Raw genomic sequence first — 288,358 nt, 5'->3', positions numbered from 1 at the left:
TCTCTAGTTTACTCCCCTATAGCTGTCTTTCTTTTAACATAAGTGTCTGTTTCCCTCCCTTATACTTACTGTTCTTTTTAAAAAAAAAAAATTTTTGGTTCGCTTCCGGTTCGCGTACCGGCGAGCGAACTGGGAAGCGAACTAAGAGAAATAGAGGTTGGCACAGTTCCAAATATTGTACCAATTTTTTAATAACGGGGAGGTAGTTCTGAAAAGAACTTTTTTTTAATTGTTTTTGTTGTTTTATATTTTTTTTATTATTTTTCTGAACATTTTTTTACTTTTTTTGAATTTTTCTGAACAGTTTTATATATTTTTTTGTTTTTTTTCGGAGGGGGCAACGAAAACGATTCATTGTAAAGGGCTCAACAGGAGCAACAAAAAAAAAAAAGAATTTATTATTTGGGGCGTTTCGTACAAACTTGCATATGATAGTCAATAGCTCTGTTGATCAGAGTGATGCTACTTTCTCCGTAGCAAATGAATCCATTGCAATGTACGCAGACTTGTTTTACTTCACGAAATCTCGTTTGTATATTTGGCACCATCTCCCTGCCCTCTGGTCCCGTTACTTCCGGTACAACAGATCTTCTGGCCATAATAGGGAGATTATCTAGGTCGTTACGAAACTGTGCAGCACTGTAGTTGTTAGGATGCCACCTAGTCATATGGCGATGCATTGTGTAGTTTCCGAAACTGTATTTTTTGTCGGTCCCTCTGGACAGTCTATCTTGACATATAAGGCAAGTTACGTATCTTGCATTTACTTTTTTCTGACCTTTGGGAATTTTAAAAAATTGCCAAATGAAGTTTTCTTTCCGGTGAGACGTCCTGGGCTCCTCAGGCAAAAAGTGCCTCTCTTCGTGCTCTTCCTCCTGTTCCTCTTCTTCCTCTTCTTGCTGAATTATAACTTCAGCAGGTGGTCCACTCTTCCTTGGATGTGGTGGAGGTGGTGGGGAAGCACCAGCTGAAGCTACTAAAGAAGCCATTGCTCACTGGTAACAAAGGGTCTTTCTCTCACAATGATGAAAGTCAGAGTGAGGAAAGAAGGAGGGATTTTCATCATTTGGGAAAAACAATAGTTCTCAACCAATGAAAAGTGTTCATTTTAGATTATATGACCTAGTCTTACATCATTAGGAAACCAAAAGTGAAATGAAACAATGAAAAGTGTTATTACCAAGTCACATGACCTGCTGTGTTTACGTTACGTGCTTTGCAGGGCCTCCCGGTTTGCTTCCAGAAACCTGCGCTTTGCGCCTCGGTAAGCGTACCAGTTCGCTAACGTAGCACGTCATATGACGTATCACGCGACAACGCGAAACGTCATGCGGACGGGAGGCGTCACGATGTTGTTTTCTAACGCGGCAGTTGCGGTAAAGGAACGTTTACCGGCTCGCGGTCTATTTCGCGGCATCAAGGTCAGCTAACGGGAAGCTTCCCGATTCGCGAAGCGGGAACGAAGAAAAAAAAATATTAAAATTTTTTTTTATTAATAAACATATAAAATATATTTTTGGATTTAAAGAAGAATACATTTTACAGCTACAGATATTAGCTGTTAAAAAACCAATGAAATTCACTGAAAAAACCATAGGTTATAGACCATATATAGTTAGGAATTAGCATTTACAAAACCTTGAAAATTCACTGAAAAAACCATAGGTTATAGACCATATATAGTTAGGAATTAGCATTTAGAAAACCTTATTTTACTCACACAAAACCATTGAAATTCCATATATAGTTAGTTGCACTAACTATATATCGCGCACTCGCAATCCACTGCTGATGATGTCACATATTACATCATTCATGACATGGTCAGTGACATCACTGATGACATCATCTAGTGTCTGTGTGTTTTTGTAAAGTTTAAATACGTTTTACATATTGAAGAATGACTGGATGTATGGAAGACTGAGTGTGTGTGTGGCTGGCTGGGAGGTGTGTGACTCTGTGCATATCAATGTGTACTTGTATCAGTGATTGTATAAGAGAGTAAGTATGTGTTAGTATATGTGTGAAAAGTATGATGTTCTGTGTTTAACTATAGATGAGGAAATCGAAGTGTGATTGATTCTTCACAGGACTGACTAGGTGTATGAGTGCATATGATAGTGTTGTAATAATGAGTGACTGTATGTATGAGTGATTGTATGGGTGAATGAGTGAATGTGTGTGTAGACGTAGGAATCAGTGAGTGCGTATGTAGTAACTGGTATTGGTGTGTCATGATGTCATCAGTGATGTCATTTGAGATGTCATCAGTGATGTCATCAGTGATGTCATTTGAGATGTCATCAGTGATGTCATCAGTGATGTCACTGACCATGTCATGAATGATGTAATATGTGACATCATCAGCAGTGGATTGCGGGTGCGCGATATATAGTTAGCGCAACTAACTATATATGGAATTTCAATGGTTTTGTGTGAGTAAAATAAGGTTTTCTAAATGCTAATTCCTAACTATATATGGTCTATAACCTATGGTTTTTTCAGTGATATATATATATATATATATATATATATATATATATATATATATATATATATATTACCTACTGGCGGTCGCCAGTAGGTATATATAGTTAGGATTGTTTTCCATAGGGAAATCGCAACATTCTATTGGGAATAACTTTGGCGCCGGTTGAGGAATCTTCCTGAATTTTTCCTTAACTTTGCCTCGCGACGCTCCGGTCCTTCCCTGAAAGTTTGGGGGGATTCGTCAAGCGGGGGCCGAGATAAAAGGGGGGTCCCAAAACGTGTTTTCCCCATGTTAATTTCCATAGGGCGGTCGAATTCACTTTTAGCCCGAACGGCTGAATGGATTTCCACAAAACTTGGCAGAATTGTAGGGACTGGTAGCCCGATGTACCTTTGCTATGTCTCAAGATATGTGCTCCAGTGGATTTTGAGTAATTTAGGTTAAAAAAAATGTATATATCTATGGCAGCTTACCCGTGAGCTTACCGGTACGCTTACGGTACGCGTACGTGCGCGTACGGTACGCGTACCTCTAGTGCGCGAGCTGCATTCTGATTGGCTGCCAATGTCTGTCAACACTCCAAAACAGAAACTGTTGGCAGCCATCTTGTGCCTTGGTTGACTGAGGCACAGGAAAGCAGAAAAACAAACGTGTAGAACTCAAAAAGGGGGCAGTGTAGAAGCATCCTGACCCCCGAGGCCTGCTCAGGGGGTCCCACAAGGACCCCCCAAGGCCCCCCCCCCCAAAAAAAAAAAAAATTTCGGAAATTCGCGGGGTATGCGTACCGGTACGCGCACGGTGCGCGTACCTCATTTTTTTACAAGAAAAAAAAAAGATTTGGGGGCCTTGTAGAAACACCCTGACCCCCCTAGGGGGGTTCAGGTGGTCCCATATCCGCTAATAGAATTAGCTTTTAAAAAACCTTGCGAGTTCACTGAAAAAAACAAAGGTTTCAGGCCTTATATAGTTAGGAATTAGCATTTAAAAAACCTTTGAAATTCACTGAAAAAACGATAGGTTTCACACCAGTTATAGTTAGGAATTAGCATTTAAAAAACCTATTAAATTCACTGAGAAAACCATAGGTTTGACACCAGTTATAGTTAGCTGAACATTTTACTCATACACACACACACCCTACACACATACCCCCACATACACACACCCCACACCCACCCCTCCCACACACACCCCCACACATACCTCACACACCCACACCCCCACCCACACCCAAACACCCCACACACCCACACCCACACACACACCTTACACACCCACACCCCCACCTACACCCACACACCGCACACACCCCTACCCACACACACCTCACTCCCCCCCCACACACACACACCTCACAGACACACCCCACACACACCTCACCCCTCCCCCCACACACACCTCTGACACCCCCCCCCACACACACACACCTCTGACACCCCCCACACACACAAACACACACACCACACACACACCTCTCACACACACACACACACACTCCTCACACACACACACCCACACACACCCCTACACACACACCCACATACACACCCCACACACACACCCACACATCCTACACACACACACCCCACACACATACCCCCCCACACCCCCCATCCCCCCCCACACACACCACACACACACACACTTATTATTTTTTTTCTTTTTTTGAGGGGGTGCCCCACACACATACCCCCCCCACACACACACCCCACACCCACCCCCCCCACATACACCCCCCACACATACCTCATACACCCACACCTCCACCCACACCCAAACACCCCACACACCCACACACACACCTTACACACCCACACCCCCACCTACACCCACACACCCCACACACACCCCCCACACACACCTCACTCCCCCCCCACACACACACACCTCACAGACACACCCCACACAACCCCCACACACACCTCACCCCTTCCCCACACACACACACTTCTGACACACACCTCACACACACACACACACACACACACACACACACACACCACACACCTCTCTCTCTCACACACACACACACATACACACACTCCTCTCACACACACACACCCACACACACACCCACCCACACACACACCCACACATCCCACACACACACACCCCACACACATACCCCCCACACACACCCCACACACACCCCCCCATACACACACACACCACACACACACACACACACACACACATTATTTTTTTTCTTTTTTTGAGGGGGTGCCCCACACACATACCCCCCCCACACACACCCCCCACACACACACACCCCACACAGACCCCCCACCATACCTCATACACCCACACCTCCACCCACACCTAAACACCCCACACACCCACACCCACACACACACCATACACCCCCACACCCCCACCTACACCCACACACCCCACACACCCCCACCCACACACACCTCACTCCCCCCCCACACACACACACACCTCACAGACACACCCCATACATCCCCCACACACACCTCACCCCCCCACACACACACACCTCTGACACACACCCCACACACACACCACACACACCTCACACACACACACACGCCCACACACACATTCCTCACCCCCACACACACCCACACACACCCCCACACACCCCCACACACACACCCCACACACACACCCACACATCCTACACACACACACCCCACACCCACCCCCCCACACACACACACCACACACACACACACTCATTTTTTTTTTTTTTTTTTGAGGGGGTGCGCGCCCCGGTACACGTATCGGTACCGTACCGGTACGCGTACCCTGGAGAAAAAAAGAAAGACAGAGTTTTTTTTAAATGTAGCATTTTTATATAAACTGGAGGTAGTTCTGAAAAGAACTGTTTTTTTATTCTTATTGTTGTTTTATATTTTTTGTATTGTTTTTTGTACCCCGCGACTTTAAAAAAAAAATATATTATTTTTTTTGCCTTGGGGGTCCTTGTGGGACCCCCTGAGCAGGCCTAGGGGGTCAGGGTGTTTCTACTCTGGCTCCTTTGCGAGTTTCATACCTTTGTTTCACTGCTTTCTTGTGCCTCGGTTCTAACAAGGCACAAGATGGCTGCCAGGGACACCCAGTATGCAAGGGGAATTAGTTCCCCCTCTTCAAACATGCACGGGGGCTGCGTTGCAGAGAGGTGTAAAAAAGGGTGTGGCCTCATTACACCTCTATGCAATGCAGCCATCTGGCGCATACTGGAGGCTCCTGGTGGGCTAGTTGGCCCCCAGGGACCCCCATTATGCAAGGGGAATTAGTTCCTCCTCTGCAAACGCGCCAGGCGGCTGCGTTGCAGAGAGGTGTAACAAGGGGCATAGCCACATTACACCTCTGCAATGCAGCCCCCTGGCGCATACTGGAGGTTCCAGGTGGGCTAGTTGGCCCCCAGGGGCCCCCAGTATGCAGGGGGAATGAGTTCCCCCTCTTCAAACATGCACGGGGGCAGCGTTGCAGAGAGGTGTAAAAAGGGCTGTGGCTTAATTACACCTCTCTGCAATGCAGTCCCCTGGTGCATGCTGGAGATTCCTGGTGGGCTTTCAGGTCTTATATAGTTAGGAATTAGCATTAAAAAACTTTGAAATTCACTGAAAAAAACATAGGTTTCAGGCCTTATATAGTTAGGAATTAGCATTTAAAAAACCTTTGAAATTCACTGAAAAAAACATAGGTTTCAGGCCTTATATAGTTAGGAATTAGCATTTAAAAAAACCTTGCAAATTACCTGAAAAAAACATAGGTTTCAGGCCTTATATAGTTAGGAATTAGCATTTAAAAAAAACCTTTGAAATTCACTGACAAACCATAGGTTTCAGGCCTTATTATGGGGCCGATTATGATGGCGGACGGACCGTTGCGGGCCCCCAGGGGTGAAGGGGGGGGTGCACATGGGTGGTACCCCCCTGCATTTGCCTGCACAAAGCGGCAGGCACCGCGAGGTGCCTGCCGCTTTGTGCATGCAAATGCACAACTTACTTTTTTATCATTGCGGCGGGTGCTGCTTCAAGCAGCACCCGCCGCAATGATAAAAATACAGGATGTGACCGCCAGGGTGGCAGTCAGATCCAAATTTGCACGGAGGGACCGCCGCTGCCCCTGCGGATGGTCCCTCCTTCTCTATGGTGGCGGACGGACTCAGGTCCGTCCGCCATCATAATCGGCCCCATAATAAGGCCTGAAACCTATGGTTTGTCAGTGAATTTCAAAGGTTTTTTTAAAAATGCTAATTCCTAACTATATAAGGCCTGAAACCTATGGTTTTTTCAGTGAATTTCAAAGGTTTTTTTAAATGCTAATTTCTAACTATATAAGGCCTGAAACCTATGGTTTTTCAGTGAATTTCAAAGGTTTATTTAAATGCTAATTCCTAACTATATAAGGCCTGAAACCTATGGGTTTTTCAGTGAATTTGAAAGGTTTTTTAAATGCTAATTCCTAACTATATAAGGCCTGAAACCTATGGTTTTTTCAGTGAATATATATATATATATATCTATATATATATATATATATATATAGATATATATATATATATAGATATAGATATATATAGATATATATAGATATATATATATATATAGATATAGATATATATATATATAAACAGCAGACCCCTCCGATAGATAAAGGAAAGAGGCCACACAGGGAAACCATCGGGAGCCGTTTAATAAAGACAGCAAAGCATGATGCATTTCGGTATTCATAACCTTCTTCAGATGCTGCTGCTACCGTGATGAAACTCCACCCACGCCTTATGAGTGTCCTGCCTTGCCCTCATTGGAAGGTAAGTTCCGACCCCTAGTCACCTGATGTTGTTTTCAGGAATGTAGTCCATAGTGGCACTACAAGTCCCAGCAAGCATTGCGCCCAAGTGGATGCTGCGTGGAAAAGGGGTCACTGTTCAGGGTAAAGGCGCGGCAAATTTAAATGGAGTGTCCCGGTAAAAATGAAAGTCTCAGGCTCCCTTGGGTTCCCTTGCTACTCCAACCTCGTGTGATGGCGTCTGCTCGGCCATGAGTCGACAATACAGTGATTGTAGCTCCTAGTGCAGTCACGGGCTGCCACTGGCAGTGGTCCATAGCTTCATCCACATTTGAGGTGGGCAGGAGTAATTCGATACCTCGAACAAGTGAGAAATGCCGAAAACAGCAGATGCCAGCATTCTCCTGCCACTTGATGGAGCGGAGCCTCTTGCGCGCCTCTGGCATGCACGCAAATGTAATATAAACAGCAGACCCCTATATATATATATATGGAGAAAATCCTGACGGCTATCAGCGCGGACACAGCAGGCGCAGACCACCTCTCCCATAAAGTTGCTTCAAACGGAGTTTAAAGAACCGCCATCACGTCGTTAATCGTGTTTGCAGTGAAGATTTATTTTGCATCATTGACAGAGCAAGTGCTCTCCTTGACGCATTTCGCTCCGCGGGCGGAGCTTGATCACATGACCAATATATATATATATATATATATTGTATTTCTAACCTCCCCGCAAGACACCTCCTGTGTGACCCCACCTACCCCACCACCCTTTGTTTATGGTAGCCGCTGCTGAAGCATGGACTGCTGTATATCTTTTTATTAAGTTTTCTCCAGGCCAGCAGGCTGGTTACACACCCCTTCTACTTCCTGCCTGATGCCCTCATCTGCCCCTCCCCTTGGCTTCTGCCTCTGGCTAACTATGGCATCACAGGTCAGCCGCCTCTAGGTTTCAGGGTCCTAAACCCAACTCTACACCTCCTCCTGTTGAACATGAACCCCAGTTCTTCTTCATGAGTCTAAATTTCTTCAATAAGCCATCAATGTCTAGCTGTCAGGCGGCCTGACCGAGTGGCCACCACTAGTGGAGTTGGTTCTTTGATCATCAGGTAAGGAGAGGAGTCCGCTGGTATCTCTGGTCTCATTGTCTTACTAGAGCAGTTGTCATTTTTGTGCATGAAGTTTGGGTCTTGAAGTGTGGCGCATTCGGAGTGATGGACTTCCCGGGGTGGTTCTCCATCACCATGCTTGCTTTTCTTGCTGTCACATGGAGTGGTTCGGTCCCAAAGGAGGTGTCCACTTTCCTCTGCTGTTTCTGCTTGACCACACCCCATTCGCCGGCTTCAAGAAGGGTTTCCTGTGCTCGCTGCTTGGTATCAACAAATGCTTTCATCTTCTTCTTCTTGCTCTGGTCAGTGGCCTTGACCTTGCATGGGGTCAAGTGGCACTCTTGCAACCATTGTGGCAATGTGGTGCGGATGGATCGGCAAAACATGTGTGTGGCGGGGCTCGCCTCCGATATTGATTGTGGGGTGGTTTGATAAGCCAGCAGAACTTAACAAGGGGACTCTTCCAGCGCAATTCCTTCTTCTGTGACTCTTTGTATGGTTCACTTTTGACTCTTTTTTAAAAGCAGTGCACAGGAAAATCTAAAGCAAATTCCAGAAAAACCTGCTTGACGTAAATAAGGCCCTCTCTGTTGTGGTTTTCAACAACCTCAAACCCTAAACCTCGTCAAAGGGGGAAACCATAATCGTAGAATAAAACAATCCAATTCATGAATCAAGAAGTGAAGTGCACAATGCAGCATTTGTTTTTTGGTATTTTTATATGCTTGTAACTTGAGCCTGGTTCAGAGTGATACATTTATGAGAAATCGACCTACATACACAATTCTTAAAAGTGAATATAAATATATCTTCTGCATATTTCAATAGAGAAACTAATTGTTTGAAGAAAACCAAAGTATTTCCCAAAAAACAAGCACGTGCAAGTTTCTGCCCACAATATTGCAAAAGCGCACAAAAGGAAGACACACCGATAAATTGCCTGCAAATCACATATTATAAAGTGAGCAGAATAAAACATGTTATCATATTATTTAATGATATGTGAGACCAATCCAAGCTCAAGGATGCCCAAAGAGTATATATATGGGTAACATACATACCCTTGCCATTCTTTTTTAAAAATAATGTTTATAGGTTGTATCATATTTTTTACTTTTAGATACAACAACATATTTGTGGACATGATTTATTTCCCTAACACAATGAATATTTTCTTTTTTATAACATTTTTTAATATTAGATCAAATTGTGATAGTTTTTTTTAATACAAAAAATTCTGCATCATTTGAAGTGCTTACATTTTTAGAAAAACTGGATGATCTGATTTTCTGTTCGATGCCGGTATACCTTTTCGATGTTTTTAACTTTTAGCTTCTCCCATCTGTCTAACATCAGTAGCTTCCTGCTCCTCCTGTTCAACATACTTATCCAATATATTTACTCCCTGCTAGATGTACTGCATGTTAAGCCTTGTCTAGCTTGACTAGCTTTCCAAAAATATTTACCTTCTCCCAGCTGTCCAAGAAATGTACAGTTTCTAAGTCTCTACCCTTTCCTAGTTTTCAAAGAACTTGAGTGTCACCAATCTGTCCAGCATCTTTTCCTTCTCCCACCTGTCCAACATGTTAATCTTTTTTGAGCTGTTTAATGTCCATAACTTCTAGGTAGTCAACTAAATAAGCTTCCATAAATGAGGGTTGATGACCTCAAGATGGGATCAGCTGACAATTCTTCACTCAAAATTAACACATATGAAAAGACCATTTCCCCAGACTTGGGCCCGAGAGAGGACCTGCATTGTGGTTTTGCTGGGACTCTCCTTTGTTGTTCAAACTGGACTGTTTCTTGTGGGGTGTGATCCTATTTTATTTTACTGTAGAACCTCAGTTATAGATTTCTTATAGAAAAATAGTTTCACTTTATCCATTAGACAATGTGATATAGCCACATGCGATGTTTGCGCACTGGGTAAATATAGATTAAAGTATCATCTACATACATCTAAAGAGTCAGGTGATGCTGATCAATCACTTGTGTTATAGATTCCTCAAAAAGAGCAGAAAGAGTGGTGACCTCTTGGGTATCATTTACTCCACTTGTTTTTAAACCTTTCAAGTGATACATTTTTCTGATCTACTTACTTTAATTTAGGGGGATTACTGAGATTCATTTAGGAATATTGCTTAAGATTCCCAGCCCCTTCACATGCTTTTGTTATGTTATGTATATGCAAGGGTAACCTAGAGCTGAGAAGGTGTGTGTCCCTAACCCTGCTTATGATTGGTTGGCTAATTGAAAAGCCAAGTCTTCAACTTCTTGCAGAATTCAAGATGAGAAGAGGAGACTCTGATGTGGAGTGCGAGTCAGTTCCATGATTTAGGAGTGATGTAAGAGCGTGCCGTTTCTCCTGACCTGGTTCTGTGTATGCATGGGATGTGTAACTGTAGCAGTCCTGAGGAGCGGATGTGTCTGGGTGACTGATAAAGGGAGATGCAACTGTTTCGGTAGGAAGGGCCTGAGTTTTGTAGTGCCTTGAATGTGTGTGTGAGGAGTTAGAATTAAGTGCATTTCTGTATACGGAGCCAATGGAGCTCCCGGAGGAGTGGTTTGATGTGAGGTTTGTGTAGAAGGTTGAGGATGACTCAGGCTGGCCAGTTCTGGATGGTTTGTAGTTTTCTAGTGAATAGCTCGGTGACCCTGGTATGGAATGTGTTCCCATTGTCCAACTTGCTGGTGACAAGGGTGGGAGGTATGGTTTTCTAGTGTCACTTGGGAGTTTGAAGATCTTCATCAGCATCTTTCGGTTGTGGAAGCAGGATGCAGTGACAGATTTGTCTTGTGTGATCATGTGCAGTTTGCAGTAAATAAATATTCCTAGGTTAGTGGCATTAGTTCTGGGTGTGGATGTGGGTCTGAGTTCGGCCTGCACCAGTTGGAGTCCCATGGTGATATGTTCTTTCCGAAGATCACAAATTCTGTCTTTGTCTGTGTTGAGATTGAGACAGCTGTCTTTCATTCAGTTAGCGACTTCAGTCATGAAGGGGGTGAACTTTTTTTCTTCTGTTAGGGGTTTTGCCTGAGAGAGAGAGTATGAGATGCGTGTTATAGGCATAGTAGAGGATGTTGACGCTGTGTGTGTGGATGATGTTGGCTGGATGTTGGCTGGAGGAATTATATGTGTTGAAGAGGGTGTGGCTGAGCAATTAGCCTTGAGGCACTCCACAGATGAATTTTCCGGGTTCTGAGTGGTAGAGTGCCAGGTTGATAGCTTGTTTCTATCTGCTAAGAAGGGGCAGACCCAATGGAGAGTGGGTCCTTGTATGCCAGTCTTGTGCAGGCACTCAATGAAGATGGGATGTGAGACCATATCAAATGCTGCCGAGAGGTCCAAGAGAATAAGGGCTGCTGTGTCTCCTATATCAAGGATCATGCAGATGTTAAGGGTCAGAAGGAGCTCCTGAGTGGATGGTCTTCATGATAGCAATGACTTAAATGGTGGTGACGGCAGAGCATGACGTTGGGGTTCGTTCCTTGGCCATGGTGGGAAGTTGAGTCGAGATTATAATGGGCTCTGGTTGAGGGTCGAAGCTGTTGTACATGGAAGTAATTTTGTTACAGAAGAATTCTGAGAGCTTGATGCAAAGGTCTTGTGAGGTGGTGATGTTGCTGGAGACGGCAGGAGTTCGCTGACATTTTTGATGATGGCAAAGATTTCTTTGCTGCTGTTAGGGCTGGCATCAATGGGATATGCTAGAGCTGTGTGCTTGGAGTTCCGTATCTGCTGGTGGTAGGGTATTTGGGCTGGTTTAAAAATGTATTTATCTGTGGTGTTTCGACTTGTTCTCCATTTGCGATCCAGCTGCTTGCAGTGGCATTTTGTCAGCCTGAGTTTCTTCTGAGTCCCAGCTGGCATGTGGTCGGGCTCTTGTCATTGGGTAATGCTTGAGGGGATCCAGGGTGTCAGTGCATTTGTTGATCCAGCTGTTGAGGTTCTTGATGGCTTTTGACAAGTTTTCTGGTGTGCTCGGGCCGTGCTCTTTTTCTGAGATGCTTTGTTAGCTGCAGCAAGGGGTTCCGGTGGTGGTAGGTCTGTGGTATTGTGAGATGGGTATGAGAATACTGATGAGGGTGTGGTCCGTCCAGGTTATAATTGCTGGCTTGTCTGCTATGATGTTGTTGATTGAGAAGAAAATCAGGTCCAATAGGTGTACAGTGGAGTGTTGGGTTCGGTAATGTAATAGCTGAGACCAAGGTTTCTGAGATTTTCTAGAAGGGCCAAAGAAGTTGGGTGAGTACAGTCTTCTAAGTGAAAGTTAAGGTCCCCAAGAAGGATGAACGTGTTGGCATTGATGATGAGGGGTGCAACAAAGTCTGTGATGTCACTGGCAAAATTGGTATGAGATCCTGGTGGTCTTTATGTGAAGGTTTCTGCCAAGGGGAAAGTTGTCTGTGATGAGTATCTTAAATGTGAGGAGTCCCATGTAGCTTGCGGGGGGGAGGGCATGAGGTGGTGCAGCTGATTGTATCTTTGAATATGATGGCAACTCCACCTCTGGACTTGTACTGATGGTCTTGCCTATATATTGATTTTCTTTATGTGTAGTACACACACCTTTTTCATCCATGAAAATCATTTTGAATCTAATATTCTAGATCCTCGTTTTGTATCTGTTCACATTACTGCTTGTATTTTTGCTCTGTTATTCTCTGTACTTTCTTCTACATAAATTCTAGATAAATTAATGACATGCACTCGATAAGTTAAAATCTCTAACATATATGGTTTTTTGGCTGCTTTAATTTCAAATTTTTTACTTTAAAAAAAGTACCACTTGTCAACGGTAGCGATGGAATTTGATCAGATTACCTTGATCTGAAGGTTTTTGTAGGATTTTATTCAAGGAACTGGATGACGATTTCAGGTTCAGGAGCTGGAAGTTGATCCGCAGTGATTCTTTCTATAATTGCTGTTGAACAGCTCCAGTAGTTTGTTTGCTGTTGCATGATGAGATAAAATCCACTATGGCTAAATGTGAGAGCTTTCATTTATTAATCGAAATCCAGTGAATCTAGTTTACATCTTAGTTTGGTGGCTTTGCTTTTCACTGAACTCCCGATGACGATAATGTAGTTTTCAAGTGGGAAGACTTCTGGATCCTGGATTGTGGGTATTGTTGACAACAGTTTTTTTTCCCTAGAGGAAGGAATCATGTTACAGCTTCTGGTTGATCTCTTTCTAATGAAACATGTTTGCATTGATATATGTGGTAAAAAGGTATTTGAGTAAAATTTGTGTACTACCTAAAATCTATGGAAGCACTAGTGATTTATAATATAGTCTATCACCAACTCAAGTACTCTTTAATGAAATCTGATTTTGCAAATGATTTTGTAACAAAGGTGGAGTATCTGATCTAGTGGACTCACTTAAGAGCTGGAGATCCAGCCTTTGGTGATACCTCTGGTATGGTATCAAACCCTTTTCTACGTAAAGGGAATTCGTTTCAGGCATTATTTGCTTGTTGATTTTTGGTTCAGCTTTTCGGATACTCATGCTTGAATCCTCAGATGACAGCTCGGTCGAGAGAGGAAAATATTTTGGTCTACATTACGCCTTCATCTGGAGTAGATTTACACATTTTGTGAACGTAATACAAATTACATACATACTCATGGTAACCTGCAGGAGCTGCAGCTTTCTTGGAGTACATAATGTCTATTCATTACTTTTCTTTGTTGATTTAGTGTAGGTTGGAGGCAAGGGGGTCCACGCCAACTAAAAACTCCTTAAGTAGATGTGAAGTATATAAATGTTACCATTATCATCATCATACTGATGCCTGATCCTTGGTGCTCTGCCATGCATTAATGGTAAGGAGTCAGATAACCATGGGCGTAGTTCACGTAGTAGTGCCACGCATAGCTACGCGAAGTGCACTTCGCACTACACGAACTGCATAGTGCACTGTGCAAAATGCTGTTCGCACTGATTGCACAGTGCTGGATGCCTGTCTGCGCTGTGCAATCAGTGCAAACCGCATCTTGCACAGTGCAAGTGGTCGTTTTCTGCCACTCGAGTAGATTTCTACTCGAGTGACAGCTTTCTCAACGAGGACTGGGAGTTTTTCATTGCGAGCGGCCGCGAGCATACGCGAACATTCGCAATGAGAAACCTGACTTCCCTGTGTTGAGAATCTCGGCGGGAGGTTTATCTTCCACGCTCGCGATCGGCACTTGATGTTGCTGATCGCAAATGAGGAAAAAGTCTTGCTGGGATGTCATTTTGTCCGCTTGCGGTCGCCAACTTGACATTGAGGACCGCGAGCAAGCAAAAAATGACTGCTGCACTACGCTACGCGTGTTTGCACTGTGCTACGTGCAATTCGCATAGTGCGATGTAGCGCAAACTTCGCAAACTACACAAGCGTAGCGTAGTACTTCGCCCAGGGTTAGAGTCAGATATCGCAATATACGTCACAGCAAGAAATTGTGTTGCTTAAGGAGAAAGTTGTACTACTGAATATCTCACCCAAGAATATCGACATACAAGAAGATTGTGGATAGAATATCGAGGGACAAAATATCGAAATGTACGTGCATGTATGGAAGTATGGATTGTACTATTCCTAACTCCATATCTATGTACCTTGATGATTATAGTGCATGATTGTGTTAGATGTAGGTGTGTGGTAAGGCCCCACACATACTCTTCATGGTGAGTGGGCCCATGTCTAGCACAGGAGTGAAATGTATTATTTGCAAATAATGCATTCCCTATCAAGCATCTCAAACACATGGATAAACATAAAAAGCACTTTACAGTCAAGTGACACATTTGATAAATGTTTCAATTCACAAAGCACTTGGCAGTGTCCCAGAGCCCAAGTGCCCTAAAAGCAAACTAAGAAGATGGGAGATTAGATAAAATCACACAATGCAGGGAGAAATAAGAACCGCCCAATCAAGAAAAACAAGTCAGAGCAGGAGCTTTTCAACATATCATCTCATGGCTTTTTAGCTCACACACTAGCGCGCACGTGTGCACACACACACACACAAGTACACACACACAAACGTAAACACACTGAAGTCTTGTGATGATCAGCATAATATCACTCCATTTTAGGTCTACACAGATGCTCAAAGCAGATGCTTTAAATAGCACAGCTGCGCTTCGTCTGAGCACAGATGTTATAAAGATCCTAATGATCGATGCCCTTGACAGCAGAGCTACCCCTCAGGTAATTGTATGCAGTAAGACATACAATGTGAACACTGTCTCCGCCATCTCGTGGTACTTACGGCAATGTGTTATTTTCTTTTTCTATTGAATACTCTGCCTCAGTCTGAAATGCTAATATGGGTCGAAATATGTGGGAGCATATTTACTAACATTTCATGCAATGAAATGCAGCAAGTGAAGTTGCGGTGCTGCATTACATGAATGAGAGAGAGCAGAATAGCGCCATACTTTCAACCAGAGGCGCAGCTAGAGGCAAATTTCGGGGGGGGGGGCTACTTAAAATGTTGGTGGGGGGTCTAATTCTTCCAGCAATAGTCAGAGTGAAGATGCAGGGGTTCTAAGAAGGGGTGAAAAACAACAAAGCCTCGTTAACAAGTAAATGGTCTATTAAAGATCCGTGAAGTACTCGGGTGCGGCTGCAATAAGACGGACACTATACCAGACAGCCCACAGCAGCTCAAAAACGACCTGTGTGTGTGCCCGGGAAGCTGTCTCAGCCCGGGCTGTCACACACGACAGGGGGCTGAAGCCCTTTGAGCCCAATGGGTGTTGCACGCCTGCTTTCAATGATATGGTGCAGTTCTGCTGTCTCCCAGCGCCCGTGCACTTCTGGCTGCCTAGCGCCAATACAGACCCCCTTATGTCATTGCAGAAGGATTCCTGTGTTGTGGTCAGGTTTGCATTCAAGAATGGATTCCTTCCTGCACACAAAGTACCCTTTGAGGCTATTTCTTCTTTGTATGTGTGCTGCAGAATTTAAGGAGTCCACCTTTAATTGCTCATGGGATAAACAGATGACTGCAATACTTCTCTAATGGAAATTTGAAATATAACCCCTGGAATCGAATATGGGATTCTACATTGTGAATGTAGTATTAAAAAAGTTGTAAGTTAATCTATTGGGAAGATATGCAAAAACAGAAGAATTGTAAATATAAGGTATATGCACCGTTAACGTAATGTAAAGCTCAAAGTTATACATGTAATAACAAAAAGATTTGGAGTTTTTGAGAAAAGTTATCTCTATGTAAAGATGATATCTATGGTTTTTGTGGTGGTGTGTGTGCCTATTATATGTTTTACACCTTGTGAGGTGGTATTTTGCTTGACATAGAAATTTGCTTAGGAATTCTCCTTGTGGTTGACGCTGGCACGAGTTCCCAGCATCAGAATAGTTGTCAGCGACATTAGAAGGGGATAGAGCACCCAGGCAGACTGGGACTGCTTGATTTCCACAACCCGTACTTCACCTTGGCTTTGATTGGTCTAGCACATCATTTTCAGAATACCCGAACACAAGCCCTAAAATGCTTATCGAAGGCCAACATTGCTGCATATGAACCATCCTCAGCACTGGTTTATGGTACTATCAGAAAGAGATTTCTACCTCTTTATTAACAAAGTGCAGGTGCAGACAGTGCTTCGTTCTTCTGTTCCTTTCTTTAGTCACCGCAATAGTTTGTGAGCAGTCCAGTCACAGGCCCGACTCAGGGTCAGGAATGATGGCGCCACGTTTTGGCTGAAGGCTGGCAGCCAGGTGATAGACTAGGCCTGAATAGTTGGACACCACCACATCCAGTGTCATCTTAAGGGTTTTGGGGACCCAGGCAAGACATATTGTGGTCCTCTGTACAGGACACATTGTATTTCAGTAGTAAATTATAAGTTCAACTCTGAGAGGGTCACAAAAAAACCAGATGAAATATGTTTTGCTGGGAACACCCAAAAATCCTTCAGATGGTATAGGGTAGAGAGATATAGTATGGGCTGGGGGTAGTCAGAGACAGAGATAGGTAAAGATAGAGAAATAGGATAGGCAGAGGTCAGATAGAGATAACATTCACTTTTCTAGAGGGACCCTTTGTAAGGTGGGGGCCCTGGGCAATTGTACCACTGTAACCATGCCTTGAAATGTTTCTGACCACATTACCATCATGCATTGAGGTGGACACAACAGGGTCGTGACACAGTCCCCTGCGGTGCGGAGTGAGCGGGAACAGACAACCTTCCAGGGGCCCCTCAACCAGCGGCATCCAGCTCAGGTAAGCGCGGTGGGGCGGGGCAGGGTGCGGCAGGGGGAAAGCCGAAGGACGACGGAATAGGTATTATTTATTTATTTAATTATACCTAATCCGTCGACTCCCCTCCCGCCCTGCCCACCACGTTTACCTGTGCCGGCTGCCGCTGCCTTCAACCCTTCGAGGGACGGCAATTCAATCCAATGCCAATGAATATCTGTGAGATATGGTAGACTAAGGGGCCACTCTTCTCATTCTGCACAGGGCCTCATCATTTTGCTTTATGCCACTGAGGAACAGGTCACCCCTGGGCCCACAAACTGACAATACTCTATGATGGAAGTAGCCAGGATGCATGGCACTCCACTCGGGCACTGGGGTCCTTTTTAGTGGCCTATCACCAGCCCCAGCATCACACAGGATGCTGGTGTTAAAAGGCCATGTTTAAGGGGACCACATCAACCTAAATGCTGATTGAGCATAAGACCAACGACCGCGTACAAGAAACATTTTACAGGGTTTCTCTTCTCTCGGGGCTTGTTATGCTGCTGTTTGCAAACAGCAAACCCTCAGCATCTCTCTAATTATGCACTGAAGTCTTCAAAATTATCTGACGGGCCCAGCAGGCACTTCATTCACCGCGTAAGGATACAAGACGCAGAGCCAGCCCTGTGGCGACGGGAGAGAGAGAGCACGAAGTTACTTTGGAGAAGGAAAATGGAGACGGCCGGCGGGGGGCGGATGGAAATATCCGAATGACAGAGAGAACGTGGCGCAGCACGCATAATGAATTGCCCTCCGGCTCTTCTTGACTAAAAAAGTCCCGCGGTTTAGACAAGGTGGGTCTGCAGTTTCGTTCTCAATCCCTTGGTAAAGTCGGAGCTTGACGCACAAGATGACACGTCAGGTAAAATTAAATAATTCATCATATGAAGGAGCTCGCGGCAAGACGGCTGCTTAGATTAAAAGGACGCAACTCTCCGCCACTTGGAACTCGCATATAAGTGCAGCAGTTGGAAAATACAGAATGTTGACAGAATGACGCAATATACAACGAGATACCGAGACTGAATGCATTGAAGTCGGGGACAAACGTCACGAGAGAGTCACAACACTAGAAAGCTACACAGCAGCACTCATTTTGAAAACAAAGTATTCATCCCGAAAATGGGTAAAATGAGAAATTACCAAAATAAAAAAATATATCAAAAATAATATATAAAATGAAAAGAGAAATTCCAAGTTTTCAACAGCCAGAGTGCCATCGTTTAAGATTAGTGAGGGTGTTTTTACCAATATGCGGCCAGCCCAATAATGGAATAGCTGGGATGTGAGGAAGAACCGGCATGTGACATGCAAGTTGCAGGCTCAACGATAGCATAGGTGAGCGACCTGCGGAGAGTAGCATAAGTCAACCGACCTGGTGGAAGCACCGGAGCACCTTATCTATAGTTTACAGCTCCCAAGTGATAGCAGAGTCACCCCGGCAGCGCAGAGGCGGCTCCTCGGCTATGGCGGAGGAGCGTCGCCTACAGCGCTGTGGGCAGTAGTTAAAGAAAACTAAAATGATAATAACTGGTGATATTATCATTTCAGTTTTCCTCTCCAGGTGCGGGCGGGACTGGACTGCTACAGCAGGGGCGGAGTGGTTTGCCCACTCCAAAGTGTGCAATGACGCTTTGACCGCCCCTCTCGGGCGCCCAAACCAGTCATGCGCACTTTGCATGTTTTGCACCCAGGCTGCATTACAGCCTGTGTGCAGAACATGCCCCAGGCTCCCATTCCCTGCCTGAGCGCCGATTCATGGCGCTCAAACCAATCACATTGTTGCATTGTATCGCTGTGATTGGCTAGTGGAGTCAGGAACCTGGGTGCTTCCTGTTTCTTCTTCCAGGAGCGAAAGGTGGCGGCAGCGAGCGGACTGAGAGGTGGCGGCTGGCCAGGTGGCTGGCCTGAAGGTAAGTGATTTTTTTCTCTGTTTTTTCCATTTTGAACCCACCCCATTACCCCCGCCCACCACCCCCGGTAAAGAGCGGCCGCCACTGCTGGCAGGTACCTGCCAGCCATCAACAAACCGATTGGAGTTGAGGCGCTACATAGTAATGTCCAAAGTTGGGGACGCCGAGGCTGTCCTGGTAAGGCGGCATTGGAGTTTTGCCAGCGCCACCCTCTGTTCACCTTTTACTTCATATCAGTTCACCAATCAAAATGGTGAGGTAACAGAAGAATTTTTTAGTTAAGTGGAGAAACTGGTTAGCATAATATTAAAGTGAGTAGTGAAGCCTGATAATTTTCAATAGGGCAATCCTGCCCATTACAATTAAATGGTAAGGTCATCTAAAATGCCCCCTGTCCTCTGGGTGCAGTGACTGCATGTGTTACAGTCCTATCAAGTAGGTCATGGTCAGAGGGATACACGCGTATACCTAAGCACCTGAAGGTGTGACTACAGAGTGGCACCTGCTATGTTTGTTTATTTATTTTATTTCTTTATAAAATTTTGTATAGCGCGAACAAGACCCAAGCAGATATCAGAGCGCTTCACATCAGGGCCGGCTCTAGGCTCACGGAGGCCCTGAGCAGGGAGTGTAGGTAGGGGGCCCGAGGCCGCCAAATCCCTGCCAGGGGCCGCCACGCAAATATGTATCTAAGGATATATATTGGCGTGGCGGCCCCTGGGGTTTGGCGGCCCTGTGCAGGTGCACAGCTTGCACATGCCTTAGGCCGGCCCTGTTCACATTAAGGGAAGGTAGGCTACAGTAGTAGGAGAAAAAAAACCAACATTTGTGTTCCGTTGGACCTCTGAAACTGACGCGCTAAGGGGAAACAAGCAAGACCGTTGCAGGTTGACATGCAAGCTGGATAATGCATGGAACTTGCGAACACAATGTTTCGATAGCTCTCTGTGACATTCGGGAGATATAGCATCATGTCACATGTATACAGGAAGACTGTATGCATTCTGCCTCCTATGGGGATGCTCCACTCCAACCCCCACCCAGCACAGCCATATGGCAATAGGCTTCACTGCCAAGGCGAAGAGGGGCATGGAGAGGGGCAGCCCTGTCTGCTACTGCTGTATACTAAGATAGGCTCCAATATGTAGTGGGCATGTGTAAAGCAAGAGAATGAGCTTCCCTACGCACCTGCCTATACCTAAGCGTCACAGCAGTTCAAAGAGTTAAGTCCAATCTAGGGAGTCAAATGCTTTTTACAGGTCTAGCTCAAGACATGCTGGCTTGGTGAGAGACTGGAAGGTAAAAACCCCATGATATGAACCTGCCTGCATATATATTCAGAGATGCACTGCATCCTGTAACTAAGCTATTTTGGTCAGAGTGGACCACAGTAGCGGCTGCTACTAGTCCCGGGAGGTAGGTGGGGGGGAACACCTGGAACGGCCGGCCCGACTGCCGCCTCGCCTGAATCCTCCAAGTCAACTTCCTGCCGACTCCCGGAAACAGGAAGCACCCGGCAGACAGGCTCCCCTGAGCCAATCATAACGGTGCAATGCAGCATTGTGATTGGTCTGAGCACCGACTGCAACAGGGAGCCTGTGCATGAATCCTGACCTGGCTGTGTAATCTAGTCTGGTAGGAACATGCAAAGTGTGCATGGACTGTTTGGTCGGCTCAAGAGGGGTAATTTGTTAGCGCACAGCACTCCTCCCCATCTTGCCAGCTCTGCCCCACCCCGCCCGAGAGGCACTGACAGCTATAGGAAAAATAACATGATAATAATTATAGTAATTATCATGTTATTTTTCATTTTGTTCAGTGGGGCGGCACTCCTCCGCCTTAGCGGAGGAGCCGCCACTGGTGGACCAACTGGGTAGGAGCAGGAACAATCGGTCCTCCAGGATCCTGCTTAAGGCGTGGAGTTTGGTCAGTTAGATTGGGGGGGGTGTGAGCTTCAGATTTTCCAACAATCACACTGGCATCTAAAGGTAAAATACATTATACAACAAGCAGGGTGCATTATAGGGGTTTCGTGACAGTGGAAAGGGAGAGGGATGTGTACTAAGAGAGAAACAACACAATATTTTGTAAAATAACTGACATTATTGGATTTCCAAACAGAGAGAATGTGTGTGCTTTTTCGCTGTGTGTGTGCAGAAATCCCGGGTGAAATCCGACAGACACTTTACCATACCCGACTGAAAGCACCTGTACCCAACTATACATCAGAAAATACATTTATTAGGGTGGGTGTAATCCTCTAAACAACCCCCCTGAAGCTACAACCCTGAAGATCTTCTAGTCCTTATCCACAATCCCTAGCGGACGATAGGAAACAAGCCCTGTGGTCTTCCTCCCTGGCTTTGGAATAAACACTAATGAGGCCTCTCGTAGGAAGGAAGAGAGAAGACCCTCTGCGAGTGCTGTGCTGTACAGTGTTTCCCGCTGTGCAGCAAGTATGTCAGCATAAGTGCGCTAGACCTCCAAGGGGATCTCGTCAGGGCCTGAGCTTCTGCCTGTGGCTAAGGATCGGATAGCATCTTTGATCTGGGATTGGAGCTTCGAGGTCCTGCTGCTCTTCATGGGTAATTTAAATTAATTGATTAGTAAGAAAATATTCTTTATTGTATGATTACCTAAAATCATTTACAAATACAGTGCATGGTACATCATAGAAAAAGACATTTGATTATTAAAAGATCTAAAATTTATTTAAAAAAATGAGTGACCCAAATTTTTTAAAGAACTTCTAAAAATTGAATAGTGTTAAGGTAATCAAGAAACATCTCGAGCTGAAGCCTGACTGGGTGAGGCATGTAGTGCTTGGTAGTGTATTGCGAAGGGGTCATGAATTTCTTGAGTGAGGAGCAGTGTGTCTGGTCCTGTGTTTATTGAAGTGATTGGTTGCTGCGCTGGTTCCTGCTGAGGTAACCTGGCCAATAGAGTACACAGTTTGTCTGCCACAGAGTGCATGCGTGCCATTTGTGCCTTTAAGTTAATGCAGAGCAACTGTTCTAGGAACTGTGCATGTTTGATAGCCAGAAACCGGTCCTAGGATGCTTGATTCTGGTCCAGGGAAGACATGGCTTGGCAGTTCGGGCTGGACTGTTCCCATGAGGCACAGGGTCAAGACTGATTTGCATATGGCCATGTCTGAACTGGGGTGGCTTGGTGAGCAAAATAACAATGGATTAAACCCAGATCTGTGACTGGGGGTGAATGTTTTGCCATTGTGCAACATTCCGTCCATCATATTGTGTGTTTTTCATATTTAATACATGCCAGCGCAAGAGGGTGATAAAAGGCATCATGGGCCATCTGGTTGCCTTCCAGGGAAAGAAGGGAGTCCTCATTATCCTTGAGTTGTATCTTGAACTTGCACCGCATGCCCACCAATGCCCCTAGGCAATGCCTTCTAATTGATGCCTCCCATTCGACACTGCCGGAGGAGGTCACTGCCTGATTTAGCTGAAATACTCCACAATCATATTCCAGAGCGAAGCACGCAAAGCGATGTCCTCTAAAATCACCGCTGCGTACGCAAAGATAGGACACTAAAATCGCCGCTGCGTACGCAAAGATAGGACAGGTGAATGCGGACGACCCCAGTTGAGTCTCACGTGAAGAGGATTGCGATCAGTCTGCATGCTTAAGGTGGGGGCCTACATTGGAAGAACAGAATATTCTGTGTAGGGACTCATATGGGCTGTGAGGGGAAGAATAAAAGGAGTAAATCCTGGACTTAGGATTGCATTGTCGCCAAATATCTAGGAGATTGCAGTGACTTAGCCAGTGAGATAGGTTTTTCACATGATGGGAGGAGGAGACCTGTGTAAGGGGAGGGAATGACCTGCCAAGGATTGGGTCCAGTACCCAGTAAAAATCTCCTCACAGGATCCAGAACAAGTGCACCCATTTCACTCCATACGATTCTGCATTCACCTGCTCCAGGGCGCCTTGTTCAAAGGCTATGCAGGATAGAGCAATAGCTAGAAGGATGGCATGGATAATTGAAGGATGCCTGGCTGTTGCAGAAGCGAACAGCGCTTATGTGTCGTCAATATGGGCTTTTCAAGCCACGCCCCAAACCAGCTTTAGCCTGATAGTGCCAATTCTACCAATTTTATTACAGGCAGCTGGGCATGTTGATTTTTTAACCTAGATTATGTCAATAGTGGTGCTCGAGTTGGCCACACAGTATAAATATGCCAAGGGCTTGAGGTGAACATTTTGGCCATAGGTCCCCCACTTGTGGAGTTTAGAAGATGGAACAACTGGAAGTCAACTTCTGGACTTGTTTGTGTAGCTGGTAATGTCCTATTGTTTTGTCTACTCTGTAAATATTATATGGATTCTCCTCATTTTAGGGGCTCCAATGTAGAAAGAACAGCTGAAGCTATTCCACCGTCAGCCCTTCTGCTTTTTTTGCTGTTGCAAATGTTTTGCATTACCTATGATTTTGTTGTGGATAGTATTTAAATTTTATTTTTTTAATGAACTTGACAGTAGCAATTTGGAAAAGTACACTTTGTCATATAATTAATTTCTTTATATTGGCATTTTGTTCTGTGAGCTTTTTCAATTTTGGTTGAAGGAAGTGTGGCTATTACAGAGATCCTTGTTAGTGTTGATTGATGTTTCTATTGTGCCTTAAATTTCGATGATTTTTTGTTTTGGGTTTCATGCTTTGTTCAATGTACTGTTTTTTTACTATTCTGTACATTATGTATTCTTGCGTGATTTTATAGATTTCTTGTTAGTTCGACGTAAACTGTATGAGTGATTGATTACAGCGTACGCCTGTCTGTTGCTAGCTTTTATGACACAAGCTGTCGAAATAAAGCTTATATTGATAGATTGATTACAGGACAGTCCCTAATGGCCATAGCCCAATGTGTAGCACTGTGAATGTACCCTTAAATCAGGCAATCGTTCCACCCACACAAAACGCAGGACTTGTATGTCCTTTATGAAAGAAAACCCGATATGAAAACACAACACTGATCAATATTCAGCCTATTACTAGTCTCCCATGTCTGGGCAAGAGCATTGAAAAGATGTATTATTTATTTGAAGCTTGCTGTTCTGATCCCTTTCTAGAGCTGGCTCCTCCTCTGGAGTGAAGGAGAAATAAGACCCGAAGCTATTGGGACCTCCTCAGCTGATCCACCCCACCCACAATCTAGGAGAGGGGCTTGACCTGCAGTGGTTGAACAAACAGGATAAAGAACAACAATTCCCAACAGGTATCAGTTAGAGGCAGTTAAATGATATATGCAGTTAGCATTACATGAACAAGAAACAAGGAGGCTCATATGGTTTAAAAGCTTGTTATTCACCAATTCAAAGGAGGGTGTTTCACATGGAAATACAGTTAAACAGCACTGTACAGAGAGAATCATGTGACAACCCGAAGGCACTTGGTGAGTGGTGATATTTACAATTGGTGAAAGGTGAAGATGCAAGTGCTGAACGTGAACAGCGTGAGCGGCGCAAAGTGACAAAGAAATTATACAGTGATGGCTCCGCAGGATTAAGTTATAGTCACCTAAATCATGGAACAAACAATTTTACAGGAGCCAAAAACGTTAGATGCGCCATAAAATTGCGCTGTGATGTCGACGGCGTTTCGATCCCCTTGAGTCGGGATCGTCATCAGGACAGGGTTGTCGAATTACGAGAAGTGTTGTGCACGCAATAATAATAGCGTGGTCTCTGGATTCCCTGGCAGTACGAGCCCTCATCGCCGCCGGCCGCCTTGATTTACTCAGGCGCTGCCACGCTGTAACTGCCCTTGGCCACGCCAAACAATTGCAGACGCCGCATCCGCTGCTTCCGCCAGGGAATCCAGAGACCACGCTATTATTATTGCGTGCACAACACTGCTCGTAATTCGACAACCCTGTCCTGATGACGATCCCGACTCAAGGGGATCGAAACGCCGTCAACATCACAGCGCAATTTTATGGCGCATCTAACGTTTTTGGCTCCTGTAAAATTGTTTGTTCCATGATTTAAGTGACTATAACTTAATCCTGCAGAGCCATCACTGTATAATTTCTTTGTCACTTTGCGCCGCTGACGCTGTTCACGTTCAGCACTTGCATCTTCACCTTTCACCAATTGTAAATATCACCACTCACCAAGTGCCTTCGGGTTGTCACATGATTCTCTCTGTACAGTGCTGCCTAACTGTATTTCCATGTGAAACACCCTCCTTTGAATTGGTGAATAACTAGCTTTTAAACCATATGAGCCTCCTTGTTTCTTGTTCATGTAATGCTAACTGCATATATCATTTAACTGCCTCTAACTGATACCTGTTGGGAATTGTTGTTCTTTATACTCCACACCCATCCCAACGTGGTTAATGGGTTTTACTCCTGTGTTTCTTATACATACATGAACAAACAGGAAGCACACACAAGAAGGGTGGGATAATACACCCGTATAATATTAGCCAGATATCATGAACATTATTGTCAAGGCTGTTCTTGCTGGGTCCCAGAGTGACACAAAGCAGACAAAGAGATTAGCATCCTCCAATAAGACTTGGAGCAATTAGGATGCCTCAATTCAGTTTAATAGTTATTAATTTCTAGGTTCCTAGAAATCGTCTTTCACCTTTTCAAATGCCAGATTTTTCCCATATTTTAGTTTCAGGTGGGAAAGGAGGTACATTGCAACAGTCAGTGTAATGAATCTATGCATTACATCGATACTAAGTGTATCAAGCGCAGTCTCTGCAAAGTCATAAAGTCATATTATCTGTGGGGTGGTGTTAACAAGGAACAGTGTTTGCTCCAGACAAAGGCACACCCATCAGCAACCATTTTACCTAGGAAACTACAAGGAAGACTCAGTAGGCTAAGATGTAATACATCATTCTACAGTGTAATACAAAACTTTGTAATTTCGACCTATTGCAAACTTGCGTTGATCTCTGCGAGCTCCTATGGTCGTATCAATCTGGGTCTCAGCTGTAATACTGAGACAACCACTCAGCACACTCCTAATGTTAGGGCTTGTGTTTGATATCGCGGTTAGAGCCCATGAATCCCTTTGGACAAAACGATCACAGGGCACTTTTGCCTATCCTGTGATCATACAGGGGCACTGGAGATAAGATCATCTTGAAGTGATTGTCAGTATGTCTTACAGAATTTTGACCAAGATTCATGAAGCCAAAATTGGCTCGCAAAGGGCCAGATTCTGAGAATCTGGACCTTTGCGAGCGCAATTTTTGCATTTGGGATTCATCATCCCAAATGCAAAAATCGCATTTATAGAAATCGCTAAATTGCGAAGAATCGCATTTAAGGAATCTCAATTAGAGATTCCTTAAATGCTATTCATGAACCTTTTTAAAATTGCGAATTCGCTATATGGGGCCGCTATATACCGCAAAGTGTAACTTCGTGGTAAATAGCGAAAACTTAGAAAAATGCACTTTAGTGCATTATTCTAAGTTGTATGTTACACACACACATATCCTTTGGACATGTGTGTGCGCAACACCAGTGTACATTTGCATTTATGGGGTGCTACAGGGTGTCCTTTGGACACCCTGGCACCCTTGAAATCGCTTCCTTATTTGCGATTCGCTAATTGCTAATCGCAAATAAGGAATGACTCCCCACTCATTCCTATGAGCCTTGAGGCCCATAGGAATGAATGGGAAAGCCATTCCTTATTTGCGATTAGCAATTAGCGAATCGCAAATAAGGAAGCAGTAGAAATCGCAAAATAAATTGCGATTTCTACATGCATCCCGTTTTGCGAGTCTTTAATAGCGATTCCTTAATATTCGCTATTAAGGACTCGCAAAAGAGAACTTTGTTGAATCTGGGGGATAGTCAGTTCATCCAAATTAGGTCCAATGGATCTCTTCTTCTAATTGCGGATCGGATGCCACAGGGATCAATTCTTATCTTTAACTGTGTTAAGGACAAGAATTGTCCTTGGAGGATTTGCTTGCAGAAATGAATGTCTCCATTCATCAATTATCTACATCAGTGGTTGTCTCAAAGAGGACGTCCAACGCCTGTGGAGGTGCTTCTTAGCAATTGAAACATTGATAGTTGCAGTGAGAGTAAAGTTCAGGCAAACCAAGACCAAGCTTTTACTTTTTTCATGTGGTAGAGTGAATTGGTGTGGTACTGGACTATGATTGTCACAATATGGATAGCCTGTCATGAATATCATCTACAAAAATATTGCTTAATTGGAGCCAATAATAGAAAAACTACACCCAATGGAATGGTATTTTTTTACAGCATTTGGGTAAGGAATTTATGTTGGATGTTATTCTGGCCTATATCTGAATGCATGGGCCAGTGCTTAATTTCTGCAGATGGTTGCAGATAGTGGACACCAGAACTCATTTTGGGGAATGGGATTTATGTTTTATCATCAGATTTTGACCCACAGCGAAGGAGATGTGTAGTTGGAGATTGTTCCATGCTTTAGAGGTGGTGTATGAGAAGGCCCGACCTCTGGACTTCTTTCTGTGGACACGTGCTTGTTCAGGTAGGCAGAGCCTATGTTCCATAGTGCCTTGAATGTGTCAGTGAGGAGGCTGAACTGAGCACATTTATGTATTGGGATGGGAGCCAGAATGGCTCATTCAGGAATGATGTTCATGTACTTGTGTTGTAGCATTTAAATCAGGTGATGCTTTATTAGGTCGAAGCCTGCGTAGGCTGCGCTTGCGCAGTCTTGCAGGGGAGATCTTGTGTTTTGGAGTGTGGGGGCTTGAACCCATCCCTCTTCTCCATTGGCTGGCTTCCTAAACGGAGGCTAGCCATTGGTGGAGAGGGGCGTCACTCCGTTCAAGCCAGGATTCGGGTGTGTGTTTTTTAGGTTCTTTCTCTTTTCTTTCTCTCCTCTTCCCATTGGCTGGAATTTTACATTCCAGTCAGTCAGTCAAAATTAACTTTATTTGGTTTGTCATAACCATAAAGCATGTAAAACACGTTTCATTTCATACAAAGGTTACAAAAGAAGCATTTTCCACTCTGTTAAAATATTTAAAAATACTGTTAAAAATTTCTTATCTGTCGCCGGACCTTTAGTCGTTTCTGGCTTTCGTAAGTAAATTTTCAACTATTATCATGAATTTTATCCCCCGACATATTAAAGTGTTCGATGTGGCGCCCATCCAGCTTGTCACCGCATGTCTGCAAGTGCGAATGTTTAAATCAATGAAGGTTGTTTTTAGCAAATTCCTTCTTTCCGCTTTTACTATTTCGCAGACACACAGTAAGTGGCTTAAAGTTTCTGTATGGTACCCACATAAACGACATGCCTTTTTTTGATGGTTACTTTTCCAGGAGGGGGCTATGTCCTTCGAGCAAAAATCACCAAATCTATATGCCATGAACTTTCTTTTGAGTGACAGTCGGAAATGGGCTGCAAGATAGGGTTGTGGTTTTAAGCTTGTGTACGAATTTATTATAACCCAAGCATGGCGGCATTTTGCTAGTCTCCTTTTGTCTTCTACTAAGGATAGTGCTTTTGCCCTGTTGTTGCAGACTTTATTGAAGGACGCCCTTTCCAACGTGCTTTTCCATACTTCCTCAATCTCCAGTTCTTCCAGGGCAATCCGCAAATGATCACCCCACGTGTTTGGATTTCTTTGTTCGTATTGTAGTTTTATTTCTGTCCAACATAAATTGTCCAAAGTTCCCAATTCCGCTGTTCTAAGTTTCCTGCATAATTTTACCAAGATTGCTTTCCTTTGAAATTCTTGATTCTGAAGTCCAAATTCCAAACGTATCTGTGCCGGCGAGGAACCTTTAAAGAGATTAAATACTGTTTTGTAGACCTTTATCTGTAATTTGTTTAAGATGTTAATTTCTTGGCCATGCCAAGTTTCCAATCCATAGGACAAGGTTGGGAGCAATTGCGCTGCCATGATTTTTAGGAGGTGCCCATGTGAAGGGCATTCCAATTTTTTGTGCAACTGTTTGTAGGCAAATATTAATGAATTGGCTTTTGCTGTGATCTCCTTTTTCTGGTCTATCCGGGATAGATTTCTTGCCATTTTGATGCCCAAGTATTTATAAACCCCTATTTCCTCTATTTGTGTGTTTTTTGCATACCATTTGTGTTTCCCTTGTCTCGGGCCCGCAAGTCTTACCACCTTTGTTTTTGATTTGTTCAATTCCAGACCTTGGATATCCAGGTAGTCAATGAGTTTATTTACGGTCCTTTGCAGCCCTATCGGAGTTTGGCTCAACAACACGATATCGTCTGCATATTGCAGAAATTGGATTGGCTCATTTGCCAACTTTGGTGGGTGTCCGTTTACTTGTGACAAATAATTGTTTAAATCTGCCAAGTATAAGTTAAATAAACATGGAGAGAGAACACAACCTTGTTTTAGTCCATTTGTTATGTTTATTTTCGATGATACTCTACTTCCGTCTCCTAGTTTTACAGTAGCCCATGTTTCGCTGTATAACGATTCTAAAGCTTTTATCAGTGGCTGTGGGAGACCCCATGCTTTCAGTTTATTCCACAGATGGTTACGTGGTACTCTGTCAAAAGCAGATTTCAAGTCAATGTAGCAGGCCAGTAATACTTCCTTTTTTCTTTCAGCCTTTTCCGTCAAGATCGTCAATGCGGATAGGTTTGAGATGGTCCCCATGCCTTGTCTGAAGCCCGTTTGAAATTTAGGGATGATGTTATTTTCCTCCGTCCATTCTTGTAGGTGTTGCAATATGCATGAGGCATAGAGTTTAGCCTCAACATCAATGAGGGCTATCAACCTATAATTCCCGGGTTCTGATCTACAGCCGCTCTTGTAAATTGGGTGGAAAAGGTTACCACTCCAGGACTGTGGGATGTTGTTATCACAAAACACTTGGTTAAAAAGTGGTGTAAGGTATTTAGCCCAGATGTCAGGGTCTCGTTTGAACAGGGCGTTTGGTAGACCATTTGGTCCTGCTGCTCCTTCAGCCTTCAATTTTTTAATACAATTTTTTGTATTTTTTTCAGTTGTCAATGGTGTTTGCTCATTAGCTTCCCAGCCGGTCACATCTAGTACTTGTTCCCTTTTTATACCGGTTGTCTCAAGGGTAAGTTCTTTTCCTTTGCCTTCTTGTGTACTTAATGCATCGTTCTCTTGTGGTCCGCTTTTCGGATTATACAATTTGTCGATGTATTCCAACCACGTTGTTTCGTTTATTCCAATGTTGGCCGTCGTTCCATATCCTTTCATTAATTTGTTAATTAAGCCCCAAAATTCCCTGCTATTTGGTAATTTACTTGCCCACAGCAGATCCCCCCATATCTTTTCTTTGTATTTCCTTTTTTCCACTCTACATTCTTCCTTGTATTCTTTTCTCATTTTTTGAATCTTATTGTTATCTATGTGTTTTCCCGTTGTGATTGCTTTCGCTTTTTGTCTTACCTCCTTGGCAATGTTTCTTTTTTTGTTTCCCAGGTGTGTTGTATACCAAGGATCTTTTTTAGCCACTTGCAGGCCTTTACCTCCTGGTTTTGTTGGAAATGTATCCAAGAGTAACGTATGTAATTTTTCCCAATGTTTTACTAATGGATATACAGATGGCTCCTCAGCATTCTCTATGTGTTTTCTTACCATATCCATTATCTCTTCCATTATTATTCCTCTCCATTTGAGTTTTCGTAAATTATACGTTTCAGGCAGTGCAACTAGAGATGCTACACACTCTTTTTGCTTGATGTCTAAATATAAGACTGTTTCCTGAGGAAAGTGGTCGCTTTCCGGTCTTGTTATAATGCAGAAGTTGTTGATCAAGGGAATTAGGTCTTTGCTGATTATTGTATAATCTATAATTGATTGTTTTTTCCCGCATGAAAAGGTGATACCTGCCAGTTGATCTCCCTTCATATTTCCATTCAGGATGACAAGACCTAGTATTTCCAGCTCGTTTACTGTTTTTTGATGTACATTCTTATTGGATTTTCCCCCTGTCAAATTGCAGTTAAAATCCCCTGAGATTATTATCTCGTGATTTTGATGTGTAATTTGTAGCGTTTTTATTAAATTTATTAGGTTTAACAGTTTTTCCTTTTTCTTATTCTTGTCAGGATGAATGTATATGTTTAGAATTAATAGTTTTTTCCCCTCTCCGTTTATAGACTGCTTGCATTCCAATTTGATTACTTGAATCCAGTTTTCTCCGGAATCCATTTCCTCTGTTTTCCAGTCATATTCTGTTGTTGTATATACAGACAACCCCCCTCCTGGGTGTCCATACTTTGCGAATTTTTCGGCCATTATATGATGTTCTTCGTATCCTGCTATGTGTTCAGGTGTCATATTCCACGTTTCTTGTAGCAGGATTATGTTGAATTTACTTAAGAAAGCAATGGTGTCTTGGTCCTTTTGCATTTCTTTGAAACCATGGACATTCCAGGAACATATTGTAATTTTTTTATCATTTTGCTTGGTGGTTTTCTTAATTTGTTCCCCAATTACTGTATTATTATCATCAGGATCGATGTAAATTCAGGTTGTATGGTATCCAGGACCAGTCTTCATTACCGTCAGAATGGGTGGTTGTTTGTCTAAGGGTAATGTTATTTTCACTTGTCTCCCTACTTGTCTCTTGGTTTGTTGGCATACTTCTAGCTCCTTTTAATTTTACATTCCAGCCTATGGGAAGAGGAGAGAAAGAAAAAACGCCTCCCAGTCCGAAAATGTCGGGGCTTTTTGGATAGCCATTTCTGCTGGACCGCCGCCGGGAGAAGTAGAGAAGCTGCTGAGTCCTCCGCCCCAGCCGGTGAGTGCTCGCTTTTCTTGCCTCTGTTCCCCGATTGTGCCCGTTTCCTTGCCTCTGTTCTTCGTTGTGCTTGCTTTTCTGCACCCCGTTCCCTCGGTGTGCGTGCTTTTCTGCCCCCCGTTCCTCGTTGTGCTTGCTTTTCTGCCCCCGTTCCTCGTTGTGCGTGCTTTTCTGCCCCCGTCCCTTGTTGTGCTTGCTTTTATGCCCCCCCTCGTTCCCTCGTGGTTTCGTACCTGGAACATCATCATCGTCGTAGGAGCTCTGGACGGTGCCAAGGGCTGTCTCCCAAGGGAAGCATTTCATGCTGTGGGACTCCGGCTGCACCGGACGTTGTCCTGAAAGGCGGGGCGGCGGAGGACGGCGACGGCCGGAGAGGCGAAAGACAGGACAACCGCCACCACGCTGACTGGAGCCCACCAGGCAGCTGAGGACGCTGTGAATACCATGCTGACCAGAGCCCACCCGGAAGCTGAAGGAGGCACAACACCGCGTTGACCGTTGCCCACCTGGCAACTGAGGACGCCGAGGGGAGCGGAGGAACGGTAACGGGCACAGTCAGCCAATACGGCAGTGCCCAAGGTAAACAGGAGCCACGGCCATGGGGATTACGAGGACCAGCCTTACATCACAAAGAAGGGTCGGCGCGGGCGGCGGTGCCCCGGCGGAAGATCTGCTAAAGGAGGTGAGTTCGGGGTGGGATGCAGAGGCGAATTGGACGGAACGTAATGCCTACGGGTTTACCTTTACCCGGCCGATGCGATGGTTGACAATTTTCTAGATAACATATTTTGGGTTAAAAAAAAAAAAAAGCATCCAAGCAATAAGAAGCACAGGTCATGGGCTAAAGCGAACTCTGAATAGGGTCAGGAGGCCTCTAGAGTTGTTTATATTGTGGGTTCGGTGCTACCTACGCACCATCAAACTCATTGAAATGCGAGAAGATGGTCTATATCTGCCTAGCCACAACTGTAAGAACGGCTTGGAGGTGCAGGGAGTATTAGTATGTAGGGTGTGTGCAAGGGTAACTCGGCTTGTGCTCTTAAAAATAGACTGGGCCAATGTGGGGTGGATCCGCATAAACGCCTGCAGACTACGAGCCATATGTAGGTGGCCAAATACCGGTCGGTAACACCGAAAAAGGCCAGTTTTCGGCGTTACCGACCGGTATTTAGCCATGTGAGATGTACGTAATACCGAATTGAATCGATAATAACGAATCAGTAAAAAATTACCGATTCCTTATTTACCGATTTAAAATTACCGAAACAAAGAATACCGAATCGGAAATAACAATTCGGAATAATCCCCAAAAAAGCGATGTAGCAAACCTCGTTAATACCGAATATGACCAGATTCGGTAATAACGAATCGGTATTTACCACTTTTCAGGAGCATGTGGTAATCAGGTGCAGTGCATAAAAACAGGCCCAAAATGCATCTGTGTGAACACAATGGCGGGCCTCTACCTCATAGCAAGGCGGCTACGCTTGAGAGCAGCAGGAGTGAGGATCTGGAGATGGGAAGAGCAGGTGTACAGATTGCGCATCACATTGTTCCAATTGACAGAAGCAGAAATCCATGAAAGATACAGACTGCACCCTGATACCATCCTGGACCTAATACGGGACCTAAAACCCTATCTGGAGCATCAGACACCAAGGGCCCACGCTGTCCCCACCCATGTCCAGGTACTCTGCTGCCTGCATCTCCTTGCATCAGGAAGTTTCCAGGGTGTGATAGCTGCAGTGGGTGGAGTGTCACAGAGCTGTCTATCCCGTTTCTTCAACACCTTCCTAGATGCCATGATGGACAGAATGGAACGTTACATATCCTTCCCCAGTACACAGGCGGAGCTGCAGAGGACCAAGCTGGAGTTTTACGAAATTGCACACTTCCCACACGTCATCGGCTGCATCGATGGGACCCATATACCCATCTGCCCACCTGCAGCAAGTGAATACAATTACAGGAACCGCAAATCCACCCACTCCATCAATGTACAGGTGACATGTAATGCCAAGTACATAATTACTGACATCGTGGCCAAATTCCCCGGGAGTAGCCACGACGCGTACATCTTCCGGAACAGTGGCATCCATACATGTCTGCTTGCAGGTGAATTTGGAGACGGATACATACTAGGTAAGTAAAAGTGACACACCCTGATGTACACCCTGGCTAAAGATGTTCGTCACACATATTAATGCCACTTACATCTGTACATAGGTGACAGCGCATATGCCCTCCGGCCTTATCTACTCACACCATATCTCAACCCAGCAACCCCAAGGTAGAGGAGATACAATGTGGCACATAGGAGCACACGCAATGTGGTGGAGCGCACATTTGGATTGCTCAAAAGCAGATTCTGTTGCCTCCACAAAACTGGAGGTGCACGTCTGTACAGCCCCATCAAATGTTGCAAGACAATTGCCACATGTGCAATGCTACACAATCTGGCCACAAAAAAAGGAACAGCAGTGGAACTGACTGACTCAGAGGACGAGGACGAGGACAACCCTCAGCCAGAGCCCTGCGCAGCAGGTGTTGCTATTGAACATGATGGGAGACAGAGACGGGCAGAGATTACGTCAAACTATTTCTGAGTGAGTAACGACACAGAGCCAGTTACAGATACATGTTAAGGTGTTTATTAGGCACACCCCCAGTATTGTGAGCAATGTCCAATTGGACATGGGTTACATCACCCATCTCATGCATGGTAACAGCCATAGGTCCTTACTTCATGCGGCCACACGCTGCCCGTGACCGTTCCCTATCAACACTGTCTGGTGTGTTGGACTGTTCCTGTGAAGGCACGTTATGTTCACTACGCCTTCTGCACTCGGTGGGTGAGGGCGTGATGCTACCACGGCTGGTGGCCTCCTCACTGTCCCCCCCCCCTTCCATTGTGGCCGCCTTAGCATTCTGCATTTGCTCTAGCACTGAGGTCATGGACACCATCCCCCTGGCCACATCCCTGCTGCAATGCGCCATCTCCTCCTGCATGGCGATGGACCTGCGACACATTAGTGATGTTGCAGTGGCCAGCCGGTTCACAGGCTTGGTATAGGCCTGGAGCCTCTGTCTCTCCCTGCGCCTGGCTAGACGGTCCTGCTCAAGCTGGCTGCAGAGGTTGTCCACCGAAGTAGCTACTCTCTCCATTCCTGCACACAGGTTCTCCCCCATAGCACTGATGCCCTTCTCCATCCTGTGCATATGCTTGTTTATGTGTGCCACCTCCCTGTGAATTGACTTCATCTCTCTCCATTGCTGGACCTTCAGCATGTTGCCTTCCAGTCCAGCAAACACACTGTCACCCTGCTCGGCTGCTTCTGGACTGTCCGGCCTTGCGGCGTCTGGATAAGATATGAGATGTGGGCCCCCTCGGATGCAGAACCAGACCTCTCCCTGTTGGATCTATCTCCTATGGGACTTTGTTCGCCCCCTCTGCCCTCCTCCTCTGACTCCTCCATCTGCTGGAGGGTGGCCACGGCATGCCTCCTGCCTGACTGTGGTGGTGGGGGTGTTGGTGATCTTCGCAGTGGGGACTGTGTGAGAGGGGATTGCGGACTTCCCTGGCGCTGTGGTGATGGCTGTGGTGGAGGAATAGATGGCTGTGATGACGCAGAGGTTGTGGTCCCTGCAGGCATGCTGACGTCTTCATTTTGCCTCCCCTCTGGCCTGGCTGACTTAGCTCGGCTGCTCTCTGCTGCACTGCGAGATGACTCGCCTGTAATGACACAAATGTAGATATACTCACTGCTCTGTCTGCTATGGAATTACATTAAACAACATGCCTACAGAGCACAGTGGTTGTCCTGACGTAGCCAATTACTTTACCATGCTATTGTGTTTGCTAGCCTGACTGTCCTATTCATGAGTTCCCTCTGACTACATCACCCATAATGCATTGCAGGAAACCAGTAAGACATGGGGTGGAGTGGGAGCCCCTTTGCCACTATGGGGATTGGGGTTGGGGAGGGGGTAGCACAGCATGCCGGGCATGCTTCTTACCTTGTTTTCTAGCTGCTCTGGCGGAGCTGTCTGCGTCTCCCACGCCACTCACACTCTCCGGCTGGATGGTGGACTCCACCATCAGTTCAAGTGGAGTTGGTGCTGGGGCTCGGTTTTTCCCTCCACCAGTTTTGCCAGCCTGCCTCTGTCTCTCTGCCATTCTCAGTTTTGCTGTCTTCCTGAGGTCATACCACCTCTTCCTGATGTCCTCTATGGTGCGCTGGGTCACACCTATGGCATTGATTTTGTCCCGGATGCCACTCCAGATTTGCCTCTTTTGTGATTCTGGCACTTGGTGGGACTGGGCTCCAAATAGCTTGTGGTGCTCTTGGCTGACATCCTGGATCAGGACCTCCAGCTCCTTGTCACTGAACTTGAGTTTTCTCTTTCTGTCGCATCCCTCCTTCTCCCTGTCCTGGCTTGCTATTCCAATGCTTGTTGTAGTATTTCAGTCCTGCTTGTGGCTGTGTGGCTGTATTGCTGCTAGCTCCTCAGCTCACCTGCCTGCCTGCCTGCCTCACTGTGAGCTCCAGGTCCTCTGCACCTTGCTGGGTGTGGCCACTTCCTGTTTTGGAGGTAATTGGGTGATTCAGGATTGGCTGATTCAACAAATTACGATTTTTTGAATTACCGATTCGGTATTTCCGATTCGGTAATGGATTCTGTAACACCGAATCGGTATTTGCCTTTCTTTGAATTATATTTTTTTACCGATTCGTTCTGAATCGGTATTTAATACCGATTTTTAACGAATCGGTAAACTTTAACGAATTTTTATGTACATCGCGTTTACCGATTCCTTAATACCGATTCGGTAATATTCGGTATTAAGGATTCGGTATTCTCCATTTACCTACACTTGGCCCTACGTGTCTTAGCTTGAGAGCCGTTTATGTCACTTAAATTGCAGCGACACTTAACAGTACACGTCAATCATGCAACAGGTTGGAGCTATGAAGTGGATGAGTCTCAATTTGCGGGAACGTGCATTGTTTCGGGAACCCGCCGAAAAGGGCTTGTGGACAGCACTGTGCGTTAACATTTCAGGTGGTACGAGATTTTTCATATAGCTGTTAGAACAACCACAGCTTTTCCCAGGCATGTTAGAAACAATGATAACTTACAGAATGTTTCCCGTAATCCATGCTCCATCCCGGCCGGTACGGGGCAGCGGGGACCTGGTCAAAATAAAAGCGGGCAGAACTGACCAACGGTTTTTGCGGTCAGGTAGCAAATGACGGGTTAAGACCTAGTTGAGACCAGGTTGCCTCCACGTTGTGAAAGAGGTTAGTTCCCGCCCCCCCTTGTTTCTAACCTAGGTTGCTTCCACATTGCGAAAGGGGTGTTAGTTCCCGTCCCCCTCCCTTGTTTGCAATTGGGGATAAATACATGGAGGGCATTTCTAGGTTAGCGTCAGCCTCAGGTCAGATTTCCCCTTGCCCAGATGGAAGAAATCCGAAATTAAAAAAATTAACAGTCCAGGCCCTTGAACGCCTATTAATCCTTTCTGGTGCGCGAAGACAAAGGATCACCTGCCAACGTTGAGCTACGTGCAGGCACTTAAAAACAGCCTATATATATACCGGCGATACCAAATATGCATGTATTGACGACGTGTAGTAATCTTCTCCCTATACTTACCAAAATCTCTGCAATGTCATGTCAGGATTTAAAAGGAGAGGAGGGGGAAGTGGGAGAGGACGTGGCGCAACAGCCAATAAGTACCGATTTTTGGAGCAGGGGGAATGGGGTCCAGTCTCGCATAGGCTCAACATCGTGTGTGTGTGTGTGTGGGGCTCTGTGTGTGTGTGGGGGGCTATGTGTGTGTGTATGGGGCTCTCTGTGTGTTTGTGTGGGGCTCTCTCAGTGTGTGTGTGGGGCTCTCTCTGTGTGTGTGGGGGGGCTCTGTGTGTGTGTGTGGCTCTCTGTGTGTGCGTGTGGCTCTCTGTGTGTGGCTCTGTGTGTGTGTGTGTGTGTGGCTCTGTGTGTGTGTTTGTGTGGCTCTCTGTGTGTGTGTGTGGCTCTGTGTGTGTGTGTGTGGCTCTGTGTGTGTGTGTGGTGCTCTGTGTGTGTGTGTGTGGCTCTCTGTGTGTGTGTGGCTCTCTGTGTGTTTGCGGCTCTCTGTGTGTGTGGCTCTGTGTGTGTGTGGCTCTGTGTGTGTGTGTGTGTGGCTCTGTGTGTGTGTGTGGCTCTGTGTGTGTGGCTCTGTGTGTGGGTGTGTGTGTGGCTCTGTGTGTGTGGCTCTCTGTGTGTGTGTGGCTCTCTGTGTGGGTGTGTGGCTCTGTGTGTGTGTGTGTGGCTCTCTGTGTGTGTCTGTGTGTGTGTGTGTGTGGCTCTGTGTGTGTGTGGGGGCTCTCTGTGTGTGTGAGGGGCTCTGTGTGTGTGTGTGGGGGGGGTCTCTCTGTGTGTGTGTGGGGCTCTGTGTGTGTGTGGGGGGGTTCTGTGTGTGTGGGGGGGCTCTGTGTGTGTTGGGCTCTGTGTGTGTGGGGGGGCTCTGTGTATGTGGGGGGGCTCTGTGTGTGTGTGTGGGGGCTCTGTGTGTTTGTGGGGGGCTCTGTGTGTGGGGGGCTCTGTGTGTGTGGGGGCTCTGTGTGTGTGTGGGGCTCTGTGTGTTTGGGGGGCTCTGTGTGTGTGTGGGGCTCTGTGTGTGTGGGGGGGCTCTGTGTGCATGGGGCCTCTGTGTGTGTGGGGGGGCTCTGTGTGTGGGGGGGCTCTGTGTGTGGGGGGCTCTGTGTGTGGGGGGGCTCTGTGTGTGTGGGGGGGCTCTGTGTGTGTGGGGGGGCGCTGTGTGTGTGTGTCTCCGTGTGTGAGTCTCTGTGGGTGTGTGTGTGGGTGCAAATGCAATAGGTGTCGCATTTGCGAGAGATTAAGGTATTGACATTGTAAATGACAATGCCATTTATTTATCTGTTTTCAAAACCAACACATAAATAAAAATGTTGTCATTTACAATGCCAATAGCTCTAACTTTGGCAAAGGCGAGACCGTTGCATTGTAAATGCTTGTTAAACTACTTCCCAATCTGTGCCTCCCTTTATTTGAAGCTTGTCTTGGACTATTTCCTTCCATTTCTTGGATTCAAAGAAATATCAGCACATTGTTTCCATTGTTAATCAATGCAGACTTCCTTTAGAATCTCACATCAAATTTAAAGTGGGACTAGTTTTAAGCACAAGCAGACTATTCTTTAAAATCCTTCTTATGTGGCTGCTAATCTGCATGCAACATATAGCAAGCTTTTTTTCTTTCTTCATGTTTTACAAGTTAAAGAGTATCTTAATTTGAATCAGTCCTTGTCTGACACTGTTGCTAGGATGTGTAGCTCATTTCCATTAATCCTAGCACACATTTCCAACCTTGTGAAAAGACCGGAAGAACCTTCATTCTAACAAATATTTGTCATCATTGTTAACTTCTGTATTGTTTTTTCTTATTTTTGATGGTCAACCATTTCTTAGGAAGATTTTAGTTTGTTGGATTATTTGTGTGTTCAGACATTTATGTGCAGTGTTCTGTCAGCTAACTCGGCAAGGTGTGAGCGCTATACATTTAAAAACTAAACAACACATACACAAGGCTCATTGTGGGGCCATTATTCTGTACATGGTAAAATGTGAGGTGGAAAGTTTCAGTAACCACTTCACCCATGACATGATGTTTTCAATAACCAGTAGCATACTGTAGGAAGCTGGCTCTGTATATACTATTCCAAAATGAGGTATAGTGTGCACAGAGTCCAGTGGAACCCCAAAGGTAGGCAGAGGTAAAAGTAGATAGCACCTTACTCTCTACTTTTGGTAGTGTGGGTGAGCAGTAAGGCTTTATCAGAGGGTAGTATTAAGCATTTGTTGTACACACCCAGGCCACAAATGATGTCACACACTCAAAGAATGAACTCAGATCAGTTTGTATAAAAAATATTATGTAGTTATATTTATTTTCTAAAACCAAGCAAGCCTGGCACAGGTAAGTGTAAGTGATACTTTTCAAGGCAAGTTGAACAATACAAGCAATCTGAATGAAAATGACTTTGTTACAGGTCTGTAAATACTTTTGAATACAGTGAAAATTGCTGATAGATTACTTTTGATTACTTTTCAGATTACTTTTCAGATTACTTTTTCTACTCAGTGTGATATGCCTAGATATGACACTGGGACATTTCCTAGAGAAAAGGTAAGTAAAGCAGTTAGATATTTGCAGTTTTTCAAGTTCCCATACAAAACCAACTTCACACTTCAAACAATTTTCAAGAAAAGCAGTCAATACAATCCTATGGAAGGAAATTAAGTTAACGGTTTGCAGGTGAGTACTTATTTGTGGGAGTTGGTTTTCTGGCATTAGAACCAGGGTTCCCTCGGGGTCAAGGAATGCACTCTGAGGACACCCTCAGCGGCACTAGGGCTCACGCTTAATGTTATCCAATAAGGGATTGTGTTGGTGGCTGCTCACAAGCAGGCCACAAGGTTTGTGGGAGCAAAGCTCCTGGTGTTAGGCTCAGGGCAAAGGGGGATCCGAGTTAGCACACAAGGTACACTTGCAGCGGCGGCTGGGTGCAGGGTGCTGTTTTGGGGTCAGGTGTTCTGTTGTTTTCAAAGGGAGTTGCTGTTTTTGAATTTTGGCTGTGGGCTCGGTCCAGGGACACTACCGGGAGGAACTAACAGCTGGACAGGTAAGTTGGAGGGCTCGGGGACGTAGATGCACTTGGGTCCTCTTCTCCAGGGCGCAGGGGTGTCTTTTGAGGTCGGATTTCACCTTACCAGGCCACTCTGGGTTGGGGTAGGTCTCCGTGCAGAGGCTGCTGGCGACGTCGGGAGTCTTGCAGTGGTCAACCCATGGTGGACTCAGACTCTGGAGCGCTGGGGGACCTGGCTAGGAGCGGTAGGCCACTCAGACTCGGGCTGTAGGTGTTGGGTGCAGTGGTGGTTCCAGGCATTGGGTTTCATTATCCTCAGTGGGCATGGACTCTTTTTTGGCTGTTTCTTTTGAACAGAGCTGCTGTTCACAGGAGATCCAGTCTTTGTTGAAGGCAGTCAGTCCTCCCAAGGGTTTTGGAGGTCGCTGGCTGCAGGACAAGGCGACTTTTGGTGCAGGATCTCTGGAAACTGCAGACGGGCCGGTAGGGCTGGGGCAAAGTCAATTCTTCTCTGTAGTATCCTCTGTTGGGCGTCTCCTTTTGTCCTTCTTCTTAGGTTGCGGTAATCTGTTTTCTTGGTTCAGGGCTGCCCCTAAATACTGTATTTAGGGGGCAATTTAGGGATTTAGGGGGCGCTTTAGGGGTCTTGAAGTCAGTAGCCAATGGTTTTTTGACCTTAGGGTGATTACACCCTTGGTGTGCTCACCCCATGTGGGGGAGTAGGCACAATCCATAATCCTGATTGGAGAGGGCCTGCCATCTGCAAGCTAGCGGACACTGAAGAGTGGGCTTCACCCCGCCTCCCCCACCTGGGGTTGGCAGAGGTGGGCACACCTTCTGGGCTGTGCTAATTTTTCTGCCTGTATTTCCGCTGGAAAGGAGGGGAGACAGGAAGGGGGCCTGCTCCTGATAGCAGGAGAAGCAGCTGGGGGTCGCCTTACAAAGACTGCAAGACCTTTGACACTCCCCTACCACAGATGGCTCTTCCTTGACTGTGGGAGGTGTGACCACCTCAGCCCAGGAAAGGATCTGTTTCTGAGCTCAGAGAGTGAAGGCTCCCACCCCAGGGGTCCAGAAACATATCGTGGTGGCAGGCTGGTATGTACCAGTCAGGGAACCCACCAGAGGCTGGTCGTTTTTCAGGGGGCATCTCTAAGATGCCCCCTGAGTGCATTTTTCATTTAATCCCACACTGGCATCAGTGTGGGTTTAATGTGCTGAGAAGTGTGATACCAAACTTCCCAGTTTTCAGTAAAGCCATTATGGTGCTGCAGAGTTCGTAATGACAATCTCCCAGCACCATATACTCTTAATAGCATTACTGCACTTACAATGTTTAAGAATTGGTCTAGACACTGTACCTCTACCCTCACCACTGGTATAGTGCACCCAGCTAGAGGGGTGGCTGGCATATGCCAGGGCAGTGGGTTGTAGGCATGGCACACAGGGATATGTGCCATGTTGACTCTTCACTTTATTCTGCACCAAAACATGCAGCCGTAATGGCAGTGTGTGTGTGTAAAAGTACAAGGTCTCTAAGGGTGGCACAATAAGTGCTGCAGCCCTTAGAGGCCTTCCCTGGCCACAGTGTCCTTGTGCTGCCTTTTAAAGCGGACTGACATGTGGCCAGAGAGGTGCCAATTGGGGGTACAAGGTACAGTTTTGGGAAAGAACACAGGCCCTGGGAACCTGGTTGACAGAGACCCAGGGCACATCAAGTCAAAGTTAATCAGTGGTCTGGCAAAAAGTGGGGGGTTACTGCAACAGAAACCCAGCTTCCTACACGTACCAACAGACAGTTAGAGCTTTCTGTCGCCAGATGCTAAAAAGAATAAGAGGGCACATCCTTCAAGATACAAGCATACTTTGATACACATTTCAGTCACAATTGGGAGCCTCACTCAGGATGGCTTCCCTCAAGAAGAACCTAAAAATAGGACGGTTCAGAATGCGTTACCCAGTTGACATGTTGACATACTCATATGAAGACTAGTCTCCTATTCTTATAAGGGATAAGACATTGGCCTTGAACAGTCTGACAGGAGTGCATCTTATCCCTAATGGTTTTAGTAAGTAAGTAAGTAAAAAGACACTTCTATAGCGCAGCTTTCACTCCAAGGAGTATCTTGGCGCTCGCCCAACCCAGATGGAGGGGTTGGAGGAAAAAGAATAGCCTGTACACCACACCACAGATTACACTAACGCCCTACATGCTGCATCGGACAGAGAGAAGACCCAAGTTTTTAATGCCTTCCTAAAATGGGATTCTTGAGACAGGGATCGTAGAAAGGGCGGAAGCTTATTCCAGGCCTTAGTACCTAGTACAAAGAGGGATTTACCACCTTTTGTTGCCAGCTTGAATCGGGGAAGTGTAAGTAGATTCTGACTGGCAGACCTCAGACAACGTGTCGGATGGTATCTTTTGAAACCATTGCAAAGGTATTTTGGACCTTGCTGATGGAATGCCCTGAAAGTGATTACAAGGATTTTAAACAGGATTCTTTTACCTATTGGCAGCCAATGGAGTGTGTTGAGTGCTGCTGAAGCTGAAGACCTACGGGGCCAACGTATACCAGGCGGGCCGCAGCATTTTGAACCATTTGTAACCTGTGGAGGACAGTTTTGTTAGCTCCAGCATATAAGCCGTTACAATAGTCCAACCTGGAACTTATTAAGGCCACTGCAACTGTTTTCCTGGCCGACAACGGGAGTAGGTCGAAGAACTTCCTCAGCGCTTTTACAATCTGGAAACACGTCCCAGCTGCTGCCACTGCTTGATGTTTAAAAGACAGTTGGTCATCAAATTTGATGCCCAAGTTGCGGGCAGATGTAATTGTGTTGGGAGGGGCCTCTGCATCCGCAGGCCAACACATTTTTGGAGAGAACAGATTATGACTCCCAAATGGAAGATTTTCTGTTTTTCCCGCGTTACATTTTAAGTGGTTGGTAGTCATCCATTTAAAAGTTGCTGCCAGACATTCCTTAAGATCTTCCTCGGCACCCGACTGTTTTCCCTATCCAACATCAGAATGAGTTGGGTGTCGTCAGCATATGAGATTGAACTGATCTGGAATGATGCGATCAGTTCCACTAGGGGTACCATGTACAGATTAAAAAGTACAGGACTTAAGCTCGAGCCCTGAGGGACCCCTGAGCTGACGACCTTTGCTTCAGACTGGTATTGCCCCAACACTGTGACTTGGCGTCTATTGCTAAGGAAATTCCTGAGCCAGGCCAAGACCTGCCCTCCTACCCCTGCGGCAGCCAACCGGTCCACTAAGATGTTATGTGAGACCGTATCGAAGGCTGCCGACAGGTCGAGTAGGATGAGGACAGCCTTCTTTCCCTGGTCCATGGCCGCTCGTAGGGTCTCAGCTGTAAATAGCAGGGCCGTCTCGGTAGAATATTCTGACCGAAACCCTGACTGATTAGGATGGAGAATGTTGTTCTTCTCCAAAAAGCTCGTCAGTTGGCTGTTGACGAACTTTTCAGCCAGTTTGAACAGCACAGGAAGCAGGGAGATGGGGCGCAGGTTGGAAAGAGTGGTAGGATCAGCGAGTGCCTTTTTTTGGAGAGGCTTGACAGCAGCAAGCTTCCAATCATTGGGAATGTCTGCCGTGACTAAAGATGAATTGATAATCCTGTTGATTATAGGATTAACCATTTCTACTAATGTCTGTAACACTAGGGGGGGACAGGGGTCAAAAGGGGATCCAGATTTGCTGGCTAGAATCGCCTTAGAGGTGTCTTCAAGGGATACTGGGGCAAATTCCTCCAGACGGGCAGAGGTCTTTATCTCCGCTGTCTGTTCAGAGACCTGCGACAACGTTGGCCCTGAGGGGAAGGTCTTCACGATGGTAAGGATCTTGTTGTCAAAGTAATCAGATATCGCATTACACAAATCTTGAGATGGGGGAATCTCCTGCGATAGAGCTGATGGATTCATAAAATCCTTTGCAATCTTAAAGATTTCTTTTTGTCCCTGGCCCACCGCAGAAAGGGCCTGTAGATAGTAAGTTTTCTTAGCAGATTTTATTCCAGCATGGTACTTCCGTCTCGCTGACCTATAGGTATTACCGGTGGTGGCATCATAATTTCTACGCCACCTCCGTTCCAATGTTCTTACCTCTCCCGGTTCTAATTTTAAGGCCAATGAGAACCAAGGGGTGCTTTTTTTTAGACCACTAGTCCTCATTTGAAAATGATTTTCCTTGTTTAGGAAAATATGTAGCGTTAGGTCTGCAGAGTGGCCGAAAAAAGATATGTAGGTGCTAAATAAAACGCCCCACGAAAATAATATGAAATTAATTATTACAGCTGACAAATTACCTCATTCATAAATCATATATAAATAAAAAAAAGCTGATAACCAGTTTGATTTTGCTTGACCATACAGAGGAGAAACTATCTACAGGGACATGACGGTTGCTTACTCGGTGTACTCTCACTGGCCTTCTCAAACCACAAAGGCCACAGTGCTTTATACAAGATTGTTGCTCTTAAAAAGGAAATAAAAATCAGAAATACATCAATGTCTTCAAATATTGTAGAGGATGTGTGTTTTGTTGTAATGGTAAATATGTCCAGTAGCCGAGGTGTAGATAGATGATGAAGGTTTATTGATGATGTTCTAGATGTAGATAGGTAGATATAATGAAGATTGAATGCAACCCCACCAGGAGCAGCTCCCTTGCTGCTCAGCCCATACTCCCAACTGACACTCATCCACCAGGCATCCCCAACATTCCATTCCCTCATCATTCACCAGCATTCCACAACACATCCACTCTGGCCGAGCAACAGTTTAATATACACTTAGGCCATGATTATAAGTGTAGGCCCTGTTTAGCACACTGAGGGCCAAATTACACATTATCACTGTTTGCACCCGGCGCACCTTTCAAAAGATGTGCTGGGTGCAAACAGTGACAATGCGCCCCATTATGGGGTCTGCTCTACCCTGGGGGCAGCTCATTCATGTGAAAACACGGAGCTGCCGCTCAGTGTTTTCACAGTGCAGGCGGCACCCAACTGCACTTTCAAAGGGGTTTAGAGATCCCCATGCAGGCGGGTGCAGTCAGTGAATGCACCCGCCTGCAAGGGGATGTCTGGGGGGGTCCGTGGGACCCCCTTTACGCCCTGCATAGGGCTGCTGTCAGGAGGCGCACTAACAGTGCGCCACCTTTTAAATGGTCCTCTGTCAGTGTGCCTCCTGAGGGCTTCTTTGACTCCACGCCCCTGTCTGTAATATAGTGTGGGTGCAGAGTCAAAGGAATTCCTTCATTTGCATAGGGCACACCCCTATGCAAATGAGGGGACACCCTCTGTTGATAGCGCTGGAGCTCTAAGTGCGCAAGCGCTATAAGTATTTTAGAAGGGGACGCACACGCAGCTGTGTCGTCTTTTATAATACCAGAGTGCCTCGGGGTGTGCAAAGCAGGCACAAACACCTGTTGTGCCCACAGGGCACCATCTGTAATACGGCCCCTAATTAATAGCGATATCACCGGCTACGTTATTTATCGAAAGCGATAAATAGTACCTATTATGAGTTTATGGGGAATTAAATGTGGATTTTGGTGCTTAAAGCACACAAATCCGCATGATGCTTTAAATGCTGTATACTTTTCCCCTATTAAATATCGTAGGTTTGACCTGTCGAAATTTAATGAGCCCTGAGGTATTTACCACATACGATAATGATCGTATGCATTAAATTATGGGTACTCGCAAACATTTTCCAGGGGGCCAAAAGGTATGGCCTGAGGGACGCATTTTGAGGGTCGGGTGGAGTATGGTGGGCAGAGATGGAAGCGAAGCATGTACATGGTGTGGACAACTGATCCGTCACATGGCTTCTCTCTGCCTCCTACATTATAACATAATGCAGCAAGAATTAAAGATAGAGCATTAACTTTTGTTGTAAACTGTGAGATACTCATCTAGTGGCTGAATTACACATTGTAAAACCAGAAATACTGGGCTCAATCCTAGCTTCCTCACTTGACAAAATTGTGTGATCCTAGGCAGTTTTTTTACGTCGCCTTCCTTTTTTTCATTACTTCATATGAAAGCCCCTTTAATGCACAAGTCAGGATGTGTGCGGTACAAAACCTTTCTCTTGTGTTTGATTTTGCAAACTATAATGTTGTTCCAGTTTTCATAATAATCTCAGATACACAGAGGTGCACCTGACTAATGACGTGCCCCTTAATTTACTAATGGCATTGTTGTCTGGGCAGGGCAGCATTAAAATCTTACAAAGTTCAAGTTTGAACATTATCACTTCTAATAAATACCTCTAGATGCGGTGCTATAATTTAAGGTAAAACTCTGCTTTTACATGATTAGTGCAAGATGCCTGAAAATGAATGTGTTCCTAAAGATCAGTTGGGCAGGACACATTCTTAGCTTCCTTACCATTATTTTATTCAAAGTTTAAATAAATGCTTGCTCGCTTTCTGAATGTTTGTGCTGTGTCAAGTAAACAGCAGCCCAGTGTTGCTGTTCACCAGAGGGCCACGAATAAAGGTCAGGAGGGCCATTTGAATATCCCCGTGTTAAATAAAAGAAAACTTGTAATTTCATAAACAGGAGTTTACATACAGGGCAGAATTAACCACCACTCATAATCAGGCCCTGGGACACTTGCCCCTAACCTTTATGCTATCTGACCTTTTTTGGCTGCCTACTCTGTGTTACAACATATATATATTCTTTCCAGTAACTCTCTTTTTCAACACAAAAATACATTTGCTAAGAACAAGGAAAGAAAGAACTAAGTGTTGCAATTGCCCATTAACAGATTTCCCTTCCCGCCCTCTTTACCTTTTTTATGAAAGTCTGATTTTATAATTCCAATACAAATATAATTCATTGACTTGCCAGGCATTCAGAAAAATAAACATCCAAGAAATTAAACTCATCCCTGTGTGTGTATAGTCACTTTCAAACAAATAATGCCATGCTTTATAAATACTCTCCAAAGTAAAGGATATGCTCCAGAATAGTGTCAATGGGACAGAGAAGAAAACAAAACTTTCAGAGTTATTTTTCCATTTCATTTTACCAGCTCTGGAATAACTCTATTGGAATACTTCCAACTTGACCTTTGTGAACTCTTCAAGTCAAGGAGCAGAAACCCCATAAATTCAAAGTTGACCTTTGCAAACTCACTTTTAGTTAAGCAAATGAAAACCGGTAATCTAAAGGAAAAGATAAACAGTTGGAAATCTTCTTACTTGACCCTTGCAAACCCTTCAAGTTAAGAAGCTGACATTAATCACCCTTAATGTCTCATACCACTAGACCACACTTTCAAAAAGACCTTCCGTATACCACTATCCTAGTAGTGCTGCAATTTCTTTTGATTCTGATTTGACTGCTTCGCCAAAGGCAATCCCTGAACTGGTATTTGAGAATTCGTTATTCTTTTCTGAAAAGTTTCATTAAGAAAATTATTTTAACTAACACACTAGGGGCCAGATGTAGGCGGCCATTTACCGGCCGGTAACGGCCGATTTCGGCCGTTACCGACCGGTAAATGGGTTTTTGGGATGTAGGGGGCCAATTTTACCGATTCGGTAAATTTACTGAATCGGTAAATTTACCGAATTGGTAAAATACCGATTCGGTATTTTTACCGATTCAGTAACTTCCAGATGTAGGTGGGACTCTTCTGAGTCCAAAAGGCCTTTCAGATTCGGTATTTTACCACCCAATCCAATTGGGTGGTAAAATACCGAATCCAGGTGTGCTTGCACATGTGTGCATGCACACCTATGCCATGTGACAGACAGAAATGCCCTTAGGGCATGTCTGTGTGCCACATGGCACACATGCCTGTATTTGGGGTGCTAGAGGGTGTCAAAGTGACACCCCCTGCACCCTTGCTGGAATCGGTATCCCCCCCCCTCTATTTTACCACTTCTTAAATACCGAATCGGTAAAATTCGGTATTTAAGAAGTGGTAAAATAAAATTACCTACATCTAGGCCTAGATGTGTCTTAGTAAAAGTTTTCAAAATATAATTTCTTAAAACTACCAATACAGAATCTTAATTTCTTACATTCCCTCATCCACTGATAACTTATACACCAAAGCTAACTAGCTGTGTCAGGTGCATCCAATTATTTAATTTAACCTGATGGAAAATGCTGGAAATTTGCCAAAACAGATGTAGGTTTGGCCATTACCATCGCAATGCACCAAGTCACTAGAGAAGAATACGCTAATAATTATTCTTGATGCTGCGGCTGGAGTTTTTTCAATCTAGCAGTTCCTCTTTCCGATGTAGTCAGTAGACCTCTAGAGAAAGTCTTTCTTAAAAGAGGTTCAACTCTGTCAAGGACAAAAAACAGAAGACCTAAAAAAAAAAGAAACAAAATCGCCCCACACCTGGTACAGCAAAGTCCTAAATGAAGAAAGACAACACCTCAGAAGGGCATAAAGAAAATGGAGGCAGGACCCCACAGTGACACCTTTATCGCAACTAAAATCGGCAAGAAAAAGTTAAAAGAAACACATCTTTAAAGCAAAAGCCTCCTCCATCAAATGACAACTAGACACAACAATTAATCATCTGAACTAACTCTTCAAGATCATCAAGCAACATTCGTCACCTAATATGGAATCAGACATAAACTACAAGATGTAAAGAATTTGCTAATTTCTTCAATGACTAGATCAAGAACATGGAAGTATCACTGCCTAGCACACATTGACTGGATCTATCCCCTCATCTTAGTGTCACCCCAGATAGTAATTTCAATGTCCCACTCAAACACCACCTAAGCCAAAAAATAATGCCACATTATCTAAATTCAGAGAGCTAAAAGAAGACAAACTCATTAGAATTATAGTCAACACAAACCTTGTCACACACATTGCTAGACCCCATACCAGCAGCCTTAGTTTTAAATGTGTCACCAGTCCATTCTGGACCATAATAATCAGCGCTTATCTCTCAAAGGTGCAGCCCCAGACTTCCTGAAAATGGGAAAAGTCACGCCACTTCTCAAGAAACATAGAGTTGACACAAAATACCTGAACAATGTTCGCTTTGCAGCCAACCTGCCTTTCCTAGCTAAAGTCTTAGTGAAATGTGTTGTTACAGCCGAATAACATAGAACAGTGTTACCGAGGTGCACTCCTGTTTTTTGCTCCGTTAGACTATTTTAAGTCAGTCTCACTGCGTGCGTCCCAGTTGATGGCGCCGTGTCTGAATAGGCACTATGGAGTTAAACATAAGAAGTTAGTCAGGTGCGGAAAACCGCTCCCTGGCTGCAGGTCGCACTTAAATAGAAAACAAAACTGTTTTTTTTAAACAAATGCTCTCAGAATGTTCTTCAATGTGTTTCCAATAATGACAAGCTTTAAGTTATGTAACTCCAATTTCTTTTTTTTTACTGTAAAATTCAATGTTGTTCTGTATAATTCACGATTTTCAATACTCAGCAGTGTACAATGTAATAAAAAAAAGGTTTTGTTTTGGAGTTAAGTGCGACCGGCAGCCAGGGAGCGGTTTTCCGCACCTGACAAACTTCTTGTGTTTAACAGCTGAATAACAAACACATCATGGATTTCAAAGTAATTAATGACCACTAAGTGGGCTTCAGAGCAGGATGCAGCAAAGAGATGGCCATCCTCAACACCACGGTCAATGCCCTCCAATAAGCCAATGCATGTCAACTAAGGAGTTTCTGAAGGCTCCATCCTAGCCCCAACTCCCTTTAACCTGTACATGGAACCTCTTACATCAGTTCTACACCAGGCCAAAATAGAATACCATTTGTAAGCTGATGACAGTCAACTCTGTCTCAAAACCACTTCCCTCTAGGATATAAATCATCTCAACTAAACACTGATAAAGATTCAAGCCTGGCTGTCAACTAATCACCTAAAATTAAACTACTTAAAAATGAGTTTCTTCTCCTCTCCCTCCATACAACACACACAATACGCAACTGGTTACACCACCTGAACTCCCTAGACTGCATTCCAAACACCTTTGACTGTACGAAATCTCCTGGAATCTACCTTGATAAGCATGTTAACATAATCACCCAAATTAAGTCCTTCACCAAAAGCACACTTTAAGACTTAAAGCTTCTTAGGAAAACCAAGCCATTCATTCCATTAGTTGATGTTCTAAAATGTGGCAAAAGACCTTGCAATCTCCAGACTAGATTATGGTAATGTGGTGCTTACTCGTATGACCAAATCTCAACTAGCATCGCTAAGGGCTGCGCTCAATGCTGCCGCAAGACTAGCAACCGCAAGACTAGCAACCGAAACAAATTGCTACAATCACATCACTCCCTCTCTAATCCCTCTAAAGAGGCTACCTGTTGAAGCACATTGCATCCTAAAGATCACATGTATCACACATGAAGTACTACACTACAGAGCCTGAAAATACCTGGCACAGAATCTCACCTTAATCGATGAAAGCCACACACTGGGAAGTTCAACTCTCTACTCCTTGGCCCACCCAGTTTAAAAAACAAAGCATCTTCTCTTGATCCTTTACTGGTAGTGTCCACGGGATTTTGAACTCCCTACCTCCAGAGATCCACAACACCCCTCTTCTCTGATTATCAAGAAGAGTGTTGAAGCTCTGCTATAAAGAAAATACTTAATACTTTGATTGATCGGACTATGTAAAGGTCAACTTCAGCCCAATGAGCAATACTACTTGTAATCCTACCACTGTAAACTGTAAACTGACTGGACACATTCAATACAACCATAGTTCCACCTGTAAACCACTACCTACACTATTACCTCCCTGTTTCTACTATAATGGCTTTGCCTATCAGACATACTTTCACCTACAAATGTAGACTGGTCAGATGCATCCTTTGCCACTGTAACACTATCACATTTCATTTTATCCTGTTAACTACCTGTATATACTTTAATATATTGTAACCAACATGATCAAACTGTAACCTAACTGCATATCAACCTGCCTGCATTGTTGTAACCAATCTAAACTGCTATTGTAACCGACATGTTTAAACTAGTAGTTACATATAAATACTCTGTTACACTATATTCGGTTTGTTATCTTACTCTTACAGAGCTCTGATTCCATTGGGTCATGATCACGCTTTTATATAACTCCAAATAAAGTTTAAAAAAATGTATTAATAAATACATAACTTTGTCAGAATTGCAAATAATGTGTTTTTTTATGAGCCACTCTGTGGATAAACTTAGATTATTCTTTTTATTAGGCTTCCTCAGCTAACATACACTGAAATTCCTGCAATGGAAGTGTCTCCGTACTGGTTGAAAATCCCAGAGTCTGGTGTTACAGGACATTGTCTGCCCTCCTAGTCTAGTATGTACTAAAACATCCCTTAGATTCCCACACTTGTATACAGAACAAAAGCCTTTCAAATCATAGATCATTTTAAGTCAGAATCTGCCAGTGTTTGTTAATAATTTTCTGCATATTGCTCGACGCACTGATGTCAACCTTGGACTCCACCAAACATCCTCACCCAAAAGCTTTTCTTTTAGAAAGGGGACAAAGAAGGATTTTCTGTCTCAACACCCATGTACTGGACTTAAATGATGAAATCCAGTGCAATCTAAGAGATGCAAGTTTACCATATAGGTCCATTTCAGAATAGCATAGTAATGAATATGTAGATACAGATACAAGAAAGTATGCTGAAAGGTGTTGGATATTCTTTTACCTCAATCAGGAACCAGGACATCTAATGGTACAAGCAACTACATGTCAGGCGGTTTCACTTTAAACAAAATAATTAATAGACAATGAACTTTTAAGGAAAAAGGCTCTGCCTTTTAAAAAAAAGAATTCAAATGGAATAATTAGGAGATTGTTTTTCCCTTTTTTTTCATGATAGTCCTTCAAGATATGGCTCACAAACCATGTGACCCGTTTACATAATGAGCTCTATTTCTCTCAAAAGTCTTGCAATGAAAAAATCAAGAGATCGTTATCCCCTCCCATTTTTTTCATGATGGTGCGCTAAGAAACGTCTTGCCAGCCCATATGGAGTTTCTTAGTATTAAACGGGTCCCCGTAACGACAGCACTCAGAGTGAATGAAACGTACTGACGTGATGATGCGTTACACCATACTAAGCGTCATAATGTAATGTGCTACACAGAACTGCTCTGTATACATGTACGAGTCTCCATTCCTCATTGCATTATTGAGAGGAAGGAAAGATGCAAATGCCGGAGACATTGGTCCCTTGACAATGTAAGTGGGGTCGAGACACTATACAAATGAGAGATTATGCTTGAAACCTTATTACATGCACCTCTCAAGGGGCTCCTTGTTATGTGTTGATATTTGAAGTGGACACAAGCACTCACGCACTCGTGTCAACTTCAAATGACATTCCATGTGGTATGATATTGTTTGAATTGGTACCGCATGGGATGTATTCATTTAAATACAAACAAGTGAATAGTGTCTTGAGTAAGTGGGGAGTTGGGATTCGTATGTTGTACTCAACCGATGCAGGATCGTTTAAATAAACAGTTCTGCACTGTACCTGCTTCTTCTTCTTTTATTATTGGATTAAGGATATCAACGATACATTGTAACACTGGCGACGAGGATGGGACTGACCATAAACCTTTAGTCCACATATTATCACCTGGTGGTGGACACACACTGTCATCTAGATTAGCTAGACTATCATCAAGATTACAACATTTCCAATATTCCTTAGAGTATGTCCCTGGTAAAAGTAATGTTCATGCTGACTGTATGTCAAGACTACCTCTTCCATGTAATGTTCAAGACAGTGTTGACAGAGATGAATGCGAAGTAGCTCATGTTGTGAGTGATGTTACTTTGTTGTCTAATAAATATTCTTTTGTTCATGAGGAATTGTGGAATGAAGAAATGGAAAAGGATCAAGAATTTAAAGAAGTAAAGAGGTTTATATTAAATGATTGGCCAGAAGAGAAACAGCTCATTGGGGGTTTGGCTAGTTACTATAAAATTCTAGACGAATTGGCTATTGAGAATGACATTATCTTAAGGGGGGATACATTTATTCCACCTTTTGGTCTCAGGAAGATGTTTGTTGATTTTTCTCACGAAGGGCATTTTGGTATTTCTATCACCAGAAGACATTTAAAGGATAATTTTTGGTGGCCAGGGATAGACTCATATGTTGAGCAGGAAGTGAGATTTTTTAAATAGTGTGCCAACAGTGATAAGTCAGCCAAGGCTTTATCTACCACTCCACAACCGGTTGATGTGCCTGCTGCACCTTGGAGAAAACTTGATATAATTGGTCCGTTTAGCATCTTACCGCATCAACATTCATTTGGCATTGTGCTTATGGATGTTTTTTCTAAGTGGCCAGATATTAAGATGGTTAGAGAAGTTACTTCTGATGTCATCATACAATTTTTAGATGAAGTGTTTTGTAGGGAAGGCATTCCCCAAGAGATAGTCACTGACAATGGACCACAAATTGTTAGCAAGAAGATGGAAGATTATTTGATGACATGTGGTATAATTCACAAAAGGATTGCAGTTTTCCACCCAGCGGCTAATGGCCAAATTGAGAGATTTAATAGAGTGGGTAAAGAAGCTATTCAGCTAGCTGTTAAAGGTGGGCTATGTTGGAATAAAGCTTTACAATCCATGTTACTTTCTTATAGAACAACTCCCAATGCAGTTACATTATTGCCTCCTTTTGAATTGATGAGAGGTTGCAAACCTAGTACAAAACTAGTTCCATGTTGGCTGAGAAACAAGAATAATACTCAAGCAGAATTTGCTGAAATAGATTTCAAAGAAATTCGCCGCAAGGTAGATGCTTATAAAATGAAAATGAAAGATGACTTGCTAAAAAATAAGAGTGCACGGGAATGTCTAGTTCAGGTGGAAGATTTAGTACGGTTGAAGAAAGGTTGTTCTGTACGTAAAGGGTTATCTAATTGGTCTAATCCTTTGGAAGTGGTGGAAGTGTTTAAGAATGCAGTACGTGTGGAAGATGGGAGTGTTTGGAATCTTAATAGGGTTTCAATCTATAAAGGTAAGAGGGAATTTTGTGATGATAATTGTTTCTCAAATGTATTTTTGGATGTGAATGGAGACAATATAGGTAATTCAAGTTCTGCACAAATTATTCCTGCTCCAGAAGAATCATCTATTACAGAACAAAGTATTTCTGTTCCAGAATATTCTACTAGAAGCTCAAGAATTCGTAGGTTACCTGTTAAACTCAAAGATTTTGTTCTTTCCTAATTGTAAAAAAAAATAATAATAAAATAAAGGGAGGTAGGTCTGTTATGTGTTGATATTTCAAGTGGACACGAGCGCTCACGCACTCGTGTCAACTTCAAATGACATTCTACGTGGTATGATATTGTTCGAATGGGTACCGCGTGGGATGTATTCATTTGAATACAAACGAGTGAATAGTGTCTTGAGTAAGTTGGAAGTTGGGATTCGTATGTTGTACTCAACCGATGCTGGATCGTTTAAATAAACAGCTCTGCACTGTACCTGCTTCTTCTTCTTTTATCATTAGATTAAGGATATCAACGATACATTGTATGTAACACTCCTGTTCTTTGTTCGGCTCAATCACAAAAAGTAGTCTTTATACCTACCTTTTGCTATGACAAAGTTTATAGTGTGACACTAATCATCTTTGCATGTTGAAACATAAAGTGTATCATTTGTATGTTTTTCAATTTTTTATATGGTGCATGTTTGTTCCTACTCCGTAGGAATAACCTTGCTACTGAAAAGCGAGTGTCTTTCATGTTTTCGCTTTGTTTTGTTTATATCGATTTATGTGTTATGTGTGATGACTTGAAATAAAAAAGAACTTCAAGAGCAACACAAAACAACTTGGGGTCAGAGCGTCCTGTTATAGCCTTGTGACCATTACACAAAACAGTGAGAAGAGGGTCAAAGGGAAGAAGAGATTAAAGACCTACTACAAGTTGGCCTCCCCCAAGCCTCAGGAAAGGTTGGTGGCACCGACGGACAGCGCGGGGCCTCGTATACCTGAGCACGGTCCAGGTGAGGTGAGGTCCAGTCCCCTATCATTTTGGATCACGCTGAGTATCCATGTGATAAGGAGGATGTGTATACAAATGTAGGTACAGGTTGTATCGTTCCTACTTTCACTTGTTCCCTTTTTTTTCACTGATTAGTTTGGTGTAATATATTGATTGATTTCTCACAGATTTGTTACAGTAGCAACATTTAAGAGCAGTGGCCCTGATGAAAGCCAAGAGACGTTTAGCCCATTAGGCAGAAACATGTAGGCCTTATTAGCGACAGTCATTTTTTCCATACTGTCTTTTGCACCGTTCCTGTTCTTTTAATTAGGGGATGTGCCTTGTTCCTAATAAAGAGTAGTTTTGACACATCACCCTATTTTAGACTCACCATGTTTGTGTTATGTTGCACTGCTTTTTCACCACTTTCAACCATCACTAACTGGCCAACAATTGATGGTTCACAACGCACTGTGGACCCGATCCAGTATTAACAACTTACTGTGTCGCATGGGGTCTAGATGATCTAAAGACTGGCCTGGTCACAGTGTGGACGACCAAATGATATGACTGATCACTTGGTTCGTTTGATGGTTATTCACAATAAGCTGTCCTGGATTTTTGTGACCAGTTCGCGATCATACTTTGTTCTCTTCATACATGTGACTCACACTCTTTTACTCTGTTTAGCGGTGACTATAGCACCTACTGACATAGTGTACTTCATGCCAATACATTTGGCTGTTAGACCTCACAAGTTCTGTTCTGTTTTTCATAGCCTTGTGACCCCCTGGACATTAAAGAAGGTCGAAACATGTAAGTGCACCCACTGGAATGGTCGAGGCCATCCAGAGAGAATTGCGGGTTTATATAGCGCTAGGAATCGACTCCCGGAGGAGTATCTCCACGCTTCGACTGCTGGGGAACCCGTCCTGGCTCACCCGGAGAGATGGTCCCTGATGGGTATCTCTAAGGTGCGACCAAGCATCCCCGGCGGTCTGGGGGGGCCGTTGTGAAGATGAGGCAAGCTGATGCCCAGAGTTGCCGAGTGTGGTTTCTGACTAGAGTAGGCACCGAGGCGAGAATTATCGAGTCCGCTGACCCTGGTCCACGACCCTGCCGCGTCGGGAATCGAACCCTGGTCCCGGGCCGTTCTCTGCTTACGGGTCTGCCGCCTCTAACCAGTGAGCCACACTTCTCCACTGTCAGCATCGAGAGCTCGATAACGAAACATCCCACTAGTTATAGGTGAGGGCTATTCTTTTAAAACAAAAACGTTGAGTAATCCAAACATAGATTGCCAACAAACCCTTTTATAAAAGTGTTTATAGCTTAATATACTATTGATGTGGTAATTATTGATATTGGAGGATGTATTAATTTGTAAGTTTTTTGCTTTCTCTCCTTGTGTATGCTTCTTACGTACATGCTCCCCACAAATACTCTTTACTAGGTCAGTATAAAAGACTGACTTAATTCTATATTCCTTGCTTATTTTGCAACTAAAATACAACTCTACATTTCATCCATGGTTCAAGATCACATTTGTCAGGGCCGACGTTTGCTCAGGGACCGCACTGGCAAAAATAGAATTTCCACGGAAAAATACCTACCACCTACCTACCTGCACAAATGTCTGCACAGTTATTAACGCAACATGACAAATGGTGACCTATGTGGCTTTTCTTTCTTATTATGCAAGTTACGAAATCAACATATTTCTATACACATAGAAAGCAGCTGTGAGATGTGAAAGGACGTTCAAAAATTATATTTATTTTGGGATCAAATAAACACCTGAAATAGAACAATATATATACTTTGTAAAAAATAGTACAAAGATCTTTCTGTTCCCTTAGCCAGGATAGGAATTTTGTTCAGGCAATTTTCAGTGGCGTGCACATGTATCATTGACATTTACATTTTCTGGCCTTTCTGTTTGCACCTTTATTTATCAGATGGGAAAAACCTATATCTCAAGTGATGTCAATTTCAAAGGAAAATACTGCTAGTGACACCAGCCTCTCTTTGCTCATATTTGAGCGCAGATACGTTTTCATTAGCTTTAACTTGGAGAAGCTTCTTTTCTCCACTGGCAATGGACACCGGTATTGTGGCAATGAATACATTGAAGTACATCAAGTAGTTTCTTAACACCTTCTGGAAAGCATGCCCTTAGAAGCCTATCTTTGAGGCCCACTGCATCAATATCCACATTTCTGGCAGGAAATAGTGCCACCTTTAAACTACGTGGTACAAAAGGGGGTGGTGATGGACGGAGAATCTGAACCAATCAAACACTCACACCCAGTCAACACATCTGGGTTTAATCCATCACCGTTCTTTAGCCCACTCTGCCACCCCAGTTCAGTTTGATTTGCTCAAACGCTCCTGTCCATCATCCCCTTTTGTATCGCTTTGTTCGCCCTAAGTGTGGCAGGGTATGCTCAGACGTGAGTCCCTTGCTCACTTGGCCACTGGATTCAAGATAGCCTGGCTGATGAGGATTATGAATCCGAAACCGGTCCCAGGATGCTTGTTTCCGGTCCATGGAAGACATGGCTTGGCAGTTCGGGCTGAACTGTTCCCATGAGACACAGGGTCAGACTGATTTGCATATGGCCATATCTGAAATGGGGTGGCTGAGTGGGCTAAAGAATGGTGATGGATTAAACCCAGATCAGTTGACTGGGGGTGAGTGTTTGATTTGCTCAAACGCTCCGTCCATCATCCCCTTTTGTATCGCCTTTAAACTACAGCATCACCCAAATGGAAGTGGACCACCAGGAACCTCTTTTATGTTATACAAGAAACCCCATAATGCTTCATGTTCCTTCACTAGTTTTAACAATTCTTGAAAGGAAATGATTGGTATAGCTACTAAAAATATTGAAGAATTACCACCCTAAACTTATGTTTAAATAATCTGGTTGCATAATTCCGACACTCATCAAATTGGGATTTCTTATTGAACAGCTTTGACTTCAAGCTCATTAGCCATAACCTTTGCTGTTAAGAGAGCATCATTGGATCCCTTTTCTCTTTAGTTTAGTAGAAATTAGTTACAGGAATCTAAAAGACAGACAGCAACAGACAGGTCGAATGACTTGCAGGGTTGGACTGGGACCTTTGTTGCTGGGGAACGATATTTCAGCTAAGCTGCAATATCGGCCCCCGGTAAAAAAAACAGCCCCCCAGGGGTCTAAAACCAGCCCCCACCCTGGCGGCCCCCGGGGAAATGCCCGGTGTACCCTACGGCCAGTCTGGCCCTGAACTTCCAATGTTATGGAGTAAATGGAAAAAAGTTTTTAATAATTACCTTGTATTGTGTGATCTGAATATAAATGTTGACAGAAAAGTAGTGTTGCTAACACATTGCCTATGAGCAGAGGGGCACGAGGTTCTAGAACACCTATCAGATCTATTTGAGCATGAGGTAGAAGATTGTAATGCTCATGAAATATGTGTAAAGAAATTGGAAAAACACTCTATACCTAAAATACGCACTATCCTAGAAAGATATCACTTTGGAAACAGGAGCCAGAGAGATGGTGAGAGCATAGAAGAATGAAGAATTGTGGCTCAAGAATGACCCACCACTTAATGAAGTGTTAATAGTTTCAAAGCAAGTGGAACACATGTCCGGTGTGAAAGAACTGAAAGGTGAGAATAAAAGCAACTCACATGAAACTAAGGGGGAAACAAATGTTGTGAAAGAGAAGAAGTAGGAGCTATTTAAAAAAATGATCAAAGCTTCAAAGTGCAGTAAGGTGTGGCATGACAGGCTACATGGCCAACGGGAGGGAATGTTCTGCATGGAAGGCAGTGTGTAAGGGATGTGGCGAGAAGGGGCATTTTGTTGCGTGCTGTAGGTACAAGAAAATGAGAACAAATATAAAAGCTCCAAAGTAACTGAAATTTGTTTCGAAAAAGTCTTGCAAATGAATGATACAGGTGAAGGTAATCCTAAGGACATTATAAAAACAGATGATATAAAGGTAGATGCAATGTTTGTTTCGTGATCCAGGCTAACCATTATTTCCCATCAGGTATTCATAGGCAAGTTCATGAATAGGGTCCAATTGATGAACATGGACATACAATCTGGTGGCTATGGGGGTCAACCAATCAACATGAAAAGCTACTTTGTGGGGAACGTCCAGTATGGTGGGAAGAAAACCGTAACTAATGTGTACATCTTTGAGAAAGGTGGCAACATCTTAGGTTGGCCAGTTCAGAAAACTTTGAGAGTAGTTCTGGACCCTACTGCCTCTCCACAAATCCAAGTTCAGGCGACCCAGGAGGACTATTTTGTACACAAGTTCCCAGAAGTATTCAGTGGAAAACTAGGAAGCCTCAAATCCTACATCCACAAAATAAAGTTAAAACATAATGCAACCCCTGTGGTATCAAAAGTCCGCAGACTACTAGTGAACATACAAGATGTAGGGAGAATGGAATTGGAGAAATTAAGTGAACAGAAGGTTATCAAACCGGTTGAAGCCTCGGAATGTTTAGCTTCCATTGTAGTAAAGCGCAAAGTGAACAACAAGTTGGGATTATGGGGCTCATTTTAATATCGGTGGGACCGCTACTGACATGCTGTCAGTGGTGGTCCCACCAATATCTATGCCATCAGTCCGACTGCCAGATTACAGTTCATGCAGTTGGAGTGAGCTAGGCTGGGTCAAAAGACCGCTGCCTCAGACAGGTTCAAGGAGCACGTCGGGACAGCGGTCAGATTCTTAATCCCTACAATGCGGCAGTGCATGCACAGGCACCGCCATAGGGATTAGGATATCTCTTTCTGACTGCCTATTCATGGCCCCCATGGGCTTCTGCTATGGGGCTAGGTGAGCATGTGTGGTGCTCCCCCAACCATCCATTCACCATGTGCCAGGCACCACATGGTGGCTGGTACAGGGTCCATGAATGTTTGAAAACTGCTCTTTTGTATTATGGCTGGTGCTGCTGCCCTTTTCTAGGGTAGCAGCAGATGCCACAATGCAAAAGAGCAGTTTTCCGACCACCTGTATGGCGGTCGCATTGTAATTGGGCAGGTGTAACCACTGACATGTAGTCAGTTGGACACCTGCCCGATATGATGGAAGTCAGACGCTCTTCTGACCGTTATCACACTAAGGCCCTTTATGTTGATCTAAGAGAGCTAAACAAAGAAGTAGTGGTGGACAGATTTCCTCTACCCATGATTACAGAAATGTTCACAGCCTTAAAGGGAGCCAAGGTTTTCTCAACCCTTGACTTGGCTTCAGCTTATTACCAAATAAGGTTGCACCCTGAGTCACAAAATGTCACTGCCTTCATCACACCCCCTGGTGCTTACAGGTTAAAATGTAAGCCCTTCAGATTAATTTCTGCAGTCTCAGTGTTCCAAATGGCTATGCCATCAATGCTCAAAGGCATTCCAGGAGTGTTCTCTTACCAGGATGATGTATTGGTTTGTGGGTCAACGAACGCAGACCCAGATGAAAGGGTGTTAGGACACAGATTAATATTGCTTCTTTAAGTCAAGTTATGAGAAGGGGTGGTCTTGGTCAGAAAAGCAAAGTGTGTTTCAGATTTCCGGTGATCAGTCAGTGGGAAACGGTATCAAGTTTAGTGGTAGAATAGATAGTTCAAGATGGCCGCCATTTTGGTTTAAGTATTCAAAGCACCTTTAGTTAGACTGTTCTTAGAATCTCTTTTGTTCACGGTTGTGCGAGCTCTACTCTCTGCACTTCAATGTATTCTTCGAAGGAGACTAACGTCTCGACCACCCTCTCGTCAGAGTGAGTTCCTGTATTGTGGAAGGAAAGGCAATTCCTTTCTATCATATGGCTGTTTACATTTCCTGGAAGGCAGAGCAGTGTTCCTGTTCCATGCATCCTCTGTTCTCTGTATCCAGCTCTGCCTCCATTAGTGCCTGGTAGATGGAGCAGTGTACCAGTCCTGCGCAACCGCTGTTCTTGGACTCCAATTTTACTATTGTACTTCTTGGTAGTGAGAGTAGTGTTCCAGACTAATGCACAACTGTTCTCGGCTTACTGATCTGCTGTCGTCTTTCCTGATAGGCAGAGCAGTGGCTTATGCAATTTGTTGTTCAAAGATGAAGCCAGCATTCAGAGGAGATCTTCTGGCTGCTGAAGGACCATCAGAGACAAAGTCAGTATTCAATTGCATTCTATTGTCAAGTTGCTGCGTATAGTTGGCTCCCTCCTTAAATTTACCTTCAGGAGTCTTTCTTATCTTTTCCTTTCTCTTTCTTTGCCTTCCATGTTCCTTTTTTCGTTTTTGCTAAAACGTTGCCAGATTAGAAGCAACTTTGAAACTGAAGAGTTCTTTATTTTGTGGTCTATTCCTGTGGAAAAGTTGAATTGCCATTGGAATTACAAGTCTGAGAACAAAATCTGTTTAATGCAGGACTGTATATAAAGTCACAGCGTAATTACAAACCTTACTTGTGAAGGACAGATTTGCTGAGGTAGAGTTTGTCACAGTAGCTACAGACATTTGAACTCTTTCGAGAGTCAATCAACAGCAGCATTAGTAGACTCACCTATTGTATTGTGAATAAAAGAGTTTACAGAAGAGTGGCAATAACTGCAATAAGCTGGGTATGACAATTCATGTTTAGAGAAGAGTTTAACACATTATTAGACAGACCTGTGTAGATTTATAGAATACTAATTGTAATGTTTATTATTTGTGCATTAGGTATTCGCTCGTGCTGAAGACAACTAATCTCAACCAGATGCAACAGTGAAAACAGCTGAGAATCCAGTCGGGAGAGAGCTCAGCAGTCCGTCAGGAGGTGTCTTTTCTCTATCCCATTACCCTGGAGGAAAAGGCTTAGATTCAGTATCTAGCCACATCAGGAAATGGGTTATCAACCTACAAGAATACACATTCGCAGTTGAATACATCCCCGCAGTACAAAATAAGGTGGCCGATTGGCTTTCCAGGCTACCTCCCAACATGAAAAAAGGAACTGACCGCCCTTGGACACAGAAACATTTTTCTCACTGTAACAGTTCCAATCTAATATACCTTCTTACTTGCCCCTGTTCCAGCAGATATGTGGGGATAACGACACGCAAAGTACGTATTCGTATGCTTGAACATAAAAGCTCTTTTTGATGTAAAAAAATTAGGACCAGACTTACTAAACACTTTGTGGAGAAACACCACGGTGAAGAGGATTTCCAATGGACTGTTTTGGAAAAACCCGTGATTCCATCTCACATGAGTGATATCTCTAGATATTTATTCATAAAAGAACAGAGATGGATTTTCAAGCTTTGTGCAGACACCTTGGGGCTAAACAATGATATACCTCGGTATAATTTGCAGACGTAGTTGAACATCTGAACAACTCATAGGAATCCGACGCCTGTCGGACACTTACTTCCTCTAGGTCCGAATGGCAAGCTTCTCTAGGGTTATCAATGTCTAAGTGTATGTTTTATACAAGTGTATACACATATCCCTTCCTTCTTGCAATCGTACTGCGAGATTGGACATTATCATTATGAGCTATGGTCCACATATAGCTGCAACTGTAGTACTTAAGTTGGTCAGTGTCATCATAATAGGAAGTACCAAAAATGTTTATTGCAAGCTTTTTGGGCGATACTCGTCATACTCTGATAATGACGCAGTGACTATAAGATGACTACCACGTGAAAACCATGCAAGACAGATACATAAGAGATCTGATAATATGCACCCATTTTTTCCTGACCAAGAGAGAAATTCTTTGGATGAATGGCATTATTCTGATGTCAAGAGGATCGTTCCAGCCAACATACTGATCCACTGAGATGGAATAGACATGCACAACATGCTAGTTTTTACAGTACATGTCTATAATGCAAGATTGTAAGCAGACTGGGCCATCAACTGCATACTTTCATTATGACGCATTGATTATAATATGACGACCACTCACAAAATCATGTAAGACGGACACACATGTGATAACTTGTAATATGTACATATTTTCTTGATTATATTTCTTTTGAATTATCATATTCACGTTAAGCGAATCGCCCAAGCCAGTATACCAAAGGACTAGTATGGAATAGACATGCACAATATACAACTCTATACCGCATATCTATTACCTCTGGATACACTCATTAAAGATTCTTAGACACAGACATTATGCCAGCTTTTGTCTTAAAACATTACTATTCTTTGAAACACCCCCCCCCCCACATTTGCAGCGATGCCGCTGAGTAGGTATTTGCCGCTATAAAAAGGGAACTACCTTCGTCAGTTTCATTACATCATTTGGTAGTTCTCAACAAGGGCTCGTGATTGAACACGAGGAACGCTTAGCGTGCGTGCAGGCAAAGACTCCGAACTACAGACGCCATTTTAATGACGTAATTCTGTAGTCGGATCAATGAACAGCCGGGAGTGTTTGGACGATGTTGGAGCGTCTTTTTGTAAGTAAAAAGCTTCAATTATGGTTTGGGGGCCTTGGTAAATAATAATTTCTATGAGATACGGGGATTGCCGAACTACAAAGGCATTGAATGAGAACGGTCAATAACATAAACAACACGTGTTCGGCTGTATTTAGTTGGACCTACTATCCGCGTCAGTGCCTCCCCCAAGCCTCAGTGAAGTCCCGGGGCACCGATGGATAGGTAGGTTTTTGTGCCACGGTACATATGAGAGTGCATGCAGGTACATGTTTGTAAACTAGAACATCCTTAAATGTGGAGGGCATGTTTTTTTTGTGGTTATGTTTGGAGATACCTTGCATGATCATATCGACATTTTAAACAGAGGTGGGACCTGCTTCTGTAATCTGTGCATCACATAATTCAGGACATGAAACTCGTCAGTAATGAATTTCTTTCGGGCGAGACATATCCAACTGCACAGATTCTTTCTGATTCTTAATCTACTCAGATACAATACGGTTCTGAATGACAGAGCGGGTTTGACGATAAACCAGGGGGTGTTTTGGTTGAACTATCTTCTGGACAGTTAGAATTTTAAAATGGAGGTGCAAATTAAGAGTGGTATGTCGAGATTAGTTAACATGTGGTTTCACATTTTCAGAATCTCGGAGTTCTCCATTTTTCTTATTGTTTACAGAGCGGGGCCTCCATATCCTGAGCACGGTCCAGGTGAGGTGAGGTCCAGTCCCCGGTCAAGCTGGGTGAGCAAATTCACTATAACCCTTTCTCACCTGCTTTGAATGGAAGGTATTGACACAGTAGCACAGAGATTTATTTTGATTTAATTTCATTTGTATTGTAGATGCCGATTGCATTCCTTGATCCGGCGGATTAGGTTTAACCATATTCACGGCACTATATTGAATTATCACAGCAAGTATTTTTGCATGATTCATTTTCACTAATACTTAGTAGTTAGATGCAGTAGCATATTTTAGAGCAGAGGCCCTGAAGAAAGCCTGTGGACAGTTAGCCCGATAGGCTGAAACATGTTGGCCCATTCTCGCAGTTATCTGTTTACACTGCGTATTGCACTGTTCTGGTTTTAATTAGGGGGTAGTGTCCCCACTGTGAATAAAGTTTGTCAATCTGGGGCACTCCACCCTATTTTAAATTCACTATTCACTATCGTTTTGCACTGCTTTAAGACATTCTGTTCTAGTGATCTGGTAGAGTACGGGTCATTCTACTTCCTCAGAGTATATTTGGGAAAGCTCCAGCCGTGGACACACAGACATGGTGTTCTCTATGATCAAGAGGCACACCTGCCACTAAAACTGGATGACCAAATGATAAAACTGATCACTTTGAATAGTTGATGGTCACTCAGATTTGCTCAGTAGCGGACTTCCCGCCTATACTCTTTTTTCCTTCTTTCTTCTAAATCCCTGTGCTACAGGTACACGCTATACTATTTAGATACAACATACTACTTGTAAGAGAGTGTGAGTTTTTTGCCTGCATTTAGGTATTTTAGACCCCTGGTTCTTTGTTGTTGTTTATATGTTAATTTTGGGGATGTGAACCTGGGCCGGTCTTTAAATTTCCCTCTGACCCTTCCCTCCCTGTTGTGTTTAGATACCTCCCAACATGAACATTAGTGTAGATGATGAAACACAGAATGACCAGGAAGAGGTAGCCTTTTCAACCTTGTGCATAATTTCTGATGGTGTGATAATTGAGACTGAATGGAAAACAAATTTCAGAGAGGATAAAACCCTGTAGGCAGTCAGATAGTATGTAAACAGTAGTTGACCAAACAAGAACACTGTCAAGGAGGAATTAAAAACATATTGGTGTATCAAAGGTGAACTTGCAGAACTGGAAGCATGTCTGTTTAGGGGCACCAAACTAATTTCCCCTGGGAGTATGCAAGAGAAACTCATAAATAAAGCACATGAAGGCCACTTTGGTGTTTCCAAGACCAGAGAGAGACTCCAAATGGACTTTTGGTGTCCTGGCATGGACATCCAAATTGAAAGATCTGTAAGGGACTGTGTACCATGAAAGGACAGCGACATTATCTTAATCACAAGGGAACCCCCCCTGCACATACAAAAACTTCCAAACAACCTGTGGAACGAATTGGCCTTGGACATAATTGGCCCTGTAGCTGAGGTAAACATGACACCCTACATTATAGTCCTGTTAGATCTATACTCCAGGTGTCCAGAAATCTAAATTACTTCAGACATTAGTTTAAAGAGTGTCATAAAGTTTTTAACCAATCTATTTGCTGTGAAGGGCTACCATCGACTATCCTTTCAGATAATGGAGTACACTTTGCTCTAAAGAAATGCAAACATTCTTTGAAGAGAATGCTATCACCCATCTACACTCAGCACTATACCACCCAGAAACCAATGGTGCCATACGTTGAATGAAGGAATACCTTAATTGGGAAGCAGAGCTTTTCAAGAGAATTCGATAATTTTGTCAGACTCCACACCAAAGCACTCTGAAAATCCCATTTGAGTTATTAAGGGGAAGAAACCCCAATTCTCAACTAATTCCTTCATGTAAGATATAAGGTAAAAGATGGATAGATGTGAACACTAGACAACCCTGGAGACAACGAGAAATAGCAACACAACAAAGTTTCCAATGGTGTGTTTGGAGATTGGATAAAGATTAAGGGGCTGATTACGAGTTTGGTGGACAGGGCTACTCTGTCGCAAAAATGATGGATATCCTGTCCGCCGTATTACGAGTTCCCTAGGATATAATGAATTGTTATACGGCCGGCGGAATAACCGTCACATTTGTGATGAAGTAACCAAGTCTGCGAAACTCATAAACAGGCCCTAAGTCTCCAAGTAGGGGTGTCAAAGACTCCAAGTTTTCAAAAGCGATGAAGTAGTCGAACTGCTATGCAATGCTATAAAGACTGATAATGGGAGAACACAGAATTTGAGGAGGGTGGCGAAACTCAGTCACCCTATCTTTAGAAAGAATGCCAACCATCAGCCAGCAGGAGGAGACTAAAGCAACGACAATCCTCCTAGCAGACGGAATGGGTTATTAAATACTGATCACAACAGACATTGCAATGGGAGTTTCTCTTATAAAGTACGGACACGTCCCATCAGACCACGAGCATACTTGAAAAATTATGTCCGGATTCAAAGGGCAACTTTCATTGTGTGCATTAGATCTTATAAAGTGTATCCTATACATATGTTCACAGGACAGTGTCTGGTATTAATCGTTGATACCCTGTATCCTACAAGATGTATCTTATAAAAATGTTTACTCACCTGTTTGTATAGTATTATGCCACCATCTGTGGTCAACCTCAGGACTAACCCTTCTCTCGTTCCTTCTTGTTGTCCCGTGGGCCATCCCTTCCCTTCGTCCTCCATCCCTCTCCCTGTAACCCTTGCATCTTGTTCGGTGATGCAAGGGAAATGTGTGGCATCTTCCATAGTGATTCTTCCCATTGGCTATGCCCCCCTTCTTCCTTGGGACATCCAAACAATCTTTCATGACATTCCATTCCACCTGCAGAGAGTGTCCCCCTCGTTGAAGAACTGTAACTGTGCTGTGGCTGGGGTGTTACCAATAAATCTCTCTTCAAGCACATTGTCCACCTGGTCATTCATTCTACGTTTCTACAATTAGGAAACTTTCAAAAGTAACTTGCTCCAGTTGGCCCTCCATTTTCGTAATAACGGTTACATTGCAAGTATTGAAATTTGGGCAGTATTCTAGGCAGGTACAGGTTGGCTCTGGGAGGACTGTGTTCACTATTAAGTGATTGCTGTTTTGATGTGCCCTTTTTTGTGGTATTGAAAAATAATAGTCTAAACTACACACAGGTTTGGGAAGAGGAATTTCAAAGTATGAATCCTTGTACTAAATCTCCTCAGATGTAAAAAAATTATAATACAGATTCAGGGCTTACTATTTATCCAGATAAAAATATTATTAATATTACTTAGAGAGAAAAGTAAACCACAAGGCATATTTGAGTGGATGAAATCCTGCCTTTCAAAACACCTGGACCACGGAGGGACATGAACATAAAGGGTTACTGAACTTTATTTAGGACAAATACTTAAGCAAGTTACAGCTTTTAAATGATAAACGAAGACCTACAGAGATACCCCAGTGTATGGTGATCCAGCGGCCTATAGAAAATATATCATAAACTACGCTACCCAACTTCATAACCTATAAACAAAATTCTATACTAAATATGGACCCATTTATAAACCTGACATATTTTGGGCCTACTGAATCAGGTGGTCAAATTAAATCTATATACACATTATCTACAAACTATATACATTTTATACATCTGCGAAAGGAATGTTGTCATTAGAATAAAACTATACCATTTAAATGACCACCATTGGCGACGTGATCTAGCTAATAGTAACCTACACTCCTGAATAACCAAGACCAGCTTGTTTGTCAAAAGTAAGATTTTATTTACTAAATTATGGTATATAAGTTGATAGTTTTATAAATGAAATTTATTTGCAATAAAGCAAGCATGATTGTAAAGAAATATAAGAAAATACAATTTAAGCAAGTGAATCAAAATTAAATTGAAAATATAAAGTTTAGCATTTCTAAAATCTAATTACCTAACTGAGCTAAATAGATAGAAATTAAAGTAAAGTTCTTTGAGGATTCTTACGTGCTCCACGCAAAGTCCAACAGCACATCACCCTCATCGGAAAGTCAGAAAGCAGCAGCCAGCCCATCCCTAAGGGCATGACTTTTTATACCTTTCTACGCTAACTGAACTAAGCAAAGGAAAGTTTTCAGAAATCTTCGACGTCCCATTGGCTGAGAGTGACAAGTGACATGTCACCCAGTTTTCAAAAAGTTCCACTAAATCATATTTCATAGAGACCATTGTTCCTTCCACGTGAAGCCAGAAGCTTCCTCATATTGCAACAAATGTATTAAGTCATTCTCGCAGCGTCCATTGACTTTCATTATACTTCCGCGGATGCCAAGTTAAGGATTGACAAAATGTTCACTTTCGACCTTGGCCATGTCCGACAGAATGATGACAGCATTAGTTTTTGCTTTGTGAACGCAGCTTTTGACGAATAATTTATTTCAGAATGGGCGTCTCGTGACTTTCTGCAGAATTACATGTCAGCTCTTTTCTGCGGCTCAATTGACTAGGCCCAAAAGCAGGCAACTTATGATTTCTAATATAAAACAAACACAAGAAAAGTATTAATGTAAGAAATAATGTAGATTCTGTATCCACCCCTTGGTTCACTAATTAATTAACCCACCCGATTAATCAAAATGTTACCTAGCCATTGCAAACAAATAAAGCAGCGTTTATATCTACCAGTCTCCGTTATTCCATGAGACCCATATGCACCTAGAATAGTAGAAATGACATCATACAGATAAGGAAAAGCAAAACAAGCACATGCTTATTTTAAGTTTGCAGCAGTTAGTAATGACAAAAACGAAAACAATAAATTATTTTATTATTTCGCACGAACAAAAAGATGCAACATTTATGCACGTTTATGAGCACACATGTTAGTCCCCCCACGTGTAAAGTTTAATCTAAGTTGTATTAGCACGACATATCACAAATCATTAATATTTTTATTCATGTTATGGAAATGTGACTTCGCGAGTTTAAACAAAATTTTGTTTTCTATCTCGCTCCATCAACTCCCTCATCTGGTGATTAACAAATCACCACACCAGCACTCAAAATTTTGGTAAATTAAATTTATAAGAAATCGATTCAAATTCATTTGTATCAGTAAACCTAAAAGTCTGTTTCTGCATAATCTTTGCAATTAACATGACGCTCTCTATGTAACTCCTGTAATTCGATCTCTCTTTCTTCTTCTTTTCTGAGTTTATAGATTCTTTTCTTTTCTTTCAACTGTTTCTTTCTTTTATGTAACAAACAACCTAGTTTGGTCAAAATAAAAATGAATACTATTATAATCAAAGGTGCCAGAATCTTGCCAAGAATTGAACTTCCGATATTATGAAACCAGTTTTTAATTGCTTGAAACCTTTTTGAAAGTTTCCCTGTAAAATCTTCTTCTTCTAAAGGAATTATCTCTGAATGCATTTGTGTAATATTCTTAATATACATTTCAATATTCTTACTTTCATCAGGTATATATGTACAGCAATGTTGAACATGTAAAATGCCACAGACTCCTCCCTCTTTTGCTAAGAGTATGTCTAAAGCAAGACGGTCTTGAATTACCATAGATCTAATTGCAATAACTTCAACATTCACTAATTGAAACCCATCAGCTGTGTCGGTTGATAATCTATCAACTATAGTGGACAATTTTCTGATTCTCCCTGCATTTAAGGTTATACCAACAAAAGGTATTACAGCTTGAAAAATATCTCCCAGAACTTCAGTAAAAGTTTCTCTTTTAGCTCTATTTACATAATTATGAATTTTAAACAATCCTTCTGAATCTCTGTCAACATGAAACACTTTAGGAAAAACAATTCCCACATAACAAGTTCCATACCAATGGTCTGGAAGGTTGTAGTAGGCTTTGTCACCACAAACAAAATAAATCCCAGGAAAGATAGGATCTTTTCCACCTTTAAATCCCCAACCTCCCATAATCTGATAAGTATCTTCACAGTTACTTGCACCTACAAAGTAATTATCAAAAAGTGTATTATCTCTTCTAATGCAAAGTTTTCCACTAACTGGTTTGTCTATGTGAATTGCAATATTTTCAAGCATTTTGCCATTTAATCTCTCATCCTCTTTTTGCCAGAAGGCTGACTTAGTCTGCTTGACTAATTCATTTCTTTTATAAATTGCTCTTCTCTCCTCAACCATATTCAAAAATTTCTTTCCTTCAGCACTTAATTTACATGTTAGATTATTCTTGTAAGCATACTCATATGTGAGTTCATTAGTAACAAGGAAAAATTCTCTCATTTGTTTTGCTTTCTTATGCTTATTTAAAGCGTTATCAATCTTAATATTAGCAAAAATCTCATCATAATTTGAATAGTAATATTCTAAACGTCCAGTTTGATAAAATAAACTAGTTAATACACTACATGTTACAGCATAAGTGAGAGGAAGCATATTATATGTTACTCCCTCAGAAACAGAAGCAGGTAATTTAACACAGACATAGCAGTCTTTTGCATCCATTACCTTAACATATTCACTCAATAGTTTTGTGAATGTATTACTTGAAAAATCACCTATTGATTTATCTTGATGAATGTTAGGCTGATGATCAATAACTTTTGCAGATGCACTATGTTTAGTTTGGCTAACCAAAGCTTTGCTTGTTATGTTAACTTTGTGTAATTCTCTATTCATTTCTAAAGGGATAATCACAGCTAGTACCAACCAGAGCAGAACTAAAATGAGCAGACATACCAGAGTCATCTTACAGCATCTTTTAAAAACAGAACACTTTGAAGTGCTCTCCTTAACATAAGGCATTTTTGGTTAGTTTTAGTCTCAAAAAATAAAAATAAAAATAAATTTTAAAATTTATATACACCCCCCTTTTAAAATATATTTTTCTTTTATAACCCTAAACAAGATTTCTTCGACCTTATGTCATACATAAGTTTTCTTCAACTAAACAGTTTTTCTTCGACCTTGTGTCAACTAACAATTTTTCTTCAGCCTTTTGCCAATTTAATATTTCTGTAGTTCAATCATTGTCACTAATTTCTTGGATTTCGTTTTCTTCTTCACTACTATCATATATGTCAATAACAGGTGGAATTACTAAGTAAGTCCACTCAGGAGACTTGTATTTTTGGTTTGGTCTTATTATTCTCTTCCCTTTTCTCGATATCACTTCAATTTTCCTTCCAACTCCAACTTCTTTTCCTGGACTCTTTTGACTACTGATTTCTTCAACTTGTTCTATTGGCTTTTTGATCAATCTGACTCTCAATCTTCCACCTGGCCAGTAGTCTGCTTTTCTCACGTACTTCTTCTTTGGTTCAGAATTATTTGATTCTGACTTCCAAGTCCTTTTCTTTCCGTTTTCACTTTCACCTTCCACTTCACTTTCTTCAGTTTCGTAGTCTGAAATTTCAATTGACTCAGGAACTTCTCTATTCGGCAATTTCACTCCTTCAGGAACTTCACTTTGTCTTCCATCACTGGTACTTGGTAATTCGTTCTCCTCTTCTTCCTCAATTACCTCCAACTTCCCAGATTTCGGATTTTTGTTCCTTACTTCAGAGTATGTTCTCTGCCTTTCGATACTCTCCTGGTCTGAAACTTCTTTTGGTTCAGCTTCTTTGTCTTCAATAGAGACAACCGAATCTTCAGTTATTTTTCCTTTTAACAGATTCTCTTCACCTTCAGAATCTATTTCAATTATTTCCAAGTCTTTTCTTGTCAGATTTCCATTCACTGGCACAGTTTCCAGATGTCGACTTTCTTGTCGATTTTCAGAATCTGGAATTACTTCACCTTCTGTTTTGTCTTCTGCTTCAGAATCAGAATCATCTGTGGTATCACTTTCAATATCAGAACTCTCAGGAGTTGGTACTGGAATAGTATGACTAGGATGTATCCAACGTTTCAATCCTCTGCACTTTACAGCATTAGTAGTGATCAAGATTATCTGCCTAGGTTTCTGCCATCTAGGAGCTAGACAATTCCTTCTCCGATGTACTTTCGTTCTGACCCAATCGCCAGGTCTCAGATCATGAGTCAAAACTTTTTCATTTGATTGAGCTTCAGTTCCCACCTGATTAGACACAGAAGTTACCATATCAGATAACCTTTTACAGTAATCCAAAATTGCACTGTCATTTATGCTCAACAGTTTACCTACAGGTACAAAAGCTTGCCTCATAACTCTTCCCATTAAAATTTCATGAGGACTCAAACCTGTCTTTTTATCTGGTGTGCTTCTTAATGACATCAAAACAAGTGGAAGAGCATCAGTCCACTTTATACCTGTTTCAAGACACATTTTTCCAATTCTGTTTTTGATTGTTCCATTTATTTGTTCAACTACTCCTGATGCCTCTGGTCTGTATGCACAGTGTATTTTCTGCTCAATGCTCAAAGCTTCGCAAATTAACTTCATCAGTTTGTTATCAAAATGGCTTCCTCCATCACTCTCAATAGTGACTGGAAAACCGTACCTTGGGATGATTTCTCTGAGCATTAGTTTTGCTACTGTAATTGAATCACAATGTCGTGTAGGAAAAGCCTCTACCCATCTCGAAAATAAGCATACAATTACAAGTACATATTTCAAACAATTGTGTAAGGGCATTTCAATGAAATCCATTTGTAACCTGGTAAAGGGACCACCTTCTCGACCAATTATTCCTGTCCCCACCACTGATTTTCTGTTTGGGTTCATTTGTTGGCATGACAAACACCTTTGACAAAAAGATTCAGCAATAGTTCTAAACTTGGTATTGAACCATGTTTCTCTAAAAAGTCTGACCATAGAATCTCTTCCTAGATGTGCTGGACCATGATATAATCTGGCCATATCAGCAATCAAACAATTTGGTAAGACTACTCTGCCATCTTTGTAAACCCACACTCCATCTTCTTCACGTGGTCTACAATCTGATCTTAACCATAAGTCTTTCTCATCATCTTCTGCTTCGTTTTGTAAATCTCTAATCTCATGCCATGTTTCTACAACAGTTGTTAGCATTAATGAATTTGAATCAGTTTCTTTACTCCTCTCCCGATTGTATGAATAATTTTTCCTTGCGCAGTACTTTGCTGTTTCGTCTGCGAAGGCATTTCCCTTGGAAATATAATCAGTTCCTCTAGTGTGCGCTGCACATTTAACAATGGCAATTTCTTTTGGCAATTGTATTGCTTCAATTAATCTCCTTATGAAAACTGCATTTTTAATTGGTGATCCTGTTGATGTCATGTATCCTCTCTGTGACCAGAGTTGTCCATAATCATGCACAACTCCGTACCCATACTGACTATCAGTAATGATGGTAACTCTTATATCCTTTGATATTTCACATGCACGAATTAAAGCAATCAATTCAGCCACTTGTGCTGAACGAACTCCTTCAAGACATGATGCTTCTTCAACATCTACGACTGTACAAACTGAGTATGAAGCTTTCAAGACACCTCCTTCGGATCTTAAGCATGAGCCATCTACAAAGTAGACAAAATCCGATTCAGACAAAGGTCTGTCTTTGATGTCTTTTCTTGGTTTAGTGCAGAATTCCATGACATCTAAACATTCATGTTCTGTTTCAATGTCATCAACAATTTCAGAATCAGGCAGTAATGTAGAAGGATTCAGATTTAAACATCTTGAAATCGAAACATTATCTGCTCCCAGTATGATTTTCTCATACTTTGTCAATCTGCTACTTGTTAAATGTTGAGTCTTACCTCTTGTCAGTAATATTTCAACTGAATGAGGCACGAAAACTTTCACAGGAAATCCCATAATGATTCCTTCACTTTGTTCAAGGCTGATACTTGTAGCTGCGACTGCTTTCAAACAACCTGGTAATGCTTTTGCAATTGGATCAAGAACTGCAGAGAAGTATGCAATAGGTTTCTTTAAATTTCCATGTCTCTGAATTAACACAGATAATGCACATCCTTCTCTCTCGCTGCAATACAGTTCAAAATCTTTCTCATAATTTGGCATACCTAAAGCAGGAGCTTGGCATAAGCTCTTTTTCAGGTTCTCAAAAGATTCCATCTCAGCATCATTGAGAATAATTGGATCTTTTACATCTGACTTTGTTAGTCTTTGTAGTGGTTTTGCAATTACTGAAAATCCACTTATCCATTGTCGACAGTAACCTACCATTCCCAAGAACATTCTGACTTGTCTTTGTGTTCTTGGTGGTAACATTGCTTGAATCATTTTTATTCTCTCTATTGTTACTTGTCTTTTTCCCTTTGCAATTCTGTGACCAAGATATTTTACTTCTTGTTTGCAAAACTGTAGTTTCGCTGGGGACACTTTATGTCCTTCTTCTGCAAGGCGATTTAACAGAATTATTGTGTCTGTCACACAATTTTCTCTTGTCTTTGCAGCTATTAACAAATCATCAATATACTGTACTAGCGTAGACCTACCAGGTAAGTCTAGGTCTTCTAATGATCTTTTTAACAGTTCGTTAAAGATTGAAGGACTTTCTGTATAGCCCTGTGGGATTCTTGACCATCCGAGGGTCTTACCTTGGAATCTGAAAGCAAATATTTCATAACTGTCTGGATGTAAGGGAACAGTAAAGAATGCATTGCAAAGGTCGATGACTGTATACCATTCAGCATCATGTGGAATCTGAAATAGAATTACTGCTGGATTTGGAACCACAGGACAACATGGAACGACAATTTGATTAACCTTTCTCAAATCTTGTACGATTCTAAATGTTCCGTTAGACTTTTTAACTCCCATTATTGGTGAATTACAAGAGCTACTCTTCATTTCCTTTAATACACCTTGCTTGATCAATTTTTCAATTATAGGTGTAATACCTTCAATTGTTTCTGTTTTCATTTTATATTGTGGAGTGTTTGGAAATTCTATTCCCTGTTTCAATGTAATTTTTACTGGATCTACGTTTTTCATCAGACCCATCTCATTTCCACTAAAATCCCATATTTCAGATTTCACTGTTTCTTTGAGTTCTTCAGGTAGATCTTTTTCTTCAAATGCAGGAAACAATTTTGTTTCTTCTGCTTCTATCATCATCATTGTCATTCTGTATAAACCATCTTCCTCCATTGTTTGTAACTCAACTCCATCAGGAGAACAATATATTCTACAATTCATTTTACATAGGATGTCTCTACCTAATAGATTCACTGGACTACTATTACAAACCACAAATCTGTGTTTATCTCTGTAATTTCCAATTTCAACTGGTACTGGATCAGTTAAGTCAGTTTTAATTTGCTGATTACTTACTCCAACAACTTGGATGGTATCCCCAGAGAGAGGTAGGTTTTCAATTTCCACTGATCTAACAGTAGAACGGGTAGCACCAGTGTCCACTAGAAAAGTGATGTCTACATCATTAACTTTCCCGTTTACAAAAGGACCAGACTGGTCAACCTCAAGAGTGGCTCCAACAACACACTCTTCCTCCTCTCTCGGGCACCTTCAGCAATAATCATCAGAATCACTGTCTTGACTTTCTGCTAATAAGAATTGTTGTGAAGCATTTTGCATTTGAACCCTTTGCTGCTTTTGCTGTTTTTGTGGTTTTATTACCTGTTCACTTCCCTGAAATCCCACGTTTGGATTATATTTTTGAACTCCCCCACAATTCGGAAAAGGTGGTTGTGGCAATTGGTCTTGACGATTATTCACCTGTTGTTGTTGCTGTTGCTGTAACTGTCGCTGAATATTAAATTCGTTTAACCCCTGTTGCATCTGTAGCTGTCGCTGCAGGTCAACACCATTCTGCATCTGTGGATTCAATAAGGGATTCTTTAAGTTTTTAGGAGGATGAGGACACTCGTCCCTCCAATGTCCAATTTCGCCACAATTAAAACAAGGTAATCTTTGCTTCAGCTCCTCAATCTTTGGGCTAAATTTCTTTGGGAAATTATTACCTTTAAACTTTCCTTGTATCTGGTTTGTATTTCCAGTTTGAACAAAATTAGTGTTCTTATTTCCCATGCTGGCAATCTGTTGCTCAGCCACCTTTACCTGAGCCCACATGGCTTTCTCCTTCAGCTTCTTCTGTTTTACTTCTATTTCATCGCTACAATACTTTGCTTTTCTTAGAATATCATCTACAGATAGTGATTGCCATCCGACAATACTAGTTCTGATCATTTCTCCAATTTCAGGTTTTAGTCCATAAACAAATCTATAGACAAAATGACTCATGTCTTTTTCATCTAATTTTTCATAACCACTGTATTGTTTAAAGATTAACAGTAGTCTTTCATAAAAAGAATGAACTGATTCTTTTGTTTCCTGTTCTGTTCTTTCTATTTTAACCCAATCGACTTCTTTGGGTGGAATTTTGTTTTTCATCCAAACAATTACTTTTTCATAAAAATCCATTACAAGTGGATTAGGAGCACCTGTTTCTTTAATTCGCTCAGGTTCTGCTTTTGGCCAACTAATCGATATTTTGCATTCTGTCCAAAGATCAGATGGAACGACAATGTCAAAAAATCCATCTAAATCAATCCACAGAACCTTTGACACTTTGATAAATCTATCAACTTGCCTGTACCACTCAACTGGTTTTTCCCTCAATTTTGGAAAGTCATTTGTAAATAACAGAATGTCCTGTCTCGACCACGGGATATGAACATATCCTCCACCTGCAACTTCTCTCATTGGAAATTGTTTTGACAATTTATCCAATCTTTCATCTTCCTTCTTTTTCGTCCATTTTACTCTCCATTTATTCAGTTCTCCTAGCTTTTTGATATAGACAATCAAATCTTTAATGTGAACTATTCTTCCCATTGAGTTCAAACTCTCAATGTCGCTTTCTGAAAAGTCTAATCTATAATGCTTTGCAAAATTCTTTTGTTTACTCACATCGATTTCAAGTTCTGCTGCTAGATCCTCTAGTTGATCATATTTATTTTTCGTTTTCCACTGAATGCTTTTGCAAATGAACAGTAGTTCATCATCCCGATAGTAATTTAAACTATCTGGACCAATTGTTCCAATTATTAATTCTTCGATATTCGCTTTTAATTTGGCCACATCTAGTTTTGGTGTGGTTACCCTGACTTCAGGACTCCCTATATCTGATATAGCACCTATTGGTGTTTTTGGAGATAAATCTTCATTAAAGGTTAAATCAGGCATTCTTGATTTAGAAGTGTTTATTTCAGATAAATCTGAATAAAATTTTTCAGCAGCCTTTTGGATTTCTGTATTTAAAGGAATAGTTAATCCAGTTTTGCTTGTTTCCCTTTGGTCAAATACAGGCTGAACAGGACCAATTGTTACTGGAACTGTCACAGCTTCCATCCCTTTTGTCATTCTTTTTATTAGTTCTTCCTTTGATCTTATATATTCATTATAATCAACATCTTCAACATTTCTTGCCTCTCTTGTATAATCTTTTGGAGGTTCCCTTGCTCTTGGAGTCATTGAAAAATGTCTACCTTCATTTCGAGCATTCTCGAATTCTGGTCTTCTAGGAGTTTCATTGATTTCACAATTATTTGGATAAAGTTTAGGAGCTTCACTAATTGGAGGTGCACTCGGTGAAGTTTCAGTAGAAACCACCGGAGTAGACCATGATCTAGGAGGTCTCAAAGGCTGATTAGGCTGATTCTTTCTAGCAGTTGTATATATTTCTTCCATAACTGCATCCTCAGATTCACTTTCCATAGATTTCCCTGTAGGAGTACCCATTACCATTTCATGAATTAAATACAATCCTTCACTCATGTTTCCCTGTCTCCACATTCTCAATCTATCTTCATGAGTTTCTCTTTTCCAAGATGGATTTTTAGAAGGTCTTTTAATTCCACTAGCTTCTCTTTGTAATTGATACATCTCATCTTCCCACTCAACTAAAGCTTCAAATTGAGTTGGTCTCGGTTTTGGAATAAGAGCATTCATTTTCTCTCGTAAATTTCTTAAAACTCTTACATTAAATGAACCTTCATCAGGCCAAGTTAAAACACCGTCATTTTTAGTATAACGTTTCCAACTGTCAAACCATAAGACAGTATGATATCCATATTCACCTTCCATGTACGCTGCAGGTGTTTTATACTTATGAAGTAGTTTACCACCTCGCGTTTCGATTTTCTTGTCAGGTGAAAATAAATTCTTGAATTTCTGAAATAATGTTGACTTTTTTTCAACATGTTTAAAATGATAACTCATTTTTAAGAGTTAAATCTAATTCACAAAATCGTTCGTAAAATATTTCCGGGATGTTCCGCAAAACAACCAATCCGTGCGCGAAACACACCAACAAGCCAATGACAGTTGAGCTACGTCACTTTTCTGCTCAACCAATAAATTTGGAGATTTTCCCAAGGACCAATCAGCTCACAGGCCGTCAGAGACTCAAGAGCCAATCAGAATATAGCTTGTGACGTAGGTCACCCAATCCCAGCGCGGCTCTGTGACGTACACAGCAGCTGCGGTTTCTCGTTTCTCACTCCTGGCGCTTACCCCTCCTTCACAAAATCTTTTCACAGCGCCATTTTAAGAACACTTTTCAGTGTAAATTAATTTTTAACAATGACTATAAAGACAACATCTGTTCGTTTCACTATTTAGGATAGTTTACATACATTCAAGTATCCACACTTCGGAATAGACGGCGCTATTCACACTAAGGATAATATTCAATTGTCAGTAGAGTAACCTTACCCCACCCTTCTAACACGTATAATTATGAACTCGCTTTGCTCTGAACCCACCGCGAAGTGAAAGTTCTAAGAGTTCCACTTGAACATAAAATACAATTCAAACTCGCACTTTCACACTGAAATTTCCCTAATTTCAAACACACATGAAATCCGTACAGGACTCTCACCTGTTTATAGAAATCATGCACCGTTAGCAAAATAACGACGTTATCCGTACAGGACTCTCACCTGTTTATAGATATGAAACATGTACCCGTACAGGACTCTAACCTGTTTATAGATAATCATGTACCGACGCTAATTTACCCTTCACTCAAGCTCGGATATAACTAATACTCTTATCACAGTGAGTTTTATGGAAGGCGCTTTGTCCCTATTCTCATGCTGCTCTAATTTCTTAGAAAACCCTCACTATACAAGATTCAGACCTAGCCCTAAAACTGTGCTGCTCGGCGACAACACTATGGTACACGGCGATACCTCTTGTGATACTCGGCGATATCACTACAAACAGAACAGATGGCTTGCGTGACTAATTTCTCGCCACACAATCTATACCGGTATAGCTTACAGATAGCACAAAAAAAACGAACTCAACATGTGTTAAAACATCGATCCTATTTCCATACCATAACACTTTAGTAACCCTTAGCAACCAACATATTACCTTGGTTACCCCTTAGCAACCATCAATTTCTGCTACCAGAGAATTGATCCAGCGGCCTATAGAAAATATATCATAAACTACGCTACCCAACTTCATAACCTATAAACAAAATTCTATACTAAATATGGACCCATTTATAAACCTGACATATTTTGGGCCTACTGAATCAGGTGGTCAAATTAAATCTATATACACATTATCTACAAACTATATACATTTTATACATCTGCGAAAGGAATGTTGTCATTAGAATAAAACTATACCATTTAAATGACCACCATTGGCGACGTGATCTAGCTAATAGTAACCTACACTCCTGAATAACCAAGACCAGCTTGTTTGTCAAAAGTAAGATTTTATTTACTAAATTATGGTATATAAGTTGATAGTTTTATAAATGAAATTTATTTGCAATAAAGCAAGCATGATTGTAAAGAAATATAAGAAAATACAATTTAAGCAAGTGAATCAAAATTAAATTGAAAATATAAAGTTTAGCATTTCTAAAATCTAATTACCTAACTGAGCTAAATAGATAGAAATTAAAGTAAAGTTCTTTGAGGATTCTTACGTGCTCCACGCAAAGTCCAACAGCACATCACCCTCATCGGAAAGTCAGAAAGCAGCAGCCAGCCCATCCCTAAGGGCATGACTTTTTATACCTTTCTACGCTAACTGAACTAAGCAAAGGAAAGTTTTCAGAAATCTTCGACGTCCCATTGGCTGAGAGTGACAAGTGACATGTCACCCAGTTTTCAAAAAGTTCCACTAAATCATATTTCATAGAGACCATTGTTCCTTCCACGTGAAGCCAGAAGCTTCCTCATATTGCAACAAATGTATTAAGTCATTCTCGCAGCGTCCATTGACTTTCATTATACTTCCGCGGATGCCAAGTTAAGGATTGACAAAATGTTCACTTTCGACCTTGGCCATGTCCGACAGAATGATGACAGCATTAGTTTTTGCTTTGTGAACGCAGCTTTTGACGAATAATTTATTTCAGAATGGGCGTCTCGTGACTTTCTGCAGAATTACATGTCAGCTCTTTTCTGCGGCTCAATTGACTAGGCCCAAAAGCAGGCAACTTATGATTTCTAATATAAAACAAACACAAGAAAAGTATTAATGTAAGAAATAATGTAGATTCTGTATCCACCCCTTGGTTCACTAATTAATTAACCCACCCGATTAATCAAAATGTTACCTAGCCATTGCAAACAAATAAAGCAGCGTTTATATCTACCAGTCTCCGTTATTCCATGAGACCCATATGCACCTAGAATAGTAGAAATGACATCATACAGATAAGGAAAAGCAAAACAAGCACATGCTTATTTTAAGTTTGCAGCAGTTAGTAATGACAAAAACGAAAACAATAAATTATTTTATTATTTCGCACGAACAAAAAGATGCAACATTTATGCACGTTTATGAGCACACATGTTAGTCCCCCCACGTGTAAAGTTTAATCTAAGTTGTATTAGCACGACATATCACAAATCATTAATATTTTTATTCATGTTATGGAAATGTGACTTCGCGAGTTTAAACAAAATTTTGTTTTCTATCTCGCTCCATCAATGGGCTCTCGGAATAAAGTTCCATAGGTTAAAAAAACAACACTAGCTCTGTGTTCACAACTTTGCCAGCAATAGGCAAGACATATATTATTAAGAGGGAAATAAATCTAGTCTCGAATTCCATAAGAAGCCTGTGATGCAATGAACTTTTAGTGATCAAGTGTTATAGAAGGGAAATCCACCTACCTTTGCCTTAAGTAGGATGAAAAAGTTGGGGGATTTCTTTAAAAGCATTGTGCCAATAAAGCTCCTTTCCAAGAGGCTTGGCCTATGTAGTTAAGGGCATGGTCTTAGAGACGTGACCTAGAACCCTGCGCTTGACACATGATGCCTCCTGGCCATTATTTTGATGCCTCTATGTTTTCTATTGCATTGAGACACATCACACAAACATACACCTAAACCATGCTAGAATTGTTAGCTTCGACAATGCTTGTCAGAAGTATCAGATAACAAATATGAGAATATTGCACATAATTAGAATTGAAAATATTTCAATTTCCAAAATGTGGGACTGAATTAAAGATTATTAAGTTCTGTGAAAGTGTTATGGAAGGGGTAATGGCCTTCGGAGTGTTTTTATCACTTCTGCCCCCCTCTCACACCACTTTTCTTTACAACCTCTCTCTCATAGGACATGCATGCCTTGTTTTCTCCCCACATCACTCTATAATCCTCCAGGCGCATATTTCATGTCATTGGCTTCCTCTTCCTCACCGTTTTTTCACTCTGTGATTTTACTTCATTTTGCACATTTCCTGCACCATTTCCTGCTCTCTTACATAGACACACACACTCTCTCTCTTCGCCTGTAAACATGCCATTCTGTTTTCCATTCGTACTGTCAATCTTTCAACACTGTGTGTAACACCCTCACACATTTTCACATAAACAGTAGTTGCACTTGTCACATAGGCAGGGCCACTGGAACTCTGCAATTCCATGTTTGTGGCTTTTTCAACATAATTATGTATTTGCTACATATTCCATCATTCGCTGCATAATCTACAGAGTTTAACAAAACAAAAATCTTGTTTCTAGTGTACGGAGGTCAAAGTGTACTAAAACATGACAACATGTGTTTCAGCGCAGTGCAGGGCCCTTCACAGAGGTTGACTGGTAATTTTCAGTTTTTTATTGCTGAATTTGGTTGTAAAACCTGGTCCTAAGGAGGAGAAATATTTGCCCAGTCAGTGTTACCATGTGGGAAAATGACAAAATAATGAAGCAAAACTATCACAAAATGTGCCGCATTATGCTGCATTTTTGCTCTTTCTTGCCGCATTTTTTAGTCAACCTGACCGCATAATTTGTTCCTTTCCTGCTGCATTAATCCAGCGGTCCTGCCCGCAGGTGATCCTTGCTCACTGCTAAGGTGTTGAGAGGCAAAGGATTGGCAAAGGATTGGAATCTCATTTATTATGAACACCATTATCACCCATTGATTTGCTCTGTGAGAAAATCACACTGCCTTCAGCCTTCTCTCCAGGGCTTCCAATTGTTCCCAGTCATAAACAAACACAACCTGACCTAACCTAAATAGATAGCGGTGCCTTAATTCACAGTATGCAGTGCACAAGATCCAATTGTTACATTTAAAATAAAACTACAGAAATACATCTGAGAAAAGTAAATGCCCTTCAGGGGATGTATGATGAAATAAAATATGTAAGATGTAAACAGGCATTGCATCACAGATATGGATTACATAAGGAGGTTTTACAGTTATTCTTGAGAAACCGAACAGCATTTTTGTCTGGAGACAGACATGAACAGGCATTTGCAATGCAATAGGTCTCGCATTTGCGAGGGTTTAAGCTATTGGCATTGTAAATGACAATGCATTTTATTTATGTTTTAACATCCAACACCTAAATAAAAGGCATTGTCATTTACAATGCCAATAGCTCAAACTCTCTTTAATGCGAGACCTATTGCATTGCAACGGTGAAAGCATGCATGGTGCGCTGGTAAAACATAGTAGCTGCCGCCATTGCTGGCGTCCCGCGGGTGCTGGGGGAGGGGCAGCCCCAATGAAAGAACGCAAACATGCGCTGCTACTTTAAAGTAGTGCCCGCCATTGCTGGTGTCCCGCAAATGCTGTGGAGGGGTGGTGGGGCAGCCACAGTGAAAGCACACATGGCACGCTGCTACGACATAGAAGCGGCCGCCATTGCCAGCGCCCCTCGGGTTCTGGAGGGGGCAGCGACAGTCAAAGCGTGCATGGCGCGCTGCTAATACATAGACGCTTCCCACGAGTCCTGTCTATATTATTTACGTAACTAGCTCTCCAAACTTCTAGTGAAAGCTCCCCAGATAGGACACATCATTCAATCAATCATGACATTTGTAGAGCGCACTACTCACCCGTAGGGTCTCAAGGCGCTGGGTTGGGGGGGGGGGTGCCGTTACTGCTCGAACAGCCAGGTCTTGAGCTTCTTCCTGAAGGAGAGGTGGTCTTGGGTCAGGCGTAGGTCGGTCGGGAGTGAGTTCCAGGTCTTGGCGGCCAGGTAGGAGAAGGATCTTCCTCCTGTTGTCGTTCTTCGGATGCGGGGGACGGCGGCGAGGGCGTGGCTGGTTGATCTGAGGAGGCGCTTGGGAGTGTAGAAGTTGATCCGGTTGTTGAGGTAGCTCGGGCCTTGGTCGTGTAGGGCTTTGTGTGCGTGGGTGAGGAGACGGAAGGTGATTCTCTTGTTGACCGGGAGCCAATGCAGATCTCTCAGGTGTCCGGAGATGTGGCTGCGTCGGGGGATGTCGAGGATGAGCCTGGCCGAGGCGTTCTGAATCCGTTGGAGTCTCTTCTGGAGTTTGGCAGTGGTTCCGGCGTAGAGGGCGTTGCCGTAGTCCAGTCGGCTGGTGACGAGGGCCTGGGTGACCGTCTTCCTTGTGCCGGTGGGGATCCACCGGAAGATCTTGCGTAGCATGCGCAGGATGTTGAAGCAAGACGAGGAGACGGCGTTTACTTGTCTGGTCATGGAGAGGGAGGAGTCCAGGATGAAGCCCAGGTTACGTGCGTGGTCCGTTGGTTTGGGTGCGGTGCCCAGGGCGGAGGGCCACCAGGAGTCGTCCCAGGCGGAGGGCGATGCGCCCAGGATGAGGACCTCCGTCTTGTCCGAGTTCAGTTTCAGGCGGCTGGTCGTCATCCATTCGGCTACCTCTCTCATCCCTTCGTGCAGGTTGGCTCTGGCGGTGGCGGGGTCGTTGGTCAGGGAGAGGATCAGCTGGGTGTCGTCGGCGTAGGAGATTATGTTGAGGTTGTGATGGCGTACGATGGCCGCGAGGGGGCTCATGTAGACGTTGAAGAGGGTGGGGCTCAGTGAGGATCCTTGAGGGACGCCGCAGATGACTTCGGTGGCCTCTGACTTGTACGGTGGTAGGCGGACTCTCTGTGTTCTTCCGTCGAGGAAGGAGATGATCCATTCCAGTGCCTTGTCCTGAATTCCGATGTTGCCAAGGCGCTGTATTAGTGTGCGGTGGCAGACAGTGTCGAAGGCCGCGGAGAGGTCTAGGAGGATGAGGGCCGCTGTTTCTCCGTTGTCCATCAGAGTTCGTATGTCATCGGTGGCAGCGATGAGGGCGGTCTCGGTGCTGTGGTTCGCCCGGAAGCCCGACTGTGAGGGGTCGAGGGATCCGTTCGTCTCGAGGAAGGCTGCCAGCTGTTTGTTGACGGTCTTCTCGATGACTTTGGCCGGGAACGGGAGGAGCGAGATGGGGCGGTAGTTCTTGAGGTCGGTGGGGTCTGCTGTGGGTTTCTTGAGAAGAGCGCTGAGTTCGGCGTGCTTCCAGCTCTCAGGGAAGGTGGCGGTGTCGAAGGAAGTGTTGATGATGTCCCGCAGGTGGGGTGCGATGACAGCGTCGGCCTTGTTGAAGACGTGGTGAGGGCAGGGGTCAGTCGGAGATCCGGAGTGGATGGAGTTCATTGTGCGGATGGTGTCTTCTGTGTTGATTGGAGTCCAGGTGCGGAGGGTGGTGGTGGGTGGCGTTGTTGCGGTTGTGGCTTGCGTTGGTTGGTTGCTGAAGCTGTTGTGTATGTCCGCGATCTTGTTGTGGAAGTAGGAGGCGAGGGAGTTGCAGAGGTCTTGCGACGGGGTGATGTCATTGCTTCCGGCGCTGGGGTTGGAGAGCTCTTTCACGATGTTGAAGAGTTCCTTGCAGTTGTGTGCGTTGTTGTCCAGCCGATCCTTGTATGTATTTTTCTTGGTGGCGCGGATCAGTTGGTGGTGTTTCCGGGTGGCGAGCTTGAGGGTGGTCATGTTGTCCGTGGTAGGCTCCCTTCTCCAGGCTTTCTCGAGGGCTCGGCAGTTCTTCTTGGAGCTCTTTAGTTCGTCGGTGAACCATGGTGTTTTTCTGCTGCAGGGTCTGCTGGGTGGGGTTCTCAGTGGGGCGAGTTCGTCCGCGCAGTTGCTGATCCACTTCGTGAAGTTGTCGGCGGCCAGGTTGGGGTTCGCTGAGCTGGCGGGAGGGTGCTGGCTCAGGGAAGCGGTGAGCTGGTCGGCTGTGATCTTGTTCCAGCTTCTACGGGCAGCCTGTTGTTGGTGGTGGTGGATCGCCGATCTGTTGAAGGTGAAGTGGACGCAGCTGTGGTCCGTCCAGTGGAGTCCTGTTGCGTGGCTGAAGGTGACGTCGTTGCTGGACGAAAAGACGGCGTCGAGCGTGTGTCCGGCGAGGTGGGTGGGGGTGGACACCAGCTGCTTGAGTCCGAGGTTTGCGAGGTTGTCGATCAGGCTGGTGGTGTTGCGGTCGTTGTTGTTCTCCAGGTGGAAGTTGAGGTCCCCCAGGAGGATGTAGTCGGCGGAGGGGAGGGCATGCGGACTGACGAAGTCGGCGATGTCCTCGCTGAATCGTGTGCGTGGCCCCGGGGGTCGGTAGATCAGGGTGCCTCTGAGGGTGGTCTTCGGGTTGGTGTGGATCTGGAAGTGCAGGTGTTCGGCGGTGGTTAGGGTGTCGTCGGTGTTGGTCGTGATGCGGATGGTGTCTCTGTGGATGATGGCGATGCCTCCTCCCGTCTGGTTGGCGGTGCGGTCCCTCCGGATGATCTTGTAGCCCTCCGGGATGGCGATGGCGATGTCTGGGGCTGAGGAGGCGTTCATCCAGGTCTCGGTGAGGAAGGCAACGTCCGGGGCGGTGGTGTCGAGGAGGTTCCAGAGTTCTACGGCGTGTCTGTGGACGGAGCGGGTGTTGAGCAGGATGCACTTGAGGTGGCTGCTGCTGGTGTTTGGTTTGGTGAGTGCTGGTGCAGGGTGTGTCCGGATGCAGCTGAACTTGCAGGCGTGGCAGCTGAAGGGTCCGTGGGTGTACTTCGGGGCGGCTCGATGACATCCTGGGATGCGGCCGGTGTTGAGTGCGATGAGATCGGCGGCGTTGTAGGTTCGTCGGGTCGGCTTCCGTCGGTGGGGGCCAGGGGTCCTGGCCCTGGGCGCGGTCCAGGCGCGGACGGGCGCAGACGGGCTTACCTTTGGCGCGCCTTCGGCGCACAATCGGCGCGCCCGCTGCGTGTCAACGCTGCGCGTTCGCACGGTCGCCATATAAGGCGAAGTGCGCGGGTGGGCGGAGCAGCTGGGAGGCGGGAGCGGGGAGGGAACAGAAGGAAAAAAGGGGCGGGGTCGGCGGTAGTGGCGGGAAGCGGGGGCGGCGAGGGAGGCGGGAAACAGAGCGGGCAGTGATTACAGATGGTAAACAAATCGCGCTAACACGGGAAGAAGACTAGGAAATATGGACAAGCACAAAAGATTGACAAAACAAGCTAAACACGGGGAAAAAAGCCTAAGAGATGCAGACCAGCACAAGTGATTGACAAAACAAGTTTAACACGGGGGAAAAAGCCTAAGAGATGCAGACAAGCACAAGTGATTGACAAAACAAGTTTAACACGGGGGAAAAAGCCTAAGAGATGCAGACAAGCACAAGTGATTGACAAAACAAGCTTAACACGGGAGAGAGATTAGAAAGTAAAAACAGGCCCAAGCGATTGGCAAAAGAAAACCAAACGGACGGCAGCAGGGTCAGTCGGCAGCGAGGCAGCTAGGCACAGCGAGGGGGCACACGCAGCAGCTGGTGGCCGTGCGGCGCGGGGGTGTCCCACATGTACAAGGGCCAGTCCTAATGGGAAGGTAACAACAGAAGACAGGGAGGTACTAAGGAGGGATTAATAAGCCTATCAACAAATCAGAAGCCAACATTTACAAAGGACAATGACACAAGCCAAAGAAAAATATTGGGGGAGAGTGAGCTGAGCTTCAAGTCCATGCCTGAATACAGCATGCCTCGCGTAGCAGTGCATGCGCTGCCCAGGCTCAACCTAAAAAGGTAGGGAGCTGTCAGTCAGTCTTTAATTACTGGGGCGTCTGAGGCTAGGGTCACCATTTAGCACTTTAACATGCGTTTCTAGAGCAAACTTAATGATCCTTAACTGAATAAGTAGACACAGACAGAAAAACCATGTTGAAAATTCAGAGCCTTTATATAATGTTCTACTTCACTCCAATTTCCCTGCCTTCACAGAATTTTTACACATGAACTAATCCCCACTGCAAGCTCTGCCACTTACCTGGCAATAGCCAGAAAAACAGTTGTGGCTGCTCCCGTGAATCAGCAGAGAGGGGGGGAGAAGAGAGCCCAGGTGGCTGAGGGCAGTTGCAGCTGCTCCCGTGAATCAACGGCGGGGAGTGGGGAAGAGGGCCAAGGGGGCTGAGGGGGGAGAAAATTCAAATAAAAAAATTAACTTTCCTGCTGACCGGCCGGCTGGCCGGCCACCGCCTCTCTTCCCTCCCCTTCCTGGTTTCTGTTGGAGCAGGAAGCAGGATAGGCTCCCCAAAGCAGCGTTGTAAATGGTAAGCACCCATGCTCCCCTGAGCCAATCACAACGCTGTAATGCAGCATTGTGATTTGTCTGGGTGCTGCGGTGCGGCGCTCAGATGGAAAATGGAAGCCTAGGTATGCTCTCCACCCAGGCTGTAATGCAGCCTGGGTGGAGAACATGCAAAGTGCGCTTGAATATTTGGTTAGCCCCAGAGGGCCGGCCATACATTCATGCGCACTTAGGAGGGTGCCACGACTCCTCCCCCTGTGCAGCCTAGCCCTCCTCTCACAAAATTGACCCCGGAACAGAAAAATAAAATGATAATAACATCTCATTATTAGCCCGACCCTTCCTCTGATATGAAGGTGTATGCAGGACTTAAAAGAATGGGCAACTGCAGAACTGGTCAGAATAAAGCACATTAGGAAAGATGATAGACTTAAAGAGGACACACAAGCATGGTCCGCAATGATTGCGGACGTAAAGGATACAGTGGGAATGGATGAGGAGGAAGGAAGGACTTTGCAAGGCACCCCAGAACAGGAAATGTGATAGATAGATAGATAGATAGATAAGAAAGATAACTAGCAATGTGACACACTTCATGAATAGTACACAGATTCATAGACAAAAGTGTAATTACTGGACAACTGAGACACAGGGAGATGGGTGGGAAGGATGGGAGAACTGTTGATGAGAAAAGAACACTTATAATGGTGGAACACAATTACAGTAACCTATTTCTTGTAAAATTGTATAATGATAAATGATTATCCTATATAATGTATCGGACAATATTATTGTGTATGAAATGCCAATAAAAAGTGTTTTTTTTTAAAAATTCTTGTTATTATAATTTTATTTTTCCTTTTTGGCCGTGCTGAAAAAAGGCAGTAGAGTGACGCTCCGGGCCGCACCCTGAGGAAAGTCATGTTACTGGGAGGGTTAGGAAGGGTCACGATTGCTGTAAAAGGGTTGGATAAGCAAATGGCTCTTCTCTGAACAGGAGATGCCCCCCATTTCTGCCTGATCCTTGAGAGCAGGTGTACGCTGCAGAAGGGTGGGGCCGATTGATACTTTGCTCTTCCCCTTGCTGGAGGACGCCTCCAGTCACTCGTGAAGGGGAGGGTTGGTTCCCGCTGGGTTGTTGGCTTGATCTCGGCGGCAGTCCTCCTAAATCCCATTCTTCTTTTGTGGTAAAATAAGATGAATCTAGGGTGACCAGGCGTCCTGGATTTGCCTGGACAGTCCCAGGTTTTCACCAGCTGCCCCAGCAGATTTCGGCAATTATGGCTCATGTTCCGGTTTTTAGATGGGTTGACTGAAACCAGTGAGAAGCACTTATTGGGGGTTTTAAAGCTGTGCTAGGTAGCAGCTGTTAAAAGGAACCAATTTAATAAACAGGTATGATGCTGGTTTTAGAAATTACATTTTATTTAGTGTCTTTGTGCTTTTTCTGTGTTCCTATGTTGATAAGAGTTGTCATTCTGCGCATCACCGTTGATGTAAAATTGTAGTCCTTCTTCAATTTTTGCCACATGTCCCGGTTTTTGGTTCTCAAGATCTGGTCACCCTAGATAAAGCCCAACTATAGTTACGTTATTTTCATTGGTGATGTCACGCGTCACGACGTTTCTGACGATGAGGAAATAAATATGCGCGCATGGCTGTTAACAATGTGCGTGTGCTCGCATGAACTTTCATGTATTGTGTGCTGGGAACACCTGAACAAACTGTTGCGCCTACCCGTGAACGCCAGCGCACCAGGCCTGGGCCCAGCTCGTCCACGACAAAGGCCGACCCTGATCCATGTGCCCTATTGTCTTGCCTCATCTGAGGAAAAATAAGCAGTAGATCCCAGGCTCACCCAAACGAATGCATTATAACTAGCCACAGAAATGTGTGTAGTACTATAATGTGCATTTCTTAGCATTTAATTTGCCACCAAATTTGTCAACTGTGTGCCTTTCCTGCAATAACTTTAAATCGCACAACATAACATGTATTTGCAAAACGCACGTTCACCATGAAGGGTATCTTGGCACTGAGATAACAAATATTTTTTGTTACCCAACTCAATTGTACTCATTTCAATGACCTTAGAAGGTAAACATCACTTACAACGAAACTTTTACAACGCACTACCATTACAACGCGGTCATTACAACGCAAACTATTACAACGCATTGCGCTGGGGGGCGCTCTAGGATAGGGAATAGGTTAATTTACTATCCAATAACCTTCCCTAGTGTCCACGGGGACTGGAGTTGGAATAGTAAATTAAACTATTCACTATCCAACACCCAAAAGCGCTATACGTTGTAATGGTATGCGATGTAAAAACCGCGTTGTAAAGGCATGCGATGTAAAAGCATGCGTTGTAACGTCATACATCCACCTTAGAAGAATGAAAGGCTGATTGGACACACAGGGATTCAACCCTGTGGAAATGAGGTCAAACATTGGTTCCTGCAGGGGACGCATTAGTTCACACACCCACCAGACCAGGAGGGAAGAAGAGTTTCATTCTTTCATCTTCATTTTGTCTAGAAAGTATTTCTCTACCAATGTCCACTCGTTTACATTTGTCTGTCATTTTAAAAATATCATGTTGAATGTTTACTCTGCTATACCATATCAAGCATAATACTATTTAATGCGAATCTGTTCTTAATCAGCAGATCACTTTTTCTTGTCAATTTAAGTTATTGTGATGATTTAAATGTAAAATATTTAAATGTGCTTTGTGATATTGTTGACAGTTCAGCACAGCACATTATCGTTCTTAGAGGTGGAAATTACGCTTTTCAGATGTTTGCTAATTTTCTTGTAGAACAATAAGACATTAGGGTGTTTTTTACATTACTACTTACTCTGCATCTATTGAGCCACCCTATTTTCAAGGATAGTGCTGAGCGATTCTGTAGCAGCAGTATACTTGAGCCACCACTATTCACTAAGTGTAAGCCATCATCACCAATGAACATTCAACATTCAATTAATGGACAATGCATTTTTCATCAAATTACCTTTCAAGAGACTTTGAAATCGATTAACTGCTATTAAAGGCACATGGATCAAGCTAAAGCATTTTTTAACACGGGAGATATGTGGCCCGCTATAAATGAATCTTAGTACATCCCTTGGGACCCAAAGAGATCAAGAACACATCCCCATATCTCATTAAGTGCAATAATTCTTGATCTTGGTAATGGAGATATAATTCATGGGAATCAGCTATTCTTGTACAAAAGTCTGTCTATTATTTAGGCAACCTGTGATGAATCTGGTGGTCTGTAATAAAGAAATGGTGTAGCTGTTTAACTGTAATAAGCAATTAAAATTGAGTTCTGACGTCACAAAGCCTGCTGCTAGATCCAGCAGCCTGTGACAAAGGCTAGTCACAGATCATAATCAAAGCGGCAGTTTTAAAAAACAAAACCTACATTTTCCAGCTCTGTTGTTTCTACATGAACAGCGATAATCAGAAAGAAGGTATTTATGGTAACATGTTTAATGTTCTGAATGCTTTAGATATCATAGGAAATATAGAATCGCTGTGCAAGTTTTTACACATTCTGAGTTACAGTGTTTCCCCTTTTTTACTATGACCTGTATTAAAATGATTGTAATACATTTAAGCAACAATTACCTAACTGTTTTGTGGTGGATGTTATTTTGAACTAGAGATTCACATTTTATTCGCCATGTTTGCAAGCATCCCATCTCTTTCATATTAAATAGCAACACATCATGGATTTAGGCAATTTGTGGAAAGGGTAATGGTGTGACCATGTAATAAGGAAAAAAGTAGCCCTGCCATACATTATCAGGATATTGCAAGGCACCTCAGAGTTACATGCCCTTATAAAGGAGCTCTGCCTTCATCGTCGTGACTCTATATGGTCACAAACCTCCTTGGGGACATGCTATATTCTTATAATGTATGGTTGTGGTACTTTATCCCATATATAATCCATAGATTAAAATGTCACTTTCATGGTATTAATCATGTTGTGAGTGATACCGAGGCCAGAGATTGAAATATTGATTTATTAGAACTGTTTAACATATTAATGTAAACATGTCACCAAAGGTATAAATCTGGGGGGCATAATCACTCAATTTAATTATCTCAGAGACAAAAACACAGCAAAAGCCTTAGATGTCTGTTTTTTGTAATTTAAGAAAGCACTACTTTCAGTTCACCAGCACGATTTGGTTGCATTACTGCCCTATTGCTGTGTTTGTTGTTTTACTCTTCATCCCAGAGCCAGTATCAACCTTCATGAGATGTAAGCATTTCCAAACCCCTCTACAATTTCCTGCATAATCTTCTTTTGATGATTGATTAAACCGAGAAGCTTGTGGCTGTCTCCAAAACAGGATAGTTGCATCCAGAAATCATTCAGGTATTAATATATGAGGAAAAAACAAATGGGACATGCTATGATAGTGTGTTAAAGCAGCTAGTATGAATTGTGATGTGTTTGTACATCAATTACGTTTAAAAAAAAATATCAGAATAGTTAAAGAAAAAGACAATAAGAAATGACGTATGTGGTGCACAAAAACCTAAAATCACTGGAAATCATCAAATTTGAAATCTCATGTGTATTATGAAATGGCTGAAGGACTTAGAGTCTCATTCCAAGTTACCTTATATTTTGGGAAGTAATGCCTCAACTGGTACATACCGATGCTCAGAATGGGAAATAGCACTGCAACCGTTCATTTACCCATCCTGAGCTGCAAAACTCACAATGTGTGGTATTTTCACCAAGACAAATTCTGCCAAGTTTTACCATGCAAGATTTAAGCAGAAAAAGTCACCTATTGCTACATAAATTGGAATCCATTTTCACGTGTAAACTCTCGATTTACACCTCTATGGGGATTACTGGCATGATTGGAATGAGGGCCTTAGTATATCCCCCAAATAGCATTTGTCACAGGCAAGAACGTGTCCCTAATCAATAGTACTATAGCATTGTTTCATATTCAAAGAAGGTGTTTTTTATATCAGAAAATTTGATTAGGAAATTCAACAACCTGACACAGAGTAAAACAAACATGACAAAACAAACCCCATGCAGTATAATGTCCTGCCACTCATCCCCTCCACTCACCATAGATGACCTTATTGAGATCATCTTCTTCAAAGTCATGGCCCCTTCCTTCATGAAACCACTCTCCCTGCAAGCAATTCATCCAGTCACCATGGGCAGCATTATACTCTATGTAGTAAGAATCCTTCCTTGCTAAAAACAGGCCCAAATGCACTCTCCAATTAACAAATGATCAGTTGTCTGCCCTCTTTTTGGGAATATCCTTGGAAAGGCAGTAATATTCCAACTCCATCAAGGCTCTTGACTCTGATGCAGCAGTACATAGATGGCACTCTTTGCATTACCAAAGAAGAGAACCACTGCACACTATTGCTAATAGATCAGTAGCCTGACCTGACCACAATTTCTACGTGTATGGGTATAACTCAGACCAGTCTACAATGATCCTGAACCTCCCTGTATGGACATCAGTTGTCCAACTGGGGACCCTCAGATTGCCTGCACTACTACTTACTAGGTGGATACCAAACAACTCCAACTGGGCATTCATTCTATTCAGTCTATATAATGATAATTGCCACTCTGCGTAACTGGCAACACAGGACATGACAACCTAATAATTTATCAATGACACTTCACTATTCCTTAAAGTATCATCTGCTTTTTAGCTTTGTGGTTTGTGAACTTGCCTAAAACTAGCCTAATCTTTTAGGTTGGATAAATACTTTACATTAAACTGTACAATTGTTTTTTCCATCTAGGAAGAACAAGTGAAACCTATAGCCGTGCCTTGGGCATGCACCATGAAGACTAGCCCTTTCTCCTCACAGAAAGCGCTAAGTACTTTGGCCTCTATATTGCCTCATATCGCTCATTAAGACCTATGTTATGGATGCGGAACAACGAGCCTTGTAGCAAAATAGGCACAGATTTAGTAAAACCTAGCCCAATTCAGTTCAGCAAGCAAGTTTTGCTGCATTGCACTAGGGGAAGTGACCATAGCTTCTAAGGTATGGAGCTGTTTAGGGTCAGACTGGCCTATAGGGCAATCAGCCGATGGGCTGGCCTGACAGGAAATGTGTAGGTTGATTATTTGGCTGTGTGTGAGTAACCTTTATATGGTCTTCTGGGCACTTTTTACAGTTGATTTCCATGATATTATAGCAAACATTGCCTCCAGCAAGCTCAGATTCTTGCAGTCTTCCATAGCTTCTAAGATATGGAGCTGTTTAGGATCAGACTGGCCTATAGGGCAATCAGCCGATGGGCTGGCCTGACAGGAAATGTGTAGGTCGATTATTTGGCTGTTTGTGGGTAACCTTTATATGGTCTTCTGGGCACTTTTTCAGTTGATTTCCCTGATATTATAGCAAACATTGCCTCCAGCAAACTCAGATTCTTGCAGTCTTCCATAGCTTGCAAAATACTTATACATCGTGTCTTTACAAGTTCAAAACTGCTCCACTTTACAAACATGAACCACTTTTTATCTATCTAATCTACTAATGGGTGCCCCTTTTATCTTGATGCCCAGTCCTATTTTCTGTCTAGTGCACAAACAGGGTGTCTAGGTTTGCACTCAACCAATACCTCAACTAAAACGAATGATTTCAACCCCAGACCAAGAGTAACATGATACATTAAATCATTGTCTCTTTAAATAATAACTTTGCCTGTAATTTTAATTTGACAAAGAAACTGCTTTGTGTTTAAGAAATATTTCAGCAAGATTTCATCCAGTAAACTTTGAAAGTCTTGTTTGTAACATGCACACATGCACACACACCACACACAGATCACAAACGCATGGATACAGACACTCAGACACACAAGCACACAACAAAGATAGACAATTGTACCATTAGCAGCCACTGCAGGAGATCCTCTATAGAGTACACTTACCTGGCACTGTTCTAACTTAACAGCTGCACCAATCTCTACTTCATTCTCATCTATTTTGACTTCCCTACCGACATTGGTATACTTGAACATAAAACACTCTTGCAAACTATGTGGAGGCATGTGAACCCATAGGCGGCATAAGACAGCTATAACGAATAAAGCTCTCATTCACCTCTCTGCATCCAGGAAGGTCTTGATGGAGGCTCTGTATGCTAAGATGCGCTGTAGGCATTTCATCTGAGGCGGGTCTGCAGTTCACCAATATTTGCCACATAGCTGGAGAGCACTTAACTTGCAAGGCATAGTGGGCCAAAAATCTTTTAATTCTCTGTTGACATACTGCATATTACTATCCTCACCATCATCAACTTTCCTACAGACTTGCTTCTGCCCTTCACCATATAAATGTTGCCTCATCAGTTGCACCTCAGCTGCCTCAACCCCCTGGTCAACCACTTTAGATAATATCGCCCACCTCACCAGTTGGTCCCAACTGTGTACACCAACCAAAAGCAAACTCTGAGAGTATAAGTGCAATCCTAACAAAGAGAACATTCTCTTCATATCGGTCTTCTGCTCCCCACTGACACTTCTACATCATACCTCTCTGTGAGCTTCTTATTTTTAGGTTAGTGAGCACTACTTACTTCACATGTCCCCTGGAGACACAATATTCTCTCTTGTATGAATACCCTCAAGACACTGATCGCTAGCTGAGTCTTTCAGTACCCCCAAGAGAAAGGTGGTTGGAGGATCTTGTTTACCAAGTACCTATCCTATATAATATATCTTTTGCATGCTTCAAATTAGCCAGTTACAACTAACAGCCAACTGCACAAAATCTGTAAAATCTTCCTCTTCCTCATCCATGCACCTTTTAAAGCTCCAATCCACAGCAAATTAGATGATCGCTACAGCCACCTTCTCGATCTTACGAATTGCTTCTTCCAACCCAGAGAAGAAAATCTTCACATTTGTGCCTTCTCTGTCTTCATAAATCCACTACATCATCCTGCGAAGACATCAAGCAGTCTTGTTCTTGTGTAGTAGTTCCCCTACAAAAATGTTTCCCTTGCCGTAAAATTTTAAATGGCTGCTGATTTGTAAGGTCAACCTTTTACCCTCTGCCTTATGTTAACATTCTTCCAAGATTCAGGTCAAATTCTTTGAAGCTGTGTACTGGAACTTGATGCCTCCCATTGGACCAACATTGCCTCCTAGTGTTTTCACATTTTCCCTATATTGGAGAAACCACAAACCGCCCTGTGATGCCCTATGATGGCAAGATGGCTGCCGAAACTTCAGTACTCTCTTGCCAGACTCTGATTTAGTTCTTGGAACCCGGTTGGGCAGTAGGCAGAGACGCTGAGCATACCAGGGGCTTGTAAGAGATCTGCGGGTGGAAAAAGTATGGTCTCTGGTTCAGAATAGATGGCAGATTGCAGCAGCAGGGAAGGGGAGACAGAGAAAGATGTGGCTTCCACATCTTTCTGAGGCACATCTTTCTGAGGCCTTTCTGCTTCCCCATGCACACCAAGCAGCCTCAGAACAAAGATGGTGTGGGGAACAAATAGATTGTGATTCCTACTGAGCCGATTCCATACAGAGCAATACTGCAAACACGTGTGAAGAAGTGCCCACACTCGCTTACCAGGCCACACCTTGTTTTCTGAGGGGATCTTAGGGAATAACATGTGATCTATGTAGCTGTTGGTCAACTGAGAAGAAACAGTGCTCCAATGTTTGAATACAACCTAAAGCTTCAGATGAGGAAACCGAAATGAAGCATAGACATGTGTGCGCTGGTCGTATTTGTGACTTACGTTGGAAGCAAAAAAGGGACAGGACATAAATCTTATCTTATTCAAATCGCCTATGCAATACAGAATAAATGCAACAGGGTCATATCATGTCTAGTATGTCAAAAAACAGAAAAGGTTTGCATCACCCTAGGCGTTCATTAAAATATTTGCAAAATTGATCCCACAGCACTAATCCAAACACTCAGCTGTTGGATCATGAACCTTCTGGGGGATATGGGAAACTGACATCCAAACAAACATTTTTTATGGGGAGAAAGGTCACATGGCTTTGGGGAGGAATTGCTTCTCTTAAAACCTGTTGAGGGTGTTGACGATGCCTTTTGGGGCACGAAGACACATCAGGAAGAGGGATCAGACTTGTCAAGTTTGTGGTTGAACCGAGCAAACGTTTTGAAATTCTTACTGAGGCTGCAATTGAAGTATAATTATTGTACTCACAAAGTTTGTTTTTCCCAGAACCTAAATATGAAACCTTTTAGAGAACGGATGCCTTTGGTGCTAAGGCAATTCCTGCTTTTACTCTAATTTCCATTGAAATTACATGGTCAGCTTGGCTGCAGTGCATGACGAGCTGGCCTTGTCATGAGCATGGAAGGGGTTAAGGAAGTTAGACAGATGATCAGTGAATTATTTCTCTAAGGCAGCCTGCTAAATTACTGCTTTTTATAATGTGAAAAGACAGAGGTTTACCGAAATGGCACTTGCATGCAGGTTTATCTTGGTAAAATAAAACAAGCATTGGCAATTGCAATCTGTTTGGCTTTGTTCGTTCGATAACTTTATTTCGGCCACCAAGGACCATAAAAGTTCATAGAAATGCATATAATACAAAATTTAAGATAATAAATAAGAATAGCATTTAAAATACATTACATATACAGATTTACAAATACATACAATACTATGCACAGAGTAAAACAGAAATTAAACTTAGAATTCAATATCGAACATCATATTTGGATTTAAAACAGGAAACTCGTGCTAGACGCTGGGTACAGTAATCAATTTCCTACGTTTGTGCCACATTGCATTCAAAAAGCGAGAGACAGCAAAAATAATGGGGGGGTGCGTATCATATTTTAACACCCTAAATGCATGTGCACACTGGCGGAAACCTATGTTTCTACAGATTGCAATTAGCCAGTGCTTACGTGGACCCTGGTACGCTGGGCAAAAAAAGAAAACATGAATTTAATTTTCCAGGTGAGAGCCACAGGCTCATAGTTCTGTCCCATTTACTGGTGAGGACTCTGAGCGGAAGAGTGCCTAGTCTAAATTGCATATACAATTTTCGTGCTACTGCAGGGAATATTAAGTCTAAAAATTCCTCTCTTTTGTAATCTACTTTAATCTGGAGGAACTCAGTGGTCAATCTGCCCCCTTCGGAACTCGCATGCAGGGATGCTAAATTATGGTTCTTATAGTGGCAGCTCAGATCAGCTTTCGATATCTCTGGACAAGCGACTTCTGGAGCTTCCCAAAGCTCCTATAGGCCTAGCCTGCAACTGGTTAACTTTATGTGGGCCAGCCACCTGATATTCGTACTTCTCAATGCATCCCAAATTTCCCTGAATTCGTTTTTATAGCAGATGAGTTCTGGCACGTACCACCATCTTTTCCAATATAATAGCGGGCGTAAAGGCATAACCTCCTCAATAGGGAGTAGCCCTAGGTCCATGCGCAATGGTACACGTGGGGTACTTACAGGAAGACCCAATATATTCCTCACAAATGCGTGTTCCACCTTGGCTAAATTTTGAGATATTTGATGCCCCCAAAGTTCGGCCCCATATAGAGCTGCCGAACTAGCCTGAAGATTATAGATTTCGATTACTGGAGCCGCAGGCTTGAATTCGGACTCTCTATGCAGCTTCTGGACCCCCCCCCCCCCCACCACCTTTGTTAGCTTAAGTGTGGCTTTGGCCAACTGTGAATCCCTTTCCAAGTGTTCTCCCAAGGTAACACACAGGTATTCAAAGGTCTTCATTCTCTCAAGTGGGATTCCCCCTAGGAGGGGGTTTGGGCGTGTCTGCCTCGGCAGGTTAAGTATCATGAACTTAGTTTTATCTAGGTTTATCTCCAATCCCCTAGATACACAGAAGTCGGCAAAGCCATCGAGGTGTGGTAAATAAAATATTACCCTGGCATAATTTCTAGGCATTAACAATTAGCATGTATCAAATGAGAGGCAGAGAGTCCGTGGTGTCCAAGTTAAAAGGGCTTTATTCCAATAACTCGAGTTAAGGGAAAATCTGTTCCACCTCCACTGAGGATCAGGAAGGGTCTTCTAACATTTAATAACAATGAACAACATATATATGTTTTACTCCTTGTACATAGGGAGGAGGAGCGCTCGAGGCAGAACAAGACAGAAAATGAGATAAGAGCATGTAGGCGTGCATGAGGGTGTACACTTGATGAGTCATAGGTAGGTGATAGGTAGGCGTCATAGGTGGGTGGTACACAGAGGGGGAGTCACATGGCAGGTTGGAACTTTGCCCTACTTGTGCACGCAATTTGATCATGACGTGCAATTGACGTGTAACTGGGAGGAGAGCTGACTTTCAGTCTAGTAGAGAGATCTTTAGTGTCAAGGCGACCAGCACGTCTGGTACTAACTGATATCTTAAGTCAGGGGATGTATTATCTGAAGCAAAGGTTGCTCATCACTAAGAATCAGAAAAAGCATATATTTCTTCGTTCATTACATGGGGGCTGTGAGCTTTTTACAGATGCAAGCACTGTGATTTACTTTAATGGAGACAGAGAGGCTAGGCCCTATCTTCCGCGGACGGGTTCTGTTTACCTTTTTCACCGGGCATGCAGATAACTGTTAAGCAAAATATACTGTCTTGGCAACCCTTGCTGGGCTCTTTTCGGCTGAGCTAGAAGTATGCGAGGTCAGGGGTACGTAACTGTAGCTTTCAGTGTGTCAGGAGTCATGAAAAACCCTTAATTCAGAAAGTGGCTCAGGCTGAACCACAAAAAGGGTTCATTACAATATTTATTTAAAAGTGCACAATGCAAATACATGGGCCTTCATGTTAGCTTAACGTTGTTACATGGGAAACTTGATGACAGGCACCTTAATGCAGGACGTGATTGCAGAGGCCTTGTGATTCAGGCCACTAAGAGAAATATGCATGGGTGACATGCACATACATGTAACATAGGGTATACGTAGGGGGCATCTTGGTCAGGCAAAATTTCATTTTCCTCATTCCCTCCTTGTCCCCTACATTACCCTTCAGGATACATCTATATTGATGAGACCGTATATTTGATCATACAGCATCATTTGTTCGTCTTTGATCCTTTGTATACTTGGATGTGGAACACATGCAGTTGCACACAGGCCGCAAATGGCCGGGCCACACTGCAGACAGAGACAGCAACCAAATATCATAAGTAGGATCATTCCTAGGAAGGACAACACTTTCCATCCCCAAGCCGATATTACAGCCCAGAGCCAACTGGACCAAGTCCATGTGCCTGGGTCTTCATGTATATCATGAGCAATCTTGTGGAGTCTTGTTATTGCTGCGTACACAGATGGCGCGTTATTTGGGATGAAAATGCAACAACTAGATCGGATTACTCTACAAGCTCCGCCCCTATCCGCCAAGATGACGTCTAGAACGAGGCGATTTTGAAGAACGACAAGTCTAATAGCAGACTGTTCCTGGGTCAAGTTCGCCAGGGCAGATGCAGTCACAATCACTACTGCCTCAAGAGTCCTTGTTAACTTGCGTATCAGTTTACTGTTTTGGACGGGACCTATGAAGAAAAAGAATCCTTTGTTGAAATCTGTATATTGCTCCCAAGCTGTTTCAGTCTGATCAATCCCTGCGGAATCTGTCTCCCTCTTTTGTCTAACATACTCTAGTCGGGAATCTCGATGATAATTGGATGGGGCTAGAAAAACGGGTGGAAGCAGGAACGCTATATAACATGTCCCACCCCAGTCTAAGGGCAGATGTACATAGGCTGTCTGACCACAAATGAAATAGGTATGGCGTGATGTTTTGAAAGAAGAATGTCATTTATCGTTAAACTCTACTACAGTGTTACACTCGCTGTGTCCCATGAGTACTGAGCCCTTCTTTCTGACACATAAATCACCCTTTGCTGGCAGGACTGAAATAAACGGTGGACCTGTATTTTGCTTGGGCTGAACATTTAACATTATAAAGTTAACGGATGCATTTCCCTGCTCATACTCTTCATTTTCTAGATCAGTGCCTTTCCTTTGGGGAAACCCTTTTTCGTCTGGGAAACATGCCTTATTCATTACTTTATTCAAGTTTCCATATATCCAGCCACCTGGATAAGCTATGTACTTTCTATCTATTGAGGTCATTAAAGCAAACCATGCTCCACATGAACCATTGTGTGAGAACGGTAAAGGATAGAATGGCAGAACTCCCTTCGTTTTCTGATAAGGGGGCAGTTGGCCACATACCCAGCAGTCAGTTGCATTGCTGGTCTGGTGAGAATGGTGTAACATACGAATGAATGTATTGTTACGTAGTGCAAGTCGATATGACAGTTCATGAGGTGGCAGTTCACTAAATGTATGCTCTACGGTGTTGTTAGAATGCATATGTGAGGCAAAAGAAGGAAAGAAAACATGTAGTATTAAACTGATACATATTATCACAATGCACAGAATAAAAAGAATGATCAAAGTAACTATACATCTACTGCGTAATAACTTGCAGTATTTTGCTTTCATTTGGGTTTTCTCACTATTCTCGTCTGTGATCTTATACATGTCAGAAATCTAGTCTAACCGATTCACCACCGAGTGGACTTAGACAATTAAACTACGTCTGACTTACTAGATCTTAACTTAGATTTATACTCCTGCTGTGGAGTCTTTTCTAGCAAAGGCGGCGCAAAGTCTGTATTGTCCTTATTGTCCTTAGTGTCTATAGTCTTTAATGTTCCAGATTGTCCAAGATATTTTTTTCAATGCTGCGCGTGGATCCACCCCTTGCGTCCTTCCACTTTCACTCCGGTCCTCGTGGTTAGTAGCACCAACTTCGGGGTCTTCCAACGTGGCTCAAGGGGGCTTGAACGATCAAAGTTCCGGACACATAAAAAATCGCCTGGTGATATGGCATGCTCCTTGACCTGGGTGTTGTCAGGGAAAGCGGCGGCAACCTGTGAACGACAAGAAAGTAGTGCAGACATCAAGGAAGCCAGGTAATCTGTCAGCATGTTACTGTCAACATCAGTTATTCTTTTAGGCATAGGCGTACCCCACATATTTGGCGGTCTACCGAAAACCACTTCGTTCGGAGATAGGCCTGTTCTGGAATGGGCTACCATACGCATGTAAAAGAGGGCAACCGGCAAGGCTACCATCCAATCCACGCCTTTTTCTGCACATATCTTAGCAAGCTTTGTTTTGATTGTCTGATTATGTCTTTCTACAAGGCCTGCTGCTTCGGGGTGTCTTACACAATGGAACTTCCAATTGTATCCTAACAGAAGAGACACTTGTTTCATTAATTCAGAGGAAAATGGCTGCCCGTTATCTGAATAGATGACACGGGGCAATATCTGGGGAAGAACTCGCGCACCAATTGCCTGGCTGTTGTCACAGCAGTGTAATCTGGAACTGGATACGCTTCTGTCCATCTAGACAGTGCACACACTACTACTAAGACATACTTGTAATCTTTACATCTGTCCATTTGGATATAATCCATCTGGAGGACCTCAAATGGGTGGTCAGGAGGATGAAATCCGCCTTGTTCCACCGGAATGCCTTTACCTGGATTGAACTGGCAACAGATCATACAAGTTCGTACTTTCTGTTTCGCTGCTGCACGCATGTGCTTGTTACACCAGATGTTCTGTAAGCTGTCTAACATTGCCTTCTCTCCCAAGTGTGCTGGACTATGTGCTGTGTTTATGATTACTTGTACCATGGAATCTGGGAGAAACCATGTACCTTTTCCCTTAGTCATCCAACCTTGGTCAGTCTGGACCCCTCCTTGTTCAGTCCATTTCTTTATCTCATCTGTAGTGGCATGTGTCTGTATGTCTAGTACATCTTGAGAAGGATCCCTGACTGTCATGCATTTTGTCAGTAATGGTACCTCTGTCCTTGTCGTGTCTGTTGGTGTCTGGGCTGTCTGGGCTGTAAGTTTAGCTGTTCGGTCTGCCAGGTCATTACCCTGGGAAATGGTGTCTGTAACTTTGGTATGAGCTCTGCATTTCAGGATAGAAATGGCTGTAGGTAAATGTATGGCTTCTAACAGGGCTTGAATAAGCTGGCCGTGCTGGATCTTGGTCCCATGGGAGGTCAAGAAACCTCTCTCCCTCCATAAGACCCCGAAATCATGTTAAACGCCAAAAGCATAGCGTGAATTTGTATAAATGTTCACTTTCAAGTTCTTGGCTCTTATGCAGGCTTGTGTCAGAGCGATGAGCTCTGCTGCTTGTGCTGATAGTGTGTCTATTCTTTGTGTCTCTATGACCTCAGTAACTGTGGTCACGGCATACGCTGCTACTAACTCTCCTGCACTCGTTCTCATGCATGATCCATCTACATAGAGTATCAGGTAGGGTCTGGAAGTGCAATATCTGTCAGGTCTTGTCTTGGTTTCGTCACTATATTCATTACTTCCACACAGTCATGTGGTGGTGCATTTACTGTACTTGAGGGCAAAAGTGTTGCAGGATTCAGAATATTACAACGTCTGATCTCTATGTGTGGTTGAAATAATGTCAGTTTATATCCTGTCAGTCTTGCTACAGTCAAGTGTTGTGTCTGTGTCCTGTTTAAGAGAACCTCTACTGCATGTGGTACTTGTACTGTCAGAGGGTGACCCAACACTATTGAGTCACTTTGTCTTATGGCTAGGGCTGTTGCAGCAACTGATTTCAGGCACGCAGGCAGAGCCTGGGCCACTGGATCTAGTGTACTAGAAAAATAAGCACACAGCTTGTGTTTTCCTGCTTGATCTTGTGTGAGGACAGATAACGCTGTTCCGTCCAGTTCAGTTACGAAAAGCATAAAAGGTTTACTGTAACATGGAGTCGCTAAAACTGGCGCTTGACATAATGCTCTTTTTAATTCCTCAAATGCCAAGGTATGTTCTTGTGTCCAAGGGAGTACAGACGAAGACGCTGCTTCCTGAGTTGTCAATTGTATGAGTGGTTTGGCTAGAAAGGCATACTGGGGAATCCATTGCCTACAGTATGAAGTGAGGCCAATAAAGGCGCGTACTTCCTTTTGTGTCTTTGGCTGTGAAAGGTTGGCAATGAGCTGTATACGTTCTTGTGTTAGCTGTCTAACCCTCCTTGGAAAGCAAGTGTCCAAGGTACACCACTTGCTTTTCACAGAATTGCAGCTTTGAAGGGGACGCTTTGTGTCCCTTATCAGCCAGGAAATGTAAAACTGTCAGTGATGCATTTTCGCAGTCTGGTTCAGATCATGTTGTAATTAGGATGTCGTCTACGTACTGTATCAGTGCTGTGTTGGTAGGCATATGAATACTGTCCAGCTGTCTTTTCAATGCCTGACTGTAAATACTAGGGCTCATTGCAAGAGCGACACTCCTGCCAATTATTCTGTTTACACTACGAGGGAAAAACTATTCATTTGCAAGCATGCACTTTCTTGAAGTCAATGAAGCTTCCAGTGTTGACTGTAAGGAAGAGCAACTTGACCCCCACCTTATATAAACATTTCTTCCGCGGAAAGGAATTGGAGTATGGCCAATCATAACAAGACAGGCACTGCTCTGCTCTCCAAGGGGGAAAAGCCCTCCCTTCACAAAATATCTTTCCCTGGGAGCCAGGCCACCTCAAGGTCGAAAAACACATTCTGTGTAATTCAAAACATATCTGTACCCAGGCCAGAGAGCTAACCAACATTCTCTAACTCAACTGAAGCAAATTTAAAACGTGATAAAAAGCATCCTAAAATCAGTAATTAAATAGGACATATTTTTTTTATTTCGTAATTTAGACACATGCTAGCATTTTAAAATAATTATATCATAAAATATTGATACTAGCTGCAAAGGAAAAAAAGAAACAGAACAACATGGCATGGAAACACACCACATTTTACTTTTTGAAAATAACATGTGAAACATCATAATTTTGCACTGCATAACCAAGATTTTGCAAGCTCTTCTATTCTACCTATTAAAAGGGCCAGATTCATCATTTTTCAAAAAGCCACGTTTTCTAATTGAGTGGATTAACTGTCACACGCTATTCTAAAGGGCAGCTTGCATTGGGATAAATAATAATGCATATTTTGTAGAACACATTTCTATTTTAAAAAAAAGCACACGGTTGCATTACACTAATTAAAAGCACATTCTATGATGGGTCTGTTTTATATTTTCTTCTCAACCGTGCCTTTGAAAGGAACCCTCAGCCGTGAAAACATTAAAGCACCCTCCGTGCAAACCCTTATCTCAATTCGACTGATTTATTTACAACTTACCGACCTCTGAGTCAAACACATTAAATCAAGTGCTCCAAGGCAAACCCACACGAATACGTGGATAGAATGTTAAATGAACACTTCTATACTCTCCATGCAAAATGTTACCATTTCAGTCAGCAAGCTGACAAAGCACATAGGCAGACCCAGCAACCAATGAAAAAGTGAAATCAAACCATCATTCATCTCACCACTCACTGACTTTTAGTGTCAGCTCACATAACCATGCATGTTAAACAGCATGTTAAAACAAATACTGCCTTCTCAATACAAGATATTAACCCTTTGGCAGCTGAAGCACAATCATTCCCCAAAGACTGCAGTACATGGGAAAGTCATGAACTCATTTCTCCACGTTATCACATAACACGAACGCACATCTTCAAAACGTTTTCTCCAAGCACTTGAAAGAGATCCAGCTCTCTCCTGCCTAACGTAATGATAACATGCTCTGCACAAACCATAACCACATGGCGCTATTCACAAGCCATATTCACAAGAAACTCAACAAGCTATAATAATGACATGCTCTTCATAAACAATATTTACAAGGAGCTATTTACAAGGAACTCCACAGTACACTTATCTGGCCGATGGGGGCAGAGGGAAATCTGCGTTTACGTAGTCCGGTGCGGGCTCTTCTAGATAGGAGGAAATAAAAGCCTCTGATGCTGTCGGCTTTATTCTACATACTGTAAATGGTACAGGTGGTGGCGTTCGTGACCTACTGGGTGTTTCTGAGGTGGTCACTCTAGCTAGTTCTTCCGAGAGGACGGGATAAATACCAGTAATGACGGCATTTCTTTCTCTGTCAGTCTGTTCTGTTTTGACCCTTTCCCCCTCCTCCCGTAGTTCTTTTTCTTTGGCTTTTTCCCCTGCTTGTCTAGTTCTATCTGCTTTATTCAATTCTTTCTCTATCCTCCTATGTGACTCTTTGCGCCACAATTCAATGGCATCTTTCTGAGAGGAAAAATTTTAACAGAAGGGGGGAGAGAGAGAGAGTCAGTGGATTCAGTCTCCCGAGTCATACGAATAAACAAAGTGGAATCCACTCAAGGTGATAGTGATCCCTAGAGTGATGGGGAACACACAGTGTTGTTTAAATGCCCCTCACACACCAACAGGCCCCTTGGTGTCATGCTTCATCATCGGGGCCTTCGCACCCCTCTACGGGATGCGGCGTGCTACGACTCGCGAATACGCAGGAGCACTTGAAGTGAACTATGTGTGGGGGTGTGTGTTTATTACGAAAGTGTGAGTGAGGTGAGGTGAAAAAGTGAGTGGTTAAAAAATACCTGGCACGTGGGAGAAAAAACTTTATTAAATCCCCGGCTGGTATTATTAAAATAAAAGTGCAGGGCGTGGTTTTGATAGATACGTGTTAGGGTATCAAACCACTGTTTCAAAAGTCAACATGTTTCGGAGGTCAGAGCCCTCTTCTTCAGGACAAGGGTTAATGCACTTACCCTCCCCTTACTCACATGTAAGATGTAAAAGTGAAAATAAAAATTACAACAATGTGTAATGTTCCTCACAATGTTAAATGTTAGTGAGTGTCGTTGCGCCCAATTGGCGTATGAACCTGTGGAGACAAAATCATAGATAAACATACAGATCTATATTTCACAGGTTGAAAGAGAAGAATCATGCTTCTCTGAAAAAACATCAGGTACAACCAAAAAATAAATGGAACCTGGAAAGGAAAAAGAAAAAGGACACTACAAACATACTCACACACAACACCAACATTACTCTCTGCTCAGGTGGAAGGAGAGCAAAACAGAAAGGAATAAAAATCTTACTTAAAGTTCCCAAATACAGGACTTCATGAGCCTTAGCGTATATTGGGGAATCCTTCCTTTCTAATCAGAAAACCTAAGAAATCAATATCAGGGGTTCAGTAGGAAGAATTTCTCATGAAAGCGCCACAATTACAGTGAGGAACTGCTTCTCTCAGTAGTCTATAACTCACGGTTACTGCAACAGCTAATCGCCTGCCTTCCCTCAACGCGGCTCCGATGAAGTGAGCTACAAAGGAATCGAGGCCCTTATATATATTGTGCCTGTAGTTAATTAATGATGATTAATTGAATAATGCAACCCGGGGGAAGCCCAAATACGGAGATAACAACCTCCGAGCGTCCGGTGATGCGCTAGCGCCTTTCGCTACTCTGTCGCGCATGCGCATTGCCGCTCCAGAGGAACGCATGCGCGGCAGGCGTGGCTGCCGCGCATGCGTCGACGGAGACACTTCGTATAGACGCGAAGCAATCGGCTTTGCAGTTAAACGCCTGATGGTAAATGGCGCTTTTAGAAATAAATGCACAGGGACATGCATTTGGAAGAAAATAAAGTATGCGCAAATAAGGCAGGGCATACAGGCAATTTTATAGCTAGAGGCCAAGCAGAGTAAGCAACCATGACAGCAGTGGTGAATTAAAACACTTTTTGGAGATTTATTCGGATCAGCAATTAGATGGACTGCCTTCACGTTAGGACTTAACATATGGTGATTATTTAGTTGGTCCCGAAGGGATACATCCTCAATCACAACTCGGTGATACCTCGTTGTACTGATGTATTAATCCAGATGAACCCCACAGACACATTTGTTGTATGTAACCACACGTATACATAAACAAATTGTGATGGGTAGTCAGATTGAGATTTATCTGAGAAGGTTCCATGGAATGGAATCGTTCAGCCCAGTGGTGTCGGTTCCCAACCGAAACACCCACCGTTGTTCTTTTTCTAGGAGACCTATCTCTGAGGGCAGTTGTTCAATGATTGTCCACTGTAGGTTAGGTAGACAACATTTTTAGTGTTGCAGTAAGAGATATACTCGTTCATACAAGACCACCCCCTCCTACCAAGGATCAGACGAGGTTGCAAGGCGTACATGGGCACTACCCGTGTGGCAACTGTAATAACTGCCACCTCACAAAAAAGAGCCAGAATCTAACCTTTACTAATGGGACAACATGGGAACAACGTGCATTTACGAACTGCAACAGTAAAAATGTTGTCTACCTAATTACCTGCCCATGTGGAAAGGAATATGTGGGGATGACCACCAGACCTGTAAGGGTCAGGTTAAATGAACACAAAAGCAACATCAGGTGTAAAAAACTAACGACCAAGATGTCAACCCATTTTATTGAACATCAACACTGTGTGAATGAGCTACAGTGGACAATCATTGAACAACTGCCCTCAGAGATAGGTCTCCTAGAAAAAGAACAACGGTGGGTGTTTCGGTTGGGAACCGACACCACTGGGCTGAACGATTCCATTCCATGGAACCTTCTCAGATAAATCTCAATCTGACTACCCATCACAATTTGTTTATGTATACGTGTGGTTACATACAACAAATGTGTCTGTGGGGTTCATCTGGATTAATACATCAGTACAACGAGGTATCACCGAGTTGTGATTGAGGATGTATCCCTTCGGGACCAACTAAATAATCACCATATGTTAAGTCCTAACGTGAAGGCAGTCCATCTAATTGCTGATCCGAATACATCTCCAAAAAGTGTTTTAATTCACCACTGCTGTCATGGTTGCTTACTCTGCTTGGCCTCTAGCTATAAAATTGCCTGTATGCCCTGCCTTATTTGCGCATACTTTATTTTCTTCCAAATGCATGTCCCTGTGCATTTATTTCTAAAAGCGCCATTTACCATCAGGCGTTTAACTGCAAAGCCGATTGCTTCGTGTCTATACGAAGTGTCTCCGTCGACGCATGCGCGGCAGCCCCGCCTGCCGCGCATGCGTTCCTCTGGAGCGGCAATGCGCATGCGCGACAGAGTAGCGAAAGGCGCTAGCGCATCACCGGACGCTCGGAGGTTGTTATCTCCGTATTTGGGCTTCCCCCGGGTTGCATTATTCAATTAATCATCATTAATTAACTACAGGCACAATATATATAAGGGCCTCGATTCCTTTGTAGCTCACTTCATCAGAGCCGCGTTGAGGGAAGGCAGGCGATTAGCTGTTGCAGTAACCGTGAGTTATAGACTACTGAGAGAAGCAGTTCCTCACTGTAATTGTGGCGCTTTCATGAGAAATTCTTCCTACTGAACCCCTGATATTGATTTCTTAGGTTTTCTGATTAGAAAGGAAGGATTCCCCAATATACGCTAAGGCTCATGAAGTCCTGTATTTGGGAACTTTAAGTAAGATTTTTATTCCTTTCTGTTTTGCTCTCCTTCCACCTGAGCAGAGAGTAATGTTGGTGTTGTGTGTGAGTATGTTTGTAGTGTCCTTTTTCTTTTTCCTTTCCAGGTTCCATTTATTTTTTGGTTGTACCTGATGTTTTTTCAGAGAAGCATGATTCTTCTCTTTCAACCTGTGAAATATAGATCTGTATGTTTATCTATGATTTTGTCTCCACAGGTTCATACGCCAATTGGGCGCAACGACACTCACTAACATTTAACATTGTGAGGAACATTACACATTGTTGTAATTTTTATTTTCACTTTTACATCTTACATGTGAGTAAGGGGAGGGTAAGTGCATTAACCCTTGTCCTGAAGAAGGGGGCTCTGACCTCCGAAACATGTTGACTTTTGAAACAGTGGTTTGATACCCTAACACGTATCTATCAAAACCACGCCCTGCACTTTTATTTTAATAATACCAGCCGGGGATTTAATAAAGTTTTTTCTCCCACGTGCCAGGTATTTTTTAACCACTCACTTTTTCACCTCACCTCACTCACACTTTCGTAATAAACACACACCCCCACACATAGTTCACTTCAAGTGCTCCTGCGTATTCGCGAGTCGTAGCACGCCGCATCCCGTAGAGGGGTGCGAAGGCCCCGATGATGAAGCATGACACCAAGGGGCCTGTTGGTGTGTGAGGGGCATTTAAACAACACTGTGTGTTCCCCATCACTCTAGGGATCACTATCATCTTTCTGAGAGGGTCTTGACTTCTTTTTCCATAGCGCTTCCTATACTCTCATAATGCATTCAGGATCCCATGTTCCCGAGATAGGCCATCTATACTTTTCCTCCAGGTCCTTTGTATAGTCTACCCAGAAATCCAAAAACAAAATGGCGTCTAACCCATGCTTATTATACATATAATGACCAGGTGTGTCTCTAGGCGGGATGTTAACTGACTCTTCTAGTATACCTTTTCTAGTCCCTATCTGACGTTACTTCGAAAACAATGGCATGTTTGAAACCAATATTCACAAAAATAGACTGAAACAATCAACAATCATTCACACACAAACAAATATTAAACACTAAAACAGTTACAACCTAAACTGATACAGAGAGCTAAACATGTACTTGAAAAACTGTATGCACTGAAATACAGTACAGCCATACCGGTCTCAGAAATGAGACATGTCTTTACCGTGCCCACGTTTTACCGTGGACCCGTCTTGACCGTGTTCGTGTGAACGAACGCGTCTTTACCGTGCTCACGTGAATGAGACACGTCTTTACCGTGCTCACGAATTAACGTGAACCCGTCTTGACCGTTTTCGTGTGAACGAACCCGTCTTTACCGTGCTCATGGAAATGGGGCACGTCTTTACCGTGCTCACGTTTTACCGTGAACCCGTCTTTACCGTGCCCACGTTTTACCGTGGACCCGTCTTTACCGTGCCCACGTTTTACCGTGGACCCGTCTTTACCGTGCCCACGTTTTACCGTGGACCCGTCTTTACCGTGCCCACGTGTTACCGTGGACCCGTCTTTACCGTGCTCAAATAAATGAACCCGTCTTGAACTTTATGCATTCCCCATAGTGGTACTCACCGGGAAACAGAACTTGAAACTTGAAGGCCTCGGAAACTCGATACTACGCTTGCGCCTTGGAACAGGTGGGCCTCGGAAACCTCGGACCTTGCTCTCTCACGGGTGGGCTCTGGTTGGGATGATCCGCAATCCTCACCGCCTCGTGTGGACGCCTGGTCGCAGTCCGTCTCCTCCGTGGGCCTGAGGGAGTAAGCAGGAAGTCCCGCTGGTGCGCACTTTGAAGTCCGTCACGGCTGTAGAAGGGGGCAAGAGCTGTACCTACGTCACCGGCGCGTGGGGAAAGGGATAGTCCCTGTATTCGGGCGCCAGATTAATGTGGTAAATAAAATATTACCCTGGCATAATTTCTAGGCATTAACAATTAGCATGTATCAAATGAGAGGCAGAGAGTCCGTGGTGTCCAAGTTAAAAGGGCTTTATTCCAATAACTCGAGTTAAGGGAGAATCAGTCCCATCTCCACTGAGGATCAGGAAGGGTCTTCTAACATTTAATAACAATGAACAACATATATATGTTTTACTCCTTGTACATAGGGAGGAGGAGCGCTCGAGGCAGAACAAGACAGAAAATGAGATAAGAGCATGTAGGCGTGCATGAGGGTGTACACTTGATGAGTCATAGGTAGGTGATAGGTAGGCGTCATAGGTGGGTGGTACACAGAGGGGGAGTCACATGGCAGGTTGGAACTTTGCCCTACTTGTGCACGCAATTTGATCATGACGTGCAATTGACGTGTAACTGGGAGGAGAGCTGACTTTCAGTCTAGTAGAGAGATCTTTAGTGTCAAGGCGACCAGCACGTCTGGTACTAACTGATATCTTAAGTCAGGGGATGTATTATCTGAAGCAAAGGTTGCTCATCACTAAGAATCAGAAAAAGCATATATTTCTTCGTTCATTACATGGGGGCTGTGAGCTTTTTACAGATGCAAGCACTGTGATTTACTTTAATGGAGACAGAGAGGCTAGGCCCTATCTTCCGTGGACGGGTCCAGTTTACCTTTTTCACCGGGCATGCAGATAACTGTTAAGCAAAATATACTGTCTTGGCAACCCTTGCTGGGCTCTTTTCGGCTGAGCTAGAAGTATGCGAGGTCAGGGATACGTAACTGTAGCTTTCAGTGTGTCAGGAGTCATGAAAAACCCTTAATTCAGAAAGTGGCTCAGGCTGAACCACAAAAAGGGTTCATTACGATATTTATTTAAAAGTGCACAATGCAAATACATGGGCCTTCATGTTAGCTTAACGTTGTTACATGGGAAACTTGATGACAGGCACCTTAATGCAGGACGTGATTGCAGAGGCCTTGTGATTCAGGCCACTAAGAGAAATATGCATGGGTGACATGCACATACATGTAACATAGGGTATACGTAGGGGGCATCTTGGTCAGGCAAAATTTCATTTTCCTCAGAGGATGCGTTGGATGCCCGTTGATGTCTTGGACAACAACAAAGTGTCGTCTGCGAACATCAGAGCGGGCACCGGTCCGGTGGCTAGCCTCGGAGCATCTATATTCATTGCTCCAAGGAGGTGATCAACCAATCCATTTATATAAAAGCAAAAAAGGGTGGGAGCCAGGACGCAGCCCTGGCGCACCCCTTGGTTGACCGGGAAGCGGCCTGATAATTCCCCATGCTTCCCACACCTTACCTGGGTGTAAGTGCCAATATGGAGTCTCATTAAAACATTGAGAAGATAGCGTGGTAGACCCAATTCATGTAATACCCTCCACAGTTTGTTTCTTGGCACCAGGTCAAATGCCGACCGCAGGTCAACAAAGATCATGTAGAGGCTGCCACCTCTACAGTCACAGTTTTCCAATATAAGACCTGAGTCTAAATAGCTGGTCCACCGTTGATGTGCCCTGCCTAAAAGCAGCCTGGAAAGGAGATAAAATCTCATTATCCTCCATCCAACTCTGTATTCTGCCTAAAACGATTCGACTCATCAATTTTTGCGTCACGTCTATGAGGCTGATTGGCCTGTAGTTAGACGGTTTGAGGGGACAACCTTTTTTGAAGATAGGGACTATTTCAGCGCCCCGCCATGTATCCGGGGGATCCATACCGTTTAATATGGCATTAAAAAGAACACGTAAATAAGGGGCCCATATTTTCGGTTCGGAATGGTATAGATCTCCCGGTATCTTATCCAGACCAGGGACCTTGTTTGGAGCTAATTTCAGAATAGCAACCTCTACCTCCGTCGATGTAATCTCACAGGCCCCCTCCAGTCGATACTTGTGGGGGAGGCATGGGAGAGTGATTTCGGGGCTATCGCTACTCAAAGAGGAATACAAAGCCCCAAAATACAATTCCCAGGCCGATGCAGCTATATTTGGTTCATTGGCCTAGTTGCCTGCCCTGCTCCCACAGCTAACAATTGTCCAAAAGGATTTAGAATCTTTGGACTTTAGTGCAACTCTAAGATCTTCCCAGTTATCTGCCTCCCACTCTTTCCTCCCCTTCTGGATAGCCTGCTTATATAAACGCCGACAATACTTAATCTTGGTTTTGTCCTGTGACTTGACTGCAAGGAGCAGGTCCTTTTTGGCTTCCCTACAGTGGGCATAATACTAGGGATGGGCTACAACTGGATTTGCCTTTGGTCTTCCTTCAGGATAAAACACATCAGAAAGATTCTGAATGAGCCACTGATGTATTTTCAAGGGCTCATCGCCAATCCCTGAGTGCATGGCTTTATCCAGCACCTCACCCATGTCACTCAGGGATGTATGACGTTACTCCGCATACCGTTACAACTACCTACCATTACAACGCGACCATTACAACGCATACCATTACAACGCATAGCGCTTTGGGGTGCTGGATAGTGGTAAGTATAATTTACTATTCTAACTCCAGTCCCCGTGGACCCTAGGGAAGGTGTTGGATAGTAAATTATACCATTCCCTATCCTATAGCGCCCCCCAGCGCAATGCGTTGTAATGGTATGCGTTATAAAAGTCGCGTTGTAATGGTAGTGCGGAGTAACGAATGCGTTGTAACAGGTGCATACCGTCACTCAGGCATGGCAGGGACCTTCGATACACATCAGCGAGTTTGTTTGGGGAGCCTAATATCTGTGGCCACTTGACTCTCCGCCTATTATTGGTTAGTAGGAGCGGCGGACCAATTAGGTTTTGATCCGGGACTAGATTTGACATACCCATACTCTCTGGTTTTAACATCATGACCAAGGGGTTGTGGTCACTATCTTTCCTGTCATGTATCTTAAAATCCAGGACCATTCCCCAAGTTCTGGCTTCAACCAAGATGTAATCCAAGATGGAGTTATGCCCTTCTCTATTAGCCTCTTCCGTGCGGCCCCGATTCCCCCCCCGGTGCTGAGCCCTAATGAAAACGGGCGTGGTCATGACGGAACGGTTCCGTCATAAGCACAGCTCGACCGATGCTCATGACGGAACCGTTCCGTCATGAGCATCGAAGGGGTTAAATGTCATACGCCCCGGTCTATCTGATTTTGTCCTCCCGTTACGGGCTCTAAGAGAGGACAAAAGAGTAATAGAGTTAATTTGTAACACCAGGGGAGTCCAAGCTCTAACTACCGGAATCTGCGGTACCGGAATGTGCCAGTGCTGGCCCTTGTCGTCTAGGCCATCTTGGGTTTGCTCAGTGAGTGGCTCGAACTGGCAGTTAAAATCACCACCCACAATTAGAATAATTGATGGGTCAAGAGTTAAAGTAAACTGCCTAAGTTGGTCAATAGTTCCAGACTCCTTCCCACTCGAGGTTGGTCGTGAATAGATGTTTATAAGAGCAGTTTGTCTATTTTCTGGGAATGTAAGCAGGACACACTGCACATCTAACGACCCAGTAGGGATCTGGGCTGCCTGGGCCCCTAGGTGTTTGCCAACCCAGATACTAAGTCCCCCTGATGGTCTGCCCCTACCCTTCGTGGTTGCCGGTACACTAAAGGTAGAATACCCTCTCCTTTGTAGATCGGCCAGCGCCCAGGTTTCCTGGAATAGGCAGACATCACTTTCCTCCACAAATGCTGCCCATTCTGGGCACAGCAATTTGTTTTTAATCCCAGCCACATTCCAGGAAAGAATTTAAATTGATTTCTTTGTCTCACCCGCCCCAGTTTCGGGTTCCACTAGGTCTGCGTTATCCCCTAAAGCAGTCAGTTCCTCAGCGATATTTCCAATGGGGGTTTGACCAGTCCCTTCTCTCTCATGCTCAATCATCCTACCCACATCCACTGGGGATGCTGCGCCTCTAGCGACCGCCTGGGTTGTTGAGTAGGGAGTTCCAATATCTGCACCCATCCCCTGGTTGCCAATCCTAGTCGCCCTAGCAGCACACCCTAGATCTTTCCTGGCTATCCAGCCCTCCTGAGGACTGGGTACTTTAGTGGGCCACATACAAGAGTCTGGGCAGGTATGGGCAATGCGTGGGCCCTCCGCATCACCAGGAGAAGGTTGGAGTAGGCCAGTGGTCTGCCGTCAATCTATCTGGTCTAGGACGCTAAATCTATTACTCAAAGCAAACAAGTCACATCTGGGGGAATTGTTGTTATTTCCCGACCACGCAACTTGAGTATCCTGAATCCTAGAACCCCGAATGTCACGGCCGCCCCAAGACTGTTGCCCTCTAACCCCAGTTAGAGTGGGATAAAAATAGGTCAGGGGTAGTGATTGAATTTGCGTGCCAGGGTGCTCAGGTCGGTAGAACCACTACACAACATGGATTCACACCATGTGAAAGATCCATTGGCATGTGTTACTGATTTAAATGTTTCACAGCAGTAGTATTTTAGATGTAGTGTTGAAGGTGCCATACTGTAGTTGTATTGTTACAGTAATATACTTGTAATTCTGTTGTAGTCTTGTAATCATAGAGTTGAAATTACAATGTAGCAGCCGTGGCCCGTGCAGGTAAGAGCGATGGGGCCGGGTTGGGGAGGGATTCGACAGACGACCACAAGTGAAAATTCAATAAATAATCAATTTTCCCTCATCGTCGCCCCAACGCTCTTACCTGCACGGGCCGCTGCTGCAATGTGTAGTGCTGTAATTGTGTTCCTGTTGTAATTGAACTGTCATAGTTCTGTAGCTGTCGTATTGTAGCTGGACTTGTATTGTTGGAGAATAATGTTGTTTTCTGGCAGTTTGGAAAATGCTGCTTTTAAATGATATTGACAGTTGCTTTAGTGTCTATCTGGATATGAACATTATGACTTTTAATTGAATGTCCAGAGTTAGTTCTGTGATGATGCCATCTTCTTTCTTTCCCAAGAAGGCATATCTGCTCCCCAGGTTGTTATGCCCTAGTGACCAGGACCTGCTTGATGGGTCTCCTTCTACTTCCAGGTTTCCGGGAAAAGCTTCAACCTCTGGTAAGGCGTAGAGGGGCATATTACCAACAACTAGCGATAATTATCGCTATGTTGGTTTAGCGGCGATATTTTTATCGCCGAGCTGCGGCGATTTTTATCGCTTAGGAACCTTGCTATTATCAAGGTATATCTCCTAAGCGATAAAAATCGGCCGAAATGCATGAATATCGCTGAAAAGTCAGCAATATTCATGCATTATCGAGCTAATGCTCTTAGCCATGTTATCCACCTACCATTGGATAACATGGCTAAGAACTGCTCAGGGGCAGGTGTTAGCTTTTGGAGATATGTGCGCTTAGCGCAAATATCTCCAAAAGTTGGTAATAGGAGATAGCGATGTTAGCGACTGTTTCCAGTCACTAACATCTTGGCACGCCCACTTTGCATGTCATTAGTGATAAATATCACTGACATGCAAAGCGGGGCCCAAGATGGTCGCTATCTCCTACTAGCTGTCGCTAACTGGTGTTAGCGACAGCTAGGTAATAGGGAGATAATTTTATCTCCGCTTTCTTGGCTTTTAAAGCCAAAAAAGCGGAGATAAACCCCCTTGATAATATGCCCCAGAGTTCCTAAAGTTCTCATTTATGGAAGGAACAGTAGAAAAGCAACACTTGTGTGCCAGCTTGTCCTTATCCGTGTTCGCAAACATTCTGAAAAAATGTAAACGTTGCAACAATAGCGTCCTCTGCTAGGTGGCTGTTTAGCTACAGATATCTTTTTGACTCTGCCAATTGGATGATTAGCAAGTTACATTTTTTTAATTTATCAACAATCACTTCTCGAATATTTGCCGTGTATGCTACTTCCTGGACATCCTCCAGCTTTCTCAGCATTCTCAATTTTTGGTGTAAAAACTATGATTTACAACCTGCAAAGAGCTGCGACTGAAGTGTTTTTTTGCTGCTGTGTGATTCAAATTTCCAATGTTTCAATTTCCGCCTTGAAGCAAGGGACAACGGTGTCAATGGATTCACTTGGGTGCTGGCTTGTAAAATGAAACTGTACCTTTCATAGTCCACATTTTTCTGAAGCATGGAGAAGCAAAACATACTTGCCTTAAGGTTGTCGTGCATATCAGCCTCCTCTTTGGCAAATTCTAATTTAATGTAAAATTTTATTATTTGATGCATCTGTTCTATCTCGGGCTTCGATTCCTGGTTTCTAATGAATCAAAGTTTAGCAGACGGCCAATCACAGGGGCCTTAGTTGATGCTTTGTAATTCCTGGACTGCCCCAGTGAGATTGTTTACTATTTTAAATGCATCAGCCCTTTCTGATCATCGTCTGTCAATGACATGCAGTATCTGAATTGGGTACTGCACGCAATATCACCCTCAAGTTCTGTTAACATCTACTTTACCATTCCAGTGTGGGTGTTGGGCACCTCGTTGCCAATGTAGACTAATTGATAATACATTGGCTTGCACTGCCTGGGTATAGTACATCATTATTCATGCAATTTCAGAAGTATTAGAACTGAATAGGAGCTCCCACTGGTCTCATCATGTTCAAGTGTGGGTTAGCTTTGGCCCTGTCTCTGTGCAGCATCTTGGACCAAGCCACAGTAACAACATTACATATGCTAAAAGCTGGAAGACCCTAATCCAAACATACACCCAGGACCATTACTGTGGACCCACTGATGCACTAGAATATTTTAGTGGAAACTCCTAAGTCTCTAACAGCCCCTACCTTTCTGAAAACTCAGAACCTTCATATGACGATGTGTACCTTAAGGTCAGTGAAACACTGACATGCACCCTAAAAGAAAATATGAGACCAATTGACCACAAACTGGTTATTGGAAGCTTGCTAGAGTGGACCTCGTTTTGGAGCCCCCGACATTGGAAATCACCTACAGCCGACATTCTGCATGCTAAGGACCAGTGAAAGAGACACAGGTCAATGGATCTGACCCATGTGGAAAATCCTGACATTGGAAAAACTTGCAAACAGTATACAATGCATTTCACATCAGCTTAGGTCTTACTGCTTTATAATTCTGTAGCAACCCGTCCCGACGTTGTCTAGGTATGAAATAGAATGTGTGTAATGTGTGTATTCAGATACGGTCATTCGCGTGTTCCCCCGCTTGAGGCCAAGCTGCAGCCCTGACTGATGTTAGCAGGCGCGTGTCCCCCCGCTTGAGGCCCAGCTGCAGCGCTGGTTCATGTTAGCAGGCGCATGTAATTAGTTTAGTGATTCGCCGCCTGAGCCCGGCTACAGCCCTGGCTGATGTTAGCAGGCGCGTGTAATTTGGTTTAATGTGATAGTTCAGTAACAGCGCGCATGAGAAGCTGCAGTAATTGTCTCCGCAGACACGCTCAGTCGCATGTGCCCCCGCTTGAGGGCCAGCGGCGACGTCTAACAATTAGAATTGTGTGAGTCTTGAATGATTGTTTCCCGCTGTTCTTATTTTTTTATGACCCACACCGACGCTCTTCGGCCCGAGTGCTTTTTAGATGCACCCAGGCCAAGCCACACACTGCGTTCGGCCCTTTCAGATGCACCCAGGCCAAGGCACACACTGCATTCGGCACCCCCAGTATGTGTGAGACAACGGGCAGTCCCCTAAGGGAGTCTTGCGAATGGTTACTTACCACGCTTCGAGGTGAACGCCTTTGTGACGCCCCCAGCACACGGCCACAGCAGATGATCTGATTAATGTACGACCCAGATGGCATGAAGTGCGGAACGTAGCACACGCCCCCAGAGTTTCTCACGCCCCCAGCGTGCCCCTTGATGCGACGCAATTGCTTAATTGGCGCTTCACATGGCATGAAGGGCGAACACACGCCCACAGCGCGGACACACGCCCGCAGCGTTTGTCACGGCCCCAGCGAGTCACGCCCCCAGCGTGCCCCTTGATGCGGCGCAATTACGACTCACATGGCATGAAGGGCGGAACGTACCACACGCCCCAAGCGTTTGTCACGCCCCCAGCACACGCCCACAGCAGAACGCAGACACGCTCACAAGGGACTACTTTGCTGGCACGGTTCTTTTACCTTTTAAATGTATATGGTGGCCGTCTGAAGAGCCTATGTCCTTCTCCTGCAACTGCCCTTTCCAACGCTGTATTGGGTGTTGTGATTGGTGCTGTGGTTACTGCGATTACCCACCTCAAAGGTTTGGGCTCTCTCTTTATAATATTAGTATGGATATATATATATACTAGCAGCCCGTCCCGACGTTGTCCGGGAGCAATTAGGCTTCAGGGCCCCCGCCCGGCCCGACGTTGTCTGTGGGTCCCCCGGAGCCTTCCTCCATATATTGCAGTATTATACCTCTATGTTTACTTTGTACGCTTTTGTAACCTGCACACGTCACTTTTTCCTCCTGTAATGCAGTATTATACCTCTGTTTACTTTGTACGCTTTTGTAACCTGCACATGTCACTTTTTCCTCCTGTAATGCACCGTTTGGCTCACTTTTGTAATGCACCGTTTGCTTCCTCTTGTATTTTGTTGGCTCACGGTTGTCATTTTTGCTTCATTTAATGTAACGTTTGCTTTTGTATTTTGCCGCCGCTCACCGCTCCTAAATAAATAAATAAATACCCTACCTCATCCGCTGCTCACCGCTCCTCCCCGCCTGTCCGCCGCTCCTCACCGCCTGTCCGCCGCTCCTCACCGCCTGTCCACCGCTCCTCACCGCCTGTCCGCCGCTCCTCACCGCCTGTCCTCCGCTCCTCACCGTCTGTCCGCCGCTCCTCCCCGCGCTCATGTCCACCGGTCCTCTTCGCGCTCCTGTACGCCGGTCCTCCCCGCGCTTCTTCCAAGGGACTACTTTTTTTGGGGGGGTAAATTTTGAAATTACGTATATTTATTAAGTTTATATAGCCTATGTCCATCTGCACACCCTGACGATTACATATGTATATATATATATATATATATGGATACCCCTCGGTTCCGTACCGCCAGAATTTGCAGCGCTCTCTCGCCGGTTCGTAAATCCCCACGGCAGAACCACGCCGCATTTAAATCCACAACCAATTCCCCCAGCTGGGAGAAAAACGGGACAAACTCGCGTTTGTCTTCACTTATGTGCTTTTTTATTTAATCCTCACAGCATGGAGTTTCTCAACCTGGCAGGCACAAATCTACGCGTTTCGGGATAGCATATCCCTTGTTCAAGATCAATTTGGCTCCAGGCTCTCAGTCTCAATATAGTGAGTCACATTATTACATCATTTCCTGTTTGATGTTATGTTGGCCCTCAGCTCTCTGGATGATGTAGTTTTTTGCAATTTTTTTTATACATTTTTTTATCCGTCTGCATAGCCTATGTCCTTCTGCTGCAACTGCCCTTTCCAACGCTGTATTGGGTGTTGTGATTGGTGCTGTAGTTACTGAGATTACCCGCCTCAAAGGTTTGGGCTCTCTCTTTATAATATTGGTATGGATATGGATGCAGCAGTAAGGGAGATTTATGGCAAAGTAAAAACATGTATCCCTGGCAGGTAGCCTCTTGCAGACAAAGAGCCATTTTCAGCCATTAAAAATCACAGTAGTAGGAGGAGGTTTGGGATGAGGAAAGGAGAGATGAAGGAAGGAAGAGACTCTAGAAATTAGAAATGGTTGTTTGGGGGATCTTAGTAGTAAAATGAGGTTTGGTGGGATGCAAGGAAGAATGGCGGAGGAAAGAGTCAAGAAAGGGTTATTTTGGAGATAATAGTAGCAAAATGATGTTTGAGTTTATTATCATTATGCATATTTTGTAAAGCACATGGCTACCTAAAAAAGGTTTCCCAGCGCTAAGTTTAATTGCTGTACTGGGTCCCTCCAGAGTACATTGTAGGAAGGGACCCAAATTAAAAGGCATCCAGAGATATAACACAAACAGGGGACAGATTTACAAGCCCTCTGCGCCACCAGTATGCCACTTTTTGTAACGTTCTGGTGGCTTATCTTACTACTCCATATTTACAAGGACAGGAAATGCCACCCTGCGGGGCTTTTCCTGTCCTTGTAAATATGACCCCTTTATACGCAGCACATTGCGTGAAACAGGCGTTCCATGGGTGTTGCTGTGGGCGTTCCCACGCATCACCCATGGAATGAGACACATTTCCAGATTTACGAGGAATGCCGTGTGAATGCTACGCTTCCCCAGGGGAAGCGTAGGGAGGCACAACAGGGAGAAATGTTTGTGTGTGCTGCATTCTACAGCACGCATTGAAAGACAAAAATGCCTGTAGTGATTGTTTTTGTGCAGGAAGGTGCCCCTTCCTGCACAAAAACAATCTCCCCCACGACGCAGGCATCCTTGCACCATGGTGCAAGGGTGCCTGCTCCGGCGCATGGCTGCAGTTTGTGCGCCAACGCAGAGGGAAGCACAGAGATGCAACATATTGTTGTAAATATGTCGCATCCCTGTGCTTTGAAAGTGACTCAGTGCAACACAGCCAAATGGCTTGCGGAATGCACTGAATCACTTTCATTGTAAATCTGCCCCCAGGTTTTTAGAAGCTTCCGAAACCAAGGGAGTGTGTCACATCTCTCAGTGTTGTAGGCAGATCGTTCCAGAGTCTTGGCCCGAGATTAGAAAATGCTCGACCTCCTTGGCAGAATTCCCTAACTCTGGGAATTATGGCCAGCCTCAAATGACTATAGCTTAACAGGCATGCGGGAAAATACTGAAACACTGATGATCGAAGATAAAGAGGTCTTGTATTTGATAGGCATTTGTGCATATAGCACAATACCTTAAATTGCAAATGCCGCTCAGTGGGTGGCCAGTGGAGAGTCCTTAACAGACTTGCTGTAGAGGAAAACCTAGGGGGGCGAAGCAAGAGACATGCAGCAGCATTTTGCACAATCAGGAGGCGTTTGAGTAGTGATTTTGCCACCCCCAGGTACAAGACATTCCAATAGTCAAGACCTAGAAATAACTAATGCCTGGATAACAGTTTTCTGGGCAGAGGTAGGAAGAAAGTAAAGGATTTTCTTGAGCCATTTCAGAATGCCGAAGAAAGTGGCTGCTACCTTTTTAATCTGCTGACAAATGGTAAATTTGTAATCCAGCCAGATTCCAGAGCTCTTTACGACTGGCCCTGGATTAGAGGGATCACCCATAGTCACTGGTCATAAGTGGGAGCCCCAAGGGGTAGGGGGTTACCCACCAACATGACCTCCGTCTTGCCTCTGTTTAACTTTAGGGAGTTAGCTCACATTCCATGATGAAACTTGGGTGAGGCAAGAATGCAAGTCCATCATATTCTGGTTGTCCTTGGATGACAGAGATACCACAATTTGTGTACCGTCCTTTTATGAAAAGATTGTGAGGTTACAATTTTCCACTATATCTGGCAATGGTCTGACAAATAAGTTAAACAGCAGAGGACTCAAGGTGGATCCCTGAGCCACACCAGAGGCTAAAAGATGAGGTTTTGACCTATGTTGGTGAGTGTGCACCTGAAAGGTGGAATCATGCAGGAAGGATTTGAGCCAGGATAATGCAATATCCTGTATTCCCATTCCCTCTAATATTTGTATGAGCGTGGTGTGATTAACAGTGTCAAATGCTGCACTGAGATCTAGAAAAATTAGTGCAGCAGCTCCACCCTCGTCCAATTGATGCCTCAAGAATTCCATGACACCAAGGACTGCCGATTCGGTCCTATGACCTGCTTGAATCCCAGATTGTGAAGGGTAGAGTAAGTCATCGAGTTCTATGAGTCTTGTAAGTTGTTGATTTGCATGTTTCTCTAGCACCTTGGCAAAACAGGGCACAAAATATATAGGCCTATTGTTAGACCATATAAGAGGGTCCAAGTTAGATTTTTTTTAGTAGAGGGGTGACCAAAGCAGTTTTCCAGATTTTTGGAACCACACCCTCCACCACTGATTTAATATTTGGGCAATATGCTCCGCAACAGAATGAGAAAGCTTCCCAAGTTCAACCGGGGTACAGGGATCCAATAGGGATACTGATTTAATAGATGCAAGTATGGCCCTAAATGATGGTAGGTCCAAGGAGGTGGAACCCATGCAGCATACTGTCTACCTTAGGGAAACCTATTTGAGTACTAGGCTCATCTGTGGCGGAGGAGGCGGCCTGAATAAATGCCACTTTCTTAATAAAGAATTTGTGAATTTCCTCGCAATGTATTTGAGAATTAGGGAACTGGTGCAATGTTGGTTGGGTCAGAAGGAGCTCCCACTAACTGAAAGTGAGGCTTGGGGCAGTTTTGGGTTGCAGTAATTTTACTTGCATAAAACGCAGCTCTGGTATCATGACAGGTTTTTCAGTAAGACTTGAAGGTGTTTTTATAGTTTGCCTTATCTTCATAGATATAATTTTTACGCCACACCCTTTCTAGATGTTTACACGACTTTCTCTTTTCATATAAAGAGTCATTATTCCAGGGAGCCAGAGGAAGGATTCTGTGGTGCGTTTTAGTGATAAAAGGGATTAAAGTGTCCAAAAAGGACCCAAGCCGATTATCAGTTGTAGATGTTGCTAGCACCACTGAGTTGCACAGCAAAGGAGGATTAGCCCGTAGATTAGCATACCACAAAGGAACATCCAATTTTGCCCAACTCCCACTAGAGGAAGACAGGATACATATCCCGACTCTGTAACTTTGAGTCTATTAAAAATGAACAGGGAACTGTGAAATGGTTGGACTATATTGGAGGTAGAGGCAGGTCTGGCTGTGCATTTCTCAAATTTGTGAATACCAGATCCAGCAGATGTCCAGCTTTGTGAGTGGGGGAATTTTTGATCTGCAGGATGTCCAAACCAGAAATTCATCTATCAATGACATAGCAGTACTACACGTTTTGTCCTCCAGATGGATATTGAGATCTCAGAGAATGGTGAAATTCTCATATTTAAGAATTATTGGAGCAAGACATTCAATAATACCAGTACACCAATTACCAACAGTACTAGGTGGATGACAAATTAGAGCTCTAGACACAGTAAACGTCTTTGACAGAAGTATGGAGAAAAGCAGTGCCTCGCAATCTGGGATGAGTCAGAGAGTGGAGGTAGAGGATATATTGAGCGAGGTATAGGGTGAACCATAGGGTACTGCATTGGAGAGACTCAAATGTGTTTTTTTAGTTTTTTTTTACAGTAGGATTAAAGTAATAAATATATAGATATATAAGTACATGGAAGGTATACATGTTTAATGAAGGTAATATATCAATATTTAAGTTGTAATTATTAAACTCAGACTTTCAAGTGTTGCTGTAATTTGAGCTAATTTATTTTTCTTTTCACTAATTCAATAGTGAAGCAATTGGAGATAAATAGTTATGCTAAAATGTACTATTGTGATAGATAAATAAACGTGCAACCATAAGCATCTAATCCAATAACCTATATGAAAAGTATGCAGTAAACTATCTACATGCTAAGAATAGATTAATATAACCATAAGTAATATGTACATTTGGTAAGCAGACCTTAAGAATATCTATCTGTTTATAAACATCATTATTATACACATAACTAGACACATATATATAACTAAATGAAATGCTTATATACACAGGGATATGCTGAACATTTTTGTTTGAGTATGGTGGTTATGTAGGGAAGAGCCAACTCTCGAATAGTCTTCTGAAGATACAATAGTTATCCATGGATCTTATTTTTGGGGTGGTAAGTTCCATTGTTTGGATGCTAGAACAATGAAGGATGTGCCACCTATGTTTTTTTTCTTGCATGGTAGGATTTTGCGGCGAGTTGCCAATCTGGAGCTGAGGTGTCTTGGTTGAATGTATTTGTTTTTTTATTCCTGATGAAAAGCGGCCTTGTTCTGTGTATTGCTTTGTGGGTGATATAAAGCAGCTTGAATGTGGATCTTCTGGCAACCGGTAACCAATGTAGAGCCCTCAAGGCAGGGGAGATATGGGCTTGTGGCTTTATATATAGGAGTAGACTCTGTTGTAGTTTTTTCACAGTTGATAAAGATGATCCTTGGTAGAGGCCATTGGTGTAATAAAATTTAGATAGTACAAGAGAGATAGTAGCCTGTACTTTGTGTGGAATCTCAGGTGGGGGAATATGCATTGCAGAGATTTTAAAGTAATGAAACTTGATCTTGCTCATTTGTACATTTGGACATTCATTGATATCTTGGAGTCCACGATAATTCTAAGGTTTCCAACTTTATTAACTACTTTAGGAGGTGGTCCCAGATTGTCAGGCCAGGCTGCGAGTGGGTTATAATATTTCCAATCGCCACATGTTATTATTTCAATTTTGGAAGCATTCAATTTGAAATGGCTCCATATCATCCACTGATCAATGGCTCTGAGGCAACTGAAAATGTGGGAGTTTCCAATATCTATATGGCTTTCCAGTTTAAGGAGAATTTGTGTAGCATCTGTATAGTTATAGCGTGGGAGCTGAAATTCGTTGATCATTACCGGTAACGACTTTATGTAGATGTTGAAAAGCATGGGTGCGATGATAGAGCCTTAAGGGACCCCTGCTTTTGTGAAGTACAGTTTGGATTAGAATGGTGGAGAATGTATGATATTTGTTCTGTTTTGAAGGTAGGATGTGATCCAGTTGAGAGCAATCCCCTCTATGCCAGTGTCGTAGAGTCTTTGTATTAGAGTGTCATGGTCAACTGTGTCAAAGGCAGCTGAGAGGTCAAAGAGAAGTAGTGCAGCCACACCGTTTCAGTCTACTGTGCTTTTAAGGTCATCCCAGATGACAATGAGGTCAGATTCTGTGCCTCTTCATGGAAGTCGGAAAGTATGGAGTTGTTTCGAATGAATTGTGACATCTGGGTAAATGCTGCTCTTGCTATCAGTTTGCTCAGGAAAGTTCAATTTGTAATTGGTTTGTAGTTGTCGGAATCAAATGGGTCCAAGTTATTTTTCTTTCATAATGGGTGTCTGTATGTCTTTTTTATGTCTTCTGGAAAGATTCATGTAGTTATTGATGATTCTTCTTACTGGTTTGGCAGCAGAGGTAGTTAGAAGAATGTTCTTGAATATTTTTGGTGGGCAAGGGTCAGAAGTGCTGGCGGTAGGTCTTATTGCTTTGACTAGATGAATATATTTGCTTTGTGATATTTGTTGGAAAGATGAGAGAGGTTGGGTTAACCTACTCTTGGAGGGGATTTTTGGAATGGGGTTGGCACTGGTGGTTTTCCTTTTTTTTTAAATAGGAGTCTAGTGGGTTTTGATTTACCAGCTGATCTGCAAATTCTTCAGTAATGGGATGAGTTCCATCTATGCATTTAGGTTTACGAAATTCGTTGAGAATTTTATAAACTTCTTTATTTATACATTTTGAATTTTCAACTCTGTCTGAGTAGTACCTTTTTCAGATTTTTTGATTGCTGACTTGTATAATCTGTTAAGTTTCTGTAGGTGAAGGTTGTCTTGACTGCTGTTTTGAGCCAGATGAATTCCAGCTTTCTAATTTGCTATTTTATCTCTTTTAGTTCTATATTTCTCCAAGGTGCCTGTTTTCTTTTGTACTGTTTTTCTGTTCTGAGTGGTACTAGGATATAAAAAACTTCCTCTAGCCACTTATATAGTTTTTGAACTGAATATATTGTGCCTAGATCATTGTTGAATGTTAGTTGTGTTTCTAAGTATTCAAAATTGAGTTTGTTCCACAGTCGATAGGTGGATGCATGTAAGGTGGATTTAGGTGTGTTGATTTGTGGTTTTTTATGTTAAAAAACTAGCAAATGGTGGTCTGACCATGTGACTGGTGTAATCTTTTTAAAGAAAACTAGTTCTGGATTTGCAAAAATGACATCTAGGATGTGTCAAGTGATGTGTGTGGGTTTGTTGATGATCGATGTAGGTTCAGTGTGTCAAGGCCAGTAATGATGGTTTTTGGATAGGGCATATTGGGTTTGTGAAACAGAGGCCGGCACAGGATGGCAGATGAAAAGCCCACTGTCACCCCATTGACATGTTTTACAACGCCAGCCAGAAACATGTCAAAGGAGATGGCCGTTTGTTGGCAAATGTGGTCCAGCAGCGCGAGAAGTGCAGGTGGTTCCAGTTGGCACTTTAAGGAATTACAATAGCAGGTCCTCAGTGTGTGTTATCACAATGGGTAGTCTAGTAAATGAAGAAGGACAAATAATTTTGAAAGTACCGTAATCATATCAGGCAATCTATGCATGAGTTAGAGGTGGAGATTTTACCCCCTCTAGTAGTAATAGGTGCTCTAACTAGCCTCCTGGCTACCTGAAGACCACTGGAGAACCAGACAGAAAAGAACAATCTCTTGAAATGAACTAATGTGAAACAGAAACAAAGTGACAGACATAACCGAAGGGGAGGCATAAATATGAAGTTGCACTAGAGAAGCAGTAGAGGGAGAGAAGAAAAACAAAGCCACTCCAGGGCAAAAACAAAAACATACAATGGCGTAAACAAGTGCAAATGGAGGGTAGTGCAAGTAATCCACCAAATGCTCTTGCCAAACAATTATAGTCTGGAGGCAAGACTTCATAACTTGACTCTTCTGCTTCTGTGTCTACTGTAAAGTTACGCTGCCCTAGCAGTGCATCTGTCTGGGCTCCTCTGGATCCACCTAATACCACTGACTAATGCGCACAACCTCTCTTCAGACGATAGCCTCCATTGCTGCTTCATGGTTGGCCTAATATGCCTTGGCTGCTGTATAAAACATTTTCGTAGTTTGACTAATGAAACACGTGACTGTGCTGAACTTTCCTCTCAAATTCTGATACTTTGTTATGAAGATCAAATTCGTGAGTGCATATGCTTTGTCTAGGGCCTATTCACAAACTGCATTTTATAATATGACTGATATTACTATCTTAGCACTATTCATGTTTGACTAAATGCTATTTACAAACCAATGTATGGTTGTTTACGCCTCCGCTTCTCCTATTTTTCTCTGTGGACATCTCCGCCCCGACTGGGGAGATCTCTGCACATGTACACCTACATTTTAGTAGTAAAGGTGGAAGGGACATCAGGAGTGGCTGGCAAATGAGGAATACTTACTACTAAATGAGAGAGCTTTAGGGATGAATACAGAAGTTTAGGGATGGCTGAGGGGGATTATGGAAGGATATGCACCCACCTGCCAATATAGCGCATTCCTAGGCACAAAAGCAGTTTCTAAAGTTCCTACAGCAAAAAAAGACCCCCAAAAAGTCATAAACGTACTTGATATCAGACCCATAGACGCTGAGAGGTACTACAAAACTTTCTTGTCGAAAAAAAAGGAGTCATAGACTTAACATGACACCCCATAGGAAATAGGTGAAAATATGTTAATTAATTTTTACTTTTTGAAAATATAGCTACATTTATTTTAATGAAAAAAATGTATAAAATAAAATAAAAATAATCTCCATTTTATTCTAAAATATTTAAATGACAATTTTTATTAAAAAATAAATGTAATAAATCTAACTTTTTAAAATTCAATTCAATTAAATTATTTCTACGTGTAACTTTTTATAATGTTGAATACATAATAAATAAATATAAACATGCTATTTTAGATAGGATTCTTAAATAAATAAATCTTGTTCAACATAATTTATATTTAATATTTCATAATTAAACTAATTAAATATGTAATCTAACATTAAATTAATAGTGATGTAGCAGCTTTTTATTTTGTCATACATGTAAAATAAACACAAAAAACTAATTTCAATGAATATTTAACATAAAAAATAACTTTCTTTTTTCTTTATTTTTATTTAATAAACGTTTTTACTTTTCCTCAAACTTTACCATATGGAGATCACCAACTTGATTTTAACAACGTTTATGTCAATTCTATTTTCCTGGAAAAACTGCCCAAGTGCATTCAATGATCTCTGCAGCCCCACTCAAGTTTGGTCCAAAAGAATGGTGTGATCAGCATATTTCAGCACCTGAATTTATTGACCAACCAATTTAGGTGGAAAAGTTGAGACTGAAGCCAGGGTGACCGGCAGGTCGGCTAGGTAAAGATTGAAAAATAGTGGCTCGAGGATCCAGCCTAGTTTCAAGCCTCTGTTAGTCGCAATCGTTTTTGAGGTTGCCCATGTTGGTGAAACTCTAACCCTCACCCACGTGTCAGTGTTAAGAGCAGTTATCACCCTTAAGAGGTCTGGAGGGATTCACCATTTCTGTAATTTGTTTCACAGGACATTTCTAGCCACACTGTCGAAGCCAGTTGCAAGGTTGATGAATGCTGCATATATTTGCTTCCTCTTTTTTCCCACTGAATCTCCAATGTGTGTGGGGAGGCAAAACAGATTATCCTCAATGCTGCAGTCTTTTTGAAATCCTCTCTGGAAAAATTGAATTAGTTGATTCTCCCAGGCCCACCTTTCCAGCTCTCCATTAGAATTTCAGCACAACATTTTCCCAGTACATCCAAAAGTGCAATGAGCCTAAAATTAGCTGTGACATAATGGTCCCCCTTTTTTATGGATGGGAACCAACAAGGACCCTCTCCAGCTATCTGGGATAATGTTACTGGAGAGGCATTGATTGAATAAGGGAGTTAAAATCACTGCCAATTCCGTTTGGTGTAATTTAAGAATCGCTGCTAGCAGGCTGTTAGGGCCAGCGACACTGGACCGTTTTATTGAAAGAATCACCTTTTCCACCTGTTCATTGTTCAGTGAAGCTAAACAGTTTGAGGACTCATGGTTAGGATGCTCTCCAATATTGGGTCCCTGCCATTGCTTGAGGCCTTGTCCACGTAAAAACACTCTACGTGCTTCACCCATCCTGAAGGTGAAATATTACTTAGGGTATGGCTTGGCCTTCTAGTTAGGGACTCACTGATAATGCGCCAAAACCTGGATGGGTCCTTCAATTTAATGGCCATGTGAATCTTTACCAATTTTTTCCTATTGTTGTACCTCTTCTTTTCCCACAGTATGTATTTATTAGTATTGTTATAGCATAAACCTATGGGAAGCAATAGAACACTGGATATTGCATGGAGGACTTGGGAGATCGTGTACATCATGCGTGGAATACCTTCCACACTTTTCATTTGAGAGAGATGAAGTGATTTGTCCACAATACCGAGCCTGGGATTCAGACATGAGATCCCAGGTTCGAAGGTCAGCAGCTCTAGCCACTAAGCCACATCTCCTCCCAATTTCCCCCTTGACGATGTTTTTTGCTAGCTACATTCTGACATGCAACTGTCACTGACATGCCGACTCAACTGGCAGAGCTTTTAGTACTGTCAAGGATGTGCGGTTGAGATGGACTGCAGATAAGACGACAGAGATGCAAATAACTTTTGCCAATACCCCTGAGTCTGAACATGCACCATTTGCTTAGGTATCCTCCTTTTCACATGACAAAAAAAGCCGAAACAGCAATGACAGGTAACTAGATACCCCAAGCACAAGCAAATTCCAAAAGGCTCTGGTTAAGCTTTCAGCTGGGTTGAGGCTGTAGATCGCAAGAGAGTATGTGACAATGTCTCCCTAGAAAGCACAGACCCCAATAAATAAAGCAATATTTTCATGTGTTTAAGGAGTGAAGCAAAAGTTCCATGAAACGAAAATATTTTCAGCAGATTTTGCTAAATTATTTCCCAGGTTTACTAGTAAAAAGATTCCCATTCGTTTTTTCCTTCTGTAAGAATCACACAGAAGGATACGACTCTCTTCTTCTTGGTAAACAACCTTTACAACGAAACTTTTACAACGCACTACCATTACAACGCGGTCATTACAACGCAAACCATTACAACACATTGCGCTGGGGGGCGCTCTAGGATAGGGAATAAGTTTAATTTACTAACCAACACCTTCCCTAGTGTCCACGGGGACTGGAGTTGGAATAGTAAATTAAACTATTCACTATCCAACACCCAAAAGCACTATGCGTTGTAATGGATTGCGATGTAAAAACCGCGTTGTAAAGGCAGGCGTTGTATTAGCCTGCGTTGTAACGTCATACATCCTTCTTCTTCTCTCTGATAACTAAGAGAGGCAGTAGAGGGTTGTTTGGGACCCCAGATGATGACACTGGGCACACGATTGTGTATTGATGGGATACCAACTATCCGGAGGTGATTCTGATTATTTTCTCTTAGTTTTTCCTTTGCTTTTTATATTTGATTGCATGCACAGCATCATGAGTTGTGATAGTCTCAAGATATATATCTAGAGGTACTTGCTTTAGTTTGTGGATTCTGGTTATTTTTCAAGTATAAGAATTAGGGGGATTGAATCCTTACAGGGCTTTAAATTTCCCTCAGACCCTTTCTTATTGTATTTGTTACTTATAAAAAACCCTTGTCACACCCAAAGAGGATGTGCAAACTATTACACAGACATTTATAGGAATGTTTAGTTATTTTTCACATGCTATACATATGTATCATATTTTTGGGTGCCCAATATCAGACATGCAGGGTTCTCCATTGCCTAATTTTCTCTCATGCGTCTGCTCTTTCATCTCCCATTTTAAGTGATGGGTTGATTGCCTAGTGCCCTTGATGATGTGGTGTCTCAACTTAATTTTTTGACAAAGAATTTATTGATGGAATTGATGTAACATGAGAGCCTCATATCTGGTTGGCAGTGTGTGATAGCATTGGAAATAACAGTGCTTCTATTGCATGCCTCAGTGAGCGCTGGGTGGCTTTTTGTTGCTTTGAGATGAGACGTTCATTTTGGAGAGGTTATCATGCACTTCTTTATTTGCCTGTGTGTTGTTTGGTTTCTTTTTGTAACGCATCAGGTATTACAGGAGATGGATGGGTTTGATTTTGATGTTTGAAATTTCCCAAGCGATGTTGAGAAAAACAATGATTCCCACGAATGAAGTGTAAGCCTAAACCTTCTAGGCAAAGGTCTAGAAACAAAATACATTTAGGCTATACAGTTATTTTTATTTTCTGTATGAAGAATTCACAAGTGTGCAAAGAACACATTTTCTCAAACTGCATCACATTGCAGGTGTTCCAACATAACGGCACAGTGGGGGTGAATAGTGACGCTTGTGAAAAATTGTGCGCTGCTGCTCTACACAAAATATTTACACATTACTAGGGGCATAATAAAAATATAGATTTTCAATAAGACTCAAGATAAGAGTACAATATTTACATCATGATTGAAATCGGTCCCTTACTTAATTTTGTTGATGTTTTGACCCTACATAAATTAATGTAACCAGGGTCATCATCAGGACAGAAACATGGTAGCAACCAGCAGTAAGTGGTAAATCACTAGCAAATATGTTTGAATTATAGGTCCTCCTTGGTCAGGACACTAAAACGAGGAGCTGACTGGAAAAAAAACAGGGATTCTGCCAAAAGCTGAACCCCAGCAGCGTCGAGAGATCAGTGTGAGGACCCTCAGACATCGGGCCTAATTATGAGTCAGGCAGTCCGAGGACCGCCAGACTCATGGTGGCCCATCTGTGGAAGTCCAGCCATAGCAGAACCAGCAGTTTGACCACCCCATTATGACTTGGGCCGTCGGACCACCATGGGACCACCGCTCCCTGGCAGTGGAGCTGCGGTCCTGAGGCCGCAATATGCCGACAAGAATATTATGAGTTTCCTCTTCACCGTGGTTTTCATGGCAGTTCCACCACCATGGAAAACATGGCAGAGAGGAAACAAAGGGGGCTCTACAGGCCCCCCTGGGGACTCATGACATGTAAATGCACACATGGGGGCACAACATGTGCCCTCCTGTGTGCATGCACACCATTTCCTGGGAAGACATGGCTTGGCAGTTCAGGCTGGACTGTTCCCATGAGGCACAGGGTCAAGACTGATTTGCATATGGCCATGTCTGAACTGGGGTGGCTTGGTGAGCAAAATAACAATAGATTATTTCCCGATCTGTGACTGGGTGTGAATGTTTTGCCATTGTGCAACATTCCGTCCATCATCTTGTGTGTTTTGCTGTTCACCCTATGTGGGAAGGGTATGTCCAGACGTGGGTCCCGTGCTCACTAAGCCACTGGAGTCCAGCTATCCTGGCTGAAGACGGCTGATAGCCAGAAACCGGTCCTATGATGCTTGATTCCGGTCCAGGGAAGATATGGCTTGGCAGTTCAGGCTGGACTGTTCCCATGAGGCACAGGGTCAAGACTGATTTGCATATGGCCATGTCTGAACTGGGGTGGCTTGGTGAGCAAAATAACAAACCCCGATCTGTGACTGGGTGTGAATGTTTTGCCATTGTGCAACATTCCGTCCATCATCTTGTGTGTTTTGCTGTTCACCCTATGTGGGAAGGGTATGCCCAGACGTGGGTCCCGTGCTCACTAAGCCACTGGAGTCCAGCTATCCTGGCTGAAGACGACTGATAGCCAGAAACCGGTCCTAGGATGCTTGTATCCAGTCCAGGGAAGACATGGCTTGGCAGTTCAGGCTTGATTGTTCCCATGAGGCACAGGGTCAAGACTGATTTGCATATGGCCATGTCTGAACTGGGGTGGCTTGGTGAGCAAAATAACGATGGATTAAACCCCGATCTGTGACTGGGTGTGAATGTTTTGCCATTGTGCAACATTCCGTCCATCATCTTGTGTGTTTTGCTGTTCACCCTATGTGGGAAGGGTATGCCCAGACGTGGGTCCCGTGCTCACTAAGCCACTGGAGTCCAGCTATCCTGGCTGAAGACGACTGATAGCCAGAAACCGGTCCTAGGATGCTTGTATCCAGTCCAGGGAAGACATGGCTTGGCAGTTCAGGCTTGATTGTTCCCATGAGGCGCAGGGTCAAGACTGATTTGCATATGGCCATGTCTGAACTGGGATGGCTTGGTGAGCAAAATAACGATGGATTAAACCCCGATCTGTGACTGGGTGTGAATGTTTTGCCATTGTGCAACATTCCGTCCATCATCTTGTGTGTTTTGCTGTTCACCATTTCCTGCACGGCATGAACTTAACAGTACGTGCCATGCAGGAACTGTTTTTGCCGCTCTGATTGCGGTGCCCAATTTTAGAGGCACCACCATGGGAACGCCAAAAAAAACCCAGACAGGAGGAAACTCCTAATCTGGCAGGCGGCTGAACCATGGCTTTGGCGCAGAGGGAGTGTGGCGGTGGCATACCGCGTGCTCCCACTGTGCCAAAAGTCGTAATCAGGCCCATAGAGGCCTGCGCGGCAGAAGCTGACTGTGGTGAAAACCGTCCTGCTTGCGCATGCGTGAGTGTTCTATAAATAGAATAGCGAACACTTGTGCACGCGATGTCTACTTATGGAACACTTGTGTATACAAAGGCAAGACATCTTTCATTTGCCTCCAGATTCGCCCAAAACCTTTGAGCTGAGGTTGCACTTTCCCCAGACTCCTCTCTAAAGTAATCTTTAAATTCCAGGTGTGTTTAAATACAATGTTGTACACTTAGAAAGCAGATATTTGATTGAAAAACAGCGTTCCCTACCGACCCCCACCCACCCACTAGGTACCTTCCTGCTCCCTAAAAACATATCTTTAAATCAAATCAGATGTTAACAACTGCTACAGGACCACTGCACTTCAAAATCCATTATTTACCCATTGGTCGTAAACTTTCTTTAGCGCAAACTCCACCTTAAACCACCTCACATTTTTACCAACGTGCTTTAAAATACAAAATCGTTGCTAACTATTCAGAAAAGTCTTTAACAAAAACACTGCTTATCTTCAGCTACACAATGCATTCTCTGTTCTCTCCCCTTGCCTGAAACTTGACTGTTTGATATTTCTGCCTAACTACAATGTCTCATAGCAACCAGTATCATGTGAAAGGTGGCATGTAAAACATTTAAACAAACGAAAACATACTACTAAAAGTAGTTTTTGACTCAGGTCCGACAAACAAAAAAGTCTTACTAGCTTGGCCATCAACCAGACATTCTCTCCTTTTTAACATATATATGTATTTACTTAATGTTTCGGTTTTACTTGTTTGAGTAATTGTTCACTTGGATAACCTCTGTCTGGTATTGTGTGCTTCTTCTTCAAGGAGACTTTTCTTTTCTGCCAGATGCAAGTATGAAAGAAAAGTGGGTTTGCTGAACTGAAGGAGCAGAACTACCCAACATATTCTTAAGGTGCTTGCTAGTGCTCAGTCAAAATGTACTGACTTGAATTAAAGATCATCTAATTCGAGTGATGTACGTTTCCACATCCACAGCCAATCAGTCGCAATAGGAATATGTTGGTTAGCAGAAGACCCGGGGAAAGGGGAATGGGAAAAGAGAGAAAACAGAGACCCTGGATATAACCACTCTGACTCTCCACTCTGTCCTCATGTAATGCAACTGGTGCTATGTAAAGCGCTCTGATAAACGATTCGGGTCAAGTTCGCGCCATATAAAACTCTGTAAAAAGAAAAAAAAGAGTTCTGTAGCTTCATGGGAAATGTAGTTTCAGGACTACGTTCAGATGCCTATGCTTAGCGCAACCATCAAACTCTTGAATCCTTTAAAATGCAGATTTGATGTTTCAAGTACTGCCAACCTTTACGTCCCTGGAATAAATGTAGCGCTAACAATTTTGAAGTATTGTACTCGGTGGGTGTCTGAGCATGGAATGGCGAGTGTGTGTCACAAATCATCACATGGTCACTTAAGGCTAAAATATGCAACTTCCACAAAGGTAAAAATCTAAAACTAACAAAAGATTGTTACAGTACCATTTCTGTGGATTATTTCCACTTCTGACTTTATGTCCCCATTTTACCGTTTTCTTATTTCTCTTTTAAATTGTTACTGTCCTTCTTAAAACACTTTAAAGTATAAGCATTCTATGAAGCAATAATATCAAGTATACAAAAGGCAAATATAAAGTTATCAGTACTAATCAACCATATTTTAATACATATCGAAATTGGCATAAACATTTACAAAGGTTTGCCAATGCACCCCTTATATTGTAACTAACACTGGAAGTGAATACCAAGCAACAGTAGATGACACCTACTTCTGCTGTTTCTTGCTCCCGTCAACAACGAGGCAATTTATCCAGTTTTCATGAATTCTACTATTCATTTAAAAACATTGTTGGTGGTACCCCAAAAAAAATACTTATCTATCCTCACTGTATTAAAATTGAAATCAGCTATTCGGTCCCTCAGTTACTTATCACACATAATTTGTATCTCAGACCAGCTCATCAAGATGTGTCTCCTACGGGGCCATGTCTAAGCTAACTTAATAACATAACCAGTGCTTACGTAAACAAATATGAGTGCAGTGGGGTATAGTTTTTCTTAGGAGCAAGTCACTGGCACTGCTGAATGCTGGCATTGGTGAATACCAAGCTTTGATAGTCTTGATGCCACTTTATGTCTCTTTCTTCCACTCCCCGTACACTTCCTAACTTCTTATCTCATTCTTGCAGGTTATTTTGCATCCCTGCTTTCTCCCTTTGTCAATATGTATGTATCTTCCGCTTCCTCCTTCTTTCTCCCTTCTCTGGGGTTCTCTTGCTCAAGAAGTTTTGTTTCCCAAAACTGAGTACCTGCAGCTATCGTCACAAATTGACTACTGTGAACTCCCAATAAATAAGAAATAGATAATAGCCTAATGAAGCTTTCAATCAGAAATAATCTTCTATTTTCAAACCAGGGAGCTTGCTGCGCCATTTAGGCTCTAGCCTCAATTTACAGAGGTGGCAGTGTCCCCTTCAAGAGGCCGTGGTTTAGCAGCTAAGAAGGTACTGCGTCTTTGGGGAAGCCCAACATTGATTTACGAATGGTTGGTACTTTTCCGTACAGGCACAAACGAAAAAACAATGGAGTGGAATGTACCCGGGTAGTTATTAGTGGTTTTGACTTATTCAGATATTTGTATTTGTTTGGTGTACAATTCATCTTAGAAGGTCATTATCAGTTTTTGCAGGAATCATCTTTGGGGCAAACTACAGCATTCAATAGACTCATAACGAGTGCTTGAAAAGCTTGCTGAAAAGCTTGCTTTCATGTGCCCAATTCACACTGCTTTTTAAAAAAGTATTGTGACTGTGCTTTACTCCAGTTGATTTGGGAGTAAGTCACACCTAAGCCAGAAGTACATCACAACTACCTAAAGGAAAACATTTATGAATATGTATGCCTATGAACAGCAGTGCCATTTGGAGATTTGTGTAAATTGATCAGTAAATATTAAGAAAACGTGGTAGTGAGCGAGAAACACTAGCATAGGCCCACTGCCATCACCATCCTACCTGCCTTATTCACAGTCTATGCCATGTCGTCCTCTCTGCTTCAATTTAAGATATGCCTTTAGAGGAATAAGAAATCTCTTTGCCAGAATGCAGGAGCCATCCTGTTCGGTGGAGCACAGGTATGGGTAGAGGCTGTGAATGCCACTGCCACTCTTTCCATCCACCTCTATCTGAAAGGATATTTTTCCAATTAGGGCATTGAACATTCATAGGGTCGAATTTTATTTTTTGTGAAATATTTTAATACAGCCTGTCACATCAGGCTTACTGTACATTAAAGTGCTTCTATGTCACCGAGCTTTCTAGTCACCCAGATGACTCCAGAGCAAATATTTTCTTTGTTCAGTATGTCAATCCACCATACGGTCCACCCGTAACATATTTTGAAGTCATTACATGTGCATATCATGTTATCACCTTCATTTATTGTGACCCATCACATGGGCAAACTTTGAAACATGACAGGCTAGCAACGATGTGACTGAACATCTGATTTTTTTACTAAATGGGTGAAGTACTGCAAACATTAAACCACTAATAGTTTGTCTGCATTTCAGTGGGAACCATACTGAAGACTCCCACCCACTTCAGAAGAGAAGGCCTGCAGAGTTTTAGAGTTCACGACTGAACAGCTTGGCACTGAACTGCTGTCTCTTTAAAACGACAAGTATAAGGGAGGTATTGAGGAGTTTGAAAAACAATGCAGCCATGCCACCCAGGATGCACATGATAACAGAAGCACCTCATGATTTTTGTTTGGAAGCGTGTTTAAATTTGAAACTGAATGCAGAGAAGTCTTCTAAGAAATGTAATAGTACTTTGGCAACGAACTTGAATAGTTTACAGTACTTTTATGTTTTTTTTTTTTAGAAATAAACCTTAAAATAGTCAAATCAATTTTTGTTGCACTTTGGATACCAAGCTACTCGAGGAAGAGGAACGTTCCTCATTTCCCTCTTCCTCATTTCCCTTAATGAATGTTGATATTTCACACAATGCATATATTGCTTTTAATAGCAGTTTGCTTAGACAAGGGATATATTGGTGTCATCATGAACTGTATATCCTAATGAATGAGAAACATTTCATCTCTGCCTATCTAAAAGGTATGTGTTATGAATGTGGTGTGAACTACAAGTTCACCACCCTCTATGACCCCCAGACACATGATTTAGTTGTGAGATTCAAGAAAACCATGAAGGGCATGATAATGGCTGTAGGAAAGTAGGATCTACTTCTATGGTTACCCCCACTTTTTGCCTGGTGCTAAGGTGTATTTGGCTAGTCTGACTGGGATCCTGCTAATCAGGGCCCCCGTCTATCTGCTTTCTCCCTAAAACTGTTGTATTGAGTACTTAGGTACATCCCAGATTGGATACTGGGGTACCCGTATAAGTCCCTTGTATATGGCACAAAGGTACCCAGGGCATAGGTATCCCAGAGGTCCCTCATGGGCTGAAGCATGCATTATACCACCCATGGGAGACCATGCAAAAGGGAACTACAGGCCTGCCATTGCAGCCTGTCTAAGTTGGTGCTAGCACCACTTACTAAAGATGTAGGTTTCATATATTTAAGGGTCACTGCACTTAAAGCCTATAAGTCACCCTTATAGCAGGCCTTTGCAATCCTGAAGGCAGGGTGCTTGGTTCTCAGTGAGAGAGTGCCCCTGCATGAGCAGGACACCCCTACAGCCTATGGAGTCCATTCTCCCGGGTTGTCAGTGAAGCAGCCATATACTATATAGAGGGGCCCCGCATTATTATTATGTGATGACCACCTCGAAACTGGCTGCCACAAATCTTATCATGTTTGGTATCAAACAAACATGTTGGAATCATACCCCCACATCGTAAACAATGTGGAAGGTATGATTCCAAGTACTGGAAGAGCCCTCCGTTAGGCTCTCAGTGTTCCCGGTACCAGCCTTCTTGACCCAAAGAGCACAAAATGGTTGCTGCCGACAAGAGACACTATTCTGCCCTCCTGCTGCTGAGCCAAGCTTGAGGAGAGGAAGGAGGGACAATAGGCATCCTGTCACAGGGAGGTGTGACCACCTCCCAGACAGGATTCAGTGTATTGGGATGGGGTGGGTGCGCTTGCCAGCACCATCCAGTCTGCAACGAGGGGTACATTTTGTGTCCCTGTGCATGGTCCAGTTCGAACCAGTTCTGGGAGCCGTTGGATCTCGCTCTGGAGCGAAACTGGACAAAGAACATGGGAGTAACCTCCCCCCTATCCAAACCCTCCCCTGGGAGAGTTCCCCGAATCTTCCCAACCCTTTACCTAGGGAACTTAAGGGCTTATCTGGGTGTAGGTCCCTAGATTCATCGTGGGATAAGATTCAGATCAGATACCTCTGCTCTTCTACCGTCTGGGCACTCTGGACTTCGTTTGGGCCTGACTTCGTCTCCCTTTTAGTCTGCTTCATCGTCTGTGGCTGTTCATCACATAGGAACCTTCCAAGGCCTGTAAAGCATAAAAGACACTTTAAGAAATGTCCCTTGGAGTGAAGGAGTCACTCCCCTGCATTCGCAGGCACCTCAACTAAGTTGACTGGTCTGTTGATCCTGAGCTCCTCCGGAATCTGAAAGGTTCTGCAACACAGGTGGTGGTTTTCCACAGCTCCAGAGGCCTACCCTGCCCTCTTACCAAGTTTGAGGCCAGTATCCCTCATGGGGGTTGCCTAACAGAACCCCTGTGCACTGCGTCAACTTGCAATTGCAAGGTCTTGTTGACTTCTTTCCAAGAAGATATTCAGGCTCCAAGTAGCCCCAAACTCGAGCATCTCCTGAGACCAGAATCTTCAGCCACACCACATCGTTCATCGTGACCTGCATCTTTTGGTGAGCTGCTTGAGGTCCTCTTGCGACTCGTGTGCCTCCGGCCTGTGGGTCCAATTGACGGTCACCTTTGCCTCTTTTGGGCTCCCCTGTTTAATCGGGCCTGCCCTGATTCCCATGCTTCTGGTGAGTCCCCTGGACCTTGCTGGTCCCAATGTTGCTCCTTCTTCAAATACTGCATGGGTTGCATTTGCCAAGGCTTATTGGTGCTCCAGCTGAACACAGCCCTTCCGCACTCGACATCCTCTGTGGAACAGCTCATGCATTGTTCCTGGTTATCCTCAGCATCGCCTGGTCCTCACAGCTGCAGACTCAAGGTCATCGTCATCCATCCTGCAAGACCCAACATCGGAGGGCATTTGTCTTCCAAGTCTCCTGGTCACCCCTAAGTGACATAGACTCTGTTCTCTCTGCTTTCAGGTACCTCTCATCAAAGAATACATCTTCGGATTCCACCGGACACTTTCACCTCTTCCAGTAGCTGCACTTTCCTGAAGTCCTCCATTGGGTTCGACTGCGGTTTCCGACACCACTTCACAAGTATGCACCTGGCTTCGCTGGTGCAGGTGACGTGTGTACTAGGGTATCCACAGGTGTGGTACCACTCCAACCTTCTTTCTTCCACTGCTTTTCTTCAGGGTCCACTGGGAAGGGTCCTTAATCTTTAAAAATCCAACTGCCATTTGCACGTAGAGTTGTGCAGAGCAATCGGTCATGTACTCACACTGCACATGCTCTCTGTGGGGTCCCCATCTAATCACCGTTGATGGTTCCTTGGGTCCCCAGCATTTCTACACCCTCTCAACACTGTCTTGACTCCAGTCGTGGTTCTTATACCACTTTCTTAGTACGTGGTTTGGTCACCCCCTGGGGGCACTGTGTATTTCATGCTATTTACTGTGTTTCTTTGCTAAAGTATTGTGTGCATTGTGCATATCTCTGGGTAGGAGATATATCTATGTGTTAGAGAGTTTTTTATAATAAATACATATATATTTTTTTTCAAAACCAGATTTTATTGACAGTTCAGAAAGAGATTGCAGAAACATCTACAGCACTCCAGACACTGGAGAGGCTGTAATTAAATAATCATGAATCACAGTTGCAGCAATCAGCACAAAAAGCAGGATAAGACAGTGATATTAACTACCCGGATCCCCCCCCAATCCGGTAACAACCCCCCACCCGGTTCCCACCCCCTCCCCGTTCACGATGGTCACCAGGATTTAAACAAAGTAATCTGTACATAGATGTCGATGCACTCTCACACCCGTCCCGGTATTCATGGCATCTGATCCGCCATTGTATCCTGCTGCGGCGGCGGCTCCAGCCACAACCCCCTGTATTCTGCCCACCTCTTCCAGATTTTATAGTGTTTTCCGGGGCAGCCACGGGCCTCAAACACAGGGCGTTCTAGTCCCATGCAATAATCCATGCCCCGTTTCCAGACCTCAATCGGGGGAGCCCCAGGGTCTTTCCACGCACGGGCCACATCCCGCTTGGCAACTGTAAGGCCCAGGAGCAAGAGATATCTCTTATATATGTTACCGCCCACTTGCTCCAAGACATGTAGAAGACCCAGCTGCGACGTACGCGGGAGCTGCCAGCCCAGAACCTCATCTAAGCAGTCCCAAATACGCTTCCAATATCTCACCATTGTCCCACAGGTCCACACAATATGCAGGAACGTGCCCATTTCCCTACCACACCTCAGACAGTCGGGGGAAGCAATCAATCCTGCCCGCCACAGCCTCTCTCTTGTGTAGTAAGCCCTGTGTAGGTATTTAAATTGAATAAAACGCAGCCGCACGGCGACAGCCGCCTCCCGCGGAGCCGCAAGAGCCTCCCTCCATCCCTCCTCATCAATGTCACCAACGTCTCTCTCCCATTTGGACCGAAGGCCATCTAGGGAGGGCGCACAGTGAGTGACAAGGGATTGGTACACGCATGAAATTTTCTTCTCCGTCAATTCTCCCATGAACAATTTAGCCTCTCTGGGACTGAATTCTGGCAGGGAGTCCAGCCCCTCCAGGGTGGGGGAGATAGCATGGCGAAACTGCAGGTATTTGAAGAACTGGGTACTCGGCATATCGTACTCATCCCTCAGCTCCTGGAAGGATTTAAGGGTCGTGCCCCTCATAACATGCTCTAACGCCGAGATCCCTATCGAATCCCAGCCGCGAAACCCCGGCAGGGTCGACAAGGCCGGTAGGCGGCCATTCTGCCACAGCGGGGTCTCCCCAGTCAGCCTATTCCACCACCCCATGCGACCAAGTACCCGACGCCAGACCTGGAAGACAATCTGTGTAACCACTGGGAGCTTCTTCCTTTTCCCGGCTGAGTATAGTAGCGTGTGCAAGGTGTCGGGTTCCATTAGATATCTCTCCAGAGCATATACCGGATCGCCCCGATCTCCATACCACCATTCGTTAAGTATCAAGAGATGGGACGCCTGATAGTAGGAGAGGATGTCCGAAGACGCCAGGCCACCGCAGTATGTAGAGAGGAAGCAGGTGCGAAGGGCCACACGCACCGCCCCCCCCCCAGCCCAGAGGAAACGGCCCAGCGCCGAATCGACTTGGGGGAACCATTGTAGCAGGATAGGATAGGGATGATTCTGCAGTTGGTAGAGCAGACGAGGGAGAGCGACCATCTTGAAGATGGCCGACCAGCCATATAGGTTCAAGGGCATGCGGGACCACGTCTTCATATCCGATCTGACTCTGTCCTAAACCGGAACAATGTTACGCTCCCACGAGACTCCAGGGATGTCAGTCAAAAACACCCCCAGGTACTTAAAACCTCCAGTCGCCTGTTGTAGGGCTGACGCCCAGGCACCTAGAGCCACTCCGCTGCCCAGGGTCCACAACACAGACTTCCTCACATTAAGATTCAGCCCTGATACTTCACCAAACACTCTCATAATCTCAAGAACCCTGGGGCCTGACCTGTCTAGGTCCGTGAGGAAGAACAGTACGTCGTCCGCGTAGAGCGCGATGCGGTCTGACGGCCCAGCCTCCCATTCGAACCCCTTCATTTGTGCATCTATTCGCACCCACGCCGCAAGGGGTTCCATTGCGAGAGCAAATAAGTATGGCGAGAGCGGGCATCCCTGTCGGGTGCCTCGCCCGATGGGGAAGGCGTCTGAAATCGCACCCGACACCCGCACGGACGCCGTCAGGTCGGTATACAGCAGCCGCACATACGAGAGGAATCGAGGGCCGAGATTCAAGCGGGGTAGGAGTGCCTGTAAGTATGCCCAGCTCAGCGAATCGAAGGCCCTATCGATGTCAGCCAATAGGAACGCCGCCTGGGAGCCGGTGGCTTTCATCATCTCCAGAGCCACCTGGGCCCGCCTGATGTTGTGTCTAGTGGCCCTGTGTGGCATAAAACCGGCCTGGTCCGGGTGGACCAGAGCGGTAATGAGAGGCAGGAGGCAATTGGCAAGCGCCTTCGCCAGTATCTTCGCCTCAATGTTAAGGAGAGAGATAGGGCGGTATGATTCGTGCTTATCCGGCGGTCTCCCCGGCTTACAGAACACCACTATCTCGGCATGCCTCCAATCCGACGGCAGCTGACCTCGTTCCCTAGCAGCATCCAACGCCTTCTTGAAATGGGGCCCTAACTGGAGGTGATATTTCCGTAGGAACTCGCACGGGAAGCCGTTCGGCCCTGGGGCCTTCCCGGCATTCAACTCGCCCAACGCCTTGCTCAGTTCCTCCGCGGACAAAGGAAGCTCTAGACCATCACGCTCCTCGTCGGAGATCCCCCGCGGCGGGAGATCCGCCAGGAATTTGTCCACGGCCTCCGCAGGAAGGGAGTCTCTGGGGGCGTATTGCGCCTCATAATAGCGCGCAAAGCTGGCAGCCATAACCCCTGGGTCAGCTATGGGGGTCCCTCATCTTTCAGCGCCGGTAGCGTCTGAGCCTGGAACGCGCCCTGGCACAGCCTGTAGAGCATAGAGCTGGATTTGTCTCCCCATTGGTAAATTCTACTCTGCGTTGCAAGCCATATATGACGCGACTCCTCTAGCAAGAGGGAGGCAGCATCATTCTGCGCCTGCAGGACCCGCCGCGTATCCTCCTCTGCCCCCGTCTCTGTAGACCGTGCCTCCAGAGTGCGGACGCGATCTTCCGCCTTCCCCAGTTCCTCCTTTCGAGCCCTACGGACCCTTGCACACCAGGCTATGTCTACTCCTCTGAGTGTCGGCTTCATGGCCTGGATTCGGCCTCGGTAATACGCACCACAGCGTTCCGCAGGTCTTGACGCAATAGGGTCACATCGGCGCCGACTGCCCCAATCTTGGCGTCCAGCATGTCTCTGGACTGGGTAATCGCCGCCATAAGTGCTGCATTGTCAGGGCCTGATCCGTGGCCTCCGCCCGAGGCACCAGGCGCCCCACTCGGCCCCGTAAACTTATCCAGGGTCCCCTGCTTGGCGGACCCGCTGCCACCCCCGCCTCTGGTCATGGTCGCAGTACACCTGGGTCCAACTGAGCTCAGAGTATCTGTAGATAGCCTCGGCGCCGACCCCCCACACCTCCAGTCGTAGGCAGGAGCACACCACATGAGGAACCCCAGGCCCACAGGTCCTCCACGCTATCTTCGTCCGCTGCCTGGGGTGGGCGTCGGGTCCCACGAGGCTGTCCCCAAGTTTAAGGTGTACCACGGCGTCCCAGCCTGGCCCAGTCTCCGCTCCGTGATAGCCCCACTCCAAATCCTAGCCACAAAAAGGGGGGGGCCCCGTGGATCCACACCAGGCCACGCAGCGATCCGCCACTAGCACCCAGCCGAGGAGCCCCCTCGCCCCACTGGCCAATTGTCTCGGGCACTCACCGGCGTTAAGTGGGCCGGCCGCAGGTGTTCCTTGTAGCCACACAGCGCCACCGACTGACAAGTTGTCACACCAGGCGCCGCCACAGGGTCCACTCAGGATCGATCCCCACACTCGTCCGAGGCAAGGGGGCACACCAGGCTCCTGGGCAGGCGCTTGCCCCGGGGGGCACCGTGTCCCCAGCCGCACCAGCCGACACCTCAGTCACCGCAATGCTCCTGTCCTCGCGGCTGGGAGTCACGAAACTCGAGGCCCCGGTCCCTCGGACCCGATGTAGGCCGCAGCGCCCTCCGACCTTCTCCTCCGCCCAAGCCGGTGCCCCCACCACCGTGGGCAGGTCCGCGGAATGCTCACTGTTCCGCCTCCAAGGGGGGGCCGCAGGCCCTGGAGAAATGTTGGCCCAACCGGCCGGCGCGGAGACCCTCCGACCGGAAGGCGTCAAAATCGAGGTCCGGCTTCTCCTCGGGAACTAGGCCTCAAACTGTCGCTGCTGCCTTCGTGTCAGCCAAGGATCCGGGAGCACCGAAAACTGCACCGGACAACACCTCCTGCCCTCCGCCACTATCACCGCTGGTGTGGGCTACGAAGCGGGTTCAGGAGCCAGGATAAATCACCGGATAATGATCGGGCCGATGGGAGCTCTAGCAAGCTGCGTCCACCATCGTTGCCCGCTAAGCCACGCCCCCCTAAATACATATTTTTATAACTACTTTGTGTGGTTCTTTTTCACTTAATCTACTATAAGATTGCATTCTGGTAAAACGGGCTGCTTTACACCCCTTCTGGACTAAGCCTGAAGGCTGCCCTCCACATCTACCATTTACAGAGCTTTCTAAGGTTGTTTAAGACCTCTTAAATCACCATAAGCGTTGTCTGGACTGGTGCAAGGTGTCCACTTACATAAGTGTATGTCATATACCAGTCCAGCTTCTCACAATGGCCCACCCTGAAAAACATAGAGATGGGATGTCCTGTTACCTTGCCTCTTGTTTGCATGCAGAGAGGTGCCACAGCCCTTTTGAACTTCTGTCCTATAAGGGGTCCTCTAAGATTAGTGAGGGATGGCTGGATGGGCAAACAAGCTTCTGATGGCCAGCCTGGAGCCTATCAAGCACTGGTATGACCAAAGGTCAGCACTGGTTGAGTACCAACCAGGATCAGTTGATGTGGGTGTTGGAGCCTGTGGCTCCCAGGGTCCTCCAGGACAAGTGGAGTGGGCCCCATCCCATTTTGAAGAAGAAAGGGGAAGTCATCTACTTAATAGACTTAGGCACCCCAAGAGTCCTCACAGAGTTCTCGATGTAAATTGCCTAAAGCCACACCAGGACAGAACTGACATGACCATGCTCATGTTCACTGACGAAGGCCAGGAGGAGAAAAGTGAACTCCTCCATGATCTACTGTTCTATAATCAACAATATGGTTCGGTAGAGGGGGTTGTTTTATCACACTCTCTTACTGTGCAACAACAATCTGACTGCAGGCAAGTCCTAGGCCAGTTTGTTGAGCTATTTTCTTTGACTCCTGGTCAGGCAACATAGTGTGCCCATGATATGGACACAGGTGACAGCCTCACTGTAAAAAACAAGATACACAGACTGTCTGATCAAGTCAAAGTCTGAATCAATGCTGGGGTCAGCAAGATGCTAGAGCTAGGGGTGATTGAACCCTCTGACAGTCTCTATGCTAGCCCAGTGGTACTGGTCCCCAAACCTCACCAAAGGATGGAAAACCACAGATAAGGTTTTGAGTGGATGACAGGGGTTTTAATGCAGTCACTCAAATAGATGCACACCCCAAACCAAGAACAGATGAGCTCATTGACAAGCTGGGTGCAGCCACATTTTTTAGTACATTTGATTTGACATCAGGGTACTGGCAGAGAGCACTTACTCAGGGAGCAAAGGAGAGATCAGCATTTTCAAACCCTGACGGCCACTTTCAATTTAAGGTGCTGCCTTTTGGTCTGAAAGAGTGCCCCTGTCACTTTCCAAAGGTTGGTGAATCGAGTTCTTTCAGGTCTGAACAACTGTAGTGCAGCATATCTGGATGAAATAGCTGTATTTAGTTCCACCTGGGAGGATCACTTGGTCTACCCAGGCCCTGTAGCAGACAGGCCTAACTATCAAGGCCAGTAAGTGTCAGATAGGGCAGAGTTCAGTTGTTTACTTGGGCCACCTTGTGCAACCTTTTCAACCCAAAATCCAGACCATTCTGAAGTGGGAGGCTCTCAAGACCAAGACCCAAGTCAGGGCTTTCCTTGGCCTGGCTGGGTACTACAGGAGGTTTGTGAAGGGGCATAGGACCATTGTGGCCCCACCCACTGAACTCACCTCAAAAAAGCAGCCCAAGAAGGTCATCTGGACCACAGGATGCAAAATGCCTTTGACACTCTGAAAGAAGATATGTGCTCAGCACCTGTTCTGATGGTGCCAGACTATGGATATAAGGTTGGGGCAGTGTTGTCACAAACAAATGATGAGAGCCAGGATGAACCAGCTGCCTATATCAGCAGGAGACTACTCTCTAGCGAGCAGCGTTGGAGTGCCATTGAGAGGGAAGATTTTGCTGTGGTTTGGTCCCTGAAGAAGCTGAGACCATGCTTGTTTGGGACTCAATTCAAGGTTCAAAACGACAAGAGGCTTCTGAGATGGCTGATAGAGATGAGAAGAGAGATTCCTAAGTTGTTGAGGTGGCCCATTTCCGTACAGGGTATGGACTTTTCATTGTATTGGAATGCAGGCCAGGGACTGACCATGCAGATGCTGATGCCTTTCAAGGTTTTTCCACTGAGACAATGAGAACTCACAAGCTATAAGTTAGTCACTCATCACCTTTAGTCTGGTGGGGGGTCCTGTAGGAAAGTGCCCTTTTTGTATGGTCACCCTCCAATGTTGTACCCCAGTGCGGATGGTTATGGCTCTGAAAAGTGCACTGGAGCCTGCTGCCCAGGCCCCATTGGCAGTGCGCTCACCCTAAATCTAATATATGTGAATTGGTAACCCCAATTAGCAAGGACGTAAAGGGGTCACCAGGGACTGAAGCACTGCTTGGGCCACCCTGAGTGACCCAAGTAAACTGATGACTGCAGTTCTGCCATTGCAGACTGCAGGAGCAGTGCAAACTGCTCAAACTCAGCTTTGCCCTCACCATGTGTGGCAAGGTCAAAGCACTATTTTTAATTTAAACCTTACACCGGCTCTGATATGCATCCAGGCTGCCTTCCAAAGGAGGCAACAGTGCTACTCCTGCCCTCAAGGCACATTGGCACCCGGGCAGGTGGGAAAATTATGTAGTCAGAAGGTGTACACACCAGAAAGCCAACCACACTCCTAGGGTGGGCCATCTGGTCTGTACAGCTAAGGAACTTTTCTGCCATTTTTAAAAGAGTCAGGATAGAGGGTTCTGAATAGAAAAGGGTAACACATACCACAGGGTGTGTTCACCCTAGGGGCGGGTAGCCACTGGGACTAGTGGCCCATTGGATACTGGCACCCAAACCCCTAACACCCTAAATCTAGGATTTAAGGGGCACCCATGGCACCAGATCCTCAGTTCTGATTCGAATTGCAACATAGTACAAAGAAGGGACCAGAGCCTGTGACAACAGGACTTGCACAAAACAAAGGCATGATACTGTGCACCTATGGCAACCATCCTGATACTGCATGACTGTGACTTGTCCCGGATCAAAGACCAGTTACGCCAGACAGAGGGCCAGATTCCCATGGACCATTAACACTAGTCCCCTGCAGTCTGCAGGTAAAAATAGCATACTGGAACCAAAGAATCACTGGCCAATGGGCCCACCAAGGAATTGCCCAAACGTTGATGGTCCAGTGCATTGTGGAAACGTAGTCCTGACCTCCAGCAAGTTTCAGGCAGCTACCATTTCCCCCCGGATCTCCGGGCGTTAAAATAACTTATTGCGCACCTTAACGCTGCGGTGGCTTATTGGTGGCCAGTCTGGCAACAAATACTTTTAATCAACACTGCAACATGAGGGAACTCCACAGCCCCATCAGCCAACCACAGCAGTGGTTCCACTGTTGCCGGTTTGCACCCATTTCCTCACCAGCACCATCTAAGCAGTGAAACCACTTAGCCTGTGGCTCAAGCATCAGCATCAAGGAGAGCCAGGACAACTCTGCCTGTCGAGCCGGGTAATATCGAACTGATTATTGTGGCATGTTCCAGGGACCTGTATCACCTTAACTTCCAGTGGGTTCCCCGAAACTCGACCTGCAAGTGACCGATTGTCACTAGTGCTTTTTACCATTTACCGCAATGCTAAAGTTTTGCAGTATTAATTTCCACTGATTTATTTTCCCTTCTAAAATCCATAACTCCAGTTATACCTATCCAATCGACTTCATTTTGGTGTCCAAATTTATATAAAAATCTGCTTTACTTCTATAGATTGGCGTTGAATTTCTTTCGAGTCATGTCAATTACTTATTGTCCATGTTGGTACTCTAAAATACCTAACAGGTTCCTCTAGCAAAACCCGGCTGCTCTTTGCCACACGGTTAGAACAGAGCTAAGGATTTGTTACTGTGAATCCAAGGACCATCTTTGGGGTATTGTGAGATTATTAAAGAGTGAAGCCTAACCAGCCTTACTACATTATACTCCACTTTCCTACAACCTACAATGCAACCTGTAAAATAAAAAATGTTAACAGGTAAAAACCTTCCTTTTAAATATTACTAAGTCATCCCACTGTTGGCCTTGTAGCCCACATGGTAGGGTGCATGACATGTAGATAATTAATGTTACCATGTCCCAGGTCCCTAAAAGCTATTTTCAATGTGGCAAGCCTAGCTGTCCTGTGTGGAAACAAGAGTAAAGACTAAAATATTAATACAGGAATAGGACCAGCTAGAAAAATAAGTAAAGTACTATTTTAATAGTTATATAAAATACAATTTAATGGTTGTGAGTAAGGGGGTGAATATATGCAGTGGTTTTGCAACTTCACTGTGTAATAAACTCACACACTGTCTTGAGTCCAGTCAGGTTAGTTTCCAAGACCTTAGCTCAACTCTGGTGCTTTGTCAAAGAAACAAGTGCAAATCATTTAGGAGCACTAAAATGGTTAAATAAGAAAGACACATGACAGAAAGAAAATCTGACACCAATCTATAAAAATAGCACTTATTTTTATGAAGTTTTAGACACCAAAACGAACAAAATCTACCAGAATGTTCCAGAGATACAATTCATTAATAAATCACTGCTTTTCATTCAAATTGCAAACAAGCATTGCAATCCACATTGGTTAGTGGTTACTTTGAAAACTTTTGTAAAGTTGTATTTGCTTACTCTGGCCCACTTTGGGTGACCAACTCCATTAGGGAGAGAGTCACAAGGATTAATAAGGCTTGGCAGGACAGTTACATTTCAGTCAAAGCAGTCTCCAGTCTAGTTCTAGGTTCTATGGGTAAACCACCATAAACATCAATGGAGTGGTCCTGCGGCAAGGCATACAAGATGCTGAAGTATGCTGTGGATGCTGCTCTGGTTGACGAGGGTCTTTCTGGGGTCTCCCCTTGGTTCACAGACATGGTGGGGTGACTTTGGCCACAGAAGTTGGTTTTCCGTGAAGGCTGGTTGAAGTCCAGAAAAAAACAGGTGCCAGATCCTGGTTACAGCAAAAACAGCGGTTCCATTTAACTGAGGCTAGTATCTGTGCTGGACGACAGAACTTTACTCCAGCAACTCTCCCCTGTCCATCAGACTCAGGTACAACTTTTGAGTAGTGAGACTCTATTTCCAAGGCTGGGCTTTGGCAGTGAGGGGAGGTGAAGCATTGTGGCTACCAACTCACCAACGCAGGCTTCTTTAGCTTTTGTGGCCCTGGAGCTATAGCAGGAAGTCAGCCAATTGACTTTTGGAGTTAATTTCTTCTGTCTGTGGTTCTGGATGACGTTACCTCAAGCAGGACACCACAGACACAGTCCTCTCTTTGCTAGCCCAAGGATAAGCAGGTGCAGCCCTCTCTTTGGTGTAGCCTCTCTTTGCCGGGTCCAGGGAACAGCACGACAGTCCTTCTTCAGTCCTCTCTCCAATGCAGACATGATCTGAGGCCTAGGCGCCAGAGGTGCCACACTTATGCCCACAACTTACCCTTGGGGGATGCGGTGACTACTAGCCAATGAGCTATCAGGTTTCCTTCAATCTGATGACAACTTGCTGCAAAGCATGGAATATAGCTATCTCAGAGTGCAATATTCTGCCCACTCCCAAGATGAGAGAACCCTTTTGGTAGCCCAAACTAGAGGTGTGGCTAACTAGGGGCGACACGCCCATAGGAAAACTGGTTTTGCAACGGTTTACACCTTTCTGTCCCGACGCCAACCTGTCTCCCAGAACAAAAGAGAAGCCCTTCTCATGTGTCTCCACCATTTGCCCTTCACAGACGGCTTCCCCTTTGAAACTTGCCTTTTTGGTCGACATCCTGTTTGGCCTTCCTGCCAGGGCGAGGTGACACATCTTCCAACAGCAGGTCCTTTTGTCACTGACTCTCAATGGGGGATGGTGAGGCGGGAGTGGCTTTTGAAAAAAAAAGCATACACTTCTCTGCTGCTGCAGCCGCCGCTGCACGCCTCTCCTCTGTCTGCTGGCAGCACCGGAAGCACCTAGGGTTCTGGACTCTCCAAGCCAATCACAATGCTTTTGATCTGAGCGGCCTGTTTGGTCTCTCAGGCAGTGCCTGGAGAGGCTGGGCATGTTCTCCACGGGGCTGTGCAACACAGCCTGATGGAGAACATGCCAAGTGCGCATGGCAGTTTGGCCGGCCCTAGAGGGCCGGTCAAGCCGTCATGCACACATAGGGAGGGAGTGCAAACCACTCCTGCTCCTTCTGTGGCGAGCCGGCCCTGCCGACCCAACCTGGCTGTAGTAAAGAAAAATAAAATTATAATAACGTCTGTTATTTTCATTTCATTTTTATTTTGTGCTGCTCAGGGAGCAGTAGGGCGATACTCTGCTCCTCCGCCTTAGCTGAGAAGCCGCCACTGCCTTTTGTTTACCTTGCTGGGAGTCAAACACACATCTCCTCAGGAGGGCAGAAGGCTGTCTCATGGCCAGCAACTCTAATAGGTCACTGGAAAATGTGGGCAACGGAGAGGCAACTTTTTAAAGTTCATCAAAATAATCACAAAGAGAGAGTCTACTACCTATATCCTGTAAAAGACACTTGATTAGATGAAACAGGGACTGGTATTTGGCTTTTAGAAGAACCCTCACCCACTAACATCAGTTAGGGGCATGCATCATCATAAGGTTCCCACCTGTGATGCCTAGTGCATCTGGGTGTGCTTCGATGTCTGGCTTACAGTGGAGCAGGCTATTGATGTTTAGGGATCTTGATAGGTAAAATTGTCTTATGGCTTCCCTATCCCAGTGGGGATTTTTTTTAATACTGGGAACCTTAGAAAAGGCTAAAATCAAGAGTTGATGTGAGTGAAAATGTTATGATCTCCCCCATCTATGATCTACATATTTCTGCCAAAATCTCTCTTGCCCATACAGGTTGAATGACTTTCTTCAGGACCGATTGATCACTAATTTCATTTGCCTGTTACCTATTGGTGTGCAAATGCGCACTACTACTTGTGAAGTTGTGCTATATTCGTAACTTACAATTTCCATTTATGCTTCAGTACAGGAAAGTCTCCCGTGAAAGTATATTAGATAAGCTTGTCCTTAGCTGCATAGGTACTTATAGGTAGGCAGACCCTGTTGTCACACATTCGTCAAGATGTCTTGTCTACATTTCACTTAGTTGGCATCCTCTAATACCCAGAGGTCTTAGAGAAAGTACAACTTTACAAGTTTGGTATCTAGAAGCAGTGCAACATTCTTTTACAATAGCATATGGCTCCCTGGCGACTTTTATGCCAAGGTAAAAGACCTAGTGCCATTGAGTCCCCATTATTTATTGACCAATACATGGGGAGTGCATGCTTGAGTTAGTATACCACTATTCAAGGCTTTCCTTACCTCTTTCTAATGCTGGTATAAATCCTGGTAGTGTCTTAAATATCTTAAATCAGCTTAGAGTCTTCAGGATGTGAGCTCAGCTTCTTTTAACTTACATCTTATACTAGATGGCAAAGTGTGTTGCCCTTACATTATTACATATGGACTGTGGCCATCTTGAGAGGGTAAATCCTACTATTACCAGCTGTAGTTTCTTGTTTACAGTTAATTGTATATATATTACTAATGGATGTATGCCAGAACCCCACATGAATTTTCCACACATACCCCGACAGCGATGTTACCCACATTCCTTTACCACACAAGTAGCTACAACAAATTGCCTTAGGGGGGTTCTGGACATTGGAATTGTATAATTTACTATTCCAACTCCAGTCTATGCAACAGTAGGGAAGGTATTGGACTTGGAAACCAACACCAGCCCAAAAATGCCCCCCAAAGCATGTTGTGACATCGTAGTCGAGGTAGTGACGGTGTTGTAAAGGCAGATTGTGGTTATGACTGTGTGGGAAATTATGTTTCCCATTTCTAATGGTTCACAACAATAACCCATGTTACTTTTGTTTTCATACCACTATGTGTCCAAGAGACCTCATACAACAAATGTAATCATACCCCAATTTGGTAGTATTTGTTATATCCACATACCATATTTTGGATAGATTAGTTATAACAATTAAATTAAAAGGTGTTTTTGTTAATCTCAAATAATAAGCAACAATGGAGACGGGGAATACATTACATGCATGTGTATACGTCAGTGCTGCAAAGTTCTGTTAGACAAGAATATACTTTTTTCCAGGAGATGTCCACCAATTGTAGAAACAGTTTATACAGGTAACAGTTAATACTTTATTATTCTCATTCTCTTCTATAATTATAATAATTACATCACAGAACATTAAAAAGATAGCAGAAATGTGATATGACTTTTACTCAACTTTCTCATGGAGTGATATAGCAAATGATTATATACAGCATTTACTGATGAAGTTTTCATAATGATAAAATTACCACATTGTTCCATGTGTTCAAACAATCAGGGCTGGATGAGGCAAGTTTATAGTAATCCCTTATCTCTGCTCTTTCAAGATACAATGCAGATTTATATCATCAAATTATATATCTACATATCAAGTGCATTGGAGTCATTCACTGCAGCTTCCGGTGATTCAATATAGAGGGTCTCCATGTTGTTCATTTTCCTTTCAATATCACCACCTCTAGGGTTATCATGTACCATACTAATGATCATGCATTTGATGTCATGTGTAGTGTTAAATCTCATTGTAATGGTTACCGAAAGAGAATTTGGTGTGTAGCATTACAAATTCGATTTAATTGTATTATTCATTTTTTATTTCGTTTGTGGCCATTCAAATATAAGGGTCGTGCTAGCATAGATGATGGTTTTACTATTGCAATTCATAAATGTCTGTTGACAGTTTCCTTGCCTGAATATTAATCTCTATAGAATTAGCTGTTAGATCACACACATAGCATTGTCCACATTTGTAACACCCTCTAATTTCTAGGCAATCCCTAGAAATCTGTTAATACATTTGATTCCTTAGGTTTGCAGACTCTGACTAGGGAGTGTCTGAGAATTGTACTCTTTTGAAAGTCAAATATTGGCTCTCACATATTTTAAGATCTCACTATATTCCAATTTTGTTTAGTTTAATTACCTTTTGACCTTATTCACAAATAAACAGTAAGGTTCTCATTATGAGTGGGTCAGGAAATGGCCTGGATTTCCCCCTCTGTCAAAGGAAGTTATTGAAACCAGGGTTATTGATAACTCTAAGACAGGGGTGTAACAAAACGTGAGAGGGCCCTCCTTCAAGAAGTGCTGAAGGGGCCCCTCAAACTCACATTAGTAGGGGCTAAGGGGGCCCCCTCCAGTATGGGTAAGCCTGCCCCCTCACACTGCTGGGGCTAAGGGGCCCTTTGTTACACCCTTGCTCTAAGGGTGGTGAAAATCTGGACCATTACAATTGGTTCCCCCAGGGTCCCCTTAGAAACGAGGCATTACTGAGGCCCTCAGTAATTCTGGGTATGATGTTCCCAGTAATTCTTCATTTTCCCCTAAATTTTCTTTCAGAGATTTTGACAACTTTCAATAGCTGAAATCTCTTTGAAAACAAACAGATAGGTCTGTAGAAACACTGTGTATCTCATCACTCTGATGGGGTCGCCCCATGTGAATTAAGCAGCCAGTGGTAATGAGGTTTTAAGTTGCTACATTTGTCGAAATGTTTCATTTTTCTTTTGGTTTTAACAGTGCTCCCCTCTGTGTAAACCAGGCTCCCTTGAGTGCATTGCATGCTGACCATTTGTTTTTCAAACCACGCCTAACCAAAGCTAGTTATTGTTTCAGCGCCAAATATTTGGTGTTTATGTGTTATTGCACATATTCATGATGTTAAAATGGTTAATATGTCAGTAGAAGAAAAATACTGGCCAGTTGTTGTGGTTTTAAGAGACTGCAAATGCCCAGGCGTGAAGCTAAAAAGGAAACAAACTAGTATGTGTTTATTTGAGTTATTAGTCATGGATCATTAATGCAGCTCTAGAACACATTCAAGTGTGTTTTCTATTCATATTTGCTGTTTGAGTATGTACAGCTAAAGTCTAAAAATACCGGTTTATGTGACTTTGCTTATTTCTGTTCCAGCTGGAACATCAAAATACCGGTGGTGCCAGTGGAAAACCAGTCAAGTGTCAATCCTGTCTGTCAGCAGGAGAGGGGGAGGCAAAACAAGGGCTGGCCTGCCTCAAGGGGAATAACAGCCCAAAATAAGTTCATTGCAACAAGCCTAGGCTGCCTGTTTTCCTGATCAGGTAGTTCCCCAATGGGCACCGCTCTCCTGTGACTCAGTGTTTTCCAAGGGTGCTGAACAAATGTGTGCCGCGTGCCTGAATTTGAATCTGTGCTCGACCCTCCATCTGGCAGATCGGGCTGGACTGTTCCCATGAGGCACAGGGTCAGAATGATTTGCTTATGGCCATGTCTGAACTGGGGTGGCCGAGTGAGCTAAAGAATGGTGATGGATTAAACCCAGATCAGTTGACTGGGGGAGAGTGTTTGATTTGCTCAAACGCTCCGTCCATCATCCCCTTTTGTATCGACCCTCCATCTGTGGCATCTGTGGCATCTTCAAAGCCAATGGACTCATAGGTTCACACCCTTATGTTCCATAAAGGACTTTTCTGCTCTCTCTATGCCAAAATAGTTGAGAAATGCCTAGAGGTGCCTCTGCTCCAGGAGCATCTTATACAACACCCGTTCTCCATGGTGTGACACCAAATCACTCCTGTGTCATTGTAATGCCCTCTACCAGACAGACAGCGTGATGCCGCATGAGAACTTAAGTGTGCTGCTAACATGTTTTTATGTGCAACAAATTTATGAGGGCCAGGAGGGCCAAGACACCTCAGACTCAGGGATTCGATGCAATGAGTCCAGGAACCCTCTAGGGAGATATTGAGGGAGATAATACGTCGTTGTCAGGGGCAACAAAGTAACGGAGAGACTGCACGCCTGGTGAACCGGAAGAGTTTCTGCAAAACTGCAAACATTAATACAGCACAGTAGGCGGGGGTAGGGGGTCAGGGTTTGTGGTATAAAGTGTGGTTTCCATTTGAACTTTATGATGTCTCTTTTGCATGACTTTGCACTGTGGAGTTTTTAGGGCAGGGTGTAGATTGGAACCTGTGATTCACCTGTTATCAATTGTTCCTATTTATACCCCCGGTCGTCATTGGCTGAGCTATGAGGAAACCAAACACAGTACTTGGACTCTGCCCTCAATCGCTTCCAAACCATTACCGTGGAAAACGCCTGGAGCTCAGAAATGTGAAGAGAGCAAACCAGAGTCAGACTGTGACAGAAATTAGGCCCAGGCACAAACAAAAGTGACCCCCATTAGTGAATTAGAGAGCTAAACATGTGTTTGCAGATTGGTGCAGTTTTGAACTTGTAAAAACACGCTGTCTAAGTGTTTTGAAAGGCATGGAAACCTTCGTGAATTTGAGCTTGCTGCAGGTAATGTTTGTTTTAAATATCAGGGAAATCAACAGCAAAAATTGGTCCAGCAGACCAGAAAATAGCCCACACATTGACCTGTCAGACCAGATCTGCGGGCACTGCCTTATTTCCATATAGCAAACACAAGGATATGATGGACGGAGCGCTGAAACTTTTCAGACACTCACCCCCAGTCACAGATCTGGGTCGAACCCATCATCGTTCTTTAGCTCACTTTGCCACCCCAGTTCAGACACAGCTATATACAAATCAGTCTTGACCCTGTGCTTCATGGGAACAGTCCACCCCGAACTGCCAAGCCAGGTCTTCCCTGGACCGGAAACAAGCATCCTGGGACCAGTTTCGGGGTAACACCCCATATCAATCAGGCTAGCTTGATTCCAGTGGCATAGTGAGCAAGGGACCCATGTCTGGGCAGACCCTACCAACTTAGGGCAAACAAAGCAAACACAAGGACATGATGGACGGAGCGCTGAAACTTTTCGGACACTCAACACTTAGTCACAGGATGATGGCTGGATTCAACCCAGATCGAAACTGGTCCCAGGATGCTTATTTGCGGTCCAGGGAAGACCTAGCTTGGCAGTTCAGGCTGAACTGTTCCCTTGTGTGGGGGGGCATCACCAGATCAGCCAGTCATGATGGCTGATAACGGACAACATTGGATTAAGTACCAGTTGTATGTACCAAATTGAGGTCTAGATCGTTCAGATACAAAGTTTCGCAGTTTGTGAAGACCCAGAGACAGGGTTAATCAGAATTTTGTTACTTCAATGCAAAGCTCATTTCACGTTACACACGGTGGAAGATGAACCGCATAGCTGTGAAGGCTGAAGACTACTCATGTTCTTTAACAAGTTGCTGGCTTGACTTACACATCTCCTGAACTTGGCCATGTCTTCCACTGACTCCAGGGTGTACAAAGGAGGGACAGCCTCTTTGGCCTGACCAAATCCCGAGCTGTAAGAAGATAGGCCTCAGTAGGAGTCGGCGGGGATGTTGCAACGCTGGAAAGCAGAGAATTACATGTGCCAAGGAATCTCTTCCTGAAGTTACATAGTCTTCAACTGCTGACATTATCAAGTGATTTCCAAGTTAGGTCAATTCTCTGATTCGAAGCAAGACTAATCTGGCCAATAGAACAAGTTTTAAAATGTACATTCCTACTGCATGATGGAGATGGGACTTGGCTGAGTTGTGCAGTTGTGGTGCCATTATTGACTCATGAGAAGCCCTGGCATGGAGAACTTCCATGTCCAGTTCTTGTGAACGATGGTGCACTTGTCTTTTTATTGCGGCTTTAATGCAAGTATAACTAATTGTATCGGTGTCCCAGTTCTCCACTGCAAGTTGTAGACATTCTTTAGCTACCGCCAGATTGTTGGACCAGGGTTGGTTTGTAGATGTAAAAATTGTTTCATTAGGGCCTTCGTGGTATTGTAGGGGTTGGCTGTTGCCTGAAAATAGTATTTAGCAAGGATTGCCAAGCTTTCCATGTTTTGTTGCACCAGTCCAAATTCCAACCTGATCAAGGTATTGCTTATGTGAGATGGAATGTCCTTGTAGGCTGTGCGCTGGATCTTTTCTAGGGCATATCCCATCATGCTGGGAAATGCTTGCTGGGCATAGGACAACCTTCTGAATGGCAGTAGTTTTGGGCTGTTAAGTATGCAGTTTAATTTGCACAGAGCATATGTCACCATTTTTGCTTTATTTTTCATTTTGTTTAGCTGTCTGTCAGTTTCACATAGCCATGCTCCCAGATAGTTATAATGTTGAACACAGCCTAGCCTCAGTGACCCCAACCGCCAACTTGTAAGACTCTTCTTAGGATATCGCTCGAAAATTACTACTTCTGTTTTGCTCCCATTGGCCACGAGCTCATTCCTGTGATTGTATATATTCAGGGCATTGAGGGCTTTTAGCAGACCAGATCTTGTGTGGTCGAACAGCACTAGATCGTCCGCATACTGCATGAGTAGAATTCTCTAGTCTCCAAGTTTAAGGTTAACTAGGTAGGCTCCTGCTAAGGCCAGGCCCAGATGTGCGGTGTATATTGAATAGCATGGGCACCAGCAGACAGCCCTGTTTTAGAACATGGCCAGTATCAATCTTGGCGGTGGCCATCCCCTCCATGAGTATAACTCATACACAGGTCCCAATGTATAAGGACATGCTTGCTCATTGCAATTTGGGGCAAATGTTCCAACCTGCTATCTTCTGCCATAAGATGTTCCGGACACCTTCGTCAAATGCTGCTAAGTAGTTGAACAAGCAAACAACAGCAGTGAATTGTGGGTTGCGGATTAATGGGTGAGGTATAAGAGGACAATTATATTGTCCACCATTGATACTCTTTCATGAAAGATTTTTTGATAGAAGGGTAGTAGGCCTTCCGTATAGGCTCATTGCCTTATTTCTCGGAGCAGTATGTAGGCATATGCTTTGGCCTTAATGTCTAACCGCGCTATTAGACAATAGTTTCTTCGGTCAGTGTTAGCGCCCTACTTGAAGATTGGCTGTAGAAGTGATCCTTTCCAAGACTCGGTGACCTCCTTGAGGAGTCAGCATTTGGCAAACAAAGGTGCTAAGATTGAGGCCCAGTACTGCCTGTCCTCCCTAAATAGTGACCCAGGAAGCCCGTGGGGCCAGAGGCACAGTCCTTTCTGATCTTCTTTAGGACTTTGCCGATGTTGGATTCGCTCCATGGTGGATGATCCCTTAGGGGTGGTTTCATTGCAGTGTCTATTAGGTCTGCCACCTTCTTGTGAGCAAAGTTAATGTAGGAGATACGCACGCCCTATCTACATGTCTTTCATCAATGAGACTGCCATTGTCGAGTTGCATTCTGCTGATCCGGCGACACGCACGCCTTATCTTCGTGGTTATTCTCTCACACATGTGTTGTGAGTATTCATTTCTACGATGAAAGGATTATCATTCCTGACGAGGGACTACAAGAAACCTGTGCATATTAGTACTGCTAGTATTTCTGGTAGTGGTTAACAGTGAATGACATGCTACTATCGTTGTGTCTTTGTGCTGAACTGTAATACACAGTTATTTGAAACTATTAAAATTGTGATTGTTGTGGCACAAGATTTTTTTCATTTTCTTTCTGCTTATTAGCTACTGTAGGGTGCAAAATGTACCTGCCCCTCTGTTTTTTATCTCTTCCCGGAGAACCTATGATAAAATGGAACAAGTGGAAGAAAGTGTTCGAACGTTATGCTAGAGTGTGTTGTGCATCTCTAGGTTTTGAGCGCAAAACAGCCTTGCTCTTGCATTGTTTGGGTTCGGAGGGACAGGAGGTCTTTTACTATTTACCTCCTCTTACTGAAGAAATTGCTACTGACTTGAATGAGTACGAGATATCAATTAAGAAGTTGGATATTCAATATTTACCTAAAGGCAGTACAATCCTAATAGGGTATCATTTTTGAAGACGCATGCAAAAGGAAGGGGAGACTGTAGAGAACTATGTCACGGATTTACATAAATTGGCTTCATGGTGCAAATTTTTAGGAACATCTTCGAAGAGGATAAGAGATCAATTTATGCTCGGATGCAACATTGAAAAAATCACGGATAAACCTTGGCTCAAAGATTATCCTTCTTTGGAGGATGTTTTTGAAATTGTAAAGAAAATAAAACATTCTTTAAAATGTGCTGAAATTTTCAAGAAAGATTCTAAGGTGGAAGTTCAAGTAGTTAATGACGGTGGAGCTGGCATGAAAGAAACAAGTGATGTCTGCAGGAGAAAAGGTGGACAAAGGAATGGATGGAACAGTGAAGGCTAAGGAGGAAAGGACATTTTTTAGATGTGGGGGTGGTCGGGCAAAGTTTTCGAAACCCATTTGTGTTGTGAAGTTATTTAGGAATGCTGTAAAAACTGCGGGTACAAGAGTGTGGAATCTCAATAGAGTTTCTGTGGGGAACTTTGGAGCTGGTGAAGATGAGGCAAATGTCGGAGACTGTAGTAGGAGTGAGACAGATGTAAGAAGGAGTTCTAGACCAGTGATACTTCCTAAATACTTAAAGGATAATGTCCAATCTAATGTTGTTACATGTTTCTGAAGCTACTGTGTGTGTCGGTAGTCTTTGACTCCCGTGCATTTTTGTTTCTTTTGGGTTTTGTTTACCGTTGTATTTGTTTTGATAGTTTGATTTCTTTTTTTATTAAGGGGGAAGATGTGTGGTAACTGGGTTTCCCTGCCCGAGGTCACTCGAGTACAGAGATGTGAGTAATGTCATTATTCCATTGAAATCACTGCATGTGAATATTCCATTGAATGCTGAGGGTCAGATGAGAGCTGGAGCTTGGAGGTGTCCGGTGGTTGGGGTGTTTCTCCTTATCTTGTACCTCAATAAATCTTATGAATTATATTACATCATTACTGGACAACCCTGGTACTTTATTACACTCCCATACTAGATGTTTCTGCTTTCGGCCAGGGGACCATACAGGCTCCTTTGAGGCGATGGTGTTAATTTTCCTATCTGCACTTTGTAGGGCTCTTAGCAGCTGTGCACTTTTCTTTATTATCCTTACTGGGCCTAGTGTATGGGTTGGGGAACAGCGTTTACAATGCAACTTTTACAACGCAGTACCTTTACCACGCAACTTTTACAACGCAAGTCGTTACAACGACTTGCGCTGGAGGGGCGCTCTAGGATAGGGAATAGTTAATTTACTATCCAAAACCTTCCCTACTATCCACGGGGACTGGAGTTGGAATAGTAAATTAAACTATTCACTATCCAGCACCCCTCAACGCAAGTCGTTGTAACGACTTGCGTTGTGAAAGTTGCGTGGTAAAGGCATGCGTTGTAAAAGCATGCGTGGTAATGACATACATCCGTATGGGTTTGATTGTGTCTTGCTGCCATTAGGGGGTTTTCTTGTAGAAGTGTAAGCAGCGCAGTGGACAGCTTGGACCAACATGTGGTAATTATAGGCTTTGAGGGCGTGGTAGGCCATCCAACCCTGCTGATTTCCTGGATTCAAACTTCTATTTGAACTCTGCTGACCATTTAATCCTTGGCGTGAATTTATAGTGTTCTTCACTGTTGGTAATCCCTAGCGGGCTGAGTCAATGGGGGATTCTAGCTGATAAGTCTAGGCTGACCCACAAGGCAGTATGATCGCTCTCATTTTGTTGGATCACCTCCTGATTGGTGCTGGGAAACCCTGTTGGGTAGCCATGCGCTATACAAGAATTCCATAATAATAATAAGAGTAATCATAATAATAATAATTGGTTATGTACTTCCTAAGGTCCTGGGACAGGAAGATGTAATCGATAGTGGATTGATTATTGCAAGACGCGTGTATGACACCCCAGGACTGTTTGTTCAGCAGATTCAATTTCAGTACAGTTTCAAAAGCTTTATTCTGTTTGTCAATAACAACCATATAAGCATCTTGTTAAAATACAAAAACTAATATTAACAGCCTACTTTAAACTCTCAAATATTTGCTTAGCAGCATGGGTAACTTAAAGACAACATATGCAATTTTATATTTCGTGCAAAATCGCAAAAAGTGCCAAGTGCAATCAATTTTACATTTCGTGCAAATTTCGCAGTAAATACCATATATGTTGTTAAAATACAAAAACTAATATTAACAGCCTACTTTAAACTCTCTAATATTTGCTTAGCAGCATGGGTAACTTAAAGACAACATATGCAATTTTATATTTCGTGCAAAATCGCAAAAAGTGCCAAGTGCAAGCAATTTACATTTTGTGCAAATTTTGCAAAAAGTGCAATGTGCCACTAATACTGAATTAAATATTACAACCAGTACATGACAACCCAAATTAATCGCATAAAATGTTGTATATGTATCATGTGTTCAAAACCTGTCTCCAAAAATTCCATAAAGTGCTTACGTGCTTTCTAGTTGTTTAAATCATAGCATATAAATGTGCATACTCAAAAGATAATAGATTTCCTAGCAGCTATACATTTTAAAATATAAGTTGCAACATAAAAGCATATGTCTGGACTTTCCAAAGAAAACAGTAACTTCATAGCATTTTTTGTTGATCTTACATTATATTTTAAAAAGATAGGTTTAAAATAAAACTTCCTTAAAAAAGAATAACATTTACAAAACATTAAAAAGTGACAACAACTTTGGTTGGATATATTATCACATGAGCATACAGAAGTAGAACTTCTTTTCATAGTTGGAAAAGCCACAAGATGGTGAACAATCCCTAACCTTAGGCCTGTCAAAACGGTAGGAGGTTCTAGTCACTTCGGTCAGATATGCCTGAAAGCCATTTCTAAGGTTTAGTTGCTGATAAAATACAAGAGTGGGTTGTTCCCAATTGTTCTCCCACGGACCTCCCTTTTATATGCTAGAAAGGTTGTTTTTAACTCGTTCTTAGCAATTGAGGCTGCGTACTCGGGCTCTACCTGAATGGTACAATTAAACAAAAGACTATACCAATGATGGATAAAGCTTAACCAGGGAATACGAAAACAGTGGTGCAACTTCAAACAATCTTTAATGATTGATTGGGTAAATAGCGTTTCTTCTTTGGACCAAATAGATCGCCACAATAACAGGGGGCGTAAGGCAGCTAGGTCCGAAATATATTTGATTCCCACTTCTTGGTGTACCAATTCCGTGGAAGCCGATGTTGACACACTCAGCAAACGTTTGAGGAAGGTGTTTTCATCTTGCTGCCCCCAATGTTGCAGAAAATCTAAAAATACTGTTAGTATTCCTACCCATCTTATAACGCACATTTTCATGTTCACATGTCCATTTCCCATTACCAGCAAATGTTATGCCCAGGTAACAGAACGGTTTGACCGATTGCATTTTAGTATTCTCTATATAAAAAGTCCTAGTTGATTTAACATTTTTTCCCACATGTCATAACAAATGTTTTGGACTTATTAATTAAAAGTTTTCTCTCATGAATAAACAATGTAAAATTATTAATAAGCCGCTGGAGACCAATCTGAATACGTGATAATAAAACGGCATCGTCTGCATATAATAAAATAGGTACAGCATTGCCATCTATCAATGGAGCGTCCGCAGGTATCTGTCTTAATGTTGCGTCAACTTGATGAATAAATAGTGAAATAATAATGGGGCTAGGCCGCAACCCTGTCGGATGCCTCTTTTTACGTTAAAAAAGGGGGTGCATTACCCCGTGGGCCCATAGCGTACTCTACTTGATAACCTCTCATAAACTCTTGCTAAACAATATACAATCTCCTTTGAGGCACCAGAGTCAAGTAATGTAGACCACAAAATTGAGTGGTCCACAAGATCAAATGCGCTACTCAAGTCGGCGAAACATAAAAACATGTTACCCCCTTTAGCTAATGTGTATTTACTAATGAGAAGATCAAGGTTGACACACTGTTCCAAGGTGCCTAATCCCTTTCTGAACCCATATTGTGCTTGTCAAAGGATATTATTGTCTGAAGCCCAAGTTTCAAGCCTTTTTGGCAGAATCCTGCTCATAACCTTGACAGACGAATCCAACAATGATATTGGACGATAATTGCATGCTTCTGATTTGGAGCCTTTTTTAAATAATGATATAATTAGTGACTGGCCCCAAGACAATGGGAATTGGCCCACTACAGCAGAATTAAAGATCCTAGCTAAAATCTGGGCCCATAAATTCATTTCACTTTTATACAAGTTGATCCGCACCCTGTCGGGCCTGGGGCTTTGCCTCCCTTACTGTTGACTAACACTTCGTGCACCTCTTCGACATTTATTAACAAAGGTTATATAGGCCACATAGAATCATTGATTGGCAGTGAACCTAAAACATCCCTATCTGGTTAAAAATATTTGTAAAATGTTCGATCCAGGCGTTACAATTTACATGCGAAGTTAATTCTGGTACACAATCGTCCTTTAGAAAAGGACAGTTTATTGTCTCCCAAAACAATTTACTATTATTAGTAACTGCTGCTAGGCTAAGTTGATCCCATGCGTCAGCTTGAAGTTTTCTTTTCCTAGCCTTAAAAGCTAGCTTATAGTTAAAACATAATTCTTGAATATGGACTGTATTTCGAGGCTTGATACCAAGGGCCTGTTTCAATCTATATAGAGCTTGAGTACAGTTATGGTCAAACCATCCAACATGCTCCTGTTTTTTTGCTCTATGGCTCTTGGTTAATAGACCTTCTATTGTATTATTTATCTTTAAAAAACTGGAAAGCAATACATTTGAATTAACCTTGTCGTCAAGACAATAATCTATTTCCCTTCTACATTTTGTTACAACATCCCTTTGCATCTTTGGTGGGTCAACACCAGCCTATTTTATCCTCACACTGTTTGGTCTTATGGGGGCAATGTTGGAAATACAATCATCATTGTTAGGTGATTTATTCCCCCAGCATAGCAGTGATAAGGAAATGCTATTGTGGTCACTTACGGCTTGCTCTGTAATCCATAAGTTTGAGTAATCACTGTTACATGAGATCAATATATGATCAATATTAGTGGCGGCATTCCTACCAGTAAAGGTTGGGCATTTAATATTTCCCCTAGTCATAGTACAGCTTAATAATTCAAGATCGAGTTTTGCTATTAGTGTGTTTAAGGCTGTACCGAATTCGCAATGGGGGAAGTGCATATGGTCATCATTATCATCGACGTTATGGCCCTTCCTGAACCCATATATCTTAGTTTGAGCCAACGGACATTCCTGAATGTTAAAGTCACCAACCCAAAGGGTGATAGCTACCTTACTGGTCGATGCCATCACCCTTTCAATTTATTTTTCCAATGTATAAACAACAGACCCCCGTCTATTATCAAACATGTTGTTGTAGTAGTTGACTAAAACCAAATCTTTACCCTTATAAAAGTGAAGCCTCATCATTAGGCTATACTCGACGTTTTTCCATCTGAATTATTAATTTTTGTGATTGCCAAGTAAGATCTTTTGGGGTCGTTTATTAGAGAGTCATTAATAGACCCAGAACAAGAGATCCTGTGCATCAGAGACTGCAAAGGACTGAAAGGTTGGAGATGTTTGTAGAAATAAATGTATTTGTGACTAAGGAGGGGTAGTTAGTTGCACTTGTTGCCCCAGCTGGTCATGTCCCACGGTGAGTTTGACCCCTTCCAGAGGATCACCCTGATAGTAGTTGTTCTTGGTTGGGCAGCCAAAGAAGTATGTGAGATACATCTTGCTGCACTTCGGTGGATTCCTTGAGGTCTTGGCTTGCTGTGCTGATTGCTCTTGGCTACCGACCCCACTGCCTGGGTTCCCATCTGTAGTTTCGTCTGGGCCTTTGTCATAGGGCTCCTATTGTCCATGGGGTGCTTACCCTTGGCTCCTTTTTTTGGCTCCTCCTCGTGGACTCTTTTCAGGCAGGTTCATGAGGGAGATAAATGTTGACTGTGGTAGCCAGTTGGCAGAGATAGGTACCTTTGTCCAAATAGGGACCCTTGCGTCTAGTCAGGGTAAGGAGGATACACACTTTAGATAACCCCTGCTCACCCCCTGGGCAGCTTGGCACGAGCAGACAGACTTATCCCAAAGACAATGTGTAAAGTATTTGTACTCCAAACAAGCCGTAAAACAGTGAAAACACCACAAATGGGCACCACACCAGTTTGGAAAAATAAAGTGTCTTCATCTAAACTCAACAAGACCAAAACAACAAATATCCAACATACCTGTAAAAAGAATATGACTTTAAAAAGGCTTCAAACAACGTAGTCAATAGAAAACTATGGATGTGTGATTTCTCTCAAAGTACCAGCAGTTGCGACAAAATTCACATGGGCAAACAGCCTCAGAGATGGGAAACGTCGATAAACAAAGAGATGCGTCATTTACTGAGACCATTGGAAAGTGATGCGACAGTTCTGCTGCACGCAGGATTAGTGATGCATCAAATCCAGTCTGTAGGGGGAAGTGATGTGTCGACTCCAAGACGGTTCTGGTCTGTGGGTGATGTGTTGGGAAAACTTGCTGCACATGTACGATGCGTGGAAATCCTGGATGCGTTGGTGATTGGTGCAGCTGTGTTGAGCTGGGCTGCGTCAGTTTCTTCAGCCGCGATCCCTCAATGCGTTGGTTCTTGCAGCGGCAACAGGCGCTGCACTGGTTTCGGCAGTGGCGCAGCCCTGACGGAGATCCTTATTGCACAGCTGTGCTGCATTTGAAAAACAGCCTCAAGAATAGCGATGCTTCAAGTTTCTTAATTCTTCAGGTTTCTTCCAGCTTCCATGGGCAAGCACCACCTCCAAAGGCCGAGAACTGAAACAGGCACCTCCTGGCAGGTCTAACTCTCAGCAGCAGAATTCAGGGGAGCTGGGGTGAGGTATTTGTGTCCCTGAGACTTCAGAACAGGAGGCCAGCACACACAGGCCCTTGGAGATATTCTTCAAGCATATTCAAAGCAAAGTTCCAGTCTTTGTCCTCTCCTTGGCAGAACTGCAGGCCAACAGCACACAGCAAAGGGGTAGTATTCCTTCTGACAGCTTTTCAGCTCTTCTCCTTGGCAAAGGTTCCTCTTGAATCCAGAAGTGATCTAAATTTCTGGGGGTTTAAGTCAAATACTTATACCCCAAAATGTATTTGCTCTCTTTGTGCAAGGGTCTCTGAGCCTGGTGGTTCAAACCAGTTCTGTCCTCACTGGTGCAGTATGACCACAGGGGGTGGAGACAGCATTGTACAATGGAGACAGGCCCTATTCAGGCGCAAGGAAATCTCCTCTTACTACTCTAAATTCAGCCAGGGTCTAGTCATCTAGGAAGGGCCACGCACACCTCAACCCCCCCAGTCACTGTATACAGAAAATGCACATCCCTAGCCCCTGTCACTCCAAAACCACACAGTCAATACGCAAACAGAAAGAGGTACACAGAATGGTTAAACAAAAACAATGCCTACTTTCTAAAAGTCATTTGAAGGGGGTAGGCCCAAGCACCAGTAGCTAGATAGGGCCTAATTGAAGTGGCACAACAAGAAACCTAGCTACCACTTTCTCTACTGTTATCTTCTTAAACAGACAAAGAACCTATACCTGATTTAATTGGTCCTGGTTATTTATTCTTACGGTACTGTAACAAAGGCAAAGGCTTTACTTGAAAAGATTAAAAAAGAAATTCTCACTTTCAAGAATAATACCATCAATTTTAAATCAGCGAAATTTGAGAAAGACACCAAAACATTTAATATAGAGACTGTTTACCATTACTTGAAAGCTGATTTCTACGCGAAAGTCGAATCGCGCAGAGTGTTGTTGGACTATCAAAGGAGATCAAAAAACAGATTCCTCACTTTCTCTGAGTCATCAGCGTCGGATTCAACAGGGGGCTCTGCCCCGGGGAAGGTTCTTCTAAAAGACAAAACTCTTTTTAACAAAGGCCAGCAAAAGACCAGGGTTCGCTTCAAGCAGCAGCCATGGGAAATGAGAACACGGTGGCAGTCTACAAGACATAACATCAACGTCTATCGTAAATTTATCCAAGAAACAACTCACTAAGGAAGAGGAATCAATCTTAGAGTTAGGGCTCAAGTTCGTGCCAAGCAAATCTACAGATTTTACACGACTCAAGAATGAAGCAATTGAGTTCTTTCGCAAGATCAGATTAAAAACCTTTTTTTATGGGAAGGAAAGCAATACGACTAGCGAACCTTCAGGTCTAGCTAACAAATCAAAATTTGTTCCTCCTTCTTACAATATTACTAAAGAAATCACAGCCCTTGAACAAGTAGTCTTTTCATCAATTAGCCAATTGGAAGGCAAAAAGAAATTCATGAAAAGCAATTTAAGACTGCAGCAACAGAAAGCTATCTACGATCTATAAAATGATGATTCAATAGTCATCAAGTCGGCCAATAAAGGTGGCACAGTAGTAATTTGACCAAAAGAGATGTATCTGGCAGAGGGTAGAAGCCAAGTCCATAATCAGGAGTGGTATTGACAAATTAAGGAAGAACCCACACGACAGATAGAGGACATGATCACAAAGATACTCAAAGAAGGGTTGGAACAAGGAATTTTGGGACCTAAAGAATTTGATTTTCTGAATAAAAGACATCCAAGAACCCCAATCATTTACTTTTTACCCAAAATCCACAGGCGTTTAATGGAACCATTTTTGAAAAAACGTTCCTTCATATTTAAGGGACGCAATAGACTTCATCAACAAAATAGAAGGCCAAGAATTCAACCAATCACAACAATGGTTGGTGTCTTTTGATGTGGACTTGCTATCAGGCTTTACAAGTTATTGAATTCTATTCGGAAACCAGAACACGTCCTCATAGAGTGCCAACAGATTTTATACTCCAACTTGCAGAAATAGCACTCAAGAAAAACGAATTCAAGTTTGAAGATATGTTTTACATTCAAACGAAGGGGACCGCGATGGGGTGTCCCTTCGCTCCAGAGATGGCAATACTCTACATGGCTAGATTCGAAGACAGATTTGTTCTCAATGGGAATCCATTTCATGAACATTTGATACAATGGCATTGGTATATTGACGATATTTGGAGCCTCTGGAATGGATCAGAAGAAGATCTAGAAATGTTCCACGGATGGATAAACTCCAGGCATGAGGACGTCAAATTCAGTATCACCAAAAGTAAGACAAACTTGACTTTCCTTGATGTTGAAGTTATACCCCCATTGATATGAATTGGTGACCACGTTACATAGAAAACCGACAGATAAAAACACATCCTTCATTACAAGAGTTCTCACCCAAGAAATTTGAAGGACAATTTACCATATGGTCAACTATTGAGAATCAGGAGAAATTGCTCCCGCAAAGAAGATATTGAAATCCACACTACTCAAAAGAGCTTGGTACACACCACTTGAAGATCTTCTTACGAAAAAAATCAAACAGCCCTTGGACAAATTGGTTTGTGTTTGACCTATGGTCCACACAACAATAAATTCCACCAAATTATTCTGAAGAATTGGCATCTTCTCCCAAATGTACCCTTTCCAGCGACCAATATTTGCGATGAAAAAGAATGCCTGCATTGGCCAACACATCGCAAGAGGAGATTTTGCTATGCCTAGCCAAAAGAAAGATTATAAGAGTCCAATGGAACTTGAAACCTATTGAGGGAAACCACAAGTGTGGCAACTGTTCGGTTTGTGAATCCACAGTTGAAGAAGTTGAATTTATACACAATACCCAGAACTGGACTCACAAAGAATTTTCCAACTGCAAAACAAAAAATGTTGTGTATGCAGTCATATGCCCTTGTCCAAAAATATACATTGAAAAAACCAATTAGCAAGTGAATCAACGCATTGTGCAGCACCGTTCTAGGTTTAAAAAAAGGGTGTTGTCAGCCCCAATGGTAACTAATTTCACCGAAAAGGAACACAGTGAGAAAGAACTCAAATGGACTGTCCTTTCAGTGATTAAACCAAATCCTCAAGGTGGCGACATAGAAGCATCCTTGCTACAGAAGGAGGCGTACTTAATATTAAAAGTCAATAGTACGATCAATGGTTTGAACGAAATGTCAGAATTATCTAGGACTTAATTGTTATTCCTCCAATCACTACAACTCCCAGCATGCAACATAATTTAGCTCGTAACTGGGCGGCTGACAAAGCTTGTTTCAAGTCAAATGCCACCGTAAGTGCTGAATGTTCAATGGCACAATAAGCTTTTAAAGTGCCAAAAATGTCCACACTAAAAATTAAGAAGAAATCTTGGAGTGCCAGAATTATTACAACACCCAGAAAGCAACTCGTAATTTACCAGAAGGGGGTTGTTTGAAAGCCTGTCAAAACCGGAAGTAACCGAGAGCGCTGCGGCTTGGAACGACGATGACTGAACGCCGTTGCTTCACCAACTAAAATGTAAGCCCCTGTTGTCCTGCTTGTGCGCAAAGTAAAACTGCAATGTGTAAGATGTGCTCCTAACTGTATGCCTGTTTTCTGAATTTAGAAAGAAACAAAACGTAATTAGAGAAACGGTCCAAAATGCTCCATTTTCGCCGTGTTAAGAAAGACGATTCCTGAAAGCTAAAGCTTCTCCGATCAAAAAGTAAGCCCCCGTATTGCCTCTCGTTCTGCATTGTAAAGCGGCAACCTCCAAAGACGCAACATAAATTAAATGTCTAGTGTCCATGATAAACTTACACAGCAGACACCGAGAAAGGGTGAAACTATTTACAAAATAGCAACATTGTTTCTTATTTTTTAGATCACATTAAATCAAAGCCCTGAAGATAGCCAGCCCTGAAGATAGCCCCATGAATACAACTGGGACTCAAAACGCGTCTGCATTTTTCCACCATTGAGGAATTAATAATTTATGAGCACGAGCAGATTTGAGGGGCATCTTGCATTGACTTAAGCCCAGCTGGTTCTTAGCTTGTTCCCAATGTGCAGCATCCCTTCAAAAAGGACTGTTTAAATCATGTAAGTATAAACGAAAGGGAGGTCTCCTTTATAATCCAATTAGGGACAAGGAGAATTAAAGTGAAGATATTGAAAGGTGCCAAAAGGTTCAACTCTTAAGATGCCCTAGCGTGTATTGCCCTAATAACTCACAATACCGACTTACTAAAAACGTATACAAATTTAAACAATTTTAGACATATATTGAAAACTTCATAATATCAAAAATCATAAAAATTACATGTGTGTTGGGTTAAAAAACAGTTTATAATAAATCAGTAAAATCAATGTCATATACCATCAATAGTGCCGTACATACAAATTAAAATTCGATTATTTAAAAAAGGAGAAAGAATTGCCGGTGCAGATACAAGGTTAAAAAATTCATAAGAAAATCACAGTTGTTAGGGTTGTCGACGCAGTGTTTCGGTGTGTAACGATACCACCTTCATCAGGACAAAACAATTCTATATAGAAGAAACATACAATTAGATACATTCACTGTTTTTTTTAAAAGAACATTCTTTCGAATATTTACGCGGCACAGTTTGGTTTTCACACATGATTCTATTCGCTTTTTTACAACACAGATATATTATCATTGCTGAGTCATTCTGGCATTCGAGTTATATTGGGCTACACAAATGGGTTCTTAACTGTAGTGACAGAACGTCACCCTAAGGCAGCTCTAAGAAAAACTCAAGATGCATACCTGCGAATAATAGTTATTCCTCTCGTGTTAATTGGAGGTAATTTAATCGATATCCCTCAATTGATAGAGGATCTGGTCTATTGTTTCCAGTGTCACATTCTTTCTGTGGGAAGCATAAGATTGCATAACTTATATATATTTTCTATTTAAATTTTTTATTTAAATTTTTCATAAATCCCATTATCTTTTTATGGCATGTGATTTTACCTTTCAGTTACAGGAACTTAAAGCTGGAGAGGGTTATCGCTGGAGGGGGGGCACCGTATTATTTAGAGATTGTCACTAAAATGAAACGGAATAATGTATTAAAATGTAACTGGGAAGACCCAGACTATGTTTTACTCTATATTCAAATGGGTGGCTATTGGACCTATTGCTGGTTGTTGTTTGTTTGAAGGGTTTTCTACATGTACAACATTTTGGCATAAGTCTGTGATTTTTTACGTAAACAGAATTTTTATTATTATTAATCTTTGGGGTACTTCTACTCGGGGTCTAATTTAATAAAAGGTTAATGATTTGAACAATATACTCACCCTTAAAGCAGGGTTCTGTGGCCCTCAGTGCAGCGTCACTGGATTCTTTTAAATCTGTTGCCAGCGATGGGTATCTTTACGCAGTGTCTATTTTCAATTTGACCTGTGAAGGATTACATTTCGTTCATTGTTTTAATATGTAATATGAGGGAATGTTCAGATTCAATACCTCATTACATGCGTTCAGTAGTAGCACTAGCTTGCTTCAGTTGAGTCATGGGGCTATTGAGGAAGCGGGAGATATTTTAGTAACCCGGCTGGGTGTGGAGATCTTTTATCTAAGTTCCTCCACTCGTCATTTCACTAGTCTGCTGTACCTGGGACTAGACCATCATAATACCCCTATTCGGATAGTAACAGTAACGTCGGTGATTCACAACAAGCTGAAGGGCAATCCTATTATTACCAGCTAGTGGGACAGTGTTCTTTGGAGCCACATCGGGGCGAGCCTCTTGCCTCCCACATGACCTCTATCTGCTTTTAAGAAACAACGGAATATAGTCTCCACATGGTTAATTTAATGGTATTATATCAAATTCCTATGGGCATGTTAATACCTCGCGTTACCCTGGTTCTGTACTGTCGTTTTCTGAGGTGACATGGAGTTCTGTTAGAGGGGTAGTTAATATATTCATACGCAGTGGTCGCCAAGCTTACCTTGTGTTTTCAAATCGGCCTCCCTGCTGATACTACTCCTTAACAATAGAGACCATTATCAAAAGTCAAGTAGAAAGGATTGGTCGGAGCTTGAAAAAAACGTAAAGAGAATGTTAGATTTTGCAAAAGAGGATGACATCATATGTGACGAGGAGTATACATTTTTACTTAACATCAACCCTACAATACCAGCACTATATGGACTCCCAAAAATACATAAAAACTCAAAAGATCCTCCTATGAGACCTATAGTGTCAAGTATTGGTTCTCTTACAGAACCATTGAGCAAATACGCTGATACTTTTCTACAGTCACATATAACCAAACAGAAGGCATATATTAAGGATACAGCTGCTATCATTAAAAAAGTAGAGAATTTACCCTTTAACCCTGACTCACAATATTTAGTAACATTAGACATAGAGGCGTTATATACAAACATACCTCAAGACAGTACCATTGATATGATTAGAAGGTTACTCTGTCGAAGAGACTGTGATCCAACACCTCATGAGTTAGAGGGGTAGTTATGTCATGTATTCCTATAGGTTCTGAATCGATCCCCCTATTCCTGACCCTATTCTGGTTAAACTAACTATCAAGTTAACTAACAGTCAGCCCATGAGGCAAGAACAGCCCCCATGATGCAGATACCGTTATCTGACGCAGTCACACTACGGCACAGGAACGTGTTATCTGATTAGGTCATAACGCTTGAGATCTAATTAGACAAGCAACATTCCTCCAGCCCCTGATAAGGCATACGACGTTCTCATAACAAATCAAACCTATGACAACCTGGAAAATCCGTGCGGCCATTGTTTTGATTTCACAGAGAACTTTAGTAAAGAATGTGCTAACGAGCAAGTCGTATGACATCTTTATTGACGTATCTATGTCCATCCTTACGTCAATCTCGGCACCTTTAAGGTATAAATATTGCCGATCTTGCCCTATGCAAACACACGCGTGGTGACGAGACGGAGCAGCCATACTTGCCGAAGCCGAGAGCAGAAGCAGACCCCGCTGGCAGCAGCCCCGCCTTCCTGACGCGCTGAGAGACGCGCTGCTATCTCAAGCCGAGAGACCCAGCACCGGCGCTTTCGGGCAGCCCTCGCAGGCAGCCTGGAATATCGAGAGCAGAGAAAGAGATACCATTCCTCATTCATCCTAAATTCCAGGTACAGAACTGAATAACCCCTCACAGAGAATTCTTTAGTTATTCACTTGGCAAAAACAAACTTAACTTAAACTGTAACTTTCTATTCCCGCCCATGCATTAGACTTAGGTCAGGTACACGGGGTAGGCGTATTTAGAAACACCAGTTGAGTACGTTTAGTCAAATGTATAAGTGTATGTAAATATATTTTAATCATTTTAAACATCATATGGCTCAGAAACCATATCAATGTTTTTACAGTATTATTTTATACTATTGCTTTTAATGTATGCACTTTACTTAACTATAAGTATTGCAATAATATCGATCCATTTCTCTTGTACGAGAAAAGAGACTGATCAATAAATAACACCTTTTTATTGAACACGCCCGTCTCTTCCTTTTCTCTACAATCTGATGAGACTAAGAATGCACGTACTGACTGAGTAAAATAATTGCCTTGTGCTCACACGACTCTTGAGATTGACTCTTGATTAGGGGAGAGCAAAGTTGTCATGTTCTATGGTTGTCAGAAACTAAATCCCTTCTTGTCTAATCAGGGGAGTTAATTCTTTCCTGAACATTCGAGAAAGTTTCTAGCGAACTCTGAGCTACGCTGGCAAACCCAAAACTTAAGTCTAGTATCGACAGTAGTAGACCTAGTTAACGTCTGGCCTAGGCCTTTACTGCTGTAGGTACTATTCCAATGCGCAGAGCCTATTGGGAAAATAGGAACTACACTACATGGCGCCCAACGCGTTTGGAAAGGGCGATAAAACTAACGTAAGACATTTAGAGTAACTCAGTCGTGCTTTCTCACTCAGACCCCTTTTCCCAAATTCTCCAAAGACGTCTGGAGTGGGTGAAAGGTAATATCCTCCAAAACCGCACAGGAGGGAACTCCTATGTATGGTTCTTGGTACAGTCAACATTGAAGGATACACTGTTCCAAAATATTGTGCATCTAATCTCTGTTCCATAAGAAACCTGATCTGCAAACAAACAAAATAACCATCCTGACAGTGAAATGTCAGAAAGTGATGAAGAAAGAGAGGCAGTTAGATTAGCAGCTGAAATAGCAGCAGCAGATACTGCACTAAAGGATGCAGACGCGGATATAATACTCATTCCGGTCAGCAAAAGGAGATCTATAACCTTAAAACTTATAGAAAATGGACTGACACCTAGAGGTGGCACAGTCATATTCGTAATTGAGGCACACGAATATCGGCAGACAGAGGTATACTATTCATGGATACATTTTCCAGCAGCAAATGCTGTAACAAAGTACTTCCACTATTACAAAATAGAGGTTCCACCCGACATTTACACTCCTTTCGAGGAGGTGGAAGTACCACTCAAATTCCAAGAGCATTTGCTCTTATTTGATGGCGCCCTAATACATAATAATCACATCACCAGGCTCGGTCCTTTAGGTAGACCAGGAGCAACGTGGCCGGTCTTAGCCGGATACACACCACACCCAGACATCGAAGGGATGTCTACTGGAGAGCTGTTAATACAGCTAAAACAATTACTAAAAATTCATAGACAATTAGTTCAGTATGTAATGCGGACTTCAACAATTCAGCCAGCGATTAAACTTCCACAGCTGACCCCTCACCAGGGGAACACAAATAAAATCACACCACAGAACATCCAATCCTGCCTAGGTAAAGTTCCGGCTAAACGGGAACAAATACCATTCTGGTTGGCACAGAAAATCACCCAAATAGAGGCGGTGTTTCCTGACACCACCCCGATAGAAAAACACAGGATTCTGACTATATGTCTCCCAATGGGAATCGCACCACACATAGAGGACTGTGACACTTGGGGTACAGTCTTTGCTTCAATCTACACAAAAACGCACGGTGTTCCATCCATTTCGGTAATACCAGATGTGCTAAAACAAATTCAAGATGAATACGGTCCAGAACCAGCTTTAACTCTTGGTATGAAATTACTGAAAGACTTCAAGCAGGTCTCGGCTATATTACTAGCCAATATAAAAGGTGAAGCAGCAAACGTGGCGATCCGCCAGAGGTTAAAAGAGACAGATATAGCAGACCAACCAGCTGAAATTGCCAGAATCATAGAAAAATCCTATGAAGAACTAGGTAGAGACAGTTTAGGTGGAATACCAGTAAAACCGCAACTGACTGAAAGTCCAGAAAAAATGTTTTTTAATAATAATTCACCAAAAAAGAACTGGGATGGAAACAAACAATCCAATCCAAAAGAAAAGAAATTCCAGTCCCGAGGAAGGTCTCCTAGGCGAAGGGAGAAATCTCCGAACCAGAGACACAGGTCACCCCAGAGTGACCCCTCTGGGAAAAGATATAACCTTAGAAATAGGGATAATATTAAAAAACCTGATAGATATCAAGACATTGATACACGTCCCTCTCAATCTTTTCAGAATTCCTCGCAGAAATCGGAAAGAAGAGGACGATCAGAACAAAGAGAAGAGCACGCCAAGTCCAAAGACAAGGAACCTGCTCAGCTAAAAAAGAAATTACAATTTCCAAAAAAGAAGGTAGCCAGTATCAAGGTAGTTAACAATGCCGAGAATACTGAGGACACAACTGAAAAACGGAGAGTGGGCTCAGACAATCCTAGACAGCGCAGCAGAAGTGAGCATAGCTCGCAAAGTCCTTATGAATCATCTGGAGACAGTGGACACGAATGAATACCTTCAAGTGGAAACTGCAGACACCAGAGTTAGCAAGCCCCACAAGATATACGAGATAACATTACGTATAGAGGGAGATAAGACTAGGAAAATAAGGGGACTATTTTGGGATAACCTCTCCAAGGGTTATGACATCCTTCTAGCTGAAAAAGACTGGCCACCAGAGTTTGTCAGGGAGTGCCCTCATGGCGAAGAAGTAATTATGCCTGCCTTCTCGAATCAAATCCCGATTCATAAAAAATATACACTTGCTAGAAAGTGGGCAGTGGCCTTAGCACCTGCTTTATATAAAAATCATGTAGGATGGGATGAGGATTCTCCTCCTCACAAAATCCAGTTAAAATCACAACCTACTGCACAAAGGCAGTACCCAATTAAGCAAGAAGCTAAAAAACAGGTAAATGAAATACTAGATCAGCTAGAATACCAGGGGGTGATTGAAACTTGCACCTCACAAATGAACAATCCTTTGTTTCCGGTCTCCAAACCAGACAATTCATATCGTCTAGTTTTGGATTACCGACACCTTAACACATGTTGCAAAACCTTTGCAGTACAAAACTCACACAGTGCTGCACTAATGAATAACATAGTGCGCAAAAAATACAAAACAACCTTGGACATCTCCAATGGATTCTTTTGTCAAAACATAGCACCAGAGAGCAGATATTTAACTGCATTCTCAGTAAATGGCACTCAAAAGCAATTCTGTCGGTTAGCCCAGGGGTACAAGAATAGCCCGGGAGTATTCTCAGCGAGAGTAACAGAATTACTACAACTATATGATGATGAAGCATTATCTTATGTCGATGACATTTACTTAACAGATGATGACTTGGATACTCACTTGAAAAGAGTGAACACCATAATACTTGGGTTCGCTGCAGAGGGTTACAAATTCAACTTTAAAAAATCCAGAATGGATACAATGGGTGAATTCAATCACAACGGACAAAGTATACTACTACTTTGATCCAGAACTAGAAGAATTAAAAAATCTAAAATATGAAAAGACGTATCCTCTGCCAATCGACATTCTGCCTCTACGACATTACGCCTGTGTAATCTATACAGACGGACATGCTCAACCCTCCGTTTGGGGAGAACAAGCATACAACCCCACATGTGAGATTACAAAAGAAGTGTGGCGGGGAGGTAAACTAAGACCCCTATTAACAAAATCACACTCAGTAGAAACTAATTCAGAACTACAAACTGAAATAATAGCTTTGAAAATGGCGCTAGATAATACGGATCGCGAATTCCCGACACTTATAGTGTCAGATTCATATTACTGCGTCAAAGCATAAACAAGGATTTGCAGACATGGATTCAGAACGGTTACAAAGATGACACAGATGCACCAATAAAGCAGAAACTGCTCTGGGAACAAGTAGCTCTTTTGAAAAAAGAACTACCAAAGACTCACGTGACACACTCACTGAGTCATCAGCGTGATGGCGTTCACGTTGTAGGGAATTCATTGGCTGAAGCAGCCGCAGCGGCAGCCACTAAACCGGCTCCCGTAGATCGAAAAAAGCGTACATTAAAATACATTGACGGTGAAACAATGCTGGCGGTGAAAACGTCATCAAAAGGCGACTGCTCAGCGTTACCGATCAACTATCCACTCAATTATACATACATAATCGATGCGAACTCCGTCCCTTTTGCTCGAATCCCTGGAGTGGGGGATAGAGTGATTCCAAACATGGACAGGAGAAGCGTGTTAATCGCAGACGCACACATGGGCGAGGGTCTCAGACACCTAAAACTGAAAGATTCTCTGGAAGAACTACAATCACGGTACTGGTGGCCAGGCATGAGCCTGCATTACACCATGTTTGTAAAAAACTGCCCAAACTGCAACAGAGATCGCAGTGGGGAGAGAAACAGTTTAATACCTCGTCGTATCAAGGCAGATAATATCACCAGTAAAAAGCAGGGCTTGCGATTAACATATACAGGCTAGTTTCCACTTATAATGTAGATCACTAGCACTTGGCTGACGTCCGGACTGTTATACAAAGATTTGCGAGTCTAAATGGCATATACGCTAAGAGCATGCTACGTTCGACCATTGTTTTCACTCAAGCCCTCCGGCCGGGGGGGAAACATGGCCTAATGAGCACAGCCCAGCGGGAATCTTCTCACTTCCTTCCTGAGGGTACTGGATGGTGTAAAGAAAAAACCAAGGCAGAAAGCAATCTATAATGGAAAGGATATTAGGTTCGGGAGCTGGGTGGGTCAAACATCTAATAAGTGTCCAACGTAGTCTAAATAACTTGCCAAGAAATTCTCTGAAGGGATTCAGTCCGTACGAATTATTATTTGGAACTAGAATGATAATCTCTGACCTTGATAGTCAGACTTCAGTGGTTAAAGAAAAAAGCTTTGATGTCAAAGACCGTTTGGCTATTTTGCAGGACTTAAACAAAACAAGAAAGACCTGAGCAACATACAGTTGAAACAACAGCCAACAACCACTGAAGAATCACCACCTGTCCCAGCAAGACCTGTCTGGATTCCAAAAGTCGGGGATCTGAGGGGGCGTGGCTAGCAGCCAACGATGGCGGCTGCAACTTAGAGAGGCTCCTGGGCAGAGGCGGCTTTCCGCGAACATCCGTAACTGAATCCTGACACTTACAGGCGGAGAGGGGCGGACCGGACCCAGCGTCCGTGCGGCAAGCATCGCTGTAATTCCCGGGAACGGCGGCGGCCTGAAAGGGCGGGATCCCGAGGTCAAGAGGCGGAGGAGGAGCGGGGCCTGACTGCAGCAGTGCAGCCGCGGACTGAAGGCGCGACTGAATCCGGCCGGAAGTGGCCCAAAGGCAGGGGTGAGTGGCAGGAAGCGCCGGCTCTACGAGCGCATCACCCGGAAACCTCCGTGAGGCTCCCCTCCCGTCACCCGGAGCACACGGGCGCACATCAACGAAACCCATCGGCACCCCCCCGGTCCCGCACGCATTCACCAGTGGTGCGACAGCAGCTGCGCAAACTCAGCCTGGTGCCGCCATTGCCCGGTCACGCAAACGGAGTACACCAGGCCCCAGTAACGGCCGTCAAAGCCACACAGCGACCGGAAGCATCACTCGGCGACCACTGCGGTCATCGGGCAGTGGGCGCTGCGGACTTCTCAACGGGAACACCGGGGGCCATACGCGCACTGTGCCGCAAGGGGGGCAGGAGCCTGGTCGGTGCGCATAACGGGGAGATACTGAGGTGAGGCATACTGCGACGACCACAGCTGGAGTGGATCGTAACTTACAGCGCACCACCAAACTCCCCTTGGGGCTACTTGCTGGGGGAAGACCTGGCACCTGGTCAGTACACGATCTATGTGAGGACGCTGGACCGCTACACACCTGTGGGGAAGCACCATCCCCCACTGCGGTAACCATACCATCAAACACAGCCAGCCATCGGAGAGCGCGACCCACGCAAGGTCATTCACTCCTGCTGCCAGTTTGCTTCGCGGCTGGACCATGTCTCACAGGGGCCCCAGAAACACCGCGACCCAGGCCAAATTGCACAAATTTGCGTATGAGAGGCACTCGCCGCCCCAAGACCAACGCAAGGCCGCCGGCAAAACGGCAGAAACGGAGGGGGCGCGAAAGGCCACGCTAGATGATGTCCTGGCTGCTCTGGCCCAAGTACAAACGACGGTGGGTGCCACGGCGACGGAGGTCACCCTGATTAGAGCGGATCTCCAAAAGATGAACGAGAGGGTCAAGCAGGTCGAGGTGGTCACTAAATCGCTAGTTGAGGATGTATCCGAATTGCAAACAGCAGTAGAACGTCTGCAAGCCGATAACAAACTGCTGAGGGACAAACTGGATGACCAGGAAGGGCGCTCCCGGCGCAATAATGTCCGAATTTTAGGTGTGCCGGAATCAGAAGACACGGGAGCGTTAGACCTATATGTGGAGGACCTGGTCAAAACACGGCTCAAGCCCAAGGGACTCTCGAACTTTTTCTCCGTCGAAAGGGCGCACCGCGTTCCGGGAGGAAAACCCAAGTCGGGGGCCTCACCGCGACCGATACTGGCCAGATTGTTTAATTTCCGGGATCGGGATGCCATTCTGCAGGCCGCAAGAGTGGCACCGGCCATCCAGATCCAGAACTCCAGGATTGCTTTCTTCCCGGACTATACAGCGGAGGTGGCCAGGAGACGGAGAACGTTCCTGGAGGTAAAAAAGACCCTGAGAGACAAAGAACTCCCATATTCGATGATCTTCCCGGCTAAGCTGAGGGTGGTGGCGGACAAAAAGGTATGGATCTTCGACTCACCTGATGCAGCCCGTGACTGGCTGGAGGGTTGGCACACCGTTGGAAGACAGCGCAAATCGCACAGACCGGATCGAGACCGTGGGGAGGGCAGCAGAACTGGCTCACAAGCATCAGGTCGAGTGGAGGGAACGGAACCCTCACCCTCCCATGGATTTGAAGGGGGCGGCGAGGAAGAATGACCCCGACCAAGGACTCTGCGCACTGAGAAGCCGCTGACCGCTGAACTGACTTATCTCTTTCGATGCTACACGTAGATGCTGGCATGGCCGCCCCGAAAGCCTTCAGGGAGGCCGCCTGCCTGGGGAGACGCTCTCCCCCCCTACACGCAAGTACTCTGGTTTTGGGATGGGTAAAGCACTCTGCTCAGTTGGGGAGGCGGGCAGTTAAAGGTCCGTTAAGCAGGGAGGCAGGGAGGGGGGTTTGTTTTGTAAGGTTTTTGTTGGGAATGTACACAAAGGGTCGAGGGCAGTGTTTCGGTACTTACAGGAATCAGAACGCATTATTGGGAACGGACAGTGACTTTATGCCCCCCTGATGCATCTAAACACTTGGCTGCAAGACGACGCAGCAGATGGAACGGCCGCATCTCTGGGGCAATACATCATGTACCTATCACCCCTGGATGGCTGGCTATCCCGAAACTGCGGAGGGGGTGACTCCCTCTGATACACAATGCCCACCTTTGACCCTGGTTTCCTGGAATGTGAGGGGCTTGGGGGATAAGGTTAAGCGGGGATTGGTATTGACTGCTATTGGGCGCCTGCGACCTGCTGTGGCCCTGTTACAAGAGACACACCTGATGGGGGGAGCTACGAAGGCCTTAGATAGACGAGGCTACAAGATGTGGGCCCACTCTGCTTTCACGTCCGGCTCCAGGGGGTCCGGCATTCTAATACAGAGGAACTCACGTTTTATGCCTTTATCAGTTAAAACTGATGATCAGGGCTGCTTTGCGGCCGTGCAGGGACAATGGGAAGGGAAACTCTTTAATTTGGTATCAGTGTATATTCCGCCGGCTTTGCACTCGGTCCACCTCCCAAGACTAGGAGACTTCCTTTTAACTCTCCCCGAGGGTGAGATCATTCTAGGGGGGGATTTCAACGCGGTCCTAGACCCACAACTAGATAAACACCCTTCCCCCAACCAGACAGGGGGGGAAACATACTTTCGGCGATTTACCACGGCCATGGGCATGACTGACATCTGGAGACACTTACACCCGAGCACGAAACAATACACATTTCACTCCTCGGTGCATGGCAGCCTGTCCCGCATCGATTATTTCCTGTCACTGGGGGAGGCCCTTTGTCATGTGGAGACCCTGGTGATTCACCCCCGCGGTATTTCTGACCACTCACCGCTAACACTGACGCTTTCCCTACAGACGAGAGCACGTAAGCGCGTTTACCCCATGCACGCATCATATTTTAAAATTCCACAGGTTAGCAAAGAACTCAAACGCACCACGAAGCACTACTTTCTTGAAAATACCCGTTCGGTGCGCTCCCCGGCAACGCTCTGGGAGGCCTATAAAACAGTTCTGCGGGGCCAAGCCATTAACACCATAACCGGTCATAAGAAACAACAGTCTCAAGAACTGGCCGACCTGGAGATTACATTGAGGGAACGAACCACGGCACATGAGTCTCACCCTTCCACCGCTAACATGCACGCACTCACTCTACAGCAACAACTGTACAATGATCACCTACGGTTGGTAGTCAAGGGACACATAACCGACACCCAGAACAGGATTTATGAAGTGGGGGACAAAGCGGGGAAAATGCTGGCTTGGCTCGATAAACGAGAGGGCAATTCCAGGGGGATCCAATGTCTAAAGGATGAACAGGGAGAGACGCACACTGATCCGAGGCGGATAACGGAACTGCTCGCGACCCATTTTGAAAAAGTGTACACCCCGGATCGCGAAATCACACCTGACTGTGCCAAGGCGCTCTTGGCACCGATCGAAGTCCGAACCCTCTCACCGGAGGCGTCATGCGAGCTGGAGGCGGACATCACAGCCGATGAAATCCAGCTGGCCATTAAGGCGCTAAACCCAGGCAAGGCGTTGGGACCAAATGGGATACCCATGGAGTGGTATCAGGCAATGCCGGACACCCTCAGTAAGCATCTGCTGGAGATGTTCGAGGACTGTTTGCAGGGGGGTTCCCTTCCACCGGACCAACGTACGGCTACTATAATACCGATCCCCAAGCCGGGTAAACCCCCAGAGGATTGCTCCTCCTATCGTCCCATTTCCTTATTGAACGCGGAAGTAAAAATCTTGGCCAAGCTACTGGCACAGAGACTCCTGCCCCATCTGTCCTCGATTATACACCCGGATCAGTCCGGGTTTATGCCACACAGGAACACAGCGATGAATTTGCGGCGGTTGCACGGTATACTGGCCAGAGCCGACACCATTACCACACCGGCAGTAATCCTGGCACTTGATGCCAAAATGGCATTTGATTTGGTGGAGTGGGAGTACCTCTTCGAAACACTGACGCGTATGGGGTTCGGGCCTCGTTTTTTAGCGTGGGTCAGGCTGCTGTACAAAGCCCCAGTGGCTCATGTGGTAGCGAACGGCCACATTTCCCGCACTTTCCAGCTGGGGCGGGGCACGCGACAGGGATGCCCTCTGTCACCCCTATTGTTTGCCATTTCACTGGAACCCCTGGCGACTCTCATACGAGCCTCCCCCCTTCTCAAGGGGATACCGGGGTCCGGGGGTTGGGAAGACCGTCTGTCCCTGTACGCAGACGACATGCTGCTGTATCTAACAGACCCCGAGGTGGGAATACCGGCCTTGTTACGCATTTGTGACACGTACGGTAAGATCTCCGGCTACACGCTAAATTGGTCCAAGTCAGAGATTTACGTGTTACAAGGTCCAGCTCCAGCTCTCGACGATAGTTGCCCGCTGCGGCTGACGGGGTCATCTTTTAAATATCTAGGCATACACGTCACGAGGGACCCGACTGAATTCGCAGACAAGAACCTGAAGCCCCCCCTGGATAGACTCAAGCGGGATGTGGAGTTTTGGTCCAGCCTGCCATTAACACTCCTCGGCAGGGCAGCACTCTACAAGATGATGGCGTTACCACGCTTCTTGTACGTCCTTGACAATTCACCCTATCCTGTGCCACCCAAGTTTTTCCAGAAAGTGGCGGCTCTGGTCTCCAACCTACTCTGGGGCAACCTCCCGGCGCGAGTGGCACAATCCAAGTTACACAGAGACTGGTACAGCGGGGGCATCGCGCTACCGGATTTAAAACTGTACTATTGGGCTGCACAACTGAAACCCATTAATCAATGGTTACACGCACCACACGATGAGCCAGCATTTCATTCGGACAGGGTGCAGCTGGGAGCTGCTAGTCTGTTGGGTCCACTATATGATCGCCGCAAAATGCGCACTCTGCTAGGCCCCACAAAGATAACGGTGCAGACATGGCACGCAGCTACGGCAGCACTGGGCTGGAAAGGGAGAATTACTAGGATGACTCCGCTGTGGGACTCTCGCATGCTGGGCAACCTGAGGAACACCAAGGGGTTCGCACAATGGGACACAATAGGCATTTCCGTAGTGGGCGACCTATGGGAGAGGAATGAAGTGATCCCCTTTGCCCGATTGCAGGAACAATATGAGCTCAGTGACAGGGAACTATACAGATACATTCAAATCCGTCACGCACTACATGCAGCCATTCCAGCGGGCACTCAGCTCCCAGATTCTACACCTTTGGAAGATCGCCTACTCACCGATTACATGCTGGAACGGGCGACTTCCCTCACTTACCGCAAGTTACTCAATAACAGTCCTGAACCCACAGCACACCTGAAAGAGAAATGGGAAGGGGAGATTGGCGATATGGATGAACGTGAATGGAACGAGGCACTTGGGTCCCCTAAAGAGGTAGGCATTTCGGCACGCATGCGGTTGGTGCAATTTAAGGTACTGCACAGGGTTTACTATACAAGGAAAATGCTACATCACATACACAGGGCGCCCCATCCCTACTGTCTGCGGGGATGTGGGGAGGAAGGTACGTTCTTTCATACCATATGGGACTGCCCCAAGATCCAGGAGTACTGGAAACAAGTGCTCCGCACACTTTCGCAGGCACTAGATCACTCCATTTTACCTGACCCGAGGAGGTGTTTGCTAAATATATGGGAACCTACTGACTTGAACCGATACGAGCAACTGTGGGTCACGGCAGGGCTAATGGTAGCAAAACGCGACATAGCTCAGCGCTGGGGGGCAGCAGAACTGCCAACCAAGTCCCAGTGGTGCCTAAACATGGACCGGGTGATGTTAACAGAGAGAGCAGTATACATCAACCGAGCCTGCCCCGGGAAATGGAATAAGATATGGCTGAAGTGGAATGAATACAGGGGGGACATCTGCGAACCCCTGAGAGAAGATGATCAGGTCGAATCTGATGAGGAGGGTGAGGAGGGCTGAACTTGGGCGGGATGGGGCGGGGGGGTGGAGGCCAGGGTTGCTGCAATAGGCTCCTTCTCAGAGCTTGGACAGATGGGCCAAAGGGGGCAGGAGCGGGTGGGGTGGGTAATGGAGTATGCGCACTGTGCTGGGCTGTCAAGTTCCCATATTCCCAAGAGACTCGAGAGAATTGAAATGCATTGATTAATGTCCGACCGCAATGTCATTCCTAACTGTTAATGTTACGGGTTGTTGTTATTTAAAAGGGAAAAACGAAAAAAAAGAAAAAAAAAAAAACGAAAAAAAAAAAAAAAAAAAACTACATCAAAACCTCAATTCATGCATTGAATAATTGCTCAACTGGCACTTTTAAATCTTTCGGTACGATCAGTCGCGACTTTGTCGTTACTACAGTATTGATATCCTTCGTGCTGGAAATTAAAGTATACACCGATCCACTGATAGCGGCCGGCCCACAGGGTTGTAGGCATTCCGCTGTGTATTATGCAAAGTGCAATAAAGGTTTTGGGGAAAAAAAAAAAAAAAAAAAGTCGGGGATCTAGTCAGGGAGAAGATCGCGGTAAAGAAGGAATTTGGGCCTTCTTACAGAAAAGCAGTTCCTGTCTTGTCTGTCAACGGGACAAGATCAGTTGTACTACCGCCACTTGCTGGTAAAAAGGAGAACCGAGTTGTATCCATCGACCTGGTAAAACCACAACATGTGGCCGATAACAAACAGTAGGCCAAGTGGACTCCCAATAAGTAGCAGAACACCAAGGTTTGCTACCAGTACAGAGGTCCTAACAAAGAGGCTCATCACATTCGAAACGCCTACAGAAGAACAACAAGGACTATGCAACAAAGCAATAGAACTCAGACCTCTGACAACCCAAATAAAAACATTTAGCAGAGACACACCAATCTACAATGAAGTACCAAGTGACAATGCAAGAAACAAAAATCCTGAAGCAATTGGAACAATTGACAGAACTGCATCCGGGTACTTCATCAACTTCGATGATTCCTCTGAAGGCTTCAGTGAATCAAAGACACAGCCATCATCAAAATCCTTTAAAGACAAAGCTAAGGAACTTTTGAAACAACTGAAAGAAACATATCTGATTTCTCCATGGATTGAATTTTGGGTGGGTTTTGGTGCATTTATCCTCATACTTTGGCTCATCATGGTATTTACTTTGGGACGCTTCATTGAGGGAAAATATGCTAAAATGGACACAGCAAGTCAGAACATCAACTTGGTCCTCAAACCACACACATCTTCACACGTCGAGAAAAGAGAACTTTCTTCAGCCAACTTCACAGCCAATCCGATACCTGGTGGGGTAGCCTGGGACAACACTGACTATGAAATTTATGGTCCGGTCGAGATCCTGAAATACCCACACCAAATCAAGATCTCCTTGAGTGACTTTGCAAAACCAAACTCATTTGCTGATGATTGGGACTTCGAAAGCATTAACAACATGATGTCTGATCTAGTAATGTCTGCTAAATTTACAAAACATGATTATTTGCAAGGTTCTACACATTATGATAGTATGTATTGCTATAACCACTATGGTAATCATTTTTTGCATAAATCTGCACAACCTAGAAATGTTTTAAATTATAATCAATGGGAACATTGTGCAACACCTCCAAAAGGGAGCTCAAGAACCGTTTATGACAAATATTCATATTTTTCAGGTTTTAACACAAGTAATGCTGAAACATTTTATTTTAAAATGTCAAACAAGACAGGGATGAAAACCATGATAACCAACACAAAATTGATATATTCAGATTCATTCTTCGAAAAAATGAATACCTTTGGATTTGATTATTGGGACAAAAATGTTGATTTGAAAAGTGTTTGGGGTACAAAAGATTGGCAAGTACAAGGTTTAGAAGCTTTGTTTAGAGCCTGCATGATCCCAGAACAAATGATATTTTTAAATGACACTGTTCAACAAACCACCTGTCTTGGCTTAGCCAAAATCAAAGATTTAAATAAACCGTCTATTCCAAAGCCAATAATGTTTAGCAATAACTCTGATACAGATGAAGAGATAGACGTAAACCATATATTAAACCAAAACAGAACACATCCTGATTGGAAACAATGGTTGATCTGGCCCACAGATACAAATAACTGTCAAGATAGATTCCTGAATAAAACACAGGGTTTCAAAATGACCAGGCCAGACCCTAGATATCCCCAAAGACATCACCCAGGGATAATAACAACCTACAGTGTGGGCAAATTATGCCTTCAATGGCTACAAACTTCCACACTGCCTGAAATTAAGCAACACCTAACTTTACTTACTGATGGTGCTGACTTGCGTGATTTCATAATGGGACCACGCAAACAGCGTCAAAAGCGTTTCATAGCAGCCTCTGTATATGCAGCATACAATGAGGCCTGGAAGGTTACTCAAATTGAAACAGCAGAGAGAATACGGGAAATTGACCGTATTAATTTGGAAAAATCACTTTCTGTAGTGGACAATGGGTTAATGACTCTGTCCTCCAGAATTTTTTCTTTGGACAGCATTGTGTCGTCAGCAATCGATATATTATCGCAAGACTTACTGTTATTACAACATGGTCAGTCACAATTGCGTTCTATCGTACAGCTTGGCTGGACGTTACAAAATCTGCGTTCGGGCTATGTGCCTTGGCGTTTAATCAACACAACGTCACTATTCCAAATCTTTAACCTTACTGATAGACAAATCGGTATGGCGCAAAAGGGTGCTGATTATACAATCTTGAGCATTGAAAAACTAGAAAGATTACCAATGACAATGTCAGAACGACCTGTCAGTGAATGGATAATCCACGGAATCATAAATATTCCAATCTCAACCTTCAGGTTTCAATACTGCCAAAAATATATACAGGCTGGCATGTACGAGAAATTGGGAAAGGGGTACCTTAAAACAACTTGGAACCTGCCCTATTCACATGCATGTGTCAGTAATAAAGGACAGAAAGTGTTTCTTAGTGGCAACAATTGTGCTATGTCACTAAGCGGCACGCTTCTGTGTAACGGAATTAGTTTGCATGGAGCCTGTGAAGGGAATTCATACAACCTTTCATGTCACCAGCAAGGCGCACCTGCAACTGAAATAGAACCATTCTTTCAAAGACTCTATAATGGGAGTTACATTCTTATTGTAGACCGCAGATGTTGTAGTCTTATGCCCGGGACTCCTTATCTAGTCACTACGACGGCGAAGGTCAAGTGCTGTGGACGTTCTTTATTCCCCAGCTCCTTTCCAGACAGGGAGGCAAGGGCATGGCCCAATTTGAAAATTACTTCTATTCGAATAGATACTTTAAGCAGAATGAAAACAGTGCTTCTTCAGACGCCTACAAGGCTCACGTCATCAAAAGAAACGTATGATCTACAAGTCGCAAGGACGACTGCAGAGATACATACATTATTATCAACTAATTCCCCCGTACATTTCGCGGAAATCCTGAGCGAAATCTTAAATATTTCTGATACCACTGGGGTCTCAAAGGTATTTAAGACAGTATTTTCGATGGCATTAACACCATTCAAAGCCATACTGGGTATTTTTCCAGATTTCGTCCATTCGATTTTTGGTGGACTTCCCCTGATCCTGGGACTAATTGCAGGAATCCTATTCTTAGTCCTTATTTTTCGTTATGGCAACCCATGTCACAGATCAAACTCTCGCGACAATGGAAGATACGATCCTAGCCATTGGATACCGGGACCGGATATCAAAAATCCTGGGACTATCCCGGCTTAGAGACCTGAACATGACTTGGTTTCTATCATTTCGACCAATGTGGCAAAGATGTGTTTTACCTGTATTGAGATGTCTGCTATGCGGAGAAGAATGCGTGTTAGACACCTGTCTGACGCTACAATCGGATGCGCCAGTGGATGCAGATACATTGTTGGTTCCTACCAAGGTTTACGCTTTGTGCTGCCCTCAAAGGCTACCAATCCTGATGACGGCATTCCTGGAATCTTCACCACTACGATTGAAGAGTAGTGAAGTTCAAGAGGAGAGCAGCATTGAACAGGTACGACCTTCTGTCAGCAATGCGAATCAGAATGTCAATGCAGACAATCATGCGCACGAATGCATGGTTACCCCTATTTCCGACTTAGTGGAACTTTCCCATGAAGCTGTTGACAGTTTTTTCGAAAGCCTTAATGATATGATGTTCTCTCCGGAACAGAAATAGAGACTTTTGAGCAAGCTCGCACACGGCGTTCCCTGAATTCGGCCTTCAACTTTAAAAATAAAGTCACATGAACAATTCTTCCCACCAGTTCACGGACAACAATTTTTTAGCAGCCCCAAATTATTTTTCACACATTTTTCGGGACACTTATCTTCTGCTTAAAGTAAGAAACTATTCCTAGAGAACTAAGATTTCTATTTTTAGATACTTTATAAACTTTAGTTGCCCGCTGGGATGTTCACATATATTTTATTATGTGATGAAATGGTCTCGAACTTTCTTTCTGTATAGCCATATTAAGAGCCATTTCATGTGTATTTCTCATATACCAAATAAGCAATAATGTCTACAAATGCGTGTTTACTTTAGCGTTTAATTCATAGCTTAAGTGCATACAATATATATGGCTGCAATTTTTCAGTATATTTGAAAATTTCAAAATGCATTTATGTATTTTGGGGTGGTAAGGTATACACTATACTCTATAGTATGTTGTACTATGTTATACTATGCATAGATTAGTAAATATGACCATAGTTAGCGTGGAGTGGGTGTCATGTATTCCTATAGGTTCTGAATCGATCCCCCTATTCCTGACCCTATTCTGGTTAAACTAACTATCAAGTTAACTAACAGTCAGCCCATGAGGCAAGAACAGCCCCCATGATGCAGATACCGTTATCTGACGCAGTCACACTACGGCACAGGAACGTGTTATCTGATTAGGTCATAACGCTTGAGATCTAATTAGACAAGCGACATTCCTCCAGCCCCTGATAAGGCATACGACGTTCTCATAACAAATCAAACCTATGACAACCTGGAAAATCCGTGCGGCCATTGTTTTGATTTCACAGAGAACTTTAGTAAAGAATGTGCTAACGAGCAAGTCGTATGACATCTTTATTGACGTATCTATGTCCATCCTTACGTCAATCTCGGCACCTTTAAGGTATAAATATTGCCGATCTTGCCCTATGCAAACACACGCGTGGTGACGAGACGGAGCAGCCATACTTGCCGAAGCCGAGAGCAGAAGCAGACCCCGCTGGCAGCAGCCCCGCCTTCCTGACGCGCTGAGAGACGCGCTGCTATCTCAAGCCGAGAGACCCAGCACCGGCGCTTTCGGGCAGCCCTCGCAGGCAGCCTGGAATATCGAGAGCAGAGAAAGAGATACCATTCCTCATTCATCCTAAATTCCAGGTACAGAACTGAATAACCCCTCACAGAGAATTCTTTAGTTATTCACTTGGCAAAAACAAACTTAACTTAAACTGTAACTTTCTATTCCCGCCCACGCATTAGACTTAGGTCAGGTACACGGGGTAGGCGTATTTAGAAACACCAGTTGAGTACGTTTAGTCAAATGTATAAGTGTATGTAAATATATTTTAATCATTTTAAACATCATATGGCTCAGAAACCATATCAATGTTTTTACAGTATTATTTTATACTATTGCTTTTAATGTATGCACTTTACTTAACTATAAGTATTGCAATAATATCGATCCATTTCTCTTGTACGAGAAAAGAGACTGATCAATAAATAACACCTTTTTATTGAACACGCCCGTCTCTTCCTTTTTTCTACAATCTGATGAGACTAAGAATGCACGTACTGACTGAGTAAAATAATTGCCTTGTGCTCACACGACTCTTGAGATTGACTCTTGATTAGGGGAGAGCAAAGTTGTCATGTTCTATGGTTGTCAGAAACTAAATCCCTTCTTGTCTAATCAGGGGAGTTAATTCTTTCCTGAACATTCGAGAAAGTTTCTAGCGAACTCTGAGCTACGCTGGCAAACCCAAAACTTAAGTCTAGTATCGACAGTAGTAGACCTAGTTAACGTCTGGCCTAGGCCTTTACTGCTGTAGGTACTATTCCAATGCGCAGAGCCTATTGGGAAAATAGGAACTACACTACAGTTAATATATTCATACGCAGTGGTCACAAAGCTTACCTTGTGTTTTCAAATCGGCCTCCCTGCTCCCCTCACAGCTCCTCTCGTACTCAATCCGGAAGTGGTTTAGACCTCGCATAAGCTGGCTTGTTTTTTAAGCGAGTTATCGCAGGAGTTTTCGAAATAAGCTCTCGCGGGAAATCGGCAATCGCATTGTGTCAATTATGCGCGCCGCTCGAACTAAGGACTACAATTGTAGTTCGGAACATTATCGTGTCCAGTATGCACGGCGCTCGAGCTGGAGACTACATTTGTAGTTCGGAGCGTTATCGTGGCATCCTTCTAAAGTTTGATATCACGGGATAAAGGCAATCGCATTATATCAATAATATGCGAAGCTTGCAAAGGGAAATGCAGTTGTAGTGATATTTTTCCCGACATTTGATGTTATTATATTGCATATACATTTTAATTAGGGTTTTTCATTCAATACCATACAATGGCTAATTTTGTGCACAGTTACTGTTTCGCTATTCATAGAGATAAAAATATGAAAAGTTGATTCTGAAAGTTGAATCCTGGTTCTATGGGCAGGCAACCTTATTTATGATGGACAGAACCACCATAATCCATGCCAAATTTAGTATGTATAGAATAGCAATGGGTTATGCTGATTCATATGTTCATTATTTGCCTATCGTGGGCTTGCGATTGCCGCCTTTGTTAGAAGTAAAACTTATTGTGGACTATATTGTCTTGTTCTGGTACAGGGTCTTCTGTGTGAATTATATCTGACTTTGTGAAACCTATAGTCTCACATTAGCATGTTTAAAGGATCCTTTCCCAGTCTTCTCTTGTGTTAAGCCCTTCTTTTACAGAATTAAATCTGGACATGAAAAATTGTTCACGTCTTTTACGTTTTGTGTTAATGTCGCCTCCTCTCATGGTTTGAGTTATTATTTCTAAGCCACACCATCGTAAGTCATCGATGTTGTGACCCGCTGTTGTCCAGTGGTCCGTCAAGGGAGCACCTGTTTTCTTACATCGAATAGCCGATTTGTGCTCATTCAATCTCAGCCTGATTTGTCGGGATGTTTCGCCAATGTACACGTAGTCACATGGACATTTAATTAGATATACCATGTTTTTCGATCTACAGTTGATGAATGATTTGATATTGTGTTTTTTTTTTTTTTTTGTGTTCCACGCAGTGACCCTTGATGATATTTCCACAGTTTGAACAGTTACTGCATGGAAAAGTCCCTGCAGGAAGTGGGTTCTTGTCAATTGCCATTTGGGTTTTTTGGGTGTCTTCCCTGTAGGTATGGACTAAACTATTCCTAATGGTCCGATTCCGTCGGAAGGCAAACATTGGTTTTGGCACTTGGTCTTTATTCTTTTTTGTTACTAAGTTCCAGTTGCGGTTGATTATGTTTTTAATCTTATTGCTCACTCCACTGTAGTTGCTCACAAATACTAACCTCTTTTCTGTTTGTGAATCTTTTTCTTTTTCTTTAAAGAGATTCTCTCTGTTGAAATATCTAGCTCTTTTAAAGGCTTGCTTGACCATCCTTATTGGATAACCTCTATCTATTAGTTTTGTGGATAGAGCATCTGCGTGTTTAAGAAAATCTTTATTTTGTGAGCAATTGTGTTTTAGTCTTAGAAACTGTCCGAATGGAATATTGTTTTTCTGACACGGTGGGTGGTGGCTTTGGTAGTGGAGCATCGTATTTCTATCTTTTTTTTGGTGAACAATTCAACTTGTAGGGTACCGGACACATGTTTGATTACTATGTCCAAAAATTCACATTTTTGTTGGTCATAATGGCTTGTGAATCTAAGATTTTTATCACCTAAATTTAGCCAAGAGATGAAATCTTCTATAGTCTCTACAGGTCCATTCCAGATAAAAAAAATATAGTCTATATAACGGGACCATACCGTGATGTTTTTGAAAAAAGGGGCAACAGAATTAAAAATGTGCGTCTCTTCAAATTGTGCCACGTAAAGTCATGCCAAGCTGGGAGCACAGGTGGCTCCCATGCTGGTACCCTTTGTCTGTTTATAAAATTCTTTATCAAATAAAATTTTTTTATTTTTCAGAACCATGGTTATGCAATCGACAATAAATGACTCATGAGGTGTTGGATCACAGTCTCTTCGACAGAGTAACCTTCTAATCAGATCAATGGTACTGTCTTGAGGTATGTTTGTATATAACGCCTCTATGTCTAATGTTACTAAATATTGTGAGTCAGGGTTAAAGGGTAAATTCTCTACTTTTTTAATGATAGCAGCTGTATCCTTAATATATGCCTTCTGTTTGGTTATATGTGACTGTAGAAAAGTATCAGCGTATTTGCTCAATGGTTCTGTAAGAGAACCAATACTTGACACTATAGGTCTCATAGGAGGATCTGTTGAGTTTTTATGTATTTTTGGGAGTCCATATAGTGCTGGTATTGTAGGGTTGATGTTAAGTAAAAATGTATACTCCTCGTCACATATGATGTCATCCTCTTTTGCAAAATCTAACATTCTCTTTACGTTTTTTTCAAGCTCCCACCAATCCTTTCTACTTGACTTTTGATAATGGTCTCTATTGTTAAGGAGTAGTATCAGCAGGGAGGCCGATTTGAAAACACAAGGTAAGCTTGGCGACCACTGCGTATGAATATATTAACTACCCCTCTAACAGAACTCCATGTCACCTCAGAAAACGACAGTACAGAACCAGGGTAACGCGAGGTATTAACATGCCCATAGGAATTTGATATAATACCATTAAGTTAACCATGTGGAGACTATATTCCGTTGTTTCTTAAAAGCAGATAGAGGTCATGTGGGAGGCAAGAGGCTCGCCCCGATGTGGCTCCAAAGAACACTGTCCCACTAGCTGGTAATAATAGGATTGCCCTTCAGCTTGTTGTGAATCACCGACGTTACTGTTACTATCCGAATAGGGGTATTATGATGGTCTAGTCCCAGGTACAGCAGACTAGTGAAATGACGAGTGGAGGAACTTAGATAAAAGATCTCCACACCCAGCCGGGTTACTAAAATATCTCCCGCTTCCTCAATAGCCCCATGACTCAACTGAAGCAAGCTAGTGCTACTACTGAACGCATGTAATGAGGTATTGAATCTGAACATTCCCTCATATTACATATTAAAACAATGAACGAAATGTAATCCTTCACAGGTCAAATTGAAAATAGACACTGCGTAAAGATACCCATCGCTGGCAACAGATTTAAAAGAATCCAGTGACGCTGCACTGAGGGCCACAGAACCCTGCTTTAAGGGTGAGTATATTGTTCAAATCATTAACCTTTTATTAAATTAGACCCCGAGTAGAAGTACCCCAAAGATTAATAATAAAAAAAATTCTGTTTACGTAAAAAATCACAGACTTATGCCAAAATGTTGTATATGTAGAAAACCCTTCAAACGAACAACAACCAGCAATAGGTCCAATAGCCACCCATTTGAATATAGAGTAAAACATAGTCTGGGTCTTCCCAGTTACATTTTAATACATTATTCTGTTTCATTTTAGTGACAATCTCTAAATAATACGGTGGCCCCCCTCCAGCGATAACCCTCTCCAGCTTTAAGTTCCTGTAACTGAAAGGTAAAATCACATGCCATAAAAAGATAATGGGATATAAGAAAAATTTAAATAAAAAATGTAAATAGAAAATATATATAAGTTATGCAATCTTATGCTTCCCACAGAAAGAATGTGACACTGGAAACAATAGACCAGATCCTCTATCAATTGAGGGATATCGATTAAATTACCTCCAATTAACACGAGAGGAATAACTATTATTCGCAGGTATGCATCTTGAGTTTTTCTTAGAGCTGCCTTAGGGTGACGTTATGTCACTACAGTTAAGAACCCATTTGTGTAGCCCAATATAACTCGAATGCCAGAATGACTCAGCAATGATAATATATCTGTGTTGTAAAAAAGCGAATAGAATCATGTGTGAAAACCAAACTGTGCCGCGTAAATTGTCGAAAGAATGTTCTTTTTAAAAAACCAGTGAATGTATCTAATTGTATGTTTCTTCTATATAGAATTGTTTTGTCCTGATGAAGGTGGTATCGTTACACACCGAAACGCTGCGTTGACAACCCTAACAACTGTGATTTTCTTATGAATTTTTTAACCTTGTATCTGCACCGACAATTCTTTCTCCTTTTTTAAATAAATGAATTTTAATTTGTATGTACGGCACTATTGATGGTATATGACATTGATTTTACTGATTTGTAATAAACTGTTTTTTAACCCAACACACATGTAATTTTTATGATTTTTGATATTATGAAGTTTTCAATATATGTCTAAAATTGGTTAAATTTGTATACGTTTTTAGTAAGTCGGCATTGTGAGTTATTAGGGCAATACAAGCTAGGGCATCTTAAGAGTTGAACCTTTTGGGACCTTTCAATTTCTTCACTTTAATTCTCCTTGTCCCTAATTGGATTATAAAGGAGACCTCCCTTTCGTTTATACTTATTTGTACACGGTTTGTTAACCGGGGAGGTGACTTTCACACCTTTGCTCCATAAGCAGCCAACATGGAGGGCATAAAGATCTTAAGTTACAATGAAGATCAATTTAATAAGATAATTAATGGTACCACCAAAAACATATCATCCGCCCAAATTAATAACACAGAGGAGGAAGAGTGGCGTAAATTATGGAACACTAAGAAAAAAATAATACGGACCGAGCTACACTCTGATTTTTTAATTGATTATTGCAAGAATGGGATTATTCCAAAGGGCCTTCAGGTAACTAACGAACTCGGAATTTTCATCGGAAACCATAAGTTTATAGAAAAATGGACCCTTGTGGCCAACAGATGCAGCCGTGACTGGATGCTTTTAATCATAGAAACAGCCTCAGACATATTAATAGTTGAGAGACAAGAACTTAAAGATTTAGAAAAGAAACTAACCGAAAGCACAGCCCTTGACGACGCAATTAAAAAACTAGAAGACATCCAAAAAGATGTAGATGGCTACAGGGACTATCTCTTTAACAAGAAGAATAACAAGCTAAGAAACGATGTGGCCAAGTACAATCCTGAATTCACCTACCCTTACTTGCAAAAAGACTATTACGATCGACCTAGAGAAATGCCCCAATACCGCAAACCGTGGCAACAACATCAGGGAAATAACTATCAAAAAAAGAAGGTCAGATTCTTTGATACTTCTTACACCAGCTCTGACAGCGAGACAGAAATACAGAGTGACAACAGAAATAATGGCAAGGAACATGAAACCCCAAAAGGCCCCAACAAGACATCCCTCCCTTTTTTAGAACAACGACAGAACTTTGTCCAACAGAGAGGGAGAGGGAGAGGGAGGGGCAAATATCAGCCTCAACCTCAACACCAACACAGACCATATACCAGAAGCCAGAAGACCTGGGACATCTAAAAAAAGCCCATGTTATCAATCTGTCCAACACAGATCTGTCCCCTGTAGAAATAAAATTACTGGAGAAAGGTCTAGGATACGCAATCACATCCCCATTTGACAAATTTAGTTTAGAAAGGGACCTTCAAAACTTCTTTAGAAAAGTGAGACTGATGTCTTTTTTTGAAGATAAAGAAAGAGCAGCATCTCTCAACAAATCGGGCCTTAAACCCAAATCCACTTGGACCCCTCAACTAGGTCAAATTGATAAACAGATTGAAGCCTTCGAAATAGCAGTCACCAAAAGTGTCTCTGACGTGTTGGATCAAAGAAATTGGGTAGATTTTAATCTTAGTAAAATAGAAAAAGAAGCCCTTACCAAATTAGAAAACAGCCAGGAACTTACAATCAAACCAGCTGATAAAGGCGGAAGTATTGTGATTATGTCCACCACACAATACAATGAGAAAATGATACTACTCCTTAACAATAGAGACCATTATCAAAAGTCAAGTTGAAAGGATTGGTCGGAGCTTGAAAAAAACGTAAAGAGAATGTTAGATTTTGCAAAAGAGGATGACATCATATGTGACGAGGAGTATAAATTTTTACTTAACATCAACCCTACAATACCAGCACTATATGGACTCCCAAAAATACATAAAAACTCAACAGATCCTCCTATGAGACCCATAGTGTAAAGTATTGGTTCTCTTACAGAACCATTGAGCAAATACGCCGATACTTTTCTACAGTCACATGTAACCAAACAGAAGGCATATATTAAGGATACAGCTGCTATCATTAAAAAAGTAGAGAATTTACCCTTTAACCCTGACTCACAATATTTAGTAACATTAGACATAGAGGCGTTATATACAAACATACCTCAAGACAGTACCATTGATATGATTAGAAGGTTACTCTGTCGAGGAGACTGTGATCCAACACCTCATGAGTCATTTATTGTCGATTGCATAACCATGGTTCTGAAAAATAATATTTTTTTATTTGATAAAGAATTTTATAATCAGACAAAGGGTACCAGCATGGGAGCCACCTGTGCTCCCAGCTTGGCATGCCTTTACGTGGCACAATTTGAAGAGACGCACATTTTTAATTCTGTTGCCCCTTTTTTCGAAAACATCACGGTATGGTCCCGTTATATAGACGATATTTTTTTTATCTGGACAGGACCTGTAGAGACTTTAGAAGATTTCATCTCTTGGCTAAATTTAGGTGATACAAATCTTAGATTCACAAGCCATTATGACCAACAAAAATGTGAATTTTTGGACATAGTAATCAAACATGTGTCCGGTACCCTACAAGTTGAATTGTTCACCAAAAAAAAGATAGAAATACGATGCTCCACTACCAAAGCCACCACCCACCATGTCAGAAAAACAATATTCCATTCGGACAGTTTCTAAGACTAAAACGCAATTGCTCACAAAATAAAGATTTTCTTAAACATGCAGATGCTCTATCCACAAACTAATAGATAGAGGTTATCCAACAAGGACGGTCAAGCAAGCCTTTAAAAGAGCTAGATATTTCAACAGAGAGAATCTCTTTAAAGAAAAAGAAAAAGATTCACAAACAGAAAAGAGGTTAGTATTTGTGAGCAACTACAGTGGAGTGAGCAATAAGATTAAAAACATAATCAACCGCAACTGGAACTTAGTAACAAAAAAGAATAAAGACCAAGTGCCAAAACCAATGTTTGCCTTCCGACGGAATCGGACCATTAGGAATAGTTTAGTCCATACCTACAGGGAAGACACCCAAAAAACCCAAATGGCAATTGACAAGAACCCACTTCCTGCAGGGACTTTTCCATGCAGTAACTGTTCAAACTGTGGAAATATCATCAAGGGTCACTGCGTGGAACACAAAAAAACAAAACACAATATCAAATCATTCATCACCTGTAGATCGAAAAACATGGTATATCTAATTAAATGTCCATGTGACTACGTGTACATTGGCGAAACATCCCGAGAAATCAGGCTGAGATTGAATGAGCACAAATCGGCTATTCGCTGTAAGAAAACAGGTGCTCCCTTGACGGACCACTGGACAACAGCGGGTCACAACATCGATGACTTACGATGGTGTGGCTTAGAAATAATAACTCAAACCATGAGAGGAGGCGACATTAACACAAAACGTAAAAGACGTGAACAATTTTTCATGTCCAGATTTAATTCTGTAAAAGAAGGGCTTAACACAAGAGAAGACTGGGAAAGGATCCTTTAAACATGCTAATGTGAGACTATAGGTTTTACAAAGTCAGATATAATTCACACAGAAGACCTTGTACCAGAACAAGACAATATAGTCCACATTAAGTTTTGCTTCTAACAAAGGCGGCAATCGCAAGCCCACGATAGGCAAATAATGAACATATGAATCAGCATAACCCACTGCTATTCTATACATACTAAATTTGGCATAGATTATGGTGGTTCTGTCCATCATAAATAAGGTTGCCCATAGAACCAGGATTCAACTTTCAGAATCAACTTTTCATATTTGTATCTCTATGAATAGCGAAACAGTAACTGTGCACAAAATTAGCCATTGTATGGTATTGAATGAAAAACCCTAATTAAAATGTATATACAATATAATAACATCAAATGTCGGGAAAAATATCATGTTAAACTACAACTGCATTTCCCTTTGCAAGCTTCGCATATTATTGATATAATGCGATTGCCTTTATCCCGCGATATCAAACTTTAGAAGGACGCCACGATAACGCTCCGAACTACAAATGTAGTCTCCAGCTCGAGCGCCGTGCATACTGGACACGATAATGTTCCGAACTACAATTGTAGTCCTTAGTTCGAGCGGCGCGCATAATTGACACAATGCGATTGCCGATTTCCCGCGGGAGCTTAATTCGAAAACTCCCGCGATAACTCGCTTAAAAAACAAGCCAGCTTATGCGAGGTCTAAACCACTTCCGGATTGAGTACGAGAGGAGCTGTGAGGGGAGCAGGGAGGCCGATTTGAAAACACAAGGTAAGCTTGGCGACCACTGTGTATGAATATATTAACTACCCCTCTAACAGAACTCCATGTCACCTCAGAAAACGACAGTAAAGAACCAGGGTAACGCGAGCTATTAACATGCCCTTAGGAATTTGATATAATACCATTAAGTTAACCATGTGGAGACTATATTCCGTTGTTTCTTAAAAGCAGATAGAGGTCATGTGGGAGGCAAGAGGCTCGCCCCGATGTGGCTCCAAAGAACACTGTCCCACTAGCTGGTAATAATAGGATTGCCCTTCAGCTTGTTGTGAATCACCGACGTTACTGTTACTATCTGAATAGGGGTATTATGATGGTCTAGTCCCAGGTACAGCAGACTAGTGAAATGACGAGTGGAGGAACTTAGATAAAAGATCACCACACCCAGCCGGGTTACTAAAATATCTCCCGCTTCCTCAATAGCCCCATGACTCAACTGAAGCAAGCTAGTACTACTACTGAACGCATGTAATGAGGTATTGAATCTGAACATCCCCTCATATTACATATTAAAACAATGAACGAAATGTAATCCTTCACAGGTCAAATTAAAAATAGACACTGTGTAAAGATCCCCATCGCTGGCAACAGATTTAAAAGAATCCAGTGACGCTGCACTGAGGGCCACAGAACCCTGCTTTAAGGGTGAGTATATTGTTCAAATCATTAACCTTTTATTAATTAGACCCCGAGTAGAAGTACCCCAAAGATTAATAATAATTTTTTTTTCTGTTTACGTAAAAAATCACAGACTTATGCCAAAATGTTGTATATGTAGAAAACCCTTCAAACGAACAACAACCAGCAATAGGTCCAATAGCCACCCATTTGAATATAGAGTAAAACATAGTCTGGGTCTTCCCAGTTACATTTTAATACATTATTCTGTTTCATTTTAGTGACAATCTCTAAATAATACGGTGCCCCCCCTCCAGCGATAACCCTCTCCAGCTTTAAGTTCCTGTAACTGAAAGGTAAAATCACATGCCATAAAAAGATAATGGGATTTATGAAAAATTTAAATAAAAAATGTAAATAGAAAATATATATAAGTTATGCAATCTTATGCTTCCCACAGAAAGAATGTGACACTGGAAACAATAGACCAGATCCTCTATCAATTGAGGGATATCGATTAAATTACCTCCAATTAACACGAGAGGAATAACTATTATTCGCAGGTATGCATCTTGAGTTTTTCTTAGAGCTGCCTTAGGGTGACGTTATGTCACTACAGTTAAGAACCCATTTGTGTAGCCCAATATAACTCGAATGCCAGAATGACTCAGCAATGATAATATATCTGTGTTGTAAAAAAGCGAATAGAATCATGTGTGAAAACCAAACTGTGCCGCATAAATTGTCGAAAGAATGTTCTTTTAAAAAAACCAGTGAATGTATCTAATTGTAGGTTTCTTCTATATAGAATTGTTTTGTCCTGATGAAGGTGGTATCGTTACACACCGAAACGCTGCGTCGACAACCCTAACAACTGTGATTTTCTTATGAATTTTTTAACCTTGTATCTGCACCGGCAATTCTTTCTCCTTTTTTAAATAAATGAATTTTAATTTGTATGTATGGCACTATTGATGGTATATGACATTGATTTTACTGATTTGTAATAAACTGTTTTTTAACCCAACACACATGTAATTTTTATGATTTTTGATATTATGAAGTTTTCAATATATGTCTAAAATTGGTTAAATTTGTATACGTTTTTAGTAAGTCGGCATTGTGAGTTATTAGGGCAATACACGCTAGGGCATCTTAAGAGTTGAACCTTTTGGGACCTTTCAATTTCTTCTGTTTAAATCATGTACATTGGGATTGCTGCATGTATGAAGTTCATGACATTACTGACTGGTGTATTACTTTGAAGTTGTGTTCATGTATTGCTGTTTATCACGTTTATAATTTAGTTTATGTACTCATTTGAAACAAAAAGTATTTTCTCAATTGTTGACATACATGATATTAGAAAAATAAAAAAATGAAAAAAATGAAGGAATGGTTGAATACATACCCAGGACCAATAAAATCAGGTATTGGTTCTTTGTCTGTTTAAGTAGACAACAGCAGAGAAAGTGGTAGCTAGGTTCCTTGTTGTGCTACTGTCTAAAAGTGGCATTTTCAAACGCACAATCTAAAAACTATCTTTACTAAAAGATGTGTCATTAAATTCTGAGTTTAGAGAGTCTAAACTTTATTTCTATATCTTGCCCCAATGGGAAGTTATGCTTATAAGATGTTACAAAACATTCCCCATTCTATCCTATGGGCAAGATAGCTTTTCAATAGTAAAAAATGAAATTGGCAGTATTTCACTCTCAGGGCATGCCACACACACCAGTACATGTCCTACCTTTCACATCCACTGCACCCTGCCCAGGGGGGTACCTTGGGCCTACGATAGGGATGCCTTACATGTAAGAAAAGGGAAGGTTAGGACCTGGCAAATGGGTGAACTTGCAAAGTCGACATGGCAGTTTACATACGCCACACAGACACTGCAGTGGCAGGTCTGAGTTACCTTTTCAGGGCTACTCATGTGGGTGGCACAATCAGTGCTTCAGGCTCATTATTAGCATTTGATTTACAGGCCCTGGCACACTTAGTGCACTTTCCTGGGGCTTACCAGTAAATCAAATATGCCAATCAGGGAGAACCAATTGTAAACACAATTTACACAGCAAGCACTTGCACGGTGACAATGATCAGCAGTGGCAAAGTGCCCAAAGCATCTAAGGCAGCAAAAACGAAATCCAGCACAGCATTACAAATGCAGGAGGTAGAGGCAAAAAGTCAGTGGAAACCACACCAAAGATGCAGAGTCTAACACCCACCCTCTATTAGATGACGCTGATCCTTGCTGTGCCTTGCCTGCTGTGCTTTGTCTGCCAGACCCTCCGTACCAGGACCTTACGTGTCTAACTGTCAGGAAAGGGAAGGGTGCACAGGAACGCTGAAGGTGCTGCTTCACCCCCCTCCGTGCACTGCTGCTTCCTTAGGTATTGTACCAGGCACAAGCACCTTTGAAGGCTGCGCACACCTGGGTGATTCTCTGCCGGGGAGTGGCGGGAGCTCACATGGTCGCAAGTGGCACCCAGGCCTAGCCGGACTGCTTCTGCAACACAGGGCTCAACCAAGCTGTCCGTGGACCCTACTGCGTCAGGACCCCCTTCAACAGCTCTTTGCAGATGGAGATACAATGCAAGGTGCGAGATTATGTTTATACCACTGACTGTGGCAGAGGGCTTTACTGTTCCAGATATATTAGCAGTATTTAGCAGTATTTTACAATGCCACCAATGCTGACTGTGTTTTTCACCTTGTTTATGTGTTGAAGTGTTAAAGCATTATTTTGCCCAAGGCGCCACTGCTCGTAGTTCGGCACCTGCACTCTGTTGCAGGCTGTTGCTAGCTATTTACCTTCCATTGGCCTTCAACTGCAATCAGACTCCACTCGCAGCATGATGCAAATAGCACATGGATGGTAATGCTGGGTCCTGGATAACAGCGTGGTGAGAGAGAAGAAACAACAGAAGGAAACGAGGCTCAGAACAAGCTCAAAGCATAGCTCTCGTGGCCTGCAGTCCTTCCCCCAGCCACTGGCAGCTATAGCGGCTGCGTCAGAAAAGGCATTGATGGCGATAATGGCGGATGCCAGTTGAATGGCTTTCAGGGAAAGGGAGACTCCAGGCCCCTGTGCTCACTTGCCTCGTCCGCCAGCCACCGCAACTGGAAACCGCTGACTGCGGTACACTGAATCTTTCACCGCAGCGACTCCTGCACCCGCGGTAGCTCCTGCCTCAAGCTGCTGCAAGCTACTCCTCCTGTGCATGTGCGTATCGCACATCCACATATTCAACTTTCCTAAGTTACTGCTGTTAAACTTCTAAGTAGTGCAAAGTGTGTGTGCGTGTGCGCTCTCCTTCAAACATGACAAAATCGGTCTACACCTAATTGGCACATTTAATTTACTAGTAAATTTATAAATGGTTCTTCATGTACCCAAGGCCTGTAAATTAAATGCTACTAGTAGGCCTGCAGCACTTATTGTGCTACCCACTAAAGTAGTCTTTTAAAACACGTCTCAGGCTTGCAACTGCAGCCTGTAGTGCAGTTTTAAACAGCCATTTCGACCTGGCAAATTAAACCTTTTGCCTGGCTCAAACATTCCTTGTTGATACTTGTAAGTCACCCGTCAGGTATGTCCTAAAGGTTCATAGGGCAGGTTGCATTGTATTTGAAATTAGGACATGTGCCCCTAAGGTTTACATGTCCTAGCAGAGAAAAACTCCTAATGTCTTTTTTCACTGCTGTAAGATGTATCTCTTCCATTGACTAACACTGGGTTACCTTATTACATTTAATGAGTGATAACTTTGGATTCGGAGCAGATAAAGATATGTTGTCTACACTCGAATGAATTGTAATTTTAAATTCTCTTTAAAGGTATAGATGAATTTCAAGCCACAATTCTGAAAATGGCACTTTTGGAAAGTGTTACCCTGAAACCGGTCCCAGGATGCTTGTTTCTGGTTCAGGCAGTTCGGTCTGGACTGTTCTCATGAGATGCAGGGTCAAGACTGATTTGCATATAGCTGGGTTTGAACTGAGGTGGCGAAGTGAGCTACAAAACTATGATGGATTTAACACAGTTCTGTGACTGGGGATGAGTGTCTGAAAAGTTTCAGCGCTCCGTCCATCATCTCCTTGTGTTTACTTTTAGAAAGTTGGCATTTTCTTACCCCACCATTTGTGCCTTCTGCCAGTGTTCTGGGTCACATGACTGGGAATGGCTCTGCTGTTGAGGTTTGTGTATTGCTTTCAGCCAGTAACGCAAAGGGGACTTTGATGTGGACATGATGGGCTATCCTGGGAGGATGACTGGGAGGGGCTGTACCCTGCCCCACTTACACTTCAAAAGGCTTTGCCTCCGCACACAGAAATAATCAGACACCAGGTTTGCCCAGCCTTTGGTCACCCCCAGACAGCTCGGAGCCTTGACAGGGGAAGAAGTTTCCAGAATCAGATGTGGGGATAGTGATAAGAATATAGGCAACCAACTGTAGCTAATCACGACTAAACAACTAGGTTTTCAAAGATTTCCTGAAACCTAATAACGAGGTGGCTGCTTTCAGGTCCTGAGGTAGAAGTCTCAAATGTTGGGCTTCCCCCAGGAAGACAGTTTACAGGAGGGGACTACCAGATTTCTAGCAGAGCTAGAACGAAGGGTCCTACCCGGCCGGTACCATCTGAACCTTTCTTTCAAATAGGCTGGACCTAAGCCATGAAGTGCTTTGAAAGTAATACAGAAGGCCTTGAAGACTATACATTTCTGTACAAGAAGCCAGTGTAGCCTACTGATGGCTTCTGAGGCTGAATGGACTCTAGTAACCTTCAAAAAGTATCCGGTTTGCAGAGTTTTGAAGGAGTTGCAGGTTGGCTAAGGACCTTTTAGGAAGATTTTGATAAAGGCCTTTACAATTGTCTACTCTGGATAAGTCTAATGCAGTAACAACTGTCTTTAGCAGATCAAATGGCAGAAATTGAGCAATTTTCTTGATAATACATAAAGTATACAAGGATGAAGAGGTGACCTTATTAACGTGCTCTTTGAATGTTTGACTGTTATCAACAAGAACGCCAAGGTTTTTGACTTTCTTAACCAGCATCGGAAGACAGCCCAGCTCATCTGGCCACCAGGAGGGGGCCAGAAGGAGATGTTATTACCGAATAAGATGACTTCTGTTTTAGAAGAATTACATTTTAGACAGTTTTTGTCCATCCATTGGCTGGCTGCGCTCATACAATTCTCAAAGATATTGCTCATATTTGGGCCCTTGTTAAAGAGCGAAACCACAATCTGGGTGTCATTAGCATAGGAAAATAATGACAGCCCAAAGGCTCAAATTGACAAACTGAAGTTGGTACCTGAAATAATTAGGAATGCCCTTGATATTATTAATAGTTGCTTGGACTCTGCTAATCCCCCCTATCTCTGGAATTATCATTTGTAGCACTCCTAGAACATATAAGGAGAGCACTTAACAGGAAAAACTCTGAGAAAGTAAAAAAGGATAAGGGTTGGTTTAATTCCCGCTGCTCAAAAAAGAGGAAAGCTCTTATTACAGCCTTGGGGATTACACCTTGAAATGTAGCCGAAATTGCCATAATCCGCAGGGAATACAAATAGGGAGAAGACATTAAAGTATGAGACCTGGGCTAAACTAGAGCAGGCTTCAGCTCTAGATAATTCCAAGGAGTTCTGGGCGATAGTAAACGGACCCCATTTTAAGACGCAGAAGGATCCTACACTGGATGTCAACGTAGGAGAGGAGGACTGGGTGGCACATTTTACGAGTATTTCCTCCTCAAATGCCCAGCACAATATTTAGCTATCCCATGTACTACTATCCAGGACCATTTTCTTTTTTGCTCAGTGAGGTAACGGCCGGGTTAGAGGCTTGAAGCACCGGGAAAGCACCAGGCCCTGATGGTGTCCCCATAGACTTCTTTCATGGGAATGAGGCTTTGTGGGTCTCTTTATTGACTAATGTTTTTAACAGAATTGCAATAGTTGGCCCCCTACCTCCTGGAAAACAAGTATAATAGCCCCGATCAGCAAAAAAGGGCGATAAATGTAACCCCTAAAACTATCGGCCGATCTCATTGATTGATACGGCAGTTAGGCTTATGGGCCGTCTCCTTATGACGTGACTGGAGGCATGGGTGAAGGATAAGAACATTTTAATGGAGTCCCAGTACGGCTTTCAAGAGGGTAAGAGCACAATAGACAAGTGCCTGAACCTTTCATTGATTATGGACAAATATACCAGAGCCAAGGATGGGAAAGTCTATCTTGCATTCATGGATTTATCTGCAGCCTTTGACTGTGTTTCCCACCCTAGACTCTGGCATATAATGGAGGAGGTGGGAATTGATCAGGCTATAGTTAACTTTATTTGACAAATATACTCTGATTCCTCCTCGTCTATCCATTACGGGAAAAACGGGGAGTGCACCTGACCATTTAAGCTCTCGAGAGGGGTAAGGCAAGGCTGTGTCCTCGCACCGTTTCCATTTTCCATCTATACCATCTTTAGTATGCAGCCTTGGATATCCCTGTGTTCAGTAATCACAAGCGGCTACCAATAGTGGCGTATGCCGACGATGTTGTCTTGATGCCCCGAACTGGGATGGGGCTTCAGCTTCTCATATCAGCTTATGTGGCCTTCATGAATTCCTTGGATGTAAAGGTCAACCAGTCCAAATCCTTTGTAATCATTGCAGGGGCAGGGAAACGTGATAAAACACCATCTTTTTTGTATGGCTTCTGGGAAAATTAAAGTGGTGGAGTCGTTTCCCTATCTAGGCATACTAGGGAGGGAAGAGCAATGTGTATGGAGAGGAGTTTAATGGCATTAAAAGCATTCTCTAAAAGGCTGGGAGCAAAACCTTTACTCCCCATGAAAAACATCTATCTAAACTAGCTAAAATTAAGGCTGCAGCTTGTTTTGGTAACTGCAAACACAACAATGATGGACAGAATGTGGATCAATGTCACACATTCACCCCAGTCCAAAGATCTGGGCCCAAATCCATCGTTTTTCCACTCCACACCACCCTGGGTTAGACAATGGCGATATGCAAATCAGCGCTGACCCTGTGCCCCATGGGAACAGTCCAGTCCGAACTACAAAAGCCATGTCCTTCCCAGAACGGAAACAAGCATCCGAGGACCGGCCCGGTTTCGAGGTAACACCTCTCTTCAGCCCGGCTAGCTTGATTCCAGTGGTGTGGAGTGCCTGGGACTCACGTCTGAGCATCCCCAGTACACTTAGAGCGGTAACTGCAAACACAACAATGATGGACAGAATGTGGATCAATGTCACACATTCACCCCAGTCCAAAGATCTGGGCCCAAATCCATCGTTTTTCCACTCCACACCACCCTGGGTTAGACAATGGCGATATGCAAAGCAGCGCTGACCCTGTGCCCCATGGGAACAGTCCAGTCCGAACTACAAAAGCCATGTCCTTCCCAGAACGGAAACAAGCATCCGAGGACCGGCCCGGTTTCGAGGTAACACCTCTCTTCAGCCCGGCTAGCTTGATTCCAGTGGTGTGGAGTGCCTGGGACTCACGTCTGAGCATCCCCAGTACACTTAGAGCGGTAACTGCAAACACAACAATGATGGACAGAATGTGGATCAATGTCACACATTCACCCCAGTCCAAAGATCTGGGCCCAAATCCATCGTTTTTCCACTCCACACCACCCTGGGTTAGACAATAGCGATATGCAAATCAGCGCTGACCCTGTGCCCCATGGGAACAGTCCAGTCCGAACTACAAAAGCCATGTCCTTCCCAGAACGGAAACAAGCATCCGAGGACCGGCCCGGTTTCGAGGTAACACCTCTCTTCAGCCCGGCTAGCTTGATTCCAGTGGTGTGGAGTGCCTGGGACTCACGTCTGAGCATCCCCAGTACACTTAGAGCGGTAACTGCAAACACAACAATGATGGACAGAATGTGGATCAATGTCACACATTCACCCCAGTCCAAAGATCTGGGCCCAAATCCATCGTTTTTCCACTCCACACCACCCTGGGTTAGACAATGGCGATATGCAAATCAGCGCTGACCCTGTGCCCCATGGGAACAGTCCAGTCCGAACTACAAAAGCCATGTCCTTCCCAGAACGGAAACAAGCATCCGAGGACCGGACCGGTTTCGAGGTAACACCTCTCTTCAGCCCGGCTAGCTTGATTCCAGTGGTGTGGAGTGCCTGGGACTCACGTCTGAGCATCCCCAGTACACTTAGAGCGGTAACTGCAAACACAACAATGATGGACAGAATGTGGATCAATGTCACACATTCACCCCAGTCCAAAGATCTGGGCCCAAATCCATCGTTTTTCCACTCCACACCACCCTGGGTTAGACAATGGCGATATGCAAATCAGCGCTGACCCTGTGCCCCATGGGAACAGTCCAGTCCGAACTACAAAAGCCATGTCCTTCCCAGAACGGAAACAAGCATCCGAGGACCGGCCCGGTTTCGAGGTAACACCTCTCTTCAGCCCGGCTAGCTTGATTCCAGTGGTGTGGAGTGCCTGGGACTCACGTCTGAGCATCCCCAGTACACTTAGAGCGGTAACTGCAAACACAACAATGATGGACAGAATGTGGATCAATGTCACACATTCACCCCAGTCCAAAGATCTGGGCCCAAATCCATCGTTTTTCCACTCCACACCACCCTGGGTTAGACAATGGCGATATGCAAAGCAGCGCTGACCCTGTGCCCCATGGGAACAGTCCAGTCCGAACTACAAAAGCCATGTCCTTCCCAGAACGGAAACAAGCATCCGAGGACCGGCCCGGTTTCGAGGTAACACCTCTCTTCAGCCCGGCTAGCTTGATTCCAGTGGTGTGGAGTGCCTGGGACTCACGTCTGAGCATCCCCAGTACACTTAGAGCGGTAACTGCAAACACAACAATGATGGACAGAATGTGGATCAATGTCACACATTCACCCCAGTCCAAAGATCTGGGCCCAAATCCATCGTTTTTCCACTCCACACCACCCTGGGTTAGACAATGGCGATATGCAAATCAGCGCTGACCCTGTGCCCCATGGGAACAGTCCAGTCCGAACTACAAAAGCCATGTCCTTCCCAGAACGGAAACAAGCATCCGAGGACCGGCCCGGTTTCGAGGTAACACCTCTCTTCAGCCCGGCTAGCTTGATTCCAGTGGTGTGGAGTGCCTGGGACTCACGTCTGAGCATCCCCAGTACACTTAGAGCGATAACTGCAAACACAACAATGATGGACAGAATGTGGATCAATGTCACACATTCACCCCAGTCCAAAGATCTGGGCCCAAATCCATCGTTTTTCCACTCCACACCACCCTGGGTTAGACAATGGCGATATGCAAATCAGCGCTGACCCTGTGCCCCATGGGAACAGTCCATTCCGAACTACAAAAGCCATGTCCTTCCCAGAACGGAAACAAGCATCCGAGGACCGGCCCGGTTTCGAGGTAACACCTCTCTTCAGCCCGGCTAGCTTGATTCCAGTGGTGTGGAGTGCCTGGGACTCACGTCTGAGCATCCCCAGTACACTTAGAGCGGTAACTGCAAACACAACAATGATGGACAGAATGTGGATCAATGTCACACATTCACCCCAGTCCAAAGATCTGGGCCCAAATCCATCGTTTTTCCACTCCACACCACCCTGGGTTAGACAATGGATTCAAGCAAGCCGGGCCGAAGACGGCTGTAATGCCAGAAACCGGTCCCCGGAAGCTTGTTTCCTTTCCAGTGAAGAATTGGCTTGGTAGTTTGGTCTGCCCTGTTTCCATGATGCACTGGGCCAGGGACAGACTAATTTGCATATAGCCAGGTTCTGAACTGGGATGGTGCAGTGAGCTAAAAAACGGTGATGGATCAAGCCCTGATCTGTTGACTGGGTAGGAGTGTTCTGATTAACTCAGATACTCTGTCCATCACCACCCCCTTTTGAAATTATTTTGGCCACCACAAGTGTGGAAGGGTATGCTCAGACGTGAGTCCCTTGCTCACTGCACCATCAGGATTCAAGCAAGCCGGGCCGAAGACGGCTGTAATGCCAGAAACCGGTCCCCGGAAGCTTGTTTCCTTTCCAGTGAAGAATTGGCTTGGTAGTTTGGTCTGCCCTGTTCCCATGATGCACTGGGCCAGGGACAGACTAATTTGCATATAGCCAGGTTCTGAACTGGGATGGTGCAGTGAGCTAAAAAACGGTGATGGATCAAGCCCTGATCTGTTGACTGGGTAGGAGTGTTCTGATTAACTCAGATACTCTGTCCATCACCACCCCCTTTTGAAATTATTTTGGCCACCACAAGTGTGGAAGGGTATGCTCAGACGTGAGTCCCTTGCTCACTGCACCATCAGGATTCAAGCAAGCCGGGCCGAAGACGGCTGTAATGCCAGAAACCGGTCCCCGGAAGCTTGTTTCCTTTCCAGTGAAGAATTGGCTTGGTAGTTTGGTCTGCCCTGTTCCCATGATGCACTGGGCCAGGGACAGACTAATTTGCATATAGCCAGGTTCTGAACTGGGATGGTGCAGTGAGCTAAAAAACGGTGATGGATCAAGCCCTGATCTGTTGACTGGGTAGGAGTGTTCTGATTAACTCAGATACTCTGTCCATCACCACCCCCTTTTGAAATTATTTTGGCCACCACAAGTGTGGAAGGGTATGCTCAGACGTGAGTCCCTTGCTCACTGCACCATCAGGATTCAAGCAAGCCGGGCCGAAGACGGCTGTAATGCCAGAAACCGGTCCCCGGAAGCTTGTTTCCTTTCCAGTGAAGAATTGGCTTGGTAGTTTGGTCTGCCCTGTTCCCATGATGCACTGGGCCAGGGACAGACTAATTTGCATATAGCCAGGTTCTGAACTGGGATGGTGCAGTGAGCTAAAAAACGGTGATGGATCAAGCCCTGATCTGTTGACTGGGTAGGAGTGTTCTGATTAACTCAGATACTCTGTCCATCCCCACCCCCTTTTGAAATTATTTTGGCCACCACAAGTGTGGAAGGGTATGCTCAGACGTGAGTCCCTTGCTCACTGCACCATCAGGATTCAAGCAAGCCGGGCCGAAGACGGCTGTAATGCCAGAAACCGGTCCCCGGAAGCTTGTTTCCTTTCCAGTGAAGAATTGGCTTGGTAGTTTGGTCTGCCCTGTTCCCATGATGCACTGGGCCAGGGACAGACTAATTTGCATATAGCCAGGTTCTGAACTGGGATGGTGCAGTGAGCTAAAAAACGGTGATGGATCAAGCCCTGATCTGTTGACTGGGTAGGAGTGTTCTGATTAACTCAGATACTCTGTCCATCCCCACCCCCTTTTGAAATTATTTTGGCCACCACAAGTGTGGAAGGGTATGCTCAGACGTGAGTCCCTTGCTCACTGCACCATCAGGATTCAAGCAAGCCGGGCCGAAGACGGCTGTAATGCCAGAAACCGGTCCCCGGAAGCTTGTTTCCTTTCCAGTGAAGAATTGGCTTGGTAGTTTGGTCTGCCCTGTTCCCATGATGCACTGGGCCAGGGACAGACTAATTTGCATATAGCCAGGTTCTGAACTGGGATGGTGCAGTGAGCTAAAAAACGGTGATGGATCAAGCCCTGATCTGTTGACTGGGTAGGAGTGTTCTGATTAACTCAGATACTCTGTCCATCACCACCCCCTTTTGAAATTATTTTGGCCACCACAAGTGTGGAAGGGTATGCTCAGACGTGAGTCCCTTGCTCACTGCACCATCAGGATTCAAGCAAGCCGGGCCGAAGACGGCTGTAATGCCAGAAACCGGTCCCCGGAAGCTTGTTTCCTTTCCAGTGAAGAATTGGCTTGGTAGTTTGGTCTGCCCTGTTCCCATGATGCACTGGGCCAGGGACAGACTAATTTGCATATAGCCAGGTTCTGAACTGGGATGGTGCAGTGAGCTAAAAAACGGTGATGGATCAAGCCCTGATCTGTTGACTGGGTAGGAGTGTTCTGATTAACTCAGATACTCTGTCCATCACCACCCCCTTTTGAAATTATTTTGGCCACCACAAGTGTGGAAGGGTATGCTCAGACGTGAGTCCCTTGCTCACTGCACCATCAGGATTCAAGCAAGCCGGGCCGAAGACGGCTGTAATGCCAGAAACCGGTCCCCGGAAGCTTGTTTCCTTTCCAGTGAAGAATTGGCTTGGTAGTTTGGTCTGCCCTGTTCCCATGATGCACTGGGCCAGGGACAGACTAATTTGCATATAGCCAGGTTCTGAACTGGGATGGTGCAGTGAGCTAAAAAACGGTGATGGATCAAGCCCTGATCTGTTGACTGGGTAGGAGTGTTCTGATTAACTCAGATACTCTGTCCATCACCACCCCCTTTTGAAATTATTTTGGCCACCACAAGTGTGGAAGGGTATGCTCAGACGTGAGTCCCTTGCTCACTGCACCATCAGGATTCAAGCAAGCCGGGCCGAAGACGGCTGTAATGCCAGAAACCGGTCCCCGGAAGCTTGTTTCCTTTCCAGTGAAGAATTGGCTTGGTAGTTTGGTCTGCCCTGTTCCCATGATGCACTGGGCCAGGGACAGACTAATTTGCATATAGCCAGGTTCTGAACTGGGATGGTGCAGTGAGCTAAAAAACGGTGATGGATCAAGCCCTGATCTGTTGACTGGGTAGGAGTGTTCTGAATAACTCAGATACTCTGTCCATCACCACCCCCTTTTGAAATTATTGCAGCTTGTTTTGGGGCAGGCGCATGGGGCATGGCACCTAGTGATTCCCTTCAGTCCATAGAGAACTCATTTTTAAAGTCTTTTACCTCTCTTCCGCAGTCTTATTCCAATGATGTCCTTCACATAGAATTGGCCCTACCTTACATTATAGATATTATTAAACTGGCCCCACTCTTGCTGTGGCTTTCTATTTGGCATAGGGACATAGTCCCCCTTACACAAAATATTATAAGTAATGTTAAAATCAGAAAACTACAGCAGGATTAGGTGGCTGAAGTACATCAAGATGGAACTGACAGCTATTGGTTTGAATCATCTTTTTAACCCTTCGCCGCGGGGCTAATTAACCCACGGCGCTGGGGGGAGGGGGGCCACCGCAGCGCCACAGTGCTTGTGACGAGCTCGGCTTGTCACACTGCATGGTGGCGCTGTGCTCATGACGAGCTGAGCTTGTCATGACCACGCCCGTTTCCACAGAACGTTCAGCACAGCAGGAGAATTATCCCCGCGTGTGAGCGCCGTGGCGGTCATGACGAGCTCAGTTCGTCATGAGCACAGCGCCACCGTGCCTCATGACGAGCTGAGCTCATCATGAGCACACAAGGTGTTAAGGACTCATTAACCTATCAGACCATATCGAGATCTAAGTTGGCTGGTACATTTATGTTGCGGGCTCAAAACTGTGGAAGGGAAAGAAATTATCAAAGTCAGTTGGCCCTCATGTATGAATTAACTCCACCCCTGCATGAGAGAGGATATTTTTATCTGGCTGACGTCCCAATACCACATCATAAATGTATCTTACTAAGATTCCGCCTAAATTTGATACCGCTGATGATAGGATACCCATGGAAGAAATGTAAGTACTCAGAACTTTCCTTGTGTCCGTACAATATGCAATCACAACAAAATGATCTTCATGTCCTATTCTTCTGTGGTTTTTATCGACAGGAAAGACAGAAATTTATTGTACCGATCTGTAAGTGATATAATTTTAAACTCTGTTGTGTAGCATGGTATTTCTTAAAATCCCTTCTGAATCCTTTCGTCTGCTTCTCAGTTGCATCATTCCTATGGGCGTGTATGAAAAAAAGGAAACAAACAGGCACATAATCAGTAGGGGGATTTTATTTTCTCCTTCTAATTGGTAATTCTTTTAATATTTATTGTTTTAAAACTGCTGTTAAGTAGACAATGTACATATAGATTAAATGGAATGCACGTCAAACTGGTTGGGAGTGTTCTTTTAAACATTGGGACCTATGTATCATATAATTATGTTTGAAAGTAATGGAATTTTTTTATGTACTTTAAGATGGAATAAAGAATTGAATCAAATCGAATCGACAGCCCAAATGACTTGATGAGAGTTTCCAAAGGTGTGACATAGAGATTAAACAAAGTCGAACTTAACGATGAGCCCTGTGGAATCCCACCAGATAATGAGAAGGGCTCTGATATAAAATCTTCCAAGGAGACAGATTGCATATGGTCTGTAAGGACCTGTGAAAGTTATAGGAAAAGGACTGCCCTGCTGCCAGAGTACTACCCTGCTGCTTGAAGGACTTCCTTGCTGCGTGAGAAGGAAGATTGGACCTGCTTGTCTTTATCCAAACCTCCCAAAGTGACTCCAAGGGTCAGTTGGTTGACCTCCTCTGTGAGCTACAGGGACACAGCAAGCTTTAAAGGCTTCCCTGCAACTTACCAGATGACCTGCTGCAACTGGATCTGCCTGGCCCTGCCTGAGCCCTGCTGCTTGCCTCTGCTGGGGTTAGTCCTGATCCCCAAGCAGTACCCGCCAGGCCCTGGGCCCTTGGCTAACATCAGTGAGAAGGTGAACATTTTGAAGTTTCTGTTCTTTTTTGACTGCAATCAGGCCAGTTTGCCCCAAAAACCTGCTGCCCACGAAGACCGCCAATGTGAAGTTCTGGTGAGGCCTATTATTTGCTTCAACAGTGACCGCCAATGAATACCAGCAATGTGAGACCCTCACTATACATCACGCATGGACCTGGGAAAGTTGGCAAGTATTCCATTGAGTACATAACCGACTCCTGTAGTACTACCTCCCGTATTCATAAATGCTTTTGAGTATTGGCCCAATATTTTTAGCTTGTATGACCTCCCCAATTCATCTTTACAATATGAATTACTTTTTTTCTATCAGGTACAGAAAGATGCTACACTATATGTATGATATTCCTGGGCGTAGCTTTAATTTGTGCAGCAGGTGTGGTGACACCAGGGCCTGAAAGGCCCACTCAACCCTGATTATTGCGGTATTTACTAATTCAAACATCAGCCAGGGTGCCTATTCCTTGCTTGCTCTTTGGCCCATGTCATACTGGCTAGCCTATTGAGGATGTATGGGGTACTAACCATAAATTAGTAGCCCTCACCATTAGTACTGGCACACAGCTCTGTTCAGCTCTAACCTCATCATCCTTACCAGGTCGGATACCTGTGTCCACTCTGGTAGTCGCAGGTGTTATCCTCTTTATAAATCCGTCTGCTTTAGCCAATGAAGCAACAGGACTTGATCGGTTTCACTGCCTGTCCTGAGTCAAAGTGAAACCTCTGCCTTCAACGGAAATTAGTCGAATATTAACTGTCCCGGGCTGTGGGAGTGTCTGAGGGAACCGCAGGTCAGCCAGAGAAAATCCCGATTAGACTTTTCTCATCTGAAACCAATCTCGTCTGAAAGGGGCCTTTTCCTCCTTTTAGTCCCGCTATAACAATATTTATCCTCGCTTCTAAAAATACCTTGTAAAGGAGGTCTGAAAAGCGATTTTTTTTGCTGGCAACCGTTTATAGAAATGATCTCATTTAATGCATAAAGGTTTCAAAAAGGTTTCAAAAAGCTTTGTGAACTATGCAGAACTGTGAACAGCCGCAGTGGGTGTTGTTTTCAGTTGAAGCAGGAATCTAATGTAAACCAAGGTGTGGCTGAGCAGCTGTGTCTGCAGTCTCACTTCGAGGCCACACAGCTGCCAGGAGGGCCCTACTCTGGGCGACACCTTCAGCAAGCACTGGCTTCTTAGCCAACGGCACTGTGCGTGATGCAACATGTAGGCCCCAACTTACAATGGGAATGAGAAAAACTACAAGTTCCAGCATGCAATGTGGCTGTTGGCTCATTGAATCACGCCAAGAACTTCCAGGTATTTTATTCGTAAACAAAAAAAGTAATAATAACTACACACACACACACACACACACACACACCCACACACACACACACAGTCTCTCTCTTTCTCTCTCACACACACACACACACACACACACATGCGCACACACACACACGCACGCACACACTTGGTGAAACACAGGTCCCCAAAAGGCAATTTTTGAAAAAGTTGTAAAAGTTGGCACAGATGTACCTGAAATAATTTTAAATCATTTAGAAGACATTGCCTGTGGGGACTTGGGTTCACTGATATTTATCAGGCAGAATGAAGCCAAAAAAAGTGGCTTAGTGCTGCCTATAAATATCACGCAGGCTTCTGCGCCACGGAACATCACAAAAAGTGACGTTCAGGAGGCACAAGGAGTCTCATAAATGAAGCCCTGAATTTCTTCTCAAAACAACACCATCGGCTCTATTTACAAAGAGTTTGCAACCAACAGCAGTAAAACCTGCATGATCACCCCTTAAATAACGTTCCATGATTAAGGGCCATATGTACGAACACCCTCCCATAGACACAGAAAAGAAAAACACCCTTTGTTAGAGCATGCCCTAAATCCACCCATTAGGTGCAGCTTCAATAAGGAGCTCAAAAATAGAATGTTTAGTTAAAGTACGAAAAAGAGAGAGCTATATTAATGGAGACACCACAGAGAAATGGAGAGAGGAGAAGAGAAGGAGAGACACAGACAGTAAGAGAGATGGAAAGAGAGTGAGACAGACATAGATAGGGAGAACATGAGAATACGCAACAGAGCAAGAGGGGGGGAAGAAGAGAGTTTGAGAGATAGAGAGGGAGATTCCTTATATTTAATGTGATGTATCAATCAGGGATTTGTGAAGCATGCTACTCACCCATGAGGGTTTCAAGGAGTGGGGGGATACCACGCAGCTCCGTCTCACCCAAAGAGTCAGTTCTTGAGGCTCTTCCTGAATGGTTACAGAGTGAGGGACATCTGATGCTGAGCGGGAGTTCATTCCAGGTCTTTGCCACAATGTAGGAGTAATGCTCTCCCATTCTGGCTTTGCGGATGCGTGGGGTTTTGGCAAGGGCGAGGTCGGCAGAGCGGAGGCTTCTCTTAGGTGCGTAGAAGGAAACTCTTTCATTGAGGTATTGGGGACCCGTGTTGTGGAGGGATTTGTAGGCGCAAGTGAGTAGTTTGAAGGTGACGCTCTTCTCGGCGGGGAGCCAGTGGGGGTCTCGTAGGTGCTGGGGAATGTGATCTTGTCGTGAGATGCCGCGGACAAGTCTGGCAGTGGTTTCTGGATGGTCTGGAGTTTTAGGAGCAGGGATTTGTTAATTCTGGCATAGAGGGTGTTTCCGTAGTCCAATCTGCCTGTTATGAGTTAAGTGTATAGCACACACTTTTAAAATACTCTGGAAAATGTGCTAATATGCCATGCAGCAAAACATGCAGTCAAACCTTAAGGAACCCTCTGTTCTCTCTAATGATGTTACCCATTCCATGTAAAAGGCAGCACGTTCATTTGGATGGCATATGAGAAATGAGCCATGTATGTAATCTCCTTTCATAGTTCGAAGGTTTTCTGGTCATGTTTAGAAATACTCGAGCCATTTCCAGCCTTTGCTACAGTATGCTGTAACATGGAGAATTGTGTCTATAACTAAGAAGTTCAACAAAACAAGGGGTGATGTAGGTGCCGCAAATTGGCAGATGTCTTGTCTGCAAAGCTTGTGGTTCCCTTGCCACCACAAAAAAGCTATACAAGAAGGAGGTTAGAGGTAGCTTGCTAGACTGGCATTGGGTAATGCTAACATTCCTAATGGTTTTTGTGTGGGAGGATGGAAACAGGGCCCCTTTTATTTGTGCAGAAATTACCTTTGATTATGCCCTGCCTTTTGTTCCTCCCTGGAGCACTCTTTTAGTTTATTAGATTGGTTAGATGGAGAGTGTGGGGAGTCTTGGGACAGCAGTACCTTATCAAGGCATCCTCCTCCCAAAATGTTGATGGCGTTCGCTGGGAAGGCATCTCTTCTCTTTTAGCTTCTTTTGTGGGTGTCTCTCACTGAAGACTCCCATAATCACCTCCTGCTGAATGCCATCACCAGCAGACAAAACGTTTGTCTATTCTGGAAGAAGGGGCATCACAAAGTGAAAGGATCACCTTGAACTGGTTGCCAAATAGCACGCGTGGAATACACAAGCCATGTCTGAGAAAGGAGTACATGATAAGGACTGAAACTGCCAGTCAGTGGTCCAGGACTTGTCTCTGACTGGTGTAAGTGACACTCTTCAGCGTGTTGGGTACAGTTCTAAGATTCAGAGCTGGTGTCCTTGAGGTCTGTCCTCCCAGAGGTGAGGGGACAGCAGCTGAAGAAGTGATAAACTCTACCGGAAAACCCTGTTGGCCAGAGTCTGCCATGCCTGCTTAAAGAGGGGATGCATGAGTATCCCTGCAGGATGAGTCCATCCAGAGGAAGAAGCCCAGCTGTGGCTGCCTGGCAGAGGAGCTGCCCAGGAGAGCAAATGACTGCTGAAGAAATTGCCAACTGGCAGCAAGAATATGTCAGGCACTGCCTGGAGCTTTGATGAGGTCCCTGCTGCTGTACTGCATGTTCCCGGTTATCCTCATTGGGCATCGAAACATTTGTCAGACCCTCCCTAACCTGGGAGCAAGTGGCGTGGTGAACGTTGTGGACCGACTAAGGAGCCACAATTTTAGTGACTGGAGCAGGCCTCCAGATATCCATTGCTTGAAGCTTCCTACGCCAAGAATTGTTCCTACATCCCATGATTGAGGACAAGAACTGATTTCTGCTGCTCTCAAGGAACATGTGGTGCCAAAAGGATAAGATGAACTGCTGCCTATGGTTGTCGCTGCAACCCAACTGTGCTGGTGCTTGTCTGTGCTCTTTTGGCCTTGGACCGCCCCTTTCATCATTTATCAGGAGAGTGAAGGCTCCTGGGACTGACTCTTCCTCCCCAGAACAAACTCCAAGGACTTTTCTCATCATCTGTGGATGAGCTGGGCATCTCTTGGGGGAGGGGGTTTGCTTTGAGCCCGAATAGCATTATAAAGTGCAATGGCTTCTCAGTGCCTTTGCAGCGACTCTGGAGTAGCTGCTTGCGCCAGGAGGCATATGGGGCTATGTAGATTTGAACTCGATGGCAAAGCCTCATGATTGGGGTTTGTTCCAGTGCTTATTGTAAAACAGCGTGCCTGACCTCTATGACACCAAGTGAGGATGCTTAGATTATCCCTAGCCTGCAAAAACCAATACATCTGGATGCATGCATTAAAGACTGGCCTATAGGTCCCAGGAAGCTGCACACTCCTAACACTGTGAGTCTGAACGATAAACAATGGCGAGCGATAAACAATGGACTGAGACAAGGTTGTCTTTTGGCCCCGCTTCTCTTTGCCATATTCTTAGCAGACTTGCCTCTTCTCTTGGGCTCTGCCAGAGGTGCAAGCCCAAAAGTAAATGGAAGGCACTTGTCCTGTTTGCTGTATGCCGATGACTTGGTAATATTGGACCAAACCGAGGTGGGTCTTCAAAGGAAGCTGAATATATTCAACGAATATTGTACAGCAAAACGACTTACAGTAAACATGGACAAAACAAACATTTTGTGCTTTGGGAAGAAGAATACAAAGTTTAGTTGGTACTTGGGCCAAACTAAACTTGATACTGTAAGTGAATACAAATACCTCGGAATATGGTTTACAAGGTCCCTGAAGTGGGGCATTAATTTGGAGGCACAGAAATTAAAAGCACATCTAGCGGTATGTGGGCTGAAAAGATTCAACCATAGTTATGGTGATATGTCTCATAAACCTCTATTGACGGCCTATAAAGCTATGATTCCCCCGCAACTCCAATATGGTTCGGATGTTCTTTGTATTGATGGTAAAAGCTCCTGGGATAAAGATGAGGGGAAATGCTTAAAATCTTTACTGCCTCTCCCCAGCTCGGCAATGATCCAGGCAATAAGACTGGAATTAGGCCTAACCGCCTGGAATGTTCAGGTGCAATTAAGTCTCCTCAGATTCTGGAATCGTTTGGGGCTTGGGGAAGTCACAAAGGTGTCTCAATGGTGCATGAAAGAAATTCAGGCCAGTGAGTTAAAGTGGGCTAAAGCAACAAGAAGTAAACTCCTGGCTATTTGTGACCACCTGAATGTGAAAATAGACCCGAAGACACTACAAATTAATGTAATAAAGAGTGTACTTAAAGTGCAAGGTAAAGAAATTTCTAGAGCAATAGACCGAGAGTATTTGAGCAAAAAAGACTCTGTCAAATTTATGAGCACAAGCTGGGAGAAAGACATAAGCTTTCCCTGCCTAGACATATTACCGAACCGTTGGTTAAGAATGGAAGTACTTAAGTTAAGAATTGGTATTAACCCGGTTATTATAAATAGTGCAATAAAAGCTGTTTTAATGCAACCAGATGGCAAATGTTTGTGTAAGATAGGGATGAAATGTAATATTTTGCAAATTTTATTGGACTGATATATAGTTTTAAATTTACATAAATTGTTCCTTCGCCCGATATTTTAAAAATATGATGTACGGGCGCGTTCACAAGCACGGGAGCTTCTTGTTGATATGGAAAATTTAGATATTGCGATAGCCATTGGGAAATGTATGCAGGGTGTATATACGTTCCCTGACTTATTAGAGGCTTAAGACTAGCTAACTGCTTTGTAATTTAAAATGACATTTCTGTTTTAAATTGTTATAAATGAAGTTTTAACGATAATATGACTTTTATTGTTTAAGAAGATGAATGTGTGATGTGTAGATTTTTAAATGATAATGTATGAACTGTGGTTTATAGATCAAATGGTCTAAATAAACTTTATTTTTTTATTTGATTTGAGTCTGAAACTTTCCAGTTTTCCATGCTTAGTAGTTTGGCATTGTCTTATCCGTAGATGTGCATTGGTAGACACTGTGGTCCCCTGACCATATTTGTGTGACCATGCCCTCCGTGTGGGCATAGTCCAGGGTCTATTCCCATGAAGGTCTTGTCGGCAGTCGGATGCAGTTTCTGCATTGGCCTTGGTGAAGTCTGTACGCATTCCATAGGAGACTGGGGACAGTTATTTTGGGTGTAAAGTGCTTGGAGCCTCTGGTTCTTTGCCTGGAGTCCAGTTCTTGCATTTTTATAATTGGCAAAATGGCAGTTTTAAAGCTGCACTCTCAAGCTGTAGGGGCAGGCCTGTAGCCGATGGCACAATGGGTGCTTCAACCCACTAGCAGCATTTAATTTTCCAGTTCATACGTACACATAGTACCATATACTATGGGCTTATAATTAAATTAAATATACTCATCAGGTGTTTACCAATTTCATCATGTTTAAAGGAAAGAGCACACACACGTTTACCACTGTTTAGCCAAGGTAAAGTGCACAGAGTCCTATGGTCAACAAAAGCAGGTTCAGTTACAGAAGACAAAAGTCTGGGAGATCCTACAGAAAAGGCAAATTTCCAAAACATTGGTTTTTTGTTTTTGGTGGGGGTGGGGGGAGTTTAATATAGCACAAACTCGACCCAACGGTGTCAGTGCGCTTTACATGAGCACCAGTTGCACACATTCATTTTGTTAGGCACGGTCAGATTAAGTGATTTTCCCAGAATCAAAGGATGTTAAGTGTCCCTGCCGAGACTCAAACCTGGTTCCCCAGCTCCGAGGTTGACTGCTCTGGCCGTTAGGCCACATCCTTTCCCCTTATTTATATTTTGGAGTCATTATTAAGGTGGCATACCAATATTGAGTCCTGAATACCATTAAAAAAAATATTTGCCAGATGAAGTTAATAATAGAAAATCTACCAATGGGAAGATATCTGAACAATATTTAGGGCAGGATATTTCAGTCAGATGCTATGATATTCTCACATACAATTGGCCGTTATTCTCCTTATGACAAATTCCTTCAGGAATATTCCTTACATTTGAGGTTTATGCATATGGAGGGACAACTGGTGACTTCGTGTTTCTCTGCATTACCTATTTTACAAATGGATAAATACTTAATATTAAAAACCTAGACAACTAGAAATGAACTAGTGGTACATTACATCATGTGTAGTAAAATAATTAAAAAATACTGTTAAAAACCTGTGCACCTTTGAAATTAATGAAACCATGTGGACTGTAACATTGACCTAAAAAAATAGAATATTGTGAGCAGTATTTCACTCACTTCCCTGTCAAGACTTCTTATGAAGGGAGGAAAGAGACTGTAATCATGTGTAGAGACTTTTCAGGGAGATGAGGAAATCAGCGTAGTATGATTGTGTGGGTTTTTAACCCCTTCCATGCTGATGACGAGCTCATCAGCATTACCTACCCTGTGCGGATGACAAGGTGAGCTCGTCACGTAACATGGTATTTATGAAAATGCCGCACACAGCGGGAAAAACGACCGCACGCAACAGGTTAAACATGTCAGTTAAAGAAGTTTCACCAGACGCCGTTGGAGGGATGCCATTTGTTTATTTGTGCTTTCAGTGAGATGTCTACTGTATTTTATCCAAAGAGAACTGTGTAATGGGGGTGCATGTATGAGGTGAATCATTCATTGGTGGGTGTGGCATCAGGCTGACATTGTTTAAGTTGGCTTTACTTCAGTTGGATACTTCTTTGAAGATGGTTTTGTTTAACCTTGTGAGGGTGCCTGTGAAGAGGAGGCATTTTTCCGGTATTTTAGTGCCTTAGAAAGGCACTGCAATGGGAGTGCCAAAGCATGTTCCTGCACGACATGGACTAGCAGTCCATGCCGTGCAGGACCAGGGGGTGCATACAGACAGGGGGGCACACCAAGTGCCCCCCCTGCATGCAATCCATGACCCAGAGGCAACATTGGGCCCTGTAAGGTCCCCTTGGCTTCCTCACCGCCACACTTTTCACGGTGGGCTCCCCGCCATGAAAACTGTGGTGGTGAGGAAACCCGTAACATGCTTGGTGGTGCTGCAGTGGCAGCACCAGCATATTGCGGCCTCAGACCGCTGCAAAACCGCAGAGGGATCACGGATCCATGGTTGTAGCAGCAGGTCTATGGGGGTCCAACTGCCAAACCCGTAATACGGCGGTCAGACCTCCAGTTTGGCCCTTAGTTACTTTGATTCACATTTCCAGGCAGTATGAGTTTTGGGGGAGGCGGCCAGCACCCCAACCCCCCCCCCCCCCGCTCTTACATGCATTTGCTTACGCCACTGGCTAGACTGAATGTTTTATTGATAAAATGATAAGAGAAAGTGTTATGTTATGGGATAGACTCTCTTTATTGTTTTCGCGCCCGTTGAAACTGGTGAAGCAAGCAGAGAGGCAACACTTTCAGATGGTGTTCAAGTGTATGCTCGAATACTTCATAAAAATGAAAATGCAAAAGATAATAAGTATGAACTTGTGCTACTGTAGAAGTAGGTAGGATAGCATTGTTTTGTTATTAACCTAAGATCATGAAAACATAATGAAAATATAGACATTAAAAATAAGGCTCCCAGTTTTCCGTTTTTACAGATAATTAGAGACAGAAAATAAAGTGTTTCCTGTCTGTATTTATTTTTAAAAGCAGAAAAATGCAGAAAAGTGTGCTTCTTGTGGGTGACTCTCCATGCTGTTTTTGTGATTTCTAGGGCAACAGCGGAGCAGAAAGGAAGCATGGGAAGTTAAAATTAGGTTGAGATTTCCCTAAATGCAAGCGTAGGGTAACATATATTTGTATTATAATGCTCATATTTACCTTAAGGTGTTGTTTTTTGCTATATTTGGCTGCTTAATTTGCTAAAATGCGACAGGCAGCAAAGTATGAGTTCATGTTTATCAGTTGAATAAATGTGGAAATATATATTTTTATGACTCCATATATTCGCAAAACACGAAATAAATATGGATAAATACCAGATGGGCAAAAAATAAACATGGATAAATACAGACGGAAATGTTAAAAAAAGAAATACCATAAAACGGGAAGCCCTAATTAAAAGTAAACCATGTAATAATTAAGTACCAACAAAAGACTAACATGACAGAACCTTGCAATTAATAGGATGCGTGATTACAGTTTTATCTAGTTGTGTTGTGTTTGTGAAAAAAATCTTGAAACCACTTTTGTGCTACTATGAAGAAATAATGTGAATGCTTAATTGAGTGGTATGAAAATGAATCTGATGAGTGAAAACTATTAATAGAAAAAGAACAGGAAAGTTTACAGAGAAAACAGTTGTTGTGAGGCATCTCTTCTTGCCAATGAAGGGCTGAATCTTCACTCTAGATCCCGACATAGGGACCGATTACGATGTCGGACTGACCTGAGTCTGTCCGACATCGTTTGAGAACTTGGACCTCACGACCTCATGTCGTCGGTCCCAACCCAGCAATTAGGATGCGATCGAACACTGTTCCATCGCATTCCTATTATTTACAATGGGATCATGCATACCGACCGGAAGGCATTCTCTAATTGTAAAGAGCTGAGGTGACGTTTATCCCGGCACCTGATGCTGGGATCCTAGGCCGCCATCCGGAGGCCTTGCACCCATGAGGGCCCTGTTGGGGGCCCCTAAAGTCAGGTTCCCACAGTCTTTCTGTGTCTGAAAGGCCGGCACGGAAAGGCTGTTGGAATCTGCCATTGTAATCCTTTGGGCGAAAAGAGCCGCCCGAGGGATTACTGGGGGCTTTCCAAATGACAGGCGGGCTCTCCGAGCCCATTGAAGGCCATTTGGAAATCCGGTTCGGATTCCTTTCTGACCAACCCCATCAAAATGGGTCAGTGGGAAAGGAATTTGAACAGCTAATTATGATGCTGTAGGAATGGCACCCACCGAGGGATGGAGCCGTTTCCTACGGCATCGTAATCGGGCCCATTGATTTGAAAAGCCTCTCTTGATGCTCTGCAGGACGTCAACATGAACTTTAGAATTTTAGCTGGTTTCTTGCCTGTTGTTCTTTGCTTTGGTGGTGTTGTAGATATTAGTTTTAATTATGGAATTCATTTTATTGCTGCACCCGTAGCCCTATATACATATGCATTTTACCTTAGGCTGTGCGTAGCTATTCTCAAGGTTTCTGACCAGGAGCCTGCAAGACTTCGCCTTTGGGCTAGAGTGTTTACCTGCTCTCTTGGCATGTGAAGAGCCATTATGTCGAGATTTGGACAAAAGAGCAGGCAGACACCAATGGCATGGAAGATTCCATTGTGAACCCACCACTCCAGAGAAGATGATGACAAGAGCATGCTTGGTGCCAGGCTCCAAAATGGCGACTGCACAAATTGTTATCATCACTTATCACTAAAGGCCCGATTATGATGTCGTAGGAAGCGGCTCCGACCCTCAGTTGAACCCGTTCCTTGGCTGTCCGGATTCCTTTCTGTCTGACCTATTTTGATGGGGTCGGTGGGAAAGGAATTCCGACTGGATTTCCGAATGGCCTCCGATGGGCTTGGAAAGCCTCCGGTATCCCTCGGGCGGCTCTTTCTGCCCGAGGGATTACGATGGCAGATTCCAACAGCCTTTCTGTGCCTGCCTTTCCGACACAGAAAAGCTGTGGGAATCTGACTTTAGGGGCCCCCAGCAGGGCCCCCATGGGTGCAAGGCCTCTGGATGGTGGCCTAGGGGGCACCTATGGTGCTCTCCTGTTGATCCCTGCACCCAGTGGCAGGCACCTTGAGGTGCCTACCTCGTGGTGCAGGGATGAACTGCACCTCAGTTTTTTATGAGAGCATGCATTCCTGTAGGAATGCATGCTCCCATTGTAAAGAATAGAAATGCGACCGAACAGTGTTCGGTAGCATACTAATTGCTGGGTTGGGACCGACGACAGGAGGTTGTTCGGTCCTAGTTCCCAAACGATGTCGGATGGACTCAGGTCCATCCAACATCGTAATCAGGTCCTTAGTATAGTGCAAAGATTCACAACAGTAGGTATATCTTGGCGCTTTGCTAACACACGGACCAGTATCGAACTAAAACAACCAGATCTTCAAGAGTTTTTATAACTTTGCAAAGTCTGGACATATTTGAATTATTAGCTCAACCAAACCTTGCTGTCTGGAATCATCCAGTGAATACCATGTTAATTTATGGATCTGTCACTTATTCCAGTTTTCTAACCAATCCTCGCTGTTCATCCATACAATTATGTCACAGCCATAAACCATGGTAACAAATTCTATTTCACATTAATCTTCAAAATCATTACTTTATCGTTGTCGAAAGTTATTCCATAGTCAATGTCTACTCTACAATTATTTCAGATATTTTACTCATCCCCCAATACTTTTGGTGCAAAAGGGATTTATTATAGTTCTAAAATTGTAATAGGAGCAAGACCCATGAGTCAACAAGGTTGTGAACTGGGGAGCACGAACCAGGAAAGTCTGGAGCAGGTTATGACTGGTGCTGAACAGGTAAACCAGTCCTAGGTTACCTAAACAATCCTGAAAACGGGAATACTAGCTAAACTTGGGATTATTTTTAAAACCTGCATTAAATGTGGAATAAGCAAACACAACACAGGTATACACAGCATTTTATCCACTTTCCGAGTACAACGAGAAAGTCTTGCTAAGTGCCACTTAAAAATAAAAAAACACTAGTGGGAGCACACTACTAACTGGTAAAGTCTGGAGTTGAGTTCAGCGTGACTACTCCATACTTCCACACCCTACTGATTTATACAGTGGGATTTTGCAGCTGATTTAGTGCCTACTGATTAATCCCATAGCTCCTATTGCTTTCAGAGCAGAGGCACATTTTGGCAATCAGGGACCACAAAATATGTGCGATAAAATAAAAGCAAAACTGAGGCAGTTGATAGGAGGCCTCCTCCGACCGAGGGGAACCCTACAGCCAATAAGCTGGCCTGCCTGTGTTTAGAATTTCAGTGCCACGCCTCAGGGTGGCGCACTTATGCTCTATGTGCGGCGACAGGAACCTTCTATAATTATAAGAGGAAGCTGAGCGTGCTAGCAGACAGGGAGCCTGCCTGGAACATAGAAGAGTCAGCTGTGCTGACAGAAAGTGCTTTTCTACCTGAAACTCCAGTTCTATCCAGAGGTCGAAGTGGGCGGGATCGATGGAGAACTGCATGCCAATACTTTTTTAATTCAACAAAAACAGGATTCCTACTTATTGTTGAAATGCAACTGTGCAGGGGCGGTAGTGTATAATCAAGTACTGGGAGGAGGAAGGATAATCGAAGTGATTAGTGCTGGAAAGTGATGAGCAGATGTAGAAAATAAATACATCAATTTCGTTACCACTGGTTTAATAATCACAGTTTAGCTCTAAATAACTGCCCAGCCCCCATACAAATTGTCTCCCTCAACTCCTACTTCTTAAAACAAATGAAGAATTTGTATTGAAGTTTGGTAGGTTTGTGTGATCCTCTGCAGCCTCAGACACGATCAATATTCTTTCTGTGAAGTATTTTCTAGGTGCTTGGGGTTTAAGGAGCACTGACACAATAAATTCACAGCTTGTAATATATCTTCAGCTGGTGTGCTCGTGCGCTGGCGTGACACAGCGCTGCTCCCCGTGGAGAGGGCTGTGCACTTCCTGTTACTCTGTGACTCATTGATATGTCCTGCTCCGTCCCCGAAGGAGGTCACTGCGGCGCAGCGAGTCAGTGACTCAGTTGTTTGGCACAACCTGAGGGAGAGACTTTCATTTTTTGGCTTCCACTTGAAACCCATTTATGGTTGACTTCTGGACACATTTTGATTCTGCCATGAATCGTAACTTCCCAGACAGCACTTAACACGTTGCTTGCTGCCTATCCTAATTTATTGGTACAAAAGGGGGTGGTGATGGACGGAGCATCTGAACCAATCAAACACTCACACCCGGTCAACAGATCTTGGTTTAATCCATCACCGTTCTTTAGCCCACTCTGCCACCCCAATTCAGACATGGCCATATGCAAATCAGTCTGACCCTGTGCCTCATGGGAACAGTCCAGCCCGAACTGCCAAGCCATGCCTTCCATGGACCGGAAACAAGCTTCCGAGGACCGGCTTCTGGCATTTCAGCCGTCTTCAGCCCGGCTTGCTTGAATCCAGTGGCAAAGTGAGCAAGGGACTCACGTCTGAGCATACCCTGCCACCTTATGGCGAACAAAGTGGTACAAAAGGGGGTGGTGATGGACGGAGCATCTGAACCAATCAAACACTCACACCTAGTCAACAGATCTTGGTTTAATCCATCACCGTTCTTTAGCCCACTCTGCCACCCCAATTCAGACATGGCCATATGCAAATCAGTCTGACCCTGTGCCTCATGGGAACAGTCCAGCCCGAACTGCCAAGCCATGCCTTCCATGGACTGGAAACAAGCTTCCGAGGACCAGTTTCTGGCATTTCAGCCGTCTTCAGCCCGGCTTCCTTGAATCCAGTGGCAAAGTGAGCAAGGGACTCACGTCTGAGGATACCCTGCCACCTTATGGCGAACAAAGTGGTACAAAAGGGGGTGGTGATGGACGGAGCATCTGAACCAATCAAACACTCACACCCAGTCAACAGATCTTGGTTTAATCCATCACCGTTCTTTAGCCCACTCTGCCACCCCAATTCAGACATCGCCATATGCAAATCAGTCTGACCCTGTGCCTCATGGGCCATCACCGTTCTTGCCAGAAACCGGTCCTCGGAAGCTTGTTTCCGGTCCAGGGAAGACATGGCTTGGCAGTTCGGGCTGGACTGTTCCCATGAGGCACAGGGTCAGACTGATTTGCATATAGCCAGGCCTGAACTGGGGTGGCAGAGTGGGCTAAAGAACGGTGATGGATCAAACCCAGATCTTTTGACTGGGTGTGAGTGTTTGATTGGCTCAGATGCTCCTTCCATCACCACCCCCTTTTGTACCACTTTGGCCGCCATAAGTGTGGCAGGATATGCTCAGACGTAAGTCCCTTGCTCACTTTGCCACTGGATTCAAGCAAGCCGGGCTGAAGATGGCTGGAATGCCAGAAACCGGTCCTCGGAAGCTTGTTTCCGGTCCAGGGAAGACATGGCTTGGCAGTTCGGGCTGGACTGTTCCCATGAGGCACAGGGTCAGACTGATTTGCATATAGCCATGTCTGAACTGGGGTGGCAGAGTGGGCTAAAGAACGGTGATGGATCAAACCCAGATCTTTTGACTGGATGTGAGTGTTTGATTGGCTCAGATGCTCCGTCCATCACCACCCCCTTTTGTACCGTATCCTAATTTATTGACCGGAGTAGTGAGCCATCCGGCTCTTACACAACTTTGTAACCATCTCAACTCCCTGGGCCAGGCGTGGTGATGTCAGCGCTCGTGGCTGGCGACACAGATCCATACTAGTGTGTTGTAGTGAATGTGTCCTCTTGCTGTGTCTGTAGGCCCCCGATACCCTTAGGTGACCCCCCCTAGCCTCGTAGGCGCTCCCTGCATTTCGACTCTTACATTGGCGAAGAGGCAGACTGCAGTAAAGACTCACTGCGTGCCATCGCACCGTGGTGTCGGCGGTGAGGGCGCCTGCCTCGGTGGCTGCTCCCTTGGTGAAGTGCTGGACTGCGGGAGGCGCAGTGTGGAGGCATGCTGGTGCTAGCATGGCTGGACAGCGGGCCACAGAGGACAGTGAGGCGCTAGCGGCGGCGGCCGCGGTTTGGTGTAAGTGTGCTTGGCCACATGCACGCGCTGCTGCAGTTCAGCCCCGGAGAAGAGACCACCACCGGGGGAGAGAGAGTCGGTTGCTCCAGCTAATCTGGGCACAGTGGGAGGCCGCACAGCTGGGCGCGAAGAATAAGAGCGTGTGCCACTGGAGCAAAGAGACTGTGGCCGGCGCATGGTGAGGAAGGGCCCGTGTGTGACCCTTTCCCCCTCCAGAGGCTCTTATCATCATCCTAGGGTCAGCAACGTCTGCCAGGGACACGCGGCGGAGAAAGAGCACGTGTCATGCGCTGCACCCACATGGGGTTTTGGCTGGACGAAGAGCGCGTGGGTGAAGAAGGCTGCAGGCAGGTGGGAATCGCCTCCTGAGCGCAGAATAGGCTGCCCAGAGGCAGAGGCTGGAGCTGTTGGCCTGGTGGAAGAAAATCAGAGGAGGCCCAGAGTGCTGCAAAGGTGCAGGGCAGAGACAGTGAAGAGTGTCAGCGTATGAGCACAGACGCCCAGTATAGACCGCCAGTGATACCGAGATTAAGGGAGGATGTCGGTGCAGGCGACTGGAGTGGCCCAAGGGCCTGTAGCGAAGATTGCGAGCACATCGCTGAATGCATTACCCACATTTAGCCAGCTGGCTGACTCTGCGACGGCTGCGCCGCGGTGGCGCAAATGGATCGGGCAGTTGGAGAACTATTTTATTGCGGCACGGGAAACAGACGGCACAGTCAAACGTTCTACCATGCTGCACATGGGTTGTGATGAGTTGCAGAAGTTATTCCAAGACTTACCTGATACAGGAGATATGAATGACTACGAAGAAGCAGTGAGGGCGTTTGATCGCTACTTTGACTCTCAAGTCAACCCGGACTTTGAACACTTCAAACTGAGGCAAGCTAGAGAGAAGGACGAAGAGTCTGTGGATATGTTCTTCGCACGCCTGCGAAAATTAGCAAGCTCCGGCACTGGCATCGATAAACAATTGGAAATCAGAGCGCAGCTGATACAAGTCATCGGATCTACGTAAGTTGATCCTGCATCAGCCAGGAATTTCCTTGGACGACATCCTGGTGCTAGGGAGATCACATGAGTTGGCTGACGCCAGGGCCAGGGAGATGAAGTCTGCACTGGTGAAGAGAGTGACAGGGGATCACGCAGCACATCCCAGTGCTGTCAAGTAGGAGAGGGTTGACGTGCTCTGCAAGAGGCAGGCCGTGGAAGAGGTATTGGGAGCGACAGACCTGGAAGCAAAGGATGTGGAAACTGGGGGTTAGAGAGCCATCCAGCAAGGGACTGTCCGGCGGAAGGCAAACCGTGTCTCCTGTGCAACAAGTTTGGACATTTTGCAAAAGTATGCATGAGTACGGTGGAAGAAGTTGACAGCATGTGCCGCAGGATGAATGTCACGGAAGATGATGAGGAAGACAAAGTGTTTGTAATATCGTACACAGGAAGAGCAAACACTAAGAAGAGGCCACCCCCAATGTGCCAAATCAGCATTGAGGAGAATACTATTATGGCACTCATAGACACCGGAGCATCGGTCAACATTTTGGATGCAGCACAGTATGAACGAGTCGTACCAAAACCCACGCTTCGCAGGACATCTGCCCGCATTTTCACATATGGAGGAGATACCCCCATTCTACTGCAAGGGATGATAGAAGTCGAAGTTGCACACGGAGACGCGTCTGCGGTCACCAGATTCCATGTCACCAAGGATAGTGCAGGGACCTTGCTGGGCTGTCACTCGCCAGACGATCTGGGATTGATGATGTTTGTGAGGCAGATCCACCAGTCCCATGTCGAAGAATTAAAGGAGGAATTTCTGGAATTATTCAGAGGTTTGGGCTGTCTAAAAGGTGTGAAAGTCAAACTCCATATAGACAAAACGATCAAATCAGTGGCACTAAGACATCGAAGAGTGCCATTTCAATTGAGACCTCTGGTACAGGCTGAATTGGACAGTTTGAAACATGCTGGAGTAATTGAAAAGGTATGTGGCCCGACTCCGTAGGTGTATTCGTCTATGTGTGGATATGCGGTTGCCGAAAAAAAGCAATCAAAAGGGAGAGGCACAGAACGCCCACCATTGATGAAATTGTGGCTGATATCAATGGTGCTAAATTGTTCTCTAAAGTGGACTTAAATTCTAGCTATCACCAACTACTCCTGGATGAGAAAAGTCGATACATAATCACGTTTTCAACCCATGTGGGGCTGAGAAGGTTCAGACGTCTCAGGTTTGGGGTATCGTTGACGGCAGATGTTTTCCAGGATGCCATCAGGGAAGCTCTGTCCAGCCTGGTTGGTGAAATAAATGTCAGCGATGATGTGCTAATTTTCTCTAAGTCCCTGGAAGAACATCATATACGTCTGAGAGGCTGCAGATACTTACGGATCAAGGCCTGATTATGCACAAAGAGAAATGCGCATTTTACATGAACGAAGTTGAGTTTTTTGGTTCCAAATTCTTAAAACAGGGGTTGCAAGTGGATCTCGCCAAGGTGGAGGCCATCCGGGCAGCAGTGACACCCCAGAATCAGACGGAGGTGGGGAGCTTCTTAGGGATAGCACATTACTGCAGCCGGTTTATACCACATCTGGCCACGATGTTGGAGCCACTGAGAGCACTCACAAAAAAAGACATAAAGTGGCAGTGGTCCCGTGCAGAAGCCCAGGCGTTTGAGGAGATCAAGGGAGCACTGTTGCAAGGTGCGAAGGTGGCGTATTTCGAACCAGGAAAACCAACGGAGTTGGTCGTCAACGCCAGCCCGGTGGGACTTGGGGCAGTGCTCCTGCAAAAAGACCGGAGTGAAGAGTGGGTGCTGATTGCAAACGCCAGACGAGCCCTCACGGCGGTGGAAATGTGATATGCTCAGATACAAAGGGAGGTGTTGGCCATCCGGTGGGCCTGTCAACACTTCGATATATACCTGCGTGGACACAAATTCAAGATGGTAACTGACCATAAACCACTGGTGCCCTTGTTTGTAGGAACAGCCAGGAGTGGTCCACCACGAATTGAACTGTGGGCAGTGCAGGTTTAACATTACAACTTTGAAGACGTGTTCAGGCTGGGAGCAAACAATCTGGTGGACTATTTGTCGCGGCACTCTGTGGGGTTTCGTCCAGAGGCCCCATCGGAGGTAGACGAGGGAACGGAGTCATTCGTCCAACAACATCTTGAGGCCGCATGTCCAAGGGCCCTGTTGGTAGAAGAAATTGCCTTGGCTACAGGAGAAGATGCCTGCCTCTTAGCTGTCGAGGAGGCACTTCACAACCATCACTGGAAGATGGTCCTGGAAGGGTCTAGCAGAATAACGGATGAAGAGAGAGAAGCGTGCCGAGGAATGTGGAACTGTAGAGAGGAACTGAGTGAGAGTGCTGAAGGAGTGATCCTACATGGAACAAGAATAGTGATACCTGCCAAGCCGTGGCAGAGAACGGTGGACCTGGCTCATCAAGGACACCAAGGAATAGAGAAAACAAACGCTTGTGTCAGGTCAAAGGTGTGGCTCCCAGGGATTGATCGCATGGTCGAGGAGAAAGTAAGAGGGTGTCATGCCTGCCTGTCAAATACCCCACAAGGCTTACCTTTGCTTGTGAAGTGATTCCGCAGAGACGACAAGAGCCACCGCCCCTGTCCCCACCTGACCCCGTGCAGAAAGAAATACCCGGCAGGGAGTAGATGGACACAGGGAAAGGAGCCAAAAGGAAGGAGGGATGACAGGAGGCTTGTGGCTGTAGACTCTGGGTAGTGCAGTGGCCAACAGCTGGGGAAAACAAGAGAGACCTGATTAGAAGGTTCCCGCACCTCCCAAGTCCTATTCCCACAATCCAGTCACATACAGAAGAATGCACCACAGGGCGACTCACCAAGACTATAATGCCAGAAGAGCTACCAACCAGGAAGGAAAAATAAAGTAAGCGCTCCTGCGTTGGAGTGTACAGTGTTTCCGGATAGTTGTTTAAGCAAGCACAACTAATCCTGTGGTAAGGTGAGCATAGCCTCAGCGCTATGTTATGAACCCATGAACAGTGCTCCTGCGCTATTAAAGTAGCCAAAACCTGGCGCACCTGCGCGTGTTGGCAAACAATAAAGGAGTAGCGCCCCAGCGCTGTGTGTAGATAAGTACAAGCGCTCCTGCGCGTTGATGTAAACAAGAAAAGGAAAATCAGTACCCCTGCGCTTTGCCCATAGGACCTCCAGCGCGGAAACAGCTAAAACAATGAAAGCGCTCCTGCGCGAAATCAGGAATGTACCTTGAAGCGCTCCGGCGCTCGGATACTGATCCCAAAGTCGGTGCTCACCAGCGCGAGGAAGAACAAGGCGGTGCTCCGGTAAAACCGGAACGAAGACAGGACAGCAGAAGGATGTCGGCGCTTACCAGCACGTGGAAGAACAAGGCGATGCTCCGGTAGAACCGGAACAAAGACAGGAAAGCTGAAGGAAAGGCGTCCTCAGCTTACACGATGTTGGTTCAGGAGTTGCTCGCATGTACGCGAACCAGGAAACCAGAAAGAATCCAAAGCACCGAACCGGCGGGAATCGCTGGTCTTAAGCGACTCCCCCGGAAGCGCTACAGGGCAACAAGGATGTTTGCAAAAGACTAGACCGGGACTCTGCTTCCGCCCGGAAGTGAGGGTCTCGGTCTTCTGTATGTGATTGGCGGAGCCCCCCCGGGAACGGAAAACGCCGAAACGTGACACTGCCTGATAACAGGAGAGGATCCCCCGACCCTGCCAGTGTTCACAGAACTCCCCAGCACCATGCCATGGACCACGCTCAGTGTGGATTTCTGAAGCTTCCCTGATGGGAGACACAAAGTAGTCATAGTGGACAGCTATTCAAAGTTTCCAGTGGTAGAAGTGGTGAATTCAACAGCCTTTGAAAACATCAAACCCATTTTGGAGAAAACCTTCGACCTGCTGGGCATGCCGGAGGAGATAAGCACTGACAATGGTCCCCCCTTTCAAGGGCGAGAATTTCATGAGTATTTGGGACACCACAATATATGTCATCAGAAGATTACACCTCAGTGGCCTCAGGCCATTGGTGATGTGGAGAGGTTCATGAGAATCATCAACAAATCACTAAGAATAGGGATGGACCAGTGAGAAGAAATGGAAGAATGCCTACATCTGTTCTTAAGAGCATATCGCCAAACGCCCCACACCACGACAGGCTGTGCACCCAGTGACCTTGTGATGAAGAGAGCTGTCCGAGATGTGGTACCTGTGATGAGGAAGTGGGTGCCTGGAGTGTTGGACAGCGCTAGAGCTCAGATCAAACATCAGAATAACAATGACAAGGCCAGTCAACGTCCAAGAACCAGAAACACAAGTATCAGCAGAGGAGACTACATTGTGTTAAATGGCAGGCGACCAGGAGGAAAGTTCCAGCCACCCTTAGAAAAAGAACCTTGGAAGGTGGTCCGGGTGCAAGGGACCATGGTCACAGCTTGAAGAGGAGAGTGCCAGATTGCAAGGAATGCTTCCTGGTTCAAAAAAGTGGTATCACCTCAGCGAGACTTCACAGGCAGGGAGGAATCGAGGAGTTTCCTAGACACATCAAGGATGTCCAGTGGTGATGGAGTGTCAGGGGAAAAGAACCTACAGCAGACATCGAAGAGAACTGTGATACAGAGCTGTCTCAAGAAGAGAATCCGCGAGTGTCAGAAGATGTGGTACCAAAGAGAGGACACCCCTATGGATTGAGAAGTAATCCACAGCTGAGTCATAGGCTGAGAGAATGTCTGTGTTAAAGAACTGATGCAAGACTTTGCCAGTCAAACAGAATAGTTTGTTGTGTTAGTTTATTCTGTTGCCTTTATTATTTTAGTTTGTTATTTGACCAAATGTTGGTGGGATGGGATGTAGTGAGCCACCCGGCTCTTACACAACTTTGTAAGCATCTCAACTCCATGGGCCGGGCGTGGACAGGGGAGTATAAATAAAAGGTGACATCAGCGCATGTGACACAGATCCATACTAGTGAATGTGTCCTCTTGCTGTATATGTAGGCCCCGATACCCTTAGGTGATCCCCTCCAGCCCCGTAGGCCCTCCCTGCACCCCGACTCGTACACCCGGGACAAACATCACCACTGTGGATACCAGGGATGAGCAATTGCTGAGGGCTCCAAACCTTCCAAGGCCCACCAACAGCCAAAAAAAAGAAACAACCCACACACTGACCTGTCGGACCAGTCCTTCTGGTACTTCCAGATTACCCTATAGGCCAGTCCTTTCGATATATAAAAGTCTTCTCTTTGGTTAAATATAATGTTCTAGCTATACCACCTTGCCCGCTAACAATCTAATAGATCCTAAGAGAATTTAAATCTCCCTTACCAGTAACAACATCCCATGCTCATTATCCTATTGACCCCCAATCCACATGGCATTGCAATCGCCAAGTGAAGTGATGGCCCACCTCTCGAGGGCACTAAAGGATCTCTTTTCATCTTTGCACATACCAGTGCTTTGAAAGGGCAGGTACTGTTTGGCACCGAGTACGTGCTCAAGTGCTCTGAGAGTGTGAGTAATGGTACTTTTATATTCTTGTTTCAGGCTCCGCCTTTCCCTTTCCTGCATCCTTTATGTTCCTGCCACTGCCTGTCAATTAATACATAGGGGTAGATTTACAAGAACTGGTGCATCTCTGCATATTAGCAGAGATGCGTCAGTGAAATTGCGTGATGGAAAAAAAGCTTTGAGCCACCATGGATGAGACGCATTCACAATGCGGTGCACCGTGGCACAGGGATAGACAGATGCGTGACGCATTTTTTGGCGGAAAGGCAGCACATTGCCGGAGTAAGCACGACGCAACTCCAGCAATGGTCAGGAATGCCTATAAGCAGGTGCAAGGTTTTGACGCAGTGGCGTCGTAAAAGTGACTCAGTGAAATCTTGTAGATTTCACTGCATCACTTACGAGGACTATGCTCTCTTTGAACTTTTACTAATGGTAAGTTGGATGATTTGGGGATGATTCACAAAGGCATATGGAAGTAAATAAAAGGGTTCTTCTTTAATACTACTTCCCATGCTCATAAATTATTTAATAAATCAGCCTTTATATATTTTCTTAGTTGACGTGTTAATAGTGAAAAGTATTTTACCAATGCAACTGGAAAGCAGACCCTCAGTCAAAGCATAATTGGTCTGAGGAGATTTTGTCACAAAGCATATGAAGCAAACATAACAAGATGATGGATGGATGGCTGAAACCTTCCAACCCCTCACCCCCAGTCAAGAGCTCTGGGTTTAATCCATGTTCTTGTGCTCAATATGCCACCCTAGTTTGGACCCAGCAATATGCAAATCTGTATTGACCCTGTTCCTCATGGGAACAGTCCAGCCGAACTGCCAAGCCAGGTCCTCCCTGGACTGTAAACAAGCAGCCTGGGACCAGTTTCGGGGCGGCACGTCACTGCATGTCTGCCCCACTGCCTCTTCCTGTCGTCCTCCTCCTCTCAGAGCTCTAATTTCAAAGCACATTCAATGCAGCTTGCCAGGCACTGTGAGACATTTTCTATTATATTATGTGAACTTAAGAGACTTAAAGGTGTTGGAGCACTTTACATGCGTACTAGATACATTACACAAGTAGTGCTTTACAAAAGTGCCAGTTACATTACACAAGGACCGGTTAAATGTTTTGTTTTCAAGTGCATGGAGAATAAGTGATGCAGACGCATCTCTGTTTATTATTTTTTTTCCCCTCTACCTGACAAATGGGATCATTTTGTTGTTGTTGCTTTGTCCAGTGCTCCTATACCCAGGGGTCTGGGACCAAGGCTGGTGCTGGGGACTTGCTGGTGAACAGATGGTGCGAGCAGTGTTTTCGATGGAAAACTCTGGCGAAGGGTGCTTGGTGAATAGAGGCCTGGAAAGAACTTCACTGCTTTATTTCATAGGTTGGTCAATACTCTAGTGATGCAGTCACACACAGAATGTTATAGTGCTGTTGACTTGGATCAAAGCGATACCAAGGAGGATGATGGACGGAGCGTTTGAGCAAATCAAACACTCACCCCCAGTCAACTGATCTGGGTTTAATCCATCACCATTCTTTAGCTCACTCCACCACCCCAGTTCAGACATGGCCATATGCAAATCAGTCTAACCCTTTGCCTCATGGAACAGTCCAGCCTTAACTGCCAAGCCATGTCTTCCCTGGACTGGAAACAAGCATCCTGGGACCGGTTTTGGATTCATTATCCTCATCAGCCAGGCTATCTTGAATCCAGTGGTAGAGTGAGCAAGGGACCCACGTCTGGGCATACCCTGCCAACTTAGGGCGAACAAAGCAATACCAAAGGGGATGATGGACAGGAGCGTTTGAGCAAATCAAACACTCACCCCCAGTCAACTGATCTGGGTTTAATCCATCACCATTCTTTAGCTCACTCCACCACCCCAGTTCAGACATGGCCATATGCAAATCAGTCTGACCCTGTGCCTCATGGGAACAGTCCAGCCCGAACTGTCAAGCCATGTCTTCCCTGGACCGGAAACAAGCACCCTGGGACCGGTTTCGGATTCATAATCCTCATCATGGATGACTTGGATCAAGGCACTTGTCTTTCTGTTTGTGCATTAAAAAGCCTTGGAATGTGTCCATCGATGTTTCCTGAGGCAAGCATGTATTTCTCAATAACACTGCATGACCCAGTGTATAGTAATTGTATAGCTCTTCAATCCCTGGCGGCACAGCACCCAAGATAATGTGCTGCATGGCTAAATACTTACAAGGTCCCAGAGGGGAGACCTATTGGCTATGCTTTACACTCGTATTGTGTGTTTTGATTTGATATTATTTACAGCACAGGACATGGTGTTCTATCAAACCAGGTGCTACGTGTTTTGGAGAAGGGCAACCATGACCTTTTTAGTGTTCTGCAGACGGAAATGGCATCTTGTGTTTTCTGCACATGGACTGGTAACGACTTTCACAGCTTTGTGATCTAAACCAAGAAAGATAAACCTCCCACACAGGATTTGTTCAATAAAGGGATCTTTGTGCGTACTGTTTTCTTTGACATCTATACAGCTTCTGCAACATGATCACTTACCTAGTTCGCTGGGCAACTGTCAGCTATTGAACCATTTGTGAGACTGGAGAGCACTGGGCCCATGAACAGAGATGTAAAAGGAGAGTTGCAGCTGTTTACTGAAGACACTAGAATTTGCAAAGAACGAATTCTGGCACAAAGGCAAGTCCATTAACATATTTCAGATGATCAAATACGAAGTCTTCCATGACTTGTACTTAGAGCAGGAAGCCCAGAAAAGAAACTATCCATTAGAGAAGTGTTAGAAATGGGATTTTGGTAGGTTAGGGCATGTGCCAAAGCCAGGCAGAAACCACCACTCTAGTCAGGATAACGGAGTTACACTCCTAAAATAACCCCTGCTCACCCCCTTGGTAGCTTGGCACGAGCAGTCAGGCTTATCTTAGAGGCAGTGTGTAAAACATTTGCACATAACCAACAGTAATACAGTGTAAGCACTACAAAAAAACACCACACCAGTGTAGAAAAATATCCAATATTTTTATATACTTAAGACAAGACCAAAAACAAAAATCCACAATACAGTCCTTAAAAATCAACGGTTATAGAAATATGCTTGAAAAACAGTCCCTTGATGTCGACAGCTCCATCCGGGGCTATCACAGCATCGTGAGCAAACAGATCCAAACAGTTCTGGCTGACTGCGGTGTCGCGGGACAGCTACGGTGTCGGGAAGGCCCGCAAACAGTACCTTTTAGAAGTGCAGGGCGTCGACGACCTGTCATTGAGCTCCCGAAAGCACGGCGTCTGCAGGTGTCGTTTCTGGAGGTCAGTTCAGGAGTCGACGGGGCCCTTGAAGTCACACGTGTTACAGATTGATCTCCTCTCTGTGGAAGTCAGGAGCAATGGGGTTGGCAGGTGTTGGGTGCTGCGGTGCAAAGGGTAGCGGTACGCCGTGCGGTGCCCTCAGGTCGCGGTGTGAACAGCGGCTTGGTGGCGGCATCAGATGGTGTGTTGGTGAGACCAGGGTAATGGTGCGAAGTGAAGGCGGTGCTCGACACGGTGCTGGCTTGTCAGGGTGCAAGCAGCCGGCTAACGAGCTGGAGTCAATGGCGCTGGCGTCGGTAGGCCAAGGCTGCGGTGCAGGATGAGAGTGGTGCGTTGTGTAACTTTACGAGTGGTGCCCCCGAACCATGGTGCAAGCAGAGGTGCCGATTTCGGTGAGGAGCATCGTACTTGGGGATACCAAGGCGTTGTTGCGAGGTGGTGCAGAGTGCGGTGCCCACAGGTCTCGGTGCGAGCAGTGGCTAAGTGGCAGCGTCAGCAGGCATCATCTGTGAGACCAGGGTTGGGTGCGGCGTTGTGGCTGTGCCCTCTGCTGTGCCTTCAGGACATGGAGTCGGCAGCGGCGTCGTAGACATCATCGGGTTGCTTTTTTTTCTGTTGCAGCACAGTCCCCAGTGCTGAGGGCAGAAGCGCTTAAAGTCTTTGCTGTTCCTGAGACTTCTTCAACAGGGGGCAAGCTCTACCTCAAGCCCTAGGAGAACCTCACAAAGTAGATTGCAGAAAGCTCAGTCCAGTCCTTTCACTGCCAAAGACAGAAGTAGCCACTGCAGGCCAAAACAGCAAAGCACACAGCAATGTGGTCGTTCCTCCTCACAGCTTCTCCAGCTCTTCTTCTTGGCAGTCTTCTTGGTCCAAAAGAGTTCTAAAGTTCAGGGGTCTGGGCCCCAATATATATATCCCAAAATCCTTTGATCTCTTAGGCAGAGAGTGTCTGTGCCCAGCCAGAACCAGTTCTGCCTTCTCTGGTGTGACTTCCTGGCAGGAGGCGGAGATGGCATGGTCAGAGGCAGACCAGGCCCTTTGAGGTGCAAGGAAATCTCCCCCCCTTCCCCAGTTACAGCCCAGGTCTATTCAGCCCTTTCCTGACTAGACCATCTGGTGGCACTCCTGCTCTCCAGCCTTCTGTCATCCAAAACCAAGACAGGCGATCCACATTCCAGCAGAGGCACATGGGATGACTGAGCAAGAAAATGCCTACTTTCTAGAAGTGGTATTTTCAAACACAGAATGTAAAAATCACCATCACTAAAAAATGCATCTTTAGATTCTGAGTTCAGGCATACTAAACTTTATTTTCCTACCTAATTCCCCGGGCCATTTATGTTTAAAAGATGTTATAAACAAAGTCCCCATTCTGTCCTATGGGGAACAGGTAGCCCTGCAATAGCGAAAAACAAAATTGGCTGTAATTAGCTATCAGGACATGCCACACACACCAGGGCATGTCCGACCATTCACATACACTTCACCCGGCCCACAGGGGTACCTTGGGCCTACCTTAGGGGTGGCTAACATGTAAGAAAAGGGAAGGTGAGGAACTGGCAAGTGTGTGCACTGGCCACGTCGACATGGAAGTTACAAACTGCGCGCAGATTTCGCAATGGTGGGTCTGAGTTACCTTTTCAGGGCTAGTCATGTGGGTGGCACATTCAGTGCTGCAGGCCCACTAGTAGCGTTTGATTCACATGCCCTGGCACACTGAGTGCACTTTACTGGGGACTAACAAGTAAATCAAATATCCAATCATGGAAACACCAATACATTATACAATTTACCACTGGAGCACTTGCATTTTACCACTGATCAGCATTGAGAAAAGTGCGCAGAAACACTACACCAGCAAAAACAGAGTCCAAACCGGGAGGTCAGAAAGCAAAAACTCAGGGGAAACACGCCAAAAGATGCCAAGTCTAACAAGAAGCATCGGAGGTGACAGGAAAAAAGTGATTACTTAATTTCTTTTTTTTTTTTTATATATTTTTTATTGAAGGTTTTTTTCACATATAGCACAGCACAGCATATAGAGTAAGAGAAAAAAATAAGTAAATAAATAAAATACAAAAATTAAAAAGGTACACACATTGGTTATTTATCCATACAGAATAGATTGTTCCCAAGTAAAGAGAAAAGTGAAAATGATTTAGCATAATCAATCGTAAATACCATAAAGGAAAACTCTTGCTCGTATATTCCATTAGCACAGAGCGGGATCTACCCGAATATCGTTACTAGCACCCCTCCACTATATCTCCACCCTATCCCCTTTCCACAGCATCAATGGTTTCCAAATCTCCTTACCTAATGCCCTACCCCTTTTACCTTTCCTTTCATATATCCCTTTTTCGAGATTGTAAACCGCCAAAAGACTAGCAGGCCAATGCTGCATAGCTGGGGGAGTCTTTTCCAGCCATGTCCTAGCGAGCAAAAATCTTAAAACAGCCATAGCTACGAATAGAAACTCTTCGTACATGCTATTATATTCTGTTGCTACACCTAACAACACTAACTCTGGAGTAAGGACAATGTTGGCCCCTGTGACCTGTAATAAGAATTGCTCAATACTTTTAACCAGCGTATACAATTGCGGACATGTAGAAAAGATATGTATAATGTCAGCTTCTGGTGCAGCACAACGAAAGCACGTCGTCCCTGAAGTGCCGCCCCACTGAGCTATTCTAGCCGGGGTATAGTAGAGCGAGAAGAGCGTTTTGTAATGCTGAGATTGCAGCGGGCTGAACACAACACTGTAGAACCTAACTCCAGGGAACCTTGAAATCTAGTCATCTCGATCCCCAGCTTATTCGGCCATTTACCACCATGCTTCTCCATATCATCTGGCTTAGTAATAACCAGATTTGCGTATACACTGCGGATCGTCACCCCCCCCTCCTGTTCCTATCAGGTCCAATATACAATTTTTATTAAATCCTGCCACTCCCCCCGTATATTACACAAGAAGCTGCGTACCTGCAGGTATTTAAAAAAACTGTTTCTACTTATATTAAACTTATCCCGCAGTTCCCCAAATTGATTACTTAATTTCTTGTGCCAAATTGTGATCTGGGGTTGGAATAGTTGGAAGACCAGTATCTGTAGGCTAATGGTAATACAGCTAGATTTCAGGGTTTCAGTTTTACTGTCATCCAATTTCTTGGTGATTCGGTTGTCAACTGTAAGCCGGGAAGCAAAGCTAACTTGCATCCAATTATTAGGGGGTCCATGGTGATGTTGACATAGTTGTATGTGTTAAGACCAAAAGGCTGGATCAAGACGAGAGAAGGGCTAAAGTTTAGTTGAACAGTAGGGCCACAATTGTAGCTCTTTGAGTTACCAGAGAAAGAAGAGGGCCTGGGGATGAATAAAAATAAACAAGAGAAGTGGTGTGGACTCTGGCAGACCTCGTTCAAGCCCTATACCCATCCAGGAGAGCCAGTGAAGGTGTCTGAGATTCTACTGCATTAGATACTGCAGGTAGGTCCAGCAGGCAAAGTGCTGCTGTACCATTAAAGTTTCGCAGATTAAGTTCAAAGTGAGGATGAGAGATTACTATGCCACATGGCAAGAAAAAAAACGGACTTAGAAATTGGAAAGAAGGTCACTGACATTGATTACTTTATTCAGCTGGAGCTAGGTCATTCCTTCAATTTAAAAGTCAATGACACGTCCCTTCATGATAAGTCTGTAATTGCTGGGATTGTTGATGTCGAGTTTGTTTCTTCATTAGAGGGCAAGACGTACAACGTAGTGTTTTTTCATAGGAGAAGGAGGACGGTGAGGAGCATTAAGGAGAGAGGCCTGGCAGAGAAGGAGGCAGCCATGCAATACCTTCTTTTTTATTAATTTGGGAGGGAGGAGGGGCTGGCTAGCTCCACCACGGAGGGGAGTTTTTGACTAAACTCTGCATTTGGAACAGAGCGCAGAGTAGGCAAAAATTCACAAACTCCATTGACAGAGCAGTGTTACCCGCCTGGGGTTAGTCAGTACAAGTTCCACAGCTCCATGATGGCTTCACCGAATTCCCAGATGTTTGGTACCAAACATCTCAGATTAATGAACCCACACTGGTGCCTGCGCTGGATTCATTAATAAATGCACTCAGAGGGCACCTCAGAGGTGCCCCCGGAAAATCTACAGACCAACTAGTGAGTGCCTGACTGGTCTGCACAAGCCTGCCACTTCTAGACATGTTTCTGACCCCCTGAGTGAGAGCCTTTTGCTCTCCTGGGTTAAAAACAAAGCCTGCTCTGGGTGGAGGTGCTCTCATCTAACCCCAAGCATGAACAAAATTAAAGGGTGGCGAACCTCAAAGGCTTCTCATCCTTTGTTATGCTGAACAGGGTCTCTCCAGGTAGAGGAGATGACCACCCTCCTGACTAAGCCCCCCTTTTGGCTGCAAGGGAGGCTAAAAAATTAGTGAGCAGGAGGGTTGTGCCCCTCTCCGCCAGGACCGCCCCTAAGGCCTCCTGCGCTGAAGTGACCTCCTCCTTTAAGAATCTTCCATATTGCTTTGGAGGATTGTAGCCAATAGGAATAGGGTTATGCCCCCCTCCCCAAAGGGAGTGGACACACAAAGGGTGTAGGCAGCCTAAAGGTAAGTGGCCCATTGGCTACTACCTTTCAGTCCCTGTAATACCCTTAAAGTGGGTATTTAGAGGCACCCCAGAACCTTAATCCCTAGTTTCTGATGACCTACAAAGAAGGAGGACATCCTAAAGCCGTCCAGCAGAAGAAGACTAAAGACATCAACTGACTTGGCCCCAGCCCTACTAGCCTGTCTGCAGCCCTCGAAGATCGTGCAAGAACTGATAACTCATCCTGCAGTACAGCAACCTCAGAAACCTCTGGAAGGGCTGCTGCCTTCATTAAAGACCACAACTCCAAAGAGCAGCAGCCCTGTTCAACAAGAAACTCCAAGAAAAGCCTCCATGGCCTTTCGGAACTGCGAAACACCGCTTACAGATCCACCACTGCACACAAAGCCTCTGGCCTGGGTCCAAGTGGCCCACCGGGGCCATCAAGGTTCTCCAGTGATCCAGCGCCCATGTCCATTGTTGTCTCACCCCTCCTGGACTGCACGACGGCACCTGCAGCCTCAACATAATGTTCCCCTAACTGCGACCGGCTCTTGTGATACTTTTCCGATGTCAAAGGACACCCTTGCACCCGCAGCCCCCAGGCCTTGGGGAGCCCAAACAACTGTGCCCAGGTGACCTTCAACATCCAAACTTACCTGCTCAGTCACCGGTTTCCTTCGTCCAACTTTCTGGTATGAGCCTGCAGCCTTTGTTCAAAACAATCGTCCTCCACTGATTTGCATTGGGCACCCGACGCTGTGTTGGCACCCTGCACCCGGTTACCTCTGTGCCGCTGAGGGTGTATGTTTGTTGCTGCCTAGTGGCTTGTCTTAACCCCCAGAGGTTGACCTCCCACTCTGCTTTACTTACCTGAAATTGGCAAAACTTTGAGTGACCCCCATCTCAATTGGTTAACATTGGGCACCGAATCCGAATTTGACCTCTGCACCAGGCCGCCCCAGTGCTACTGGTGGTGCAGTCTTGGTGCTCACTTGAACCTTGCCCTGTGCTGACCTAAGACTGGCTTTGTGAGTAAAGTACTTACATGTGAAATCCCATTCTTGTTTTACTCCCATAGGATAGCATTGCTCATTTGACATTTTGCACTAAGTGTATATTTTTCTTCATCTGCAAAGTATAGCTATTTATAAAAACTGTATCTATCGTGCTGCACTGAAGTCTTGCACTAAGTATTCATTTACTGCATTAAAATATATTGCCAGTTTCAAAACAGTACTTACTTGCTACTAAGTTTCTTTCGTTCGAGTAATAAAAGTAACACAGTAATATTTTTACAAACAATTGCTGTGTAATAATTTCTTGCCTGTGTGTGTACAACAAATCCTTAACAAAGCCCTCTGATAAGCGTAATTGCTCATCCACAATATCACAAAAGAGAGCATTAGTATTATCTACTTTAGACTCTGAAAAGCCTCTGGGGATCCACCGGACTCCGTGCACACCATACCTTACTTTGGTATAGTATATACAAAACCAGCTTCCTAGAGGAGAGAATGAACACCATGGAGTGGAAGTGCTCACTGCATGGTGCTCCACTGCACCCTGTGAAATAATTTGATATCGTTCTTTGTCTGAGGTCAGAGTGGAGTACTCCTGAGCATGTGCCGGCATGCGCCGACGACACCCAACTTATTCCCTCCCTCACAAACAACCCCGAAGACACCAGACTCTGTTTCCACGAAGGAATTAGAGATGTAGCCACCTGGATGAAAAGCAGCTGCCTGAGGCTCAACTCGGAGAGGACTGGGGTCCTCATCCTCGGACCCTCCACCTCTGCCTGGGAAGACAACTGGTGGCCCTCCGCCCTTGGGAGTCCGCCCACCCCTACATACCACGCACGGAACATCTGCATCATCCTCGACGTCTCACTCACCATGACCCGCCAGATCAATTCCATCGCCTCCACCAGCTTCAACTGCCTGCGGATCCTCCGCAGACCTTCAAATGGATACCCCCAGAATGCAAAAAAAACTTCACCCACGCACCCGTAACCAGCAGATTGGACTAAGGCAATGCCCTCTATGCCGTAATCAACAGAACCCTCCATCACAGGCTACTGACCATCCAGAATGCTGCAGCCAGACTCGTTCTTGGAACCCAACGGCACGAACACATGACTCAACGCCTACGCAACGTCCACTGGCTCCCGTAGAGAAGAGAGTGACCTTCAAACTGCTCACCCACGCCTACAAATCCCTCCACAACTTCGGACCCAAATACCTCAACGAGAGAGTCTCCTTCCACGTACCCAAGAGAGACCTTCACTCCGCAAACCTTGCCCTCACAGAGACCCCCTGCATCCACTGAACCAGAGCAGGAGGAAGAGCTTTCTCCTACATCGCAGCCAGAGCCTGGAATGAGCTCCCAGTGAACATGAGATTCTCCTCCACCCTCCACACCTTCAGATGGAGCCTCAAGACCTGGCTCTTCGACTGAACCGGACCTGCCCCCCCCCCAGCACCTTGAGACCCTCACGGCTGAGTAGCGCGCTTTATAAACCCCCTGATTGATTGATTGATTGATTAGAGAGGGCTATTCCTCACCCTCAAAGCACAAACAAGGAGAGTGGCATCAGACTGATGGGAATGGCTGCACAAAGTGGCAGTAAATAGATTTCGAATGGGGCGCTTATGAAGTGGCCCAGAACGCGGTCAGCAGAGCGTCAGTCACATAAAGGCGAGGGGGCAGGGATGGCCCGATAGCATCACAGTGCAGTATTGCAACTATTACAGCACTCCTTTCACCTTCGCATTATTAGGCTTCTTAATTGGATAATGCAAGCTAGGGAAGTGGACTTGGGATGAGTTTGCAGCTCATATTTCCTGGATTATCAGTGCGCAGCAGGTGTGCTGTAGTGCACGTGTTGGCTCTCTATTGAGCAGGATGAACACCATCGAGCTGCTCCTAAAGTGACGTTGGAAAAAGAAAGGCGCCTGCAGCCGCGCCAACAATAGAGCGCACAGCAGGTTTGATTTTTCAAGTTACCAAATGCTAAATTGAGGGTCGGGTCTGCCATTAAACATAACAAACATGCTGAGACTTCCTGCCTGCCATATTTATAGAGACGCAGCCTGTTTGTGAAAAAGACACCTTGAGAATTACTTTTAAAATCAATGTGTTTAGTGTTTTCATCAATTTCTTTGTAAAAGTTGGAAATAGAATTCCTAATGATTTAGAATTGGACATGTGAATCCACCCTACTTCGTTCACAGAGAGTGGAATGCACTTTCCACCTTTGGAACATAGCTCCTCCAGCTCAAATCAATCTAATTGTCATTTCACAAATAGTCACTGAACACGTTCTTGCATTTCACGCTGTGACGCACTTGCTAAAATGTACGCATTCGTTTACACGCAGTTACAAGCGCTTACATTTGGGCAACAGTAATGTGCACACACTTGCCTACACATACTGCCTTGCACACAAGCGTCTGTTCATATGTACATGCACTTGTTTGTGCACATAGGCTTGCACACAATTGCGTTTCATGAAAGACAATACACATATACACATACATATACACAACCCCCCCCCACTGTTTTTGCAAACACTTGCACACCCACTCACGACAACACACACAAACATATATATTGCTGAATATTGCACCAAAATAGAGCATTTTTTAAATGTTCTCGAGAGAAACCTCTCCCTAACCTCCTTCAGAACAGTTGGGCTAGCTTGCATGCAAAAAATGATTAATTGGTCTTACGCCTCACCACTTTCAATTTCCACCAGCCACCGCTGGTACCAGTTCCAGTTTTCCCTGTACACGCACCATTTTCAACTATCACCAGCCGCCACTGGTACCAGTTCCACTTTTTCCCTGTACACCCATCACTTTCAAATTCCACCAGCCGCCACTGGTACCAGTTCCAGTTTTCCCTGTACACATATCCATATTCCCCTTTACCCATTATTCTTTATGTATGAAGTAGCAGTGTCTCCTTGTTTCAAATCTGTACGTCCCACTGACAACATCTTCTCATCCTAAATGTCCATGTCTCTGTGCCCCAGTGTCAACAGCTGCGATCACAAGAGCAACACACATTTAGAAATGTGTTCATGGTGAGTTTCGTAGGGCAGTTGTGTCAGCGCCTCTAAGGTACGTCACCCAGTTGAGCCAGCCCTTGAAAGTTGCCATGGAAGTGTATTTCCATTTGGTGAGTACTATTTTAACTGCCGCTGTTAGTAGGAGATCCAGTAGGTCTCTGCCCTGTTGAGTCTAACTCAGTTGTCATAAATCCGCTTGATTGGTTCTAACAAAACGAAACAATCGGACCGAAAGCACACCCCCACTGGATCGAGAAACTATCAAGAGGAAAGTAAACTTCTGATCTGCTATCTCTTTTTCTCTCTACCTTAATTCCTATACTTTCCCCTTTCACTCATTCCTTTCCTCTTACTGTGACAGTGGATAGGGGAACCGCAAGCATATATAAGCTGATACTGTACTACAACTAACACAGCCAGTTTGGGCTGCCACCCTGTAACAACAAAGCGTTGACGATTACATGTTATATGTTGTAAAAACAATAAAAAATATATCGAAATAATTTTTTTTTTAATGTGTTCATAGTGTTTGCGTTGCATAGCTTAGCTTAGAGAAGACCTACAGACGAGAGCACCTTTTACTTTAACACTTTCAGTGCCCTACGTTTATATTAATACGCCACAATAAAGTGGATGTGTTTGCTAACTGGGGACCTGTGACAATTACTATTTCCCCAATTAAGACTTGTCTTCTAAGCACAATTTGCCATTGGGGACATGCAGCCCGATGTATAATTGTACATTTTTTTCGTCTCCCATCCCTCCACTACACGACCCCGAAGTGTGGGGTGTTCAAATCCCCTTTCCACAATAGAACGCAAAGTATTTCAGCCCTTTGCGTTGAAATTTTCATAGGGCAAATGGTTGAAGAGAAGTTTTTAAATGTGCACAAAATTATTAGTTTGTGAAAGTTCATAAACTCTCAAGGCAAGTTACACCTTAATTCACCCTATCTCCACCCCTTGCAAGGGTATTTAGACAGAATATCAGAACACACAAATATCAAGGACACAATTATTGTGAAGGTAAATTTCTATAGGTAAGTAAACTTTTACTATGTATTACTCTAGATGTATATACCTTGACGATATATACAGTATGTGGATGTGGAGTTAAGAATAGTAACTCTATACTTACCTATTTACGCTTACCTTCTTGATATATTGTTCCTCGATATTTTTGACAGAATATCCTATCCGCGCAATATTTGTGTTTTCAATATTCTGTCAGTGATCCCTAGCAAGGCCTTCTTACTACTGTGTAATTGTAAGCCATGCTGGGGTACAATAACAGAGTAGTCAAACAATTTACCCCTGCAAGCTATCCTTTTTTGAATCCATGAGTGTGTCAATATGTCTGTTTTTTACCATAAACTTATATTTGGCCCCATAAGTTGCTTTGTGAATTGGATGCAGAATGTATCATTACAGTCCAGAAGCAGGGTGAAGGCAACTTGCTTGACGAAGTGTACATTTAGGTGACCGTGGGGCAAGTTAAACTCATCGGATGGAGCATGTTAACCCCTTCCATGCTCCCATCGGCCAACGGCCGTCGCGAGCACTACCTGGCTAGTGCTGCGCATGTCTGTTGGCCAACGCGGCCCCGCCCACTCGTTAAAACCGCCGCACGGCTTAAGCATTTGCATGCAACTTTTTATGTAAGTTCTTTCGAACACCTCGAAAGGCATAACATAAATGCGTATTTGTAAAGCTCACTTTCACCCAATGGTATCTTGGTGCTGAATAACAGATGTTTATTGTTCGCCGACTGAATGGTACGCATTTTATCGACTTCATAAGGATGAAAGGCCGAGTGGACCCGCTGGGATTTGAATCTATGACCATGCGATCGAACACAATGCCCTATAGTAGACGCATTAGTCCACTAAGCCACCAGACTCTTGAACCTTGATACTGTCTGGTGTATCCTGGTCTTCGTGGACTACTGAGAAGAATGTAGGGTGGAATAATAAAGAAAAGAAAATGAAAGAGCAATCTTGTTTTGTTGATGCTGACAAAGCAGCCTGTTCCACGAGACTGTAGGTCTCTGTTATTGTACATTTGTATAGCGTATACCACACTATAGGATCTTGGTGCGTCATTGATGGATATTATTATCAGCCATCACAATGATGCTCATTTTTAGGGCCTCGAAAAGCCTTCTAATCTTCGAATGTGTGCCTTGCAACAGGCACTGAACACACCAGGCTACCTCTTTTGCATCAAAGAACTCCCAGTGAAATGTTGTTTTTGTTGGCTAACATGCCAAAATATAAATTCAAAAACTCATGGACAGGGAGCAATTGATACACATAATCTTCTGTCATTGCAAATATATTGTTTTGCGGTTTATTCTCACCAAGTGCTAAAATCTTTCCAGGTGTTGCAGATGTTGTGGCTTTTATTACACAGTAAAACGGAACCCAACTCTGTCCGTCGTGGGATATGCATGTTTAAGCTCCATGAAAATGTGATACAGTTCGTTTGATCTTCAACGCTCACACTGTAATGTATTCTGGGCATGTCTCCTCCAAAATGTCTGGCTTTCGACACGCTGCTAATTTATGCCTGAGACTTGGCATGTCTGCCTGTGTGGTCTTCTTGTGGCTGCCTGCACCCTGCGAGTGGGCGGGGCCCTCGCGGCCCTCCTTCACGTCCCTCAAGTGGAGTCCAAGGGTGAGTGTTCAGCATGGGAACTAGTTAACAAAACTGTGAGGTCAGTCGTCATCTTTTGAAAGTGGGGGAGGGGCTAATGGCCAAATTAGTTGATTAATAAAAGTCCACCCACAATGGCGCCTAGAGGCAGTGCTCGATTAAACCCTGTAAAGACCCCTATGCAGTCGAAATTTCGATGGCGTCTCCCACAAATTATGTCCTAATAAGTTTTTAATTTTACCAACCAACAATTTTAATAAGCCAGTTTTTTTAAACACAAAACTAAACATTAACAATTATTAATGTTATTAGACAAAATTTCATTGGAAACAACTTAAGAAAGCTTAATTGTAATTTTCTTTCAAGATCAAATCAATATTTTTTGGATCTGTTGTCGTGGGGCCCCTAAAAGGAGTGGGGCCCATAGGCAGGGCCGGACTGGCTACTGGGCGTTTTTGTGTGCTGCAAAGCTGGGGGCTAATTTCTCTGCTGTGGGGGCTGATTTCGTTGATGGGGACCTGCGTGCCCTTTGAAATAAAAAAAGCAAAACAAATTTTGTTCAGCACACACAGATCCCCATCAACGAAATTAGCCCTCAGCTCGGCAGCACACCAAAATGCCCAGTAGCCAGTCCGGCCCTGCCCATAGGCCGGTGCCTACTTTGCCTATTTGGTAATCTGGAACTGCTTGGGGGGGGGGCACTGTAGGCTTGTGCCAGGCTTGAGTAAGATGCCTGGCTCTGGCTCAGCTCGAGGTTCTCGTCGACACTCGCGTCCAAAACGAGACGAACCTTCACATATCTTCTGTCTGCTACACAGTCTAACCTCATGCACGAAGAAATTAGGACAAAGCAATAACCTGCGATATAAAGTGATAGAAAAGGCTGCCCATTTAGTGGCTGAGTTGAACAATGTGAAAGCAGAAAAACCTGGGATCAATCCTAGTTTTCCCGTTGACCAAATTAACTGATCCTACGCATATATTTCATTTCACCAAGCCTCCTTTCTCCTCATTGTCACGTAAGAGGGAACTCCCAAGTACATGAGTACAAACGTTGTTGTAGAAAAAAACCTTGTATTTCATTTCATAAACTTAAATATTGATTCATGTGTAATCTAGGGTACACATGCCAACTGACTTGCCTCTCAGTTCACTAATAGCATTGTCATCCAGGTGGGTGGGGGAACGTTTCTAAGTTGATGTTAAATAACTCTTTTAAAAACAGTACCTGACAATGTATTGATATAATCTGATCTACTAAGGTGAAACGCTTCTACACATTTAAAAAAATGCACTTTCTTGTATTTTGAAGAGATTATTATGTTTTACATGATATGCTTGCATGTTTTACATGCCAATTTTTTTAATGGCTTGGTTTGTGCATGGGCTCTAAGCCAGACCCTTGGCTCGGCTCTCCCTATTAATTTGTTGGCTCGCCCACCTTAAATGATGACTCTGACAAACCCACTATACCCCACATAACCCATCTGGAAGGAAAAGCACAGGGCTGGTTTCGGAACCATATGCAGCCCTGGCAAAAAATGTCAAATCAGCCTTTTTCATTCATCCCCTCTATCTCTCTCTCTCGTTCCATCCATTCATTATGTCTCCATTCTTTCTCTTTTCTACCTCTCTCTCTCTCTCTCTCTCGCTCCCTCTCTCTCTCTGTCTGTCTCTCCCCTAAACTGCCCGACTGTGCCTGTTGCAATTAATCTTGGAGAGATGGAGAAAGGGACAGTGGCGAAAGGAGGTACCCTGTGCCTTCAACAACTGGCCTAATGTAGCTCCAAGACCCTCCTCCCTCATGATATAGCAAGATGGTATAAATGCCAGTCTGGTCCTGGATACAAGACTCTCTGTAGTGCTGAATTTGTGACGGTGGTTGTAAGTTGTCGGCACTAGCATTCATGTTTGGGACCCAGGACAGTAACAAAGTGCCTCCATTTTCATGGTCACAACCATTTTTGTTTGGACCAATGCTGCTGATTTTTTAATCCGTGCTCTAGGACTCGGCTCACCAGGCCCCATTGCATGTGATCTGACCCCAAAAACATGTCAAAATTGGTTATACACCAAATTGGCATACTTGCTTACCTATATGTCTCTAGTATATGGTACAAAGTGTACCCGGTGCCTTTAAGTTAAATGTCACGAGTGGACTGCAGCACCTACTGTGCAATCCACTACAGTGACAGTGTAAACATAGCCTACCATTTTATCCTGACTGTGGCAGTTTAATAACGACAACCCATCCTGTCAAAGTAAACCCTTTTAGTATGCCTAAACTTCCTTTTAAAAATTAGGAAGTCACCCCTAAGTAGGCCCTTTAGCCCATATGGCAGGGTGCATGTTATCTAAAAGTACCATGACGAAAGGTATTATTAACAAATCCTTACAGTGATCAGCACCCTAAAACTATGTTCACTGTAGCAAGGTTGTCTGTTCCATGACCAGCACTGGCATGCATTATTACATTTGTTAATGCTATCTTTGGCTAGGAAACAACTAAAAGTTGAATTTTTTTACTCTTTGTAATATTTATTAAAAGTCCAATTCACTGGTGAAGCTGTATTTATATAAACTGTTATTTTTTCCCTGCCTAAAGCCTCTGGACGCTAATTTGCATTAGCCTACAGCTGCAGCCCTCTGAGTGCTCAAGCCATGAATGAGGTGTGAAAACAAACTCTCAAGACTTCTGGTCTGCAATTTACATTATGACCTCACCTTTAACTACTGGTTACTTGTAGAGTACTCTTACTGTGCCTGATCAGTGGCAACCCATGGGTACATAATAGTACCTGTGTGGCGATCCTGTCATACCTATATACTTTTGGGTATTCACAGTTTTGTTAACTATGTCACCTCTAATTTCTGTGTAGACATCTTTGTGGTCGGATTTTTTGGGTTTCTTTCACACGATTGTTGGGTTCTGTGTAGAGTTCATGTGGCTGGGCATATAAGATGATGTGCACTTATTATGCCTTTTTCCTACACTACAGAGCGGGGCCTCATTCTCCCAAGCGGTTGCCGGGTGAGGTGAGGTCATCACCCACACAAAGCTGGGTGAGTATCACTAAGAGGAAATGCCTCTATGTGATTTAGCTATTATGCCTTTTTTCATAATGCGGAATAGAAATTGTTCACGCAGGTGTGTTGTTCTGTGATGTGTTTGTGTATTCGTTTGGATACATGCAGGTGACATTATTCTGTTTTGTTGCACTGTTTTTATTTCCTGACAGGAAGAAGTCTTGTCTCCCTTCCTCCAGCGAACAATGGAGAGCATAAAGTTCCTGGTAGATATGTGACTTATTTTGAGCGCATTTTATGACTATTCCTCACATCTAAGCAATGCTAGTGGTAGTGGTATCTTTGAAAGATAGGTCCTGAAGAAAGCCGGGGTAACTCCCCCTAAGGCTGAAACATGTCGACCACCTTACTTAGCGCCCTCATGGTAGTATCTGTTGTAACTACTTGGCGTGTTTTTGTAATTCTTGATACCTAGATCTCTAATTTGAATATTCTTGGAGTCTAAGTAATCGATTTTAGCCATCACCTTTAATTTTGAGCACTGCACTTTATGAACACTACTCAGTAGAGGAATGATTGACATAGACTCTCTATGTTATCCTGACACTAATATGGTCAGGTATGGTCTTGAATAATTATCAACTCCCACATGATGAAGTTCCACCAACTGGGTGGTCTGATGGGATTTATTCAGACCTGTGTGAATACTTAACCCTGTATTTCATCTGCACTTGTATCTTTGTGTTCTCGCTTGCACATGTGCAGGCACACACCACCTCCAGACCTGGTCTACTCTCTTGTGTATGTTCTATTGTTCCCGGGGATTGAGTAGACAGGTCGTTAAAAATATTCCCCTTGACCGTCCCACACCCTTTGTTTCTTGAGTGAAAACAAACCCCAAAGTGGAGACAAAGGTCTGGGTGTGGAAGTGGGGCCGGGTTTCTTTACCTCTGACAGCATGACCATTTGGACAGTGCCCAGGAACTTGATTAACCTCAAAGAGACTTTCCCTGTAACAAGCAAATCTTAGCTGACACCTGGAAAGGATGTTGTGACGAAGAAGACATCAACCGGTAGCTTACAAGGAATTGTGTCTGTTTATTGAAGCAGTCTCTCCATGAAGGGGACCAGGAGTAACTGACTCACAGTCAGAACACCTATGACCTCTCTTCATTCTACATTTGACCTGCTCAACACCACATCATCACAAAGGCCCCTTTCTTTATTTTCCCACTCAGACCGGTTCCAATCACAGCTGCCTCCAGAACTGGTCTGAAGAGACCACAGAGGGAGGGCTGCTCATTTGCATGGTCACACTTCTGGAAGGGGCACACGGGTCTGCACAAGTGGAGAATAATTTCGCCTTTTTGGACTTGGGCAGTGAGAGGCACCCAGGAAATCCTGCATATGAGATTTGATTTGATTTGTAACTTTATATAGTGATCGAATGCCATGGGACATCTTCGCTCTGATTCCGGCACAAATCTAGTCTCTTGTCTTACGTAATTGATAGCTAGTTATTGAAGAGCCACATTTTTAATGACTGGACTGTTGGACTGTCTACAAATTTGAGGGGGAGAGAGTTCCAAATTTTGGCTGTTCCTGCAATGAAGCTTTTTCTGCCCGACGGAGCTCTTTTTATCCTAGGGACAATCAAAAGCTTTTCACTAGATGATCTTAGGTGTCTGGATGTGAGGTACCAAGTAAAGCTCTTATTCAGAAAATCAGGGCCAATATTGTTCAAAGCATTAAATGCTATACATAGGGATTTAGACGTACTCCTTTTGCAGATTGGGAGCCAATAGAGCTTAACTACTTCTTGGAGACTGCTTGATGCTTGGGGATGCCTAAAAGCAGTCGTGCCACAGCATTTGTAGTGTCTATAAAAGTTATTTTTTATTATTAGGAAACAAGGCATTCCCATAGTCCAATTTGGACAGGGCTAATTCAGTGACCACTGTCTTCTGAAGGTCTGGAAGAATAAAAGGACAAAGCTTCCAGGCCATTTTTAGGTTGAAAGATACTGAAGATATCACGGTGTTAACGTGATCTTTGAAAGTCAGCCTATCATCGAAGATGACCCCTAGATTCCTCACCTTTTTCACAGGGAGAGGAAGAGTGCCCAGATCAGTTGTCCACCAATTAGGTGACCAGAATGAGGTGTTGTCGCTCTGAAGAAGAACCTCAGTCTTCCCGGAATTAAGTCGCAAGCAGTTGGTCTAAATCAATTTATCAATCTGGGCCATGCAGCTGTTAAAGCACTCTGCTATTTTGCTTGGGTTACTGGACATCGAAACAATTAGCTGGGTATCATCAGCATACGATATGACTGAAAAGCTACAAGATTTAATTTAATTTGCCAGCGGTGTCACATATAGATTAAAAAAGGTGGGGCTTCAGGACGAGGCCTGTGGTACCCCACATGGCAACCTAAATTGGTCAGAGGAGAAAGATCCCATTGTTATATGTCTTAATCTGTCTGACAAGAAAGATTTAAGTATTTTCAGTGCTGTACCTTTTATTCCAAGCTCCTGAAGTCGATTGATTAAGATGTTGTGATTGTCCGTATCGAAGACTGCCGACAGATCGAATAAAATCAGTGCAGCTTTCTCTCCTTCATCCAGTGTCAGTCAAGCTCTTCAGAGGCTGCAACTAAAGCAGTCTATATACTATGTGCAGCTCGGAAACCAAACTGAGTTGGATCCAAAATATTGTTGTTGTTTATAAAATATGTTAGTTATGTGTTCAGTGCTCTTTCTAGTACTTTTGAGGTAAAAGGTAACCTGGCAATGGGTCTATAGATGCTTGGTTCTGCTGGATCCAGGTTGGATTTTTTTATTAAAGGAGAAACGGAAACCATTTTCCAGTCATCTGGGAAAAGTCCTGTCACTATAATTTCATTAAGAATGTTAGTGAGTCGATCACTTATAATTAACGATGCTAGATGAGTTATTCATGGAGGACAGGGGTCAGATGGCGAGCCAGACTTAGTTAATTTCATTCGCTTTAAAACTTGTTCTTGGTCCATCAGAGAGAAGGACTCTAGTGTTTTTGATGAGTAGGGTGTCATTGGTTGCGTCAACTGATCCGCTATGCGAATGGTTGTAAAAGTGTTAAAGATTTCTTAAAGTTTACCCTGGAAGAATTTGGCCAGGGAGTTGCAAAGATCGGGCTCCAATCATTGTTATTGGGATCTGGTAATTTGCGTCGACTTTTTTAACTGTGCGAAGGAGTTCTTTGCACAAGTTTTTTTAAAGTAACATTTTTCGGAGAAAATATGTACTTTTTTATTACATGATAAATTATCTGTAATCAGATATAGATTGAGTATATATATTTTTATCCAGTGGATTATAATTAGACCTCCATTGTCTTTCTTTTCTACGACAAAGCTGCTCTTGTAAGTTACGTTTTTCCGTAAACCAAGGTTATGACAGAGTTTTTCGCCAACTGGAATACGGTTTTAGAGGTGCTGATAATTCCACTGCAGTACAGATCTGTGATGAATAGTCATGCACTGCTTGATTAACATCTAAAGTGGTAGGCGGTTTAGTGTTGGAGAGAGATTCTTGGAATGCCAGAGGATCTATTTTATTCCAGGCCCGACCACTGGTGGCTGAGAAGATCTTGTTGGATTTGAGTTGTAGGTTAGGGATATTGATCTTAAACATAACTGTGCTGTGGTTTGACCACAGAACCGATAAGGTTGCTGAGACTTCCAATAGAGAGTTGTTAGTAAAAATGCCTTCAAGTTTGTGGCCTGTTAAATTGTCCATTGTGTCGATCAAGGAGGCAGTGTCATGATCGTCAGATTTTTTTAACATAGAAATTGAAGTCTCCTAAAATTGTAACATCTGATGTATCAATACTGGCCTCAATAAAGGGGCTCATGCTATTTAAATAACTAGCTATTTATCCTTGGCACAATAGATAAGCAGACCCTTAAATGTATAGCAATTGCTGAGTTTAATCTTTAACGTAAGCATTTCATATTCCATGGTTCCATTAACCTGAGCACCTGAGACTAGCAAGTAATCTCTGTAGACAATCGCCACTCCCCTCCCCTCCCCCATCCCCTTCCCTCTCCCCATCGCCTCCCCTCCACCCCATCCCCTCCCTCATTCCTATCCTGTCTGCAGCTTAGCCAGCTGGAAGTGCTTGAACCATATCCTGTTCAGATGATTGGTCCACCCAAGTTTCGTAACAAAGACAATATCCGAGTAATGTTAACTCTGCAAACTCAATCTTATGCTTTACTAAAGAGCATGTGTTGATCATTGTGAAACTGAAAAAAACTGAGGGCCTGATTTGCGAAGGTCTGGAGGCCTGTCTAACAGTACTGGTAGGGGTAGGAGCATCTGTGAGGGAAAAATTGCAAAAAGCACACTTTGTAGGGCCATAATATGGTTCAAGAATACTGCAGTTGATGTTCTTACCTGTTGTATTACAGGTTAGGAATTTGTCTTTCGAGTAGTTTGAAATGGGCATTGATCCTGATGGAAAATGGACAGGGGTTGGGGCACTTGCCACAGTCCGGGCGTGGACAGGAACAGGCGGGCTTGCCTTTGGTGCACCTTCGGCATGCCACTGATGCGCCCGCTGCACGGACGCGCTATCACCTTAACATGGGTAAGGTAACCCCTGGGATTTTGTAGTCCATTGGTTAGACAGGAACCAAGAGTCCCCCTACCCACAAGCTGGTGGCAGACATAAATGTGGCATCCCCGGTACCCTCCTCAGAACACTTTGGACCTGTGGAAGAACAGAAGAAAGACTGAACCTGCTGTTTGAGACTTATGAGGATACCTGAAGGGCTGGGCCTTCTCCCACTTGTACCCAGGACAAAGAAGTGGACTCTGAGGGTCATTTGGCTGACCACATGTTAAGGACATGACCTGGAGTATACTGGTGACTTTTTCTGAAGAGAGTTTTGAACCTCATGTACTGTACCTCGGATCCTGAGACCCTTGGCTGTTTCAAAGTTTACTCCTCCTAACATCTTAAAAAACTTGGTACTTATATACCTTTTGGTTCAAAGACCTCAGGAGGACCAAGACTAACCTATCAAGTTGATTTGACCAAACTGCGTTGCCGCTGGGCTGAAGAATAAAATATCTCCCACTAGTTGCTTTTCCGTAGCAGCAAATCCATGTCAGCAAGGCCTCACAGGAAGCTATCTGGCCTTGTGGGTCCTCTTCACCTACTGCCCTGCTGGAGGAATTCAAGCTCCAAAAAAGTGACACCGTCTGAATGTAGAAAACTTGACTGGGCAAAGGTTTCCAAATGATTGGGCCTGTGAGGTGACCTTCCTAGTCGCCAAGTCCGAATTTGCCCACTCAGGACTGGTCCCATCTAAGCCAATGGCTTCACTTGGACCAACATCGTGGGGCCCTTCTCAGATACAGCCTGCTGCTTGGCTCATCAAAGGATGGATCCTGGTTTGTGCATCCGACCCACGCACCATCGCGGTCGGTTCCTGATTTACCTGTTGATCTTCATTGGAACTTCAAACTTTTTGATGCTATTTTCAATTAAACTTAAAATATTAATATCTCTAGATCCCCCTACTGGATTTTTGTTGTTTTTGTGTCTTTTTGTTTATTAAATTATTCTCAACTTTTATAAATTCGAGTGGACGTTTTATTGTGTAGGGTTTTGTACTCTTTAACTGTTTTAGTACATCTAAATGCTTTACACATTTTCTTAAGTTAAGCCTGACTGCTCTGTGTCATAGCTACCAGGGGTTGAGCCTCAGGTTTAAATCACTGAAACCTTACTAGACATAACAATATAGGGACATTATTCTAGATAATCGGCAACCCTGCTTTTGAACGTGCGAGCAGCCGACTCTTGCACCCTAAACACTGTTTTTAAAGCTGTAGAGTTATGTGGAGGACCACAAAACCTGACTGTTCCCTTCCGAAAATCTTCTCATGTCACTGTATACACTCACAAAGGTTAGGCTGAAAGTTGCACGTCCTACCCCTTCTACCACCTCATGCCATAGCACAAGAGCAAAAAACTCACTTTACTGACCACAAAGCCCACACTTACTTGTTGGGTATATGAGGATGAATTTACAGAGGACCCCCAAAGAGAACACCTACTGAGAAAACCCACGAATCACAGACAGCAATCTATCTCCAAGATTCAAAAGCGCAAAGAGGCTGAAGAATTGGCAAACTCTGCGTTATGCAAAAACTGCATAACATGCCGTCAGTGAGGGATACTTCCTTCAGGGTGGAAAACAGTCGCATAAGATTTCAGGCATTGCTTTAAATTGCTTTTGATTACATTCTTAAACAGAAAAGATTTCATATACCTAGAGAGAAAGTCGGAACACAAATGTCTCACATGTCAGTTCTAGAAAGGAATGTAACTTCCAGCACTTATGTTTTCATTGAATTATTCTCTGTGTTTTCCAGTGCTTAATTTGAGCGGGTGGTTTCTGGTGCTCGCACCAGCACTTATTTGCCAGCACAGGGGCTTATAACAGTCTGCCACATGGTGGGGCTGTCTGCCTAATTTATGTACGAGCCCAAAATCTGCTTATTAGTTCAATATACATTTACAATGACTAAAGCCTTCCTCCAAAGCCATTCTTATAGCTCTGGGGACTGGAATAGTATGAATCCCACTTGTAGGCGTGTGGTGGTTGGTAGCTGTGTTTGCACCGTCATTAGGCAGAGGAAATGTGCAGTGCAAGCTGCAGTGGCCTCCCCACCAGAGCCCCTGAATTTATTCTTTTACAGATTAAGCACTGTTCTCTGCTAAAATGAAACCTCTTAGCATCTGTGCCTAAACTTACCTTCTCATTATTTGTCCTTCATGTGAACCGCTTCCCAAATCCAGTACATTGCTTTTGTTGTCTAGTTTCTCAAGAGTCAGTTTCATCTCTGGGCCTCTTTCATGTTGCCCAGACCGGAGAGATAGCGGTGTCTGGGTCATCGTGCGGGGGTGCTTCGGGAGTTCTGCGTTTGAACAAAGAAACCCCAGTCCTATTTCTCGGTGGAATTAGCTGTCATTTCCCACTGGCGTGTGAGAATAGCTTCTGGGAACGCGAGGTCACTGTGCGCTGGACGCCTACCAGCCGTGGCTACGTGGAAACGCACAAATATGGAATTCCTCAGATGTGGGAGGGAACGTGCGCGGACGTCGTGACAAAACTTTCACGGAGGCAGTTTCACCCCTGGACGTATATTGTTATTAGGTCTATCGAGACAGCCCTTCGGCTCTATGGTGTAGAAACCTAATTTAACTATTCAGAGTGGGTCTGATTCACGAAAAAACGTGTAAAGTACGGGAGAACTTCTATGTCTGAAGGTATTTCCATACTTTTTAAAAATTCATAAAACAGGATAATAGTACGAATAGAAAGCAACGCCTGATGCCGGTTTCCAGGATTACTTTTGCATATGATTCTTTTTAGGATTTCTAGTCCTCCTGTATGGAGTTGTGCATATCAGAAAGGGCAGCCCAATGTAAAAAAACATATTTTATTCCTTTTATTTCTCCAAAGGAAAAATATTTTCCCACTGAAGACAGCATTACCCACTAAACCTGTCAGAGATCTGTTCCTTTTCGTATCCTGGAATGGGAGTTCCTTCAGCCCTTCCATGCTGTAAATCTATGAGCATTTCCAGGGTCAGATTTCAGTTCATGTATGGCCACCAACTTACATTTTTGTGGGCTTTCACTTACGAGGATAGCCGTGTCTCCTTCTTCCCTCCCCACCCCTTTGTGTGGGATTTACTACTGCAGACTAGAGTTTTCTGTACTCCTGGCAGAAAAATCCACAGTAGCAAAACCATTTATGCCTGTCAGCAATACATTTGTGAGTTCTTGACAGCCGTAAGTGAATGCATTTTTGGCCACAGAAGTATGCTCACAGCCGAAAATGCCTTTGTGAACTAGGCCCAACACGTCCACTGTTACTGTCAATGTTCATTTTGTAAACAACATGAGTCTGAAATTAGTGCAGCTCTCTGATGGGAATATTGAAAGAGACAGTTCAAATGATCGATGAGCTTGTGTGAGCGTGAGCCCAGTTAATTTCCTAAGGAACATATATCAAAAGGTATGCTGTAGTTTAACAGCGTTCAAGGCGTGCCGAAACAGTGCGATATCAGCAATACTGATACCAGTGCTTAATTTGTAAAAAATGAAGTGCCGGGGCTGAAAATGCTGCCAAGGAGGCTACAGCCCACTTCTACCTCTGGTGTGCCCAACTTTCAACACTCGCATTGCCTCAGTCTCTATCCTGTAACCATGCTCTGCTGTCTGTCCCCTAAGACATGCGTTTTACTTCTTTCCTTACACCGACAGATGAGTGTGAAAACAAAATGTACACCAAATGAAAATGCTTTTTTGAGCATATTAATCAGTGCGGTCTGACTGGGTTTGTTGCTGTCAGGAGGCTGCTTGAGCATAGCAGGGCATGTCACTGCTAGTGCTGCCTGTAATTAGTTTGGTCCAGTTATGATGACGGCATAGGCATCCACTGCTCAGCTTGCTGTGACCCTGCCTGCCACAGTACAAGCACTGTCCCCAGCCGCAATGCTGCAATGCCTGTGAGATGCGAGTATGGCTGTTGCACCTACTGGGCTCAAGCACACTCAGCAATTAGCATGCTTGAAGGCAGCGCACGGAAACTGCAGGTGACTCCATAGCGCACAAAAGTTGCAGTGGGCAACAGCCACATCAAGTACGTTGAGGATAGTAGCAATGCAGGGCTGCAGGCCCGCACTACAATTATCCAATGGGAGGCTTAGGCTCAGGCAGTGGCAGGGTGCAGCAGACTCGGGGAATAGAATGCAAGCCATTCGTTAATGATGACTTCTTGGATTCATGACATGCATGACAACATCATCACTAAAGTGATGATACACAATCATGCCTGCCTGAACAGATGTATGCCTGCCTATGAAAACATACCAGCCCGTCATGACGATAGGTATGTGGTTCTTTATTTTAAATTGGGCAATTAATATTGAGACCACAACCTGCAGGATCAGAAATCGTAACCCCGGCCCTGTGAAAGAAGTGCTGGTGCTGAGCCCCTGAAAGCACCTGCTCAAATTAGGCACTGACTGGTACTGACAGTGGCGTGACTCGCCAAAAAAAGCGCTGCAACATCTTACAGGGGTAGCAAGCTGTATATAAATGCAAACCTTTTTCCCTCTTCTATCCCTCCACTATCCTTCTCAATCCAAATAACCTGACTAACATATCCACCTCTCAAATTACTTTCATATTCACTATACTAATTCACTGCTAATCCTTTATGGGTTCTAGAGTAGCTTGCTGCTTGCCAAAAAAACACTTCAACATCTCATTAAGGGTAGCAAGCATTATGTAAATGAAAACCTTTTTTCCCTCCTCTATCCCTCCTCTATCCTTCTCAATCCAAATAACTGACTAACATATCCATCAGTCAAATTACCTTCATATTTCACTATACTAATTCACCGCTAATCCTTTAGGGGTTCTGGAGTAGCGTGCTGCTCGCCGAAAAAGCACTTCAACAACGTATCAGGGGTAACAAGCTGTATATAAGTACAAACCCTTTTCCCTATTCTATCCCTCCACTATCCTTCTCAATCCAAATAACTGACTACCATATCCACCTTTCAAATTACTTTCATATTTCACAATACTAATTCAACACTAATCCTTTATGGGTTCCAGAGTAGCGTGCTACTCACCGAAAAGCACGTTGAAACGTCATCAGGGGTAGCAAGCTCTATATAAGTACAAACCTTTTTTCCCCTCTTCTATGCTTCTGAATCCAAATAACTGACTAACATATCCACCACTCAAATTACTTTTATATTTCACTATACCAATTCACCATAATTTCTTTACGGGTTCCAGAGTAGCATTCTTCTCGCCAAAAAAGTGCTTTGACGCCTCATCTGGGATAGTAAACGCTATATACATGCAATACTTCCTGCACAATGGTAAAGAGATGAGGCAGTGCAAACAGTAGTGGCTGACTCAGATGTGCAGAAACAGAGCGCTGCACTGCAAACTGCATCAGCAGTTACTCAATCAGCAGCAGTGCGGGCCAGGGCCGGACTGACTACCGGGCGTTTTGGCATGCTGCTGAGCTGGGGGCTGATTTCACTGCAGTGGGGGCTGATTTCGTTCATGGAGACCTGCATCTGCTTCGAAATAATTAAAGCAAAACTAATTTCGTTTAGTACACGCAGGTCCCCATCAATGAAATCAGCCCCCAGCTCAGCAGCATTCCAAAACACCCGGTAGCCAGTCCGGCCCTGTTGCGGGCTACTGGTTAATCAGTGGTATAGCAGTTCTACTCAGCGCAAGGGAGAGTCTGTGTGTTAACCAGTGCTTTATTTGAGCCAGTGGTTTCCGGTGCTCGGCTCCAGAACTTAATTGCAGGCACCGGCACTTATGACCGCTGCCACATGGTGGCGCTGTTTGTATTATTTAAAGATGAGCAGAAAACTGTTGTTTGTTCTTCAATAGACATTAACAACAACTAATACCTGCCACCAAATCCATTCTTAACGCTTTGGCGGCCTCGAACAGTCTGAATTGTCAGACTTGTAGCAGTGTGATGGTTTCAAGTCGAGTAAGTACAGTGGCAATGTGTGGTGCAAACAGCAGTGGCCTCCTGACGAAGGCCGGGCACTTCATTTTTTTTACAAATTAGGCTCTAGTGGTAGCTTTATTACAACCTATTTGAAATGTGCAGAAATAATGTGAAGCCAGCAGGGTCTACCAAAACAGCACAACAGCAAAAGCTGCACTTCAGATGAATCCCTCCAGTTAAATTGTGACCACTGTACTAATACCTGTTTGTGCAAGGATTGCAGGTGTAAGTGGTGCACACTTTTTTGGTAATTACCAGATGCGATAACGTTTGCACTCCCACATTCACTATCTGATCAAATTGTTTGTTTTTAACTTTGAAAATCAACCATTCAAGTGGAATAGGTTGGCAGATAAGGGACGACAATTTCTGGATTGCAAGGGAAAGACCCATCATCCCATTGAATGAGTTGAAATATATGTATCATCTGACACAACCTGGTTCATGAAAATATACGGAACTGAAGAAACTAACACAGATGCAATCTAAAGCACTACAATATGTTTAAACTTTGAGCAAGAGCAGCCAACCTAAGTGACCTTGAAGCCTGAGTGTGATTGGTTCACATGACTCACCCACACTTCAGGACCCAACTAGAGTCCGCCCTCTGATCCGGCTACACAGGAAGTCTCAAAAGCCCTCAAGACAGCCCCTCACCACTACAAAAGCTCCAGAGAGATTCGAACAGCACTGGATTTAGTAACCCACCACTCCAGCATTCAATGAGAGCCCGCTGTCTGCTCCAGGGAGAGATCAAGGCTCCAAAGCTGCCCAACACAACTTCTGCAGCACCACAGAAACACCACTAGAAGCCTGAGTGGAACTGAGGCAGCACCACAGACGTACCCCTTAAGGCTGGGCCCACTGCTGCAACGGCCATCCAGACTCAACCCTTTAAACATGTCAGTAAGTTATGTTGTGGTAATATATATTTGTAAAGCGCCAAATCACCCGCGGTCTCTAAGTAGACCTTAAAAACTGCCAACCCCGCCCATAGCACCACAGACTTAACCTCAGAACCCTGTTGAGTTTTTGGTTAGGTGACCAAAAGCCAATCAACGTCTGCTCTCTACTCCCACCAGAAAAGGGATCCTCAAAGACATCCAGTAGTATCCCTGAAGTACAACAGTGAGCCCCTGAAGCCTTAGAGGCATTGGTTTACATAACCCATGGCTCTGTCAACCAACTGGAGCCTTTCCCCACTGCCACCATGGATTTCCTCATCTATTTGACCCTCAAAGCATTCTCATTTGAGCGTCAGAAGCACAGGGCAGGGAAAACCAAGGGCATCATCTGTAATAAACTATCTTTTCTTCTATTAGTGCTTGGAAGGGACCAAGGACAAGACTGCCTAACCCTCGCATTTCAAATAAGTTATCACCATGCTTCCATGCTTCACTGCATATGGAAGACATGCAGCCTTTATCACTGAACAGTGGCTCACTCCCACTATTCGTGTGCTCCCTACATCGCTTGGTCTCCACAGGCAACTGCACTGAGCACACCGATTGCATGCATAAAATTGATGGTTGACTTCATGCCCTTTACCCTCCTTGTCCTTCATCCTTTAAGACATTCTGGCCTTTCAGCCTCTTGGAAACCATCAAGCTCAACTACTTGGAATGGTCCCCCGAAAGGTTCACAGAAGTAACCTTTCCCTGAATCTATAAGACATAAAAGCATAGAAAACCTTCATCAAACAAATCATAGACCCCATCACCATATCATGCATCAACCACTCCAATCAGTCACTTCAAACTTCAAGCAAATTCTTTTACCAAGACCATAAAGCAAGCCTATTTCAATCCTGTACATAGCAATGATCAAGCAACATGTCACAATACCAAATAACTCCAAAAAAGATTGGCTTACATTTTCCTTACTACCTTACAGGCCACATACCAGCACCAGATGTGTGGGCTGAACTCACAGGAATTTTTTTCTGTATCCACCATTTACCAGCCACCCACCACAGGAAGCTTAAACCCACTTAAAAATGGAGTCCTATTCCTTCAAGACTACCCCATTGTGGTTTTGAAAATTATTCTCTGGACCTAAGCATCACAAGTAAAACCCAAAATCGTAGTGGGCGTTGTCACCCTCCTCAAAAGCACTCAACGTCATTGACACACATGCCCACAGGAATTTTCACTCATCAAAACCAAACCTCTGCATCCCCTAGAACACCTAATATGTTACAGACAGAAAACAAACAACACATAAGCATAAAAAGAAGAGCATTAAAACTCCTCTAACCTGAAACCTCTCTGCTCTCGTACAGAACCTAAATCGCCACAGCCAAAGCAACAACCACCCAGCCCTCACATAGCAATACTGCTATTTTCAATGAGATCAAACACCGGCAACAAAATATGGGGCTATCTAAGAAGCACTGCCAACGGACTACTGCAAAGCCATCAATCAATCCTTTGTTGAAGAAATAGACAAGATTAGGGCCCACATCAGGGGCACCAAACAAAGAACCATTCCTCTAATCCATGTTCGAGAATGGTAGAAGAAGCATGAAGGAAGCAAATATGGAAATTAGGCAAATCAAAATCCTGCATATGGGACATTGGTTACCACTAAGATGATAAATCACATTTACCGACCATTAAAATAACGTAAAACTCCTCTGGATCACACACATCCTTTGGAGGTGGGCTCAAAGAATTTTAGCGGCAAGCATGTGCAATAATTGAGCAAATCTTTGGGAATATATATTCTGAGCCTGGAATGTTTGCATCACCTCTACGGTAGCCTAAAACTCCCTAAACTCATCTGTTGGGGCCTGTGCTGGCCAGGGAGAAACTGGCACATATTCTCAATAGATCTGCAGTCTCTTGGGTTGACCAATCAGCAGTGCTGAAAGCTAAACCTGAGCCCTTTTGTGTGTGTCTGTGTCCTGGGTATCAAGTTATCTGCCACTGCTGCAGCTGGTTCGTCACTGCGTGAAGATTAGAAGCTGTGTGGCAGTAGTGCCCAAGGAGATTGGCCTTTTCTTTTACTACAAAGTGAGAGTGTTTTCTAATGGGAACTATGAGGCCATTTTGCTGATTTTCAAAGGAAAGGCTGTGGGGTGTTAGTTTTTTACTAACACACATTTGAACTGCACAAATATTTCAAGGTGCACAAGCACTGGCGACTCCTCCGCTATGGCAGAGGAGCATCGCCCACTGCTTTTAAGCAGTGGGAAGTAGAAATAGCATGATAATAACTGAGTTATTATCATTTTATGCTTCATGCTGCTTTGCGGGTGGGTGGGCTGCTCTGCTCTCGGAGCAGGGCAGAGGAGGAGTGGTTTGGCCACTGCTAAGTGGACATGACTGTTTGGCCGGCCCTCTCGGGCCGTCCAAAATAGCCATGCACACTTTCCCTGTTCTCCATGCAGTCTGCATTACAGCCTGCATGGAGAACATTACCAGGCTCCTATTCCCTTGCTGAGCGTCCAACCAAGGCGCTCAGACCAATCACAAAGCTGCATTGCAGAATTGTGATTGGTCAGGAGAGCCTGGGTGCTTACCAATCAGAACGCTGTTTCCCGAGTTCGACAAGGAGAGCAGGAGCAGAGAGGAGAGACCCGGCGGCAAGGTACGTTTTAAAAAAATATATATATATATGTATATATATCACACCCCCCAAGCGGCTCCTCCCTGCCCAACTCCCCACACACGGCCACCCACGAGCCATGCCGGCCGTCACTGAGACTGTGTAGAAGCAGTAGGAAAGCACAAATAAAGCACTTTCTTTCGAACTCTGAAGTGTGAGGGAAACACGTATTTTGATATGAAGAAAATACACGAATACACTTTACTTGGTGATGCCTAAATGACAAATATTCACTAAAACCCAAGTTTCACACATTATCATTTGTGCGCTGTGTAGTGTTATTAGTAAAACTAGGTTTGTGCAAATGTAGTGGCCATTTCAATGTTGTTTCATGCAAATGACAGTGCACTTTCACACCATGCTTTAGTAATATATTTGAGACTTCAGTGATGTAGACTGATGGCAGCACCCCCATTCTGAAAATTGTTCTTGAACCACTGCAGCGACATGTCAGTTTGTGGAATGGCCTGTGCAGGTCACAAATGGGCCTAGCAGACTGGACCAGCAACTGTTGTCCATGTGACATGTTTTACTTAGGATATTATAATTTGGGCTCCCGGTTTTATGGTATTTATTTTTTTAACGTGTCTGCCTATATTTAGCCATATTTATTTTTGGGCCATTTTATTGGTATTTATTCATATTTATTTTATGCTTTCAAAATAAGAGGAGTCATAGAATGTTATTTTTCCATATTTATTTAACTGATAAAAAATTACTCATACTTTGATGCCTGTCATGTTTTAGTAAATTAAGCAGCCAAATATAACAAAACACTACACCGGCAGGTAAATATTAGCATTTATATATGAATATATGTTAACATATGCCTGTATTTAAAGGAATCCTGGGGCATATTATCTAGATGTGCGTTATATAACGCACATCGCACATTTCCATATCGCCGGCTATCGCCGGATTTTTTCACCGTGTTAGCACGTAATTATCAATGCGCAACACGTAGGCGAAATTAAATCCGGCGGTAGTCGGCGATATGGAACATTAGCGCATGAAAACAAACGTTGTTTTCACGCGCTAATGTGTGCCTTGATAATATGGGGAGTTGGATTCAGCGTTATGATCCACACCCCCATGTTATCAATGCCTTAACACCTGGTCAGAGCAGGCGTTGGGAGACCTGCGATAAACGAGTTTATCGCAGGTCTTCTTCTCCCAACGCCTGCCTTGGTAATAGGGTGTTCCCACCTCCAACCACATTTTACATGTGGTTGGACGTGGGATCGCCCACTTTGCATGTCATTAGCGATGTTTCTCGCTGACATGCAAAGTGGGCTTGAGGCAGGCGTTAGCATGCCCTTGTTAATAGGGCGCTGGAAGTATCGCCGCTTTCTCGGCACAATTCGCCGAAAAAGCGGCGATACTTCAGCTTGCTAATATGCCCCCCTGTTTTTAAATCACTGTGGTGCCTATCTGCTTAGCAGCTGGTCTTCAATTCATGAAGGATAGCAAGGAGAGTCACTTACAAGAAGTACAATTGTCATATCTTTCCGCTCTTAAAAATAAATACAGACAAGAAATAGACGGTTTTCTGTCTGCATTTATCTGTAAAAATCTGTAAAACAGAAAACTGGAAGCCTTAATTATAATTCAACGTAATCTGGCCTGACATGAAATGTTATATCAGACAAAACGATTAGATGTATTTTGTTATTTAAAATAGGGGCCAAGATTCAAGACACTGAATAAATAATGATTCTGAAGCTCATTTTATCTTGCAGGAGCTGACACCTGAGATCTGGTGTTATTCTGCAAGCCACCCCATCACAGATCTTGGGTAGTCACAGCTGCTCTGGCGGAAGTGATGTAAGTCCCTCGTGGCTGATTCGATTGATGAAAACAACATGAAATTCGATAAAGATCTTTTTTTTTTGTAAGCTGGCAGAGAACTGTAAGAGAGAAAATGCCAAGAATGATGAACTGTTTCCTAAGTATGACTGCTTCTGAGGCCCAGAAGAAATGCCAATAAAACTAAGAAAATCAAGTTAGATTCAGAGCAGGATGGAGGATCTGTGGAGCAATGAGTAACACGAATTCAAATTAAAGCCCTACGGTTACTTCTTTCACACATGAGCAATAAAATTAATGAATGGAATGCGGAAAGCGGAAATGATTATACGCTTGCATCTTACATGCAGAAAAAAAATGAAAGGGGGAATGCTTGGTCTAATTTTAGACACTAGTAACTATTCATCTATTTATTAGTACCAGCAGTTGGGGCTGAACTGTCCCTGTGGGAGCAGATTTCAATTTGGTTAGTCCCTGTCTGGACTGGCATAATGGGCAGAAAAATAATGGACTAGAATACCAACTTTAGTAATTACCAGTGGCTGAAATTAATCCAGAGAGTGACCCATAATGTTTTGTTTTTCTAAGCATTTTATACGCAGAGTAGCTGCACTCAATTAATTTGATCTTAATGAAGATTCACAATTCACAGAAACATTCAACCATGCATGTATCAGACAGAACTCATCGCTCGAACTAGGTCAACGACTCAATGGTAGCCAAAGGAGATTAGGCCATTAAGAAGACTGCAATGAAGGCTATGGAGGGATGTTGGCCTGATGGGTAATGGGTGGCATCACAGGGAAACTAAATGATGCACTACCGGGGTGTAAGAAAACCAGTGTGGACACAAGAAGACTTACAGGGTGGGAGGTGAACTGTCAGGATAAGTCTGGAAAAGAAGGTCTTGACTACAAAACATCTTTGCTTTGCAACAGCAGTTGGTGGGCTGCTTTCACTTTGCTTAGTTTGCACCTGCTTGTGTCCTTGAAACTTTTTAGGTCTCGTAGAGAGACCTAATGCAGTCAATCCAGAAAGCTGAGGATTTGTAGAAGTGCACGTGCTCGTGAACGCGCTTGTCTTCACACAAAGCCGTCAGCCTCCCTCCCACCTCCCCCCTAATTGCTTTCCCTTATCACGGCCGCGAGGCCATGGGCTACTTCAAGGGATCCGCTCCCCGCCTCCCGCCTCCCCCCCTCCCCCCCCCTCCCGCTTGTCCTGTCTATTGAGCCTTTATACCTATGTTTCTCTACCCACTCTACCCCCAGAATGTTCCCACCACCATACATACATCAATAAAGGCTGCTGCTCCCCCGCCCCCCTCACCCCATCCGACTTGTTTTCATTTTGCGGCCGATTTTCGTTTCGCATCCGCTAATGCTGCTGCTAATGCTTGTTGTTGAGGTTACTGAGCATTTCTTTAACAAGAGAGCTGGCACTTTGCAGAAGGATTTCTATACCTTCACCCTGAAGTGCTGTGATTTCTCACCAGAGTTGTTAAACTTTAATCAGGGCAGTACTAACACTTGGCTCCTATATTTCTACTGTTAGCAGAATAGTCCTGCTCGTCTCAGCAGGCCTGCTACGCTTTTAATGGGACAGTGCTAGCATTTCTCAGAAGGACGGCTATTCTTTCAATGACCCTTACAGGCACCGGTACTGATCACCAGCTCCTTCGCCCATCAAAAGGCAGAACAAGCACGGACGATCTACGTAACTATCCATGTAAATTCTGTATACATGTGTTTGTCTATGCGTTCTCCCCGTGAAAGCACACAACCCCTCCCCGCTTCCGAGAGTGCTGTCCACTCCAGGAGCTGGCAGCGCCGAGACATCCTCGTGGGAGCTGGCAGCGCTCTCCCGCCAGCCTCAGCGGACCCGCCCCCTCCGCCCATCTCTTTGATGTGCTTTATTAACAGGAGGCCATGCTAATCACTGCCTTCTCACAATGACCTGCAGTTTCCACCCCCTCCCCAATCACTCACCCCCCACAGCAATGCCCATATGCTCGGCTAGTTGGCGACTCTGCTTTCATGTTTAGCGAGCGTCATGTCCATTAGTCAGTTAGTCCGTTTTAAGGCCAGGCGCGCACTTGGCCTCACTCACACAGCTCCTCTTCTCCCACTTGGCGCATCGCTTAATTGTGGTAAATTTGAACACGCCTCCGGCTGTAAGCGCACTATTACACACACACTGTACTTTGCCTACTATAAAACATTTCTTTTAATACTTCTCCGAAGAAGGAGGAGCTTAGCGCGCACCCAAGATGGTCGCGTGAGCTCAGAGCTCCCGGACCTTCGCCACCTCCATCGACTATCCTGCAACTAATCCTGATTTGGACGACGGGCTTTTGTGGTCGAGAACCTGCTGATCACTTATCCGTTTGCGAATTTCGATTTGGTCTCCGGGAACCGAAGATATGGCTTTTTGATTGTTGGCGGCCTGCTCCATGGCACTGCCCCGGGCTTGCCTACTCTGCCAGCCGGGTAGTAATTGAATAACAACAGCCTGCGCTACCCTCCCTTGCCCGGTCTTCTACTTTCGGTTTCGATTCTGACGACCCTGCGTCATTGACCTTGCCTTGGTCGCCCTGGTTGCTTGCTTCACTCAACTATTCGCAACATCGCTCGGAGATCCGGACTTTCTTGCTCTTTGCCTAGAGATTGGTCCTCACTTTATTCTCTGTGTTTCTGCGGGCACATCGAGTGTAGCCATTTTCACTAGGTCTCAGACTACCCTCCGGGGCACACGACCTAAGATGGCCACCAAGCCTGAAGCAGAGAGGCGTAAGACCAGACCGGCAGCTCGAGGAGGTTCTGTCCAATCCAACGTCATTGACCGATATACCCTCACTAAGAGCTCCCCAAGCGGAATGGCTAAGCCCCCGGCCGGCCTTGTGGACGAATCCCTGCTGGATGATGACCCGTCGTTGAAAGACGTCATGTGCGCCATTGCTGGGATGAAGGCCGCGATGGGACAACAGTATGAGGCCCTAACCCATAAGCTGGACACTGTTGCTATAGACGTCAATCTGATCAGGGCGGATCTTGCAAAAACCAACGAAAAGGTAAAGTCTCTAGATCTGAAGACTACTAGTCTCATCACCGACGTCTCTGACCTCCAGATGGAGGTCGGTAATCTGAGATCCGCCCGTGACTATCTCTCCCGTCGCTTGGACGATTTTGAGGGCCGAGCACGACGGAACAACGTCCGACTGGTCGGTGTCCCGGAGAAGACAGACTCGTCAGCTGTGGACCTACTGGTGGTGGACCTTGTCCTAAATCATTTAGCGCCCAAGGGCCTGAGCAAGTTTTTCGCAGTAGAACGGGCCCACCGTGTCCCGGGTGGCCCGCCCAAGCTGGGTGCCTCTCCTCGCCCCATCATTGCGCGGATTTTCAACTTTCGCGACAGAGATGTGATACTGCAGGCTTCCCGCACATCAGGCCCCACGGAATATGAGAACGTTGCGGTCAACTTTTACCCGGACTTCACCCAACAAGTCCAGAAGCAGCGGCTGGGATTTCAAGGAGTGAAGAAGAGACTGAGAGACAGGGACATGAAATATGCCATGCTTTTCCCGGCTCGATTGCGTATCGTCCATGACGATAGAACATTTTTCTTTGACCATCCTGCAGCGGCTAATGACTGGTTGGACTCGCTGCCTACGGGACGAGGGCGATTTGAACAATCGGAACCTTCCGGTGGAGCGGAGGGCGGCCCGATGGAGCAGGAATAGGGAGTGACATCGGCCCCCGGACCAAAGTTTTGACTTTCGGCAGTGGTTCGCTGCTATATTGATAATGATTGTTACTCCGTTGTCATACTGGGGTGTGGGTGGGGGGTGGGTGAGACTTCCTCCTCTGGGGTTCTTTTCGTAGATTAGTTGTATGTTAGGGCGACAGGCACGCTGCGAGTTGGGGTGGCTTTTGAGTCTAACGCAGGGGTGCGGGGTGGGGGGTATGATGTTGTTCTGGGGGGTTGGGAAGTTCAGGGATGTGTTTCTTTGTTTTTTTCAAGGCATACTACTGATGTTCTTCTGTGTTGTGGTGTCGCGGCTGGTGTGGGGGGGGACTTGGGGTGGACTCTGGGATGGGGGGTAGGGGACTACGGATACTGTGTTGGAATGTAAATGGTCTGGGAGACAGAATTAAACGGGGAGTGGTCTTGCAGTTACTGAGGCGCTTGTCCCCTGATGTGGTTTTGCTTCAGGAGACGCACTTGCTGGGTAATACGTGCCACGCCATGAATAGGCGTGGCTATCGTCTCATTGCACACTCAGGTTTCACTTCTGGCTCCAGAGGGGTGGGCATTCTAATCCGGACCTCCCTCCCCCTCGCTGTTGACGACATTATACTTGACGATAGAGGGCGGTACGCCGCCATTGTGGGGCGTTGGGAGGGTAGGGTGGTTACATTATTTTCTGTCTACATACCCCCAGGTCTTCAATCTACGACCTATGCAGATTTGGGTAGAGTGATTCTGGGAGTCCCCAAGGGTTTGCTTGTGGTCGGGGGAGACTTTAATTCAGTAGTGTCTGGGATGTGTGATCGTTACCCTCCCCGAGTTCTCGCTAAGTTCCAATCCTGGCTTGGGGACTTCATGGAGGCGCTGGGGCTGACCGATTGTTGGCGCTTACTCCATCCTGGACAACAACAGTATACCTTTCACTCTGGGGCCCATGGCAGCCTTTCGAGATTGGATTATGTTCTGATACCCTCCTCCCAGACTTCCCGTATAGGGGAGGTGAAACACCTTGCCAGGGGTATTTCGGATCACTCCCCACTGTGGTTGGTTGTGAACGCACATGGGGGATCGGAGGGTCGAGTGGCCCCGATCAACCCATGGTACCTCCGTGATCCTAAGATTAGAGCGGAACTACTTAAGACAATTGATCAATACTTTGCCGAAAATGTGGGGTCAGTCTCTTCTTCTGTCTCCTTGTGGGAGGCGTACAAAACTGTAATTCGGGGACAGGCCCTCTCGTCGATTGGCAATGTTAAGAGATGTAGACGAGAGGAGGTTGTCCGTCTTGAGACTGAAATTTCCGTTATTGAGGGAGAGTTTGATGCTGGGGTCTCCCCTGAGAGGCTTCATCTGTTGGACCTCAAACAACAGGAGTACAGAGCTCTGGTGACTGATGCAGCGAAGGAGATGAGTCGTGAACAGCAGGGACGTCTGTATGATGTGGGTGATAAGGCTGGGAAGTTGCTTGCTTGGTTGGATAGGAGAGAATGCGCGAGTCGAGTGGTTCCTGTTATAGTTGACGCGAGTGGTGACAGTATCACGGACCCTGCTGGGATTGTTGAGAGGTTCGCCGATTATTTTCGAGTAGTGTACTCCCCTGTGTCCGATAGATCGGAGCTGGACTCTCACATGCTTTTATGCGATATTTCGCTACCATGCCTGTCTAATTCTGAGAGGGACCTGCTGGAAGCTCCGCCCACGGCGGATGAGGTTGCGACCGCTATCCGTTCGATCCGCTCCGGGAAGGCCTCGGGCCCTAATGGACTCCCTATAGAACTTTACAAGCTCCGTCCGGATGTGCTGGCACCATATCTGCGATCTATGTTTTTGGAATCACTGGCGGAAGGGCTTCTTCCTCCTGACCAGAGATTGGCCTCCATAGTGGTTATTCATAAAGAGGGTAAGCCACGTGACCGCTGCGAATCATACAGGCCTATTTCCCTAATAAATGCTGAACCCAAGATCCTGGCCAAAGTTCTTGCTAATCGTCTGGTGGCTGTTATAGGCGATCTGGTTCATCCGGACCAGTCCGGATTTATACCACATCGCAATACGGCACTTAATCTTCGGCGCTTGCATGGAGTCCTCGCGCGAGCGGGGACATTGAGAGAGTCGGCCATCTTGGCGTCTTTGGACGCCACCATGGCGTTTGACACGATTGAATGGCCCTATCTTTGGGCGGTCCTTTCCAAGTTCGGGTTTGGGCCCACCTTTATCCGTTGGGTTTGATTGCTTTATGCTGATCCCTTAGCCCAGGTAGTGGTGAATGGACGTGTCTCGGCCTCCTTTGCTCTTGGTAGAGGTACGCGCCAGGGCTGTCCGCTGTCCCCACTCTTGTTTGCCCTTGCTTTAGAGCCGCTAGCGGCTTGGCTGCGATGGGAACCATCCATGAAGGGCATTCGATGGTCTCCGGACTTTGAGGACCGTGTATCTCTGTATGCAGATGATATCCTTTTGTATCTCACATCGCCCCGAAAGTCGTTAATCGTCCTTTTCGACGTTTTGACTTCTTTCCGTAAAAATTCCGGTTTAGTTATAAATTGGTCTAAATCTTGCGTTTATGTTCTCTCCGGTGATACTCCTCTCCTGCCCCGTGATTGTCCTATTCTGGTTGTACTAGATGGTTTCAAATATCTGGGAATCTTTGTCACCTTGGACCCCACACTTCGGTATGAGCGCAATCTGCTGCCCCCTCTCAGACGCCTTCGGGCGGATGTCGGGACTTGGAGCGGACTCCCCCTTTCTCCCTTGGGACGAGCTGCGTTGTTTAAGATGATGTCGCTCCCCCGATTCCTTTATGCGCTTCAAAACACGCTTGATGTAGTGCCAGCGGATTATTTTCGTGAGATTGGGAGTCTACAGCGGCAATTGTTATGGGGGGGCCGTCCTCGCATCGCCCTCTCGAAGCTTACACTCCCTTGGTACGATGGCGGCATCGCTCTCCCGGACATTCGTCGCTATTACTGGGCCTCTCAATTGGGGGCCATCAATCATGGCACCTACACTTCCCCACTAAATCCGCTTTTGCGATGGACAGATGGTTACTACCCGGTGGGAACTACGATAGGGCTCTGTATGCGAAATCAGCTGGCGACCCTCTTACGGGCCCCACCAAAACAGCAGTGCAGGTGTGGCGTAGAGCTACGGCGGCCACGGGATGGGCAATCGAAGGGATTTGATCGGTGGGACATGATCGGGATCAGTAGGGTAGATGACGTATGGATCAAGGGTAGGGTCAAGACGTTTGAGGAATTGAAAGTTGAATATGGGCTGACTGATAAGGAATTTTTCAGATATGCGCAAGTCCGGCATGCGGTCTTGTCTGTTTTTCCACTAGGCTCGGACGTGCCGGAGGCGTCCCCGCTCGAGGATCGGATTCTGGATGGCCACGTTCCTGATAGCACGATTTCGCTAATTTATAAAAAGCTGATCAATACCAGGACTGATCTATTAGATAGTCTTCGAGGGTTGTGGGCCAGTGATGGTCTAGAACTCGATGATGAGGACTGGCAGTCCGCTATTTCTTCCCCGAAGGAAGTAGCTATCCCGGCACGTCTTCGGTTCGTTCAACTGAAAATTTTGCATAGGGTGTATGTGACTGGCCCACGTCTGGTTCGAATGGGATTTTCGATGGATGGCTTGTGCAGGCGCGGATGCGGTATGGTGGCTACGTTCCTTCATATTATCTGGGAATGCCCTGTTGTGCTACGTTATTGGAACCGCGTGCATGAAGTAATGAGTGAGGTCACGGGCGTGCGATTAATGCCTGAAGCGCGAAGATGCTTGTTGAACGTCTGGGAGCCGAATGACTACAATCAAGCGCAGCTCCGTTGGGCGACCTTGGGCAACATGGTGGCCAAGCGTGATATTGCCCAATTGTGGGGTGCTCAGAGGCCTCCGACACTTCTGGGGTGGACACAAAACATGGATTGGTGCATGTTTCGAGAAAAAACTGTGTATGTTTCCCGTGGCAGACCAGGCAAGTGGGGGAAAGTGTGGACCCAATGGAACGCATATCGTGGAGATATATGTACTTCCCCCAGTGTCGGAACTTGATGATGATTTGTCTTCCTCCCAACCTGACGTTTCCTCCACAGGAATATAGTTGTTTTGACTGTATTTTGGTCTCCTTTCTCCCCCCTCTCCTCCCCCTCCCCAATTATTGATTGCACTACTGCTTGATTCTTTATGTACCCCCCCTGCAGACCACGTGATGACCCGTTTTAATGTACTGCCTTGTTTTGTATTGTTCTTTTGTTTTCTTGTTTTGAAATCAATAAAAAGTTTTCACAAAAAAAAATACTTCTCCGAATATTTTTTGTGACATTCTAGTCCCGAGATGTAATTTCACTAGAATACTCGTTTGCCATATAACAGTGTTTAATTAAGTTATAGTGCTTACCAGTCTTTAATGTTATCACTGTTGAGCCAAATGTCACTTAAATTTTTTAAGGAACAACAGCTACAAATCACCGACGATAATGATTTTTTTTTAACATACTTTTATTCTTCGAAAATGTAATGCATTTTATTGTGCAGCTACAAACTTCCCAGAGTGTCTCTGTGCTGAATTTTCGTTAGTCCCGGGGTGTAATTGCACCGGAATACACGTAGGGGGTTTAGATGGACTTTCACACCCGTTTACGCTTTATTACTCATAACAGATGTCATTTTGTGTATGCAGTTAATTTACATCACCAACCACTTTCCCCAACAGTAATGTATTTATCTTATTTTTTCAATACTGCGGTGACCTCTCTCCTGCTCCCGGGCAAACTGCAACATCATAAGGCACATTATCTATTGGTTATATTAGAAGTGCTTCAGTTTGTAAACTCGATGAGGAAGTACTGCTCTCTCGCTTCCTCAGCCGGTATATACTTTATTAAATGCCGTACACTAGAGCAACGCTTGTTTTAAAATTAAATAATATAATCCTAGATGGTTCTTCTGGTCGTCAAAAGTGGGAAACAGCAGACAGATTCCATGATTTGTTTCCTTGTGGGAAACCATCCGTTTGACAGTCCGGCAGGAAGGCCTTTGATCACTATCTGTGTCACCATCTTTCGCTAATTTGTGTGCAGGAGCCCCAACCTAAACATTGATTGCTTTTCACCACATGCTGACATGCTGACATACTTAACACTTGAAATGAAATGAAAAAAATATTTGGTAAAGCGCACTGCGGCCAAGCGGCTTCCTGGCGCTGGGGACCTGATCAGAGCTCGCAGAGGGAACCCAGGGAGACTAGGAGGGGAATGCCTGAGAGAAAAGGAAGGTTTTGAGGGCTTTGCGGAAGTGAGTGTAGATGGGGATGGAACGAATGGAGAGTGGAAGACTGTTCCAGAACTGGGGGGCCAGGACTGAAAACCGGGTGCCCTCCGTTCTGGATTTACGGAAGCGGGGGATGTGCAGAAGAGAGAGGGAAGAGGAACGAAGAGTGCGGCTGGGGACATGAGAGGAGATGAGAGAAGTGATGAACAGGGGAGCAGAGCAGGAGTGAGCCCGAAAGGCTAGACAGGCCAGTTTAAAGAAAGATCTGAAACGGACAGGATTTAGGGAGGGAGAGGATGAGGCGGGCAGCTTGGTTTTGAATGGCCTGGAGTCGGCGGGTTTCGTAGGCGGGTATGCCCACGTACAGGCCATTCCCATAGTCGAGGCGGGAGGTGACAAGGGCCATGACTATGGTTTTAAGTGCGTCGGTGGAAAAAAAAACGTGAAATTTTCCGGATAAGACGGAGGGACAAAAAACAAGAAGACACGACGGAACTGATCTGGCTGTGCATGGATAAGTCATGACTGACTTTGATACCAAGGGTACGAACGGAGGAAGCGGGCAAGAGAGGGGGACCAAAAGAAAGGGGCCAATGTGCAGGAGACCAAGGGTTGGAGGGACCACCAGTGAGGACAAGTTCCGTCTTGTCTGGATTGAGCTTCAAATCGTTAGCGCTCATCCACTCAGAAATAAAAACTAAGGTGGAACAAAACTTAGGGAGAGAATCAGGGGTAGAAGAAAGGTCAAAAACGAGCTGGAGGTCATCTGCGTAATTGTACACAGAGACCCCCAGCTCAAGAAGGGAGGTGATGAGGGGATGGATATAAAGATTGAAAAGAAGGGGGGAAAGAGAGGAACCTTGGGGAACGCCACAAGTGACCGGGCGGGGAGGGGCAGAGAAGCCGGAGAGGTGAACCGCCTGGGACCTGTCCCGAAGGAAGGACGCGAGCCAAGAAAAGGCCGCGCCCCGAATGCCCGCTGCGCGGACACGGTCGAGAAGGATGGAGTGGTCAACCGTGTCAAACGCAGCGGACAGATCGAGAAGGACCAGGGCTTGGGGGAGGTTAGAGTCGGCCTTCCCCTTGAGTTCGTCCAAGACTGCCAGGACCACCGCCTCCGTGGAATGGCCTGGGCGGAAGCCCGCCTGATGGGATGCCAAGAGGCCATTCTCCTCGATGTAAGTGGAGAGGCAGGAGGTAACATGGGCTTCAAGTATCTTGCCAAGATAGGGAAGAAGGGAAATGGGTCGAAAATTAGAGGGGAGAGAGGGATCCAGACCGGTTTTTTTTAGGATAGGGAGGACTATAGCGGATTTAAAAGAAGAGGGGATGGAACCGAGAGCCAGAGAGGAATTAAGAAGAGCAAGAGGGGGGGCGGGGCAGTTAGTGAAGAGAGTTTTAAGAATGCGTGCCGGCGCACAGTCCACGGGAGAGCCAGACTTGACTTTGACCAGAAGTTTTAGAAATAAATCAGGGGAGATAGGGGGGAAGAGAGCGAAGGAGGAAGGGGGAGGAGGGAGAAGACAAGTGAGACGGGGTTGAGGCACAGTGGGGATGTTGGCTTTAATCTTCACGATCTTATCGATGAAGAAATCATTAAGTGAGGAACAGAGGGACTGTGAGGGGACCAGACTAGGGGTGGAGCGATCAGAGGTGGCAAGATTGTGAAGCAGGGAGAAGATTTCACGAGATTTGTTAGCAGAGAGAGCTACTCTCTCGGTGAAATATGCGGTTTTAGCCACTAGGATCGCTTTTTTATATTCGGTGAGAAGAAGTTTATATTTGCCGCGCAAAGAGGGACAGTAATTCCGTCTCCAGTGGCGTTCCGACCGCCTAAGGTCGAGTTTAAGCGTTTTAAGCTCTGGAGAAAACCATTTGTGCGCGTCATAGGGGCGGACCGCCTTGATCTTTCTAAGCGGGGCAACTAGATCACACGAGGAAGATAGCCATGTGCCAATGGCGTTGACCTGGGATTCGAGGGGAAGATCAGTGAGGTCTGGGGCAGAGGAAGCCAAGGTAAGCGAGAGGGAATCAAGGTCGGTCTGATTCCAATTACGGGCTAGAATGTTTTTCGGAAAAGGGGGCTTGTCGACCGCGCCCAAGTGAATAGAGAAGGAGATAATAAAGTGATCCGACCAAACACAAGGGGATATAGAGGGAGGTGAGACGACAGGACATGAGGACCAGATTTGATCCAGGATGTGACCCTGGGCGTGGGTGGGGACTGTGACATGAGATGTGAGGTTTAAGCACTGGAGGGTGGCAGAAAAGTCTTTAGAGGAAAGATCTTCCCTAGAATCGCCCGGCCAAAAGTTAAAGTCGCCGAGCAGAAGGACGGAAGAATTGTTGACCACCAAGGTGGCCAAAAGGTCTTGGAAGGGAGGCTACAAAGGAAGGCATAGATTGAGGGGGACGGTACACGAGGACAACAGTGAGGGGGCAGAAAGGTTAAGGGAGCGGGCCACCAAGTAGTCCACGTTGGGTATGGGGGGGTGAATAAGAAGTTGAAATTTGAGGGCCGACCGAATGATCATCGCCACACCTCCCCCAACCTTACCGTCCGGGCGGTCAGCTTGGAGGGCGTAATGGGTATCGGGGAGAATGGCTAAAAGATCGGGGAGGGAATCGGCGGTGAACCTCAATAGATGCCTGGACGGCGGCTCGGCGACCGTCCTGAAGTTGTACGCAATACTTCCTTAAAATGGACTGTCAGGCAAATTAGCAAGGCCTTTTTTCCGGCTATTCTGTCTTTTTCATTTTTCTCATGTGCTTACAAGGGGGGAAATCACTAATTATGCGATATTACCTTTCTCCGTCATCCAGCTCTATCAGTTGTGTGTCCGCTAGTTTATTGATTTGCAGTCTTTGATTTATATTATATTGCTTCCGTTCTCTACATAAGTTTCTGAACGTACTTACTGCCCTGCTTGTGTGTTATTTGACTGACCACAGCGTGTAAAACCAGTTTTCCAATGTTTTCCATTTTATGTATCCCCTCTGTTACAGCTCTTCCATCTCACTGTGAATTAAGTACCCATCTGTTTGTCTATGTTGTTTGTCAGACTCTACTTTCCCCTACGCACTTACTCCTATTCTTATGTTTGTAGGATACAATTTTAGCAAATTAATATTCGTAATTAAATCAACGTCACAGTAATTTCTTTCACAATTACCTCCAGTGTGTGACTCCAACAGCATCACTCAGAACTGATATAAACTTCAAGCTACGGATATTTCCTTTCAACTCAGTCATGCATTCTTTGCCAATCAAAATTCTCTAAATACGTTAACATGTTTAGATCTTCAAAAATAGGATACTGTCAGAAATGTATTGGTTCTGATTTTGAGCTCCCATAACTAAAAGGAATTCATTTATTTGTCCTTCTTATATGCACTCACACACTGCCCCTCACACACTGCCCCCTCACACACACACACACAAACCCCCCCACACACACACAAAACCACACATACACGCAAACCCCCCACACACAACGCCACACACACACAACCCCACACACACACAACCCACTCACACACTGCCCCCTCACACACTGCCTCCTCACACACTGCCCCTCACACACACACACAACCCCCCCACACAAAGATACAACCATACATACACAAAAAACCCCACAAACGCAAACCCCCCACACACACAACCCCCCCACAAACACACAACCCCACAAACACAACCCCCCAGACACAACCACACACACAACCCCACACACACATACCCACATACACAAACCCACTCACAAACTGCCCACACACAAACCCACTCACAAACTGCCCACTCACACACTCCCCCTCACACACTGCCCCCTCACACACTGCCCCGTCACACCACTCACACACTGCCCCCTCACACACTGCCCCCTCACACATTGCCCCCTCACACATTGCCCCCTCACACACTGCCCCCTCACATACACACACAACCCCCACACACACAAACACACAACCACACACACTACCCCCAGAATTTTCCCACTTTATTTTCTTTTCTAATCTCCTCTTTTGTCTAATCGCCCCCAACCTTTTCACCTGCCTCTCTCCCTGTTTCAACCCTGCATTTGCTTCTCTGTCTGCCTTTAACAATTTATTTTCTCTTTTACTTTCTACATGTAATTGTCTCTATCTCTGTGCCTCTCTCCAGACTGCCAACCCCTTGTTCTTTCTGTGTCTCACTCCCCGCAGTCACTAACAGCCCTGGCTTATCGTTGCCAAAACTGTTTGCTATCGAGTATCCATTTCCAACCTTGCATCCAGCAACAGACTGTACTAGAGTGACGTTTTATAAATCACGCAGCAATTTGTTTAAAAAATCCATGCTGTGTTCATCCTGGTCACATTCGGTACTTTTAACTGGCCTGTCCGGCTTCACGGCGGTCCCCCAAAACAGCCCTTTCTTGCATTGGCTCAGGGGAGTTCGCATACACACGTTGCTTAATCAGCTATTGAGTGCATGTGATCTCTGGTGGGGCCTGCCTGCACTCTCTGCCTCCATCACAAGGGTAGATGGCCTATCTCTCTATTTGCGTGACATTGTTTGCCTTCTCATTGGAAACAGTGCAGCCCATTATTACGTTTCTCCCAGTGGTATTTCTAGCAGCGACCTCCAAAGTGTTCACTTTCCCATGCACACAGCACTCTGGTGCCAAAAATTACTTAGAAGACTTTGGAGGCAGTTAGACTCCCACGGTTAATCAATCAAATCAATCAGGATGTATAAAGCGCAGATGCCCTTGCCTGGTGTATCTGCAGTTTGAAACATCTTGTCATGGAGGTCTTTTTATTTATCTTTATTCAAGACTTTTCAGACATCCATGCCTCTTCAGTGGATAGTTTGTGATTTTAGATTCGAAGTTTGGCTGTCGCTTGGATGCAAGTTGCATAGAACAATTTACATTAAAGTATAGTTCTGTTTTTATTATGCTCTGGCAAGTTTAATGTGTGGGTTCATGTAACTATTATTGAAGTATTCTGCTTATGAAGCTGTTGGTTGTCAGACCTAAGTTGTGGGCTATACTGCATGGTGTGTTACAGCAACTGTGTGATGTTTATTCCATGCCAGAGCCCCTTCAACCAAAACTTGAAATAAGATCTAATTCATATGCTTGTAAAGAGTAAATTTCTTTCTGGTGGTCTCTTAACCTCATTACTGGAACCACATACATTCACTCCATAATACACGGGTAAAATACATTGTCTGGCTCTGCTTCCTGCTTGTTTATCTCCAAGTCACTCTTTCCTTCTCTTTCTTTTCAGTGTGATTCCACTGACAACACTTGTGCACTAGTCCTACTAGAGCACAACTGCCGTTTTATTTTTTTCTTTGTTTTCAGTGTGATTCCACTGACAGCACATCTACCATTCTGCGCTCCCTGGCAATGGGTCAATGTGCTAGTTATAGAGTACTTGTGTGTTCGTACCCACACCCCCCACACACACACACCCCACACATACAACCTCCCCACACACACCCACCCACACACATGCACACACAACCCCCCACACACAACCCCCCACACACACAACCCCCCACACACACCCAGACCCCCCACACACACAACCCCCCACACACAACCTCCCACACAACCCTACCCACACAACTCCACACACAACCCCACACACACAACCCCCCACACACACCCCCCACACACACCACACACAACACCCCCACACCCCCACAACACCCCCACACACAACCCCCCACATACACAACTTGACACACAACCCCACACCCAACCCCACACCCACACAACCAACCACACACACACAGTCCCCCCCACACAACCCCGCCACCCCCCCACACACACCCCACACACACACACAACCCCCACACACACAAAACCCCCACACACAACCCCCCCACACACAACCCCCCACACACACAACCCCCCACACACACAACCCCACACACACACAACCCCCCCACACACACAACCCCCCACACACACAACCCCCCACACACAACCCCACACACAAAACCCTTCCACACACAACCGCCCACATACACACACCCCAACACACACACACAACCACAAACCCCCAAACCCCCCCACACGCACACCCACACAACCCCACACACAACTTCACACATACACACAACCCCCCACACACAACCCCCTACACACACAATCCCCCACACACACAACCCCCCACACACACCCACACACACAACCCCCACACACACAACGCCCCACACACAACCCCCCATATGCACCCACACACATAACCCCCCCACACCCACACACAACCCCCCACACACACAATCACACACAACCCCACACACAACCACACACACAACCCCCCAAACACAACTACACACACACAACCCTACACACACACAACCCCCACCCCCACAACCCCCTGGCACACGCAACCCCCGGCACACACAACCCCCCACACACACAACACCCCCCACATACACCCACACACACAACACCCCCACACCCACACCCCACCCCCACGCAACCCCCCCACACACACACAACCACACACCCCCAAACACACCCACACACACAACCCCCCCCACACACAACCCCGCACACACACAACTCCCCCACACACAAAAAACACCCACACACACAACCCCCCCACACACACAACCAACCATCTATCTATCTATCTATGGCCCTCACTCTATCTATCGATTGCCCTCACTATCTATCCATCGCCCTTACTCTATCCATCTATCTATCGCCCTCACTCTATCCATCTATCTATCGCCCTCCCTCTATCCATCTATCTATCGCCCTCACTCTATCCATCTATCTATCGCCCTCACTCTATCTATCTATCACCCTCACTCTATCTATCTATCACCCTCACTTTATCTATTGGCCTCACTCTATCTATCGGCCTCACTCTATCTATCTATCGGCATCACTCTATCTATCGGCCTCACTCTATCGGCCTCACTCTATCGCCCTCCCTCTATCTATCGCCCTCACTCTATCGCATCACCACAACATCACTCAGGGGCACCACAACATCACTCAGGGGCACCACAACATCACTCAGGGGCACCACAACATCACTCAGGGGCACCACAACATCACTCAGGGGCACCAAAACATCACTATGCGCTACCACAGCATCACTGAACGCCACAGCATCACTCGTCGCCACCACAACATCACTCAGCGCCACCACAGCATCAATCTGTGCAACCATTCAACAACAACTGGTTTAAATATGTTCTCTCAATGTTTCAAGCTTTATTACAAATGTCACAAAAAGATGTTAATATTTCACTTCTGTTCTTGGATTTCCGTTACAATAAAATACACTGAACATAATCTTCACAAAAGTTATTTACAAAAGTTAAAGCTATTGCCATTATAAATTACAATAACTTTTATGTAAGTATTAATTATTTAAAA

Source organism: Lissotriton helveticus, chromosome 9 (assembly GCF_964261635.1).
Source record: "Lissotriton helveticus chromosome 9, aLisHel1.1, whole genome shotgun sequence".
NCBI lineage: Eukaryota > Metazoa > Chordata > Amphibia > Caudata > Salamandridae > Lissotriton > Lissotriton helveticus.
This window is presented reverse-complemented; position numbering follows the sequence as displayed.